This window comes from Pelophylax lessonae, assembly GCF_965119305.1.
Source record: "Pelophylax lessonae genome assembly, chromosome: 5".
Lineage (NCBI taxonomy): Eukaryota > Metazoa > Chordata > Amphibia > Anura > Ranidae > Pelophylax > Pelophylax lessonae.
In genome coordinates, this window is record NC_138772.1 from 79,587,280 (window position 1) to 79,858,408 (window position 271,129).

The following is a 271,129-nucleotide window of genomic DNA, read 5'->3' on the forward strand; positions in this document are numbered from 1 at the left end:
TTTTCGATCGATCGATCGATGTTCAAACCTTTTCAATCGATCGATCGATCTTCAAACCTTTTCTATCTATCGATCGATCTTCAAACCTTTTCTATCTACCGATCGATCTTCAAACCTTTTCTTTCTATCGATCGATCTTCAAACCTTTTCTATCGATCGATCGATCTAAACTTTTCAAACTTTCTGGTCAGGCTTTTTCAAGCCAACTTAAAGTTTGTCTCAAACTTTTTTTTCTAGTTTGAAGTTGTAATTCTTTCCCACAATTCTTGGGAAAATGAAGAAATAATTATTTTTTTTATTTTTTTTTTACACAAAATTGTCATAATTACAAGTTATTTCTCACACACAGTATATGCATACTTGCAAATACACCCCAAAATACATTTTGCTACTCCTCCTGAGTATGGCGATACCACATGTGTGAGACTTTTGCACAGCCTGGCCACATACAGAGGCCCAACTTGCAGGGAGCACCGTCAGGTGTTCTAGGAGCATAAATTACACATATAATTTCCTAACGACCTATCACACTTTTGAAGGCCCTGGAACACCAGGACAATGGAATTACCCACAAAATGACCCCATTTTGGAAAGCAAACACCCCAATGTAAATTCTATGAGGCATAATGAGTGTTTTGAATATGTCATTTTTTTCCACAAGTTTTTGGAAAATGTGGAAAGAAAATGAAAACCCATTTTTTTTTTTTTTTTACACAAAGTCATCAATTTATACCGAAGAGAATGGAGCCGACTACATCTCGAAGATGGAGTACTCTATAGGGTAGTGAAGTATCATGATCACCCTGACAGAAAACAATTGGTACTACCGCACAGATACCGTGGCATGGTCCTGAGAGCTCTCCACGATCAACATGGGCATCTCGGGGTGGACAAGACCTATGGCCTAGTACAAGATCGGTTCTATTGGCCTCGCATGAGGGAACATGTCGAGCAACATGTACAGACATGCAGGAGGTGTATCCAGAGGAAGACCCTGCCTGTGAGAGCTGCCCCTATGGGTCATCTGAAAAGTACGGGACCCATGGATCTTGTGTGCATGGACTATCTCTGCATTGAGAACGATACAGCAGGAATTGGAAATGTGCTGGTGGTAACGGACCACTTCACCAGATATGCTCAAGCCTTCCCCACTAAAGATCAAAAGGCTGTGACTGTAGCCAAAGTCCTTTGGCAGAAGTATTTTATCCACTATGGACTACCCAATCGGATACACTCTGATCAAGGTAGAGACTTTGAGAGTAAGTTGATCAAGTAGCTGTTGGACATGTTGCAGGTGCAGAAGTCCAGAACCACACCTTATCATCCGGAGGGCGATGCACAGCCAGAACGGTTCAATAGGACCCTCCTAGATATGCTAAGGACTCTCAAGCAAGTCGAGAAGCGGTCTTGGAGTAAACAGGTGGAAGCCATGGTCCACGCATACAACTGTACAAGGCATGAATCTACAGGGTTCTCACCCTATTTCCTAATGTTCGGAAGAGAAGCTCGATTGCCGATAGATGTCCATTTGGGAGTGTCTCCTGATGGAACAGATTCAACTTCACACTTTCAATATGTGAGGAACCTCAAACAAAACCTTCATCGGGCCTATGAGTTGGCCACCCAATCTGCAGCAAAAATGGAAGAACGGAACAAAAGAAGGTATGATGCTAAGGTGAGATATCGGGAGATTCAAGCAGGGGATAAAGTTCTTCTCCGGAATCTAGGTGTGCTTGGAAAACACAAACTGGCTGACAGATGGAAAGATACCCTGTTTGAGGTTGTGTCCAAACTGGAAGGACTGCCAGTGTACAACATTAGGGGCCCGGAGGGCCGAATAAAGGCTTGGCATAGAAACCATCTGCTTCCAGTTGTGTATGCTGATGAAGAGGAGGAGAGTGGTGAAGAACTGAGGGAAAACCCAGCAGAGAGTCCTGGAAATGGGGCAGAGGAGACCCCGGGAACTCCCAGTGCAGAGGATCAGTGGTGGTCATCACCCGCTGAAGAAACACAGCAATTGCCTCCTTTAACTCCTGTGGGTTCACAAAGTTCTCCAAGGTTAAATCCAGAAAGTCCATGTTTTGTGCCTGGAACTTCCCTTAGAGACTCTAGTTCGAGGGCAGGAGTCGAAGTTCCACAGTTGATGTCCCAATATCCTCTTCCACAGCGAGAACTGAGACACAGCACCAGAGTGCGGCAACCCCCTAGGGCCCTAGTTTATGATAATATAGGAGAGCCCAGTTATGCCCCGCTGACACAAGCGGCATCTAAAATGGCCACTTTCCTACATGCACTAGCTGAAGTGGTAAATGTTAGTGACTCTTTACCCTAGATAACTAGCTAGCTAGGATGTTACTGTGCTAACTGTACTGTATGTATGCTAAACCTTTTTCTGTTGAATTTTTGTTAAGCCCCCTGGCTAGGACTTGCCAGTGGAAGGCAAGTATTTTCAAGGGGGAGCATGTAACCCTGTAGAGTTACACAGGCTGTATTATCTGAAATGCCCAGTAGATGGCAGATGGACTCAGTATGCTGTTAATAAAACATTGAGCATTGATCACAGGACTTGTGTTGTGAGGGTAAGCCAAGCCTCTCCCTGTATCACCCCAGGGCACCTGTCTCCTCACTCACAGTAAAGACTCTGAGGTCCAGAGTGGACATTGCACATCTCAGGCTGCTTCAGTGACCCTGCGGAGTAGGACTTATAAGGGCCCCAACTCTCCTATGTGCACCAACGGCCATTAGGGCGAAGATAAGGGGGTGGGACGCAGGTGTGCTAGTGGGTGGGTGAGGAAAATCCACATTGCATTGTTATCTGTGTTACTCTATTGTATTTTCCCATGCATGTTGGTTCATTTGCTACTTACTATATAAAGTCAGTTCAAGTTAGGCTGTGTCAGTCTCATTGCACCAAGTATGTTCCCAGTGGGACCCCACATCCCTACCCCGGATGCCCCACTGGGTGGAGGCACTGCCGTAGACATGTACCCCAGCTCCCATATAGCGGAGGCTCAGGATCCGCCTGTCAGGCATAGTGAGTTGACTAGGTTCAGGGACCCCAAAGACACTAGGGGGCGCCCTCAAAACCCCATTACACAAATAACCCAAATAAGTGGTTATTATTTAGTCTGTGTGAAAGTTATAGAGTCTACAAGCTATGGTGCCAATCATTGAAAATTTATCACACCTGATGTACCGACGGCCTATCTCATTTCTTGAGGCCTTGAAATGTCAGGACAGTACAAATACCCCCCAAATTACCCCTTTTTGGAAAGTAGACATTCCAGGGTATTTAGTAAGAGGCATCGTGAGTTTTTAAGTTGGCTTGGAAAAGCCAACTTACTGATATTGTATTTAAACTTATTATTATTCTTCTTCTTCTTCTTATTATTTTTCTGGCCGGTAAATTTTTGGACACTATCTCCTCCTAGACCGTTCAAGCTACATACTCCAAACTCGGCACAGACCTTCATACTGTTCTGACTCGGTGTGCTATATCTTTTCAGACTGGTTTGAGTTACGGTTTTCCTAAAAATTAAAATTAAAAACCCAAAAAATGCCCATAGACTTTCATTGACAGGATGTTCAGATGACCCAAGCTCCAAATCCCATTAGACTCAATCAAGCTTTGATGCTAATCAATGTAAACTCATTCAAACTCATCTAATCTATCTATCAATCGATCTTCAAACCTTTTCGATCGATCGATCGATCTTCAAACCTTTTCGATCGCAAGCCTTTTCGATCGATCGATCTTCAAACCTTTTCTATCGATCGATCTTCAAACCTTTTCGATCGATCGATCTTCAAACCTTTTCTATCGATCGATCGATCTTCAAACCTTTTCTATCGATCGATCGATCTTCAAACCTTTTCTATCGATCGATCGATCAATCTTCAAACCTTTTCGATCGATCGATCTTCAAACCTTTTCGATTGATCGATCTTCAAACCTTATCGATCGATCGCTCTTCAAACCTTTTCGATCAATCGATTGATCTTCAAACCTTTTTGATCGATCGGTCTTCAAACCTTTTCGATCGATCGATCGATCTTCAAACATTTTCGATCGATCGATCTTCAAACCTTTTCGATCGATCGATCTTCAAACATTTTTGATCGATCGATCTTCAAACATTTTTGATCGATCAATCGATCTTCAAACATTTTTGATCGATCTTCAAACATTTTTGATCGATCGATTGATCTTCAAACCTTTTCGATCGATCGATCGATCTTCAAACCTTTTCGATCGATCGATATTCAAACCTTTTCTATCGATCGATCGATCTTCAAACCTTTTCTATCAATCGATCGATCTTCAAACCTTTTCTATCGATCGATCGATCTTCAAACCTTTTCTATCGATCGATCGATCTTCAAACCTTTTCTATCGATCGATCTTCAAACCTTTTCTATCGATCGATCGATCTTCAAACCTTTTCTATCGATCGATCGATCTTCAAACCTTTTCTATCGATCGATCGATCTTCAAACCTTTTCGATCGATCGATCGATGTTCAAACCTTTTCAATCGATCGATCGATCTTCAAACCTTTTCTATCTATCGATCGATCTTCAAACCTTTTCTATCTACCGATCGATCTTCAAACCTTTTCTTTCTATCGATCGATCTTCAAACCTTTTCTATCGATCGATCGATCTAAACTTTTCAAACTTTCTGGTCAGGCTTTTTCAAGCCAACTTAAAGTTTGTCTCAAACTTTTTTTTCTAGTTTGAAGTTGTAATTCTTTCCCACAATTCTTGGGAAAATGAAGAAATAATTATTTTTTTTATTTTTTTTTTACACAAAATTGTCATAATTACAAGTTATTTCTCACACACAGTATATGCATACTTGCAAATACACCCCAAAATACATTTTGCTACTCCTCCTGAGTATGGCGATACCACATGTGTGAGACTTTTGCACAGCCTGGCCACATACAGAGGCCCAACTTGCAGGGAGCACCGTCAGGTGTTCTAGGAGCATAAATTACACATATAATTTCCTAACGACCTATCACACTTTTGAAGGCCCTGGAACACCAGGACAATGGAATTACCCACAAAATGACCCCATTTTGGAAAGCAAACACCCCAATGTAAATTCTATGAGGCATAATGAGTGTTTTGAATATGTCATTTTTTTCCACAAGTTTTTGGAAAATGTGGAAAGAAAATGAAAACCCATTTTTTTTTTTTTTTTACACAAAGTCATCAATTTATACCGAAGAGAATGGAGCCGACTACATCTCGAAGATGGAGTACTCTATAGGGTAGTGAAGTATCATGATCACCCTGACAGAAAACAATTGGTACTACCGCACAGATACCGTGGCATGGTCCTGAGAGCTCTCCACGATCAACATGGGCATCTCGGGGTGGACAAGACCTATGGCCTAGTACAAGATCGGTTCTATTGGCCTCGCATGAGGGAACATGTCGAGCAACATGTACAGACATGCAGGAGGTGTATCCAGAGGAAGACCCTGCCTGTGAGAGCTGCCCCTATGGGTCATCTGAAAAGTACGGGACCCATGGATCTTGTGTGCATGGACTATCTCTGCATTGAGAACGATACAGCAGGAATTGGAAATGTGCTGGTGGTCAAATGTGCTGGTGGTCAATCGATCTTCAAACATTTTTGATCGATCTTCAAACATTTTTGATCGATCGATTGATCTTCAAACCTTTTCGATCGATCGATCGATCTTCAAACCTTTTCGATCGATCGATATTCAAACCTTTTCTATCGATCGATCGATCTTCAAACCTTTTCTATCAATCGATCGATCTTCAAACCTTTTCTATCGATCGATCGATCTTCAAACCTTTTCTATCGATCGATCTTCAAACCTTTTCTATCGATCGATCGATCTTCAAACCTTTTCTATCGATCGATCGATCTTCAAACCTTTTCTATCGATCGATCGATCTTCAAACCTTTTCGATCGATCGATCGATGTTCAAACCTTTTCAATCGATCGATCGATCTTCAAACCTTTTCTATCTATCGATCGATCTTCAAACCTTTTCTATCTACCGATCGATCTTCAAACCTTTTCTTTCTATCGATCGATCTTCAAACCTTTTCTATCGATCGATCGATCTAAACTTTTCAAACTTTCTGGTCAGGCTTTTTCAAGCCAACTTAAAGTTTGTCTCAAACTTTTTTTTCTAGTTTGAAGTTGTAATTCTTTCCCACAATTCTTGGGAAAATGAAGAAATAATTATTTTTTTTATTTTTTTTTTACACAAAATTGTCATAATTACAAGTTATTTCTCACACACAGTATATGCATACTTGCAAATACACCCCAAAATACATTTTGCTACTCCTCCTGAGTATGGCGATACCACATGTGTGAGACTTTTGCACAGCCTGGCCACATACAGAGGCCCAACTTGCAGGGAGCACCGTCAGGTGTTCTAGGAGCATAAATTACACATATAATTTCCTAACGACCTATCACACTTTTGAAGGCCCTGGAACACCAGGACAATGGAATTACCCACAAAATGACCCCATTTTGGAAAGCAAACACCCCAATGTAAATTCTATGAGGCATAATGAGTGTTTTGAATATGTCATTTTTTTCCACAAGTTTTTGGAAAATGTGGAAAGAAAATGAAAACCCATTTTTTTTTTTTTTTTACACAAAGTCATCAATTTATACCGAAGAGAATGGAGCCGACTACATCTCGAAGATGGAGTACTCTATAGGGTAGTGAAGTATCATGATCACCCTGACAGAAAACAATTGGTACTACCGCACAGATACCGTGGCATGGTCCTGAGAGCTCTCCACGATCAACATGGGCATCTCGGGGTGGACAAGACCTATGGCCTAGTACAAGATCGGTTCTATTGGCCTCGCATGAGGGAACATGTCGAGCAACATGTACAGACATGCAGGAGGTGTATCCAGAGGAAGACCCTGCCTGTGAGAGCTGCCCCTATGGGTCATCTGAAAAGTACGGGACCCATGGATCTTGTGTGCATGGACTATCTCTGCATTGAGAACGATACAGCAGGAATTGGAAATGTGCTGGTGGTAACGGACCACTTCACCAGATATGCTCAAGCCTTCCCCACTAAAGATCAAAAGGCTGTGACTGTAGCCAAAGTCCTTTGGCAGAAGTATTTTATCCACTATGGACTACCCAATCGGATACACTCTGATCAAGGTAGAGACTTTGAGAGTAAGTTGATCAAGTAGCTGTTGGACATGTTGCAGGTGCAGAAGTCCAGAACCACACCTTATCATCCGGAGGGCGATGCACAGCCAGAACGGTTCAATAGGACCCTCCTAGATATGCTAAGGACTCTCAAGCAAGTCGAGAAGCGGTCTTGGAGTAAACAGGTGGAAGCCATGGTCCACGCATACAACTGTACAAGGCATGAATCTACAGGGTTCTCACCCTATTTCCTAATGTTCGGAAGAGAAGCTCGATTGCCGATAGATGTCCATTTGGGAGTGTCTCCTGATGGAACAGATTCAACTTCACACTTTCAATATGTGAGGAACCTCAAACAAAACCTTCATCGGGCCTATGAGTTGGCCACCCAATCTGCAGCAAAAATGGAAGAACGGAACAAAAGAAGGTATGATGCTAAGGTGAGATATCGGGAGATTCAAGCAGGGGATAAAGTTCTTCTCCGGAATCTAGGTGTGCTTGGAAAACACAAACTGGCTGACAGATGGAAAGATACCCTGTTTGAGGTTGTGTCCAAACTGGAAGGACTGCCAGTGTACAACATTAGGGGCCCGGAGGGCCGAATAAAGGCTTGGCATAGAAACCATCTGCTTCCAGTTGTGTATGCTGATGAAGAGGAGGAGAGTGGTGAAGAACTGAGGGAAAACCCAGCAGAGAGTCCTGGAAATGGGGCAGAGGAGACCCCGGGAACTCCCAGTGCAGAGGATCAGTGGTGGTCATCACCCGCTGAAGAAACACAGCAATTGCCTCCTTTAACTCCTGTGGGTTCACAAAGTTCTCCAAGGTTAAATCCAGAAAGTCCATGTTTTGTGCCTGGAACTTCCCTTAGAGACTCTAGTTCGAGGGCAGGAGTCGAAGTTCCACAGTTGATGTCCCAATATCCTCTTCCACAGCGAGAACTGAGACACAGCACCAGAGTGCGGCAACCCCCTAGGGCCCTAGTTTATGATAATATAGGAGAGCCCAGTTATGCCCCGCTGACACAAGCGGCATCTAAAATGGCCACTTTCCTACATGCACTAGCTGAAGTGGTAAATGTTAGTGACTCTTTACCCTAGATAACTAGCTAGCTAGGATGTTACTGTGCTAACTGTACTGTATGTATGCTAAACCTTTTTCTGTTGAATTTTTGTTAAGCCCCCTGGCTAGGACTTGCCAGTGGAAGGCAAGTATTTTCAAGGGGGAGCATGTAACCCTGTAGAGTTACACAGGCTGTATTATCTGAAATGCCCAGTAGATGGCAGATGGACTCAGTATGCTGTTAATAAAACATTGAGCATTGATCACAGGACTTGTGTTGTGAGGGTAAGCCAAGCCTCTCCCTGTATCACCCCAGGGCACCTGTCTCCTCACTCACAGTAAAGACTCTGAGGTCCAGAGTGGACATTGCACATCTCAGGCTGCTTCAGTGACCCTGCGGAGTAGGACTTATAAGGGCCCCAACTCTCCTATGTGCACCAACGGCCATTAGGGCGAAGATAAGGGGGTGGGACGCAGGTGTGCTAGTGGGTGGGTGAGGAAAATCCACATTGCATTGTTATCTGTGTTACTCTATTGTATTTTCCCATGCATGTTGGTTCATTTGCTACTTACTATATAAAGTCAGTTCAAGTTAGGCTGTGTCAGTCTCATTGCACCAAGTATGTTCCCAGTGGGACCCCACATCCCTACCCCGGATGCCCCACTGGGTGGAGGCACTGCCGTAGACATGTACCCCAGCTCCCATATAGCGGAGGCTCAGGATCCGCCTGTCAGGCATAGTGAGTTGACTAGGTTCAGGGACCCCAAAGACACTAGGGGGCGCCCTCAAAACCCCATTACACAAATAACCCAAATAAGTGGTTATTATTTAGTCTGTGTGAAAGTTATAGAGTCTACAAGCTATGGTGCCAATCATTGAAAATTTATCACACCTGATGTACCGACGGCCTATCTCATTTCTTGAGGCCTTGAAATGTCAGGACAGTACAAATACCCCCCAAATTACCCCTTTTTGGAAAGTAGACATTCCAGGGTATTTAGTAAGAGGCATCGTGAGTTTTTTGAAGTTGTAATTCTTTCCCACAATTCTTGGGAAAATGAAGAAATAATTATTTTTTTTATTTTTTTTTACACAAAATTGTCATAATTACAAGTTATTTCTCACACACAGTATATGCATACTTGCAAATACACCCCAAAATACATTTTGCTACTCCTCCTGAGTATGGCGATACCACATGTGTGAGACTTTTGCACAGCCTGGCCACATACAGAGGCCCAACTTGCAGGGAGCACCGTCAGGTGTTCTAGGAGCATAAATTACACATATAATTTCCTAACGACCTATCACACTTTTGAAGGCCCTGGAACACCAGGACAATGGAATTACCCACAAAATGACCCCATTTTGGAAAGCAAACACCCCAATGTAAATTCTATGAGGCATAATGAGTGTTTTGAATATGTCATTTTTTTCCACAAGTTTTTGGAAAATGTGGAAAGAAAATGAAAACCCATTTTTTTTTTTTTTTTTTTACACAAAGTCATCAATTTATAGGATATTTCTATCACATAGCATGTACATAGCAAAAATGACACCCCAAAATACATTCTACTACTCCTCCTGAGTATAGCGAAACCACATATGTGGGACTTTGTCACAGCATAGACACATGCAGAGGCCCAACATGCAAGGAACACCGTCAGGTGTTCTAGGAGCATAAATTACACATATAATTTAATTACAACCAATCACACTTTTGAAGGCCCTGGAAGACCAAGACAATGCAAACCCCCACAAAATGACCCCATTTTGGAAAGCAAACACCCCAACACATAATCTAGGAGGCATGGGCTGCAGATAGGAACTCAGGTACTCTGATCGGCTTCAGAAAGGTACTCTGGTACTCTGATGAGCTTCAGAGAGGTACTTGGGTATTCTGATGGGCTAGAGACAGGTACTCGGGTAATCTGATGAGGTGCAGATAGGTACTCGGGCACTCTAGGCTGGAGACAGCTACTCGGGTACTCTGATGACAGGTACTCGGGTACTCCGATGACAGGTACTTGGGTACTCCGATGACAGGTACTCAAAGTACCCGAATACCTGTCATCAGAGTACCCGAATGCCTGTCATCAGAGTACCCCAGTACCTGTCATCAAAGTACCCGAGTACCTGTCATCAGAGTACCCGAGTACCTCCAGAGAGCATTTGACAGGCAGCGTGGAGGTATTGTATCACCTCTTCACTGCCTGCTTTAACCTGCACTAACATGTCAATTGCAGATTGGCCCAATTAATTTGAATAGGTCGCACAAGACGAACGCTATGCTCAACAAAAGTGACAGGAGGTATAATTCCTGCCGGAATGCTTTGCTTTGGCATGTGTGCACCCTCGTCAGCTGTCTCTGTGGCTAAAGAGAGAGCAGTTGGCTGTGGTAAAAACACGTGTCTCAACTGAAGGGTTTTAGCACCCCTTAACCCCTAGTGTGAAAAAGCCCAAAAAGAAATGTTTCCAAATTCAGGAAACATTGTCCAAATATGTAAGGGGAAGAGTCTGAAGTGACCAAGTGCAAAAAATGAGCGAAGATTCACTTTTATTAATAATGCATCTATCTATACATTATTTGCTACAATAGCTAAATTTATTTGGTAATTCTAATGTTATTGATGATAATCTGTGAACTGAAAAATGTGTGCGATCTAGGGCAGACATTTCTATACAATGGGGTTCCTGTAAATACTGTGGAGGCTGCCGAACCAGGAGCTGTAGGAACCAGCGGAGTGAAGAAGCACAATATTGGAGAGGAGGTGGAATTACTCCATGAAGAGGTAATGAAGTGGTTAAGTCTTCTGAGAAGATGCTTGTCATTTCCCTTAAATCATTTATTTCATCTAGAAAAGGAGACAGCTTGGCTACATTACACAGAAACCTTGTACGGCTCATTTTAGAGGCTCCTGCCAATCTCCCAAACCACTGATCATATTATAGGATTCTAATCTGTTTCTGATTGGGAAATTATACATCATGATGTACCTTTCTCTCACTGCTCTCCCTCTAGGACCAATATCTCCATTCTTCCTTATGTCCATAATGTTTATTTTATTTGTCAGATGAACAGAATTATGAATGGCATGTTTTTCTAAGGCTGGTCATACATGGAACCAGCTACAATTTGAGTTTTGTGTGGCCCTGTCAGCACCCTACCACCCCATATTCTTCAATCTGAAAATCGAAGGAGCCGGGTGGAAAAACGGTTGGTTAAACAGCGACCAATCCTGCGCTGCTAGCGTTGGCTGTCAGAATAAAATAGCCGGCAAGGAGATTCCTCCATCCAGGCTGCTTAGCAAGGATAGGGAGGTCAATATATTCTGCGCACCACCCAGCACACAATTACTAACACAACTTTTTTTTTAAATCCATTGCTTAGATGGAACAATAGACATCTCTGTAACAATGTATATGTAAGGGTTGTTCCAATTGTCCCAAATATTCAAATGAAGCAGAATTGTTGATTTTTTCATTATCTGCATCATGTGATCTTACAGTAGTTATAACTGAACTCCAGGGAAACAGCTAACAATGTGTAATTTTGTTGAACTGCTCGTCTGACCCTGGAAAGGGGACAAGTGATATGTTCACGTGCCCTGATGCCAACCTGTCCCCAGGGAAGACATACAGTGACTGGCTGGGAAGAATTCATTCAGACTGTTCCGTTTTCCCTCTAAACTGAGGACTCTTGCCACACTTCCAAATGTCACTACAGGAACACAGGTATTCTTCAGTCCAGCCACAGGATGTCACAGGTCCTTTTTTTTCTCCAATAGTTGGCGGTTATGAATGCTGCAGAGAATGGAGCAGTGTGATGTGGTTCCTCTCTCTGCAGTGGTCTCCTATGAGTCCAGGGCAGGTTGATGATATTCTGGACACTCTGAGCTTACAGAGAATGGGACGAATGATATGGGGCGCTTAGACCAGGTGCTTATGGCTCTGGTGTTTAGCTGCAGGTGGAGGGCACAGGTGCACCATCCAGCTCTGCTGCGGGCAGCCTATCAAACTCAATAAGAGGCTGACAGCCACTGTAGCTGGGTGATGCACCTAGCGGTATACACGTTGGGGGCAGTATGTGCTAAGGGATGAATGCCTAGAATGCAGACTTCTTGCATTCTGGGTATTCTTCCCTGGGCACATACTGCCTTAAGGCCTCATTTACACAGGCGTACCCCCATATGGCTGTCAAATTGGGACCAGCGGCTATGTTCGTGCAACCACTGCTTCTCAATAGACTTTGATGACACTGCCTGCACCCAGATGCACCGAACACTTGTGCACCCCGTGCGGGCAAACAACAGCCCCTCGCATGGGTGTACATATAGGTATGTCTGTGTGGTTGAGGTCTAAACATTCGTACTGCTAGGTGCCCCGTCCCGCGGCAGCAGCTGACAGACTCTCATAAAATTTGACAGGCTGCTAGCAGAGGGGTTTTACAGCATATCTGTGCCTTTTGATCACAGCTAAATTACAGATTTAGCTGTAATGTAATGCACCAGAGCTAAATAACCAGTGTACATGAGGCCTAACCCAGAACAGCACCATGGAGGAAGACTCATGGGGCAGTGCTGGATCATGGAAAGGGTGGGAAGTGTTTGTAATTGTTTTTAAAATGAAATGAGGCGGGGACCAATTGAAAAAAAAGAAGGGCCCATTCCAGCCATAACTTTTTTGTATTTTTTTTGTTCCATGTAGTGCAACACATGCAGGAGCTGCTTGGTAATCTGGTCACTTTATTCTAAGCCTGGACTCCAAGAACACCCTCTGACACACCTGGGTGAATGTCAGATCACTTCTTGGTAGAGGCCGAAATGCTGAGAGGGCTTCCCTTGCAGCTCGGTGTGAATCACCCCTGGAAGTGGGACAGGAGGTGACGCGTCCCAAAGAGCACTGGATGCTTGTGGAGTGCAGGTAAAGGTTCACAAGGGTATCCGGAACAACTTGCAGGGCCTCCAGGGAATCAAGCAATGTGCAGGTAAAAGCCAGGCCGAGGGTCATACACAGGTATCAGTCCAAACAGGTTGCCAAGACAAGGGGATTGAGCAGAAGCAAGTCCGTTGAGCAAGCCAAGATCGGTACACTAGAAGTCAGGCAGAGGACAAAAGCGCAAGGATGGTCACACAAGCCGAGGGTCAAACACTGGAGCAGGATCGAAGGGTCAGACAAAGCCGTGGGTCAAAGCCAGGAGAGAGAGCAGACAGGTCAGGAACAAGCCGGGTCAAACTGGAATCCAGGAAGTAGCAATGCTCAGGAAACAGGAAGAGCTGAAGACAATCCAGCAATCTGATGGGCTGAGCAGAGTCCTTTTATAGGCCAGTGAATTAGTCTATGGCCTGAGTCCATTGCAGCCATAGGAAGTACTGGCAAAGTTGCCAGTTGCAGCACAGCCATTTCACTGACAATGAGTCTATGGCCTGAGTCCATTGCGGCCATTGGAAGTACTGGCGGAGTTGCCTGTTGCAGCATGGCCATTTCTCTGACAGTGAATAGGAGTTACTGCAAGAATTTAGAAGAACCTATGCATTGATAACGTTAACTCAACTGTAAGTGGGTACCAGGAAATAAACACAAGACCATTCAGTGATAAATAAACTCAATGTACTGGTATGGGTTAGAAGAAAAGGTGGTTTGAGCATAAATGAACACACAGAAAGTAGGTTCAGACACAGTATAATCACTATGCCAAGGTAACTTGGAATAGAGTTCTGTACTACTAGACTGGAATTAACTAATCAGCAAAGTCAGCAATAAACAGTGCATATAAGCATTATCTGACGTGTGAATAGCAATAATACTATAACTAGTCTAAAGTGCACTCTATGAGAATAGATAGGATGTGGTGCAATGTCCCCTGAGAGGTAATTCTTAGCATAAGCAAAAGGTGACATTCTATGTTTAGCAGCTGAAAAGGGGCAGTCTTTAGTGCTAACTTTTAAGTTGATTAGCGTTGGGGCCCAGTTGTACCATTGGTGCACATGAGAATAGTCCCAGTCAAGCCCGAATGCAGCAATAAAGCTACTAGATGTCTGTATGGTTAGTTCCTAAAAGGCTCAGTTTCTATACCAGAAAATAGTAAATCCCCACAGCAGCAGCACACCAGTTCCAGCAATATTGCAGCTCACCATCTGGTCACACACAACAATTAGTCCATTCTCTGCTCTGCACCCAGGTGACTCTGGCTGTCGGCACACCTGGACTCAGCAATATGGGTTCCTGCTCACGCCGTTGTTATGCAGTAGTGGTGGTGCACATTGGACAGCGATTTGCACTCTCTAGGCTTCCTCATGGCAACAGGAAGCTGTGTCCTGCACTGCCTGAGAAAATGCAGCACTTTCCCCTCATCCTGGCAATCCCCCTCTGAGAAATGCAGTTCAAAAGCTCTTGATTACAGCATAGTCTCTCTTCTCTGGACTACAGTTCCCACAGTGCATGGCTGCCTGACTTAGTCTATTGAACTCTTCCTGCTCAGCAGCTCCCTACTTCTCCTTATATAGCTGTTTACCAGTTCAGCACCACATGGCAGCAACTACAGAGAGCTTGTGCAGCTAGTGTTCACTCTCCATTCTTAGCTAAGCGCCTGGCTACATTTACAACAGGGGAAGTTTTAGACCTCTGTCAGGTAGAGGAGATTCTTCTATCAAATTTTAGGGTTTGTTCACATTGGCCTGCATTCTAAAACACTGTGGGCTGATGTATGTATAGGATGGTGTGATGCACTTTAACCACAAAGTGGACTCACACATTTACACCTCTAATTCAAGACTACCCACACTGCAGCTTGTTGCAACGTGTTGTGGTGTGGTGTGGTGAGGGCTCATTCACACTTGCTTTGGTTTCTGAAGAGTGATACATGTCCAGATTGCTCTTCAGGGAGCCTTTGACAGACAGTGAAGAGGTGTTGTATCTCTTTCTAACTGCCTACTTGGGCTCCTTGTTCGCCACACTAGCAAACCACAATTGAATGCATTGAATGCAGTTGCGCGGTGATCGCAGAGCATTCTTATTCTCTTGAATGAGTCACGTTTAGTAGGCTGAAATCCACAGGGGGTATAATTCCTGCTGCAGCCGTAAAGCAAAGGATTGCGGCTGTGCAATGTGTACACCCCTGGTGGCTGCCTCTGTAGCCAAAGAGGGTAGTGGTTGGGGGAGGATTGATAAAAGTGCAGCTAAACTATGGGGTTTTCAACGAGCCCTAGGTTGTCCAATGTAAAACATAGTTGCCAACAGTCCTGAATTGCCTGGGACATTTGCTGAATTCAGACCCATGTCCCAGTCTGAGTGTTAAGATATATGACATTTTGTTTATATGCCCTTATACAGCTTATCCATTGATCTACAGTCATATGAATATGTTGTCTGTTTGTTAACCAGGAAGTGTTTAAATAAAGTTGCACTCACTAAAAAAAAAAAGAGAAAAAAGAGGCAGCAGAAACTGCAGTGTGTGTTCCTGAGAAAACTAAAGCATGGTGCCTGTGTGAGTCTGTCCTCCATCAAAGATCTGCTATAATCCGGTTATCCTATCTCTTAAGTAAAAAATGGCAACAGGTTATGGGCCCAGGAGAGAGGGAACAAGCCGATGGAACAGGCTGCTTTTCGATGGAGATGAGAAAAATTATGAGCTGTGGGAGACAAAATTCCTAGGCCATCTGCGCTTGATGAATCTTAAAGAAACAATCCTTCAGGAACCATCAGACGAAACAGACCCTGTACAAGACAGGAATAAGAATGAGGAAGCTTATGCTGAGTTAATACAATTCCTGGATTATAAAAGTCTATCTCTTATAATGAGAGAAGCAACTGATAATGGAAGAAAAGCGCTGAAAATCCTGAGAGATCATTATGCTGGCCAAGGTAAGCCACGTATCATAAATTTATACACAGAACTAACATCTCTTCAGAAGTCTGAATGTGAAAGTGTCACAGACTATATCATACGCACAGAAACAGCGATTACAGCACTTAGAAATGCAGGAGAGACCCTCAGTGATGGACTATTAGTGGCTATGATTCTTAAAGGCCTGCCTGAATCATTCAAACCATTTGCAATCCACATAACACAAGGTAAAGAAGATATGACGTTTACTGACTTTAAAACTCAGTTAAGGATTTTTGAGGACACTGAAAAATATCACAGCAGCACAAGCACTGATAATGTAATGAAAATCAGCACCCCTGTTGTACCAACAAGGGAGAAAGACATCATTGTCTGCTACAGTTGTCATCAGAAAGGTCACAAAGCTAATGCATGTCCATACAAAATGAATAAGAGGAAGACAAATTGGTGTAATTATTGCAAGAGCTCCACTCACAGTGAGACATTGTGCAGACGAAAGGCACGAGACAATGTAAAGCAGGTAGTGGATGATACAGAACAAACATTTGCTTTTAAAATAAGTGAAGACCAGTTAAACAATCCCAAAACAAAAAGCCTGATGGTAGATACAGGAGCAACATCGCATATTATCACAGACATCAAGAAATTTAAAAGATTTGACACCTCGTTTAAGCCAGAGAAACATTACATGGAGTTGGCAGATGGGAAAAGAACTTCCGGTGTAGCACTCAAGAGAGGTGACGCTGAGGTGTACCTAATGGACAGTAAGGGAAGACAAAGGAGGACATTGCTACAGAATGCATTGTTTATCCCCACATATCCACAAGACATTTTCTCTGTTGAAGCAGCAACAAGAAATGGGGCGTCTGTTGAATTCAGACAAGATGACAGTATTCTGATCCATAAGAATGGTACAAAATTTGTTATAAAGAAATACAACAGGCTTTACTATTTGAACTATATAACAAAAAGTGCAGCGCTATCAAATATGGATTATGAAGAAGATATCGAGGAGAGCAGTCCACAGGTGAAAATTATGGTGAAGCATGCACAAGATATAAACATTCAGTGCTCTTCAATGTGCTGGTAATCCTCCACCCAATCTCATTAGCCTCTCACCTCACACTTAGCCCCTGTGTCACCAGACGGGCTAGTAAGACAAACTTTCTCCAAGGATATCACAAATATAGATCAAATCAGTATTCCTCTTCATCAGAAGATAAGGCTCACAGGTAACAGATCACAGGTCCATAAAGCGGGTCACAGGTCCATAGGAAAACAAAGGTCCGGACATAGTGCATTACCGCAATAAATTACTTTATTGAACATAGCATAAAATCATAAAAATTACCTTGTAAAGCACTATACAAGTGCATGTGATGAGCAGATTGTATTACACACAGCGGTCTCGACCGCAATGGATGGCGGGTGACGTCACCGGCCCCTCCCCCTTCGCACGCGTTACGTCCCACTGCACGGGACTTCCTCAGCTAGCTAACGTAACGCGTGCGAAGGGGGAGGGGCCGGTGACGTCACCCGCCATCCATTGCGGTCGAGACCGCTGTGTGTAATACAATCTGCTCATCACATGCACTTGTATAGTGCTTTACAAGGTAATTTTTATGATTTTATGCTATGTTCAATAAAGTAATTTATTGCGGTAATGCACTATGTCCGGACCTTTGTTTTCCTATGGACCTGTGACCCGCTTTATGGACCTGTGATCTGTTACCTGTGAGCCTTATCTTCTGATGAAGAGGAATACTGATTTGATCTATATTTGTGATATCCTTGGAGAAAGTTTGTCTTACTAGCCCGTCTGGTGACACAGGGGCTAAGTGTGAGGTGAGAGGCTAATGAGATTGGGTGGAGGATTACCAGCACATTGAAGAGCACTGAATGTTTATATCTTGTGCATGCTTCACCATAATTTTCACCTGTGGACTGCTCTCCTCGATATCTTCTTCATAATCCATATTTGATAGCGCTGCACTTTTTGTTATATATTTGTTATTGGGACTTTTGGTTTATTGATCCTTTAGTGCATAGCAGCTTTCTATTATATTATTTTATACAGTTGCGCTGAATTTTTATCTATTATTATTTACTATTTGAACACCTATAAGGAATGCGATGACAGTTGTTACGGTTGTTATGATATTCAGACATGGCATGAAATCCTAGGTCATTGTAATTACGATGATATCTTGAAACTACAGAATCTAGTAGATGGAATGAAGATCCAAGGTAAGGTTGATAAGTCCAACCTGAATTGTGAGATTTGTATCCAAGGGAAATTTGCTCAGAGTAGAAACAGGGAGCCTGACACCCGTGCAAAATACCCACTTGAACTAGTACACACAGATTTAACAGGTCCTATAGAGCCAGTTGCAAAGGACGGATTCAAATACGTCATAGGATTCACTGATGATTATTCTGGTGCAGTGTTTGTATACTTTCTGAAAAACAAGAGTGACACAGTTCTAGCCACAGAGAAGTTTATCGCTGATACTGCCCCCTATGGGATCATCAAGAGAATGAGGTCAGACAATGGTACCGAATTCACATCGAATGACTTCCAGTCACTACTCATAAAGAAGAGCATAAGACATGAGACTTCAGCACCTTATTCACCACATCAAAATGGATCAGCTGAAAGAAACTGGAGAACACTGATAGAGATGGCAAGATGTATGCTAATAGAGAGCAAAGTACCAAAAGAGTTATGGACATATGCAGTGATGACAGCAGCTATGATTCGAAATAGATGTTTTAACAATCGTTTGAAGCAAACGCCATACAACATACTGACAGGGAAGAAACCAGACTTATCAAAAATGAGGATTTTTGGGTCAGAATGTTTTGCATACAAACACGATAAGAAAAAGCTGGATCCAAAATGCACAAAAGGAATTTTTGTAGGATATGACAAAAATAGTCCTTCTTACCTAGTGTATTACCCTGAAACTGGCAAAGTCTTCAAGCACAGACTAGTAAAATTCATTGAAAAGGATGTAATCGAGAAACAAACTCAGACTGAGCTGTTGGACAATAATGATGATTTCCAGGGCCGGAGTGGGACTAATTTTCAGCCCTGGAGTTTCATGCCTTAGACCGGCACACTTTAGTTCACCTGACTGAAAAACTCACACACGTGGCATCATCCCATCCTACCTTGTTCCTAAGACTTTGCTACAACACTCCCAGCTGTTCACCTCCACCATCATAGTACTGAGCTCAGTCGCAGCGCTTTTTCTCCCCTAGTGCAGTAGGTGTGAGCTAAAAGGTCACTCATGTGATGGTGGAAGTGAACAGTAAGAGCTGGGCGTGTCTTACCAACAAGGCGGGATGGGATACCATCACTGGGAGTTTTTTAGTCAGGTTTCAGGAGGTATATAAATGGCCTTTACCTATAACAAGGGCTTTATTCATCTTTAGTCAGAGCTTTCAATTTCATTTTATCTACTACCCCCCCCCCCCCCTTTATCTGTATTGGCAGTTTTTGGAAAAGATGAACTAATCATTTCATGTTCACTAAAACATGCAGTTTGGCTCAGGTGCGGACTGACAACTCATGGGGCCCCCTGTGTCCCTGTCCATGTGTCCCAGCCCACACTCAAGCAGCTTATCAGTGCCCATCAAATGCAGCTTATCAGTGGCATCAAATGCAGCTTATCAGTGGCATCAAATGCAGCTTATCAGTGCCCATCAAATGCAGCTTATCAGTGGCATCAAATGCAGCCCCATCAGTGCCCATCAAATGCAGCTTATCAGTGGCATCAAATGCAGCTTATCAGTGCCCATCAAATGCAGCTTATCAGTGCCCATCAAATGCAGCTTATCAGTGCCCATCAAATGCAGCTTATCAGTGCCCATCAAATGCAGCTTATTAGTGCCCATCAAATGCAACCTCACCAGTGCCATCAAATGCAGCCTTATTAGTGCCAGTCAAATGCAGCTTATCAGTTCCCATCACATGCAGCCTCACCAATACCCATCATATGCAGCCTGACCAGTTCCCATCAAATGCAGTCTGTTAGTGGTCATCAATGCAACCTCATAAGTGCCAACAAATGCAGCCTTATTAGTGCCAATCAAATGCTGATTATCATTACCCATCAATTGCAGCCTTATCAGTGCCCATCTAATGCAACCTCACCAGTGCCTGGATCACACAGAGCAGCGATCTCTCGCTGTGTCACTGAGCTTGAATTTAAATTGCCTGGCGGCTGCTGTCAACATAGTTCCACCTCCTAGACCGGCTCCTATGATACAGGTCACACTGATTCAATTTCCTAGCCTTGGATCAGTGTGCCGTCTATCATAGGAGTTGGTCTAGGAGGCGAGACTTTGTTACATCGCCGCAGAACAATTTAGATCCAGGTTCCGTGACACAGCAGGAGATCGCTGCTCTGTGTGACATACACAAGGAGAGGAGGAAGGAGGGGAGCACTCTGACAGGGGCGCCCCAGAATGACGTCATTGATGCAATTGTGATTCAGCTGTTGCCTGCATCAATGGAGAATCGTTTAAGGCTGAATCGCAATGCATCGATTATACGATTATTTTCAACACCACCAATGTTAGTCCCGGTTCACATTAGTGCGATGACAGACATTGCATGTGATTCGCAGCGCACTGCTCTGAAAATCATGCAATGTTTGTGTGATGCGAATTAAGCCATACCAATTGTATGGCTAAAGTCGCATCGCATTTGGACACATCTCGCACAGGACACTTTTTTGGGTCCGCAGCAGAATTGTATTGCATGGGTGTTCACACCTATGCGATCCGATTCAGGTCTGAACTGACAGTTCGCACTGCGATATGCGAACTGATCTGGGGGTGTCGGTAACTTTGTATTGACACCCCCAGCGATTTGTATATGGCAGTCTGAATTGTCTGCGATTTGAATGCGATTCGGGAACCTGCAGTGATTTCGCAGGGTTCCCTCATCACATGTGTGTGAACCGGCACTAACAGACATTCTTCCAGCTGAAGTGTACAGATGTCAGTGTTAGGGAAAAGCCCTTAGTGTACAGATATCAGAGATATATATAGGGAATAACTCATTAGGTGCTATTCCCTATAAATAACACTGATATCTGTACACTGAGTGGCACTCACTATACTGGGGAATGGCACTGGGGAAGAAGGAAGGAACACTCCTGCTGGTGATTAGACACACAGAACACATTAAACTGCTGTCATTATCACACACTGACCTGCTGCTACACACACTGCAGGTCAGGCTGGTTTAGCTCCGAGGTGACTCTGCTCAGCTCTGCACTCTACAGCCTCCATCTCCCTCACCCGAGGCAGTGATGTGAAGCCCCGCCCCTCAGCTGAATTCCCCAGAGGGAGGATTGGCCAGAGCTCCTGTCCCTCCCATCATCTTCACATGGCTGATGGCTCCATGATCGCTCTCTGATCCATCCTGTGATAGGGTGCCATCTCTTCTTCCACGCCTCCCACCAGAAGTGTATTGTCTGTGAGCCAATTATCTGCAGCGCTGAGCGGCCGGGGGCGTGTTTTTGGAGTGGGACCGAGGCATGGAACGCAGCATTTCCTGGAAGTGAGTTCAGTAAGTGACTTCCTCCACACCAAGAAATGACAACGGCCCTCGACCAATCCAGCCCACCGGGATTTCTCCCGGTGCTCCCGATTGGCCAATCCGGGCCTGATGATTTCTATGAGGAAAGGAGTGTAATTCCTGTATCAGGTCCAATGACTAATGAGACCCCAGATTCTTTAGAGAAGATTGTAGAGGACAAAGATGAAGACCATGGTACAAGATACCCTACAAGAAATAGAAAAACTCCTCAGTATTTAAATGACTATGTACTAGAATCTGTTGGTGATGATCAGGTACTAATGAACATAGATTACTGCTATAGAGCACATGATGTACCTCAGACCTTCAGAGAAGCTATGGAAACACCCCAGTCACAAAGTTGGTTAAATGCAATGAAAGATGAGATGGAGTCACTAAAGGAGAATGATACCTTCAAATTGACCACACTACCAGAAGGCAAACATTCAGTGGGGGGTAGATGGGTGTATGCAATAAAAAGCAATGCAGATGGAACTGAAACGTACAAAGCCAGATTTGTGGCAAAAGGCTATAATCAAGTAAAGGGAACCGACTACATGGAAACTTTTTCTCCAACTGCGAATTTTACTTCATTACGCATTTTGATGCAAATGGCAGCACAATATGATTTAATCTTGCATCAAATGGATGTGAAGACAGCTTACTTACATGCCCCAATTGATTGTGATATATATATAGACCAACCAGAAGGTTTTGAGATCAAAGATGACACAAATAAAAAGCTAGTTCTCAAACTAAAAAAGTCACTGTATGGTCTTAAGCAATCGGGAAGAAACTGGAACAAGATGCTACATGATTATCTATGTTCAAATGCATTTATACAAAATTCTGTAGACCATTGTGTTTATGTCAAACAGAACAGAGATGAACAAGCAATATTACTAATATGGGTGGATGATCTCATCATTGCTGCAAGCAATGAAAAACTACTCAATGATGTGAAGTCAACACTTGCGACAAAATTCAAAATGAAGGATCTTGGAAAACTGAACTATTTTTTGGGCATTGATTTTAGACAGACTAGTGAAACGGTGAAGATGAATCAGAAGAGATACATTTTGAAAATGATAGAAAGATTTGGTATGTCAGATTGTAAACCGAGATCTACTCCTTGTGAACAAAAATTAGATTTCGACGACAAAAGTGAACTTGCAGATGTAAAAAGCTATCGGGAGATAGTAGGCAGTTTGATTTATGTGGCTACGTGTACAAGACCGGATTTGAGTTGGACTATAAGCAAACTGTCACAACACTTTTCACAACCAAGTGTACAACACATGATCACGGCCAAACACGTACTGAGATATTTGAAAGGAACTGTCAATTTTGAACTATGCTACAGAAAATGTAAAGAGAAGTTAAAACTAGAGGCGTATAGTGATGCCAGTTGGGCCTCAGACCAGATTGATAGGAGAAGCACAACAGGATATTGTTTTAGCCTGACTGAAAATGGACCTCTGATTTCTTGGAAATCAAAGAAACAACCAACAATTGCACTATCTTCATGTGAAGCTGAATATATAGCATTAGCTGCAACCACACAGGAGAGTCTATATCTTACACAACTGCTGAGAGAATTGGACAGTGAATGTCAGTTTGAGCCAGTGAAGATTTTTGAAGACAATCAGAGTGCGATAGCTCTCGCAAAGAACCCAGTTTACCATCAAAGATGCAAACATATTGACATTAAATTCCATTTCCTTAGGTCTATTCTGAGTGAAGGCAAGATAGATCTTGAGTATTGTTCTACGGATAAAATGGTAGCTGATGTTATGACTAAACCAATAACAAAGTTTAAGCTTGATAGATTTGTGAGTTATATTTTTGGAGTATAGAGAGTAAAATGATGTAACTATACTAAACTATTTTTCATAAGCAGTATAAGAGCAAGTGGGGGTGTTAAGATATATGACATTTTGTTTATATGCCCTTATACAGCTTATCCATTGATCTACAGTCATATGAATATGTTGTCTGTTTGTTAACCAGGAAGTGTTTAAATAAAGTTGCACTCACTAAAAAAAAAAGAGAAAAAAGAGGCAGCAGAAACTGCAGTGTGTGTTCCTGAGAAAACTAAAGCATGGTGCCTGTGTGAGTCTGTCCTCCATCAAAGATCTGCTATAATCCGGTTATCCTATCTCTTAAGTAAAAAATGGCAACACTGAGCATGTCCCAGGCAGAATCCCTGAAAATAATCTTTGCCCCAGGCTGGGGTGGACTGGGCTGGGGGGTCTGATCCACCATACAGAAGCCGCAGCACTCTGCCGTCACCCGGAGCAGCGTGAGCAGGGTCGACATAGGTGTCATCCTGATCCACCCACACACAGTGCCTTGAATAAGCATTCATACCCCTTGAAATTTCCACATTTTGTCATGTTAAAACCAAAAATGTAAATGTATTTTATTGGGATTTTATATGATAGACCAACACAAAGTGGCACATATTTGTGAAGTGGAAGGAAAATGATAAATGGTTTTCAAACGTTTTTACAAATAAATATGTGAAAAGTGCGGCGTGCGTTTGTATTCATCCCCTTTTACTCTGATACCCCTAACTAAAATCTAGTGGAATCAATTGCCTTCAGAAGTCACCTAATTAGTAAATAGAGTCCACCTGTGTGTAATTTAATCTCAGTATAAATACAGCTGTTCTGTGAAGCCCTCAGAGGTTTGTTAGAAAACCTCAGTGAACAACCAACATCATGAAGGCCAAGGAACACACCAGACAGGTCAGGGATAAAGTTGTGGAGAAGTTTAAAGCAGGGTTAGGTCATAAAAATATCCCAAGCTTTGAACATCTCACAGAGCACTGTTCAATCCATCATCCGAAAACGGAAAGAGTATGGCACAACTGCAAACCTACCAAGACATGGCCGTCCACCTAAACTGACAGGCAGGGCAAGGAGAGCATTAATCAGAGAAGCAGCTAAGAGGCCCATGGTAACTATGGAGGAGCTGCAGAGATCCACAGCTCAGGTAGGAGAATATGTCCACAGGACAACTATTAGTCCTGCACTCCACATATCTCGACTTTATGGAAGAGTGGCAAGAATAAAGCATTTGCAGTTTGGGAGAAGCCATGTGATGGACACAGCAAACACGTGGAAGAAGGTGCTCTGGTCAGATGAGACCAAAATTGAACATTTTGGCCTAAAAGCAAAATGCTATGTGTGGCAGAAAACGAACACTGCACACCCTGAACACATCCTGAATCCCCACCGTGAAACATGGTGGTGGGAGCATCATGTTGTGGGGATGCTTTTCTTCAGCAGGGACAGAGAATCTGGTTAGAGTTGATGGGAAGATGGATAGAGCCAAATACAGGTCTTAGAAAGCAGCCAGAGCTACAATAGAATGATTTAGATCAAAGCATATTTTCACGTGTTAGAATGGCTTGGTCAAAGTCCAGACCTAAATCCGTTTTACAATCTGGGGCAAAACTCCTTCTCTCTATCTCCTTCTCTCTCCCTCCCTCCATCCCTCCTTCTTTTTAACTCCATCTCTCTCCCTCCATCCCTCCTTCTCTCTCACTCCATCACTCCCTCCCTCTCACCCCCTCCTTCTCTCTCCCTCCATCCCTCCTTCTCTTTCACTCCATCTCTTTGCCTCCATCTCTCCTTCTCTCTCCTTCCATCCCTCCTCCTCTCTCCCTCCATCTCTCCTTCTCTCTCCCTCCATCCTTCCTTCTCTCCCCCTCCATCCCCCCTTCTCTCTCACTCCATCTCTTTTTTTCTCTCCCTCCATCTCACCCCCTCCTTCTCTCTTCCTCCATCCCTCCTTCTCACTCCCTCTTTCTCTCCCCCTCCTTCTCTCTTTCTCCATCCCTCCTTCTCACTCCCTCTTTCTCTCCCCCTCCTTCTCTCTCCCTCCTCCTCTCTCACTCCATCTCTCCTTCTTTTCTCTCCATCCTTCCTTCTCTCTCCCTCCATCCATCCTTCTTTTCTCTCCCTCCTTCTCTCTCCCTCCATCCCTCTTTCTTTCTCTCCATTGCTCTTTCTTTCCTTCTCTTTTCTCTCTCTCCATTTTTCTTTCTGTCTCTCTCTCCCTCCATCCCTTCCTCTCCCTCTGTCCCTCTTTCTCTTTTTTCTTTCCCCATATATTACCACATTTTGCACTATGTAAGTCATCTCAGACTCTAACCACAGCCGCAATATTTAGCGTAGTATAAAATACGCCCATTTTTAACCTCAGAGCGTGTTTTTTGTTCCTACTAGAACACGCAGCCCCTAACTAAAGTAATGCCCCTCCTACAGAAAAAAAAAGTGTCCCTAAAAATGTTTTGAGAATGTTGGCAGCTGTGTGTCAGAATGTCTGCACCTTGCTGCAGTATTGTGGTGTGACATAGAATCCAGTTGTTTCCTTGGTGCTCCAGCAGTGTTGATCTGTGCAGATGGTGTGAATGAGCCCTCTTATTTGTCCCAATTTGAGCTTTCTCCTGTAGCAGGTTTTCCAGGCATTGGGCCTGATGTGGATCTGCCATTGTTACCGGTTACCTCTCCAGCCCATGTGAGCTGAAACCCTGGTTGTGAGAACTGAGACATGGACGACTTCCGGCATCTTAGTTCTTATTGTGTTTGAGGGATGGGAGAAGGGAATGGGTGGGATACTCCTTTGCCTTAACCGAATACACTTGGGACTTAATCCAGGAAAAATGCCCGTTGGCCCTTCCTTGACGCCAGCCACCGCTCACTGACACTGAGAACTGAGTTTGATAGAAGTGCTGGATCCTCGACAATAAGTCCAGAAGACCCAGGACTGTAAATTTTAGAACTACTGACACTGCTGTACTGCAAAGTCACTGAGTACTCCTGCCTTGAACTCGCTTGAGGTAGTACGTTGTAAAGCTGCAACTCTCAACTGACACACTCTGTACAATTCAGGGCCCAACTGCAGGTGTCCCCTTTAACCTTAAATTCTTTGGGGTTCACTGACTATGTACCCCCCTCTGTAACTTCAGGGTCCTCAACCTAGGTACCCCCTTTCAGCTAGCTGACACTGGATCCCAGAACCTCTTCCGGAGTGGTCCCCTCTGACTTCAGGCAAACCCCCGGGGGCAATTCACAGTACTCACGACCTGTGTAGGCTTTCCTGGGACTGGACACCTCTCTCTCTCCGTAGGCTCCTCAGCTCAGTACTCTCTGGACACTCAGGCGACACCCTGAGACATCCACCTTCCTCAGACAGGAGGAGAGACAGCCGCACTCTCCCTCCTGGGACTCTGCTCCCGCCAAAGACACCCTGTCACGCACTTCCCCCCAAACTTATACCCACTCCCAGAATCCTTTGCAGCATAATCTGCCTTCTGGGGTAGTTACAAGCTGGGATATGTCCCCTGATTGGGCTTCCTCCACTGCCCTATGAGACGCCTCTCACAGGAGCCAGTGAGGATACTTCTCCCCTCAGCAGGCACATCTGGAAGTCCTGACACTCTAAACAAATCACAGCCCTGCTGTTAGGCAGACAAGGCCCACTATACCTTTACCTTGCAACTACCTGTAGGGTGCTACACTCCCTTTCCACCCTTCACACCTCAACTAGGGTTGCCACCTCATCCCTTTAATCCAGGACACATATAAATTACACAGGTTCTGAGGCTGATATAATGCACATAAGGCACCGAGCTTATGCCCCGTACACACGTGCAGATTATCTGAAGACTTTTGTCTGCAGACTTACCAAAACCATATAATATGAGGTCAAACCTAAACACTTTCAATTTGTATGCAATCTGGCAGGGCCTTGTACTACATAGAAAAGGTAAATCTGCAGACAAAAGTCTTCAGATAATCTGCACGTGTGTATGGGACATTAATGGCCGCCTTAATCAGCCACAGAACCTGTGTAAATAATACGGCTCCTGGATTAAAGGAATGAGGTGGAAAACCCTACCCTCAGCTGTACAGGAAATGCAAGAAAATCTCCCTAATCACACACATGACCACAAGAGTTTCAACTATTTAATTTGTTTTCACATTTTACCAACTGATCCAAGATTTGTAACAAGCAAAACAATAAAACACAACCCGCCCATCCCCGGCGTACAAAATGGCTGCCGTCACGTGACGTGCTGCTCAATGTGGTGCGTGTTCCGTGAAAAATCCATACCCGTGAGAAAACCATACCCTCGTCGCTTCCGGTTCCGCTACGGAGGGTATGGATTTCTCACGGTAGTTAAACATGCGGCGCTTACATTAAAACAGCTCCTCTGAAACGTAAATCATCTCCGCTCTTCGCCCTGTCACTGCCCTCATCTCCGGTAATAAATATAAAAGCGGATCACGGAGCCGCGATCGCCGTCACATTTACATCTCATACACCCGCCGCCGCTTTTATATTTATTACCGGAGATGAGAGCAGTTACAGGGCGAAGAGCGGAGATGATTTACGTTTCAGATGAGCTGTTTTAATGTAAGCGCCGCAAGTTTGACATTAGACACAGTGCCGTGAGAATTTCATGCCCACCGAGCATGCGCACTTGTCTAATTCTTTAATGTTCAATCACGTATCCGGGGCTCTGAGCATGCGCACTGCTGCGCTGCTCAGCTGTTTCAGCCCGGAAGTGACGAGGGTATGGTTTCTCCACGGGGTATGGTTTTTTAACGTTACAGTGCGCAGTACACTGTGCTGACGGAAATGCCGCTTTTAATAAAGTTGTTGAAGAAGAAAAAGAAAAGGACCAGAGTGGACGGGCGTTCGCGTGTTTACGCAGGTCTCCGCGGACTACACTTCCCATGATGCTCTGCGGCGAGGCATGACAGCTGAGGCCAGGATGAAGGCTGCGGGCTCCGGTGCTGCGATCACAGGTGACCGGCTGTGTGTGTGTGTCCGCTCGGTATGGGGGAGGCCGGGGCTCCTGTGCTCGGTGCTGGGCTGTGTATCTGGGTTGTGTATGCAATGCTGGGCCGCACCCGGTGACCGTTGTACCCATCGCAGTGTGTTGTCACCTGGCAGCCCGGTGTATGTATCTTCTAATATGGAGAGGAGGGCATATACCCTTCCCCCCACCCAGGACAGGGAAAGCCCCTCCCCCAGATAATGGTATACAATGGAAGCTGGGTGCTTGTGACCATTAAAGTCCATTTCTACACCCAACAAGGGGAATGTATTATATTGCAGCTTATCCCTGCTCAGATGTAGTGCCTGTCTTCGTTTTCCTTTATTTAGGGCTCATTCACACCAGAAACGGTGTTCTTGCATGCGCAGTGACCTGCATTCGATTCCCATTATTTATTTGCGGTGGATTTTTCTTAACCACTTGCTGAGCCGCCGCCGCCTATATACGGTAACAGGTTCCTGCAAATCGCTGTACCTGTACGGCGGTTCGCAGGAGTGATCCTGGGGGCACGTGCGCCCGCCCGCCCCCGTTCACCACAGGGGAAGCTGATGCACGGGGCCAGCGGCTGCGATCGCTCCCTGTGGAGAGTGAACGGCGGTCTGCTGATGTAAACACAGCAGACCGTTGTTCTCTCAGTAATCAGTACAGAGCTCCTGTGTTCATCCTATTTAGGATCACGGGTCTCTGTGTTGATTCCACAAACGCACCCCCTAGGCTCACATTTAACCCTTTGATCACCCCTGGTGTTAACCCCTTCCCTGTCAGTACAGTAACAGTGAATATTTTTAGCACTGATTACTGTAGTAATGTCACTGGTCCCCCCCCCCCCCCCAAAAGTGCCTGCCAGCCCTTTAATGGGTTTAGAATGCTGTGAAGCAGGTCTTTTGGTCATGTGGGCATGTAGCAATCAGGAGCTTTCTTTTAGCCGCTGGTAACTGTTCCGGGCATGCGCTTTTGGCACAGCTCTATCGGTGCTATTGCACGCAAATATGTGGCCGTTCGGCTTGTGTGCCGAGGGGCGGCTTATTTGCATGCGCTCGTTGCCTAGGGGTTAAAGTGGTTGTACACCCGTGCATAAACCCAGTGAAGTATCTGCCCTCAGGTGATACACAGAGATGGGGAAAAAAATCCTTCTACATAAGTTATACCGGTTTATCTGCAGTGCTCTCTTCTCTACATCCGTTCAGAGTCCAGAATTTATAATGCTTGTCTGAGAATTTCAGAAAACGGGGCCGGAAAGCTGAAGTGGAGAGAGCTCTGAGACCTGATTTTCGCACAGGAACAGAGCTGAGACTGTCAATCAGCTGGAAATCCCTCCCCTGTCACCATTTCTCTCTTGGTGTCAGGAAAACTTGTCAGAAGTTACTCATGCTGATAGCAGAGGAACGAAGCAGCAGACCGAAATTACACTTAGTTTAATATGGATTTAGACAAGTACACACTATAGAGGCAAATTCTTTGTTCATATATGTCTGAGGATTACAACCATTTGAACAGCAGCTTTGCGGGGGGGGGGGGGGGGGGGCCCAGAGAGAGAGAGAGAGAGAGAATGAATCTGCCATATCGGGTCACAGATGTTAGAGCATTCCTGCTGCCTAGTGTACATGGAACTGTGGAGAGAGGAATCCACCCAGAGTTTATTGGATCAGGAATGACCCTGACCTGGTTTTGAATAGTGGCGGCCGGTGCTATTAACTTTCCTTTCCATACCTAGTGATCACGCCCAGTGGCGGCTGGTGCTCAAAATTTTTTGGGGGGGGGGCCCAAACAGAAAGATGTAATAGGCATTGCTTTGCGGCAAAAAATGCTGTAAAAAATTGCGTGACTTTTGAGGTCACAAAAGTGTGAAAGGGGCCTTTACTAATCAAGGTATAGTGTGCCCCCTTCAATGCAGAGTGACCAGAGTGCCCCCTTTCAATGCAGAGTGACCAGCGTGTCGTGCCCCACCCCCCTGAGACCAGTGCACTTACCTGCAGCGGCGGCTTCTCCTTAGTCCACCGCGTCTCCTCGAGTCCTCCCGCCTCCTCCTCGGCCAATGGCATGGGTTTGCCTTTCGGCCAATCAGGAAGCGGGTCTCGGACCTGCTTCCTGATTGGCCAGGAGGAGGATCCGTGTGACAATAGCGAATTTTCATTCGCTATTGTCACACAATAGGTGGGCTTGGGGCGCACTGCTCTGCGCCCCGGGTCCACCCTTTTCTGAAGCCTATGAGAGCCTCTGGTTCTAAAACATTTATTACTTTCTGCTATAAAACCCATACAATAAAAAAAAAAAATGTAAAAAATTTAATTTCTTCAAATTAGGTCAAAATTTATTCTGGTACATATATGTTTAGTTAAAAAAAAATCCCAATAAGCATATATTTGATTGGTTTGCACAAAAGTTATAGTGTCTACAAACTATGGGATATATTTATGGAATTTTTATTTATTTATTTTTACTAGTAATGACAGCAATCAGCGGGACTGCGATATTGCGGAGGACAAATCTGAGACCTAACTGACACGTTTTTGGGAACCAGTGACACCAGTACAGTGATAAAAATATGCACTGTCACTGTACTAATGACACTGGCTGTGGAGGGGGTTAACATCTAGGATGATCAAAGGTTTAAATGTTTGCACAACTTGTGTTGCTGTGTGTGCTGTTTTTACTAAGCAATGTGCTGCTCAACAGGAAGAAAAAAGCACATTACTGCTGTCAGAGGAGAGCCCTGTGTTTGTTTACCTACACAGGGCTCTCTTCAGTAATGTCCGGAGCCGATCGGCGGGTGCTGGCGTCCAATCAGAGGCTGGCACCCGCTGATTGGTTGGTGCTGCAACCAATTTGCAGTGCACCTGGGGCAGCGCGGGCACGCTCCCTACACCAACGTGCGCAGATCATGCACGAAGAACGTGAGCTGGTGCAGAGCGGCTGCCCTGCCGCAGTAGATCCGCAAGTGGTTAAAAAAATTGCCTTTGGTTTTACTTTTAGCTGCTTGGTAGATAGACCTGAAAAGGTGCCAATGCTATTTGATCCTGTGCCCCCGTTCACATTGAGCCGATTTGAAATGTCAAATTGCATGCCAACCGGTGCCTATTGCCAGCGATGGCACCGTCAGAATCGGTGCAGCACCACTGATTTCAAAAGCAGTTCCTGCACTACTTTTGGCGACTTCGGGGGCAATTTCAATAGACATGGATGCATGAACCTGCACAGATGTCTGTCGAATCGCCCCCCTGATTGCACACTGAAATCCAGGTTTGAAATTGTGCAAGTACAGCTGAACTCACACAGCTTCAAACCTGTCCTCAATGTGAACGAGGGCTAAGGGCTCTTTCACACGGGCGTTCCTTTTTTTTTTGCCTGATCAGGTCCTTTTTTTTTTTTTTTTTGTAACGGACACGGATGACACTTGTGTCATCCGGTCCGTATGTCCGTTTTTCATCCCATCCGTTTGCGGATGAAAAACTGACATAATGCATGTCTATGTAAATACGGATGTCTGCGGATGACACCACTGACATCCGTTTTTGCTTCAGTTCCGTTTTTTGAAAGGAAGAAAAAATAGGGTTCTCCTCCGTTCAAAAAAACTGAACTGAACTGACAAAAAACGGATGTCAGCGGATGATCATCCGATGACATCCGTATTTACATAGAGATACATTATGTCCGTTTTTCATCCGCAAACGGATGGGATGAAAAACGGACATACGGAACGCCCGTGTGAAAGAGCCCTAAGGGTAATTTATGACTTTATCCTTGAATATGATGCACCTGATTGTGTGAGGCCATGTCATTTCCTGGATGAGTGGGGGTGGGTGGGTTATGGGGGTTGGATAGGTAAGAGTGGTCAAGTGTGCACATTATTATTTATTTTTTTATACCCATTGGGGTTGATTTACTTTAGGCTGCATTCACATGTCAGCGTATTGATCGTGGGTAGAATCGCCGCGATTCCGCCCGCGATCCGGAAATCATTGCAAATCGTGGGACGCCTGTGCGTTGCCCGTGATTTGCAATAGCACCCCAAACGCTGAGCGATGTTGCCGCGATTTCCGCCTGCCGAATCGCGGTAACATCGCGCAAAAAAAATTGCGGGACGCATTACGCTCCAAAGAAGCTCTTGTACTTTTTTGGGCGTAATGCGTCCCTCGCGGCAACATCGCACAGCGTTTGGGGTGCTATTGCAAATCACGGGCAACGCACATGCGTCCCCGCGATTTGCAATGATTTCCGGACCGCAGGCGGAATCGCGGCGATTCTGCCTGCGATCAATACACTGACATGTGAATGCAGCCTAAAGCAAGTAAGCTGTTCACTTTGTAAGACATCTTTCCTCAGAAATTGGTGGTGAAATTTCACTTTAAAGGATAAGTTCACCCTATCTGAACATGTTACACCCATATTTAGGGTGTAAAATGTTCAGCATGCACCCTCTGATTCCCTTCTCACAACCCTGTGACAGTGGGTTGGGGATGCTCTCTCTCCGCATCCACTGTCACAATTTGAAAACAGCGGGGCTCCGCCCACATGGCTGCATCATTCATTCACCGTTTACTTTGAACGAATAGACTACAAGTACCGTTGGCAATTGGGACTGACGGCTTGTAGTTCTCAATGAACTATGGGGGCAATGGTGAGCGCTCTCGTAGTTCATTGGATCTTCCTGCTCTGAAGTAACTGCACAGGCAGGCAGCTATCTTGAGAGCCTGCAGAAAGCTGGCATTGCACCCATGACCGGCTGATGGTGTAAACAATGTGCATTTTATTTTTTAGGAGGTGAACTTCTCCTTTAAAGAAGAATAGCACCCATATGCAAGCAAAAGAAAACAATATTTTTTCTTGCACATGATTGGATGAATGAAGTTGGCAGAGCTTCACCTCATTCAATAAGCTCTGGGGAAAATTCCCTGGCAAAATTCAGCATGTTTCTGATGTTAGGATCTCCTTGTACTCCGTTTCTAATCTCCTTTTATGTCTTTGCAGCATTTTAATCTCAGGTTTACCTTTTGTACCACTCCAAGCACCATTATGGCAGACACAAAACCACTTCACCAAAAAAGATTTGAAGCAGCTGTGAGCGTGATCCAAAGCTTGCCCAAAAATGGTAAGAATCCACCTATTGGCGCTACTTTTGTGATTATGAAGCAAAGGGGCATATTTGTAAAAGGGGGGAGAAAAGACAATTCTCACAAAAGGCAACATCCAGCTCATGGGGACCAATATTACTGGAGAACTGTCCTTTCTCAAGTTTTCATATCAAGCCCAAACAGTGTGGAGACCTATAGGCTATCGTATTTAGATCTATGCACTCTGGCTAAAGGGGGACCCTTGGCAAGATCATTCAGCAACTGGCAAGCACCACACCAGATGCTTTTATGTCATGCTGATCCGATTGTTGCAGGAGATAACAGGCATGGCTGTATTTGGCAGTGGTTGTCATCCTTTGAGCTAAAGGGGGGGGGGGGGGGCTCAAGTGTGGTCCCTGAAATCACTAAAGGGCCACACATAATATCAATATATGCAATGCTTGAGAGGACTGTCAGAAAATGCAGACCTAATGGAGAAAATGAGGGTCCGAGAGTGTGGACATGCTACATTGTTGGCTGGAGATATGCTGCAGAAGACCGTACGAAACTGGGACCATGTTACATGAGGCTAGTAGAGATTAATGGTCCCGCTAAAAATTGCTGAGGTCAAAAGGCTACACATCCTGTACACCAAAGGGCCATTAGTTGGGCATCAGAGGTGTTGGGGATTCACTTCAACTTTTTGGGGCCTGCCAAATACGTCAATGGGGATTCCAGCGTAGGAAGAAAATTTTCAGTCTCGGAGAGAACAAGGGGCCACACAATGAGATTGGAGGAGAAGCGGTTTAACCTTAAGCTGTGTAGGGGTTTTTTGACTGTCGGAGAAATAAGGATGGGGAACTCTCTTCCACAATCAGTGGTATCATCAGGGAGTATTGATCTTTTTAAAACACTCATCGGACGTGCATCTTCGTGAACGCAACATACAGAAAATTATTGTCGACATTGACACCTACACAGGTTAAATTGGATGGACTATTGTCTTTTATTCAACCTTACCTACTATGAAACTATATTGCTGGCTAGAACAACACAGGTCTTGGGTGCTCTTTGCATTCAGCATCCACATGACGGTAGCCATACAGCCTGAATACAGCAAAAACAGGTGTTCATTAAATTAAATTCTTCCTTTATCCATGCAGGACAAGGTAAAATGATCACTTAACTCTACCTGTTCTTATCTGCATGTACTTCTCTTTCCTTGCTCCTGTGCCACACCTGTAACAGCATTGGGCCTATAACCATGCCCCTAGAGCTATCGCATGGAAGAAAGGAAAGTAAGCACATACTCATGATACTTGGAAGTACAGATTACTTTGCTGAACAGAGTGTACATGCTCCTGGGATTGGGGTAGGGGTGGTAAAAAACCCTTCTACTTATACTGGCTCTAATATGTGAAGGAAAGGGCCCCTAATAGAACTACATCTTGGCTTCCATCGCTTCTTCATTTGGACGAAACTTGTCAGTCCCAGTAATTGTTCCTCTTTGTATAGATTTCCATGAATTGATGTTTTGCTGTATTATGAAAAGTGTTCTATTGCTCTAAATCAGTGATTGTCAATTTATGAACTAAAGGGGGCCTCAAATGTGGCCCCCTGACATCACCAAAAGGCCACGTGCAATGTTCATTATATATATAATGCTTGAGAAGACTTGTCATAAACTGCAGACCTAATAGAGGAAATGAGGGTCAGAGAGTGTGGACATGTTACATTGTTGGCTGGGAATATGCTACAAAAGGCAATATGAAACTGGGAACATGTTACATAAGGCTAGTAGAGATCAGTCCTATTATCCTAATACATGTTCCCAATACAGACTGCTGAGGTCTGCGCATCGTTTACCAAAGGGCCACAGGTTAGGAAGCAGGGCTCTAAATCTTTCTTCCAACATAAAAATGGTTGCATTAGAACTCCAACTCCATTTCTTAAAAAAAACTTGGTAAATACCTGTTTTTCTGCAGTTTTCAGGCCCGTCCAGTGAAGTATCAGATCTTTCCTTCTTTTTCTCATTGATGGACTGGCCTTCCTTCTGGACTAAGTGGCACTCCGGTAATGACATGTGAGCCCACTTAGTCCAGGAGTACTATGGCTGTGTGATGATGGAACCCAAGGAGATACAGTATGTATGTTTTTTTTTTTTTTTTTTTTTTTAAAGCAGACTATCACCCTCTTCACCCACTTTTCTCTAAATTACTACGCCCTCACTCCTTTTACACATATAAAGCATTTTTTTCTCCTCGGAAATCCTTTTTTTTTTTAAGGGAAGATGCCTGCACTTCCAGATTTCTCATCTAGGTAAAAATGGCTTCCCCTTGCTGCTCTCAGCCTCCTGGGATACTCCCATCATGCATCACAGGAGGCTTTGTGGCAATCATACGCATGCTCTGTGGTGCATCATCCAGGGACTGGTTTGTCCGTTCCTCTTTCTTGAAGTTGGCCTCGTGTAGACTTGTTCACCTTTTTATAAAAGAAAAACTGCCTATGCAGGTAAGGGGTGCCTGTAGATGAAAACAAACTAGGCAGCTTTGACCAAATCGAATAACGCCCTTGCTATAGGTGTAGGCTGTTTACTTGCATCCTGAAACCGGACTAATAACCCCCCAGAGATGCCATCATTCCATCCTGCCTTGTTGCTAGAATGTTGCTAAGACACTCCTAGACAATTTAGACCCTCTTGCATGTGCTTTCTCTCCTGTGGCAGTAGTCCTGAGCTCAGATATGCTGCGTTGGAGGGGATAGTGGGCCACCCATGTGGGGGTTTGAGAGCTCACTCCTGTGATGATGGGCCACCATGTAGGGGTTTGAGAGCTCACTCCTGTGATGGAGGGGATAGTGGGCCACCATGTAGGGGTTTGAGAGCTCACTCCTGTGATGGAGGGGATAGTGGGCCACCATGTAGGGGTTTGAGAACTCATTCCTGTGATGGAGGGGATAGTGGGCCACCCATGTAGGGGTTTGAGAGCTCACTCCTGTGATGGAGGGGATAGTGGGCCACCCATGTAGGGGTTTGAGAACTCACTCCTGTGATGGAGGGGATAGTGGGCCACCCATGTAGGGGTTTGAGAACTCACTCCTGTGATGGAGGGGATAGTGGGCCACCCATGTAGGGGTTTGAGAACTCACTCCTGTGATGGAGAGGATAGTGGGTCACCCATATAGGGGTTTGAGAGCTCACTCCTGTGATGGAGGGGATAGTGGGCCACCCATGTAGGGGTTTGAGAACTCACTCCTGTGATGGAGGGGATAGTGGGCCACCCATGTAGGGGGTTTGAGAACTCACTCCTGTGATGGAGGGGATAGTGGGCCACCCATGTGGGGGTTTGAGAACTCACTCCTGTGATGGAGAGGATAGTGGGCCACCCATGTAGGGGTTTGAGAACTCACTCCTGTGATGGAGGGGATAGTGGGCCACCCATGTAGGGGGTTTGAGAACTCACTCCTGTGATGGAGGGGATAGTGGGCCACCCATGTAGGGGTTTGAGAACTCACTCCTGTGATGGAGGGGATAGTGGGCCACCCATGTAGGTGTTTGAGAGCTCACTCCTGTGATGGAGGGGATAGTGGGCCACCCATGTGGGGGTTTGAAGAGCTCACTCCTGTGATGGAGGGGATAGTGGGCCACCCATGTAGGGGTTTGAGAACTCACTCCTGTGATGGAGGGGATAGTGGGCCACCCATGTGGGGGTTTGAAGAGCTCACTCCTGTGATGGAGGGGATAGTGGGCCACCCATGTAGGGGTTTGAGAACTCACTCCTGTGATGGAGGGGATAGTGGGCCACCCATGTAGGGGGTTTGAGAACTCACTCCTGTGATGGAGGGGATAGTGGGCCACCCATGTAGGGGTTTGAGAACTCACTCCTGTGATGGAGGGGATAGTGGGCCACCCATGTAGGTGTTTGAGAGCTCACTCCTGTGATGGACGGGATAGTGGGCCACCCATGTGGGGGTTTGAAGAGCTCACTCCTGTGATGGAGGGGATAGTGGGCCACCCATGTAGGGGTTTGAGAACTCACTCCTGTGATGGAGGGGATAGTGGGCCACCCATGTGGGGGTTTGAAGAGCTCACTCCTGTGATGGAGGGGATAGTGGGCCACCCATGTAGGGGTTTGAGAACTCACTCCTGTGATGGAGGGGATAGTGGGCCACCCATGTGGGGGTTTGAGAACTCACTCCTGTGATGGAGATAGTGGGCCACCCATGTAGGGTTTTGAGAACTCACTCCTGTGATGGAGAGGATAGTGGGCCACCCATGTAGGGGTTTGAGAACTCACTCCTGTGATGGAGGGGATAGTGGGCCACCCATGTAGGGGTTTGAGAGCTCACTCCTGTGATGGAGGGGATAGTGGGCCACCCATGTAGGGGTTTGAGAACTCACTCCTGTGATGGAGGGGATAGTGGGCCACTCATGTAGGGGTTTGAGAACTCACTCCTGTGATGGATGGGGTGAGCAGTAACTGTTAGGGGTATGCTAATATCCTAGCAACAAGGCAGATGAGATGATGTCCTCCCTGGGAGTTTTTAGTCAGGGATCTGGAGATCCATAAATGGCCTTCACCTAATGGCAAGAGCCTTATCCAACCTTAGTTAAAGCTGCACAGTTTATTTTTATCTACAGGTGCCCCTTACCTGCATAGATCGTGTTTTTTTTGTAAAAGTGAACTATGCCTTTTAAGAGAGGAAGATGGCACCGCAGGACCTAGTGTGCATCAGTGAATTGTGAAAATACATTGCTAAATATTCTTAGTGGGTGAGAATGCTTTTTAAAGTGTCACTAAACCCCCATTATAAAGAAAACTATCAATAAGTGGTGTATTACATGCTGTTCATACTCACTCAGTCACTATGAGATTTGTTTTCTGTATTCTACAAAATACCTGGTTGATCCTGCTGGTCTCTATTTCCAACTTCTGTTCATGCCCCCAATTCAGGTAGGGATTTTGCAGAGTAGTGTTGGTAGCTCTGCACATGCTCAGTTTTCAGTGAGTTTCTATGCTGAGTGTTCTCTCCCCCTCCCTGAGCAGCCCATGTAACTATAGAGTCACATGTGGGTGTATACACAGTTGTAAGTGGCAGCCCCCTCCCTCCCTCCTTCTCCCATGCCCAAAAACCAGCTAAATACAACAGGGACGGGATATTACATGTAGATTAATGAAGGCTTCACCTCCCTCTTATTCAAAGACACAGGCTGGAGGGGCATAACACAGCCTATGACTGGCAGAAATCTGCCCACACCATATTCTTTCCACAAAATAATAAAGTTTTGATTTCAAATATAAATTATTGTATGACAATTTAAAACCGTTTATTGATATTATTTATTTTTACTCTGCATTCCAAAGGCAGTCCTTCTCCCCCCCCCCCTTTTTTTTTTTTCCCCAATTTTTTTTTATTCAAAATATATGGAGTGGCACTAAATCTAATGTGTAGCAAGAATTAGGGTACACGTAAGAAATTCATATACGTTTTAAACAATGAAATAAAACCAATAATAAATGAGACTCCAAAAGTGACCACAATATTCAAAAAACGTAAATATCAAAACAAATAAAAGAAAAAATACAAAATACTATTCAAAAGTGACCACGACACTGTGGAATTACAAACGTCCAGTGCAGAAAGCGTGAATGTCACACTAAAACACAGTTCTTTGTGAAAGTGCAAGTTAGATGCTCCCAGAATCTAGTGATGAAATACGGGCTTATACAATCTGGTGGTCAATCCAAAAAGATAAACCCACTTCACCAAGAAGTGCAATGGCCTCTAACCTCAATTATTTAGGTAACAGGCATTGAATCAAACCTAATGCCCCATACACACGTGCAGATTATCTGCAGACTTTTGTCTGCAGACTTACCTTTTCTATGTAGTGCAAGGGCCTGCTGGATTGCATACAAATTGAAAGTGTTTAGGTTTGACCTCGTATTATATGGTTTTGGTAAGTCTGCAGACAAAAGTCTGCAGATAATCTGCATGTGTGTATGGGGCATAAGTCTCTATAGGATATCTGTCACTCTATCTGAATGATGAAACCGAAATTATGCAGCGCTAGCTCAAAACAAAGTGTTAAGTGTTGTGATATAAATACAATAATCAGTATGATCAAATATACAAAAAAAGTGCTAAGTGCTTATAAATATCTGAGCAGTAACAGATAAATATATAATTAAATATGATAGTGCACAATAAATAAGTGATTGAAAATAGTCCAAATAAATATTCAGTGCTTGAAAAAGTCCTTATAGTGATCCAATTAAGGTGCCAAGGTGCCAAATAATTAAGGTGCTTGCAGAGTGATATGGTGCCCCTCAAGGTTCCCCACTCACCAGATTGCAGATAATCATAGACCTTCAAAGTTATTGCACATTGCCCGGGATCTTTACAGGACCAGAACTTCTCCTATGTAGCCTTGGAAATTGTTTTGGGTCAGCTTCCGCTTCCACCGTTAAACAAAAAAATGGCCATACATGGTGAAGTAAGTATGAGCAATTTTATTCCCAAAAAAAATTTAGATGGGTACTCACAAGCAAGAATATAACTCAGGCATATACAAGGAACTCGTGTGGCGCCGCTCTCGGCGTGCGTTCCACACACAGGAAGTTCCTGACCGGAAGTGACGTTTGTTTTGGTCCGCGACCGGAAGTGCGTCAACGCGTTTCGCCGTCAATACAGCGTCTTCAAAGACATCACTTCCTGTTAGCGGAGGCTCTTTATATCGTAGCCTCTCGATGCTAATTTCCGGAATCTAATTATTTAAACTTTGGCAATCGATCATAAACCATATATCTTATCCAATGGCATTGTTATAGTGGAATTACTCATCTATAACCTTTGTTATTTAATTGATATATCTATAATATTCATGAGCGATTGTTACGTCCGGGCATCACTTCCTGTACACAATGCTTATTTAACCCATTGTTTATCCTGCTGTTTTACAATGTTAAAAACATCAGAGATATAAATATTTTATTGTGTTCTCATTAAATAGTTATTCAATTTTTAATACTAAGTTAATTGATGATAATAAAAATAATAAAAATTCATTAAAATTGATCTTAAATTAAACAAAATAAAGATAAAAAATATAAAATTATAATAATAGAAAAACCTGTAATATGTTCCTATAAATAATGGGACAATTGATATTTTAATAATATGATATACATAAATCATTAAAACCTTTATATAAATTAATATATAATCTTGAATTATAAAAACATGTAAATATATGTGTGGAGAGGGAATATGGTCATCAGAGGAATATAATAATATAATAGTATATATAGTCAATTCTGAATTTCTATACTAAAAATAATAAATAAAATGTTAATTAAAAAAATAAAAATGACTACTTGAATGAATTAAACCGACTGGTCAATGATCCTGAGACATATGAAAAATTAAAAGGGAACCCTACTAAGAAATACAAAGCTAAACTTACCAGACTTATTAAATGGGCACGCCAAGAAAATATTATTAACAAGAAGGAAAGTAGGTACCTGGTACCAGATGCACCCAGAGTACCGGTAATATACCAGCTGCCCAAAATACACAAAAACAAGGAACAACCACCTGGCAGGCCCATTGTGAGCGGGGTGGATTCCCTTTTATCACGTCTAGGAGAATATCTGGACTGTTTTCTTCAGCCGCTAGCACAGAAAGGATTGGCTTACCTGCGAGATAGCAAACACCTTATGGAAATTATAAAAGATATTAAAATAGAGGAAAGTGACATTCTAGTGGGAGTAGATGTTAACTCCCTCTATACAAACATTAAGCAGGATCATGCATTACAAGCAGCAAAATGGGCCCTGGACCAGACGGAAATAAAAACGAAACAAAAGGAATTTATACTACTAGGTCTTGACCTCGCAATGAGCAACAATTTTTTTTGGCATGAGAAAGAATACTATAGACAAAAGAAAGGAGTCGCCATGGGAGCAAAATATGCTCCCTCCATAGCAAACATATTTATGCGGAAATGGGAGAGTGAACAAATTTTCAAAAACAGACCTAAGGAACTCATCACCTATAAGAGATACATAGATGACATTTTTATTATATGGAGGGGTACCCAGAATACATTAGATCAATTTTTATCATCTATGAATAACAACAAATATAACATTTCTTTTTCCCACACAAATAGTTTGGAAGGTATCAATTTTTTGGACCTTTGTATTTTTAAAGATTTTAACAAACTTTTTACAAAAACCTATTTTAAAGAAGTGGATGCCAATGGCTACATCCCCATAGGTAGCTGCCACCATCCCAGATGGCTCAATACAATTCCTAGCAGTCAACTAATGAGGATAAGAAGGAATTGTGACAAAGAAAGTGATTACGATGAACAAGCAGAAGTAATCATAAATAAATTCTCTGAAAAGGGATATAAGAAAAAAGATCTGGAGAAAATAAAGAAAAAAGTTAAAAATATTGAACGTAAGGATCTATTCAAGAAAAAAGAAAAGACTAATAGAGATTATAGTATGGCATTCCTCACCAGCTTTTCAAGACAGCACACCCAAATGGAGAAGATTTTAAAAAAGCACTGGCACCTTTTACTAAAAGATAATGTTCTTAAAACTTTACTTCCCTCAAAACCACAGTTCATTTATACCAAGCCTAAAACCCTCAGGTTACAACTAGCACATAATGTGGTCAATCCACCTAAAAAAATAGGCACATTCTGGGATCAGAATGGGTTCTTTAGTTGCGGCAGGTGTATGATCTGCCGCACCTCTAGGTTTAGAAAAAGGAAAAATATGAATTTTAAATCATCTTTTAATGGTAAAATGTATAAAATCAATAAATTTATAACGTGTTCATCCACACATGTAACTTACCTTCTCTCTTGTCCATGTGGACTACAATATGTGGGTAGGACCACAAGGGAACTGAAGGTGAGACTGAGAGAACATGTCTCCAATATAAAGAAAGGGTTTAAAAACCACAGCCTTTCCCACCATTTCAAATTGTTCCATCATAGTGACCCCACCCTTTTGTCCTTTTGTGCCATAGACAAAATAGAACCCCACTGGAGGGGTGGTAACCTTAAAAAAGCAGTGTCACAAAACGAGACCCAGTGGATCCATCGGTTGGAGACACTCAAACCAAAAGGACTGAACGTAGACTTAGATGTCAATTGTTTCCTATCCAATTGGTAACCCTCCCTAAATATCCTTTATTCCTTTAAGAATAAAATGTTTATATATATATATAATCTCCTCTCAACCTTTTTTTAATTAACATTTTATTTATTATTTTTAGTATAGAAATTCAGAATTGACTATATATACTATTATATTATTATATTCCTCTGATGACCATATTCCCTCTCCACACATATATTTACATGTTTTTATAATTCAAGATTATATATTAATTTATATAAAGGTTTTAATGATTTATGTATATCATATTATTAAAATATCAATTGTCCCATTATTTATAGGAACATATTACAGGTTTTTCTATTATTATAATTTTATATTTTTTATCTTTATTTTGTTTAATTTAAGATCAATTTTAATGAATTTTTATTATTTTTATTATCATCAATTAACTTAGTATTAAAAATTGAATAACTATTTAATGAGAACACAATAAAATATTTATATCTCTGATGTTTTTAACATTGTAAAACAGCAGGATAAACAATGGGTTAAATAAGCATTGTGTACAGGAAGTGATGCCCGGACGTAACAATCGCTCATGAATATTATAGATATATCAATTAAATAACAAAGGTTATAGATGAGTAATTCCACTATAACAATGCCATTGGATAAGATATATGGTTTATGATCGATTGCCAAAGTTTAAATAATTAGATTCCGGAAATTAGCATCGAGAGGCTACGATATAAAGAGCCTCCGCTAACAGGAAGTGATGTCTTTGAAGACGCTGTATTGACGGCGAAACGCGTTGACGCACTTCCGGTCGCGGACCAAAACAAACGTCACTTCCGGTCAGGAACTTCCTGTGTGTGGAACGCACGCCGAGAGCGGCGCCACACGAGTTCCTTGTATATGCCTGAGTTATATTCTTGCTTGTGAGTACCCATCTAAATTTTTTTTGGGAATAAAATTGCTCATACTTACTTCACCATGTATGGCCATTTTTTTGTTTAACGGTGGAAGCGGAAGCTGACCCAAAACAATTTCCAAGGCTACATAGGAGAAGTTCTGGTCCTGTAAAGATCCCGGGCAATGTGCAATAACTTTGAAGGTCTATGATTATCTGCAATCTGGTGAGTGGGGAACCTTGAGGGGCACCATATCACTCTGCAAGCACCTTAATTATTTGGCACCTTGGCACCTTAATTGGATCACTATAAGGACTTTTTCAAGCACTGAATATTTATTTGGACTATTTTCAATCACTTATTTATTGTGCACTATCATATTTAATTATATATTTATCTGTTACTGCTCAGATATTTATAAGCACTTAGCACTTTTTTTGTATATTTGATCATACTGATTATTGTATTTATATCACAACACTTAACACTTTGTTTTGAGCTAGCGCTGCATAATTTCGGTTTCATCATATTTTCCTAAGACTTTCTTAGTGTCTGCAGCAGCTGCCCAATATTGCATTTATCTTTATTTAAATTCTCACGTTGTGTAGCGCGGGTTTAATTTTTGTTTTTTCACTCTATCTGAATGATGATCGGACAGCTTGCACATGGAGGATAATAAAAACTCCTCATGGTGTAGTATAAACAACTGGGTTTTAAAAATGAAGAAACTTACAGTTAAAGTACTGCATCTAGTGGAGTCTGAGACCAATGGGGTCACACACGGGCTGAATGCTATAGAATCCAAAATTCCGGTCTCTGCCGTGACCGGGAGTAACGTCACCTGGCTCCTCCCGATGCGTTGCGTCAATGACTTGTAACTTTATCAAGGGTCTTGTTTTTGTTTTCACCTCTTCTCAAATTGAGTGCACACGAGTTATTTATATAGTTTTTTTATTTTTTTTTATAAACCTGTGACCAGCAGCAGAGGACTAGAAGCTCCTCCTGCTTTTATTTCCTTGCAGACAGGCTGGGAAAGAGCTGGGTCATGTGACAGCTGTATATCAATTAGGAAAAAAGGTACATAGACGTGTGTGTCTTTGTTTTTTTGTTTTTTTATTTATTTATTTTTTATTCAAATAATTACGGTGCCATCATCCAAATCCAGAAAGAGATGTGATCATGTAAATGAAACAGTGTGTGTTTAGTTTCACTTTAAGAGTCGGTTCACACTAGCGCGACTTGTCAGCCTGACAAGTCACACTCCCTCGTGGTCCATTGACCGCTACAGGACCCGTTCTAATAGGAGCGACACAAGTCGCTCCGACTTAGAAAAAGGGCCCTGTACTACTTCGGGGCGACCTCGGAGCGACTTGCATAGACTTCCATTATGTGAAGTCCCTGCAAGTCGCTCCGAAGTCATGGTGCATGGTAATGCACAAGTCGCCCCCGAAGTAGTAAGGAGTCGTGTTGCCTCAGTGTGAACCGACTCTAAGAGTTGCCCAGTTGAAAAGGTAAATATGGATTAAAAAAAAAATAAGAACGAGGTGGTTTCTTTTTTACTTTGAGCAAATTGAAAACCAAGCAAACAGAAAAAAAAAAAGCGAAAGCTCCGCATTAACTATTTTAGTTAGTGAGTTTAGGCAATCTCCTTCTATGCATGACCTTGCCATGCTCCATGTACTGTGGGTGTGGTGTGCCCTTTACCTACATATTTTATGCTAAACCTGGGAATGTTTTGGATAGTAACGTAAAGCGGTGACAGTGGATTGTGGCCTTTGTACTTTGCCTGGCGTATAAAGAAAGCATGAGCTCTGAAATCTGCATTTTGGACTGAAGTTTGCTCCATTGCTATTAGGTGAGCCTAATTGTGACTTTCCTGTCTACTTTTTATTGTAGTGTGAAGTTTGGAAGTCTAGTGACTTTTATTTTCTCTGAAGAATTGCAGCATATTTTTTGTTTTTAATCTTTGTTCATATGTCATCCATATTATGGGCAGCCCATGTTTTTTATGCTGTAGCAAGCTAATGTTGCCAAATGCCCTTCTAGCATCATGCTTTTGGGGTATGCGGGGAGGTGCAGTTCCACTAGTAGTAGAGAGTTGTAGTTCATTTAATAAAACCTTTCAGGTTAAAGAGGTTGTAAACTCGTTTAACTTTTTTTACAACCTGAAAGACAAACACATAATGAGCTAGTATGCATCGCATACTAGCTCATTATGAAATACTTACCTTAGAACGAGCCCCCGCCGTGCCGCTCACTCACCTGTATGACGGGCGACATGTTCAGTCGCCCGTCTTCCGGGATCGTGGCATCCGGCCATCTGATTGGCCGGAGCCGAGGTGACGTCACTCCCGCGCACGAGTGTGGGAGCCGACGGTTATGGCACGGGACTTTGAAGGAAAGGCACCAGCGGCCGTTCCTTCAGAGCGCATGCGCCAGTGACATCACTGGCTGCATGTAAGGTAAATATCTCCTAAACGGTACATGTTTAGGAGATATTTACAGTACCTATAGGTAAGCCTTAATATAGGCTTACCTATACAGGGAGTGCAGAATTATTAGGCAAATGAGTATTTTTGAGGATTAATTTTATTATTGAACAACAACCATGTTCTCAATGAACCCAAAAAACTCATTAATATCAAAGCTGACTATTTTTGGAAGTAGTTTTTAGTTTGTTTTTAGTTTTAGCTATTTTAGGGGGATATCTGTGTGTGCAGGTGACTATTACTGTGCATAATTATTAGGCAACTTAACAAAAATCAAATATACAGTATACCCATTTCAATTATTTATTTTTACCAGTGAAACCAATATAACATCTCAACATTCACAAATATACATTTCTGACATTCAAAAACAAAACAAAAACAAATCAGTGACCAATATAGCCACCTTTCTTTGCAAGGACACTCAAAAGCCTGCCATCCATGGATTCTGTCAGTGTTTTGATCTGTTCACCATCAACATTGCGTGCAGCAGCAACCACAGCCTCCCAGACACTGTTCAGAGAGGTGTACTGTTTTCCCTGCTTGTAAATCTCACATTTGATGATGGACCACAGGTTCTCAATGGGGTTCAGATCAGGTGAACAAGGAGGCCATGTCATTAGCTTTTCTTCTTTTATACCCTTTCTTGCCAGCCACGCTGTGGAGTACTTGGACGCGTGTGATGGAGCATTGTCCTGCATGAAAATCATGTTTTTCTTGAAGGATGCAGACTTCTTCCTGTACCACTGCTTGAAGAAGGTGTCTTCCAGAAACTGGCAGTAGGACTGGGAGTTGAGCTTGACTCCATCCTCAACCCGAAAAAGCCCCACAAGCTCATCTTTGATGATACCAGCCCAAACCAGTACTCCACCTCCACCTTGCTGGCATCTGAGTCGGACTGGAGCTCTCTGCCCTTTACCAATCCAGCCACGGGCCCATCCATCTGGCCCATCAAGACTCACTCTCATTTCATCAGTCCATAAAACATTTGAAAAATCAGTCTTGAGATATTTCTTGGCCCAGTCTTGACGTTTCAGCTTGTGTGTCTTGTTCAGTGGTGGTCGTCTTTCAGCCTTTCTTACCTTGGCCATGTCTCTGAGTATTGCACACCTTGTGCTTTTGGGCACTCCAGTGATGTTGCAGCTCCTGAAATATGGCCAAACTGGTGGCAAGTGGCATCTTGGCAGCTGCACGCTTGACTTTTCTCAGTTCATGGGCTGTTATTTTGCGCCTTGGTTTTTCCACACGCTTCTTGCGACCATGTTGACTATTTTGAATGAAATGCTTGATTGTTCGATGATCACGCTTCAGAAGCTTTGCAATTTTAAGAGTGCTGCATCCCTCTGCAAGATATCTCACTATTTTTGACTTTTCTGAGCCTGTCAAGTCCTTCTTTTGACCCATTTTGCCCAAGGAAAGGAAGTTGCCTAATAATGCACACCTGATATAGGGTGTTGATGTCATTAGACCACACCCCTTCTCATTAGAGATGCACATCACCTAATATGCTTAATTGGTAGTAGGCTTTCGAGCCTATACAGCTTGGAGTAAGACAACATGCATAAAGAGGATGATGTGGTCAAAATACTCATTTGCCTAATAATTCTGCACTCCCTGTAGGTAAAAGTTACAGAGGAGGGTTTACTTCCTCTTTAAATGAAAGCAGGCCATGCTGACTTGTTTGTAAGGCCTAATGCACACTGGATGTTTTTACAGCGGCTGTTTTTGGTTTCGGGCATTTTTTTCTGCAGCCAGCAAACTCCCTCTGCATGTTATCCTATGTGTCCATACGTAGATAGGCTGTTATCAATGTTTTTTGTCAGGGGAGTTTTCTGGCTGGAAAAAAAACCCCAGAACTAGTGGATTTTGTGAGGTGTTTTTCAGCTGTAAATCTCTAACTCAAAAGCTGAAAAGCATGGCTATTCAGCGTTTATCACCTTTTTTTTGAGCCATATGCTTTTGTGGGCGTACAGGGTTTTTATTTAAAGCAAAAAAAGCTTAAACGCATCCTACAGCTAATGCTACTGGAGTTTTTAAAACGCCCAGTGTGCACGAGGCCTAAAGAATTTCTTACTATCACAGCGCCCCTGCCCAGTGAGGCACCAATCTGAGACAAGTACCGTATGTGCATATCAGGCATCCTGACAACTCCCTGTTCTGGTTTCTGTAAATAGGGAATATAGCCTTAAACTAAAAACTATAGGCAAAAACATATTTTTCATTTTGAATATAGTAAGGGAGGGTTATAACCCCTGTCAGTAGTTTTAGGGAGATTGAGTCTTCATTTCCTGTCTCATAGCCAAAACAGGAAGTGAGAGGAAATCCCTGGAAATTTAAAGGGCACCTCGACTTTCGTGGAAAAAAAAAATTTCCAAATTATAAAAAATTAAGATAGCAGATATAACTGCGACAAAAGTCCTATTGTAATTGAATGTTCACCCAGAGAGGAATGTTGGAATTACTCCTTAAGGGAATTCCTTGGGCCCCCCCCCCCCCCAGGTTACCAGAACTAGTGTCCCTATGTGAAGATTTCCCATCTATTCATTTTCTGGGGACAACCCCAGATTTGGGATTTTCTTTTACTTTTCACTTTTAATAATAATTGTAAACAGGACACATAGAGGGTGAATCTACCTAATGGGGGCAGAGACCTCATTAAAAACCTAAGGCCTCATGCATTCTAGACAATATAAAAAAGCCAGTAATATTAGCTGTAGAAAGCTATAGTGAGTTTTTCAGTGTTTTGTGGCGGTTTTTTAGCAAGACTATACTCTCCTTAAAGGCTATGGCTCAAAAATGCTGATAAACGCAGAATAGCCGTGTTTTTCAGCTTTTATCAGAATTTGAGCATTTTTACAGCCTAAATGTGGCCTAATAGGTGTTCTAATCTCCACTCTATCCAAAACCAAAAAAAAATTGCCTTTACATTTTAAGCCTATACCTTTTATCAAAGTCAGCAGACGCTAGGCCCATCAAGTTTACTTTACATAGAGATTACGATTTCCTTTAGAACATGGCAATTTGCTAGAAATTAAGGATGGCTGCACTCCCATAGATGATGCAGTTAGATTTAGGCCCCTTTCACACTTGCCGCTCCATCGGCGGACTCCGTTTTTCTCAGCGGGGGATCGACCCGCCGATCCCCCCCGCTGAGCAGGCGGATGGCAGCTCTGTCTCCGCGCTGTGTCCGGAGACAGTGCTGTCGGGTCCCCGCTTTTCTCTATGGGGGAATCGGATGAGAGTGGACCGCCTGTCCATTCTCACATGATCCCATCCGATCCGATCTGCCAGATGGATGGAAAATAGGGTTTCCATCCGTCCGGATTTGATGGAGAGGATCGGATGTCAGAGGACATGTCTCCGCTGACATCCGATGCCCCATAGAGATGCATGGGGCATCCATTCAGATCCGCCTGAAAAACTGACAGGCGGATCTGAACGGTCCGCAAGTGTGAAAGGGGCCTAATTCAGAAGACAAAAGCAAAAAATGCACAATGTTTTACGGGAAGAAAGGTGACGCGTTTCACACGACTTGGTTCTGACAAAGCACGCCAGTCGTGTGAAACGCGTCCCCTTGCTTCATCCTGCCTGTACACCATTGTGTTTTTTTTTTTTTTTGTCTCCTGAGTAAATCTAACTGCATAGTTTATGGGAGTGCAGCCATCCTTCGTTTCTATCCACCTGCTTCTGTAGCAGTGACAGAGTGTGCGTCCCATCCTACAAGCTGTCACCTGAATTGCAGCCTTGCCTACCCACTTGGAGCAGCTAAATTTGTTTTCTTACGATAATTTGCTACTTCTGTTTTTTTCTTTTGGTTTTTGACATTGTACACATTGTTCCTTGTATTTGCACTTGCCAATACTGCTCTTCCAAACTCTTGTGATTGGCCGTGTCGGCTGATTTACCAGCTGCCTGTCAATGAGACAGCCATTCACAAGGCAAAAAGAAGAGGCGCTCTGTCACCTACCATTTATCCTAGCTTCAAGAGACTGCATAGGTTGTACCAGTTGAAATAGGTAAATGTATGGAGATTCCAGTTCATAACTGTTATCCCTAATTATTCCTGTAAAATTTACATTTTAGGCTCTTTCCAGCCATCCAACGAAATGATGCTGAAATTCTACAGTTTTTACAAACAAGCAACTCAAGGACCATGTAATATACCGAGGCCTGCATTTTGGGATCCTGTTGGTCGATACAAATGGTGATTTATATTAATATACTTTTTACCTGATTTGTGGCTGATAGCTATTGGTGATGTCTGAAAAATGCAGATCTCATATAAACCATTTATATGATATTATATAGTAGTAAGAATAATTCTGTAAGTATTGATATCCCATTACTTCAAATGGCCAGTAAACCTTTGCTGTTTTTTGCATGTGATTGTTTCAGAGGTCTGTGTGTATAGTGGAGTACATGACCTGCATGTTCTACTTCTGGATTCATTTTTCAGGGATGCATGGAATTCTTTGGGTGACATGACCAAGGAAGATGCCATGGTTGCTTATGTTGATGAAATGAAAAAGGTAAGGTACAAAACCGATGCCCTAGGTATTGTTAAATCATGGATATACTAAGGTGTAAAGTAAACCCTGGAGGATAGATATATGGGTGCTGTTACTGATATTTACATTTGCAGACTCCAGGGCTGTAATCCCAATTCTAGTTTACCTGCCCGATGTGCCTTTGATTTATAACAAGCATGCAGCCAGTAAAGTTTAAAAAAAAATCTGATATCTTGACCTGCATGCATGTTCTAGGTCAGTGGCAGACTAAGTAGTGAAACTAGGAGTTGTGGAGCCTGCACCTTCAGAGCCTGTTCACACTGGTGCGACCTGTCAGGCGACCTGGTCGCCTGACAGGTCGCCGTAGGTCGCCTCGCATAGAGAAGCTGTGGACCCGTTCTAATAGGAGCGACACAAGTCGCTCCGACTTACAAAAAGGGTCCGGAGCTTCTTTGGGGCGACCCGGAGCGACCTGCATAGACTTCAATGTTATGAAGTCTGTGCCGGCCGCTCCGAGGTCGCGATGCGAGCAGCGCACCGCGACTTGTGAGGTCACTCCGGTAAGTCGAATCACTGTAATGTGAACCGGCTCTTAGAGTGCAAGGCAGAGCTCATGTTTACATTTTTACAGGCCCTATTTTATTTTGCTGATTTAATTAGGTGTTACTTTGATGGCCTCAACTACAGCATAAATGATTTTCACCTGTTTTCAGAGATTACTTGACTGGCAAAGCGGATAAACATTTGTAGTTGTGATACTGGTCACAAGAGATGACTTTGTCTAAGGGAGAATATTTAAAGTTTGTTTTATTTGAATGTAGCCTGTCAAAGTGGCTTGATCTCCTTTCATTGCTGTCTCCCATAGACTCCTAGTGAAGTCCCAGGTCATTTTAATGAGTAGGAAGTCCAGGAATTGGCTCAGATTGTGCAACATTGATAAGTTTGGGGATAGACAGCTGGAAGGCTACCTTGGCCTGCTTAGCCTATTGCCCGGCATCCTTCTAATATAAACAGGTAGGGGGATAATGACATCTCTCGCCTGCTGTCCTTCTCAATGCATATTAATATTGAATGGTTTCAGAACAAAAAGATTTCCATCTTAAATATGAGTTGTTGACTTATGCATACCTATGTAAGATCATTGAGATACAGGTCTTGTTTCAGCTGCCTATATCTTATTACGCGTTTGTCAGGCAGTGTTGATTGTTCAAATTACAGGTTCACGTGTGTGGCCGCGGTTTCAAGCCTGGAGTCCAGTGCTTTCCAGTTCACCGGTTCAGGTGCGATTCCGGTCCAAATTTTTGCCTGAATTTGCACCTGAACCGGACCCAAAAATGCACAGAACCCTTTTGGACATTGCACAGCGGCCACCCTGGACATGTGTGAACCGGCTCTATTGAGAGCCAGTCACACTCTCATGTCATGCTAATTGGATGCGGTGAGAACCCAGCTTAAAGTGATGCTAAACACACACTGTTTAATTTACATTGCCAATTCTATTTCTGTATATGGATGATGGCACTGTAATTTAAAGAAAAAAATGTAAATAAAAATCTACGTACCTTTTTCCTTATCAATAAACAGCTGTCGCATGACCCAGCTCTTTCCCAGCATGTCTGCAGGGAAACATAAGCAGGGGGAGCTTCTAGTCCTCTGCTGCTGGTCACGTGTTCAAAATAAAAACAAACAAAACTGCCTTTAGAATACAAAGTAAAAATTAAATATAAAAAAAACTGTTTTAAATTGTCATACAAATATATATTTGAAATCAAATCTTTATTTGTTGGCAATAACATGGTTTGGGCAGGTTTCTGCTAGTCACAGGCTGTGTCACACCCCTGCAGCATGTGTCTTAGAATAACAGGGAGGTGAAGCCTCTATCAATCTTCATGTAATATCCCACAACCATTGTGTTTTGCTGGTTAGTGGGCATGGAGGAGGAGGGAGGGAGTGGGCTGTCATTTACCACTGTGTATACACCCACATGTGTGACTCTATAGTCACATGGGCTGCTCAGATGTGATCGGGAGGAAATGCTAGGCGAGAAACTTACTGAAAACTGAGCATGTGCAGAGTTCCCAACGCAGCTGAATTGGGGACTTGGACAGAAAAGGGTGATACAGAGGAGGAGGATCAACCAGGTTTTTTTGCATAATGCAGAAAACAAATCTTATAGTTACTGAGTATGAACAGCATGTAATACACCATTTATTTATGGTTTTTATGATGTGACTTTCGAGACCCTTTCCAAAAAAATATTGTAGCTTTGTATTCAATAATACATTTTATCATTTTTATTTTTGTATTGCCAGTAGTGCAATTAACAAAATTTTCCTTGGTATCAGCCACTGCCAACAGCTGAGACAGAGAAAGGGCAAAGCAGCACAGTGAGCCAGTCTGCATATTGATAGTGACAGAAGGATGAGCTCATCGTTCAGCTGCTTCTCCTTTCACTGTTCAGTCACAGGCTGGAGAAGGGATAAGACCTCCTAAGTGCTACCTAACTGCAGTGGAGAATTATCAGGTCTCCAAACCTTCCAGACAGGGCTGTACTTTGTGGCAGGGTTGTGTTGGGGCCGGTTCACACTCGTGCAATGCGGGAACCTTGAAAATTCACTGAGGGTTCCCGCATCGCACCTGACTCGCAGGCAGTTCACCCTGTCATATGCGAACTGCTGGGAGTGTCAATACAAAGTTAATGAAACCCCTAGGTTTTTTTCGCATATCGCAGTGCGAACTGTCAATTTGGACAGGAATCGGATCGCATAGGTGTGAACAGCCATGCGATCTGATTCTGGTGTGGACCAAAAAAAGGGTCCTATACAAGTTTGGTCCGAATGCGATGCGAGTTCAGCCCTACAATCCATATGGCAGATTTTTGCATCACACAGACATCGCATATGATTTGCACAGTAGTGCGGTGTGAATCACATGCAATGTCTAACATCGCTCGCTTCAGTGTGAACTGGCCCTTAATCTCCAAAAATGGATGAATCAAAATTAAAATCCTTTGCTAGTTAAAATGGCCCCCATTTATATATTTGGTATGTGTATTAAGCTTTCAAACTGCATTAGTCATTGGTAGAGCTGATCCGTTAGGTGAAGAGGATGTATTGGGCTCTGAACAAATCAAGAGTTTTCTATAAAGAGCAGCTCATGAACTATAAACCATTGATCTGGGTCATTAATCCTCTAGAGGAACCTAAGCATTGCGCTGGGATTTTATTACAGCTAAGTAGATTGTCCATGGTAATTTCCAATTACAGTGAAAGCCATTCACACCTTTGTAATCCTTCAGGGTTTGTATAGAATTTCAGATGAATATTGGTAGCAAAAGGTTGCAGGTGATCACACACATACAGAAACAAATGAATATTTAAATATGTATTTGTTTAATATGTTAGTCCATGAAAGATACTGGTTAAAAAAAATACAGATCATAGATGGCATTGTCCATAATAACCAGCTAGATTCCGGTGTCCTTTTTTCTCATACACGGTAGAATATAAAACATCTGGTTGCCTGTTAAGGTTTTTCATCTTTATCAGGTCCAGTTACTCTACTGAATTTTTTTTTTTCTTTTAAAGTCTAAGGGCCAATTCACACTGACTTGTGCTAACATGTAATCGAAAATACATGTAAATTTCTATCCATTTTAGTCACGTTTTACCGCTGAGTCCGTTGACATAAACTTTGATACCCGTTGACATGCATGCGCAGCGTTATGGTGTGAATAGGACACATTGGAAATTATTGTTTTTCAAATGTTCTTCTGTTGATCTGTTAAAACGCAGATAAACGCACTGGTGTGAATTGACCCTAAATCCAGGTTTAATGTCCTTTTTTTAAATAGCTAGCTTGAGCCAAGTTAGCCTAGTTTGAGCCAAGTTAGCCTAGTTTGAGCCAAGTTAGTCTAAACAAATTCTTTACTGAAGTAACAAATGGGCTTGCTGGGCAAGCTGTATTTGACTGTATGTACCTCGGCTGCATACAGTATACAGCGCTGTGTTCCTGCCATGGAACAAGAACTTCTATCACAGCCTGACTGTTTTGTTCAGGGAGCAGGATAAGAACTGCTCAGCCATTCACAGGGAGCTTTGTATTCTATGAATGAGTCTGAGGCCAAGATTGTTACATCATCCACCTGTCTCAGCCGATCAGAGGAAGCTTTGTATTCATTCATAAAATAAAAAGCTTCCTATGAATAGCTGAGCAGGTTTTCGTTCAGGAAGTCGGACTGGAAGTTATTGTCCCACTGCCAGAATACAGAGTTGTATATTTTTCTACTGAGGCTACATACAGTTAATATAGTGCACCCATAAAAGTGTACCTGTTCGTGCAGTAAATAGTTTGTTTGGGCCAACTTGGCCCAAACTAGCTACTTAACCACTTGCCGACTGCCGCATGACTATTTACGTCGGCAGTCAGCCCCTCACAGGCAAAGTGACGTAGACCTACGTCGCTAGCCTGTGAGGGTCTAGGGAGCGAGCACGCGCCCCCGGAGGCGCGCTCCCGCGTGGTCACGGAACCCCCCCCCCCCCCCGCTCGTGTGACCAGCGGACCCGATGTCCACCGGTCACTCTGCGATCGTCGCTGCAGAAGGAGAAAGTCAGACGGCTAGTGTAAACAAGCCGCCTGTCATTCTCCCCGGTGTAGAAACAGTGATCACACGGTTCTACTATGTAGGACCGTTGATCACTGTTTCTACAGCTCAAGCCACAGCCAATCACAGTTAGAATCACGCCCCTAGGGACACACACACAGCCCCTCCCTCTCAAATAAAGTTAACCCCTTCACTACCAGTGTCATTTTGCAGTAACAGTGCATATGTATAGCACTGATTACTGTAGAAATGTCACTGGTAGCCCCAAAAGTGTCAAAAATGTCAGTCAAGGGTCCGATCTGTCCGCCGCAATGTCGCAGTACCGCAAAAAAAATCGCAGATTGCCGCCATTACGCGTTAAAAAAAAAAAAAACAACAAAAATGACAATCTTTCCCTTTGTTAGTAAACGCGATAACTTTTGCGCAAACCAATCAAAATACGCTATTTTTTTTTTTTTTTTTTTTTACCAAACATATGTAGCATAAAACAAATTGGCCGAAAGTGTTAAATTTTGATTTTTACATTTTTTTTTGGGGGAATTTCATATAAAAAAATTTTTAAAAATATTGCTATTTTGCAAAATTGACGCTCTTTTTTTTTTTTTTTTTTTTGTTTTATAGCGCGTGATCAAAAAATTGCACAGGTGATCAAATACCACCAAAAGAAAGCTCTGTTTGTTAGAAAAAAAGGACGTCAAATTCGTTTAGGTACAGCGTCGCACGACCGCGCAATTGTCAAAGTCACGCAGTGCCGAATCGCAAAATAGGCCCCGGTCAGGAAGGGGGTAAAAATCTTCCGGGGCTTAAGTGGTTAAAGGGACGTTAACCCTGGAATTGGGCATTAATAACTTTTGTAAAGTTTTTTTATCTTGAGTAGGCACCACAGCTAGGAAAGCATCTTCTTACTCCCTCTGAAACTGGGTTCACAAATTAATTCTAAAGCCGGTCATGCATGGCTTGAATGTTGGCCATTTCCTTCTTAATTGGCAAAATTTGAGCTGTCCATGGCCCTGTTGGCACCACCCTGCTCAAATAAAACTTCCAGCCAACCAGAAAATTCTTGAACAACCATTGACTGCATCCAATCAAATGCATTTCACAGCACGGGTTTTTTGACAGCCATGGGGGCCGTGGCTTTTCTTTATATTAGCTAGCAGGGGGGCTCCCCTTCCATGCTGTTTAGCGTGGATGAGGAAAACTACCTTTTTCCTCACATTCAGCCTGCTGAAATTTTATTGTGTATGGTAGAGCTGCATAAATCATCTTTAAAAAATCACAATCTCGATTCAACCCCCCCCCCCCCTTCGCGATCTTAACCTGGCATTTCCACTGTTCTTGTAACCGGTGCAGAGCCATTCTCTGCTCAGAGCTGTCAAAATTTGCCGGCTACCTTTTTTGTAATCTCAATTTTGGCAAATTATCATGCTGGATATCTATACTGATGTGGACTGGGTAATGTGTTAGGAAGGAAAGGATGCCGCATCGTTTGATGGAAATGAAAATGATCTACCTACAGAGGGCTGAATTCAAAGGCACCCCCAAAAATCAAAGTGAAAAAATTATGCAGCAGGCAATTCAATTTTGCTGAAATTCCTTTGAACCAACCCAAAATGGTACTCAAGGGGTATTGCCTCTTAGATCTGGACCATGGTATCACTGAGCACCTGAACAGACTGAGTTTCAACTTGGCGGTGTCGGATAGACTGAAACCTAATGTCCCAGAGGTGTTCTATTTGATTTAGGTCTGGTGAGCGTGGGACCCATTCAATGGTATAAATTCCTTCATTCTCCAGGAACTGGCTGCATACTCTCGCCACATGAGGCTGGGCATTTTTTGTGCACCAGGAGAAACCCAGGACCCACTGCACCAGCGAAGGGGCTGACAATGAGTCCAAGGATTTCATCCTGATACCTATTGGCAGTAAGGGTGCCATTGTCTAGCCTGTAGAGGTCTGTGTCCCTCCATGGATATGCCTCCCCAGACCATCACTGACCCACCACCAAACCGCTCATGCTGAACGATGTTACAGGCCGCATAACATTCCCCACTGCTTCTCTAGACCCTTTTACATCTGTCACATGTGCTCAGGGTGAACCTGCTCTCATCTGTGAATAGCACAGGGCGCCAGTGGTGGACCTGCCAATTCTGGTGTTCAATGGCAAATGCCAGTCGAGCTCCACGGTGCCGGACAAGGGAGCACAGGACCCACTAGAGGACATCGTGCCCTCAGGCCATCCTTATGAAGTCTGTTTCTGATTGCTTGGTCAGAGACATTCACACCAGTTGCCTGCTGGAGGTCATTTTGTGAGGCTCTGGCAGTGCTCATCCTGTTCCTCCTTGCGCAAAGGAGCAGATACCGGTCCTGCTAATGGGTTAAGGACCTTCTACGGCCCTGTCCAGACCTCCTAGAGTAACTGCTTGTCTCCTGGAATCACCCCCATGCTCTTTAGTCTGTGCTAGGAAACACAGAAAACCTGGCAATGGCACATATTGATGTGCCATCCTGGAGGGGTTGGACTGTCTGTGCAACCTCTAGTGTCCAAGTATCGCCTCATGCTACCAGTAGTGACATTGAGCCTAACCAATTGCAAAACTAGTGAAAAACAGTCAGAAAAGATGAGTAGAGAAAATAAATGTCAGTGGTCTCACCTGTAAAACCATTCCTGTTTTAGAGATTGTCTCATTGTTGTCCATCTAGTGCATCTGTTAATTTCATTAACACCAAAGCAGCTGAAAGTGACCCCCTCTGCTACTTAACTGACCAGATTACTGTAATCCCATGAGTTTAATTGACTTGATGCTGTACTCTGAATTAAGTGTTCCTTTAATTTTGTGTGTGTGTGTGTATGTATATATATATATATATATATATATATATATATATATATATTACATACATACATACATACATACATACATACATACATACATATCTTTTTAGCAGAGACCCTAGATAATTAAATGGCGGTTGTAGCAATATTTTATGTCACACTGTATTTGCGCAGTGGTCTTTCAAAAGCAATTTTTGGGTAAAAAGTATACTTCAATGAATTAAAAAAAAAAACAAAGTTAGCCCAATTTTTTGTATAATGTGAAATATGTAACGCTGAGACTCCTGAGAGGATCGCGATCTTCGAAGCAAAAAAATTTATTCTCATTTTATCCAGAATCGTGCACCTCTAGTTTATGGTGAGCCTGAGAGCTTTACTTTAATTTTGGTATTAAGTCCTATCCATCTGCCTTCCCCTGCCAAAGGAGTGTATTGGGTGCCAGTAGAGCTGCTGTTACTGGACAGGGGGATGACGGGTAGATGTTGCTTATCCCTGAAGCCAAGCATTTCAAACCAAATCAAACAAATTTCAGAGTGGCTCATAGACAATAGTTTTATGGTTAATAAAACTAATATCAGTGATCTTGGTGTCTGCTCTGGTACAGGACCTTTTTTTTTTCTTTACCCTTTGACACATGTGGACCCTTTGCTTAAAGAGGTTGTAAACTCGTTTAACTTAACCTGAAAGACAAACACATATTGAGCTAGTATGCATCACATACTAGCTCATTATGAAATACTTACCTTAGAACGAGCCCCCGCCGTGCCGCTCACTCGCCTGTATGACGGGCGACATGTTCAGTCGCCCGTCTTCCGGGATCGCAGCATCCGGCCATCTGATTGGCCGGAGCCGCGGTGACGTCACTCCCGTGCACGCGCGCGGGAGCCGACAGGCACGGGACTCTGAAGGAACGGCACCAGCGGCCGTTCCTTCAGAGCGCATGCGTCAGTGACGTCACTGGCTGCATGTAAGGTAAATATCTCCTAAACGGTACATGTTTAGGAGATATTTACAGTACCTATAGGTAAGCCTTATCATAGGCTTACCTATAGGTAAAAGTTACAGAGGAGGGTTTACTTCCTCTTTAATCAGTCTAGTCACTTTTTTTAAGAAAAAAAATGGATGAAGTTTTTCTATCTGTTTTCCCATCCGCCAGGTAGAGTCTTTAACCACTTGAGTCCTGGAGCCATTTTTTCATGCAAAAACAGTCCGTTTGTCTGTTTTTTATATCTGTTTTTCTTCTGATCCGTGGAAGAAAAATAGGGTTTTGATCTGTTCCAAAAAACGGATGACTGAAGCGGATGTAAATTGATGATCATCCATTTATATCTGTTTTTCCATAGAGATGCATTGATGTCCATTTTTCATCCGTTAATGGATGGGTGCCTTAGGGTTTAAAACTGAAGTCTTTGTACCAATCTGGAAAAGTAATATAAGGGAGATCAGTTTTACACCTTCACATCTAGCTGTCATCTAATACCTGGGGGCAGCTTTGGAGTGCTAGCTTATAGTTTACTATACATGGCTTTTGACTTTGGGAAGATTTAAAGGAGAACATTCTCCTGTCAGATGGAGCTGTACAAATATTGGGTTTGAAACCAGACTGGAGGAACGAATATGTCCATGCCCAAATAGTAATGTTGCGAAGATTGGAATTTAGTAGTTGCTGTGGATGATTATTCAGTGTTAGCCAGTGGCAAGAGAACAGGTATAAGTTGCGGGACCCTCTTCATATTTTTACATTGATGATTTTGAATCAAGTGCTTTGCTGTCCCAGTAATGGTGACATCCAAGGTTATTATCCCTCAGAGTTATGGTGTAGCAGTAGATTTTTAGGAGAACGGAATTCTCAAGAAATACCCATACAGAGGGAGGGAAGGTATGTAACAAATGTACAGTTCATTTGTTTTGTCAACCAAACAATCCAGAGTTTCTTGTTTGTTCAATGTGTGTGTTGCCTTTACTTTTCATGTTGGCCCCTTTTGTAAAACATTAAAAATAAGTGCCTATACCAGTAATGCACTGTCTCCCCCTCCTCTGCACATGCTCAGTTGCCCTCTGTTTAGGCACTGCTGAATTTGTAGAGGTCGATCTTCTGACAGCCTTTAAGCAGAATTAAACCTTCCTATTCTTTACAGCCAAGGAAGCTGCTTTTGTTTGATCTGTCGTGGTGCTGAAAATGTCATCACTTCTGACTCCAGCCATTTGATGATTTGACAGTTTGGTTGAGGAAATGAGCAAACTTAACAGTTGGCAATCGCAGCATTCCAGGAATGTAACTCTTTTTTTTTTTTAAACCGTTACATTGATGGGGTCTAGTTGCGCTTTATGATTTACTTCTACTCAGGGGCTCTGGGCTTCAGTAAAATGGCAGCTTCCAGCAAGAAGAAATCAGAGCAATGTTGGATACAATTTACAGCACACACTAATTTTGGTAGCATAATTATTAATGTGGCATGTATGTTCCCAAGAACATTATTTTTTTAAATCAAGTTATGGGTAGAGTTCCCCCTTAAGGCATTGGATAGAACTGTTTAAAGTGGTTGCAAAGCTAAAAAGTGTGTGTTTGGCTTGCCCCCCCCCCCCCATGCATTTTCTGCATTAAGGTAAAATAACTTTTTGTGCATTTAGCTACCCCAAGCCCCCCCTTCCCCCAAGGCTGGCCATTCATTTTATACAATACTTCTACAATGTTTCCTTTAGATTTACCAAAAACCATGTAACGTGAGGTCAAACTTAACCCTTTTCAGTTTGTATGCAAATCTGGCAGGCCCTTGTACTACATAGTTAAAGGTAAGTCTAAAGGAAAATGAATAGGAAAACTTGTATTATGCATGGTCAGCCTTATACTTCTCTGAGACTGAGACTGATCTAGATTTGGTAGCTCTCTCCCTCCTCACTGGCTCAGATAAAACAGCGGGAGCCATTGGCTCCCACTGCTGTCAATCATTGCCAGTGAGGAGGGAGTGGGGCTCAGGAGGGAGCACACGAGTGCCCCCATAGCAAGTGACTTGCTATGGGGGCACTTGGCAGAGGAGATGAGCCAGGATCGCTGGTAGGGGATGTGAGGAGAGGAGGATCAGGGCTGCTCTGTTTAAAACTATTGCACAGAGCAGGTAAGTATAACAGGTTTGGTATTTAAAAAAAAAAAAAAAAAAAATGGTGAACAAAATATTTCAGGGCAAATTCACACCACCACATCAGGGCCTATTCGATGCAGCCCCAATGCAATGCTTAACTGAAATCCAATGTTGAATAGGCCCAGGTCAAATCAACACGATGTGCTGATATACGCTGGGTGAAAGTGTCAATTCACATCAACACAAGTCTTCCTTTTTTTATTTTCTTCGAAATACTACACATATGATGTGAATCCAGCAGAAGTGTGTTGTAATCTTTGGCATTGTATAATGACCGGGGACATCTTGTACCAGAACACATGGAGCATCTTGTTGACATAGAGGATTACATTCTAGATTGAACAGAAAGTGAATCACGATATCATTTTATTTCACCTCTTGCCTTTTGGACACTAGATTCTTGAGAGCATGCCAATGACGGAGAAAGTGGAAGAATTACTTCAAGTCATAGGTCCGTTTTATGAAATAGTGGAAGACAAAAAACATGGGCGAGGATCTGGTGTAACGTCAGGTTGGCCTCACTCCTGCTTGTACTGTAGAACAAATATAGTTCATCTTTCTTATGTCCCTGTCCTCTTCCCTAAATCAACCTCTGTCTCTCTGCTCTTTCTCTGTTACATGCCAGTACGATTGGATAAAGTTGCTAAGTCTTTAGAAGGTAGGAAGATCAATTTGATCTGTTTCTGTTATTTTTTTGCATCTTTTAAAGTGGTTGTAAACCCTTACATATACCCATTGAAGTGACTGGCCTCTGGTAATACACAGAGATTAAACCAATCCTCCTCTGTAAGTTGTACCTGTTTATCTGCAGTCTTCTCTTCTCTACATCTGTTCAAAATCCAAAATGTTAAAGCTTGTCTGAGCGTTCAGGATATAGGGGGCGGAGAGCTAAAACCACACACTGCAGAACTCAGTGAGGAGAGCTCTAAGAACTGATTGGAGGGAGGGGACACACCCCCTGCACACATGAACAGTGCTAAGGCTGTCAATAAGCTGGTGATCCCTCCCCTGTCACCTTTTCTTCTCTTAGTGTCAGCAAAACTTGTCAGAAGGGATTCATGCTGATAGCAGAGGAACAAAGCAGCAGATAAAAATGACACTTCATGCTTTTAATTTAAACCAGTACATACTATATAGGAAAATTCTTTGTTTTTTATTTCATGTCTGAGGTTTACAACCACTTTAAAGACTGGGGTGCTCATTTAAAGGCAAAAATAACTCAAAACTGATATTTCTGCTTTGATTAGGACCTGGTAGATTGTATCACATGCCCGCTTCTTAGATCTTCCAAATATTCCAGAGACTTCAAATAGTAGTTTTTGTCAACACTTCACACCTTTCTAATGAAGGTGCCACTTTCTTGTAGCTGGATTTCCACTTTATTTAAGTTGCATTACACAACCAACTGGGGGGAGCGTGGCCGTATTACTTGGCTTTGTGATGGTTTCATCAGCTTGGGGGAACTGGGGCTTCTGCTAGAGAGATTATGCTATTTGTGTCTGCAGAAGATATAAAGAATATAGGATGTGATCAACTTACTGATGGTAAAAAATGGTAACCATGCAAAACTGAAATATCACTTGTGGGTTAAGTTCCTAGATCATGATGGGAAATGATGTGCACCCCCAGCAACTAATTACAATTTGGACTATTTAGAGTAGTCTAATGTAAATGTTTGGTTACTGTAGGGTCCTGTAGTTTGCACGGTGCTCTTTATATTATTGCTTTAAATATTTAAAAATTGTGTTGAAAAGGAAAAGATAATAAAGGCCTTTCCTAGGTGAAGAGAGGAATAGATCCCACCTCTGGAATCTTTTTCAATCTCCTAGATGTCAGGTGCTTCACCAATCAAATGCCTGACCTAGCTCTACACACACCAAGGAAAAGCAAATAGCCACGTTGACCTCACTGGATAAAACCACCTGTATTCCACAAATAAAACCAGGGATCATACACGCCTGAAGACTACCTCTAACCGGTATGTTTCACCCTTTATGGGCTCATAAATAAGCCTGTAATGGTGAAATGCGTCAGCAGAGGTGTTCTCGGGCAGGGACCATCCCTATCTTTTGGTTGTTGACCAAATTTGGTTTTATCCAGTGATGTGCAACTGTTTGCCTTTCCTTCAAGTGGTTGTAAACCCTCTGTGTATTAGGGGATACACAGAGATGAAACATGGGTTGGACCTTTTTTTATGTGCTGTCTTCTCCTTTTTAATTTTGTTCAAGTGCTGAATTTGAAAGCTTGTCGGAGTAAAAAAAAAAAAAAAAAAAAGAGGGGGGGCGTAGAGCTGAAGCTACACTGTGCACAGCTTATTCAGGAGCGCTCTAAGAGCTGATTGGTAAGAAAGGACACCCCCCCTCCACACAGGAACAGAGCCGAGGCTGTCAATTAGCTGGTGCTCTCTCCCCTGTTGCTCTTTTTTCCCCTTTTTTAAAGTCAGGAAAACACTTCAGAAATGATTCATGCAGATTAAAATGACACTTAGGGCTCTTTCACACGGGCGATCCGATCAGATCCGCCTGTCAGTTTTTTTAGGCGGATCTGATCGGAACCTCCATGCAGCTCTATGGGGCAGCGGATGTCAGCGGAGACACCTCCGCTGACACCCGCTGCCATCCGTATCCGATCCTGTCCGTGAAATCTGGACGGATGGAAACCCTATTTTTCCATCTGTTCAGTGATCGGATCGGATGAGAGCGGACAGGCGGTCCGCTCTCATCCGATCCCCCATAGAGGGCAGCAGGGGCTGAGACACCTCCCTCTCCGCTCTGCAAGCGGAGACGGAGCTGTCATCCACCCACTCAGCGGGTATCGCGGATCGATCCCCGCTGAGCAACACGGATCCGCCTACGGAGGTGGACCGTGTGAAAGAGGCCTTAGTGCTCTGTTTTGAGACAAGTACATACTTTGTTCATATTTCATGTCTGAGGTTTACAACCACTTTAAAGTGGAACTTAAGTCCGAAAATTAAGCCCTGCTAGATTGCTTCAGGCTGGCCCCTTTTGCTGGTATAGCTATGTAAAACATAAAAAATAAGTGCCTATAGTGTTAAAAATGAGGTAACAATGTCTCACCCTGCTCTGCACATGCTCAGTTACTCTATTTTTTTGGAACTGTGTGGAAAATCAGAGCCACTAGAGGCAGATCTGCTGACAGCCTAAAGATTTACTGCCACTCTGGGCTTCAGCAAAATGGCAGCCCAAGTTCTGTGCCCAAGGTTACCTTTGCCGCCTGTGTGGATTTCCCTTATCACGGTCTTGCCATGCTGTATAGTGACACCTCTGCAGCCTCCTGGTTTCAATACAATTGGGAATGGAAAAATCTTGATTTCTCTTACGTCCTGCGACAGTCGCTGCCTCCTCTAAGTCATCACTGTTGGGTATTGTCTTCCTATCCGCAGGAATAGCTAGGCATATAGACTTAGTCCAAAGACAAAAGGCATTAGCATATACACACCCATGGGGGCTGTCCCATCTGGTCAATACCCCCCCTGCATCACCACTCCCAACTCAGTTTTAATCTGCCTAGCGTCAGGAATAGTCAGACTTCCTATGTGCTGGGGCTTCAGTCTCAGCCTTCCTAATCTTCTTCTTTTTATTTGATTTTCTTTGAAAATGTCAGTTTTTTCTTTTACTTTACTAGCGGTTTATTTTGTCAGCTTCTAGTGTTAGTCTTCTCTTCGGATGAAGATGGATCATGCGGTGCTGGGATTCGGACTGGCCGCAGATTGATTGTGCAGATCGGTATGTTGCCTGAGGGTCCCTGTCCCTGTGTCACCTTAGGTGCATGTTGGGGGTGCAGACGTTTGTGCGGCGACCACAGCGGTGCATTTTCGCGCGGTCCGCCATCTTTACTGTGGGCACACATGTATAGCTCCTCTGGGGCGATCATACATGTCATTTTGGCGCCATCCGCCACCATTTTGTGGGCGGGGGGAACGATCGGTCCGGCCCATTTTGGCGTAGCCTCCAATGCATCCCTATGGGGCAGCCATTTTCCCGGGGTCTGGCATATAGTCCAGCCCTCTCCAGCAGCACTTCCTTTCCATCAGCAGCAAGGACACTGGTAGAAACGCTCTGCAGATTATGACTCTCAATTTCCCTCTGTATATCGCTTCTGGCTCAGTTTCTTTTCTCCTTTTGGGGGCCTTTCATCACTGTAGCAGTAGCGGTGGGCTGCGCACACCGCAGCGCTCTTAAAGGGGACAGTACACCGTTTTTGCACTGTAGTTTGTTCTGATAACTTGAGCCATGGATTCTCAGGAAAGCAAGTTTCCTCCAGCTTTAGTGGGGGGCCCCAGTTCTCCTGTGGCTCCGCTGCGACCCGATCTGGCTGCTGCAGTAGCGACTTTGGTGGCAAATATGGAAATGCTGATGTCTGAACGGGCTGCGAGAAAGAGGCCCAGGTTGTCTCTCTCTTCTGATTCAGATGGGGATATGGCTGCTGCTGCTGCTGCGAGCGTGCCCTTTTCAGGGTTCCGCTCATCCTTGGAACCCCCGGGGTCTGAGGGGGAGGCTGAACTGGAGGGTGTTGATACATCCTCCCCAGGGTCACCTGAAGAACCATGGATGAGTTAATTGTTTCTGTTAAAGAAACCTTGCATTTAGAGGATGAGCCCTGTCCTCCGGGCGTTTGTGTCCTCGTTTGGGGCGCACAGGACCCGCAAGTCCGCGCAGGTTTTTCCCTGCCCAGCGGAATTCCATTACACTGTTAATGAAATGTGGCGCACGTTAAAACGTCCATTCCTGGTACCTAGTCGGTTCAAATTGCTTTATCCTTTTGCGCTGGCTACGGAATCACGATGGTGTGTGCCTCCACAGGTGGATCACACTGTGGCCGTGTTGAACAAGGCTACCTTGGTTCCTACTGAGGATACCCCGGTTTTCCGGGATCCCACGGACCGGCGGTTGGAGTCTCTAGCCAGCCATTGTTATACGGTGGCGGGTTTGCTGCTCAAACCCGTTTTCGCGTCTGTTCTGGTGGCTCAGGCGGTGGCGGATTGGACTAAGATGCTTAGGAGCAATCTCGTGTCTGACGTACCGCCTGCCCGGCTGGAAATGGTGGATCAGATCCACTAAGGAGTCATGTATTTGTGTGATGCAGCCTTAAATGAGGCCCCCTTGGTGGCTCGCCTCTCTAGTGTCGCGGTACTTAACCGGTGACTGATCTGGCTGAAGAGCTGGTCGGCCGACCAGTCCTCAAGGAAAACTGTTGCTGATTTTCCCTATGCTGGCTCTCGCCTTTTTGGCGAGACGTTGGACACCTTGGTGAAAGGCGTCACGGGGGCAAGAGCACTATGCTGCCCCAGAGCCCGAAGAACAAGTCTTTCCCAGGCAAGCGGGGTTCTGCGCCTAGATCCAATCAGGGGTCCTTTCGTGCCTTTCGGAACCAATCCAAGGGCAAGCCCTTCAAGGCTCAGGGCAACCAGAAGAAGCACTGGGCGGGTAAGCAGAAGGCCGGCAATGCCGACTCGGCGGGACAATCCGCCTCTGCCTGAAGGGGCGCCCTCACCCGTTTCAGGGGTGGGGGGGGGGGGGGGCGTTTGCGCGGTTTCCTCCAACCTTGGCTGTTCCGGATATCAGACAGGTGGGTTCAGGAAATCGTTCGATCAGGTTACAAGATCGAATTCCTTTCCCGGCCGGCGGACAGATTCTTTCCCTCCAATCTCCATCTGCTTCCAGGGCTTCTGCAGGACTTGCATCAAGCGGTGCAGGACCTGCTTGCTCAGGGAGTGATTGTCCCGGTGCCTCATTGGGACAGGTTTCGGGGGTTTTATTCAAATCTGTTCACTGTGCCCAGGAAGGAGGGCAAAGTGCGTCCTATTCTGGACCTGAAAGCGCTGAACCGCTTCGTGCGTGTTCGGAAGTTTCGAATGGAGTCTCTTCGTTCGGTTGTGGCCTCCTTGAGTCCAGGAGAATTCCTGGCTTCGATAGATCTGAAGGATGCGTACCTGCACATTTTCGAGGGTCATCAGCGGTACCTTCGGTTTGCTATCGCAAAGGACCACTACCAGTTTGTGGCGTTACCTTTCGGTCTCGCTTCGGCACCAAGGGTGTTTACCAAGGTGTTGGCGCCGGTTCTGGGCCTGCTGCGGGCCCAGGGCATTACGGTCCTGGGGTACCTGGACGATCTGTTTCTGAGATCGCGTGCCAGCCAGGACCTTGTGCGCGATCTGTCCATCACGGTACAGACGCTCCAGGAGTTCGGATGGACCATCAACATTCAGAAATCAACGTTGTCTCCATCGCTTCGCCTTCCCTATCTGGGGATGGTTCTGGACTCTGCTCAGGCAAAGGTGTTCTTGCCGGAGGACAAGCTCCGGACTTTGCGGGACAAACTCAGGTCCCTCAGGGACAATCCGTCCTCGTCACTCAGGTCCTGCATGCGGGGCCTGGGGTTGATGGTGTCGGCCTTCGAGGCGATTCCCTTTGCCCAGTTCCACACGCGGGCTCTCCAGACGGAGATCCTGGCCAGGTGGGACAGACTACCTCAGTCCTTGGATCTGGATGTCTCCTTGAGTCGCCAGACCAGATTGGCTCTTCTATGGTGGATCCAGTCCCAGTCGGTGGCGGAAGGCAAGTCCTTCCGTCCGTTGGTGTGGACAGTGGTTACCACGGACGCCAGCCTGTCGGGCTGGGGTGGAGTCCTGGGCAACCTGTCTGCCCAGGGCACTTGGTCGGAGGAGGAGTCCTCCCTCCCGATAAATGTGCTGGAATTACGAGCGATAAAACTCTCTCTTCCAGTGGTGGGACCGTCTCCGGGGCCTGCCTGTTCGCGTACAGACGGACAATGCTACCGCGGTGGCTTACATCAACCACCAGGGGGGCACCAGGAGTGCTCGAGCGGCCCGGGAGGGGACCGACATCCTGTCTTGGGCCGAGACTCCTGTCCCGGCGATCTCAGCAGTTCACATTCCGGGTGTGGAAAATTGGCAGGCCGACTATCTGAGCCGCCAGACCCTGGACCAGGGGGAATGGTCCCTACACCCGGAGGTCTTTAAGATGCTGTGTGCGAGGTGGGGATCCCCAGACGTGGATCTGTTCGCATCCCGGCTAAATCGAAAGGTGGAAAGGTTCGTGGCAAGAACGCGCGATCCGTGGGCGGACGCCTCGGATGCGTTGGTGGCCCCTTGGCATCAGTATCGTCTGATGTACGCCTTTCCTCCGATTCAGTTACTATCCCGGTTCCTTCGCAGATTGGTCTCGGAACCGCACATGGTGATTCTGGTGGCGCCGGACTGGCCTCGCCGGTCCTGGTACGCCGACGTTCACCTGGCAGTGGCGCCTCCGTGGCGTCTGCCTCTGCAGGAAGATCTCCTGTCTCAAAGTCCGATCTTCCATCCTGCTTTACAGCAGTAAGAGTTCATACGGTCATGAAAATCCTGGAAAAGTCATGGGATTTTGACATGACACTTTCCAGGCCTGGAAAAGTTATGGAAAATGAGTAAACCCCACTAAGTTTTGGAAAAGTCATGGAATTTTGTGCAACTATTTAATTTAGAAACTGCCCCCTGTATTCTGTGGGAGCGGGGGACAGTAAGTGGACTATTTTCTGTTTCGGGTTAGGCGGACTAATCAGCCGCAGCGCACTGCACAGCTGAAGCCTGGTCACTGGCCTCTTCAATATGAATAGACCGTGACAGGCTGGGAACTCTGCGGCGGATTGATCCGCCTAAAACTGAAACCAAGAAATAGTGCACTTACTGTCCCGCTCCCAAGGGCGTACCAGCGGGGGGAGGGGAGGGGGAAAATATGCTGGGTGTGACATGGATTTTCTTCTTATTTAACATGCATACATAGACATTTCATGAAACTTTAGGTCATGAATATTTACGTGAAGTCATGGAAAAGTCATGGAATTTTATTGGTAAAAATGTGTATGAACCCTGTGTAACAGTCGCTGGCTTTAATGGCCTGGCTGTTGAGACCCATGTCTTGAAGGACAAGGGTCTATCCCCTGAGGTTATCCCTACCCTAATCAAGGCTAGGAAATCCTCCTCTGGTAAGATCTATTACCGTACCTGGAAAGCCTATTTCGCCTGGTGTGAGTCCAGGGGGTTCTCCCCTCGTTCTTACTCGGTGTCGAGAATCTTGGCTTTCCTCCAGTCTGGAGTGGATCAGCGCCTGGCGCTGGCCACAATAAAGGGCCAGGTGTCTGCACTGGCTGTCCTTTTCCAACGCCCTGTGGCGTCTCATTCCTTGGTGCGCACCTTCATTCAAGGTGTGCGACATTTGGCTCCTCCCAGGAAAGAGCCTTTACCTCCATGGGACTTGAACTTGGTTCTGTCCGCGTTACAGCGTGCTCCCTTTGAAAACATCAGGGAGATATCGTTGCCTCTGCTGTCGAAAAAGGTTGCTTTTCTGGTGGCGATCACTTCGGCTCGCAGAGTGTCGGAGCTGGCGGCGTTGTCTTGCCGCTCCCCTTACTTGATAGTTCACAAGGATAAGGTGGTTTTTAGACCACCCCCATCCTTCCTTCCCAAGGTGATCTCTGAATTTCACCTTAATGAGGACATTGTCCTGCCTTCGCTTTGTACGAAGCCTAAACATCCAAAGGAGATTGCCTTGCATTCCTTGGATGTTGTCAGGGCGATCAGGGTTTACCTGTCGTCTATGGAATCCTTTCGGAAGACGGATTCCCTCTTTGTCCTTCCTGAGGGATCTCGGAAGGGCATGGCTGCGTCCGCAGCAACTATTGCCAAATGGATCAGACAGACCATTGAGCAGGCTTACGCTTTGAAGGAACGGGTTCCACCCTCCCCTGTTAAGGCGCACTCTACCAGGTCTTTGAGTGCATCCTGGGCCTATTGGCATCGGGCCTCGGTGGCCAAGGTGTGCAAGTCGGCGACTTGGTCGTCGGTGCACACTTTTTCCAAATTCTACAAAGTAGACGTTCTAGCATCAGCTGATGCTTCTTTTGGCCGCAAAGTTCTCAGTGTGGCGGTGCCATGATGGACCCTTGAGTTTTTTTCTGGGTCCCTGGCTGTTGGCATTTGCTTTCCTGGGCTGTTGCTCCTGTTGAGCATTGTTTTTTTTCTGTTGCCCAGTTGGTTTTCTTACGGTGCATGTAAGATTCCTTTCTCTGATGTGGGTACTGCGTTGCCTTTTCTACGGTTGCGTCTCCCACCCCTCATGTCTATACTGCTTTGGGACATCCCAACAGTGATGACTTAGTGGAGGCGGCGACTGTCGGAGGACGTAAGAGAAAACGGAATTTTTGTAAAATCTTACCTGTAAAATTCCTTTCTCTGAGTCCTCCGACAGTCGCCGCCCCCGCCCCTCTTTTGGGGTACTTATTACCTACTGCTATGCTACCAAACTGAGTTGGGAGTGGTGATGCAGGGGGGGTATTGACCAGTTGGGACAGCCCCCATGGGTGTGTATATGCTAATGCCTTTTGTCTTTGGACTAAGTCTATATGCCTAGCTATTCCTGCGGATAGGAAGACAATACCCAACAGTGATGACTTAGAGGAGGCGGCGACTGTCTGAGGACTCAGAGAAAGGAATTTTACAGGTAAGATTTTACAAAAATTCAGTTTAACTGCAGCCTCACCTACTGGTGAATCGTGGTATCTTGTCTCCTTCGGCATCATACAATACCTGTCTATATATGTTTACATTCCCCTAGCAATGTGAGCAACTGAAGGGCTGTGGTTGAATAAAGAGGAGACCACCTTTTGGTTTTGGAAGGATCCAAAGTAGAATGGCAATCTTCAAATGAACTAAAAAATTTGGAAAGGTCTCTTCTACAATTACCAATGTCCCGACTTATGCCCAAGAAGGGCATAAGCTGGAGCAAACTTCCATGGGCTGAATCATGTTCTATTTTTTACATGTTTATATCATCCAATAAAATGATGACTACAACCAGTGTTGCAATCAGTTGAAAAGCACAGAGATAAGAGGGTGAAGGTTTAATGACTTTGCAGACAGGACAGTGGAAAACTGGAGTATTTTGTTTGGTCTGTTCTTACAGTACTTGTTTTGTTTTATCTTTATCAGTTATCTATATTATATGCCCCAGTCAAAACTGCAAAATACGCCTTGAAATGTATACAAGGAGTACACAGTATACAGCTTGTCTGAGCTTTCAGAAAGCAGGGGGCAGAGAGCTGAAGTTTCTCAGTGAGAAGAGCTGTGAGAGATGATTGGAGGAAAGGGACACAACACCCCCCCCCCCCGCCGCCTCCCCCACACCTTTACACAGCACGCAGGAATAGAGCTGAGGCTGTCAATCACAGGCAGTGTGCAGGAGCTCCCTCTCCTGTCACCTTTTTACCTGTTAGTGTTGGAAAAACCTTTCAGAAGTGACTCATACAGATAGCAGAGGAATGAGGCTGCAGACACAAATGACACTTAGTGCTCTGGATATGGATTTAGACTAGTACACACTATAGTGCAGGGGTCTCCAAACTTTCTAAACAAAGGGCCAGTTTACTGTCCTTCAGACGTTAGGGGGGCCAGACTGTGGCCATTGGAAGTAAATAATGCCTCAGGCTTTTGGTAGTCAGTGTAAAAAACAAAAATACATTGCACCCCTGTGGTCATTAGGACCTGGATTAGTAGCCCATCATTGGTGGTAGTGGTTGGAATAGTGCACACTCATTGATTACAGTAGGAGCAACATTGTTGGTGCCAGTGGAAGAAATAGTGTCCCATATCATTGTCAGTGGGAGCAATAGTTCCCCATCATTAGTGGCAGTAAAAGAAATAGTGTCCCATCGTTGGTGTCAGTGGAAGGAATAGTGCCCCATCATAGGTGTCGGAGGAAGAAGTTATGCCCCACTGTTTGTGTCAGTGGAAGGAACAGTGCCTCGTATCTGGTATCTGTGGAAGGAATACTGTTCTAAGTTTAGGATAAAGTCAAGCAAAGGGCTGCATCCGGCCCGGGGTCCACAGTTTGGAGACCAATTCTATAGTAGAGAGATATGTTTTTGTCTACATTACAACCATTTTGTTGCTGCTTTAGGGAATGGCTTCTTCCAGTCAGATTTAAACCAGCTTTGGATTTGTAGTGAGAGACAAATGAAGACTGCCACTGCTGAGTTCTCTTAAAAATGCTGGTTGCCTGGCAGTCCTTCAGATGCAATAGTTTGAATACTTTCGCTCACTGAACCCGAACAGTTATGCAAGGCAAAAACTCAGACTTCCTTTTCTAAATGCGTTTTCTGGGTAGGTGACAGTAGTGAAGCTACAGACAACCAGCAGATGGTACAACTGGCTTTCATTAGCCTTTTCGGGAGAGATCAGCCATGGCAGCCTACATATTACTCTCAGTTCTGGTTTCCTACTAGTGAACTTTCTATTTTAGCACAGCTGCAGCCTGCAGTGTTTGCCAAGTAGCATTAATAGCTCAGTGATTAAACTTGCTGCCTGGAATTGTTCTTTAAACCCCTGCCATTACCATGACCCACCACCAGAAATCAACCCAAAATAAAGTCTCCTCCTGATGTGCTTGGGTTACCGCATATATGTGCATCATTTGTTAGTTGTACTCCTAATAAAGTCCAGAAACTGTAGCATGCATTTTGCCTTTAGAGAGGGCATTTAATCATGTGATCACTGGGATTTGCTGTCCTGATCATCACTCAACAAATTCCTAAACCATTTACCTAGTAAACTAAAGACTATAGCAGATATCTGATATCTAAGCCCTTGGTGCGTTCCTCCAGAGCACCCTAGAACCCCCAGATAGGATTTCAGTCCTTATCATCCACATGTAACAGTGCAATGGTGACCAAAGTTTGACAGTCAATATATACCTGGGTACTACAGGACAGTTGTGGGTAACTGTCTTCACTTCAGTATCGGTTTATTCTGTAACAGTGAGTGGTTTAAAGTTCTCTATACAGTGTATTTCCCTCCTTACTGAGCGCTTCTTAAGACTATACTTACATACAGTGGGGAAAATAGTTCTTTGATCCCCTGCAGATTTTGTAAGTTTGCCCACTTACAAAGAAATAGAGTCCTAATTTTTATCAGACAGAATATCAACCAAAGATCCAGAAAAAAACACATGATACAAATTGTTATAAATTGAGTTGCAGTTCAGTGAGTAAAACAAGTATTAGTTCTTGGTGGAGAAATCCCTGTTGGCAAGCACAGAGGTAAGACGTTTCTTGTAGTTGGTTACCAGGTTTGCACACATCTCAGGAAGGACTTTGGTCCACTCTTTACAGATCTTCTCTAAATCCTTAAAGTGGTTGTAAAGTCAGAAGGTTTTTTTATCTTAATGCATTCTGTGCATTAAGATAAAAAATCTCTGTGTAGCAGCCCCCCTAATACTTCGCTACATAAATACATCCTTATCCAGTGATGTGCACGGGAGAGGGGGCGGGGCCGAACCGCTGCTGCATGTCTTAATGGACACAGAGCTGTGTGGCTCAGCTCGGTTGCCCCCATAGTAAGCTGCTTGCTGTGGTAGCACCAAAGAAGGACCCAAGAAGAGCAGGCAAGTATAAGATGTTTGTTATTTTTTTTTTAAAGAAGAAAAAAAAAAAAGAGAGACTCTACAATCACTTTAAGGTTTCTTGGCTGTCGCTTGGCAACTCAACGTTTCAGCTCTCTCCCATACATTTTCCATAGGATTAAGGTCTGGAGACTGGCTAGTCCAACCCATGACCTTAATTTGCTTCTTGAGCCCCTCCTTGTTGCCTTGGTGGCATGTTTTGGGTCATTGTCATATTGGAAGACCCACCCACGACCCATCTTCAGTATTCTGGCTGAGGGTTCTCCTCCAAGATTTTACAATACATGGCTCCGTCCATTGGCCCCTCAAAAGCAGCAAAGTCGACCTGTACCTTTAGCAGAGAAACAGCCCCAAAACATAATGTTTCCACCTCCGTGCTTGACTGTAGGGATGGTGTTCTATGGGTCATAGCCTGTTTCGACCTCCAAATATGGCGAGTCTAATTTAATGCCAAAGAGCTCAATTTTGGCCTCATCTGACCACAGCACTTTCTTCCAATATTTCTCTGAATCATTTAGGTGTTCATTGGCAAACTTCAGGCCGGTCTGTACATGTGCCTTCTTGAGGAGGGGGACCTTGCAGGCGCTGCAGGATTTTAATCCATGGCGGTATTTTGTGTTACCAGTGGTTTGTTTGGTGACTTTGGGCCCAACTGCCTTGAGATCATTCACAAGCCCCTCCCGTGTAGTTCTGGGCTGATCCTTCACTTTTCTTATGATCATCCTTAACCCATTAGGCAAAATCTTGCATTGAGCTCCAGACCGAGGGCAATTGATGCTTATTTTGTATTTCTTTCATTTGCAAATAATCACTCCAACAGTTGTCTCCTTCTTACCAAGCTTCTTGCTGATGGTCTTGTAGCCCATTCAGCCTTGTGCAGATCTACAATCTTGTCCCTGACGTCCTTTGACAGCTCTTTGGTCTTGCCTATGATGGTGAGGTTTGAATGGAAGAAAGGGATTCTGTGGACAGGTGTCTTGGTTTTTTTTTTTTTTTTTTTTTTTTTTTTTACAAAAAATCAAATTGTTGTTAGGAGCACCTTCTTAAATCGACAGGACTAACCTCTGTACCACATAAGCACATACTGTAGCCAGTCTGTGGGAGCAAGAATTATTGTTGGTAGGGAATCAAATACTTATTTAACTCACTGAACTGCAATTTATAACATTTATCCTGTATGTTTTTTTTTTTTTTTCTTTCCTGGATTTCTGGTTGATATTCTCTCTCTATCATTTAAAATATGATACCCTATATAGATCCTTCAGTTCTTACACAAACTTACAAAATCTGCAGGGGATCAAATAATTATTTTCACTGTATTTTCTGCTGCAATATGATATATTTTTGGGTTTAGATACATTTCAAGCTTCTGTGTTCTAAAATGGTGATGGGAGAGAGCTCCAGTACACAGCCTGTATTTGACAGCCTTAGCTCTCGGCATTGACACCCATTTTGTGTGCAGGCTGCATTTGTTATTGCGTCTGAACACATATTTTGTGGGCATATAGAGATGGATGCAGATGGAGCTGCTGCATGGACAAAATTTGACATGTGTGCAGAAGCAGGTGCGCAGATCCAAATGTACACTGCCTTTCTTTCGGATCTGTGCACCTGCTCATGCACACATGTCAGTTTTTGACATACAGCTGTATATACAAGCAGCCGCCATGTCTGAATCCACTTCTATAAGCTGCCCGTGAGCGGCTCGGCACAATAACAAACATGGTCTGCACACAGAAGCGGTGTCAGCGCACATCTGATTTAAGCCTTCTACATGGATTCAGCACACAGATGACACAAACGCATATCAAAATAAGACAAAATAGACAATTGGCTAAACACACAATTAAAATGCATTTCCCCTAGCAAGTTCTACTTCCCAAACCACTCTTCCTCATTGGCTGCCCACTCTCTTCTTTTCAATCCTCCTTTTTGTCTTCGTCTGATTGAGGCTTCTGTGTATAAAAGTGGGCAAGTGACTACATTGCCGAAATACATATATTTTTATACTGTTGTACCCACCAAAGGATTTGGATTTTGGCCAGATTTATATTAACATATCTCTGCCATGCCTAAACCGCCAGGAAGATCTCTACTGCTCCTGATTCAGTTGTCCTGCTGCCTGGGACACTCCCTTATTAGACAGAGGTGGTGATGAATCAGGAAACAGGAATGTCATCTGACTGGCTGTGTATGGAAGGGACATGAATCACACGATTTCCTGACCAGAATTAAAAAATCTTGGTGAAATAGTAAACCGAAATGTATTTCGACAGTTCATTTAGATCATGGGTGTCCAACCTTTTGGCTTCTCTGGGCCACATTGAGTGTAGAGAAATTTTCTCGGGCCGCATATAAAATATATACTTTAGTTAAGGTATATAAGTAAAAAAATGCCGCCGCGCCCCTCCAACGCCACCGCGGCCCCCGCACTAATTTAACACAACTAGAGGATGATCAAATGAAATTGAATCAGTATGCAGAGGTTTACTTCTTCTAAATGATAATAAAGGAACAATCTAACCACCATGACCACCTCAGTGATTTCAAGTGATCATGGTGGTAGGAGTCAGAAACACTGCACATGCTCCCCCCCTCTGAGGCATCCTCTGCCTACCGTTAGTTGGGAGCTGCTGTGCCCGTGCCCCCGACCTGACTTCCTTCCTCCCCAGCAAAAATTGTCAGGGGGCAGTGGGCCACATTGCCTGAGGTTCCGGGCCGCATGCTGGACATGCCTGATTTAGATCTTTGCCTTGAGTTCCATTTAAAAAGATATAGAACTCTGGTAGTTGTGCCCAGTCACCAGTGCCATCTCTAGTCTCTCAGCAGCCGATATTTCCTCATTACTGACTTGCCGCCTTCTGCATTGCTTCCATGTGTGAAGGAGGCCATCTTGATAGAGGCAGGAGTTTGCCGCCTCATGTTAGACCCTCCAGCCAGGGGACCATAGAGCAGCACAGGAGTGATATCACCAAATCTCATCAGACTAGCAGTCAGAGCGAACAGTGCCTCTAGATTTTGCTTTGCAGACATACAGCTATGAGACTGGCGGTACAGGAGTACCAAGGCATACTCTAATTCCAGGAAGTGCACTTATATTTTCAGAAGAAATTCTAGACAAAAGGTACATTTCCAGGGTGCTACTTAGTCTCAATTAATATTTATTAGATATTGCCAAACGCATAGCAGATCTTCACTTTTTGGGTGCATGTCCACCTTAAAGAATACATTGTCCTTAAGTCTGGCTGGCAGATGAACCTTACTGACAGTTTGACAGTTAATGCGTATAGATTATCTGTTATTACAGAGCTTGGCATTCTTTCAGCTTTACTGTCCAATGGAATATTTCATACTAGAACTTTCTGTCTTCAATATAATACCAACCCTATGCTGTAAGTCCTACTTAAAGCGGAACTAAACACTCATGCCTTCGTCAGCATCATGCAGAGCTGCACCAGATTTTGCTCTCTCCAGTTTTATTAAATCAACCCCTGTCTGTTCTGCAATAAAGGGTTTGCGTGCTTTAAATTTTTATTCATTCATTTATTTTATTTTTTTATAGTTTAGTTCTGCTTTAAATCAGGTGTGTGATGTGTATGTTAACACTGCAGAGGCCTGAATTATGTATTGCAATAATATGTATTGTTCCTCTTCAGAGCTGAGCACTGTGCTCACCTCCACCCCAAACTGTAAAGCTGTGAATGGGAAGGCAGAGAGCAGTGACAGTGGAGCGGAGTCTGAGGAGGAAGATGCTGGGAGACAGGAGGAGGAGGAAGATGCTGGGAGACAGGAGGAGGAGGAAGATGATGAAGGAGAAACCGAACAAAGTGAACAAGGTGGTACCGTTTTTAGAAAACAAGGATGTGCTTATGTTGTAGTAGCACCTTTTTTTTAGATTTATGGGTATTACTGGGAAATTAATTATGCCCTGTATTTAGCTGGGTTCACACTGACGCGATGCATGAACCACACAATTCCTGTGCGGATTCCCGCACCACATCAGACTGGCAGGCAGTTCACACTGTGCTCTGCGAACCGCTGAGAGTGTCAATATAAATGACACCGAATCAGTTCGCAGAATGCAGTGTGAAATGTGGAACCGGACGAAATCTGATCACGTGGGTCTAAACACCCATGTGATCTGATTCCTGTGTGGCTAAAAAAGGGTCCTGCACCATTTTGGTCCGACTGCGATGCGGTTTCAGCCATACAAACTAGCTGAATTTGCATTGCACAGACATTGCATGTAATATGCACAGCAATGCAATGCGAATCACATGAGATGTCTGCAATCCCATAAGTGTGAACCCAGCCTTAAGGTCAAAATTTTTATTTTCTCCATAACCTCCCCAGCTACAGTGATCCTTTTAAGTGTGTGTGTATATATACATATATATGTGTGTGTGTGTATGTATGTATATGTGGTTCTAAAGGCAATAAAAAAAAAAAAAAAAAGATGTTCAACTTTCTTGTTACATGCACTGATGATGCACAAAGTCAGTCCCTTACCTCTTCTTGGCGGTACCCCCTTGCAAGTCAAGTGCTATGAGGGTACCTGTGTGGGCGCGCTTCTGAGGTGGTTGTGTGTGTCCACAGATACACACAGCGTGACTTGGCCAATGGCTCCCACTTCTCTCATTGTAGCCTGTGAGTGCAGGAAGAGGGGAGAGAAGAGCTGCAAACACATGCAGGTCTGGATTAATAGAGGACTTGGGTAAGTGCTTAGAGGGGGAAGTAGGGGGTGGGGGAATAGTGGATTTTTTTTTTTTTTTTTTTTTTGTTTTTTTTAACCTTAATACAGGTAATGCATTAAGGTAAACACCTAGATATTTAGAACCACTTTAATTTTCACTGGAATAGGTGTAACAACGTGGGGATTTCACCTCTATTTCTGTGTCCTTCATAAACTGTAAAATGTTGTACTTCTCTCTTGGTGACCAATGTAACTCTTCAATGTTGAAGAGATGCAGATAACAAAAAACTGCCAGGGGTGTTGACAGTCTATTCTAAGATAGAAATTAAAAAAAGGCTGTGTTTGTACAATGATAAAAAAATGTGTTGGCCCCCGAAAGATGGAGTGTTGGCACTTGGTGCTGATTTAAAAAAAAAAAAAAAAAAGTTTTGATCATTCATGTTAATGTACCATATACAGAATATAATCATGTAAAAATTGTCACAGGAAATATTTTTAGTAGCTCGGTTGTGCTAGTGATTGATCTCTAACTGCAGCATTCATGGTGGATAACATACTTCCTGCCCCTTGATGGCTAGCCACTGTATCTAAGAAGGTAGTCATGGTATCCAGCCAGGCTGGACTTCACACATGTCTTCCTCTCCTACACCATGTAGTTTTAGCTCAATACGTTCTTTTTTACATTTTAATGCTTGCTGCCGCTAACAAATTCAAGCCTTATTTTCTGCATCCTAAACAAAACTGAACAAAAAAAACATGTTTTAAACGTTCCAGAGCGATTGCCTCCTCCCTGACTGGTGTCCCCATTATTTTTGGTACAGAGGAGAAGGCTGTAAAGCAGGATTCGGCACCGGAGCCTTGCCCAGGTGGGACAGTGGCCAATGGTTTACTCCTCAACCACAGTTACTATATTCCAGACATTCCCAATCACTCAACAACCAAGTCTGATCTCAACAAGATGGAGAAGGAGGAGGAGGTGGTGACTGGAAAAGAGCCCAACACAGGGGATGATGGATATGATGTGGGTGGAAAGAAAGGTAAGGGGCAATCTTGAAAAGTGCACCCCGCCATCTATATGTTCATGTATACAGTGGATGCAGGCCTTGTGTGGAATAACCCAGTATTTATAAGAATTTAGACCATCAGCTTTTCCTGGTGCTGTTGACATCACTGGTGTCATAAATGCCTAGGAATTTGATTAGCTGAGTAGTGAGTTAGGCCCTTTTCACATGATCGCTCTCATTGGGTCCGGGATCTATCGGATCGGAGGGCAGTTCAGTGTAAATAGACAGTTGGTCTTTTTACCCCCGGCCTTTCATGGAGCAGAGTGGTCTATAACTGCATAAACCCTCTGCTGAGCAAGCAGAGTCAAGCAGAATTTGGCCCGTGTGAAAGTTGCCCACACATGTTATGATTTCTCTAGTTCAGCCCCAAAAGTGCAGTGCTGGACTGTGCCTACATCTGATTGAATGCAGGTGTTGTTCAGCTGAGAATTTTCTGCCTGCTCCTAGTCATCCTGCCCAAACCCAAGTAGAAAGTCTTTTACATAAGCTCCATATCAGTAAATGTCAGAGCTTACACAGGTCAAAGTACATTCCCCACACCCCATGTGACAGTGCTTTGGTTTGGTGATTGACTGCAAATGCATGAAGACAGGGTAGAAGGTTCCAAGCTCCCCCTTTTCAGGATGTGTTGGGTATTTCCAAGAACTCTGACTGGTAAAGAGGGCCATAGGGAAGGGGCAAAGGGACAGGTTTACTTTAAATGCACTGAAACGGTCACAAATGGGGACAGATCTGGAAGGTAAACTTCTGTGAGTTTATGTACCTCTGATTTATGATGATCATGGCTTAGAAACCAAGATTAGATCAAATTGACTATAAATTTTACAACATCCATTTATTGCATTGTATCTTTGTTGTTTTTATGTATAATTATGTGGACAGAGAGAGAATTGTATAATGGCGGACAAAGAAACCTAACTTATCTTGAACGTCTTTAAAAATGAAAATGGAACTACCTCTCCTCCAGCCATAGTGGTGGGTGGTCCTTTCTGCAGCACTAAACGGTGCTGATTAGCATGGTAGTAGAGAACCCCAAAAAGATGTGTCTAAAGCCCCGTACACACGTACCGATGGTCGGCATACAAATGTTCCTCTTTTCTCCCCGGGATGTCGATGTCTGCTGAAAAGTGCAAAGACAGCACAAGGACAGCACAAGAATTTTGTCTGCAGACTTCAGCTGACTGCAGAAGTGATGTCATGTAATGGTTAACTTTCCCTGTGTTTTTAATTTTCTGAGCATGCCCAGTCTTGCAAATCTGCGGTCTGTCGGCCGAATTCTGTACTGACAGGCGAACAATCGTCCGTTCTGGTGTCCGCAGACAAAAATTTTCATGTTTGCAAGAAAGACTTTTGTCCGCGGATTGTGCGCAGACATCTGTCGGAGGCACCATACTAACACGCGTACAATCGGCAGATCTTTCGTCCGCCGACGTTTGTATGCCGACGATCGGTAAGTGTGTACGGGCCTTAAGACAGCCTAGGATCACAGGGGGTGGGTTGAATGATGCTGGTTGTGGACCAGACTAGTGACATCCAGTGATGGAGAAGACTTAAGCCTTGTACACATGATCAAATTTTCGGATGGATTTTCGTTGCATGCTAGTCTCATATGGAAAGTGAAGAGGTTACTTTCATACGAAAATTCTCGTACGACAGAATTCAACTTCAGACGTGATGTCATGTGTTGAATTGTTGTATTCTTTTGTTTCCGAGCATGCGGTCTTGCTCTTCAGACGAAAACTGTACTATTCAAAGGAAAATCAGACGTTATGTTCATGTATGATAAAAATTTTATAGCCTGCACACTCAGCTTTTGTCGTCCGAAAGCACTATAAGATCTGAAAATTGGCAGATTGTTCGACAGACTAAATTTTACTTCCGATTTTTTTATCGTGTGTACGGGCCTTAATCTTCCTAGCGGTATTCCCGAGCGTGGCTCGGGGTTAAATTTCAGAGCCAAAAGTGGTAACCCCGAGCCACACTCGGGGTACCGCCAGAAGCATCGCTGGATCCTGTAAAAGAGGTTTCCTACCTTGTCACTGGGATCCAGCGATGTGTCTAGCGGCGGATCTTCCTCCCGATCGTCTCCGTGCCCCGGCTTCCGTCTCCTGCGACGTGACGTTCGCAGGGGGGGTGGAACCGGCGGCAAATTCAAATGTAAAAACACACCAAACACACTGATACCATTCAAAATAAAATAAAATCACATTAGTTTGCCCCCCCAGTGCCCTTTCCTGTAGTTTTACTGTACTTTTTATGTAAATATATATATACAGTAAACCCCCCTCCATTGCGGGGGTTACGTTCCGGACCCAGCCGCGAAAAGTGAAATTCCGCGAAATAGAAAAACCCTATTAAAATGCATTGTAGGCATGTTTATTTTACTGTCACTGTACGTGTAGAAGCATTTTAAGGTCTTTAAACACACTTTTAAAACAATAGAAACTCATTTAAACACATAAAAGATACTGAGAGGCAGAGCAAGAGCTATGGAAAACACAAAAATATTTCATTTTTAATGATTTATATAGTAAAATAACATTACAAAAAAACCGCGAATTACTGGGACCGCAAAAACTGAACCGCGATGGAGCGGGGGATTACTGTATATATAAAATATATTATGAGTAATTCTTGTGAATGAGCAGCCCAAACCAACTGTATACATATATATAATGTATACAGTTGGTTTGGGCTGCTCATTCACAAGAATTACATGCAAAATAATTGTACCGCTTTCAGCACCTAAAATCCAAAAGAATCATACCGCCAGGGAGGTTAACTGTTGGGAACTGGATTGAAAGCAAGTGTTTTTAGAAAATGCTTCTTTGCTTTGCCTTTTTTTTTTTTTTTTTCTTTTGGAGTTCTACTTTAAGTCAGTCAATAAAAGGATTTAAACTCCTCATTTTTTGATTTGATGGTTTGTAAATGTACAGCATGATTGTCATATTTACTCCCTAAATATGCTGTCTGTGTTGTAGTGCTACTGATGGATTTCACTTGACATTGTACTTTTTCTCTGTCAGTGTAAGTCAATCATTCTGTTTTGATTGGCAAAGCAATGTGAAGATTGCTTTTGCTTTTTGTCTCTCCAGGCTTCCACACAGAGACCAGCCTCAATCATATAGACGGCCACTAGGCAGAGACTTTGCATGTTTAAAAAAATAGAATCTTGAAATTTCTGAACTAAGTACAAACATGAAAGCTCTAAATAATTTTTCTGTTACTGTAACAATGATGAACTTGCTGACAATAAACTGCAGTCTCCCTTTACCCCAGAGTGCTGTGTGTTCCAGGCATGGCTCAGGAGTCCAGGGAGGAGGGGACGGTTGGAACTATCTACAAATAATACTTTAATCTCCCGGGTCTTAATTAGTTTTCTACAAAACTCTGGCACTGTCTACATTGAGCACGTCGCTTCACTTGATGCAGTTCCACTCAAAAGTGTAACTTCTGCTTTAAGTACTCCTAACCCCCTGACATGCCACATTTAGCATGTCATTTTTTTTTGTGGGGGGGGGTACCTAGTTTTGACAGGTACTTGCTCCTACTTCCGCTCAGGGCACCGCAGAAGTTCTCCTCTCCCTCCCTGCAATCTTCTGGGACACGTCCGAGGACCCCCAAGATTGCCCGGTCAATTAAGACATGCAGCACGACTCTTAATTTACTGGAGCTAAAGTAGAACTATAGGCAAAACTTTCATTTTTTTTTTTTTTTTTTTTTTTATATTTTGCGTAGTGTATGGGAGGGCTATAACCCCTGTTCGTTTTTTTTTAATGTTGTCTTTGTGTCCCATTGGGGAGATTTCCCTTCACTTCCTGTCCCATAGTAAACAGGAAGTGCAAGGATATCCCTGCAAATTTTAAGAAAATTAATTGGGGACCCCCAGGTCACCAGAATAGTGTTCCCGTTGGAAAACGTCCCATCTATTATCTGGGGACAACCCAAAATTTGGGATTTTCTTTTACTCTTACTTTCAAAGATGGTAAACAGGACAAATGGAGAGGGAGAATCTCCTCAAAGGGGACACATACAGCAATAAAAACTGACAGGTTTTCTGATCCCTCTGCAGGCTATCAAACATTAAAAAAAAAAAAAAGTTTTGCCTTTTAGTTATACTTTAATTGTAGAGCTCCACGATTAAGTCTCCAAATAGGTGGTCAAAAAGGCTTGTGCTGAACAAAAAAAGGTGATTTGCCACTTTGGAAGTAACGAGCGGCTCTAGAACTTTGCTGAATAAAAAACAAAACCATGTTGGCACTAGGTAGCTTCAGAAAAATCTGTAATAGCTTTCTTATTTTGTACCCTTTACCCATAAGCACACACAAGGTTTTCAGCTCGTTTCTATGTTTCTCTCAGTACAGAGGTACTTCAACGTAAACTTTTCATAAGACAAATATGCGGCCTGCTATTGCTGACCACCTTCTGAAGACCTAGATACCTGGCTGTTATGATTACCCTCTGGTTTCAGTGTATTTTATAATTTCTTTAATTATCATTGATTTGATGATTTAATTAATGATCCAAAAAAACTTGCATATTATTAGAGTTGAAGTAATATCAAAAGACTTTCTCTGCATATTTGCCTCGGGTTAGTACCAAACAAAATGGTCCGAATGGTAGCCAGGCAGCTAACATTTTGGTGAATGAGAAGTCTACAAGAGCAACCTTTTACGATTCGGTCTGGAAAACTTTTATATCTAGCACAGAAACCATCTGTTTGCTTTCCCCTGTTGGCTGATGGACCTTTTGTAATTTGGGATGAGTTTGAGATATTGAACAGTTTGTAAAGAGCCTAATTTGGCACTTGTTTGGGCATCATCATACCAGCTCTGTATCCAACCCAAACGCTACCCTTCCTTAACCTGTGCAAAGGTTAAAAACCTACTGGGAGAAGTGAAGAGATCAATGTCATTGGACATTGGCTTTGCAAATCTTTATCAGGTCTTCTTAGACCAGTGAATTTTGAAGAAAAAAAGGAGCATGGTAACACAAGGGGAGAATTAAAAAATTATTTCTCTTTCGTTCATTGATGGACACAGCTCCTTATCATCTGGACCATTTGGTTATACTGCCCCCTATAGGAGTAGGACACTAGGCAGAAAAAGCTTGACTAAGTCTATGGGGCACTCTCAGCTATAGGCACTTTTTTATTGCCTTGTCAGGAGTAAGGACCTAGTTCCTTGCTGGGATCTTTGGTCCTGGCAATTTTTTCCTTTTAAATTGAACTTTTTCCTATCTTTGTTATCTTGTTCCTGTGAGAATTTACCATCAACTGCTGGACTGGGCGACGGGTTGGATAATCTAGATCCAGAGGGTTCCACCCAGTCTGACCAGCGAGCATGCACAGGCCTCTGCTCCGAACTAGGTTTACCCCGACATAGCCCTAATTGGGGCTGGCCTGCGAGTTAAATGTCTTGCGAGGGCGCATTCGACTTGGTCTTTGCCTGAGTCGCAGCGTTACTCCTGCCCGACAGCCCCCCCATTCCGAGGGAGCAGTGGTCTGTCGGGAGCGGTGCCCACCCTGTTCCTGGTATGGTAAGTAGCTGTCCCCCCTCTTCCCCCTGGGGGGTTTTGGGGTGGACATGGGCCCCTCCCTGGGATGGTGGGACTCTCGGGTTCCCCAGCCCCTCTGAAATTTCTGTGGTCACTGTGGGTCTTGGGGGCCCCCCAGGTCAGGATAGCCAAAGCCTCCGCTCTTTCTTTTGGGCATCTGCCTGGCTGGGATCCTTGCACTTGCGGCCTCCAGAAAAATGTAGCCAGCGGCATACTAGGCTGAGGTTTCGGCCTTGGCTGTTTTCTTTCAACGTCCATTGGTCACACTTTCCTTGGTGTAGCCAGCGGCATACTAGGCCGAGGTTTCGGCCTTGGCTGTTTTCTTTCAACGTCCATTGGTCACACTTTCCTTGGTGCGGACCTTTATCCAGGGAGTTAGACGCTTTGCTCCTCCAGTGCGGTCTCCATTGCTTCCGTGGGACCTCAATTTGGTTGTCAGTTCTCCACAAACCTCCCTTCCAAAATCTTTGGGAGGTTCCCCTGCTTACGTTGTCAGGTAAGCTCCAGTTTTTTATGGTTGAGCTCCATGTTACCTGGTTGGCTACGGTTTAGCCTTGGGAATTTTTTTCTTGTTGTTCCCACCCCTCATGTTTGACACTGCTTGGGGACGCCCCAATGGTCAAGAAGATAAGGAGCTGTGTCCATCAGTGAACGGAAGAGAAAATCTGATTTTTGACTTACCGGAAAATCCATTTCTCTGATGTTCATTGACGAACACAGCACCCACCCCTCTGTGGAGCTATCTTTCATCTGACACTGCTTGTAACAAAACTAAGTGTGGGAGTATACCCCCTGGGACTGCCCCATAGGCGTAGTCAAGCTTTTTCCTGCCTAGTGTCCTACTCCTGTAGGGGGCAGTATAACTTAATGGTCAGGAAGGTAAGGAGCTGTGTCTGTCGATGAACATCAGAGAAATGGAATTTACGGTAAGTCAAAAATACCATTATTGAAAGGAAAAAAATGAATTGTATTTATTTTGTTTATTTTTTTTGCAGATATTTATTGCACAGAGGATGTTGCTGCAATGCAGCACTTGACGAGTGACTCAGACAGCGAGATCTTCTGTGACTCTATGGAGCAGTTTGGACAGGAAGATGTAAGTGGGACGTCCCAGTTTGACCGAATCTGCCATTTATGCAGTCACGGTTGACTGCATCCGTGTTTGTCAAGTATCTGTTTCATTTTACCAAGAGGCCTCATTTTAAAGGTGGTGTTGTTGCTTGGTGTGGCGGTGTGTTTTTTTTTTTTTTTTTTTTACAACTTTATTACAAATCCACACAAACAGTTGCATGGTACTAGTGCACCATCCAAAAGAGCTAGAGTCTTCAAAATTGATGCAAACGTACAAATTGCTGTGAACATATTAAACAAGACAGTACCAGAATAAAATTACAGAATTGCCTTCATGGGATTCAAATTTGAGGAATAAACCAGGTTTAGGGTGACAAACATTCCTGAAAATCTTTCAGCAAAAGCTTTTAATAACTGTCAAGTTCATCTGCACAACGTATTTTGCTAAGAGCTGGTTTACACTAAATGCGACTTGGAAATCGTGCCACTTCAGCATGATTTCAAAGCCACTGGTCAGTGCAATTTTATGTGTGGCTTGCCGACATCTGTGAGATTTCATACAATGTCTATGAAATCGCCAAAAATAGCGCAGAAACCTTTCTAAAAGTTGGAGTTGCACCGATTTGAACAGTTCCATAGGCACGGTTAGTTTTAACCTTTCTTAAAGGATTTCCAAACCCAAAAACAAAAATGTATTATATTGCAGCTTATCAGTCCTTTAGATGTTGTGACTGTATATTTTTTTTTTTTTTTTTTTTTTTTTTTTTTTTTTTTTTAACAGAACATTTTAAGCAAGTGCAGAAAGTACTTGCTGGTTGACAAGGAAACTACATTTCTGGCACAATGTGAGCAGAACTGAAAGCTGCATTCTGTAAATTCTAAATTCCAATCAATAGTGGAGATTAATAGAGGAAGATCTATTTGAAGTTCAACTCAGAATGGGCAGCCTGGGTGACTACCTTGTCTCTCCCTATAGATATCGTTACCCTAGCCACCCTAGGTCAGGGTCAGAAAGTGTATCACTGGCAGGGTCACCAGGTGAAAAATTCTGAAAAACAAAATGCACCACTTATACTTATTTAGATGTGCTTTAAAGTAAATATTCTTATTATACAGGATTTATATAGCGCCGACAGTTATGCAGCGCTTTACAACTTGGTTAGACAGTACAACTACAATACACTTTAATACAGTTGGAATCTGAGAGCCCTGCTCATTAGAGCTTACAATCTAAGAGGGAGGGTCAAGTTTTACGAAAGGTAATAACTGTGGGGGATGTGCTAAAGGGGAAAATAAATGTACAGTTGGTAGGTGGGGGCCAGATAGGCTTCTTTGAAGAGATGAGTTTTCAGGGATCCAGCCAGTTGTTGATTGAGCCCTCTCTGGATTTTCAGGTAGATCACAGTCAGCTGATAGAAGACGCCATGTTGACTGAGGGCTCCTCGGATGTCTGGGCTGGAGGGGAGGTAAAGGATGGCGGAGAGGACGGAAAAGCATCTGGCCGAACACCACAGAAGGAAAAATCTGGACATGACAAGGCTGAATACTACAATTCTAGGAGAGGAAGAGGTGTGTTACCCCTGGTGGGATTTAGGTACAAATTCTGGAAGTGTTAAACTGGATATGAAAACAAAAATATTTTCCCGTTCAGGGAATTTTGCATTTTCATATATAGTAAATAAACTTTATATGGTTTTATATACATAGTTTTCTATGAGCTGTTTATGCAGTACAATGAAAGTCCCCTCTTGCCTCCCTTGCCAATCTAGTTTTTTCTATAAATGTTGTATATAATGTGAGGTCTGCTGTCATCAGGATTTGCAGGAAAACTTCCCACAGGTCCCAGGATTTCCCAGACCTAGAATTACAGATTTTACCTTCAGCGCCACTTTCTGTTACAACCACAATATACCATTGTTCTGTAGGGCAACCTCTGCATTTTACTGCTTGCACTCTAGTCCTTAAAGTTTGGTGAGCTTCACTTCTGAGCATATGTCTTGGGCATTGCAGACCTAATCTCCCAATCACTACAGACCACCTTTTTGAAAATTATCTATTTTAAATCAGCACAACCACCAATTACCTGATTTGATATTAAAATAAAATAAATAAGCAGTATATAATGGGTTGCTAGCTGAGCACTCTATAGTGATTTTATAACACCCTATGATACAAATACCAAATAAACTATTAACTGCTTTTTTTTTTTTTTTTTTTTTTTTTTCAATGTGTTGCTAACCTATGTGTGGTGGTTATGCATCATTCCACCATTTCTTTGATTGGGTATGAATAAATATTGTTTTTAATAAAATTGAATAAATCTTGTTTTTAATAAAATTGTGTTATCAGTCTGAGTACGATGCCTTTTAATGCCTTTGTTTTTGGAAAGTAATTTCCTTCTCGTTGCCTTGTTAGTTTTATGCTTTTTTTTTTTTTCTCTGGAAATTTCTCTCTCCAGCCAGCCGTATGCATCCTATTGGAGAAGGATCCAGAGGGGGACAGATGGGCAGCGGTGGAAATGGAGGAGATCGCAGAGGATCAGACAGAGAACCAAACAGCAGTCTAAATGAGCACATTGCTGTTGTACTTATGCGATTACAAGAGGACATGCAGAATGTTCTGCAGAGGCTACAGACATTGGAGGCTCTCACTGCTTCACAGGTAAGGTTGCTTTTTGTGACACATGTCAAATTCGAGGTGGTACTACAATGTAGGTGATTTATTGACGAAATACACATGCATTGGGAGAAGTCAATTCTGTTGAAATGGCATAGTCAGCTATTCCAGGCAATACTCCCATATTCCTCATTCCCCTGAAATGTATTTCTCCCTTTTTATAATCCTTATTCCATCCTAGCTGACCTCAGGATCTGTGAACTGTAAACAGTGAACATTAATCCCACAGAAAAAAAAATATAATAAAACCGTGTATATTGCATGAAAAAAATTGTGAACATAAAAGTGATAGTAAAGTCTTGTGTGTGTTTTGTTTGTTTTTTTCTTTAAAAAAAAAAAAAAAATGTTCTACTTGCACTGTGCAGTGGTTTTTCTCAGAGCAGCCCAGATCCTCCTCTTCTTGGGCCCCCCTTCGGTGCTCCTTGCCCCTCCTTCCTGTTCAATGCCCCACAGCAAGCAGCAAATGTTTGGCAAATATGCTTTATAACCATAAGGTTTTTTAATCATCAACGGCAATCTCCAACTTTAAATGTAGTAAACCTAGGATGAGATCTCATATATGGGAAGCGAGGAAAGCTCCAATAGTGTAGTTAGTTTAACGCACGCTTTATTTAAAATCCTGATATATTTCACTTACGTTTCTTCTAAGTTAAAACAGCATTTTACAGTAAACCGCATCCCCATCAACCATTAGTCCCATTAGATATAAAACCCGGTAATAACCCATCCTAGGTGCTTAACCCAGTAGATATGGGGGAAATAGGTCCTTTGTCTGGCCACTTGGCGTCAGCTGTTCCTGGTGGGGTGGGGGGTTCATGACCTTTTCAGGCCGGCCCGGAGAGGGAATCCTGCCAACGTTTTTCTGGCGGTTTTATACAGTTAGACATGGCTGGTGTCCCTCCCAAGGGCCATTCAGATAAATTGCCCAAAGCACCTCTCAATGCACAGGGGGCTCATACTGCTAAGTGCTTTCACACTACCACACCCCTTCCCTGTCACCTTTATATCAGCACATCGATATTAAGCAGGCTATACATGGATAGAAATTCAGCAAGTTTAGCAGGGACAGGCTAAATTTCGATTCGTGTATGGGCAGGCTGATTTGTACCCAAGTTAATCCATTGATCAGCTTGGGTACAACCAGCCTGTCTTATTATTTTTTTTTTTTTTTTACATACAACTACAGCCTGCCGCTATATCCACTAGCAGTAATCATCATATTCTGACAGCCAGGAATAGCGCTTGGGAAGGTAATCCCCGATTAACACGGACTAGGACTATAAAGAAAATCATATCACCAATGACCTGCTTTACACTCCTATCATTTGCCACTGAATTTAAAACACTGTATCACAAGGAATTGACTGAGGGCTGCTAGATACTGCAACACCCAGAAGGATTTGTAATAAATCTATAGCTGCAGTTTAAATGCATTCATACTTTGATTGGCTCTACCACTTGTCTGGCGTTAATCCCCCTTGTTAATATATTGCGCCCAATTTATGAAGTGTCTGCAACACTTTTGGTTGCGACAGCGACTCATGCACTACTTTTACATTGTGGTGCATTGAATGTGCCAAATTCAAAAGAAATTAATAACAAATTGTAGCTTATGAAAGTGGAGCTAATTATGACCAGCTCTTTGCGTTGAGAGAAACTGACACAGACAGATTTTTCGAAAGGGTCTTGGGAGCACTCTCAAAGTGTTGCAGTATGCTCAAAATTCAGGTACAAGTTATAGACCGGTGTATATGAGTTTGGTGGATGATGCACCACTTTTAGAACACATGAGAGACACGTTCGCAGCATGGGTCTTGCCCGGCCCTTATGAATTCCAGGGTAAGTCTTTAACTGTCATCTCCTTACACTGGAGCCAAATGGAGATTAATATGCCCGCATCACAAAAAGTCCCAGCCAGAGGGTTTTTCCTGTTGTATGTATTAACTGTCATCTCTGTCATTTTTCAGGCAAGAGCGATTCAACTTGAATCTAATTTACAACAGCTTACTAACAAGGTAAGTTGAAATTGTCTGTACTGTGTCTGTACTATGGAGTGTGTTGGGGCCAATTCATACTGACTTGCTAAAACGCATGCACATTTCTATCTATTTTGGTAACGCATTAACGCTCACTGACGTCTGTTGACATACATACGCAATGTTATGGTGTGAATAGGAGAGAAATATGCTGCATCCATGTGTATTAATTCATTTATTTTTTTTTTACCATGTTTTGCAAGTTGGTGGTTTGATGACTGTCATGCTTTTTCTCCATTTTCACTGCTTAGTAAGCCTCTAACTTGGAGCAGTGAGGTTGATTTACTAAAACTAAAGAGTGCAAAATATGTGGTAGCTCTGCATAGAAACCAATCGGCTTCTAGTTTTTTTTGGTCAAAACTTAATTGAACAAGCTGAAATTGGAAGCTGCCATCCACAGCTGCACCAGATTTTGCACTCTCCAGTATTCGTAAATCAACCTCAGTTTTACAAGTTAGGAGTTTCCTAAATCCATATATATCTGGGGGTGGGGATCACTAAAGCTGGCCATAAGCTTTATGGAATAGTTGGACAAGATGCTTCTGCCTTTAGCCAACAGAAGCATAGAACCAACTTCTGTTTATGCTTATGGAGAGAAGTGGCCAGAACAGACATGTAAGAAGTCTCACTGCCCGGAACATTGGGATAAACAATAGCAATTAGACCATACACTCTAACCTGTCCCGTTGCATGTCCCCCTGAGATCTGTAAGCGCTAGTCTGCCAGTTGCCTTTAAACATGGGATCCTTGCCCAATTTGACCAATATTGATCTAGGGGCACCTTTTTAAAGATGAACTACAGTGAAACAAAAAGTTATAGAATTATGTATTTAACCCTTGCACGGCTAAGGGTAAAACAAGTCTTCATGCCGAAGAACAATTTTGCAACCTTGACATGTGTTGGTAAAACCGTACATATCATCACAACTACTTTGTGCATCCAGGTGGATTATACCTTATTTTTTTTGTGACAAACTGGGCTTTCATTAGATGATAAATGGTAATGGATATCTCCTGATTTTGATAATAATGAAAAAAAAAAAAAAAAGGGGAAATGGTCCTAAATAGTAAAGAAAATTCATTTTTTTAAATTATCTGTATATTTCTTGTTCCTACCACCAAACCCAAAATAAATTTTGCTCCAGACAATCGCAGCAATACCACATATGTGTATGTTGTTTGTAACCGTAGTACAGCCCAGAAACAATAGCGTGCATTTTGCTTTATTTTTTTGTCCTACCTAAAACACACTGACACGAATACCAGTTTAAATCCTGCCCAAAATATACTGACCCTGAGCTTTGACCGTGACCCACACACTAATCCTGGCACTGACCTAGATCAAACCTTGATCTAGGTATTTATTTAACACTTTTTTTTTTTTTTTTTCTCCAAGGAGAGAAAGATGCACTGTATCATTCTTCTCCATTCACTGAGAGCGTGAAACACAGGGGAGGGCTTCACAAAAACTGATCACTGTGGTAGCCGATCAGAGGCTACCAAGGCAATCAGGTGACCCAGAAACGATTTTTAATACGGGATCTGGGTCTCTGTGCTGAAAGCGCACTGTGCGGCCCGCTCTAAGCACAAAATCAGATGCGCATATTTGAAGCCCCACAGCAAAAAGCCCAGTCCAGTGAGGCCGCATGTTATGTTGGCGTGAAGGGGTTAAATTCCTGAAGGGCCAACACTGGCAGGCATTTAAGCTGTGCTGTAGTGCACATGTGCTGAGAGGAGCAGGGCAAAGAAATAATTAGCAGCAGCACAGCTCCTTCTTCATTGTCCATTCAGCAGGCTGGGTGTTTAATTGACCAAACTGCTCTTCTGCTGTAGTTGACGTTAAGAACCTGGCTGTGCTGTCTGGAAGGTAAGGGTTTGAGCACAAGACTGGCTGAAGAGATGTAAAAATCATTTTAGCAGGTAAAATATTCTCACATTGAACTTCACACAGCAACTCATTGCTCTGAAAGTGTCAGTCTGTTTTTTTCATACAGTCAACTTTTCTATCACAGAGGAGAAATGTTTACCTTTTTTTTTTTTCTTTGTTCTCCAGAAGCCATCATGGTGGCCCTTTGAGATTTCGTCTGGCACCTTGGCATTTGCAATAATTTGGCCATTTGTTGCCCACTGGTTAATCCATTTATATCTGCAAAGGAAGAGGAGGTTTGTAGCACTTTATTATTTAATACTGTCCCCTCCCTATTTGACCAGACCATTTGTTATTTTTTAAATTTAAAAAATGTGATTCAATTTAAAATCTAGAAAATTTATAAAATGGTTTTGGCTTTACAAAAATGTAGATCTTCTGCTACCCAAATTATTGTGGCAACTTTCTTGCAATGTGAACAAAGTACCATTCTAATGCCCCTTTCACTAATATCTGGTGTGGATCATATAGAAAAAAAAAGCTTGTAGGGCCACAATATGATGCAGAAAAATATCAACCGATTGCACAGAGGACAGGTTTGCTGTGACCAAAACCAGGAAATGTAAGATGGCTTCACCTCTGTTGTCCACCCGCAGGATAGGTCCCTCTGATGCATCCTGCCCCCTAGTAGGCTTAATTGCTCAGGCAGCCTCATCGAATAGGCCCACTAGGGGGCAAAACCCATCTGAGGGACTTCTCCTGCGGGTGAACAACAGAGGTGAAGCCATCTTACATTACCTGATTTTAGCTTTGATCACAATGGGGGGAGATTTACTAAAACTGGTGTACACCAAATCTGTTGCAGCTGTGCATGGTATCCAATCAGCTTCCAGGTTTTATTGTCAAAGCCTAATTGTACAAGCTGGAGTTAAGCTGGGTACACATGGGCTGAATGTCGGGAGACATTTGCTGGTTCAAAAAAAAAAACAGCTGACATTTGGCCCCAGTGTATGTCGGATGAACATACTGGAAAACCAGCAGCTGACCGACTCACGATCATTGCTCTCAGCCAATGGCGGAGACAGCTGATCGCTGTTCTGATGGGGGTCCATCCCATCCCCCTGTCCGAACACAACAGCTCAGTGAGGGAGATTGCTGTACTTGCTAGCGAGTACAGTGGCTCCGACCAGAGCTGACCGTGTTTTTTCCATCCAACCCAACTCGTAGTGTATACCAGACTTTAGAAGCCGACTGGTTATTATAAACAGCCACACCATATTTTCTGTACACTAGTTTAAGTAAATCTCCCTGAGTGGGTCGCCATTCTGTGTGCAATTGGTTGCCATTTCCCTGTAACTTTCTTGCAAAATTATCCTATTTCAATCTCCACAATTGAGTGTATCAAGGCAATCTATAATAATTAATACGGCAAAGATAGGTATAGGTTACTTTGAAGTTAGATTTAGGGATCGTTTTGTTAGCCCCCCCCCCCCTTCTTTTTTTTCTTTATTAATTTCTCCCTTTTTATTTACATCTGCAGGAAGCCTACCTGAGCCCAGACATGAAGCCTGTGAAGACTCACCTGGGACATCTTGTGATGGTCCCGTGGAGGATGGAGTGTCCTATTTTTGCTATAGAAAATTCCTTGCACTATGCGAATGATAACAAAATAAGGACTAATTTTACTAAAGCTTGAATACAGAAAATATTAGGCTGACCGTAGCATTAATGTGTTCTTTTATCACCTTTTGAATGAAAACTAAATTATTTTTAAACTTATTAAAAGCATGTACTAGATTACACAGAAAATATACCAATAAAGGTACAAGGAGGTTAGCTGGTCCTAGTTATTGATTTTATCAAACTAAAATCACTGTAATGAATAAGAAACTGGAATTTCTTTTCAGAATATTTACTTTAGTAATAAAAGTTTACAGAAACATTGGTGTCCCTGGAATATTTTTTTGCTAGTCCATATGATAGTCTTTTCAAGGCATATAAAAATGTCTAAACTCAATCGCAAAAATGTTATATATTGCAGCTTCGCAGTGATTAGATGTGGTGACTGCATCCTTTTTAGGCTAAGAATATTTTCAAGTAAAGAAAATACCTGTTTTTTTTTTTTTTGCCAGAATGCAGTGTCGTGTCACTTCAACTCACTACTAATCCATCAACTTAAAGCCGAACTTTACCCATAACTTGATAAAAAATGTTCTTTTAGCAAGGAACACACATTCCACATTATTAATAATGCTAGCAAAATTAGTGTGTGCTGTAAATTGCCTCCAGCATTGTTCCTGTTTCTTCTTACTGGAGGCTGCCATTTTGCTGAACCTCAGAGCCCCTGAGCAGCAGTAAATCGTTAGGCTTTCAGCAGATCGGCCTCCACTTTTTTGGCACAAGGCAGAAAAATGGAGAGCAACTGAGCATATGCAAAGCAGGGCGATACAGTGTATTACTTGATTTTAAACTGTGCAGGCACTTTTTTTTTTGTGTTTTACGAGGTGGTATCAAAACGTTTCAAGACTAATTTTGCAACAGATGGCAGAGCAAAGCTGCACGCACAATCACAGGGAACACCAAACTTCATAAGTCAGTGTGCCAAGAGACCTCATCCTGTGTACATCGGGAGCTGTGCAACTGGTGCTATTCTGACTGCATGCGTTACCACTTCTATTTTATTAGACAGCAAGTTAGAACAAATGTAAAATGTTGTGCAATGAGGTGTTTGTAGCTGCACCCACGCTTCAAGAGCAGAAGAACATCACTGGAAGACAAGAGATCAGGAAGACCTTCAACTAGTTCAACCCCTGAAAATGTTGACACCATTTGGCAACTTGTGCATGATGATCGTCAGGGGAACAAATAGTGCGTGCCACTCAAAACCGCTCGACCGATTCTTTGCAGCATCACCGTAAACTTGCCAACTCATGTCAAGCGTCTCTGTGGCAGATTTGCCCAGTTTCGTGTTTGCTTTTTGTTCTAACTTTCTGTCCATGATGAAATGGCAGAGGTGGTTCTGCACGTGGTCAGAATAGCACCAGTTGCACAGCTCCTGGTACACAGGACGATGGAGGTTGGTGCTGCCTGTGACGGGGCGTGCAGCCATCTGTTGGTGTGTGTGTAAAAAAAAAAAAAAAAATAGTCTCAACTTTTTTGATACCACCTCATACATAGCTATACCTCCCAGATCTCTCCATAAAGAGGACCTGTCATGCCTTATTTCTATTACAAGGGATGTTTCCATTCCCTGTAATGGGAATAGAAAATGATAAAAAAAAAAAAAAAGGTACAGTGTGAAAATAAAAAAAAAAAAAATGTAAAGCACCCTGATTCTCTCCCCCCATGCTTGCACGCGGAAGCATACACAAATGCAAGTCTCGCACACATATGTAAATGGTATTCGCACTACACGTGAGGTATCACTGTGAACGTTCGAGAGCGAGTGATAATTCTAGCGCTAGACTTCAAACAAGTAACAGATCCCAACTATATTGTCACAAACTTGCACAAGCCTGGACTGCCTCTGTGATATCGGCGGGCTTCAGTTAGCTGTCTGCTAAAAACGGGACACAAGACTGCAGAACAATCTGAACATGATCCACAGGGGAAGTATAGCCATAAATATTGAGTTTGAAAAAAACGCTGCTCAAATACCATGTGACCAAAAAATTGCAACGCTCGCCATTTTTTTTCTCTAGGGTTTCTAAAATAAATATATATTATATATATGATTTAAACGTGTAAACAAGAAGTGTCAGAAAATGCTTGGTCGGTAAACGGTTAAGATTCAGATTATAATGGAAGATTAGAGGTTTGAGGCAGCTCTTCACTTAACATTTATAGTTATTGGTGGTCCTGTGGGTTGGAGCTCTAAGCATGTTGTATGCTGCTACGAAGCCACCAAGAGAAGAACCAATCTCATTGGTTCCTTCTGCCCATCTCCACATTGTTACTGGGCCCTCTAATGACATCAAGGTTGGCAGGAGGAACCACTGAGAACAAATGGCAAACATAGGAGACTGGCATTCACTGTGCATTTCCCAGCAGACTTCAAAAGATCTCTCCTCAGCACTGCGGGAAGCAGGAGAGCCAAGCATTTACTCTTCAATCTTTTTGGCCTTTTTTAAGATGGATATGCTGCAATAAAATCAGATTAACCGCTTGCCGACCAGCCGTTGTACTTCTACTGCGGCAGGTTGGCTCTGTACCTTGTTTCGCTAAAAAGCTATTGGGTGGCCCGCGCTGATTGGCCGCAGGGGGAGTCAATCAGCAGGTCCGGTACCCGCGATCACTCCCCGTGGAGACAGAACAGCGTTCTGCAGATGTAAACCTGGCAGACCGCTGTTCTGTCAGTAATGAACACAGGGATCCTGTGATCCTCCTATTTAGGAACACAGGTCTTTGTGTTCATCCAGCAAGCCCATCCCCCACACAGTTAGAAAGCACCCCCTAGGGACACATTTAATCCTTTGATTGCCCCTTGTGTTAACCCCTTCACTGCTAGTGTCATTAGTACAGTAACAGTGCATTATTTTAGCACTGATTACTGTAGTAATGTCACTGGTCCCCCCCAAAAAATGTCAGTTGGGTGTCCAATCAGTCCGCCACAATGTAGCTTTAAAAAAAAAAAAAAAGATTGCTGCCATTACTAGTAAATAAAAAAAAAAAAGGCATAAATCTTTCCCCTAGTTTGTAGACACAATCTCCTTTGCACAAACCAATCAATATACGCTTATTGGGGGTTTTTTTTTTTAACCAAAAATATGTAGCAGAATACATACTGGCCTGAAATGATGAAAAAATGTTATTTTTTTTATTGGCAATGTTTTATAGCAGAAAGTAGAAAAAAATTGATTTTTTTTTACTTACCGTAAAATCCATTTCTCTGATGTTCATTGATGTACAGATCTTCATAACCGTTGTCCTACTCCTGTAGGGGGCAGTATATTAGGCAGACAAAAAAAAGTCTAGCTACACCCATGGGCAGTCCCAGGAGGTATACTCCCTCTCTCTGCTATAGGCACACAGTTTAGTTACAGTGTCAGAAGAAGTACAACTCCACAGAGGGGTGGGTGCTGTGTCTGTCAATGAACATCAGAAAAATGGATTTTACAGTCAAAAATCCCATTTTCTCTTTTGATCATTGAGGGACACCGCTTCAGATCTTCATAACTGTTGGGACGCCCCAAAGCAGTATTAAACGTGGTGGGAACAGCTAAACAGTAGCCAACCAGGCAACATGCGCTCAACCAAAACAACTGGAGCGCACCTGGAAAAAAAAACAAACAATACACCTTCGAAGAGGATCAGGTCCTCTCAACAGCAGCCTGCAAAACCTTGTGGCCAAAAGAAGCATCCGCAGATGCCAACACATCCACTTTATAAAACTTTGTGAAAGTGTGCATCGACGACCAAGTGGCTGCCTTGCAAACCTGCGTCACTGATGCAAAGCCCAGGAGGCACTAAGCGCCCGAGTAGAGTGTGCCTTGACAGAAAAAGGAAGAATCTGACCCTTGATGGAATAGGCCTGAATCACTGTCTGTCTGATCCATCTGGAAATGGTCGCAGAGGAAGCGGACAACCCTTTACGAGGCCCATTTGTGAGCACAAAGAGAGTCTGACTTCCTAAAAGACGTTGTTGTTGCCAGGTACACCCAAACTGCTCAGACCACATCTAAAGCATGCAAGGCAATTTCCTTTGGATGTTTAGGCCTGGGACACAGGGAAGGCAACACAATGTCTTCATTCAAATGAAAATCAGAGACAACCTTTGGAAGGAACGATGGACAGGGGCGAAGAACCACCTTATGTCTGTGAATCACTAGGTAAGGTGAACGACAGGATAACACCGCCAGTTTGACACCCTGCGCGCAGAGGTGATAGCCACAAAAAAAGGCCACATTCTGGGACAGCGTAAGCAGAGGAATCTCCTGAAGATTCTCAAAGGGAGGCTTCTGTAGGACAGAAAGCACCAAATTGAGGTTCCAAGATGGCAACAGAGCCAGCACTGGAGGAACCAAATGTCCGACACCCTGAAGAAAAGTACGCACCAGGGAGTGAGTGGCAAAAGGTAATTGGAAGACCGCCAAAGCCTACACCTGGCCCTGGATAGTACTCAAAGCCAATTTCTGTTCAACCCCTTGTTGAAGGAAGGTCAAGATCCGAGCCACCGAAAAGGAGCGAGGATGAACCCTAAGAGACTCACACTACACAATATACATCTTCCAAGTACGATGGTAGATTTCCTAGCTTTTAACAGCGTAGGAATTACTGATGCAAACAAACCTCCATCCTTCAGCACCTGGCGTTCAACAGCCAAGTCATTAAAGCCAGCGACTGTAAAGCAGGATGGAAGTCCCCAAGGAGCACCAGCGACCAGGCGTACCAGATCGGCGAGGACAGTCTGGAGCCACTAGAATGACCGGAATTCCTTTTGCCTAAATCCTGCAAAGGAGCCGTGGCAGAAGTTTAAGAGGGCTGGAACGAATCAGTAAGCCCATCTTAGAATGCCGGCTACTTACAGAGCCACCAGGACACTTCTTGTGCCCTCTTGGTGATTGACATAGACCACGGCCATGGCATTGTCCGAATGAATTCGTACTGACCAGCCCAGAAGACGTTTGTTCAATGAGCCAAATAAAGTCTGATCGCTTGGAGGTCCAGTACACTAATCTGCAGTCTGATCGCTTGGAGGTCCAGTACACTAATCTGCAGTCTGGGCTCTGCCAGAGTCCAAACCCCCCTGAGCACGTCTGTGCTGAGGACAAATCCCCATCCGGACAGGCTGGCATCCATGGAGACAACCGTCCAATACAGGGGAAAAAGGATTTTCCCTGTGGAAGTACCAGAGAGCAAAGCCACCTCTAGAGACTGGATCCTTGATCCATTTCACCAGAAACTCTTTAGCAGAGATCTTGTGTGGAACTGTGCAAACAGACCGCCTCGAGGGTGAACACCATCAGGCTCAGCACGCGCATGTAAGCCCGGAGGGATGACCGTCTGCTGAACAACAAAAGCTGAATTGCCTCCTGCAATGTCTGGATTCTGCTTCAGGCCAGAGTGTTTCTTCCTCTGGAAAAACTCCAGAGTCAGACCCAGATAATCCAGTTTTTGTGGACAGAACTAAAGCAGACTGCTAAATGTTCAGGATCCAACCAAACTCAGAGTTCGCAGAGCAATATCCAGTAGTCCATCAGAGCAGTCAGAGACTCCGCTCACAGAAGATGATTGCCCAGGTACCCCAGTACCGCGATCCTCCGCTGACTCAAACAAGGCCAACACCTCTGTGAAGACCCGAGGTGCGGAGGTGAGACCGAAGGTCAGCGCCAAACTGATAATGCTCCTCGTCCACGGCAAAATGGAGGAAATGCAGGCGACCAGCACATATTAGAATGTGCAGGTAGGCGTCCTTGATGTCAATAGAAGCGAGAATAAATTCCCCTGATGTAGGGACGCCACTACCATTTGAATGGACTCCATGCTGAACTTCTGTACTCACACAAAGCAGCTTAGCGCCTTGAGGTCCAGAATTGGACGTGCCTTGCATTGCCTTCCTGGGGGCTGTAAATAGGTTTGAGTAAAAAAAAAAAAACGCCTTGAAAAGGTTCTGGCACTGCCCCAAAGAGACCCCCCCCCCCCCAACTGCAGGTTGGAGGATTAAAAAAAACCTTTTCGGAGGACAAGACCAAACTCGATTTCGTAGCCTGACCGGAATAACTTTGTGGACCCACTTGTCCTGTACCAGGGAGGTCCACGGATCCGGAAACCAGCAAAGATGTCCCCCCACCCCAGATACAGGTGAGGGCGCCCCTTCATGCAGAGGCAGCCTTGTCTGCAGGTCTGGAAGAGCCCGCTCGTGGCTTTCCAGACCAGGTGCTCTTGGAACCTCCGGTGGAGGCCCTGACTTTTTATCCCGAGAGAAAAAGGCCACTTAGGAGCCGAGGAAAATGGCCCACGTCTACGACGGGGCTACTTGCCCGTGGTAGCCTGCGGAAGAAGAGTACTCTCCCCGCCCCCACCAGAACCTTAACAATGTCATCCAAGGAAGCTCCAAACAGGCGACGCCCTACAAGAGGGAGATCAGCCCTACAAGAGGGAGATCAGGTCTTCTTAGAAGTCTAGTCCGCAGACCAGCATTTCAGCCAGATAATAAGCCAAAAGGACCACTGCTGATACTGACAGCCTAGAAATCAAAGGAGCCGCATGCAAAGAGGCATCACAGACAAACTGTAGCCCCTGGATCAACCAATCCGCGCGTTCTGCAAATACCAGGGGAAGCCAATTACCAGCCTAATTGCCGAACCAGCCACAGCGCACATATGGCGGGCTAGAGCATCCGCCCTCATATTAGGTGGACTTGTAAAGGTCGGGGACTCCTCAACCGGGATGAAGGTAACTCACAATTTGACCTGGGAACCGGCAAGTACATGACAGGTGGGAGTGTCCACCTTTTACGCAGTAAATCCTCATAAGGATACTGCAACCAAAAAACACCTAGCAACCACTGCGTTTTGGGCAACCCCACTGTTTTGTGACACTGTTGTCAAGGTAAGCGGAAAGAGGAACACCCTCGCCGCTTTGGAGGGCCTTTGGGTGCTGAAAGGAACCAGTGCCTCCGACGCGGCATCTGCAGCAAACTCCATTTTCAAATTTTTATGCACTGACACAAACAATGCATCCACCAGCGCCTATTTAAGCGCAGCTAGAGGAGCAGAAGAATCATCTGCACTATCTGAGCACTCAGGGTGCGTGGACGCAGACCCAGTAGGGTCGCTTTATACTGAGCCGACTGATCCCGGTCAAGGGTCCACAGACCACGCAAAAAAAAAAAAAAAAAAACACCACAAGGGGGTTGCCCTCCAAGCTCTCCATAGAGGACATAATAGGCCATAACCCCCTTCCAGAGGATGATGCAGCCATCAAGATTCGTTTTTGTCACATGCTTGACTTTATGCACTCATTAGTGCTTGTTTTGCAATTAAATCTGCTGTTTTATGTTAAAATTGATTCGAAACATACAGAGAGCACTAGTACTGTCTCTTTTCCTCCTATACTTACGGAGCCATATGAGGATCCCTTCCCTATTCAGGACATACATGAAGTGTAATATCTGATCCATTGGAGTTTTGTTTGGCTGTGTGATCCTTACAGGGTCAAATATTGGAGGTGAGAGGCAGTGTTTGCCTTGGTGGATGGGCTATCTTCTATTACACATTACTGCATGTCGTTTGGAGTCACAAGATGCCTTATCTCGTGTATATATATGGAATATATTGGTTGTTGATTATTTTAGATCACCCTTTACTCACTGGGTGTATTCATATTACTTATATGTATTTGATTTGTCACTTAAGAGATTGATTACTCACTTATTGGTTATGCGCCACACTGTTTTATTAATTATGTATGTATGTATGTTATGCCTGATTGCATACAAATTGAAAGTGGTTTAGGTTTGATCTCATATTAGATGGTTTTGGTATATCTAAAAAGGAAAACTGTATAAATGTATGACCAGTCTAACTCTTTGCTCCTGGCAGATTTAAACCTGGTACACCCAGCAGGTTGAACGAGAAAAAAAAAAAAACTGTCAGAGCTGCTGTATTAACGATCCAATGTTAGTACAGTGATCTCCTCCGCTGAACTGTTGTGTTTTGACAGGGGGACGGCCTCCCCGCCAGAACACTCCGATCAACACTCTCCGCCATTGGCTAAGATCGCTGATCGGCTGCTGGTTTTCCGTATGCTCGGTCGGCTTCTGTCAGACCAAGTGCCTTACACATGGACCAAACGTCAGTGGGTTTTTATTGAGCTGGCCAATGTTGACCAGCATTCAGCCCGTGTGTACGGGGCTTTAGAGTGGTGGGAAAGAGAAATATGTGATGTTAGTGGAGAAAGGCTGAACAAAAGTAAATTTTCACTATCTTTAGAAGCGATAGATACTAGCAGTTTAGAAAATAAGGAAAAATTAGGTTGCCATGTTCAAGAGACCTGCTTTCACGCATAAAATGCTTAAAAGACCAATGACCAAACAAAAAAAAAAAAAACACAACGTTGAAAATCCTGCTATTAGACCTGAACAGTTTCTCTATAAAACAGTCACTTCTAGTCCACCTGATCACCTTACCACCCACCATGGTTTTATGGTGTTCAAAAGTTCAGCTTGGTTCCTTGGAAACATTGACCTCCTCAAAGAATTCAGAAGAAAACATTTGGAAACAATGGTTCTATTGGATTGGCTTCACATACTGCTTAGAATGCAAATCCTTACCATCATCTGCATAGCCACCCTATACTACTAGGTTCTGCATATCATTTCTCAGGTTCTAGTACACTGCTTTTCTGCCTTCACCATCTATTTGTCTCTCATAGTGTCCCTAGTTTTTCACGTCTTCATTAACTTCCCCCCTCCCTGATTCAATTCCTTTTTGTTCCTGTCCTTTCTTGTAACGCTCCTCCCCTTAACCCCTTTCTAGTCCAGTTTTAAACCACTTCCCAACCACCCACCACCTTTTTTACTGAGGCAGGGTGGCTCTCCTGCGCAAACCGACGTAGACCTACATCGGTTGCGGGAAGCTGGGGGGGGGGGGGGGGGGAGAAGCACGCGCTTCCACCCCCACTCAGCAGTGGGGAAGCCGATGCACGGGTCAGGCGGCTCCGATTGCCGCCTGACACCCGTGATCGATCCCTGCTGAGAGAGAAGGACGGGCAGCTGTTGTACACACAGCTGACCGTTCTTCTCCCTGAAATGATCATAGAGCCCCTGTGATCCTTCTATATAGGATTACATGTCTCTATGGTCCTTTCAGAAGCCATGCCCCCCCCAGTTGGAATCACTCCCCTAGGCTCACATCTAACCCCTTGATCACCCACAGGGTTAACCCCCTTCCCTGCCAATGGCATTATTACAGTAACAGTGCATATTTTTAGCCCTGATTACTGTAGTAATGTCACTGGTACCCCCAAAAGTGTCAAAAAGTTCAGTTAGGGGTCCGATCTGTCTGCTGCAATGTCGCAGTCCCACAAAAAAAAAAAAAAAAAAAAAAACAAAAAAAACACATCTTTCCCATAGTAGACGCAATAACTTTTGTGCAAACCAATCAAAATACACTTATTGCGATTTTTTTTACCAAAAAAATGTAGCTCTGCTTTTGTTTATAGATCGCAGAGGTGATCAAATACCACCAAAAGAAAGCTATTTGTGGAGGAAAAAAGGACATCAATTTTATTTGGGTACAGTGTCGCACTAACGTGCAATTTTCCGGTAAAATCGCAAAATAGGGCCTAGTCAGGAAGGGGGCAAATCCTTCCGGTCTTAAAGTGGTTATTTTGTTCCTATCCCCAACACCACACCCCAGTATTCAAACTGGACTTGATATTGGTTCTCTAGTCTAGCGTATACTACACATTTCTACAGATTTTGTACTTTTGCAATGTCAAATGTTATCCCTACTTGCCTTTTTTTCATAACTAAATAAGAAAAAAAATCTTTAAAAAAAAAAAAAAGAAGAAAAAAAACCACATTTAAGAAATTATATTACTTTATTTTACATAAAGATTTAATAGACGGTTTAATGTAGGATACCATCAGCACGGACCCAGTCCAAGCAGGTAGAGTATATGTACATGAAACATGAGGCCAAGCTCACTTTAAATATGTCAAGTTCTGTACAGTGGGGGGGGAACAATCATTTGGTTATAAAAGCCAGACCAAGTAACAGATTTAATCTAAAAACAATAAAACATGGCAGTTCTCACAACAGAGAATGATATGAGGCCATTCCAGAGAGAAATAGCCTATAGACTGAATCCAGACACTTTAAGATCTTGTGCGTTATTCCTGGCGTCAAAGTACGTGGTGTCCGTTTCATCATCTGGCTGTGGTATAAAGGGCATTTCCTCATTGTGCAAATTGTCCCAGTCAATGGCAAGAAAAAGAGCATGAGCCTTCAGTTCTGTGAAAAACAAAAACCCATTTACATTATAAATACATAATATAGTCTCCATCATTATAGCAGTATCTATAGTGCCACCTTTTTTTGTGAGGCATAGATGCTCCAACTGTCACCTTCTGACTATATATTTATTTTTTGATATAAAGTAAAATCTGGAATCTTTAGAAGTCTGGTAAACTGCGGATAGGTTTTAAAATATTGTGCTCTTTGCAGTCTACACTTGTGATTGCATTTCTCTCTACAGATTTCCTTTCTTTCTATAGCATATGTTAATGGTCACTGAACATGTGTGGGGCACCAGTCACACCTAAGAAGTACTGCAGCGACACCTACTGCACCATGTTTTTTTGAGCTTTTTTGGAGCAGAACCATTCATTTGAATGGGCCTTCCTCTGATCCAAAAACACGCCAAAGAAGCTTTTGTATAAAATTTTAGCACACAGAGCCAGGCGTGTTTGAAGTTGCGACATTTGCCACCATTTGTCACGCTGGCACTGTTTTGTCACGCGGCAAAACTACACCACGTTGTGGGTGCCATTAAGAAATAATAGTATTGCAAACGCGTCCCATGTTTTGCCGCTGTTCTGGAATTGTGGGCAGAATAGCACGGTCCCATCCATGATTCCAGTACCCTCAGGTGTGAATGGAGCCTGAAGGTTCTTATTTATTCACATCATGGTATAGTTTGTAGTAGTTAGTCACGTTAAACTCGACTTGTCCTGTAATGTTAAAGACATTTTGTAGCATCTCCAAGCCACTTCTTCAGTTCCAAAGATTGTCAGGAAGATACCCCAGCATTTATATCCGCACAAATAGCACAGTCAGCGTAAACCAATTACCATGGAATGTGTAGATGTTGATTCTCCAAAAACAGGATAGGAGGGGTCAAAGTGGAACCACTTTGCTGTAGATACACAATCCCATCCCTGGTGCCAGAACCTGCATAGGTACTTGTACTCATGCAAATTCTCCAATACCTAAACTGATACCTTTGCTATGCACTTTGAGCTCATACAAAATGAATGAGCTCAAATGGCAATGCAAAGAATCACATGCGATTTGAACAGGAATGCGGTCCCAATCGCATGCGGTTTCCCCCATCGCTCCGGCGCAAATCCAGGCTCCTCAGCGACTTCCGCCTGGGTTCACACAGGAGCACTGTGGGAAACCACATGATGTTTGGAAAGGGATCACACTGCATTTCTGTTAAAATTGCACGCAATTCTTTGCAGTGCTATTTGAGCCAATTCATTTCGTATGGGCTCAAATCGCACTGCAAAAGTATCGGTAGTCAATATTTGTGAGTACTTGAGCACAAGTATTGGTACTCGTCGATAAACAACAGGTATTGATGCAACCCTAGTTTTAACTAAGGCTTAAACTAAGGGGGAGAATGGTTGTCAAATCACAGGAGTAGACAACAGCTTTATATGTGGAAGGCCCCCTATCCCTTCTCAGAGTTGGTTATTCCACAGGCCAGTATCTACTTTTTCACTCCAGCCACAGATTGGAACACTGAGGGTTATTGGAAGTCTAACAATGCGAGAGGGTAAAGCTGGATACACACTATACAACTTTTGTGGTTAGATTTCCTTTAGATTTAAGCGCCGTACACACGTAGCGATTGTCGGCCGTAAACATTCGGCCGCCGAACGATCAGCCGATTGTCGGCTTGTTAGTATGATGCTTCCGACAACCAACAGCGACTTTTCGGCCGAACAGAATCGGGTGTGCAGGCATTAAAATTTTTGTTGGCCGACACCAGAACGGCCGATTGTTCGCCAGTCAGTACAGAATTCGGCCGACAAACAGCCGATTAGCAAGACTGGGCATGCTCAGAGAAGAAAAAACACACGGAAAGTTAACCATCACATGACATCACTTCTGCAGTCGGCTGTTGTTGGCCGACAAAATTCATGTGCAGTCTTTTGCAGTTTTCAGCCGACAGGACAGCACCGGACAAAAGACGGCCGATCGTTCGGCCGACAATCACTACGTGTGTACGGGGCTTTACCTTCAACTATGTAGTGCAAGGGCCTGCCAGATTGCATACAAATTAAAAGTGTTTAGATTTGACCTCATATTATATGGTTTTGGTAAATCTAAAGAAAAAAATCTAAAGACAATTGTATAGTGTGTATGGCCCATAACAGACAGTCTAAAGACAAACGACGTATCAGGAGTGCTTTGAAAGTTGGTGGTTACCCAGACTGGGCTTTCGTTAAAAAAAGATACACAAGGTCAAGCAAAATCGTGGGACCAAATTAGAACACCTGGAGTGATAAAGTCATCCTGTGTGGAGCCAAAATGTCTGTAAAAGTCAAAAGGATCTTTAACAAACATCCCACCCGTGCCAGTCAAGCCCTGCAATACCCGGAGACAATATTTTGTATATCCAAAAGACCAAACACCTAAACACAAGTCGTTTAGTATATGCAGAGCAGCGTAGTGAAGTGAGGAATGCAACATAGGAGGGCAACTTTTACAGGTCACAACTCAGCAGTTTTCCTACATCCTAAAGAGGAGCTCCAGGCTCCCCCCCCCCCCCCCAAAAAAAAAAAACAATACAAATATTGTAGCTGCTGACTTTTAATAGGACACTTGCCTGTCCAGGGATCCAGTGATGTAGTCACCCGAGACGATCCTTTACTCGGCTTCGGGTGCAGGCTCAGACATCCCAAGTAAGGGAAATTAAGTAAAGCCTTGTGGCATAACAGCCTGTTTCCTGCTGCGCATATGCGAGTCATGCTGTGCCTTGTGAATGGTCCCGTAGTTTTCCAGGACCTGTGATGTGTCCTAAAAGACTGCAGGGGGAAGGAGAGGGGGCCAAACTTCTGGTTTAGATTGCTGCAGCAATCTGAGCCGGAAGTGGGTGCAGGTACCTGTCAAAATCAGGTACCCGCTCCCCCCAAAAAAGTGCCAAATGTGGCAGGGAGGGGGGGGGGGGGGTTAAGAGAAAGAAGAGAGAGTTGCAAACAAGCAACACTTCCCCTTTTGGGTGGAGCTCCACTTTAAGGAAACAACATTCTTTCAAGAACAACGAGGTGCACATTTTGGAGAGAGGACAAGGTTCACAAGAGGCCATCTACATTACCATCCCCAAACGAGTGGGGGCCATTAACACCCTCAGTCTTCCACATGATGCTATTTTAACGTCTCCACACTGGCGATTGGACAACAATTCACAATTTTTTGATCCATGCAAATAGAGGAATTAACACCTATAGGAGACTGCCTGGCACCAAGGATGTCTTTTTTTTTTTTTTTTTTTTACTAGAACAGGGTGGTTCCACAACTGTCACAACCCCTATCCTATTCTTGGACAATCAACATTTACACTTTCCCAGGTGTCATGCTACCTGTGTGGATATACACCAATCAGCCAGAACATTATGATGGCCCACCATACCCATCAAGGCATGGACTCCAGTAGACTTCAGAAAGAATATTGTGGTATCAAGACCTCAGTAGCAGATCCTTTTAGGTCCTGTAAGTTGTGCGGTTGGGCTTCTATGGATTGGACTTTTTTTTCCCAGCATATCCCACAGATACTCGACTGGATTGAGATCTGGACTTCTGGAGAATTTGAAGGCCATGTCAAACACCTTAAAACTGATGTGTTCCTCAAGACCTCATCAGACCAAGCTACCATCTTCCATTGCTCTACAGGCCACTTGTGATACTCACATGCTTTTTGGTTGTGGACAGAGGTGGGCTTGGGCACCCTGACTGGTCTGCACCTACGCAGCCCTATACACAACAAACTGCGATGCAGTGTGTGCCGACACCTTTCTATCAGTATAATAATCAGTATAAAAACTTCAGCAGTTTGAGCTACAGTAGCTCTGCTCTTGGATTGGACTACATGGGCCAGCCTTTTCCCCACATGTGCATTCATTAACCGTGGACTCCTATGACCCCGTTCGCTGGTTTTCTTCCCTTATACCACTTTTTGTATGTCCTGTCTGCTGCAGATGCAGCTTTGGAGATGCTCTGACCCAGTTGTCTAGGCCAGCCTTTTTCAACCAGGGTGCCTTATGGGTTCTTCAGGCGTTCCTTAGCAAATGCCTAAAAATTGCCTAAAAATTGTGTACAAGCCAGCAAGTGGGTTAATCCTGGCTTTTTGTTACACACAACCACAGGTTTTTATTGCGCAGTATTAAAACCTTTGGCACTGATGTAATTTAGAAGGAGGACATCCGGCACCAGTACAGCATCCTTGTTTGCCCCCTCAGCTTCCCCGCTCTGTCAGCACTGGGGTCACGTTAGCAGAGAGGGAGTGAAACTGAGGGAGAAAAGAAAAACTAGAATACCAGTCAGTAGTTTGAGAAAGAGGAATAAATCACCTCTAATGTTGGGTGGTCCACATATGTGGATGCTGCTGCGATTAGTAAAATATTAGTTTAGCTGTTTACATTTTAGAATAGGGAGCCTTGAGATTATGCATAAACTTAGAGGGTGCTTTGGAATAACCAAAAAAAAAAAAAAAAAAGGGGGTTGAGAAACACTGGTCTAGGCATTGCAATTTAGCCCTCATCAATTTTGTGACCAAGTTTTTAATTTTATTCACTTTACTCGTTAGTGGTCATATGTTATAGATGATTAAATTCTGGATTATCTGGAAGATTTCTCCTAAAGGTAGATCAGCCAGCATAGGGGACAGATCATACCAAGTTATATCCCTAGTGCAGATTTTTAGGTTTTTAACTTGAATTAAAGTTCCCACAGTCTAGATCAGCTGGAAAAGTATACTGGAAATGTATTTATTTAAAAAGGTACTTATATAGTGCTGTCAATTTACGCAGCGCTTTACATATACATTGTACATTCACATCAGTCCCTGCCCTCAAGGAGCTTACAATCTAAGGTCCCCAACTCACATACATACACAGTAGGGCCAAAAAATTTTTTTATACAGGATCCAATTAACCTACCAGCATGTCTTTGGAGGAAATGGTTACTTGTACGGTTATAGACTTTTTATCACAAAGTCTACAAATAGCAACTTTGTAGGCAGACTGTACCTTTTAATCCAGCTCTCTTTGTGTTATCAAGGGTAAGCAGAATGTCGATTGCACTGTGAGCATTGGCAGAAAGGGTTTCATCATCTTCTGGCCAAGGGATATCTGAGAAAGCAATAATATTTGGAATATAAAGTCTCAAAATGTAAAATACCTATATTAAGGGACACAATGCTATAACTATATACAGCAACAGCCACCATAAAGGTGTCCATTATTTAAAAAAAAAAAAAAAATGTGCTTCTGGATCCTGGGTTAGCTTTGTTGCCAAGGCACTGACATCACCAAACTTTGGGTGGAAGTCATCTACCTACTTTTTTGAGGTTCAGTAAAATCAACAGTGGCCAGTAAGGAACTCCTGCTAGAAAGAATAAAGAATGGACGAGGCTTGCCCCCCAAGTTGGGGACATCAGTCAAGAAACTACGGGAATTAGCAGAAGAGTCTTTATTGGTATCTTGTGGTGCCAGCTTTAAAGGCGGCACTTTTAGATTTACACAGCTTAAAACCAATGACAGGCTCACTTTGAGGAAATAAATCCATTACCTCTTTTTAATATATTTTGGAACACTTGTGCTGGAGTCTCATCATTAAAAGGAGGAATACCAGTCAGAAACTCAAACAGGCAAACTCCGAGGGCCCACCAGTCCACCGCAGGTCCTAAAGAAGACAAACAATCAAATACAAAAACAGTAGGCAAAATATGAACAAGAAATCCTCCATGTAGGCCAACTTAAAGCTGTAGCTTAGAATGATAGCAACTTTTTAAACTGGAACTTAAGCCAATTTAAAGTGAACTACATCAATAACAACTTGATAAAAAAAACAACGTTCTTTAGCAAGGAATTTATTTTCCACATTAATAATTATGCTACCATGTGTTGTAAATTGCCTCCAGCATTGCTCCGGTTTCTTCTTGCCAGAGGCTATCATTTTGCTGAAGCCTAGAGCCCATAAGCAGCAGTAAATCTTTAGGCTGTCAGTAGATGGGCCTCTGTCTGGTTTTCGGCACAATGCAAAAAACGGAGAGCAACAGAGCATAGGCAGAGCAGGGCGGGACAGTGAATTACTGATTTTAAACATTATAGGCACTTATTTTCAATGCTTTATATAGCTACACCTGCAAAATGGGCCAACCTAAAGTGATCCTCCAGGACTTAAATTTTCTGACTAAAGTTCCTCTTTAGGTCCTCGTCTCTCTCTATCATAGAGACCGATCTTAAAAAAAAAAAAAAAAAAAAAAAAAAAAAGATACTCACCTCAGTGCCTACTGATCCCAGCCCATTACTGTATGAAAAAGGTTACCAATAAAAGTCACCAGATTTTGATCTTGTGCACTTGGTAACTTCTAGTATGTATTGTTCTAGCTTTTCATGGTTGTTCCAATGTACTTCTCTACTAATCTACAACATGTACAGGATGATCTGTGTAGGAAAAAAACTTTTCACCAATGTTAAGTACATTCGCAGTAAGAGTCAAATATCTGGAATGTCTTCACACAGATCCAATTTGGTCTGGAAAAAAAAAAAAATTGCTGCAACATCGGCTCCAATATACCGTCTGATGGATGAAATGTACGGAAATTAAAAAAAATAAATAAAAAAGCACACACACCACACATTACAAGACCTACTCAACCAGCCTTGGCATACCATGCAGCAAAATGAAGCTGGCACTTGTGAGATGGCAAATACAAGCAGCTATGTTATCACCACCTAGTTGTGTAGCTGTTAGTGATCAATTTAAATTCAAGTTACAGTAGTTGCATTAAAAATCAAAAGTGGATGATTGCAACTAGGGATAAGCCGATTCAATTTAAGATATTACACAGAATTTATCTGACTCCTGTGCGTCTGCATCGTTTGTTCCCAACAGTCTCGGCCTCCTGCTGGAGGTGCCCCAGTGACTTTGCGGGGTTCTCCCATATTTTCTGGGGGTGCCCGGCATTCGGGGGCTTCTGGCGGGATGCGAGAGGCTTTGTGTCCAACCTTGTTAAGCACACAGTTCCGCTGACGGTTGCCCTTTTCCTCCTAGGGTTTGGTGGACATTATGCAGGCTCCCAAGGCGGTGCGCACCTTGGTGGGCATTCTATTGTTTTATGCCCGTAAGGCGATAGTTCTGAAATGGAAATCAGCACTCCCTCCCACACTGAGTTTCTGGAAGGGACTGGTTAACGCTGTGGTGCTTTTGTATAAAACAGCATACATGTCCAGAGGATGTCCTCAAAAGTTCGAAAAAGTGTGAACTCCCCTCTGACAACTGATACTCAGGATTGATCCCCCTGCCTTTTATTTTGGGTGGGAGCCTCACATGTGGTAGTGACTCTTGTATTTCTAATGGGAGGGAATGTTATGGTGGCCTGTGAGTCCTGAGTGGTGGGGGGGGGGGGGGGGGGAACGGGTTTAATGATATGGTCAATTATGTTATGAATCTTCCTTTTTTCCTGACTTTTAGTGAAGGTGCATTTTCCGGTAATCTTGGCCCCCTTTTTTCTGGGCTAAGATCATCTTGGTGTTTGTATATGTTCCAATAGTGTGTAGATGTTTAGGTTGTTTTGCGCCGGGGTATGCCCCTACTGGCGTTATGTTTTTTATTTTTTTGTAAAAATTTCAATAAATAGAGAATTAAAAAAAAAAAAAAAAATAATCAAAAGTGGAGCTGAACTGAAAAAAGGAAAAAATTGCTGTCTTGTCGGAAACACCAAGAAATTGTATTTAGCCTAAGCAGCACCCCAAACTAAACCTAAATTCCCTCTAAACAGCAACGCACATCCTGACGTGAGCCTTCCCATTAGCTGTATATCTGCCATGTGAGATCATTTAAGGTACTGATAAACTCCATATCTGTAGTGGGAAATCATCTAGGGAACTACTAACTCAGATCACTAGTCTTACTACATTTGGTGATGTCACTACTACGCTGCTCACTGTTCTTGGTAGAGAGGAAACAGTGCAAAGATCTCCCTACTTCTGTACCATGCTGCAGTTTCCTTAATATTCTCCCACCAGTCATCAGGGACAGGGGTAACTGACTTTAGGAAGCCCAATCAATAACCAAGATGGCCTCCACACACAGACAGTGGGGTTCATTTAATAATCTGGTGCAGCTCTGCATGGTAGCCAATCAGCTTCAGCCTTCAGTTTGTTCAATTAAGCTTTGACAATAAAACCTGGAAGCGGATTGGTTTCTATGCAGGGCTGCACCAGAGTTTGCACTCTTCAGTTTTAGTAAATCAACCCCAAAATTCCAGGCCAAGAACTACCTGATCACCGGGCAGACAATTCAATCTTCTTGGATACTTGATCCACAGCAGGCAAACCTTTTTTTTTTGCCCCAGTGTCCAATACTCCTTTAGGCAGCAGAAACCCAAAAGGTAAGACTCCCTGTGTCCCTTCACCGGGGAAGAAATAAATCCCTCATTTGATGGCTCCTGATCAACCATTGTTAAGATTTACAAAACACGTGAAACAAGATATGGCAAGTCAGTAATAAAATAGCTGTAAGGAGCCCACGGAACAAAGCTAGTGGCCCCTTTGTCATCTGCTTGTCTTTTTGGCCACAGCTTCTATTCTCCAATAGAAATCTACCCTTGCTGTGCTCCCACCTTTCACTGCAATGGGAGAATGCTTGTTATATCTAGGACAGAGGAACAGGCAGATTACTTACCCCAACCCCCTGCGTCAGTGCTGCCCTTTTCTTCTCAGGGCTTGGATCTATGAACAGTCCCTCAACGTCACCCTGTACAATGCACACTATAAACCCTATATTGTATGTGGAGGCAAGTGTACAGCTGCGGCTTAGAAAGGAGGCGGCTTTTCCTTATTCCAGCACCCTAGATACGAGCAATTAACCTCCCTGGCGGTATTCCCGAGCGTGGCTTGGGGTGGGATTTCACTGCCATAAGCGGTAACCCCGAGCCACAGTCGGGGTACCGCCAGGGAGCATCGCTGGATCCTTGTAGAGGTTACTTACCTTGTCACCGGGATCCAGTGATGTGTCCCTTCAGTATACGGATCTTCCGCCCAATGCTGTAGAGCCCCGGCTTCCATCTCCTGCGACGTGACGCTCGCAGGGGGGTGGAACCGGTGGCAAATTTGAAAAGTTATACACACAAGCACACTGATTTCATTGCAAATTAAAATAAACTGATATTAGTTTGCCCCCCAGTGCCCTTTCCTGCAGTTTTACTGTATATATATATTTGCACTATTTATATTTGCACTTATAAAAGTATCACAGTGATCATTGCAAATTTAAAGGAGTTGTAAAGGCAGGAAGGTTTTCTATTTTAATGCATTCTATGCATTAAGATAAAAAGTCCTCTGTATGTAGCAGCCTCCCTCAACCCTTCTAATATTTACCTGGCCATCCTAAAACTCTCCCTCCCAATTGGCTGAGATACAGCCATGGCGCCATTGGCTCCTGTGGCTGTCAAAGTCAGTGAGCCAATCAGGAGAGGGGGGCAGGAGCCAAATGGCAGCTCCATGTCTAATCGGAGCTCGGCTTGGGTGCCCCATAGCAAGCGGCTTGCTGTGGGGGCACTCAATAGGAGGGAGGGGCCAGGAGCAGGAACAAGGGACCTGAGAAGAGGAGGATCCCGGCTGTTCTGTACAAAACCAACTGCACAGAGGAGGCAAGTATAACATGTTTGTTTTTTTTTTTTTAAACCCTAGACTTTACAATCACTTTAAGTGTTAGTAAATCCATATGAACTGAGTGATGGAGGAAAAATATCATTTGAACACTGTTCTCATTCCACTGACTGAATAAAGCGGCATCCCACTACCAAAGCAGCAATGTATAACTTACCACACCTCATCAGTCCTGTACACAAAGAAAATACAAATTATAGGAGATGAAACTGCTCCGAAGAAAATAATAAAAGGGTAGTATAACTTGGCAATAATGCAGACCAAATACAACTATGTTATGTGATTTAATACAACAACCAATTTAAAGTGGTTGAAAACCCTCACATATACCCAGTGAAGGGAACAGCCTCAGATGATACAGAGATTAAACAAATCCTCCTACATTTTTGTTTTGATTTGTCTGTCTCCTTCTTCATGATCGTTTCTGTATAAAAGGGTAACCGTTCCATAGAAAAAGGTATATTTTGTTTTTTGTTATACTTTGATTGAAAAAATTAAATGATAAAATTTGAAAAAAAAAAAAAAAAAAAAAATCCTCCTACAAAAGTTTTACTTGTTTATCTGCATCTTCTCTTGTCTACACCCCTTCAAAAGTGCAGATCTGTGATCAAATCCTTGTGCATCTGCAAGGAGTACAGAGGAGGGAGTGGAGAGCTGCAGTTACAGTGTATAAACACTGTGTGAGAGCTGATTGGAAGAAAAGGGACCCCCCACCCCCCTGCATAGGCAGAGGAACGAAGGAACATGCAGAGCCGTATTCTGAACAGACAAGCTGTGTGCTCATCTCCCTCATGTGTCAGGAAAACTTGTTAGAAGTGACTCATGCTGATAACAGAGGTACCAAGCACCAGAAATACACTTTGGGGGGGGGGGGATAAACACTACAGATATACTGTATGTGCTCTTCAGATTTCATGACTGGGGTTTACAACCACTTTAAAGAATCACGTTTCAATAATCTACCGAGTTCTGCTGTACAGTGGATTGAAAGAGGCTGATGCCATGTAAAATTCTGATGCTTACACTGCTTACAAAATTAAACTTAAAAAGCAAAAAAATTAAGGTATTGCACCTTACGGATTCTTTGTGTGGTGGCTGCATTTGTTTTCTTTAGTTTTTTTTTTCCCCACCTAGTGATCCAGCCAGTAACACCTTTCCTGTCTCAACGTGGCTCCACTCTATGGAGGACCAACAGAGCCACCATAGGAAAGCAGTTTTGTCATTCTGCGGAGAGGATAGTGTTAGGCCGGTGTAACGTTAGAAAAGCATACCCCGTGAAAACTGCATACCCACGTCACTTCCTGTGAGGAACAGCTGAGCAGCGTAGCAGTGCGCATGCTCGCAGCCCCGGATACGTAATTGAACAGCTGAGGAGCTGACTAGTGCGCATGCACAGAGGGTATCGTAACGTTACACCGCCTCAGCTGTTGCGGCGGTTACATTAAAACAGCTCGGCTGCAATATGAGTCATCTCCGCTCCTATCCCTGTCACTTCCATGATCTTGGCTAGCAAATATAAAAGCGGCGGCGGGTGTATGAAATCTAAATGAACGGAGATCTTGGCTCCGTGATTTATCTTTTCATACACCCGCCGCCGCTTTTATATTTACTAGCCCAGATCAGGGGAAGTGACAGGGATAGGAGCGGAGATGACTCATATTGCAGCCGAGCTGTTTTAATGTAACCGCCGCAACAGCTGAGGTGGTGTAACATTACACACACTGCCGTGAAAAATCCATACCCTCCGGGCATGCGCACTAGTCAGCTCCTCAGCTGTTCAATGACATAGTGGTGACGTAGGTGCACCGGAAGTGACGAGGGTATGAAATTTTCACGGGTATGGTTTTTTTCATGGAACACCGGCAAACCAATGGAGCAAATTTCTTTCCTGCAACCACTGAAATTTGCTCAATTATCCCATCACAGTACTGATGCAGGAATCCCTCCTGCTGGGCCATTGTTCTCTCCGGGCAGGTGAAGCCGTCCCCGCCGAGGGAAGACAGTGATTATTGCTAGCGGCTATAGCAGTCGCTAGTGATATACATAGGTAAAACCTGGCATGCTTGTTGTACCAAAGCTGATTGATCGATTCAGTCTACCCATACATGGTTTGAATCTCGGCTGGTTCAGCACCGCGTATGGCCTGCCCCAGATGCACTAGCAAACTTAGATGGACTTGACTAAAATAGAACTACAGCTAACATTTTAATCAGCAACATTTTTTCCCTTTTGGGATAAAGGTCTTACATAAATAAAAGCGGACCATTGTAAAGGCGCCCCTGTCAGTGGTAAATAGTTTGTCTCAGTCCTCTAACTGCAAGTTTTGCTGGACAGCTTGGTCTGCTAACCACTTCTGGACCGGAAGGTTTTTCTCCCTTAATGATCAGGCCATTTTTTGCGATACGGCACTGCGTTACTTTAACTGACAATTGTGAGGTCTTGCGACGCTGTAAACAAATAAAAAAGGGATTTCCTTTTTTTCCCCCACAAATAGAACTTTCTTTTGGCGGTATTTGATCACCTGAGTGATTTTATTTCTTGCGCTATAAACAAAAAAAAGTGACAATTCTGAAAAAAAAAAAGAATATTTTTTAACTTTCTGTGATGAAACATTCCCAATAAAAAAGAAAAAATCATTTAAATCATTTTGGGCCAATATGCATTCCGCTACATATTTTTGGTAAAAAATCCCAATGAGTGTATATTGATTGGATTGTGCAAAAGTTATCGTGTCTACAAACTAGGGGAAAGATTTAGGTAATTTTAATTTATATTTTTACTAGCAATGGTGGTGTTCAGCGATTTTTAGCGGGACTGCGACATTGCGGTGAACAGATCGGACTCCTGACATTTATGACACTTTTTGGGGGGGGGGGGAACCAGTGACATTACTACAGTAATCAGTGCCAAAATATGCACAGTTACTGTACCGACACTGGCAGGGAAGGGGTTTACACCAGGGGTGATCAAATGGTTAAATGTGTCCCTAGGAGGTGCTTTCTGTGTGGGGGATGGGCTTCCTGGATGAACACAGAGACCTGTGTTCCTAAAGAGGAACACAGGATCCCTGTGTTCATCACAGACAGAACAGCGGTCTGCTGTGTTTACATCGGCAGACCGTTGTTCTGTCTCCACGGGGAAGCGATCACGGGTGCCCGGCAAGGCATCGCGTCCGCCAGACCCATCGATTGGCTCCCCATGTGGCCAATCAGCGCATGCGCACGCCTCCACTAGCTGTCCCGCAAAACAACATACAGGTACGTCGTTACGAGGGACAGAGCTGACCTGCCGCAGTATAAGTACGGCAGCTGGCCGGCAAGTGTAAGGGAAGTTAAAAAATATATAGATTTACTGGTTGGATCACCAGGTGAAAATGAAAATAGGGGAAAAAAAAATAAATAAATAAATCTGTAAAAATTACTAAAACGCAGCTACTACATTTTGAGATTGACAAGCTGCAGTATAACGGAATTTTTGTAAAATCTTACCTGTAAAATTCCTTTCTCTGAGTCCTCCGACAGTCGCCGCCTCTTCATATTCGTCACATATGGGGGTATTAGACTTTGCTCCGAAGGAGTAGCTAGGCAACAGAATATGTTAACATTAAAGCTTTTAACATATCCCACCCTCAAGGGGTGGTCCCCTCAGTCAATACCCTCCTACTTCCTGCAACCATATCTCAGTTTCAGTGGAATAGCAGTAGAGTATACAACCCAACCCCAAAAGAGGGGCGGGGGCGGCGACTGTCGGAGGACTCAGAGAAATGAATTTTACAGGTAAGATTTTACAAAAATTCCGTTTTCTCTTACGTCCTCCGACAGTCGCCGCCTCTTCATATTCGTCACATATGGGGACGTCCCAAAGCAGTGCAAACATGAGGGGTGGGAAACGCATCCGCGCCGAAAGGCAACGCAGTCTCCGCATCAAAGAAAGGAACCTTACCAAAGGAAGGAAACCAGCTGGGCTACAGGAAAAACAAGTGCTCAACAGGAGCAACAACCCAGGAAAAGACAAATAACCAGGGGATAAAAAAACTTATCCCAACAGCCAGAGGTCCCCAACAAGGGACCCTAGGGAATTGCCGCACTAAGAACCTTGCGGCCAAAGGAAGCATCCGCCGATGCCTGAACATCTACTTTGTAGAATTTTGTGAAAGTGTGCACGGTCGACCAGGTCGCCGCCTTACACACCTGGGCTACAGAAGCCCCATGACGACAGGCCCAAGACGTACTCAGAGATCTAGTAGAGTGCGCCTTCACAGGCACAGGGGGAACCTTCCCCTGCAAAGCATAGGCCTGTTCAATGGTCTGCCTGATCCATTTGGCGATGGTAGAGGCCGACGCCGCCATGCCCTTCCGAGGACCCTCTGGAAGAACAAACAAGGAATCCGTCTTTCGAAAAGACTCAGTCGATTTAAGGTAAACCCTTATCGCCCGAACAACATCCAAAGAATGTAATCTCACCTCCTTTGGATGTTTAGGCTTCGCGCACAGCGAAGGCAAGACAATATCCTCATTAAAGCCCCGTACACACGTACGGATCGTCGTCATACAAACGTCGGCGGACGAAAGATCTGCCGATTGTACGCGTGTTAGTATGGTGCCTCCGACAGCTGTCTGCGCACAATCCGCGGACAAGAGTCTTTCTTGCAAACATGAAAATTTTTGTCTGCGGACACCAGAACGGACGATTGTTCGCCTGTCAGTACAGAAATCAGCCGACAGACCGCAGATTTGCAAGACTGGGCATGCTCAGAAAATAAAAAACACAGGGAAAGTTAACCATTACATGACATCACTTCTGCAGTCAGCTGAAGTCTGCGGACAAAATTCTTGTGCTGTCCTTGTGCTGTCTTTGCACTTTTCAACAGACACCGACATCCCGGGGAGAAAAGACGAACGTTTGTATGACGACGATCCGTACGTGTGTACGGGGCTTTAGATGGAATTCCGAAACTCGCTTCGGAAGAAAAGAAGGATTAGGTCGCAAGACCACCTTATCCAAATGAACAACCAGATACGGAGACTTGCAGGACAAAGCCGCCAGCTCCGACACTCTGCGAGCCGAAGTGATCGCAACCAAAAAGGCAACCTTTTTGGACAACATAGATCACGAGATCTCCCTGAACTGTTCAAAAGGAGCACGTTGTAACACAGATAGAATGAGATTCAAGTCCCAAGGGGGCAGAGGATCCCTCCTAGGAGGAACCAGATGCCGCACTCCCTGAACAAAAGTGCCAACCAAGGAGTTGGAAGCCACGGGACGTTGAAACAGAACGGACAGCACTCGGGAAACCGAGTACGTGCGGGGTGAAAACCCCCTGGACTCACACCAGGCAAAATAGGCCTTCCAAGTACGGTAATAAACCTTCCCCGAGGAAGACTTCCTTGCGTTGATCAAGGTATGAACGACCTCTGGGGAGAGACCCTTCTCCTTCAGGACCTCGGTCTCAACAGCCAGGCCGTCAAAGCCAGCGACTGTAAAGCAGGATGGTATATCGGCCCTTGAGACAGGAGATTGTCTCGAAGAGGCAGACGCCACGGGGCGTCGACCGCCAGATTCACGAGGTCTGCGTACCAGGACCGGCGAGGCCAGTCCGGAGCCACAAGAATCACTGTGCTGCGTTCCGAGTGTAACCTGCGAAGGAACCTGGACAGCAACTGAATCGGTGGAAACGCGTACATCAGCTTGTACTGATGCCACGGGGCCACTAACGCGTCCGACGCGTCTGCCCGAGGGTCGCGCGTCCTTGCCACTAACCTTCTCACCTTGTTGTTGAGAAGAGACGCGAACAGGTCCACATCTGGAAGACCCCACTTCGCGCACAACATCTGGAAGACAGCCGGGTGGAGAGACCATTCCCCCTGATCCAGGGTCTGGCGACTCAGATAGTCCGCCTGCCAGTTCTCCACCCCCGGAATGTGAACCGCCGTTATCGCCGGGACATGAGTCTCGGCCCAAGACAGAATGTCGGCCACTTCTCGAGCCGCTCGGGCACTCCTGGTGCCCCCTTGGTGGTTGATGTAGGCCACCGCCGTGGCATTGTCCGTCTGCACCCGAACCGGGCAGCCCTGCAGCCGGTCCGTCCAGCGATGAAGACAGAGATTTATCACACGCAATTCCAGAATGTTGATCGGAAGGGAGGACTCCCCCTCCGACCAAGTCCCCTGGGCGGACAGAACGCCCAGAACACCACCCCAGCCCGACAGGCTGGCATCCGTAGTGATTACCGTCCACAAGATAGGACGAAACGACTTGCCCCCGGACACCATCGGGGACTGGAGCCACCACAGAAGGTCTCTTCTGGTGCGATGACTCAACGAGATTTGAAGATCCAGAGATTGAGGTCGCCCGTCCCACATGGACAGCGTGTGAAACTGGGCGAAGGGAATCGCCTCGAAGGCCGAGACCATCAATCCCAGACATCTCATGCACGTCCGCAGAGACGAGTGCGGAACGTCCCTGAGGGACCTGACTTCCTCCTGAAGAGTTCTGAGTTTGTCTTCCGGCAGGAAGACCTTCGCCTGCACCGAGTCCAGAATCATCCCCAGGTAGGGAAGACGAACCGACGGACTCAGTGTCGACCCAGTGCGAGACCCATCATAAGGCAGATTGGCTAAGGGCTTACGTGAAGATTGGTCCACCGACCAACATTTCAACCAAACCAGGCGGCGAGAGAACACCGCCACGCTGTGCACACGTGCAGCCAACGGGACTAGGTCCAAGTCCGCATCACACAGATACATGACACCCTGGTGGATTTGATCCACCATATCCAGGGTCGCCGGCAAGGCCGAATTGGCCACTAGGAAGCGCCTAAGCATCTGCGTCCAACTTGCGACAGCCTGGGCCGCCATGAGAGAGGCAAACAGAGCCTTAAGCATAGAACCCGTAACAGAATAAGTATGACGGGCAAGAGACTCCAATCTCCTATCCGTGGCATCACGGAACACAGGGGAATCCTCTGCAGGAATCGCAGTGGATTTGTTTAAAACCGCAATTGCGTGATCCACTGGGGGTGGCACACACCACCTTTCATCAGTGGAAGGCGAGAAAGGATAACGCAGCTTGAACCTACTTGGTACAGCAAAAGGTTTGCGTAGATTGCGCCATTGTTCCTTAACAGCGCGCTGAAAATCATCATTGCAGGGAAAAACCTGCGGCGTCCTGCGTTTCCTCTGCGTCCCATAAGCCGCCAAGGCAGCGGGGGAACACACTTCATCCTGCAAACGCAGCGTTTGTTTTATGGAAGCAATCAATTCATCCATGATTGCAAGCTCTTCAGGCGAGCCAGGGGGAGAATTATCAACCCCTTCAACTTCAGCCTCCACCTCGGACCCCACTAGATCCAGGGAGGAGCGGGACCCCGATAAGAAGGCCCCCGCCATAACAGCCCCATCACCTTCACCCTCAGAATCAGAGGAAAGAGAAACTCTGGGTCTTTTAGTAGATTGAGCAGCCACCAGCATCTGCACCTGAGCAGCAAGGCCAGCCACAATAGTGGCTAAATCCCCCCCTGGGGGGGAAACAGCGGTCCCCTGGCTTTCCACCAAGGCGGTAGGAAATTTGCCCTCCTGAGAATCCATTGCCCCAATTACAAATGCCGGATAATAAAGGGTTAACTGCCCCTTTAACAAGCGCGGCGAGCGCAGCCCACCGCACCACACACAAGCACAATGAGACCCCCACAGGGACAATAAAACTGACACAGGCAATGGATAAGAAGGATATAACCTGAGGAGACCCTCGCCGCTGCCTCGATCGGTGTATCCTGGAGAAGAGGAAGTGATGCGGCCAGGGTGCTCTATTAAAGCCTATGGGAGGCTACAAGAAAATGGCCGCCATGCATGTAGAACATGCGGCCGGAGCGAGTGTAGGCAAAATGGCGCCAAAACCGCCGCTCCACAGTACAGTAATGCACACGTCATCCATGTATAAAAAAACATGTTAGATCGCCGCAGCGATCGCTGTATAGTGCCCAAACATAACACAAAACATGCCCCACAGCACACAGCTTCTCACACTGACAAAGCTGACACACACAGTGTCACACAGCTCCCCCCCCCCCTTGCAGCCCACAGCATGCAGCCGAGTGATAGGGAGACAAACAGTGTAAACAGAGGCAGGTTACACAGTCCCAGACTGACACCCCCCCAGACAGACAGGTCCCCACATAGATACACTTACCTCACAATGGCGTGGGGGACCCGCACAAGCGAACAAGCCGCTGCACATGAGGCAGGGAGAGTCGCATACAAGACGCACAGAATGGGGGTTAAGAAACCGCACAGCGTCCAGTGAGGTAGCCACCTCACCAATCATCCCTGCCATGAACAGGGATGGGTCGTTCACTGTGCCAGGAGCGTTACCTGGCTGAACGCTCAATGGCAGGCTGGGAAGCCACTGACCCACGACCTGCGACCAGGGGGATCAGCCCGAGACCCAGCCCGCATGATCCTCTTCATCCGAAGAACTAACTAATGCTGACAAAAAGAACAGCTAAGTAAAGGTAGAGAGAAAACTCAAACAAAAAATCAAAAAAGAAGAAAGTCTGGGGCACAAAGCCCCAGCACAGAGAGAGCCAGCCACTCCTGACAAGCTAGACATTGAAACTGGGATATGGTTGCAGGAAGTAGGAGGGTATTGACTGAGGGGACCACCCCTTGAGGGTGGGATATGTTAAAAGCTTTAATGTTAACATATTCTGTTGCCTAGCTACTCCTTCGGAGCAAAGTCTAATACCCCCATATGTGACGAATATGAAGAGGCGGCGACTGTCGGAGGACGTAAGAGAAATTACATTTTTGTTTTTGGGTTGAATACTGCTTACAGGATCAATGAACAGAGTTGCATTTATTCTTTATGCTGGGACTTACAAGTACTTCGGTGATAAGGAAAATGAATAAAACAGCTGGGAATATGGATGCAGTGGAATACGGAATGATGGTTTAGCAATTGTTAAAATGTTATTAAACCCAAAATCAAACATTATATCAAAGCTTACCAATTCTTAGATGTGATTGTTGCATTAGTTTTCTTACTAGGCTTTCTTTAATTTATTTTCATCAGGTGATCCATCCAGTAAGTCTTTCAACAGAACAAGCTGCCCTGTAGTTGTAGCAGTTACAGGATTGGGACAAACCTATCACCACTGACAGGGGTGCTTACAATGATCAACTTAAATGTTAAACACAAAAAGAAAAAAGAAAAAAAAAAAAAGAAACTGTGTGCTTTAACTAATTGCAAGTGCGAGCTGGAGTTCAGCTTCAATTTGTTAGGCTCCATTCACACTATAGCGTTCTAAATCACCGCAATTCTGCCCGCAATTTAGAATTGTCACAAATCACAGGACGCCCTTGTGATCCCCATTATTTTCAATGGCATTCAAATCGCTGTACGATTTTGCCACATATTGCTCGACGAGTAAAATCGTGAAAACAGAATCGCGGGACGCCTGTCGCCCAAAAGAAGTTCCAGAACTTTTTGGGCGACAAGTGTCCCGCGATTCTGTTTGCACGATTTGTCAAGCGCAATTGTGGCAAAAATGCTCCACGATTTGAGTGCCATTGAAAATAATGGGGAATGTCATAGTGTGACCGGAGCCTAAGCCCGGTTCACATTAGTGCGATCACAGAGATTGCATGTAATTCAGAGCGCACTACTCCTAAATTAAATGCGATCTCATGTGCGGTGCAAATTTCAGCCATACACTTTGTATGGCTGAATTCGCACCGCATCCGCACTAAACTCGCACCTGACCTTTTTTTTTATCCGCAGCAGAATCGGATCGCATAGTGGTTCACACTAGTGAGATCCGATTCGGTGCGACCTTGCAGATTGCACTGCAATATGCGACTGGGGGGGTGTCGTTAACTTTTAATTGACACCCCCTGCGTATTGCATATGGCAGTGTGAACTGCCAGAGGTGCGGATGCAATGCGGGATCACGCTGCATATTCGCAGCGTTCCCGCATTGCACAAACGTGAACGGGGACTTAGTGTATTCAAATCTAACAATCCCCTCCCCCCCAGATTACCAATGCTGCTATCCAGAGGTGTCCCTGTGCTCCTTCATCCAGAGGCACTCTAATACACGTGGTGTGTTGCTGGCCAGATAATTAAGTGAAAATAGAAGAATAAAGCCAAAAAAAAAAACCACACACCAATGCAGCCACTACATCGACTGATTGGTAAGCTGCAATACATGACATATTTGGTTCTAGGTTTAATAGCACCTAAAAGATCATGCATTACAGGGCACACAGCTCTTTTTTTTTTTACTCATTATGAATATGGTGGCAAAAGTTTGAGCCCAAAATCAGAGATCTGCACGTTTTTTGTATCGCTCACATCAAACTCTAAAAAGAAAGTAAAAAAAAGGAGAGAAGAAGAGGAGAGAAGAGGAGAGGAGAGGAGAGGAGAGACACTCACCATGTGCTTTTCCCAGTAGTAACTCAGGAGCCAGATAGTCGGGTGTGCCCAGGATTTTCTCATTCTCAGCTGGTGCTGCGCCTCGACGCACGCTCTTTGGCGTTCGATACGGTGTCTCTGCTTGCCCCTGAAGAAAACATTGACGTTGAAATATCTGTTTTCTATCTCAGTTATGTTATCCACCAATTAGAACAGCAGAAGAATAGGTCCTTGTGGAAGGTAACTTCTGCAGAAGCATTTTTCATCAAATTCTTAACATGAATTGCCCAAGTTTTTAGCAAGTTCTCTATAGGAACATAAACTTCCCTTACAGCTGATAAACTGCCACTGGGAGTAAATAAGGAACACCACAATGTTCACTCTCCTGCGCTGTGCTAGAAGTCCCCATATGATATCAATAAAATCCCAATGTTGCTGTGCTAAAAAAATATGTAAATAAATTAAATACACCAAATAATAAAAGGAAGCAACCACACAAATCCGGAATAATACAGATTAAACAGGTATGTAGCAATAACTGTGGTGCTATATCCTAACAGAATGTCCCAAATAAATAAGCAAAGGCAGTCCTTCTAGTGTACACTCCACACTGAAGAAAGGTGAAAGAACCTCAGAGCCGGAGAACCGCCACCAAAACACTCCAATCTCACCACTGCTTACCAAATAGCGATGATCCCCATAACAGAGATGGCATAAGCCCAAAACATAGGATGGAACACGAACTCCCACTCACAGGTCCCGGACTGGCAGGCTCAGACAATGGTGTGATATGGAACAGAAAAGCAGGGACACTTTCATAGCGCAGACTGCTAAAATTTATTCCCACATAAAATAGGATAACACTTACAATGTTTTAAAAAGGTATTCACGCATCACAAATCGATAAAAAGGACCTCCTCTCTCGCTATATATAGCGCAAGCGCACCTCGGAGCCACACCCCTGGACGACGTCTTGATGACGAAACGCGTCGGGTGGCGCTCTTGGAGACGTGGCGGCCATCTTTTTGGTTGTCTAACACGGAACGCCGAGAGGAGGTCCTTTTTATCGATTTGTGATGCGTGAATACCTTTTAAAACATTGTAAGTGTTATCCTATTTTATGTGGAAATAAATTTTAGCAGTCTGCGCTTTGAAAGTGTCCCTGCTTTTCTGTTCCATATCACACCATTGTCTGAGCCTGCCAGTCCGGGACCTGTGAGTGGGAGTTTGTGTTCCATCCTATGTTTTGGGCTTATGCGATCTCTGTTATGGGGATCATCGCTATTTGGTAAGCAGTGGTGAGATTGGAGTGTTTTGGTGGCGGTTCTCCGGCTCTGAGGTTCTTTCACCTTTCTTCAGTGTGGAGTGTACACTATAACGACTGCCTTTGCTCATTTATTTGGGACATTCTGTTAGGATATAGCGCCACAGTTATTGCTACATACCCATATGATATCAGACTCCTATTTTGACATAATATACAGTATGTGGATAATGCACACCTCATTGCCTTCAAAAAGACTGGAGATGTCGAGTTAGCTGAAAGCATAGAACACAGGTAGCGCCTCGGCCTAGCGCATTATCCGAATACAAGTTTTTTAATAAATAAAAAGAGGTGAATTTACTCACAAACCAGTGCTTGCATCATAGCTTGAACAGAACATCTGTTTAAGTCCATATGCGTAAATCCACAACACTTGTAGATGCATCGGCTAATAGGTTTCAAGGTTTCCATCTTTGGATCCTCATCTGGATGACTTTTCATTTAGCTAAGGAACTCTTATAGTCCAAGTCTTTGCTTCTCTGTTTATTGCTGCCACTGCTTAGAGCTTCCTCTTGTTCTTAAAGCATGGACTTGGACTAAAAGAGTTCCTTACCTAAAGGAGAGAGAGGAGAGAAAAAAAAAAAAAAAGTCATCCAGGTAGAGCTCTGAAGAAGGAAACCTTAAAACACATTAGCCGATGCAACTACAAATTGTGGAGTTACACATATGGACCTAAAGGGATTGTAAAGGCAGAAGGATTTTTTTTATCTTAATGCAAAAAAAAAAAAAAAAAAAAAAAAAAAAAAAAAGCCGCCCCCTTCAGCCCCCCACTTAATTAGCCTGTCTTTATTCAGCGATGCTGCAGGAGTATTTAAGCTGCCTGGGACTCCCCTCATTGGCTAAGACCGCAGCGTGGCACAATTGGCTCTTGCTGCAGTCAATCAAAAGCATTGAGCCAATCAGGAGAGAGGGGGGGCGGAGGGTAGCTCCATGTCTGAATGGACACAGGGAGCTGTGACTTGGCTCGGGCTCCCCCATAGGAAGCTGCTTGCTGTGGGGGCACTCAACAGAAGGGAGAGGCCAGGAGAGCCGAAGAGGGACCCGAGGAGGAGGATCCGAGCTGCTCTGTGCAAAACCATTACACAGAGCAGGCAAGTACAACAGGTTTATTTTTTAAGAAAAAAATAATAAGACAAGACTTAACAATAACTTTAGGCAGATGATGTCATGTTCAAGCTATGATACAAGCACTGGTTTGTGAAATAGCCGACGCCCTCTTGCTACTAGTCCACTTATCACATAAAACTGACATGGCCTGGGTGTGTCCGGGGGCTACAGTTCTTGGATGTTCCTTTCCAAAGCCAAGATCTGCTTATTAGTGCACTCCAGTTTTAGGGACATGCGACAACTAAGAAAAAATGTTTGGATTGAGATCCACTTTGTTGGTGGCTTATGAATCTATTCAGATGTGTCTGTGTTCAGAACAGTTGTCCCAACTTAAATGGAAATCTGTACTGCAATTTACGACCACCTGAAAATTACCAGCTTCTTGCTGGTCTCTGTTCTCAGCACTTTCTAAAATCTTCAATGTTCAAGAACAGGAATGTCAAAAATCCTGATCTGCACACTTGTTCCAACTAAATGAGTCTAAATATTAAAGATTATTTTCAGTCAGCTGATACAAATCCCCCTTTTAATAATTTCTAGCTGAGCCCTTTTGAAAAAAAAAAAATAAAAAAGGAAAAAGATAAGAGGATTTTAAGTTTCTCTGCGGGTCTACAAATTGGGTACAACTAGTCTGATGGATTTTGCATGCGATTATCGCTAGCAGCTAATGGCAATAGTCACTGTCTTCTCCCCACCGAATACAAATCGGCAGGAGGGATTCCCCTGTGAACACTGAGCCCGTGGTTGCACAAAAGAAATTAGCTTCATGTATAAGCTGCCTAAATTTTTTAGTGAAAAGGGTATAAAGCAGATATTTTTGCAGGACAAAAATGTGCATTTAGAAATTATTTTTCCACAGAAGCCTGCAAAGCATTGCTTTCTATGATCAGTGGCTCGAGGTGCATGGTCAGGCTCCTGCACATTCTTCCTCCAGTCCTCTGGCCATAACTCTAAGGCTTTCAGTTGGAGAGCTCAGGGAATTGTCAATGGACTAGCAGTGCGCCAATTACTGCACTCATATTCCATTGAGAAGTATGTCCATCTGCCAGGGTAGCAGACTTACAGTTCAGTCATTTACAGAGGTCTGTGAATGAATGAATGACAGTGGTTAATAACTTTCAGAGGTTTTCTTTTACTTTGGGAGGGGTCTGCAACATAAGCAGACGTTCTTTAAGGCATACGTGTGCCCTCAATAGCCAAAGTTGGAATTCAATGAGCTGCATAACTGCAGACTCTTAGAGTTTCAAAGAAAACAGACTGCTGCTAGGAGGTTATGGTGCTTTTATCTTTTAACGCTTTTACCTGGTAAAGATTTTATGAAGCGCTGCCAGGCACAGGGGAAAAAAAAGTCAAGAACCAAATACCGACACTAAAATGGAAGGCTATGTCCCTCGGTTTAAGTAAATTGGCACATGTCCTACTTGGCTGCAGACTACTTTAATAAATACCATATACTGAATATTCCAATATATATTTTATCACAGTTATGTATTTTTTACCTGGAAACTCTTGGGCATCCTGTCCTTTTGCGCTGGAGTAACAGCCAGTGGGTAGGATCCTGTACAGCCCAGAGAAAAATGTATTGAGCCAACACTCAACCTGGAAGGTTCTGATATGTGTGAAGCATTAATAGAGCTGTTGTAGCTTCTAAAAGCTACCACAGCTCGCTTTTTAGAATTCGGTACTACCCTGGTGGTGGCTGGAGATGCCCAGGCCTCATTGGTAATGTCAGCTAGAACACGCCCCCTGAATTCATTCTCTTTTTGGTCAAGTTTTGTTGTTTCGGCTATACTGGCATCTTCTGGAGAGGAGACCTCACCAACATCAATTTGAGACCCAACAGATAGTTCTTTCATGCTTTTATCCATATCAGAAAGCTCTTTTTCCATAGATGAATTAGACCCTCTGTTTGGACTTGGGCTCCAGGCCCCAATGTTGTCATCTTTAGCACCAGGACTCTCCTCTGCCTGCTCACAGTTCTCATCTAGTTCACACAGCAAATTCTTGGCTACTGGGTTCACAGAGCACAGCTTCTCCGAAATCGGCAGAGGAGGTACAAACTCATTTTCAAGATTCTTGCCATTTGCAACATCTTTTCGGAGGTCACTAAGAAAGAGAGCATTAATTTCCTTGGTTAAACCTGTGCTGGGGTTAACCTGAAGGTCTGATATTTTAAATGCACGTTTATATTGGGAATTATTTTTCTTTTCCATTCCCTCTTGCTCAGGGCTGGTCTCAATCTGTGAAAAACTCCTTTTAATTCCAGGTCTTTCCACATTTTCGTCCTTAATGTCCTTCAAAGGATCCAGCGAGGAACTAGCAAGCCATGGAGGAAATTCTGGAGATCTTGGCAAATGTTTGAGTCCTTGCTCAATTGCACCAAAGTTCTCCTTTTCTTCTTGTGTGCCAAGATCATAGAGACATTTTCGGATAAGACCTTTGGCGTTTATACTACCATTAGGCGTTTCCTCAAGTTCACTGGTGTCATCTGGATTGTCACATTTCTTGTATGTTCTGCGACGAACGATGGGGGAAATTGCATATTCCAAATCTTTTATACTTTTGGCAACTTTCCCCACATGGATCTTGCCCAGTGATTTCTCGGACATACTTTTCTTCAAACGGCTGGAACTGATGTACGGTGGCCTATCTGGAACCTAAAGAATAGAAAAAAAAAAACCCCACACTCTAATGAATTTGGGACACATTTTTATTCCTGTTGTTGCAAATCAACAGCTGAAAGGGGACTTTCATCGAACTAGGTATCATTAAAACATGTGGCCTAAATACTGATTGGCTGATCCATGAACTCTATAGTAATCCTTTCATGGCCAGGCATTACGGAGGGCTATAGTAGATGCCCAGACAAACATAAGGGCATTGGTATGCATCAGTCAATGGACTGACTACCATGTCTACCTATAGAAAATGATTTGTTTGTAAAGGGCAAATAATACCCTGCTGATTTGTTCTTTATTATAGGCTGATAAATGGACAAAAACATTATTCCTTTACACTGAACAGGTTTTAGATTAAAGTATAACTAAAAGGCAACATTTCTTTAGCGTTGGTCTGTTGGATCAAGTGGAGAGGGATTAGAATGCTTGCCATTTTTATTGCGGTCTGTGCTCCCATTAAAAAGGAGAAATGCAGCCAAAGCTCCTTTGTCTGTACTTCTCCTAAAGATCAGGTCTGAAGTCTGCTGATGTCACAGAGTCGGTCCAGGCTCAGGCATCATCATGACCACAGAGTCAAGATCCACCCACATGCCTGGACGGACACCCGGCTCAGTCTCTAAGCAGGCCGCTGAGAGCCTGGGCTGGCCACTCCCCAGACAGATGCAGCCACTTGGGCAAATAGGATTCTAAAACCCATACATCTCTTAAGATTATTCACTCTATTCGGTGTACTATTATCACTAATAAGTAAAAGAAATTCCCAAATTTTGAATTTTGGGTTGTCCTCAGAAAAGTAATAGAGGGGAAATCTTCCAATGTGGACACCATTTCTGGTGACCTGGGGGTCCCCCAAACAAATTCCCCTAATCTACAGGGATTTCCCCTCACTTCCTGTTTTGGCTATGGCACAGGACGTGAAGCAGAATCCCTGCAAATGGGACACAGATGCTAAAAAAAAAAAAAAAAAAAAAAGACAGGGGTCATACCCTTACTCTAGGGGGCGGGGGTAGAGAGGGAAGGTTTTGCCTAGAGTTGGACAATTTTTTTTCCACTGACTGCTGCATGCTTCTAGTTTTCAAATGGAGTGTAGAATAAGGTTCAGAGACAGGGCATCAAAAACCCTAATCTATATACTGCAAGAGAGAACCAGTTAACCTCTATATAAGGCATGTCCAACCTGCGGCCCGGGGGCCGCATGCGGCCCAGAACCACAGGCAATGCGGCCCACTGCCCCTTGACAATTTTTTTTGTTGCTGGGGAGGAAAGAAGTCGGGGGCACGGCCACAGCAGCTTCCAACTAACGGTAGGCAAAGGCTGCCTCAGAAGGGGGGGGGGGGGGGGGTGGAGGAGGCGAGCATGTGCAGTGTTTCTGACTCCTACCACCATTACCACTTCGAATCATTAAAGTGGTCATGGTGGTTAGATTTTTCCTTTTATTATCTCTCAGAAGAAGTAAACCTCTGTATACTGATTCCATTTCATTTGATCATCCTCTAGTTGTGCTAAATTAGTGGGGGGGGGGGGGGGGGGGGCGCAGCGGCACGGGAAGGGCGCGGCAGCATTTTATTACTTATACACCTTAACTATAGTATATATTTTATATGCGGCCTGAGAAAATTTCTCTACACTCAGTGTGGCCCAGAGAAGCCAAAAGGTTGGACACCCATGGTCTATATTCAAGGTACACAGACAAGAGGATTTCATGCATTTTATAATGCACGTCTTCTCTGCTATCTGAAAGCCTACTGACAGAAATATGTTGACTATCATTTCTGGACTTTTCTGTCAGGGTAATCACCTGGCTTCAAAATACCTGAAGGATAAGTTAATCTTTGGGGACATGTTACATGTTCCACCCGCCCATTTTTAGGGTGGAACATCCACTGCTGCAGCCGTAGCCTCCATCCCCCACATGGCCACATCATTCATTCACAGAGTTCTGTGAATGAACAACACGAACTACAAAGTACTGACATTCTTTGGGGCTGTCGGCTTGTAGTTCTCAATGAACTACCACGGTGCTGTTCAGCGCTGTGGTAGTTCATGGATTCTTCCTATCAGTATTTAACTGGCGATACGATGTTACGGGGCAGACAGTTCACACTGACAGTCTGCAGGTGACCTGCATGGCATCAGCGATCTGCTGATCGCTGGTGCAATGCTTTCCAGGCTCAAAAAAAATAAAATAAAATATGCGTTTTTTATATACTTTTCTGAGACTATTATGTATACATGTTTTATTGGCAAGCGCTGTATTATTAGAATTGCATTTTTTGAGGTGTAATAGCCTTGGGTGGACAGCAGTTGCAGAAATTTTGGAATCACACATACATAGCACAAGTATTTATATGTTTTTGGTTATGACAATTTGGTTGAGAGTACAAGCAACTGTGAAAGCTATTCACAGCAAGTAAAAAATATATACGATAAGCGCTATATAGGTTCTGGCTGATGAGTAATGACAGGGGTAAGTTAGAAATTAAAATGAGTGGTACACGATGGCAACGTGTATATATGCTCACTGCATAGTCTTAAAAAGTTCAAGAAAGTTCCATAAGTTATTGTGAGGGGTGGAATGAATGGCAATAGATGGGCAGCCAGCTCACCAGAGCAGGAAGGGCTCTGTGGGAGAGAAGCAGATAAAGCAGCGCCGATCGAAGTGCAGTATTTATAATAGCAAATATAGACTTAATTAAATGCACTCACAGACAGGCAAGGTGGAAGGGGCATGTAGTTGGCCACATCGTGCGTGTCTGTCCTGATGGAGGTCTGGGGTCCTGGGCATGTCACGTTTCTGGCAGGGTCGGTGGGATCCAGAGCTTCGGGTCAGTGGGCGGAGGAGAGCGCCAGGCGTCACCAGGGGAAGGAAAATCCAGCGCGGGGCATGTTTCCAGGCCTGGTGTCAGTGGCACGCGTTCGGCGCATGCGTGCTCCATCAGGCCTCCCAAGCGGCCATCCCGACTCCGATTAAGTTGCGGCGGCAGGGCCGGCAGATAACAGGTACCAGCACCCAGGCAACGTGACATGCAGGGGACCCCAGACCTCCATCAGGACAGACCTGCACAATGTGGCCAAATATATGCCCCTTCCACCTTGCCTGTCTGTGAGTGCATTTAATAAAGTGTATTATTGCAATTATAAATACTTCACTTAGATTGGCGCTGCTTTTTGGGTCAGCTATTCACAGCATGCCTTAAATGCAACCATTTTGGGAAATAATTGTAAAGCAGATCAGAATCCTTTTGATTTTGACTAAGAACATTTTCACCAAATACTGAAAATATTTATTGATCTAGCAAGAAATGCGGTGTCCTTGTCACTGCCCAGGAGCTAAACTAGAAGTATTATCTTCCTTTTGTAAACTACTACTCTCTACAAGTTCTATATAGTGGGTTTGAACAAAGGCAGACATGTTTGAAATCCAGCCTGGGTAGTAACTATAGCTCTATCCATACAGTGAAGAAAGCATTGTCATCTGGGTACAAAAACAAAGATAACAGAATTACTAGGGGAATATAAAGGGGAGAAAAGACAAAGGAAAAAGGACTATAGACATGATATGGAATATAGGACTAGTATAACAAATAAAAATGTTGTTTTTGGTTTCGATAGGCTTTCAACCAATGCTGGATAAATATCCCATACAGCCTATTTTCTAATAATGTAATTCAACAGTACTGACCTGGTTGGCATTTTCCCATTTTGGACTGCTGCAGTAATCAGACTCAATGCTGGACAGACCTATACGGGACTGGCTGCTGGTACTGGAGGTGCCCAGCTGTGCTCTAGACTTCAAGAGGTTTGGAGTGAGGCACTTCACTGGCATACTAGGGCTGGACATAATGATTTCGGAATCTGTGCAAAAATTCAAAGGATGCCGTATAACTGCAAAGTGTTTAAAGAAAAAAAAAAAAAAAAAAAAAAAAAAAAAGAAGAGCATGCAAAACTAAAAACACAATGTGTTGCATCTTTCACAGACATTTTTGGTAAGTAAACACTTGAGTGATATGGCAAGATAGTGCCTTTCCTGCCACAAGGCATTGACAATCTCATTCTTTGAAAGGCGGCCTCGTTTAAAAAAAAGGTGCACTTAAAGTGGAACTCCTCTCTCTCAATCAACATGGTTATTTATTTTTAATCCTCATGCTGCTAGTGATATTAAACAGATAGGAGAGAAATATATATATTATATATATATATATATATATATATATAAAATCATATTTACTGGTTTTAAACTTTTTTCCCTACAATTCTTCAGGTACTTCCTGGTTTCTTGCCTAGGCAAAATATGTCATACATCCTAAGATAAGCAAACTCTCCTGCAAGCATGCCTGAGCTAAGGGCAGATAGATTTCAGGAAGTAAATGCTACATGAATCATTTGCCTTTACTCAGAATGGTTACAGCTTGAAATGCTAAGGGGTGTTTTTCAAAGTGATTTTTCAACAAAATAAAGCATGGAGCCATGGATGGATGGGAGAGTTTGCTTTGAATATTAAAAATGCAATAAATCTGTTTTTTTGGTTTGTGGTGCTCAGATGTGGTGAAGATCTGCTTTAAGCTGGTTAATATGGAAAAACGTTAATGTCCATATTCTGGGCACAAGTGCATTTTTTTAACACATAATCTCATTTACACAGGCATACATAAGGCCCATACACACGTACCGATTGTCGGCCGTAAATATTCGGCCTCCGACTGATTGGCCGATTGTAGGCTTGTTAGTATGATGCTTCCGACAGCGCATTTTCGGCCGAACAGAATCTGTCGTGCAGACTTTAAAATATTTGTTGGCCGTCACCAGAACGGCCGATTGTTCGCCAGTCAGTACAGATTTCAGCCGACATACAGCAGATTAGCAAGACTGGGCATGCTCAGAAAAGAAAAAAAAGACAAGGAAAGTTAACCATCACATGGCATCACTTCTGCAGTCGGCCGACAAAATTCGTGTGCAGTCTTTTGCAGTTTTCAACAGACACGACAGCCCTGGACAAAAGATGGCCGATCGTTCGGTCCGACGATCGCTACGTGTGTACGGGGCTTTACACTTACATCTGTGGGAAGGGCTGTCTTTGCTTGCATAGAATGTACAGGTGTTCCATGCAAGTAGTTCCATTCATGTCTATAGGGATGCAGTGGCTGCAAGGACAGTCGGTGGTTCCAGTGGCTGCAAGGACAGTCGGTGGTTCCAGTTTTACAGCTGTGCAGGTGAGGGTGTGTGTCCCCCAAATGCAGGCGTTCAGGGAAACGCAGCTTTGTGGCTGTCAAATTGGGACCACCAGCTGCAGTCGTGCAGCCGCTACCTCCCAATAGCCATGAATGGGACTGCCTGCATGCACATGCATGATCACCTGCGCATCCCAAATACAGACCTTCCCATGGATGTATGTGTAAGTACTGTACACCTGTGTGAACGAGGTCTAAACGTGTTTAAGAATGCACATCTGAACAGATTATGAACATTAAAAGGTTTTACAGATTCTTAAGCAGCAAAAGATTTAAAACTAGTCCTCTTGCTAAATGATTAACAGGATAAAGTATAGATGTTAAAAATTAGGTAAACTGATTCAGCACTTTTAGACTTTCCTGAATATGTTGGTTTCTCTGATCCACAGAGAGGAAAAGGTAATACACAGAAGGTAGACAGCCCACAAAATTATCAACAAGGCTGTACTGATTTAGCTGCAAACGCAAACCTGACCTCGGCTCTGAAGTAAGGACACTCACGTGAGATATGTAGATGGCGGCTGGCTTTAGCTGAATTTTCCTTCTTCATTACAATTGGTGTGGAATTTCCTAGTGAGGTTTCATTAAAAACTGGTGTCATGGAGGAAAAAGATGTCTGCATCTTACTTCTAACAGGAGAGCTCTGTTAACCAAACAAAAATATATTGTATGCATTAAATGTATAGTTTTATTAGTAAAATAACAAACCCGTTATATTTAGAGTGGCCCCGAACCCCCTCTTCTGGAGCCCCCACCAGCACTCTTGGCTCCTCTTCTGTTTGTGCCCCCATAGCAGGCCATTAGCTATGGGAGGGGGGGGGGGGGCACACCTGCGGTCTTAAACCTGAGCCAGGCTGTGTGCTTCTTTTGACATCCACAGCATCGGCCAGCCCCTCCCCCACTCTCTGCTCACAGGATTTGACTGACATCAGCAGGAGCCAATGGCTCTCACTGTTTCCTCTGCAAAGAGAGTGGAGAGAGTAGCCGCAGAAAGGCACAGTGCTAGATCGTAATAGGGCTCAGGCAAATATGAGGGGTGGAGGGGCTGATACAAATACTGGGACATTTTTTTTTTTTTTTTTTTAACTTCTTGCAGGGAATAGGTATAGGTAAAGTCCTGACTTTAGAACCACTTTGTCTCTTTTTTTCCTACTGTAGCTGCGGACAACAGGTAATTAGCAATGCCTGGAGCCCAGTGCCATCCTCCCACACCTGGTTCTGCTTACCGTCACTGTCACAGTTCCCCGCCATTTTGGATATAAAAGAGACAGCTGTGTCCCAAAGCAGTGTTAAACATAAAGGGTGGAAAAAAAAAAAAAAAGCAGAAAAAAAAATTCCGAAGGCTAACCATAGCCAACCAGGTAACATGGAGCTCAACCATAAACAACTGGAGCTCACCTGAAAAAAAACAATACACCCTCAAAGAGGATCAGGTCCTTTAAACAGCAGCAAGCAAAACCTTGCTGCCAAAAGAAGTATCCGCAGATGCCAACAGATCCACTTTATGTAAAAAAAGTGTCCACCAAGGACAGGTGGCCGCCTTGCAAACCTGCGTCACTGACGCTTGATGACAGAAAGCCCAGCAGACACTAAGCGCCCTAGTAGAGAGCTCCTTGACAGGGAAAGGAGGAACCTGACCTCTGATGCAATAGGCCTGAACCACTGTCTGTCAGATCTATCTGGAAATCATTGCAGAAGAAGCGGACAACCCTATGTGAGGTCCGTCCGTGAGCACAAATAGAGTCTGACTTCCTAAAAAAAGAAGACTCTGTAGCTGCCAGGTACACACCAATTGCCCGGACCACATCCAAGGCATGCAAGGTAATCTCCTTCGGAAGTTCAGCCTGGGACACAGGGAAGGGAACACCATGTCTTCATTCAAATGACACTCAAGACACCTTAGGAAGGAATGACTGATAGGGGCAAAGCACCACCTTAGCCTTGTGAATCACCAATAAGGAGAGCAACAGGATAATGCCACCAGTTCTGACACCCTGAGTGCAGAGGTGATAGCCACCAAAAAAGGCCAACTTCTTGGGCAGCGCAAGCAGGGAAACCTCCCAAATATTTTCAAAGGGATGCTTCTGTAAAGCTGAAAGCACCACATTAAGATCCCAGGGTGGCAATGGAGCCCGCACCGAAGGAACCAAGTGTTGGACACCCTGAAGAATAGTATGCACTAGGGAGGCCAAAGGTCATTGGGAAAAAAAAAAAAACACAAAAACCGATACCTAGCCCTTGATGGTACTCCAGGCCAATTCCTGATCAGCGACTATAAAGCAGGATGGAAGATCAGTCCTTGGGACCGTCGAACCTCCCTGAGAGCAAGACCGGCGAGGTCAGTCTGGACAGAATGCCTTCTGCTTTAATTATGCACAGGAGTCATGGCAGACATTTGAGACGCTGGAACAAATCTGTCAGCCCACCTTAGAATGCCAGCTACTTACCGAGCCGCCAGGACACTACTTGTGCCCCCTTGGAGATTGACAGAGCGTGGATGCGGCATTGTCCAAATAATTTGTAAAAGACACCCCTGAAGACCAATTGTCCAATGAGCCAGACAAAAGCTGATCACTCGCAGTCATTTGATTGCTCAGTTCTTGGCCTTAAGCCCCGTACACACGCATAGATTGTTGGCCAACGTCCGATCGGCCGATTGTAGGCTTGTTAGTATGAAGCTTCCGACAACCAACTGCGACTTTTCGGCCGAAAAAAATCTGGTGTGCATGCTATAAAATTTTTGTTGGCCAACAACAGAACGGCCGATTGTTCCTCAGTCAGTACAGATTTCGGCAGACAAAAATCAGATGAGCAAGACTGGGCATGCTCAGAGAAGAAAAAACCCACGGAAAGTCAACCATCACATGACATCACTTCTGAAGTTGGTTTTTGTTGGCCAACAAAAGTCCAGTGCAAGTCTAGAGCACATTTCAACCAACACTGGACAAAAGACGGCCGATCGGTCGGCCAACAATCTGTGCGTGTGTACGAGGCTTTAGAGTTGGCATGGGACAGCATCACACCATAGCAGGGAGGATTTACATTTGTTTTTTTAATTCCCATTTTAGAAAAAAGAAGTCTGCCTTCCATTTGCATTAATGTGTTGCATTTACCCAAGGACAAGGTTTCTGTAGCCATTTGATACAGTGCATCCAGAAAGTATTCACAGCGCTTCATTTTTTCCACATTTTGTTACAGCCTTATTCCAAAGTGGATTCAATTCATTGTTTTTCCTAAAATTCTACAAACAATACTACATAATGACAACGTGAAAGAAGTTTGTTTGAAGTCTTTGCAAAATTGTTTTTTTTTTTTTTTATAGAAACACATGTACATAAGTATTCACAGCCCATGCCATGACACTCAAAATTGAGTTCAGGAGCATCCTGTTTCCACTGATGATCCTTGAGATGTTTCTACAACTTAATTGGAGTCCACCTTTGGTAAATTCAGTTGATTGGACAGGATGTGGAAAGACACACACGTGTCTATATAAAGGTCCCACAGTTAACAGTGCATATCAGAGCACAAACCAAGCCATGAAGTCCAAGGAGTTGTCTGTAGACCTCAGACACAGGATTTATGGGGGCACAGATCTGGAGCATTGAAGTTCCCATGAGAACAGTGGCCTCCATGGCCCATTAATAGAAGTTTGGAACCACCGGGACTCTTCCAAGAGTCGGCCGCCCGGCCAAACTGAGCAATCAAGGGAAAAGGGCCTTAGTCAGGGAGGTAACCAGGAACCTGATGGTCACTATGACAGAGCTCCAGCGTTTTTCAGTGGAGAGAAGAGAACCACCATCTCTGCAGCATTCCACCAATCAAGCCTGTATGGTAGAGTGGCCAGACGGAAGCCACTTCTCAGTAAAAAGGCACATGACAGCCCACCCGGAGTTTTCCAAAAGTCACCTGAAGGACTCTCAGACCATGAGGAACAAAATTCTCTGGTCTGATGAAACAAAGATTGAACTCTTTGGCCTCAATGGCAAGCGTCATGTCTGGAGGGAACCAGGCACCGCTTATCACCTGGCCAATACCATCCTGACAGTGAAGCATGGTGGTGGCAGCATCATGCCGTGGGGATGTTTTTCGGTGACAGGGTCTGGGAGACTAGTCCGGATCAAGGGAAAGATGAATACAGCAATGTACAGAGAAATCAGTGATGAAAACCTGCTCCAGAGTGCTCTGGACCTCAGACTGGGGCCAAGGCTCATCTTCCAACAGGACAATGACCCTAAGCACACAACCAAGATAAGAAAGGAATGGCTAAGGGGACAACTCTGTAAATATCCTTGAGTGGCCCAACCAGAGAACAGACTTGATCTCGATTGAACATCTCTGAAGAGGTCTGAAAATGGCTGTGCACTGACGCTCCCCATCCAACCTGATGGAGCTTGAGAGGTCCTACAAAGAAGAATAGAAAAAAACTGCCCAAAAATAGGTGCCAAGCTTGTAGCATCAGACTCAAAATGACTTGAGGCTGTAATTGGTGCCAAAAGGTGCTTCAACAAAGTATTGAGCAAAGACTGAATAGATAGATTAGTGTTAGATCATGGAGGTCTATAGATGCAGAGATTTTAGTTTTAGGGTGGACTAACACTTTAACATGTATCAAGTTACCTAGGGCAGCAAGGAAAGCTACGAAGCAGAATAGGTGTACAGTTGTGTTACCAGCCAAGTTATCCTATGTGGCAGAGGTGTGTGTGAAACCGTTGGTAAGCGCAGCGCGATACCAGCTGAGGAGAGCTACAAAAAGTTGCCCACTGATAAAACATTCTAAATATAAAAAGTCTAGCTATATTTAGCAATTGGGCTGGAGTTTCACTTTGTATTAACAGCTTAAATAGTAAAATTGTACAAAGAAATCATCCAACAAGCTGTGATACTATCAAAAAACATTTGCTATCATACAAAAAAAATATACTTACAAATCCCAAGGAACTAATGAGAGAGAGGACTTGTCCTGGGGTGCGGAAATAGTCTTGCTTGGGTTTCGCCATCGAAGGAGTTGTTAAAATATCAAACATGTTGATCTCTTAAAATAGAAATGAAAAAGAACCATAAAAATGTTAAACAAAAAACAACAAACAGGAAAACTAAAAAAACAAAACTATAAGACTAAGAGCCGGTTCACACTATTACGACTTGCCAGGCAACTTAGTCAGCCTGGCAAGTCGCGCACCGTCGGGTCCATTGAGTAGTACAGGACCGGTTCTAATAGAAGCGACACAAGTCGCTCCGACTTAGAAAAAGGGTCCTGTACTACTTCGGGGCGACCTGGAGGCGACTTGCATAGACATTCATTTTATGAAGTCCGTGCAAGTCGCGCCGAAGTCACGGTACACGCGACTTCACAGGTCGTCCCCGAAAATCGGAGCGACCTAATGTGAACAGGGGCTTAAAGTGATTATAAAGTTTTTTTTTTTTTTTTTAAATAAACATGTTATACTTACCTGCTCTGTGCACTTGGCTTTGCACAGAGCAGCCCAGATCCTCCTATTCTTGAGTCCCTCTTTTCTGTCGAGTGCCCCCAAATCAAGCAGCTTGCTATGGGGGCACCCGAGCTGAGCTGCTGCTCTGTGTCCATTCAGACACAGAACTGCCGTTTGGCCCCACCCCCTCTCTCCCGATTGGCTCACTGACTTTGACAGCCACAGGAGCCAATGGCGCAGCGGCTGTTTCTCAACCAATCAGGAGTGAGAGTCCCGGACGGCTAAGGGAATCGTGCACATCGCTGGAGGAAGATCCTGATCAGGTGAGCAATAGGGGGCCTGCTACACACAGAAGGCTTTTTATCTTAATGCATAGAACGCATTAGGATCAAAAACCTTCTGTCTTTACAACTCCTTTAAAACAGAGCTCCACCCCACTTGTGTGCCTCCTCCCCCCTCTGGTGCTACATTTCGCACCTTGGGGTTAGGGGAAGTGGGTACCTGGTTTTACAGGTTCCTGCTTCCACTTCCTGCGGAGTCTCAGCAAACTCAGCCGGAAGTTCAGCCAATGCCATAGCCGGTGTACTGCCGAAAACTCCAACTCGCCAAAATCTCCAACCACGTCACTTCCGATGAGTCTACAGCAGGAATAATTGGAGATTGATGATTTGCTGTTTTCACAGACCACTGGCAGCCTGTACACTAGGGTACACGCTATCATGACTGGACATGGTTAGTAACGCCCGCTACTAACCAACATGGCCGCCTCCAAGGAGGCGACAACTTTGTTCCTCCTTACCCGGTGTTGTATGAAAAGAGGCAACTGGTCATTTACCGTAGTGTACAGGCCGCCGGTGGTCTATGAAAACAGCAACTCGTCAAAATCTCCAATTATATGTTGTAGACTTGTGGTCGGAGATTTTTAGCAAGTTGGAGTTTTTGGCAGAACTTTGGCCCATTGAGTAAGCGCAGCGCGAATCACGCATGCGCAGTAGGGAACTGGCGCCAGCGGCCGACAAGAATTGGCTTGGGTGAGGACACCGCAGGATCCCTGGACAGGTAAAGGTAAAGTGCCCTAATAGTAAAAGTCAGCAGCTACAATATTTGTAGCTGCTGACATTTTTTTGGGTGGGAGGGCTGGAACTCTGCTTTAGGAGAGGCAATAATAGCCCTCACTGTGGGTGTCAAAGAACTGAATTATTCCTACCTTCGTCATCCATTTTGTTTTCCTTAGTGTGAGCTGGCTTCACTAAATTAAAAAAGCTCCCCCTGCCCACCCCCCCCTACGTGTATACTTTTAAAAATGTTTAATTTGAATTTATCGAATTTGTTTGGGCCAAATGAACCATTTCCATTACAGAATGATGTGGTCGCAAAATTGTTTCCTGGCAGCAGTACAGGAGACTTCCCCATCTGCATCGTGGCATTAGGAATCGGTTCACACCAGGAATTGCAGTGGAATGAGCTGTGCATTCCTGTGCGATTCACATATGGTGCAGTGAGGTTTGATTTGAGCCCATTAATTTTGAATGGGCTGAATCGCACCAAAAGTGTATGCAAAAAAAAAAAAAACCACAAACACACGCACTGCAACCGGATCGCATGATACTTCTGTACCATGGAATCTGGTGCAGACAAACGTGTTGCTGCATTACCGACCTGCATTTAGGGCACTGACACCTGCTGGAGGTATGATGAAGGAGCTGCGCATGCTCCGAAACATGTTACCACCCACCCGCTTTTGACAATCGGCTGTATGCATTCCAGTGTGGTTACCGGAAGCCCCACCGCGCTGTGTGCACGCGGACACATGAAGCAGTCTCCAGGACACTGGATTACCGAGCATCGGCTCCTCCAGCTTCTAAGACATGCTGTTTTGACCTCTCTATGCTCTAACAAATAGTCTATAATATATTGAACTTGGAGGCGCCTTGTTCTTCTCCACTTGCTGCAGATTGCATTTGCAGTGGGTTTTGATCGTGGTGCAGTTAACATGCATGAAACATGGCCTTCCCACACTGCATTCTGGTGTGAATGGGCACTAAAACAAACAAATTGCATGCGGTTTAGACATTAATGGCTGTGTGTTGAGTTATTGTGAGGGGATAGCAAAATTTACACTGTTATACAAGCTGTACACTCACTAGCAGCTGAGTTTATCCTTCTACAGCTACAGATGACGCCCAGAGGGGAGGGCGAAACGCATCTAGCGAGAGTTTGAGTGTGCTACGTCACATCCGGCCAGTAGAACCCACGCTGCGAGAGCAGCAACCACAGAGCTGACCAGCGCCATTTTTAAACTTCATGTTTTGCTGCATCCAGCAGATACAAATACTAATTACTATCGGAATACAACATTTTGGCTGCACAGGAGTGTATATTCACAGCAGAGTGATCTGACTAATGACCCCCGCCTTATATACATCTTGCTCTGGTGAGTAGGGAAACAGGAGGGGGAGCACAAGCACTTTCTTTGCAAGAGTGGAGCACAGAAGCACTTCGTCACCTTTTGCCTATTTTGCACTTTTATTGAAGGACGTTTATTCAAGATTACAAGGATATTATTTTGAGCACTTAAGCACTTTTATTGGTGCACGTTATTCACTTATTCATTTATATATGATATATACAGCAGCGCTGATAGTCACTGTGTACACTCACTACTTTACATTGTAACAAAGTGTAATTTCTTCAGTGTTGTGACATGAAAAGATAATATTTACAAAAATGTGAAGGGTGTACTTACTTGTGAGAATGAATATATATATATATATATATATTTTATTTTTTTTTTATTTTTATTACTATTATACACACACAGGATCCTATGCAGACCACAGGTTGCTCTCATGTGTCCAGGTCAGGTACCATTTCTCAGACCATACAAAAGCCATAAGAAAATGGACCTGGAAAGAGCTAGCCTAATCCCAGGTGGAACAGCTGAGAAGCTAGTTACATTTTCGTTCAGAGACTGTATAGAAAGAACCATAAAAGTGAAGCCCTGCCTTGTAGGAAGGGGTTACACCTGGGAAGGGAATAGGTCTTTTTTTTTGCCAGTGTATAATCACCTGAAGGTGGCAGCATAAGGCCCCTTTCACACAGGCTGACCGTTCAGATCCGCCTGTCCGTTTTTTTGGCGGATCTGAACGGTCCCCCTATGAATCTCTATGGGGGATCGGATGTCAGCGGAGACATCTCCGCTGACATCCGATCCGTCAATCTGGACGGATGGAAACCCTATTTTCTATCCGTCCAGCGGATCGGATCAGATGGGATCAGATGAGAATGGACCGACGGTCCGTTCCCATCCGATTTCCCCCCATAGAGATGCATGGGAACCTGACAGCTGTGTCTCCGTACACAGCGCGGAGACACAGCTGTCATCCTCCTGCTCAGCGGGGGATCGGCGGATCGATCCCCCGCTGAGAAAAAACGGAATCCGTCCGACGGACGGATAGTGTGAAAGGAACCTAACTATTAAGCCTCATGCACACTGGAAGTTATCAAAATGTCAGCAGAAAGCTGTAGGAGTTTTTCCAGCTTTTTTTGCAGTAGTGTTTTTCAGCATTTTAGTTTTTCTCAGCTGTAGTGTTTTTTTAGCAAAACTATACTCTAACAAAAGCTTATGGTTGAAAAATGTAGAATAGCCGCATTTTTAAGCTTTTATCAGAGTTGGAGCGTTTTTACAGCTGAAAAACGCCTCTTAAAACCCACTAGTTTGGTTTTATTTTCTATTCCAGCCAGAAAACACCCCTACCAAAGACTGCTGATAACAGCCTATGTGTGCATGGACACATAATAAAAACACTCTGGGGATAAGGTCTGATGCCAAAAACAGCAGCTGTAAAAAAGTCCAGTGTGCATGAGGCCTAATAATGGAGAGAAGATACCACTGTGTCCTGGGATGTATGATAAAGAAATAGGATTTAAAACTAGCTACACACATCAGATCATGTAAAAGATAGTGGTCAAACTGTGAGAAAGCCCTTTCCATAAATAAGCATGTCTGGAAAGTTGTTCCTAGTGAAATACTTACCAGTGTGTAAATAGCCTAAATGAGGCAATAGATTTAAAGTGGTTGTTAAGCCACTACTATAAAATAGTCTAATCCCCTCTGTAATATAACACTAAGTGCTCCTGTGCCTGTCTTATAGAAAAAAATATGCAGATCTGTACCTAGATCAGAGCGTTTCCCAGCGATCAGCTGATCCCTCGGCTCTCTTCTCTACCCAGCTGAAAACAGCTCCAATGGGTGGGCCCAAGCACTGCCGCTGATGTCAGCCGGGGAGGAGAAGAGAGGAGAGAGGGAGAGACAGACGAGTGGTCACATGATCACTGGGAGCCACTCTTATACAGGTACAGATTTGCATATTTCTGCTATAAGACAGGCACAGGAGCACTTTGTGTTATATATTACAGAGCACAGGAGAGCAGAAAGCAGGGCTGCGGATGACGGAGGCACGTACACTGACCACGTTGTCAGGGCTCAGCAGCCATGATACACCATGGTCAGTTTACAGGGGGGTAGAAACTGGCAAGATCAGCCAGGGTGCCAAATGACACAGCACAAGCACTGTGCTGTATAACATGCTTTAATGGAACAGGATCTTTTTTTTTTTAAGGTAACAAACGCTTTAAGAGTGTAGTTAGACATGTAGGGCATTATCTGACTATATGAAATGCTTCCCCCCCCCCCCCCACACACACACACCCACAACTCCAAGATACCCAGATTAGGCAACAATCTCAGCTCTACAGCTGACAGAAATAAGGAAAATAAAACGGACAGATTAGATCAGGAATAGTCTTTTGCAATGCAGACAAACCAACGAGAAGGTCAGCAGGCCATCTAGTGGATTTAGTTGTGTACGTACAAAGGTCTTTTCAGACAAAACAATAAATTCATTCTTACCTCGCTTCAGAGAGACTTTGGAGAGGCCAAAGTCTGTTAGTTTAATGTGACCTTTGTTGGAAATCAGCATATTATCAGGTTTCAGATCCCTGTGTGAGAAAACACATGGCAGAGTTGTTAAAATTTTCCATGTCACTATACATCTCTCCTCACAGTCAAATTAAAAAAAAAAAAAAAAAATTTTGCCATAAAGATTTTAACTAATTATTGCCCGAAAAAGAACAAAATGAGAAAAATATACAAAAAAAACAAAAAAAAAAAAAAAAACACAACACTACATATTCCTTTTAATCAATGCTATTCACCTGTGGATTATGCCATGCCTGTGCAGGTAATCTAGAGCCAGGGCCACCTCGGAAATGTATTTCACAGCCATGTCCTCATCAAAGTAACCATAGATGTGCAGAAGGGACTTCACATCTCCACCGATGAGATATTCCATGATCTGATAGGAAAAAGACACTATTGTTATGAATAAACAGAAATCAGACAAGTCCAAACATATATTGGGGCATATTTGTTAACGTCACTCAATGATCTCGGCTTTGCATTCCCACATTGTAAAGCAACATAAGTAAAAACATGAACTGTGGTGTGCGACGTCCTGGTCAGTGTGGCCCCAATGTTATTAAGGGTTAGTACAGGATTGAATGTGCCAAGAACACAAGCACAATGCTCAATCAATATTATGAAAATGATAGAGAGATGGTTTTAGAACATAAAGATTTATACCATGGAAAGAAAAAAGAAGAAAAAAAAAAAAAAATGGGATTTTTGGCTTACCAAAAAATCCTTTTCTCTGATGTTCACTGACGGACACAGTTACGGAACCTTCTTGACCATTGGGACGTCCCAAAGCAGTGTTAAACATGAGGGGTGAGGAGGAAAAAAAAAAAAAAACACAGCAAAAAAGAATTCCCAAAAAGGCTAAACCTAGCCAACCAGGTAACATGGAGCTCAACCAGGAACAACTGGAGCTCACCTGAAAACAATACACCCTCAAAGAGGACCAGGTCCTCTAAAACAGCGGCTTGCAAAACCTTGCAGCCAAAAGCAGCATCCGCAGATGCCAGTACATCCATTTTATCAAATTTTGTGAAAGTGTGCAACAGACGACCAGGCGGCCGTCTTGAAAACCTGCACCACCGATGCCTGATGGGGAGGCACTAAGCACCCATGTAGAATGAGCCTTGACAGGGAAAGGAGGCACCTGACCCTTGAGTGAATAGGCCTGCACTACCATCTGATCCACCTGCAAATGGTCGCAGCAGATGCGGCCGACCTCTTGCGAGATCCATCTGTAAGGACAAAAAAAAAAAAAAAAAAGGGAGTCCGATTTCCTAATTGACTTGGTAGCCGCAAAGTACACCCTGATCACCCGAACCACATCCAAGGAATGCAGGGCAATCTCCTTAGGATGCTTATGACACAAGGAGGGCAACACAATGTCTTCATTCAAATGGAACGCAGAGACAACCTTTGGAAGGTATAACTAACAAGGGCGAAGCACCACTCTACCTCTGTGAACCACCAAATAAGGTGGACAAGACAAAGCAGCCAGTTCCCTCACTCTGCGTGCAGAAGTAACAGCCACCAAGAAGGCTACAGATTCCAATGCAAGCAGAGGAATCATTGCAAATATTTTCAAAAGGCTGTTTCTGAAGAACTGACAGTACCAAACTGAGAACCCACGGAGGCAACAGGGGCCACAAAGGTGGAGCCAAGTGGCGAACCCCCTGAACAAAAGGTGCAAACCAAAGAATGTGTAGCCAAAAGGTAGTTGAAAGAAAATCGCCAAGGCCGAAAACTGACCCCTGATGGTACCCAGTACCAGGCGCTGTTCCACCCCTCTTTGGAGGAACGCCAAAATTCGAGCCACCCAAAACGAACGGGGAGAAACCCCCTGAGACTCACACCACGCAATGTACGACTTCCAGACACGATGGTAAATCTTCCTAGAGATAGATTTTCTAGCTTTTAACAGCGTGGGAATCACTGAGTCAGACAACCCCCTATTCTTCAGCACCTGCCTTTTACCAGCCATGCCGTTAAAGCCAGACTCCTCTAGAATTCAAACCCCCTGAGCAAATTCTGTGCCCAAGAAAACCTTTGCCGCTTTTGAGGATTTTCGGGTACCGAAAGTGACTGGCGCCTCCCACACAGCCACATCCTACATTTTTAAAATTTCCCGCACTGATACAATCAGTGCATCCACCAGCACTTTTTCATGTGTGGCTGTAGTGCAAGAGGAATTATCCACACTATCAGAGCACTCAGGGTGCGTGGATGCAGACCCAGCAGGGTGACTTGCGTCCGCGGCGGCCAGATCAGACTCAAAACCTGAGACGATAGAGGAGGCAGGTGAAGGCGGTGGGTGCTTTTTGCTGGTCTTTTTTTGCAGGACCGAATCAACCTTTGACACTAAGGACTCCGGAGCCGTTGCCATTGCAATTAGGGTGGACTGGGATCCAGATGGGCCCGTCTAAGATGGAATCAGGGGGTGAAAATTGTTCCAGGGACTCAATGTTAAGCAGGGAACTACCAGGCAAGACTAGGAAAAAAAACTGCCAAGTGACCCTCCGCCACCACACTAGCCCCACAAGGGACCCCGATATATAAGAGGGGGGGGGGGGGGGACTTCCCCTTCCCCTGTTCCCCATCATGCCGCTGCTGCGGGGGAATCTATTCAGGATGGAGAGCAGAGGAAGGAAAGACCAAGAGAACAAGTGCTGAGGAGGGATATGTTGCAACTATTTTGTGGCTGTCTTAATCATGCTAAACTTCTCCATGCCAAGAATTAAACTTTATTCAACCCGCCCACTGCATAGCTAGGCGGGGGAGAGGAGGGGAGCACTGCAGGGGGACCAGAGGAATAGGGGGCCAGACAACTGACTGCACAGCTATTGGCTGTGAGTTTGTGACTTTCCTGCCTTATTGAGCTTCTTCTTATCACACCTATTGCATCAGCTGTTGCACTCTGTTCACAGCGCACCCCTGAACCCTGCACTCTGCACGTGAAGAGGCTAGTAAATAGGTCATTTACTAGCCACTTCCTCTTCTGAATAAACACAGATGTGTTTACTATGCTTCAGGTAGTGAATGAACAGGAAGTCGCTCAACACAGAGCTCCTCCCATTCATTCACTGTCCAGTGCAGCTGAGGCTGCAGAGAAAGGGACTGAGGAATCTGTCCCTCAGTTCCTTTCTGTGTCTCAAACATCAGGGGCGTGTTTAGGCATTTTTGGTAGTTTGGCAGGTTTGCCCTGGGCACTGGATGAACTTGTTTCAGTACTTGGGGGGGGGGGGGGGGGGGGGGGAAGGTTCAAACTGAGTCTTTGCCCTGGATAAAAGAATGTTCAGCATGTCACGGTGTACCACAGTCTAATGCTGGGCTCGACAAACCCCGGGTCGCACTGGCGACTGGAATTAGTGCCCTGGCGCCTGGGTTATATTGCAGCAGGTGTCTTGTTGCCAGACATCCCAAGTCTCCTGCGAGGTGCGGGAGTCTCCCGCATGTAGGCTGCGGCTCCGACACCCGCAAGTGCCGCGCCTCACAGGAGACTTGGGGTGTCTGTCGGCTGTGACAGAACCGAGCCAATGCTTCCTGTATAGTTTCGGCTCCATCCTGTCACAGGCTGATATCAAATGCCTGTGAGAGGAGAGATACAGGAAACATCGGCTCTGCATGCTTCCCCCAGTGCCCCCCCCTCATACTCTACTTCAAATGTGCTAGGGGTGCAACTAGCCCCCAGCACATAACTGTAAATATCCCAGCATGTGCAGGGTTTCTGACTCCTCCCACCATGACCACTTCAAATCACTGGTGGTTGGTGTGTTCCTTTAATATCTCTCAGAAGAATTAAACAAAGTACACACAGGCCGAATGCCGGGCAACGTCAGACAGTTCATTAAAAACCGGCCACCATTGGGCCTGTGTGTATAGCAGCCGGTCCGTCAGAAGCCGGCCATTCGGCATGCGCGATAAAAAAAATAAAAAAAAAAGCCATGGCTCCTAACTTTTTTAACTGGCTCCTAGATTTCAAGCAAATATGTCAAGCCCTGGTCTAATGGACCAAGAAGGCCCAAGCTGCTGGAGGAGGATGAGCAGCAAGAGAATTGCTTGCTACTGTAGATTTCTGCTAAACTGGAATGTGCGGATTGACGGGAAACTCAACTTTGTTCCTAGCCAGGATTGTGCACAGAGATGACACTTTTTTTTTTTTTTCTTTTAAATCTTGGTTTTTGCTTTGCATTTGACCTTTAAAAAAAAAAAAACAAAGTAACACTTCAAAACACAACATTTTTTTTACACTATCAGTTTAATGCTTGGGCCTTTCACAGCAGAGAAATAGATTTTCTCAACCGGCAACAATAAGGCATTTTCAGCTGAAGAATGTCACAGAAATGATGTGCAGGAAGAGGAAAATCTTAGACCTCTCCCTATAATAACGTGTCAGCCAGCATGTGTACTGTATGAAGTCTGATGTGTATGAGCGCAGACAGTACTTACCAAATAGATGTTATTGGCTGACTGAAGAGAGTAGTACAAATGGACAATAAAAGGACTTTTGCTTAAAGCGAGAGCGTCCCTTTCCGCTTGGATCTGTTGAACCATATTCTTATTAATCATGTCAGCCTTCTTCACCACCTAAAGAAAAAAAAAAAAAAAAATAGCAATAGGATTTAAATCAGCAACATATAGGATTATACCATGCTGAAAGAGGAAAAAAAAAAAAAAATGGATAACAGACCTAAAACCCAGAGACATGAATACATTTACAGGTGAATTTTAACTGTATTTGTAAATGGGGAAAATGTTATACGAGTTGGGCATTTAACAGTTGTTAAAGAGGTTGTAAACCTCAGGAAAAAAAAAAAAAAAAAAAAAAGGAAAAACCTGAAAGACAAAAGTCATAATGAGCTAGTATGCATCACATACTAGCTCATTATGAAATACCGTATTTATTGGCGTATAACACACACCTCAATTTTAGGAGAGAAATTTCAGGAAAAAAGCTTAAATTTGAAATAAACAGCTTTTGAATGCAGAACATTTTTTTTTAATCAAATGACGTCTCACCAGTGCCCATGAGTGCAGCCTCGCCAGCACAGTGCCCAGCAACGCAGCCTCGCCAGCAACGCAGCCTCGCCAGCGCAGTGCCCAGCAACGCAGCCCCGCCAGCCCAGGGCCCAGCAACGCAGCCCCGCCAGCCCAGGGCCCAGCAACGCAGCCCCGCCAGCCCAGGGCCCAGCAACGCAGCCCCGCCAGCCCAGGGCCCAGCAACGCAGCCCCGCCAGCCCAGGGCCCAGCAACGCAGCCCCGCCAGCCCAGGGCCCAGCAACGCAGCCCCGCCAGCCCAGGGCCCAGCAACGCAGCCCCGCCAGCCCAGGGCCCAGCAACGCAGCCCCGCCAGCCCAGGGCCCAGCAACGCAGCCCCGCCAGCCCAGAGCCCAGCAACGCAGCCCCGCCAGCCCAGAGCCCAGCAACGCAGCCCCGCCAGCCCAGGGCCCAGCAACGCAGCCCCGCCAGCCCAAGGCCCAGCAACGCAGCCCCGCCAGCCCAAGGCCCAGCAACGCAGCCCCGCCAGCCCAAGGCCCAGCAACGCAGCCCCGCCAGCCCAGGGCCCAGCAACGCAGCCCCGCCAGCCCAGGGCCCAGCAACGCAGCCCCGCCAGCCCAGGGCCCAGCAACGCAGCCCCGCCAGCCCAGGGCCCAGCAACGCAGCCCCGCCAGCGACATTGACACTATCCGAATCAATTTAAAGCGGTTGTATACTGGAAAAAAAAAAACCCCTGCAAGACAAACGCATACTAGCTCATTATGAAATACTTACCTTAAAAATGAAGCCCCGACACGGACCCCTGGATACCGCTGCGGGAGCCGACATGCTCCCTCGGCGTCTCTCTTCCGGGTTCGGCGGCTCCGGCGCTGTGAGTGGCTGGAGCCGCGATGACGTCACTCCCGCGCGGGAGTCATTTTCCAGCAAGTGCCCGGCATGAAACTCTGAAGGTCCGCCGGACCTTCAGAGCGCATGCGCCGCTAGCGTCAGTGGCTGCATGCAGGGCAAGTATCTCCTAAACCATACAGGATTAGGAGATATTAATTGTACCTACAGGTAAGCCTTATTATAGGCTTACCTGTAGGTAAAAGTCACAAAGATTTTTATACTACCGCTTTTAAAAAAAGGCCAGGAAGCAGCGCCGAGAGCAGAAGGGGGCGCTGTCATCAGAAGTACTGGCGCCTATTATAGACGTCACACATCTCAGCATAGGAGGCGGGACTTCCTATGACAGCTCGTCCTTCCTTCTCCTCGGCCTGGCCCGCCCCCTTCTGCCTCTCTGCGCTGCTTCCTGGCCTTTTTTTTATTTGAGTGTATAACACGCACTGTTGCTTTTTCATCCATTTTTAGGAGGAAAAAAGTGCGTGTTATACCCCGATAAATACGGTACTTACCTTAGAACAAAGCCCCCACAGTGCCGCCCGCTCACCGATAACACGTCAGACATGTTCAGCCATCCTTCTTCCTGGTTCGCATCCTCCGGCCATCTGATTGGCTGGAGGCGCGATGACATCACTCCCATACCGCCGGTCACGGCAGAGGGCTCTGAAGGAACGGCACGAGTGGCCGTTCCTTCAGACCGCATGTGCTGACGACGTCATTGGCTGCATGCAATGTAAATATGTCCTAAACAGTGCAAGTTTAGGAGATATTTACAGTACCTATAGGTAAGCCTTATATTATAGGCAAAAGTCATTAAGGGGGGTTTACAACCTCTTTAATGACAGTTGCATCATTTGTGAAGTTAAATTTAAATTCTGGCATCACTTCATATATAGGGGTCCATTTATAAATCATTGTCAAGCCGAACAAATTATCACCATATGTTTTGTAATAGATTAATTCCTGTATCAGCAACTCTGTCTAGTTGACAAAATGTGGTTTATTTACTCATTGAGGTATTTCAGCAAACTATAGGGTGTTTTGGCTGCAATATGGAGCTTATGATACAGGAAAAAAGTATTAAACCCAAAGCCAAAAATGTAATATATTGCAGGTTATAAATAATCAGATATGGTGGCTGCATTTGTTTTTCTTTTTTAGGCTTTTTTCCCCCCTCTGGTTTTATCTGGTGATCTGGTCGGTAACACACCTCCTGTATTAGGGTGCCTCCACTCTGGATGAAGGTGGACAGGGGGCATCACACGACTTACTGGCAGGATCAGCAGGTGAAAATAAAAGAAAATAGGGATGCACCAATACAGTTTTTTTTTTATGAGCGAGTACCAATACTTGTGCTCAAGTACACGCGGAAACCAAGTACCGATACCATTTGGTGCAATTTCAGCCCATACAAAATTAATGTGCTCAAATCGCACTGCAATGAATCGCAAGCGATTTTAACAGGAATGCGGTGCAATTCCTGTCAGAAATCACATGCAGTTTCCCCACACCGCCCCTGTGTGAACCCAGGCTAAAGTCACTATGACTATCTGTGTATATGGCTAGTAGTCTGATCACCCTATGGATGACCATACACTATACAACCCAATTGCACAATCTCTTTCAGATCTACCAACAACTATGTCATACTCAGTGATTGTACATCAGATTGCATAGTGTAGGCGCAGCCTGTCACAGGCAGCGTATATAGTGCAGGGTCAGCCTTTCACAGGCAGCGTATATAGTGTAGGGTCAGCCTATCACAGGCAGTGTATATAGTGTAGGGTCAGCCTATCACAGGCAGCGTATATAGTGTAGGGTCAGCCTATCACAGGCAGCGTATATAGTGTAGGGTCAGCCTATCACAGGCAGTGTATATAGTGTAGGGTCAGCCTGTCACAGGCAGTGTATATAGTGTAGGGTCAGCCTATCACAGGCAGTGTATATAGTGTAGGGTCAGCCTATCACAGGCAGTGTATATAGTGTAGGGTCAGCCTATCACAGGCAGTGTATATAGTGTAGGGTCAGCCTATCACAGGCAGTGTATATAGTGTAGGGTCAGCCTATCACAGGCAGTGTATATAGTGTAGGGTCAGCCTGTCACAGGCGGCGTATATAGTGCAGGGTCAGCCTGTCACAGGCAGCGTATATAGTGCAAGGTCAGCCTGTTACAGGCAGCGTATATAGTGCAAGGTCAGCCTGTTACAGGCAGTGTATATAGTGTAGGGTCAGCCTGTCACAGGCAGTGTATATAGTGTAGGGTCAGCCTGTCACAGGCAGTGTTTATAGTGTAGGGTCAGCCTGTCACAGGCAGTGTATATAGTGTAGGGTCAGCCTGTCACAGGCAGTGTATATAGTGTAAGGTCAGCCTATCACAGGCAGTGTATATAGTGCAGGGTCAGCCTATCACAGGCAGTGTATATAGCGCAGGCTCAGCCTATCACAGGCAGAGTACAGGTCTGCAGCCTGCGGACCCACCTTGACAGCGAACAGCCTGCTGTTGGTCTTCCTGCGGGCCAGATAAACCTTCCCAAAGGCGCCGCGGCTGATGGGCTTCACTATGCTGAAATCCTCGATGGATGGCGGCTGCGGCACAGAGAACTTCTTGTCCCCGCACATGGACGAGTCCCCCTTCTCCGCCCTGTCCGCCTCCCCGACCCCCATCCTGCCCCGTACTCCCTGTGTGTCCGTACTCCGCCACTCCAGTTTAAATTCGAGCCACACCTCTACGGTGCGTCATTCACCATTCCAACCAATCGGGTGTGCTTCACATGCCAGGACGTGACGCTGTAACTTTCACGGAACAACTGCAGGATGCAGAGAGATTATTCGTGGAAGCATCCAAAGCCACGCCTACTAAGCGCTCCTACTGCGACCATCTTGGTCCTGGGCAAAACATGTGTGTGCTTGTCTGTGAGAGCTGTAGTAGGGAGAGGAGAGGAGTACAGTGACACTCCCAAAGTTCTCTATGTTTTGTATAGGTTGAAATGTTGAGCTTGCAAGAAAAACCTCAAGATTAAATGCATGTGTTTGTAATATGTATATATATATATATATATATATATATATATATATATATATATATCATTTTTTAAAATGTTTTTTTTTGCATAATGAAAGTACTTAGATGCGATGCACTGAGTGAAATAGTTTTCTATTTTAAGTCTTTTGCATTCTTTACCTGCTGATCCTGCCAGTAAACAGGTGATTCCTGTATTGGGGTGCCTATGCTCTCGTCTATGGAGGAGCAGTGTTGTCACCCTATGACATGGAGTGTATTAGAAGTACAGAATACCCCCCTAGCGAGGTCTGCCACAAGGGAGCTTCTGGAACCCTCACAAGCCATTTTAATAGTCTATTAGATCTTTAAAACTAAGTTCCACACTGATTCCAAAACATTTCCCCGAAAGTGTGAAATTTCACCAGAATCTCCTAGTTTCCCTAGATGTTTTGGGAAAATGAAATCTCTCAGTCTGGCTAATCTAGTTTCACACAGGGCTGCCAACAAGGGGGTAGTACCAGCCTTCCAGTATCCGGCATTGTCCTGCCAATTCAGCAGGGGGCCCAGAGGCATAGAGGGGGCTCCCAACTTCTGAGCACCCCTTTAGTAATTCCCACTCTGCAGCAGTTTGAAAAAAAAAGAAAACTTTGTCTCTGACCATCTCTAGTATCTTGTGTATATTCTATGACCATCTCTAGTATCCTGTCTACAGTCTCTGATCATCTCTAGTATCCTGTCTAAAGTCTCTCTCTACATTCTCTGACCATCTCTGGTATCCTGTCTACAGTCTCTGATCATCTCTAGTGTCCTGTCTACAGTCTCTGACCATCTCTAGTATCCTGTCTACAGTCTCTGATCATCTCTAGTGTCCTGTCTACAGTCTCTGACCATCTCTAGTATCCTGTCTACATTCTCTGACCATCGCTAGTATCCTGTCTATAGTCTCTGACCACCTCTAGTATCCTGTCTAACATCTCTGACCATCTCCAGTATCCTTTCTACAGTCTCTGACCATCTCTAGTATCCTGTCTACAGTCTCTGACCATCTCTAGTATCCTGTCTACAGTCTCTGTCTACATTCTCTGACCATCTCTGGTATCCTGTCTACCATCCCTGATCATCTCTATTGTCCTGTCTACATTCTCTGACCATCTCTGGTGTCCTGTCTACAGTCTCTGACCATCTCTAGTATCCTGTCTACATTCTCTGACCATCTCTAATATCCTCTCTACATTCTCTGACCATCGCTAGTATCCTGTCTATAGTCTCTGACCACCTCTAGTATCCTGTCTAACATCTCTGACCATCTCCAGTATCCTTTCTACAGTCTCTGACCATCTCTAGTATCCTGTGTACAGTCTCTGACCATCTCTAGTGTCCTGTCTACCATCCGTGATCATCTCTAGTATCCTGTCTACATTCTTTGACCATCTCTAGTGTCCTGTCTACAGTCTCTGACCATCTCTAGTATCCTGTCTACATTCTCTGACCATCTCTAATATCCTCTCTACATTCTCTGACCATCGCTAGTATCCTGTCTATAGTCTCTGACCACCTCTAGTATCCTGTCTAACGTCTCTGACCATCTCCAGTATCCTTTCTACAGTCTCTGACTATCTCTAGTATCCTGTGTACAGTCTCTGACCATCTCTAGTATCCTGTGCAAGTCTCTGACTACCTCTTGTATAATAGATAGAGGCCTGAGGAAGGAGCGATAACGAGTCGCCTACGTCATCACGTCTTTGCGTCACGACCGGGGGAGTGTCGCCGGAAGTCCACCTCTGTGTCCCCAGTATTCAGGAAGTGCCGACCTTCATCGGCTACAGCGGATAACTACAGCGGATAACTTCTGGCTGATTGAGGCACCTGGACGGACCAGCTTACATGTTTTACACTGCCTTTTTTCACCTACTCTATTGTGAGTATTTGGTGTGCATTGATTTACCTTATTAAACTTGCCTTACTGCACTTAGAGGGGCGCCTGTCTTCTTTCTACAGTACCCTGCAAGTTCTCTTCTCACTTGTGGCAGAGCAGCCTTCAGTGCCCTAGGACTTTATATACATATGGACTCTTATGGAGCTTACATGTGTATATGTGCTATAGACACTTTATTGTACATGGTAGCAACTGTTGGTATCCCTTTCGTTTCCTTGCGCCAGTATACCAATTTGTGTTTTTTACCTCTTGTATCATGTCTGCAGTCTCTTACCATCCCCTGTATCATGTCTGCAGTCTCTGACAGTTTCTTGCATCATGTCTGCAGTCTCTGACCATCTCTTTTATCATGTCCACAGTCCTAATCATCTCTTGTATCAAGTTCACAGTCTCTGGCTATCTCTTGTATAATTTCTTCAGTCTCTGACCATCTCTTATATCATGTCTGCAGTCTCTGTTAATCTCTGGTGGCATGTCTGCAGTCTCTGACCATCTCTTGTATCATGCTTGCAGTCTCTGAGCATCTCTTGTATCATGTCTGCAGTCTCTCACCATCTCTTGCACCGCTTTTTTACCACATATTCCCCCCAGCACTACTCAGTTAACAAGATACTACGAAAGCATTGTGAGGAGTTGAAGGGTGATAGGGTGTTAGGTCCTCACCTACCTGAGACTTCCTCGGTTGTTTTTAGAGGAGTGCCCCCTTTGAGGTTAGAAGTAGCCCCTAATGTGATGGAGCCCCCCAGGACAATCTCTTTTTTCAGAATATGGGTGGCTTCTTTCCATGTAGAAAATGTTCTATCTGCAATATAAACAGCCAGAGAGATAGGAGGGTTGACTCTTTTGAGTCTAACTCTACTCATAAACATTTTGCTATCAAGCCTTTTATTACTTGCACATCTAAAATGTTGTTTATCTTATCCATTGTCCATGTGGCCTTGAATATATATAGGTCGTACTATTCAAATGCTCCAAACTAGGTTAAATGAACATGATGCAAATATCAAAATGGGTTGCCCTAAACACAGTTTATCTAAACATTTTGGTATCCATCACAATAGGGATCCTGAGGGAACTGTGTTTTTGAGGATAGACAAATTCACCAGTAGTTGGAGAGGTAGTAATACGATTAGAGAAGTCTCTAAAGTTGAAACTAGGTGGATTTATACAGCTAAGACGTACACCCCATTCAGTATGAATATTGAATGGGATGTGAATGCTTTCATTAATAATACTTGATTATTGTGATCATCTTTTATAGGAACTATAATACATTTTTTGGATAACTTTATAGGATATAAATTTTTTTTTTTTTAGTTTGAGACATTTTATAATGTATTACTTTTCAAGGCATTAAGATGGCGCCATCTCCCGGCTTGGTCGCTTTAAATAAAGCGTACACTGTCTAAATTCTATTACCACCAAGTACATTTTTGCCAGTTTAGGGCAATTTCTAATAAATGCATTTTGGTTTGCATCCAGTTTGAAGTGATTATGTGATATATAGTCTTGCATCATGAATCTTTTTTAATTTCTATTGTGTTTCCATTCTGTAATATGTGGAACGCATGTATAATGTAAATAGAGGCTTCCATGTTATGGGACTGTATCCCTGGTTCAGGTCGGTGAAATGCAATCATTAATCCCTGTCCTGCTTGAGTATTGGTTTAATAGCTTCCAGCCTGTAGCAGGTGAAACGCATGGGTATTATAAGTGGAGGCTTCCCCGCTATGGGGCTATATCCTAATTTCCGTTTAGTGTAACGCAATTAACAATCCCCGCCTTATAATGTTGTCCCGCACATACAGTATAAACAGCAGAGGAGTCTGTTTGGCCACGCCCCTGATGAAGATGACAATTTGATGAAACGCGTAGGGAGGAGCTTGTGACGCACAAGGACATTACATGCTGGGATGTGGTGGTCATCTTGTTTGTTTGAAACGCTAAGTGTTTTTATCGGAGACACGTGAATTACTTTTTTTTGTAAAATTCTTTTTATTAAAGTTTTAAACGAGAAAACATATACAATACAATACAAAACAAAACTAAAACAGAGAAAAACAACAAACAGGCACCTCCGAACATGAGGTGACCATATACATTTAAAAAACCCAACCCAGTCCCAACGCCCCCCCCCCCTACAACCCAGGCAACTCAACCTAAATAGGCCGGATTCTTAAGGCCCGGGACGACTGAACCAAGCTATGCTCAGCATTCAGTCCTCCCAACCCCCAGTTCACATGCAAGATTAAAACTCAACTAGGTGGACAGTACCGAGGCAGCAGAGCCATCTAGTGGCCAAAAAACAGAACAAAAACAAGCATGTAGAATACAATGGTTGTCAGAATACAATTACCCCACCCTATCAGAAGATTCCACCCATGCCCTCCACACCTTCTCAAATTTTTTTGGGCACCCCCTTAAAAGATAGACTGCTTTATATAGAGGCAGGACAGCATTTACCAACCCCTTCCAAAACAATAGGGATGGGGGGGGGGGGGAACACCTTCTTCCAGTGCAACAATGTGGCCTTTTTAGCATAAAACAACAGGATGGTCAGTAGAGTCCTATGTGCCACCGAGGGGACCACCTCCTCCACCAGACTAAAAAGACAAATGCTCGGGGGCATTGGGACTAAGGTCATCAGCACCCCCCCAGACAGGGGGTAACTTCCGACCAGTATCGCTGGACCAGGGCACAGTCCCAAAATACGTGTGTCACATCCGCCGGGGAAGTGGAGAATCGCCAACATTCAGCGGAGGAGGTTGGGTACATTTTGGCTAAACGAGCAGGGGTATAATACGCCCTATGGATAAACTTAAATTGTATAAGCTTGTCTCTGGCAGCTATTAAATGTTTGAAGGATTCAACCCACATGTCGTCCCAGTCCTCACCCTGGAGAGCAGGAATTTCTGCAGTCCAGCGTTCCCTACACTTGGCAATACTCGGTGGAGTCAATTTGAACAAGTCCTTGTACACAGTGGACAGCGTCTTAGTAAGGTCCGAATTAGTCAGCATTAACTCCAGGTCAGACTGCAAAGGCTCAATCTTGGAATCAGCAAATGGACACCTAAACGCATGGCATAGCTGCAAATACCTAAAAAAATGGGTTGTGGGCAGGTCATGACGAGTTCTCAAATTGTCAAAGGTGAGCAGGTCCCCCTCCGTGGTTATGTCTCCTAATGTCTTTACCCCTACAGTAGCCCACACCATAGGATCTGGCAGTTGATAAAAATGAGGGAGCATTGGATTCATCCAAAGGGGGGTAGACGGGGAGAGCCCAACATAACTGGGACATGCCAACTTCACAGTCTGACCCCACGCCCTAATAGTGGCCTTCATGGATGCTGTCTACGGGAGGTCCGAGCCCACTCCCCTGTACAATGCCAGACGTAGGCTCTTCGTAAGAACCCAAGTGAGCCGCTTCCAGAACCGTGGCAGAGTCCTCCGCATCCGCCCTCAACCAGCGCCGCGCAAACACCATTTGCCCTGCCAGTTAGTACTTATGCCAATCCGGGAGAGCAAGTCCCCCGCTACCCCAGACACGTGAATTACTTGCTGCTATCATATGTATAAGTCCAGGAGTAGATCAATTAGGTGAGCTGGAAAAGAAGTTACAGCTATTAAAGGGCCCATTGGATTACTGATCACTGTGCATCTAGACCTTTGTAATGAGGGTCAGAAGTGGACGGTAAGAGGCTGTGTGATTGGGTGTCAATGGTGGCCTCTACATATCCAGCTGCACTTAGATTTAGGAATCTATTTGAACTTTCCTTTTGGATGTGGATTCTTCCTGAATTTGTTTTTTAATTGTATAGCGCTGCACCATTCTTTTTATGTATATTTGTATTGCTTTCCTCAATATTGTGCCAGAAGCTTTGTTAGGTATATTAAGTTATTATTTTTTACTAAGCACAGCAGACATGTAATCATTGCATCTCTTTTACCATGTCTGCACTGCAGTCCCTGACTGTCTCCCATACCATGCCATTAGTCTATGACTACACTATATATCCTGTTGTGTGTCCGCTGTCTCTGATAATGAATATTCAGTGAGTTTTATGTGCAGTCAGTTGGTGATGTGAAGGGACGCACTTGAGGCCCCATATTTTTAAAGTAGAGGTACTATTTTGTAATGGTTTACATAGCTAAACCTGCAAAAGGGGCCAGCCTGAAGTGATCTAGCAGGACTTAATTTTCTGACTAAAGTTCCACCTTAAGAAGACCCTGTCTATTTAAATGTCATTCTTCTTTAAGGAAGGTTTAGTAAAAGTGTTAATTATTTGTCTATTTAGTGTGCAGGGAATTCATATATAATTGAAGAGTTTACATCACATGTGTCAAACACAAGGCCCGTGGGCCGAATCCAGCTCTCCAGGCTATTTCATGTGGCCCTTGCACCTCTCCTGCAGCTGCTGCACCAACCTCATCTCTGCGTCCACCTTGTCGCAGCGGAGGACAGAACTCCTATGCCAGATCCTGTTCTTTTCTGTGCAGCCGCAGGGAGGCTTATCTCTTCCACCCCCAATCTCAGCAGTCCGCAGCAGAGAGGAGAATAAAACTCCTCCCACAGATCCTGCATCTCTCTGTGCAGCCGCTGCACCCCCTTGTCTCAGAATTTACCAAACTGGCAGCTGACTCCTTTGTTTTGGTGATATTTGATCACCACTGTTTCTTTTATTTTTTATTATATAAATGAAAAAAGACCGAAAATGTTGACAATTTTTTTTTCTCTACCTTCTGTTATTAGACATACTGCATCCAATAAAATCTAATTTCTTTATATTTGCCAAAATGTCTTTGGTAAAAAAAAAAAAACAAAATTCAGATCTCAGCAAGTATAAAAATATTGGTTTGTGTGAAAGTTGTAGCATCTACAAACTATGATATATATACTGGAATTTATGCAGCTTTGACGGTATACTGCAATGGCTGTAATCAATGACTTAAAGAAACCCCAGAATTTTATTTTTTTTTTTTAAAACGAACACCTGAAAGACATTATGAAATACTTACCTTAGAACGAAGCCCCCGCAGTGCCGACCGCTCACCTGTCTGTCTCATGGGTGACATGTTCGGTCGCCCTTCTTCCGGGTTTGCGTCATCCGGCCATCTGATTGGCTGGAGCCACGATTTTTAGGAGATATTTACAGTACCTATAGGTAAGCATTATCATAGGCTTACCTATAGGTACAAGTTGCAGAGGAGGGTTTACTTCCTCTTTAAGGTGGGACTGTGATAGAGTGGTGGGCAATCAGGACCTAACAGACCCTTGCTGGGAGGTACACTGAATGACATTGCCATCAATAGTGACTCTAATACCGTGATCAGATGTAATACTGTACAATGAATTATTGACACTCTCTGGGAAAGGGTTAACATTAAGGGGCAATCAAGGGGTTAATTGTGTGCCTAGTCAGTGTAATGTGTATAATATGTGCTGCTTTTACTAACAGATCTGTTTTTTTTTTCTCTCCCTGCTTTGCAGGGAGAAGAAAGGGCTAGATCATTGATCTGTGTACGGAGCCCTGTGTGTTTGTAAACACAGAACTCTGTGCTGTGATTGGCTACACCTGATCAGCAGGTCTCAGTTATAAGTCATTGACAGGGACCTGCTGACAAAATCCTGCTGTAGCCAGTGACAGCGTATGTTAGAGCATGTGCGTGCCCCCTAACCCGGAACAGGTTGAACGTACGTGATCCAGCCTGTCTCTGCCGCCAGCCTGCAGTAAATGTACTGTGGGCATATGGGAACCGGTTAAAGCAGTCGAAAAATGCTGTGTTTTTTTTGTTGGCAACATGCAAGGCAATGTCATATTGTGCTAGTATACACTGCATACTAGCACAATAAGTTAAACTTACCTTAGAACGTAGCCTTCAAGGGACATGCTGTCACCACTGAAGGCGCTTCCAACTTCACCCAGTCTTTATTACAAGTTCTTGGACTCCGGCTGTGCGAGTGGCTGGAGTCACGAAGATGTCACTCTTGCGCATGTGCGCAGGAGCTGCCGTTAGCTTCACAGGACTCTGAAGGAACAGCCCATGTGGCCGTTTCTTCAGAGCGCATGTGCCGTTGATGTCACCGGCTGATACAGTAAATATCTCCTAAATGGTGCATGTTTAGGACACTATATTGTCAAAAGTATTGGGACACCTACCTTTACACGTACATAAACTTTAATGGCATCCAAGTCTTAGTCTGTAGAGTTCATATTGAGTTGGCCCACCCTTCGCAGCTACGACAGCTTCAACTCTTCTGGGAAGGCTGTCCACAAGGTTTAGGAGTGTGTCCATGGGAATGTTTGACCATTCTTTCAGAAGTGCATTTAGGAGGTCAGGCGCTGATGTTGGAGGAGAAATCCTGGCTCACAGTCTCCGCTAGAATTTTTTTTTTCAAATTTTATCTTTATTTATTTAGTTCAGTTACATATACAGTCCGTACATTACAATCCATCTCTTAACCTTTTCTTTCCTTTTTTTTCAAAATCATAAGCAAAACAAAAGAAAAAACACTTGTTAATTCGCTCTAAATCCATCTTAATTATATAATTATAACTGATCCCAAATCTCCTTTTGCCTCCCCTTTTTCTTCCCAACTAAACATCAAATCAAACAACAACAACAACAACACAAAAAAAAAAAAAAAAAAAAGGAAACCCTCCCCCCCAAATCATGGAGACCATACGAATATCACCACTATATTAATCATATTTTCTTATTCTATGATTAAAGATTGGCACTCCTCCGAGTTAACATAATCATTCCATTGTTTCCATTTCTTCTTATATTTATCTAACTGTTGATGGGCAGATAATACTAGATTCTCTAATTTATTTTTTTATTCAACCTTTTTTATCCATAAATTTATCTTGGGCGGATATATGTCTTTCCACTTGAGAGGAATACATATTTTAGCTGCATTTATCAGATGTGGGATGATAGATTGTTTATAATTTTGGATTGGTGTACTGGAGGCATGCAACAGAAAAAAGGGCCGGTTCTTTAGGAATTTGATATTTCATAATTCTCTGAATCGTATTCCAGATCTGCTCCCAGCTTAGAGCATGACCAAAAAATATGGAACATTGTCCCCCTTTCTGTTCCACACCTCCAACACCGATCAGTGTTTGCTGCAGAGACTTTATTCACTCTTGCTGGGGTATAGTACCATCTAGTCAATATTTTATAATTCAATTATTGTATTTTAGTGCAAATTGAAGTTGAAAATATTGATTTAATTATTCGGTTTTCCCATTGCAGAGAAAGGGTAATACCCATTTCTCTTTCCCATTCCCTCAGGAATGGCAGTTGGCCACATTCTCCTGTTGTTTTTAGCAAGAAGTATAATTTAGATATTACATGGTCCACTGGTCGGTTTTGTGTACATAATTTTTCATAGGTTGTTAGCTCTTGATCTTCTTGCATGGGAAGTTGTAATGTTCCTAGAAAATGGTGCAGTTGAAATGCCCTCCATGGGTCTAGACAGAAGGGACCTGAGGTATCCATTAATTCATCTACCGCCACCCATCTTGCCTCTGATAGAAAATCTGATACCTGAAAAATTGCCATCTTTAGAAAATTTTTTAACTTTTTATCTTGGTATCCCGTAACAAAATGGGGATTTCCCAGCACTGGACGTAATAGAGAGTTTTTTTTCTTAGTCCAGTCTGTTCAAGTACTTTGCGCATATTTTAACTGTATTTCCTATGATGGGATGTTTTTTAATAGATGTTGGTATTGCCTCATAGCACCAGGGGGCTCTTAATAGCACCAGGGGGCTCTTTCCGCTAGAATTCATCCCAAAGGTGTTCTATCGGATTGAGGTCAGGACAGTCAAGTTCCTCCACACCAAACTCACTCATTTATTTCTTTATGGACCTTGCTTTGTGCACTGGTACGTAGTTATGTTGGCCACTCCCAAACCAAAATTGTACAAAATGTCTTGTTATGTTGACGCCTTAAGAGTTCTCTTCCCTTCAGGAGGGTGAGAGGGTGTTCTGCTGAAAACTCCAACTCGACAAAATCTCCAACCACGTCACTTCTTGTGACTCTACGGCAGCAATAATTGGAGATTTTGATGAGTTGCTGCTTTCACAGAACACCGGCAGCCTAACATGGCCGCCTCAAAGGCGGTGACAACTGTTTTCCTACTTACCTGGTGTTCTGTGAAAACACTGTACTCGTCATGTACTGGAGTGTATAGGCTGATGGTGTTCTGTGAAAACAGCAACTCGTCGAAAGCTCCAATTATTGCTGCTGTAGAGTCACCGGAAGTGACATGGATGGAGATTTTGGCAAGTTGGAGGTTTCAGCAGAACAGGGGCACTTGTGCGCCACATTACTATTCTCTTTGGAGTGTCCAAAGGTGTCCCAGGTCTGTTACAATCCTATGGTGTATACCAAAACAAAATACATTTACAGTGAGCCGCTAAAGTTATCAGGTTTGGTTTGAAGAAAGAGTGGCAACCCTAGATGTAAGCTGAAGTGTGGCTGGGGTGTTCCCTCTACCACAAATCTTGTACTAGACGTTGTGTTGTGAAGTGTGCGCTCCTTTCCTTATAGATAGTCACTCCTCTCATCCAAGCATACCTGCCAACAGTCCCGATTTTCTTGGGACAATCACGATTTTCAGATCTATGTCTAGGTCCCGGGAAAAATCATGGGAAATTGGCTTTGTCACGGTGTTCTGTGGGTGACCCATCAGATCACGGGGACGGCCGAAGCTTTCAGCTGTGAAAATATGGCCGTGGGATTTCCTTCCCTGTGTACAGAATAGGGAAGGAAGAGGCCTCTGACCCCAGCAGCTAATCGGCTTCTCTCTCCAGTGTACAAGCAAAGCAATTCACTTGTACACTGAAGCTGATTAGCTGGCTGGGTCAGAGGTCCCTCCACTGTACACAGGGAAGACACTTGCTAGCCAGAGGGAGATCCCGCAGGCCCCACAGAGCTGCCGTCTGCCACCCTCCTCTCAATTCTTAGAGCCATTCACAATTGCCAGAGGTGCAGGGGAGGTGCTGCAGGCACCACAGTTGCAGGTGAGTGGCCGTGGGGTGATCTGCTGGATGTTCTGTGTGTTGGGGGGGTACAGAGCTGTGTTTGGGTTGGAGGTACACATCAAGTCCTGTAGCGTGTCTGCACCCTCTCTGACCATCTCTTGCACCATGTGCGCACCCTCTCTGACCATCTCTTGCAGCATGTCCGCACCCTCTCTGACAGTCTCCTGTATCATGTCCGCACCCTCTCTGACCATCTCCTGTACCATGTCCGCACCCTCTCTGACAGTCTCCTGTATCATGTCCGCACCCTCTCTGACCATCTCTTGCACCATGTCCGCACCCTCTCTGACAGTCTCCTGTATCACGTTTGCACACTTTCTTACCGTATCATGTCTTCACTCTCTCTGACTATCTCCTGTGTCATGTCCGCACACTCTCTAAACCTCTCCTGTATCATGTCCGCACACTCTCTGACTGTCTCCTGTACCATGTCCTCACACTCTCTGACTGTCTCCTGTACCATGTCCGCACACTATCTGACCGCCTCCTGTACCATGTCCGCACACTATCTGACCATCTCCTGTACCATGTCCGCACACTCTCTGACTGTCTCCTGTACCATGTCCGCACACTCTCTGACTGTCTCCTGTCCCATGTCCGCACACTCTCTGACTGTCTGCTGTACCATGTCTGCACACTATCTGACCGTCTCCTGTACCATGTCCGCACACTATCTGACTGTCTACTGTACCATGTCCGCACACTATCTGACTGTCTCCTGTACCATGTCTGCACACTATCTGACTGTCTCCTGTACCATGTCCGCACACTATCTGACCATCCCCTGTACCATGTCTGCACACTCTCTGACTGTCTCCTGTACCATGTCCGCACACTCTCTGACTGTCTGCTGTACCATGTCCGCACACAATCTGACCGTCTCCTGTACCATGTCCGCACACTATCTTACCATCTCTTGTACCATGTCCGCACACTATCTGACTGTCTCCTGTACCATGTCCGCACACTATCTGACTGTCTCCTGTACCATGTCCGCACACTCTCTGACTGTCTCCTGTACCATGTCCGCACACTCTCTGACTGTCTCCTGTACCATGTCCGCACACTCTCTGACTGTCTTCTGTATCATGTTCGCACACTCTCTGACTGTCTCCTGTACCATGTCCGCACACTCTCTGACTGTCTGCTGTACCATGTCTGCACACTATCTGACCGTCTCCTGTACCATGTCCGCACACTATCTGACTGTCTACTGTACCATGTCCGCACACTATCTGACCATCTCCTGTACCATGTCTGCACACTATCTGACTGTCTCCTGTACCATGTCCGCACACTATCTGACCATCCCCTGTACCATGTCTGCACACTCTCTGACTGTCTGCTGTACCATGTCCGCACACTATCTGACCGTCTCCTGTACCATGTCCGCACACTATCTTACCATCTCTTGTACCATGTCCGCACACTATCTGACTGTCTCCTGTACCATGTCCGCACACTATCTGACTGTCTCCTGTACCATGTCTGCACACTCTCTGACTGTCTCCTGTACCATGTCCGCACACTCTCTGACTGTCTCCTGTACCATGTCCGCACACTATCTGACTGTCTCCTGTATCATATCCGCACACTATCTGACCATCTCCTGTACCATGCCCGCACACTATCTGACCGTCTCCTGTACCATGTCCGCACACTCTCTGACTGTCTCCTGTACCATGTCTGCACACTCTCTGACTGTCTCCTGTACCAGGTCCGCACACTATCTAACTGTCTCTTGTACCATGTCCGCACACTATCTAACTGTCTCCTGTACCATGTCCGCACACTATCTGACTGTCTCCTGTACCATGTCTGCACACTCTCTGACTGTCTCCTGTACCATGTCCGCACACTCTCTGACTGTCTCCTGTACCATGTCCGCACACTCTCTGACTGTCTCCTGTACCATGTCTGCACACTATCTGACTGTCTCCTGTATCATATCCGCACACTATCTGACCATCTCCTGTACCATGCCCGCACACTCTCTGACTGTCTCCTGTACCATGTCCACACAGCCTCTGGCTGTCTCCTGTACCATGTCCGCACACTCTCTGACTGTCTCCTGTACCATGTCTGTACCATGTCTGCAACTATCTGACCATCTCCTATACCATGTCCACACACTCTCTGACTGTCTGCTGTACCATGCCCGCACACTATCTGACTGTCTCCTGTACCATGTCTGCACACTCTCTGACCGTCTCCTGTACCATGTCCGCACACTCTCTGACTGTCTGCTGTACCATGTCTGCACACTATCTGACCGTCTCCTGTACCATGTCCGCACACTATCTGACTGTCTACTGTACCATGTCTGCACACTATCTGACTGTCTCCTGTACCATGTCCGCACACTATCTGACCATCCCCTGTACCATGTCTGCACACTCTCTGACTGTCTCCTGTACCATGTCTGCACACTATCTGACTGTCTCCTGTACCATGTCCGCACACTATCTGACCATCCCCTGTACCATGTCTGCACACTCTCTGACTGTCTCCTGTACCATGTCCGCACACTCTCTGACTGTCTGCTGTACCATGTCCGCACACTATCTGACCGTCTCCTGTACCATGTCCGCACACTATCTTACCATCTCTTGTACCATGTCCGCACACTATCTGACTGTCTCCTGTACCATGTCCGCACACTATCTGACTGTCTCCTGTACCATGTCTGCACACTCTCTGACTGTCTCCTGTACCATGTCCGCACACTCTCTGACTGTCTCCTGTATCATATCCGCACACTATCTGACCATCTCCTGTACCATGCCCGCACACTATCTGACCGTCTCCTGTACCATGTCCGCACACTCTCTGACTGTCTCCTGTACCATGTCCGCACACTCTCTGACTGTCTCCTGTACCAGGTCCGCACACTATCTAACTGTCTCTTGTACCAGGTCCGCACACTATCTAACTGTCTCTTGTACCATGTCCGCACACTATCTAACTGTCTCCTGTACCATGTCCGCACACTATCTGACTGTCTCCTGTACCATGTCTGCACACTCTCTGACTGTCTCCTGTACCATGTCCGCACACTCTCTGACTGTCTCCTGTACCATGTCCGCACACTCTCTGACTGTCTCCTGTACCATGTCCGCACACTCTCTGACTGTCTCCTGTACCAGGTCCGCACACTATCTAACTGTCTCTTGTACCATGTCCGCACACTATCTAACAGTCTCCTGTACCATGTCCGCACACTATCTGACTGTCTCCTGTACCATGTCTGCACACTCTCTGACTGTCTCCTGTACCATGTCCGCACACTCTCTGACTGTCTCCTGTACCATGTCCGCACACTCTCTGACTGTCTCCTGTACCATGTCTGCACACTATCTGACTGTCTCCTGTATCATATCCGCACACTATCTGACCATCTCCTGTACCATGCCCGCACACTCTCTGACTGTCTCCTGTACCATGTCCACACAGCCTCTGGCTGTCTCCTGTACCATGTCCGCACACTCTCTGACTGTCTCCTGTACCATGTCTGTACCATGTCTGCAACTATCTGACCATCTCCTATACCATGTCCACACACTCTCTGACTGTCTGCTGTACCATGCCCGCACACTATCTGACTGTCTCCTGTACCATGTCTGCACACTCTCTGACCGTCTCCTGTACCATGTCCGCACACTCTCTGACTGTCTGCTGTACCATGTCCGCACCCTCTCTGACCATCTCCTGTACCATGTCCGCACACTATCTGACTGACTGTCTCCTGTACCATGTCCGCACACTCTCTGACTGTCTCCTGTACCATGTCTGCACACTATCTGACTGTCTCCTGTACCATGTCTGCACACTCTCTGACTGTCTCCTGTACCATGTCCGCACACTCTCTGACTGTCTCCTGTACCATGTCCGCACACTATCTGACTGTCTCCTGTACCATGTCCGCACACTATCTGACTGTCTCCTGTACCATGTCCGCACACTATCTGACTGTCTCCTGTACCATGTCCGCACACTATCTGACTGTCTCCTGTACCATGTCCGCACACTATCTGACTGTCTCCTGTACCATGTCCGCACACTCTCTGACTGTCTCCTGTACCATGTCCGCACACTCTCTGACCGTCTCCTGTACCATGTCCGCACACTATCTGACCATCTCCTGTACCATGTCCGCACACTCTCTGACTGTCTCCTGTACCATGTCCGCACACTATCTGACTGTCTCCTGTACCATGTCCGCACACTATCTGACTGTCTCCTGTACCATGTCCGCACACTATCTGACTGTCTCCTGTACCATGTCCGCACACTATCTGACTGTCTCCTGTACCATGTCCGCACACTATCTGACTGTCTCCTGTACCAGGTCCGCACACTATCTGACCGTCTCCTGTACCATGCCCGCACACTATCTGACCGTCTCCTGTACCATGTCCGCACACTCTCTGACTGTCTCCTGTACCATGTCCGCACACTCTCTGACTGTCTCTTGTACCATGTCTGCAACTATCTGACCATCTCCTGTACCATGTCCGCACACTCTCTGACTGTCTCTTGTACCATGTCTGCAACTATCTGACCATCTCCTGTACCACGTCCCCACACTATCTGACTGTCTCCTGTATCATGTCTGCACACTCTCTGACTGTCTCCTGTACCATGTCCATATGGGCCAAACCTACAAATGAATGCCCCGCCCCTAAATAACATAAGACTCCGCCTACAGACAAAAACAATGGTATATGGAGAATGTTGGGAGCTATGCTCCATGGTATATGGCGAATGTTGGGAGCTATGCTCCATGGTATATGGCGAATGTTGGGAGCTATGCTCCATGGTATATGGAGAATGTTGGGAGCTATGCTCCATGGTATATGGCGAATGTTGGGAGCTATGCTCCATGGTATATGGAGAATGTTGGGAGCTATGCTCCATGGTATATGGAGAATGTTGGGAGCTATGCTCCATGGTATATGGCGAATGTTGGGAGCTATGCTCCATGGTATATGGAGAATGTTGGGAGCTATGCTCCATGGTATATGGAGAATGTTGGGAGCTATGCTCCATGGTATATGGCGAATGTTGGGAGCTATGCTCCATGGTATATGGCGAATGTTGGGGGCTATGCTCCATGGTATATGGTGAATGTTGGGAGCTATGCTCCATGGTATATGGCGAATGTTGGGAGCTATGCTCCATGGTATATGGCGAATGTTGGGGGCTATGCTCCATGGTATATGGTGAATGTTGGGGGCTATGCTCCATGGTATATGGTGAATGTTGGGAGCTATGCTCCATGGTATATGGAGAATGTTGGGAGCTATGCTCCATGGTATATGGCGAATGTTGGGAGCTATGCTCCATGGTATATAATAACTCAGTCTTTTACACTTTTATTTATTAAAACATCCTACTGGACTTTGCAATGCCTACGGCACGGCAATATGACCAATCCCTGGCAAACGTGAAACCCCTGCCGCCATGTTTGATGAGGCGGACGTGACGTCCGTACCCCGGAAGTTCCTGGGAGTCGGGTTATCCGGGTCACCTTTGTTACATCACGCCGGGAAGTGGTGCTAAAACCTGGTGCGGAGATCGGTGATCCGGGCGGAACTTTCCCCCGGTGTGCGGACGCCATGTTCTCGCTCAGCAGCACGGTGCAGCCGCAGGTGGGTGAGGCGTCATGTGACGGCGGGCGGGGGGAGACGGGTGACACTCAGCTGGGCGCTCCCGGGATACACACAGCTCCGGCCAATCATGTGCTTCCATCACTGGGCAGCTGGAACTCCCGGCATGCTTTGTCCTGGCATAACTGCTAACTGGGCCTGGTTACCAGGGGCAACCCCCGGGAGTGCACTTGTCCTGGAAACCATGGATCGGGTGACTGACGTATAGTGTCCCCTGTGTGTGACAGACCGAGAGGGGACTTCTCACCTCTGCTTTCCTGTGTGTCACTGAGACCGGAAGTAGAAGGAATCCCACCAGACTTATACGGAGACCGTAATGGTTGTGATCTCTAGCAGTCTCCAACCACACCTGTAGCATGTCCACAGTCTCTTGTAGGCTGTCACCACTCCTACCATATCTGTTACATCATGTCCACAGTGTCTGACGCTCTCCTGTAACATTGTCCACAGTGTCTGACACTATACAATAGCTTTTGATTGGCTATCACAGTGATCCGTTATTGTACAGCCCGCCCCTGTGTTTTGTTTTAATGGAGATAAAGATACTTTGTATACATACAGGATATGTTTTAGAATACATTGTATCTTTTTCTCTTTGCTTGAGAAGAACATTGTAAACAAAATGTGTGTTAAAAATAAATGAATCAAAAATAAAGATAAAATAGCTAGATTAGGGTTCGATCTAGGTCAAAGTTGGGGTCAAAGGTCAGGGTCGCTGTATTTTTGGGTAGGATTTAAAGAAATGCATAAATCATTTCCATTAAACCACGTGGTACCCTTTCCTTCCTAACACATTACCCAGTCCATACCAGTATAGATCCTAACACATTACCCAGTCCATACCAGTATAGATCCTAGCACATTACCCACTCCATACCAGTATAGATCCTAGCACATTACCCAGTCCATACCAGTATAGATCCTAACGCATTACCCAGTCCATACCAGTATAGATCCTAGCACATTACCCAGTCCATACCAGTATAGATCCTAGCACATTACCCAGTCCATACCAGTATAGATCCTAACGCATTACCCAGTCCATACCAGTATAGATCCTAACACTTTACCCAGCCCATACCAGTATAGATCCTAACACATTACCCAGCCCATACCAGTATAGATCCTAGCACATTACCCAGTCCATACCAGTATAGATCCTAACATATTACCCAGCCCATACCAGTATAGATCCTAGCACATTACCCAGTCCATACCAGTATAGATCCTAGCACATTACCCAGTTCATACCAGTATAGATCCTAGCACATTACCCAGTCCATACCAGTATAGATCCTAACATATTACCCAGCCCATACCAGTATAGATCCTAGCACATTACCCAGTCCATACCAGTATAGAGCCTAGCACATTACCCAGTTCATACCAGTATAGATCTTAACACATTACCCAGTCCATACCAGTATAGATCCTAGCACATTACCCAGTCCATACCAGTATAGATCCTAACACATTACCCAGTCCATACCAGTATAGATCTTAACACATTACCCAGTCCATACCAGTATAGATCCTAACACATTACCGAGTCCATACCAGTATAGATACCCAGCATGAGATTTTTCCCCATTCAGTTCTGATGTGTTTTCAAAGTGTTCCTTTAATTTTGAGCAGTGTATAATGTATATATTATTATAAAGGTATTCTTACTTTATAGCATTTCTTCACAGCTGCCTAAAACTTTTGCACAGTACTGTATGCTGCCCCATGTAGATGGGTCTTTATCCCTGCCCCCCCCCCGTATGTGGTACTATGTGTGTTGAGAGAGCACTGCACAGTTCTCTCCTAGCTCCCCGTCTCCTTATAATGATCAGGAACTGGGAAGACCGATATCTGATCACTGTGATATTTTATAAAAGTGCAGCGCTAATGGGTAAGGAACTGCAACAGTTCTCGATACAAACAAATAAAATGACATATATATTATTTGTTTGTATTGAGAACTGTTGCAGTTCCTTACCCATTAGCGCTGCACTTTTATTTTATTTTGCGTTGCATCAACCTTTTTGTCAGTTGTTTGTGTCAGCAGCTTATACACTTGATTGGTTAGCGCAGTTTATGCACCCCTTTTTTCCACTGATCACTGTTATAGCCTGTAATTGGCTATCACCGTGATCAGTTGCTCTATGGGCCCTGTTTTTTTTTTTTTTCTTTTGAATGAAGAAAAAGATACATTTGTATTAGGGCTGAAACAACTAATCGATTAATCGATTATAATCGTCAACTAATCGATTATGAAAATAGTTGTCAACTATTTTCGTAATCGATTAATCGTCAGCTGATTAGTTGTCCTTCATACAGAATGCATTATTTGTTTACATATCAGAAAATACAGTGGAACACACATACAGCTCAGTAAACCATCCATACATGTCAGTAGATGACAGAACTTGTGAATGTGTGAGGAGCAATGCCTCATGGGAAATGTAGTCCTGGGCAAGAGAAAGAACCAAGTGATTCTAAAGGCAGAGGTTTTTTAACCTTGCTATAGGGACACTCTATACAGTACTATACTTTGCTGCTTCCTATAGGGGCACTTTGAAGGCAGAAGGGGCTGGAAGTGCCATGGGGGGGGGGGGGGGGCGCAGAAGAGGAGAATAAGTGCTGCTCTGTGAAAAATCATTACACAGAGAGGATAAGTATTACAAGATTGTTGTTAAAAAGAAAAGAATCCAACGTTTACAATCACTGTAAGGGCTCTGTGCTGGGAAGATCAGCATCTGAACCCAGAGAAGGTGGGGGCCGATAGACTAGAGGTGATATAAGGCATTAAAATTACATTTAAAGTAAAAGTTTGTTAGTATTGTGCATTATACTGTATTTAAAATTATTATATCCATGGAAAAAAAAAAAAAAGTCTCAGCTTTTAGTACTACTTTAATATATAAATGTTATTTTCCCCCCTCCACCCTTCATATAGCTTCATGTCTGACTCCCAGTTAAAATATCCAGCATATCCGACTTCTGGCCATATTTTTTTTATATACATACACATGAAAAAAAAAAAAGCATGCTGCTGCTACTAAAGGTCTTCTGCTGCCCATACATGTATTGGATTTTTGGACAAAAATATTTGCATCTATATTTGTTCAAAAATGATTTGTATATTTGTTGAATGGAGGAGTTTTGTTTGAAAATTCCACTTGCTTTTAACAATAAATTTTAAAATGAATAAAACTTCTGAGCAAAAACCACATACACTATTTGAAGATTTGTTTGATCGAGAAGTTTTCTATTCTGCTCCTTCAAATTTTCCTGCCACTGTGGTTGACACCGGACACCAATATACACTAATGGTTAGAAAAATCGGATGAATGTTTTTAAAAATTTTCTAAAAAAAAATGTAGTTTGTGTATTACCAGCATAAGTGACGGCAGGCACAGGGAGCTTGTATCAAACTACCTGCCTATTAATAAGGGAGTCTATCATGATTATATACAAATCCGGTCTGAAAATTTGCAAAACAGTGTTTTAGGTCTTTTAAAAATATTGATCTCGGAGTCTGATATGTACCACATTTAAACCTCTAATAATACATATATCTGTTTCAGAGTGGATTAAATATCCAACTATATAGCTGGATAGTTATATTTACCACTACATATAGATATTCAAGAATATTAACTAAATTATACACTTTTTTTTTTTTTTTAGGTTTTTATCCGATTAGTCGATTAGTTGGCCGATTATTGCGTCGATTAATCGATTATGAAAATAATCGTTAGTTGCAGCCCTAATTTGTATCTTTTTCTCCTTGCTAGAGGGGAAAATTATAAATAAATTGTGTAAAAATAAATAAAAACGAAATCAGGGTTTGATCTAGGTTTTTTTTTTTTTTTTTTTTTTTTGTTTATATCCATGTATTTTAGGAAGGTATATATGCCAAATCTGCATAATCTTTTTCTTTCTGGGACCTACTATTGGTACAAACCGCAAATGACATCCACATTTTTTTTTGGGTTGTTCTTTGATTTGTAGATCTAGCAAGAAATATACAGCTAAATTTTTTTTTTTTAAAGTTTATTTTTTTTACATTTTGTGCCAGTTTACCTTTTGATAGTCGTAATTAAAAAACAAAGGCGATATCCATTACTATTTATCACCAAATAAAAGCTTAGTTTGTCTCGGGGGGGGGGGGGGGGGCGAGAAATGTGGTATAATAATTCACCTGAATTCACAAAGTAGTTATGATATGTATGGTTTTACTACCACCTGTCATAGTTGCAAAACTGTATTCAGGCGTTAGGATTTTTTTTCCATTCATCATGAAGGGGTTAAATGTCCCTTCTGTTGCAGAAATCGCTCATCTCGGGACCACCGGTTATTTTGAAATCCGCAGTAAAAATGAATAATAAAAACTGCTCTGTAGGAACTGGAGCCATCATCAAGTACAGGGGTGTCAAACTCAAATTAATCGGGGACCGAATCAGCAGGATAGTTGCCTTCAAGGGGCCGGTGGTACCTGTAGTTTTGGTGTGCGCTTGGTACGGAGTGCGCTGCGCATGGAGTGCGGGGTTGCGTGCAGAGTTTTGGGGTGCGGGGCTCAGGAGTGCGCTGCGCATGGAGTGCGGGGTTGCGTGCAGAGTATTGGGGTGCGGGGCTCAGGAGTGCGCTGCGCATGGAGTGCGGGGTTGCGTGCAGAGTTTTGGGGTGCGGGGCTCAGGAGTGCGCTGCGCATGGAGTGCGGGGTTGCGTGCAGAGTTTTGGGGTGCGGGGCTCAGGAGTGCGCTGCGCATGGAGTGCGGGGTTGCGTGCAGAGTTTTGGGGTGCGGGGCTCAGGAGTGCGCTGCGCATGGAGTGTGGGGTTGCGTGCAGAGTTTTGGGGTGCGGGGCTCAGGAGTGCGCTCTGCTCCCATCCTCCCACCTGCCTCCACAGCCCTCACCACCCCACCCCGGTCCCCCCCCCAAAAAAAAAAAACCTCAAAAAACTCTCTCACATCTGTGCATTATCCTACCTTCCTATCTGTCCCTGCTCTGGTACAGCCCTGCCTGTGTATTGGGCAAAAAGCCCGCTCTCAGGGTGCAGCTAGCTGACAGGGAAAAAAAAAGGCACTGACACTAATAGCCGGCGCCGCTAGAGGGACTGAGGAGAGAGAGCAGGAAATTGGCCGGTCGGTCTCCAAGGCAACATCTCACGCTCCCTATGTCATAGCGGCGCCGAAGATTGAGCTGCGCGCATGGCCCGACCAGCCGCGCATGCGCACAAACACAGCTGCGCCGCCAGGAGAGGAAGCGTGAGATGTCTCCTTGGAGACTGGCCGGCCGCGCATGCGCTAAGAGGGTGCCAGAGGATGTATTTTTTACAGGACAGTGACACAGAGGTGGCAGGCAGCCGCGGGCCACATGAAAAGGCCTGGCGGGCCGGATTCGGCCCGCGGGCCTTGTGTTTGCAACCCGTGATCTAGTACTTTGTACACAGCCCTTCTAGAATTCTGTCACCGCTGATCGGGTGGCACAGTGACCTCGTATTACATGTGCTGTAATATCTCCTTTCTGTTCAGCTCTCTGTCACTGGCTCTTGTGTAACTGACACCATTCAGGACTTCCAGCTGACTTTATGTGGAAAAAGAAGTCACAAGCTGTTTTATTTGTAGTATTGTTATGATAATGATTATTATTATACAGGATTTATACAACGCCAGGACTTTTGCGTAGCAATTTAGAACAGGAGGGCAGACAGTACAGTTACAATACAATTTTTAATACAGCAGAAATCGGAGGAACTGCTCATTAGAGCTTACAATCTAGCAGGGAGGGTCAAGGGATACAAAAGTAAATAACTGTGGGGGATGAGCTGATGGAGAATATAAAAGTACAGTTGTTAGGTGGGGGTGGGATAGGCTTCTCTGAAGAGCAGGGTTTTCAGGGATCATTTAATAGCAAACAGAGTAGGAGATAATCGGACAGATTGGGGTAGGGAGTTCCATAGGAGAGGCTTGGTATATATTCCAGATGTTGTCATGTATTATGTGACCATTTGGCTGTATTTTCTGCATAGTATAATCATTTATTCATAAAGTACAGATGAGTTTTTATTTACTAAAAGCATTGCATCATTCAATTAAAGTGAACCTGTGCTCACTTTGAATAACCTATCAGGTGCTCAGGAAATGATAATGGAATTTAAAGGATAAGTTCCCCTTTTAGCAAAAATAATGTGCATTTTTTTTTTTTTTTGCTGGTAAAAAAAAATTAGCATTTACATTTTTTTTGTTTTTGGAGCCTGGAAAGCATTGCACTAGCAATCAGCAGATGACTGATGCCATGCAGGTCTCCTGAAGACTGTCAGTGTAATGCCTCGTACACACGCAACGATTATCGGCCGACCGATCGTCCGACTTTTGTCCAGAGTGGTGTTTTGTTGGTTGGAATGTGCCTAGACTGCTCACATTTTCTCGGCCAACAAAAATCTACTTCAGAAGTGATGTCATGTGCTGGTTTGCTTTCCGTGTGTTTTTTCTTCTCTGAGCATGCCCAGTCTTGCTCATCTGATTTTTGTCTGCCGAAATCTGTACTGACTGACGGAAAATCAGCCAACAAAAATTTTATAGCCTGCACACCAGATTTTTTTTTTGGCTGAAAAGTCGGAGTCGGTTGTCGGAAGCATCATACTAACAAGCCGAAAATCGGCCGATTGGACGTTGGCCGAAAATTCCCTGCCAATAATCGATGCGTGTGTACGAGGCATTAGCTGCCTGCCCATTTTTATCGTATGTGCAGAAAGTTTTACACAGGCAGAAAGAATCAAATAACTACCAGACCTCTCAACAGCACCGTGGTAGTTCAGATCCAGAATGTGTTCTGGGTCTGAAATGCGTTGGATCTGTAATAGAACCTTTTATTCTGTCTTGGAAAATATTTGTGTCTGGACAATCAACTTCTCGCGTGGTGTTTCAACCTTAGACTTTCTTTATATTTATTGGCTTACTGGCCATCATTTTGGTGGAAAAAGGTTCCCCTTTTTCAAGGACTAAAGCCTCGTACACACGCAACGATAATTGGCCGACCGATCGGCCGTCTTTTGTCCAGTGTTGTTGTTGTGTTGGTTGAAATGTGCTCTAGACTGCACACGAATTTTCTCGGCCAACAAAAATCTACTTCAGAAGTGATGTCATGTGCTGGTTTACTTTCCGTGTGTTTTTTCTTCTCTGAGCATGCCCAGTCTTGCTCATCAGATTTTTGTCTGCCGAAATCTGTACTGACTGACGGAAAATCGGCCGTTGTGTTGACGGCCAACAAAAATTTTATAGCATGCACACCAGATTTTGTTAGGCCGAAAAGTCCCGAAAAGTCGCAGTCGGTTGTCAGAAGCATCGTACTAACAAGCTGAAAATCGGCCGATCGGACGTTGGCCAAAAATTCACGGCCAACAATCGTTGCGTGTGTACGAAGCATTAGGACAATATGTGTGTGCCGCGTTCATGCGATATATATTGATGTGTCATGTGTACAGTGTATATTTTAAGTTTTGGTAAATGCAATAGAAATATTTTTGTTTCTGGCGCTCCTTTTTTTTTTTTTTTTTCTATTCTTTGTACAATCTGCTTTTAAATTTACCAAAACTGTGTAATATGTGGACAAGCCTAAACCATCCTTTCATAGTTGTTGGTTGATGTAAAGGAGGTTTTACAATCAATTGTATAGTGTTATGTCCGCTATAAGTTCTGTTAAGATTCGCTTAAAATAAAAATTGCATCATGAATTTGTTTTTTCTTACAGGTTACAGTACCGTTAAGTTACCTGATTACAGCATTTCACTCTCCCAAAATCACAGCGTACTTCCCAAGCTCTGCCTCCCTGAAGGTTGTCCAGCGTGAAGTTGCCAATGACAGTGAGACATGCACTACAGAGGTATGGCGGGGGAGTTCATTCTGATGGGTTATTGGGCTTAGGCCCCTTTCACACAAGGTGGGTCTGTTTTCACGGATCGCTCCATTCATCCTCGCTGTGCAGGCGGATGACAGGTCTGTTTCCGCTTGCCGTGAAGAGACTGACCTGTCACAATCCTGCTCTCTATGGGGAGATCGGATGATATCGGACAGCCTGTCCATCTTCATCCGACTGGCTGGACAGATGGCAAGCGTATCGCCATCCGTCTGTTTTCAGCGGATTTTGTCGGATTGGATGCCAGGCGGGTGTCAGCAGACATGTTCGCTGACCTCCGTCTTCCCAAAGAGTAGAATGGGTGGCCCGATCAGGTCCGTCTGAAAAACGGACATGCGGACCTGATCGGTCTGATCTTGTGAAAGGGGTCTTAATGATGAGAGCTGTTTAAATGCCTGAGATCATAGCTGGTGAGAGTGGTATTGAAAGGCACAATATTGGAGTGAGCGGATGGGCTGGTTTGTATCCATATATACTGGTCACAAGAATGTGTCAATCTACATCAGGGGTAGGCAGCCTTGGAGATCTACCTGGACAACATGGAAGAGATCAATGGTCACTAGTGTGCAGGGTCCTTTTCTTTTTAAAAAAACAAAAACTAGCAAGCCCCCAATAAAGCGCAAGGATGGCGTGGAGGAAACGTAGAAAAATCCAATAAAACTATTGTCTAAAAAAAAATATAAACATGACCTACCTTACCTTAGAATCAGTGCGAAACTCAACATTCACTTCTATTCACAATTTTTTCATGTCTGGAGAGTATGGTAATTGGTCACCTCAAGGCTGATGCAGGAATCTATCTTGAAGGCAGAACAACTTGTACTGCAGGCTGACTTGCTCGACTAGTTTCAGGATTTGGCGGGTCTCCATTCTGGCCTGGCTGATCTGGTCAGTGTAAGCAGCAGGTAGGGCAGTGTACAGGGGTCAGTCGGGTGGAGGTCCCTGCTTTGTGGAAGGAGGTTCAACAAAGCGGAGAATGAGCTCGGGCAGCTTGGTTCAAAGCAGATAGCTTCCCAGCGAGATAGCTCAGGTGGCTTTGGACTGTTTGAAGCAGCCTGAGCCTAAGCCTGCGATCTACCTGTCCCCTGCCCGTGGTTGACTGGTAGATAGCGATCAACAATTTGCTCACCCCCCCCCCCCCCCCCCGATTTACATTAAATTTACTGGGAGACTAATAGATTACGTAATTTAATTAGCAAAAACTGTTTTAAGGTGACAGGTACACTTTAACCACTTCCCAACCGGGCAATAGTTAAGACATTCTCGGTTGGCAGTGGAATACCGGGTTTATGGCTGCAGTAATATCCCTTAACCCCGGTATTGTTTTTTTTCAGTCAACATCATCTTTCACATTTTACAGAAAAATTGGGTTACATATTGTATTTTTTTATTCATTAAAGTGTATTTCTCTTTCGTTCACTGACGGACACAGCTCTTATCTTCTGGATTCTTTGGTTTATGCTGCCCCCTACAGGAGTAGGACACTAGGCGTAAAAAAGTTTCACTACGCCTATAGGGCAGTCCCAGGGGGGTATACTCCCACTTCTTGCTATAGCTCGTCAGTTTTTTTTTTTTTTTTCTGCCTAGTCAGGAGTAAGGACCTAGTTCCTTGCTGGGATCTCTAGTCCTAGCATTGTTTTTCTTTTCTCTTCTTTTCCTCTAGTGAGAACTACAATCAACTGCTGGACTTGACAACAGACTGGATATCCTAGATCCTTGCCGTTTTCCCTGTCCAGCCACTGAGCGCCACTTGACCTTGGCCCCACGATAGGTTGGCCACAACTTAGCCCCACTGGACGTGGGCTGGCCGGCGAGTTAAACGCCTCGCAAGGATGCATAGCCCTGGTCACGACCTGAGTCGCAGCGTGCCTCTGGCCCGCAGTACTTCCATTCCAGGAGGGTGCGGTGGTCTTCCTGGAGCAATGCCTGCCTGGTCCCAGGTGTGGTGTGTAGTGTCCCCCTTCCCCTCTGGTGGTTTCTCGGGGTGGACGTAGGCCCCTCCCTGGGTTGGTCAGACCCCCGAGTGCCCTTTCTTCCCATTTTACGTCCCCCCCCCCCACTGTCGGGGTTTCCCCCATTTGCCCATGCCTAGCTGTGAGTAGGGGGTGGTGAGTTCATTTGGAGGTTAAACGGCTCCCTCTTTCTGCTATAGTGGTTTTGGTGCGCTGAGACTTGAATTTCCACTGGTGCAGCGGTGAGTTGGTACTTTTAACTACAATTTTTACACTTTTTGCTGGCCGTCCCAGGTTAACCCATAGAGTCCCTGGAGCACGTCACCTCCTGACCCCCTCTCAGAGACTGCAGGGCCCTCGGGGTCCCAGTCCGCCTTGCCGGCTATGACAGCAGTTCTGCTGTCGCTAGTGTCCAAAGTAGATATGGCCCTCCAAAATAGGACAAGCAAAAAGCAACCTCTGCCTCCTCAGACTCTGAGGTTGATTTGGTCACCGTGGACGCGAGTCACCCTACTGGATCTGCGTCCATGCACCCTGAATGCTCCGTTAGTAAAGGTTGATTCCTCTTCTCTTGAATGGGAGATGGTGGATGCACTGATTGTATCAGTGCGGGAAAGTTTGAAATTGGAAGACACTGCTACTGCTGCGTCGGCTGTGCAGGTACAATTTGGTACCTGCATAACCGCCAAAGCGGCAAAGGTATTCCCCTTTCCTGCCTATTTCAACTACACTGTTCCCCAAAACGCACTGTCAGGGTCACTAAAGGCTTTGCTAGAAGGTATCCTTTTGAACAGTACCTGTTAAAGAAACTGACCGTGCCACCTGTAGTGGACTCTCAGGTTTCCAGGTTGAATAAAGCCACCCTTCTCCTGGTGGGGGACTCTCCGTCCTTTAAGGATCCTTTTGACAAGAGCTGAATCTCTGGTCTGATTTACCTTTTTACCATGGCTGGTTCTATTCTGCGGCCGTTTTTTGACATAACCTTGGTCTGTCAAACTTTAACAGAATGGGCTAAGCTCCTGCGGCGGTATTTGGAAGGGGGGACAGTCCCCTCCTGATTTGGCAGGACTGGAGGACCAATTGGTCCAGGGGTTGCAGTATATCTGTGATGCCTCTTTGGATGAGGACCCCTTAGCCTGCAGGGTGTCCATGACGGGGTAACTCTCCGCCGCATGATATGGCTGAAATATTGTGAGGCCTTCTGGGAGCAGTACAGGATGTGCTTTCTCAGGGGGTCATTGTACCGATTCCCGGAATCGAACGCTTTCAGGGGTTTTATTCAAACCTATTTACTATTCCCAGGAAGTAAGGCAAGGTCGGTCCAATCCTGGACCTCAAGGCCTTGAACCGATTTGTGCGAGTTTAGAAATTTCGAAAGGAGTCCATTTGCACAGTGGTGGCATCCCTTCATCAATAGGATTTCCTGGCCTCTATCGATATCAAGGACCCTTACCGTCATATCCCAATATATGTCGGGCATCTGCGTTTCTTTCGCTTTGGCGTGGGCGAGGAGCACTTTCAATTCGTGGTGTTACCTTTTTGGTCTTGCCTCGGCTCCTCGGGTGTTCACAAAAGTTTTAACCCCGGTGTTAGCATTGTTAAGGCACAAGGAGATTGTGGTACTGGGGTACTTGGACGACCTTCTTCTGCGTGCTGTCTCCGAATGCCTTGAAAGACAGTCTGGACATTTCGGTGCAAACTTTTCAGGAGTTTGGATGGAATCTGAATTTCCAAAAATCTGTTCTGGTCCCGTCCACCAAACTGGACTATTTGGGGCTAACCCTCGACACGGCCTCAGTCCAGGTGTTTCTTCCGGAGGTGAAACTCCAGAAGCTGCAGGATGCGATACGTCTTCTGTTGTCCAACTGGCAGTCATCTCTCAGGACTTGCATGCAAGTGCTGGGTCTGATGGGTTCCACCTTCGAGGCGGTTCCGTTTGTTCATTTCAGTACCAGATTCCCTACAAAAGGAGATTCTGGCGAAACGGAACAAGAACCCACAGTCTCTAGACAATCTGATCCTGTTGAGCAGGGGTAAGGGGGGATCCCTGATTTTGTGGCTCCGCTCTCTGGCGCTTCGACAGGGAAAATGTTTTCTCCCCCTGTACTGGACATTGGTCACCACAGATGCCAGCCTGTCCGGGTGGACTCTGAAGGAGTGCAGCCTGCCGATCAATATCCTGGAATTCGGGCGATCAGGCTCTGCCTGACCCAATGGATGGCTCGTCTGCGGGGGCGACTGGTAAGGATTCAATAGGACAATGCCACGGCCGTGGCATATGTAAATCATCAAGGGGTACCAGAATAGCCCTAGCGGCCCGGGAAGTAGCTGTTGAAGAGGATTAGTCCTTATTTGAGGGTGTATTTTTTTTTTGGATTTTATGTTCTTCTGACTCTGCTTGTCAGTTTTGTAACAAGCAATAGCAGGAAATGGGTGTATATCCCCCCCCTGGGACTGCCCTGTATGCGTAGTCAAACCTTTTTCCGCCTAGTGTCCTACTTCTGTAGGGGGCAGCATAAACCCACGAGTCAAGAAGATATGGAGCTGTGTCCGTCAGTGAACATCAGAGAGAAGGATTTTACGGTAAGATAAAAATCCATTTAAAAAAAAAAAAACCACTGCAAACACCTTGTGACATAAAAAAAAATTATTTCCAAGGGTCTCTGCTAAAAGAAATATATAATGTTTGGGGGTTTTAAGTAATTTTCTAGCAAAAAACACTGATTTTTACTTATGAGAGAAGTGTCAGAAATGGCCTGGTTCGCAAATGTTTAATGGCATACGTCTATATATGCAGAGCTTGGTAGGTGCTTTCCAGCTTAAAGTGAACTGTGAACTTTTCACCCAAGGGGGAAGTTCCACTGTCGTCCCCCCCCCCCCCCCCGCTCCTCCATATTTGGAGGTTTTTAATTTCTTTTTTTTTTTTTTTTGGGGGTGGGTTGGTTGTTTGTTAATTTGTGGCTGAAGTTCCTCTTTAAATGTGGTGGCCTGAACTTTACTTAGTGATCTCATTAGCTGAACTTTACCCTGAATCTATTCACAGGCCATTTAACAAACATCTGCTACTGTATACAGCTGTCTAATGATACATGCGCTGATTGTATTGGTGTATGATCTTGTTATATGGTGTTTCTGTGTTCTGAGCAAGATCTTCTTTTTTTTTTTTTTTCCCCTTTTTGAATAATACTATATATTTATACAAATAATAATACTAAGCCCCCGTTCACACTGGGGCGACCTGGTCGCCTGACAGGTCGCCTCGCATAGAGAAGCTGTGGACCCGTTCTAATAGGAGCGACACAAGTCGCTCCGACTTAGAAAAAGGGTCCGGAGCTTCTTTGGGGCGACCCGGAGCGACCTGCATTGACTTCAATGTTATGAAGTCCGTGCTGGCCGCTCCGAGGTCGCGGTGCGAGCAGCGCGCCGCGACCTGTGAGGTCGTCCCGGGAAGTAGCTTCGCCCCAGTGTGAACGGGGCCGAATACATTGTGTGTATTCATGATTTGTCTAGTTATCAAGTCTGTTTAAGGGGCTAACATTATTATATTATTGTTTTTATTCTATTGAGGTTTGTCAATGTTCTTTTAATGAACACACTGAGTCCCTGTTCACACTTGTGCGATGCGGGAAGGCTGCGAATTTGCAGCCTGTTCCCGCATCGCAAACGCACCCCTGGCAGTTCACACTGCGATATGCGATACGCAGGGGGTGTCAATGAAATGTTATCGACACCCCCCAGTTTGATCGCATATCGCAGTGCGATCTGACAGTTCGCACAGGATCGGATCGCACAAGTGTGAACCACTGTGCGATTCGATCCTGATACGGCTGGAAAAAAGGGTCATGTGCGTGTTTGGTGCGAATTCAGCCATACAAAGTGTATGGCTGAATTCGCATCCGCACCTCCAATTGCATGTAATGAAGGAGCAGTGCGCTCTGAATTACATGCGATCGGCACACTCGCAGGAATGTGAACTGGCCCTAAAAGGAAGAAACCATGTACCCAATTGTCTTTGATCTAGTTTGTGCCATACTTAAAATGCAGGTGTACAATAGTGAGATGCCAAATACTGTTACAGAATTGGAAGGCTCCCCAAGTGACTTTTGTCTTTTAGGGATCTGATTCTTCTGACTAGGGATCTGGACACAATGGTGAATAAGTGGTTACGTAAAATAAAAACAGCACAAGGAACATTACCTACTTTCATTGAAATGTGCTGCTTGCCCTCCTTTTGCCAAAATCTTCCTCTTTCAATGCTTGCCCTGCCACCATAATATTTCCTGCGACAGGCACTCGAGTGCTTGACTATACCTTACCATTTATTTCCAGCTGCTCAATTCATGGAAGCCGTTACTACGGTTACAATGCATGAAGCAGGATCTATGAATGGAGGACAGGCAGATAACCAATAGGTCCGTCCCCTCCGTTCCTATTACATTCATGGACGCTGTAATACCAGCTTCTTTAAATGGAGCAGGTGGGCAGAAAGGGTGGGCATAGTCGGGCACTCTTGGTGAGTGTCTTTCCAAGGTGCACTCCTTCCCTTCCTAGAAACTGTGCCCCTCACATTGACAGGTAGATGGCCGCTGAGTTTTGTACTGGGGAAGTTACATTGCAGTGGGCGGATCCTTAGCTGCTGTTTAGACCAATAGCAGCTTTCGAATCTGCCCACTGCTGTGCTCAATCAATAGTAAAGCGGACCTAATCGGGAACTAGATGCTTCGCCCTCCATCAGGGTCCGCCCTTCCAGTGACAGGTCATTTCCCAAAAATGAAAAATAAATAATTAGCTAGCGCTCTGGTCTGATGTGATGGAGTCGGTGTGAAGGGTATAACCAAAAAAAATAAAAAATAATAAAAAACAAAAAAACTGAGAGCAAGCAAGGTTAACACAAATTACCTAAAATACATGACCTGTGGGCATATATAAGTCCATCAGGTGAGGGAACACTGAAGGTGAATATGGTTGGAAGATATGTCTCAGACTGCAAACAAAGGGCCAGCTCCCCCGCACAGGAAGAACGATTCTGTGGATAATGCAAAGAACAAACAGGCGAAGCGCCTCTAGGTGCAGTACGTTTATTGTAATGAAAGGCACACAAGATGTAGCAACTCACATGATTATGAATCAAAGAGGGCTCAATCTGGAGTCAATCGGTGAACGTAGAGTCCAAATCCTGAGTCCGGGAGAGGGGATGACCTATAACGGTAGATGGAGGTGGAGGACAGGGTAAGCCGGCTGCTGTCTTCCGGGACCGGCTGATCTCCGCGTGTCAGGCTGGAACGCAGCATGCCGCGTGATGTCACCAAGGTCAACGGAGCACACAACGCATTTCAGAGCATGCGCCAAGCTCGTGGGGAGCATGCGCACTCTTTTTTCAAGTGTTAATTAACACTTGAAAAAAGAGCGCACATGCTCCCCACGAGCTTGGCGCATGCTCTGAAACGCGTCGCGTGCTCCTTTGACCTCCATCTACCGGCATAGGTCATCCCGGACTCGGGATTTGGACTCTACGTTCACCGATTGACTCCAGATTGAGCCCTCATTGATTTATAATCATGTGAGTTGCTACATCTTGTGTGCCTTTCATTTTTTTTTTTTTTTTGCCTTTCATTACAATAAACATACTGCACTTAGAGGCGCTTCGCCTGTTTTGTTCTTTGCATTTCCCAAAAAATGGGCATTGCCATATTCTGGGGATAATATCCCCTTTTGTTTTTACTTTTGGCTTTCAGCCGCGGAATCGACCGACATCTAAATGAGGGCAGGAATACAGTCCTGTGCAGGAAGCTGTCACATACACGACGGCCTCTTCCCAGCAAACTCTGAGTAATGGTGTAAATCCTGTATGTCATCTCAGAGGTGGTCTTAGGCTCCATGCACACTAGTGTTTTAAGTTCCTAGACGCTATTATGAGCATTTATTTTTTTCCTGCTCCTAGAAGCTAATAGTGTGTCCATGCACAGGATTTTATGCTAGAAGCATTTTCTAAGCTTCAGTGTTTAGGAGCAGTTTTTGGGTGTGTTTTCCTGGGGGGTGGGTAACCTCTGAACATTACTAACAGTTTTAAGTGTTTTTATTCAAGTGATGTCTTTTTTTTTTTTGCATTTTTTTGAGCTTGTAAAAAATGCTAGTGAGCATGGAGTCTAAAGTGGAACTTTAGTCAGAAAATGAAGTCCTACTAGATGACTCCAGGCTGGCCCTTTTTGCAAGTATAGCGATGTAAAACCTTAAAATTTTAAGTTTCTATACGGTTTAAAGCGGAGTTCCAGCCTAACCGCACACTCACCTGTCCCACGGTCCAGCGATGCGCCGTCTTCTCCCTCTCTGCTCTGCGGTGCCGGCATCACTGATGTGGGCACCTGGCTGTGACAGTTTGCGGCTTCACAGTCAGGTATGCACTGCGCATTCGCGCGAGTTGCGCTATGCGTCGTGATTGGCTGGCAATCTTCTGGGACCTCTGACATGTCCCAGAAGATTGCAGGGAGGGAGAGAGGAGAACTTCCGCTCAGGGCGCCGCGGCGCTCCGAGTAGAAGTGGGAGCGGGTACTTGTCAAAACTAGGTACCCGCTCCCCCCCAAAAAAAAATGACATGCCAAATGTGGCATGTCAGGGGGTTAGGACTATTTAAAGCGGAAGTTCCACTTTTGGGTGGAACTCCGCTTTAAAATCCAATAATACACTCATCCTGCTCTGCACATGCTCAGTTGCTCTCCATTTTTAGGCACTGCTAAGTTTGTTGAGGCCGATCTGCTGACAGCCTTAATCCATTATTAAACCCTCCTATCCTTTACAGCTAAGGAAGCTGCTTTATTATTTGATCAGTTATAATACCAGCCATTTGACGGTTTGACAGTTTGGTTGAGGACACAAATGTGTCAGTTCGCAATTCCAGGAATATAACGTTTTTTTTGAAACCATTAAATCAATGGGTTTAGTTTTATCACTTTTATGATTTCATGAGTTCAGGGGCTCTTTGCTTCAGCAAAATGGCAGCCACAGGCAAGAAGAAGCAGGAATGCTGGAGGCAATTTACAGCACACACTCATTTTAGTAGCCTAATTTATAAATGTGGAATGCATGTTCCATTCTAAACAACATCATCTTTTATCAAGTTGTTCTGCTTTAATTATCCCCAGTATACTAATCTGAGAACTGGCAGTAATTGTTTATGAATTTGTTGCTTCCATAGACAGTTCCTCAAAGGAGCAGTAATAGGAAGTATCAAAATTTTCCACACATCTGTAATTTAACCAACACTGGCGTAAAATTCTTGTCTGTATTAGGCACAGGTAGTTCTTAAGAGAACTACCACAAGAAATCTGTAGTTGGGGCTGCCTTGTATTCCCCAGTCTCTCTTTTGGTCATTGGGATGAAATGCTGGCTCTTTGATTTGTCGAGGCCCTTTTTTTTTTTTTTTTTAGGATTTCATGATAAAATATGGAATAAAATCTGTTTATGTGCTTTTCTTTCAGCCTGTGTTCAACCTGCGGGACCTGGGTTTATCTGAGCTGCGGACTGCTCAGCTTGATGAGATCTTCTCAAGACTTCTTCCTGGCTTCTTTGCTGATAAAAAGAAAAGCTTATCCCAGTGGCGCACATCCCATGTATCTGCACAGTCTTTCTTTGAAAATAAAAATGGTAGGTGGAATCAGGAACCTGTGAGTTCTCAGATCTATATTTGAAAAAACAGTGCTGCCCCACTCCTTTCCAATAATACTTCGTCTATACCTGTGATTGACACAACACAATATTCCAAAGTGATAATAAAAAGCATAGATCTTTGAAAATAATCAAAAATTTAAAAAATGTTTGTGTTTTTAATAAATACTCCACTTTTTTTATATTGTGCGTTTTAACAGTCTCTCTATCTGTCTTAGTCCACTCCACATTGTTCAGATGAAAACACAGTACTCTCTCCACCACCACTCCACCATAAGGTGCTTTCCCCTGTTCTTTTTAACCTATATGGTGCAACAGGTCAAAACATGATTGTTTCCTCTTAGTGGATCTGTCAGCCTCTAACTCCAGAAGGTGCTTGCTCTCTCACCCAGTTCTCAGAGAAAAGATAAATATATACCTTATCAGAGAAAAGATAAATATATACCTATTTTGGGAGTTTGGCTTTCTTATAAAGGCAATCCTAGCAGCTAATTAGCTGCTTGATTGGTTGTTTTTACAAGCAGTGGGAGGCGACGTGTCCCTGTCATTTCTGACCATAGACCAGATGCTTTAACAAGGCCTGCGGGCCGAATCTGGCCCTCCCAAGTCATTTCATGTGGTCTCGCACCTCTCCTACAGCTGTAGCACTCCCCTCATCCCCCACCACCCCCCGATTTAGGAATCTGCAGCAGAGAGGAGGACAGAACTCCTCCTTCAGATCTTGCGCCTCTCTGTGCAGCTGCAGCACCCCCTCTTCTCCACCTCCTTTGGTCCCTGCATTCAGAAAACTCCAGCCCTTCTCTGGTCCTCCCCCAGACCCTGCACTTCATGCTTCCCAGCCCTGCCCCCACTGTGTTGTAAGGAAGGTTGGGGGACCCTTGATTTCTGATGGTGGGGGGGGGCTCTTGGCATCTGATGTGGGGGGTGATGCTTTGGACATCTAGTCTTACTGATGCAACCGGGGCGACCATAATGCTGATAAAATTGAGTTTGACACCTCTGCCATATTCCATAGAGGAATCGGAGACTGGAACAGCTGATTGCCTCTATGGTATAGGAAAGTGGAAGTGATGAGCATTCATCACTTCCGGTTTCCCCAGGTGTAAACACCATTTTTAAATGGCCAATCTTGGTGCTTTTAAGGGCAGAGGAGACATTTTGGGGTTTAATTGATCCCAGATCTATCCATAAAGAGTACCTGTGTCCCTGCCTATTGCTATCACAGGGGATATTTTCATATTACTTGTGATAACAATAAAATTAAAAAAAAAAATTAAAGCGCCAGTGTAAAAATACAAAAAATATATATATATTAAAGCTCCCCTGTCCCCCCATGTTTGCATTCAAAGTTGTGCCGGTCCCACATGCAGACAGTGATTACACCTACATGTGAGGTATCACCGCGAACTGCAGTAATTCTGGCAACAGAGCTCCTATGTAAATCTAAAGTGGTAACATGACTTGTAAAGAGTCACCTATGGATAGTAAAAATTACGTAGTTTGATGCTGTTGCAGGGGTAAGCGCAATTTTAAAGCATGGTACGTTTTGGTATCTATTTACTCTGCTTAACATTTTTTATATTTTACCAAACATTTGGGTTATGTAAAATGGCTGTGCAAATACCGTGTGACAAAAAAACAAAAAAAAAAAACGCAATGGCCACCGTTTATTCTCTAGGGCCTCTGCTTTAACCCCTTCAAGCCGACCATATGCAAATATGTGGGCTTTTTTCTGTGGTCACACATTCTATTGATGGGAACCCAGGTCATCGGATTCACTCCCTGTGAAGCCTCCCCTGTGTTTTCAGTCTCTGTGAATGGACGAGACAGATACATTGCATCTTTCTTCAGCAATGTTAGTTTTCCTAAATTTAGTTTATATATTTTTTTGCAAACAAAGTATAACTAAAGGCAAAACAAGTTTTGGATAGAGTGGAGAGAGATTAGATCTGTCAGTTTTTATTGCTGTCAATCCTCTCTATTAGTAATGTTTACTATTATTGAAAGTGAAAGAGAGAATCACAAAATATGGGTTGTCCCCAGAAAAGTAATAGAGGGGAAGTTTTTTTGGGGGTCACTAGTTTTGGTGATCTGGGTGTCCTCGGGAATCCGTTAATTTGCAGGGATTTCCTCTCCCTTCCTGTTTGGGTAGGGGTTAGGAAGTGAAGGGAATTCTCCTCCATGGGACCAAGATGACAAAAATAAACCTTTTTACAGGAGTTATAACCCTCCTTTACATTATCTAAAATGAAATAAAAAAAAATTGCCTATAGTTTGACTTTTAAGTAAAAATTGAATAAGGATATTTTTAGCTGGATGTTTTAATAGATGATTGGTATTATTATTATTATTATTATTATTTTTTTTTTTAATGTGCAATGTTGTATCTCTTTCTTTGAAGGCTATCCCAGCACTGTAAGTGCTTTGCGTCCATACCACCACCAAAAACAGCTGAGCCCACTGAAGCAAGTTTGTTCAGATTTGCAGCACTGGCCAGGTAAATGCCGAATATTCTGTATTGGCAACATTTCTTCATTACAATATTTTAATTTACATCATTTTGGATTGGGAAGTCTATTTATGAAGTACAAAGTAAATGGAAGTTCCTCCCTCTATGGGTTTGCTGCAAAAGATTTAAAGTAGCACAGGACATGTGCAACAACCCCCATTCATATGGAGAAAAGAGAACCATCTTTGGGGCCGTTACATGTCCTCGCTCTTGAATGTTGCAGACAAAGCTTGCTTCAATCACGTCTTTGGCCAGTATTGAGCCTAGCATTGTTCACCTTCATCTTGCACACTTTTGTTATTGTGTAGATCAGGGCTCAAAATTTAAAGTCCTGAGCTACTAGCCAGGCCTTAAGGGTTACTCACCACCAGTTGCCCCACCCAACTCCTACCCTGCCCCCGCCCCTAATTCCAGCCTTAAACACGCCCTCATAAATTATCTCATAAAATTACACTGTTAAATATTTTTGCGTTAATGCACAAGTTACAAAAATAAATATTAATAACGTTTTCAGTGCAGCAGCCTCATCAGTGCCCATCAAGGGTCTGGAGGGTGGGGGGCTGAAGAGCACTGGGGAGGGTCTGGAGGGTGGGGAGCTGAAGAGCACTGGGGAGGCGCCGGAGGGAGAAGCTGAAGAGCACTGGGGGGGGGGGGGGCTGAAGAGCACTGGGAGGGCTGGAGGGGGGGGGGGGCTGAAGAGCACTAAGGGGCTGGGGGGCTGAAGAGCACTGGAGGGGGGCTGAAGGGCACTAAGGGGCTGGAGGGAGGGGGGCTGAAGAGCACTGGGGAGGGCTGGAGGGGGGGGCTGAAGAGCACTGGGGAGGGCTGGAGGGGGGGGGCTGAAGAGCACTGGGAGGGCTGGAGGGGGGGGCTGAAGAGCACTGGGGAGGGCTGGAGGGGGGGGGGGCTGAAGAGCACTAAGGGGCTGGGGGGGGCTGAAGAGCACTGGAGGGGGGCTGAAGAGCACTAAGGGGCTGGAGGGGGGGGGGGCTGAAGAGCACTGGAGGGGGGCTGAAGAGCACTAAGGGGCTGGAGGGGGGGGGGCTGAAGAGCACTGGGGAGGGCTGGAGGGGGGGGGGCTGAAGAGCACTGGGGAGGGCTGGAGGGGGGGGGGCTGAAGAGCACTGGGGAGGGCTGGAGGGGGGGGGGGGCTGAAGAGCACTGGGAGGGCTGAAGAGGGGGAGGGGCTAGGGGTGCCAGCAAAAAAAAAAAGTTGGATAGGAGGGGAATGGGGCGGCTGCATATGCGCTGAATGCCTGCAGAGAGGAGAATCAGGCATCCAGCGCTCCTTCTATCCAGTCACACAGGGAGGCTGCTCAATCCTCGGGCACTCACCTTCTTTAAGCCCCCCGGAGCAGCGCAGCACAGACAGAGGGAGCAAGCTGCCTTAACGGGAAGAGATGGATCGGCGCGAGTACCGGTGTAGCATGAAGAGAACCCCCATTGGTATGCCACTGCTGGCCGGATAATGTCAGAGCGCAACTGTAACAGCTTTAATTGTAATTGCCTGGCGCTCGGTGACACACACAGTCCCGCCTCCTAGCCCACCTTCTTTGATAGACGTGTCACGTCCTGGTTGGCCAGGTGTTCTGTCCATCAAAGAAGCCAGGTTGGGAGGCGGGACTGTGTGTGTCAGTGAGCGCCCAGCAATTACAATTAAAGCTGTTACAGTTGGATGATCCGCGCTCTGACATTATCCAGTCCGTCAGGTGGCCGGCTTTCCTCTCCTCTCGTTCCCGGTGTAACGTGAGAATTACCTACCCCGTGAGAAAAACCTACCCCTCGTCACTTCCGGCCAGGAACAGCTGAGCAGCGCAGCAGTGCGCATGCTCACAGCCCCGGATACCTAATGGAAGAGCTGAGGTACAGACTAGTGCGCATGCGCACTAGTCTGAAACGATCTCGGTGTCCGTTTAAAAAAACCTACCGACGCGGCGGTGACATAAAACAGTTGTGCTGCACTATGAGTCATCTCCGCTCCTGTCCCGGTCACTTTCCTGATCTTGGCTAGTAAATATAAAAGCGGGTCTCGGCTCCGTGATTTATCTTTTCATACAGCCGCCGCCGCTTTTATATTTACTAACCAAGATCAGGGAAGTGACTGGGACAGGAGCGGCGATGACTCATAGTGCAGCACAGCTGTTTTAATGTAACTGCTCGCGTTACACAGACTGCCGTGAACCGGAAGTGACGGGGGTAGGTTTTTCTCACGGGTAGGTAATTCTCACGGAACACCGGAGCTCGCCCTACATAATTTTCTACTTGTAAAATGCGAGCAGGCGAGTGGAAAATTTGAGGGCTGGTGTAGATGATAGTCTTTTCTGTCTGTGGCCACAATATTAGACTTTAATTTAGCCCCATTTACATGGCAGATTATTTCCACAAAGGGCTAATGTGTGTTCATAATCCTCCAGTGTTAAGACACCGCAGTGTAAGTGATATATAAGACTATAGAAAATGACTATAGCTATCACATTTGCCTTCAAATCTGGGCTGTCCCCTACAGTACTTCATCTCAGCACTAGATGTGACCAGTCAACGGTGTTAAATGACTCCCAGCTTAATGTGCCCACGCCATCCTAATGCCAGTCTGGGCTTGCAATACTCCTGGACAGCGTGGCACTTCCAAATCATGTGAGCATTGCAGTGCTTTTAACTGAAGAAGAGGAAGGATCTGTGGATGTCAGTAATCCAGCCAGAAGTCTATTCCTAAAGGTAAGTATAAGTGTATATATAAAATAAATAAATAGAAAGTGGTTGACGGTTGTCTTCAGGGAGGACCAAGGAATGAGGAGTTGGGTTTTATCCCAGCGCAAGCATGCATTTAAGGTAAATATGATCCCTCACCTTGTAAAACAACTCGGATAGTTTTAGGCTTGGTTCACAACTGGGCGGCTTCAAAGTTGCCCGTCCCGTTCAGCATGGCTTGCAAACAACTTCTTTAATAGAAGTCAATGCAAGCCGCTCCAAAGTCGCCCCCAAGTAGCGCAGAAACCTTTTTCTAAGTCGAAACCACTTAAGTCGCTTCAATTAGAACCGTTCTATTGCACTGAATGGAGCGCGACCTGTCAGGTGACTAAGTTGCCCCAGTGTGAACTGAGCCTAAATGTTATTTAGTAGTTTTTAGTAAGTGATCACGACTTCTGTTCTCAGCTGCATAAGAGGCATAGAGAGGTGGGGATTGGAGACTGCATGGTGTTCCCTGACGAAGATAGAGTAGAGAAATACTCTGATCTTCCCAGTGAAGAGCTGCGCAGCGGGATCATGTCAGCACAAGTCTTGGCCATTGGAGGACAGGCAGGCTGTGCTACCAGCATAGTCAGAAAACGGACCACACTGGATAGGGATCCGCTCTTTTGCTAGCGTGGTCAGTTTGTAATAAGAAAATATGAGCACTGGTGGGAACACCAGGTATTTCACACAAAGGGAGAAATACAAAAGGAGCAGGATACTTTATTTTAATTTCAAATGCAAACATACAAAAAGTCAGAAGACAATAAGTACAACAGAAGACATAGGGGAATCAGTGCTCCAATGGCACCAAACAACACAGTGGTATGATAATGCGGCCATGGAAAACAGAGAACCCCTGTGCAAAGCAACTATTGAAAATGAGTAAGGGCCGTGGCCCGTCTGTGTAACAACTGAACATTTCTATCACCATGGTAGGTGCTCTGCACCTCGGGGAAAGTTTAGGCAAAGTTAGGAAGCCAGGGCCGGGGATGGAATGCTGGCCAGGTGAGGGGGAGTGAAAAAAGGGAAAGGATGAAGAAGAGGGCAGGGAGGGTGAGTCCAGAGGTCTCAAGGCAATATGATGTAAGGGTATAACAACAATGCAGCACCGTCTCAATGCTGCCAGATTCGGCATGGGTCGGTGTTAAAGGTCTATCATAGAGCAGGGTTTAATAGCTGAAATTGGGGCAGGACCGCCCGAGCCCGCGGCTGCATAGTCTATCCACACTGCCCATTTCATATAAAATTTTGTAATAACGATCTTTGCACCGGGCCATCCACTCCTCAGCCGCCATAATATTTTTTAGCAGCGTTATCCATGCTGCCCTGTCAGGTACCTCGCCTGCTTCCAGAATATCGGGACCAGGCAGCGAGCGGCATTCAGCAGGTGCGGCAGAACACTCTTTCTATATCGGCTAAGAGGGATGGGTGGCACGTGCAGCAGGAAGTGTCGTGGGTCATCGGGGGCAAAGAGGATACTTTTAACACAAGTGAATGGTACAACATACACATCAGGATTATATGTTGGGCTATCATATACTTTAGGGTTTCTGCCTTGTTGTTTTTTTGCACTTGTGATCCACGTTTATTATTTTGAAAGCACTGATGCCAAAGACAACTAGACTTCTATCAGTTTTTATATACTATAGTTGTTCTAATATGGCAGCTTCTATTTTTATCCCATGACAGTTTTTTTTTTTTTTTTTTTTTTTTAAATCTTAAATGATAATTTTATGTACTTTTTTATCTAAGTATATACACAATCTCGAGGCTTCAAGACTATCCGCCCAAAAGACAGACGGCTTCAGTCAACCTCTGAGCGTATTGCAGCCTTTGAAAGCTCTATGCCCTCCTTTATGAAGGTATGTCTGAATGCTTGGGTGCATTTAAAATGTCGCTTATCAAATTTGTATTAAAGTACCTTTCAGCATGTAATGAGGACCATGGTTTTTATTTTTTATTTTTATTTTTTTGTGTGCTTTTTTTCCTTTAGGGGTTTTTGATGAGAGCTAAGATTCCAGATGTGGAAAACTTGGAGAAGAGTGTCAAAAGTAAAAATGTTGTTGAAGGACTGCAGGAAGCATATAAGACTGGCTTTGCAGAAGGATTCTTGACAGGAGCACAAGCTCTCCCTCCCACAGGTAAGCTGGTACATCTGACTGTATCGAATTGATGCCCCAACTGTATTTAATTGATGCAATGCTAAATAAAGAGATTTTTGTCTTACTGTAAAATCCTTTTCTCTGTTGTTCATTGACGGACGCAGCTCCATTTCTCTTACGTCCTCCGACAGTCGCCGCCCACTCATACAGTCTTCACCAATGGGGTATTGACTTCCTCTCCACAGGAGTAGCTAGGCGTAAGACTTGTTAAAAAGAAAGCATTTACAGACACACCCATGGGGGCTGTCCCACTGGTCCAATACCCCCCTGCAATCAGCCATCTCAACTCAGTTTTGTCTTCTGCCTAGTTAAGGAGTAGATAGGCTTCCCTGTGCTGGGGCTACAGTCTTAGCCGCCTTCTATTTTATGATTTTATTTTCTGCAAATGTCATTTTTCTTTGCATTACTAGCTGTTTTATTTTTGTCAGCGTTAGTTGGATCTTCGGATGAAGACGGCGTTTGCGGAGCTGGGAGTCGGACTGGTCGTCCTGGTTCTCCAGGACAGAGGGTCAGATGGAATCCCAGCCTGCCATCGAGCGTTTAGCAGGCTATGTGTTCGCCCTGGCCTCGCAAACGACCCATCCCTGTCCTCAGGGATGCAGCCTGTGAGGTGGCTACCTCACCGGACACATCCATGGTTCGTCCGTGCACCACTGGTGTCCTGCGTTTTTTGGCTGACGGCACCCCCTGCCATCTAAGGGTGGGCACTTTCCCGTTTGATATGAGGCACCCCACGCCATCGAGTACAGGTAAGTACACTCTGTGTGGGGCCTCTGTCTGGGGCTTGCAGTCCTGTGTCTGTGGTGTCCCCTTATGTCTGTGCGTTTTGGGCTGCCTGATCCCGGTCCCTGCGGGGGTTGTTTCTCTCACAGCCAGCGCTGTGCGGGTTTTTTGGGGGTCCCTCTCCTGTGTCACTTTAGGGTGCTTGGAGGTACAGACACGTTTGGCCACCGCTGCGGTGTTAAAAACCACCGGTCCACCATTTTAGGTGTGGGCAGCATGTCTGGCTTCACTATGGGCGCTTATACAGCATAGTATGTAGTGTATTTTGGCGCCTTGCGGCACCATCTTGTGTGTGGCAAACGAGCACGTCGGCGGCCATTTTACCGAAGCCTCCCATTACTCTCTATAAGCAACCATTTTTCCTTAGCCTGCAGCCTCAGTTCAGTCTCTGGCGGTGACATCACTTCCTTCTTTCACTCAGGAGCGACCGACTGCGGTGGTAACACACTTGTGGAGCTCTGTTCTGCTGTCCTTTTTTCCTTCCTTGTACAATCTTTCTTGCTTCAGTTTGTCCCTGCGGGGGGTCTGTGTTCCACAGTCATTGTAGCGGTGTGCTGCGGGGGTCCGTGACGCGCTTAAAGGGCCAGTAACTCACAAAAAAAAAACTTTTTTTGCAATTGAATCCCAGGACAGCAAATTTTCTCCAGCCTTGGTGGGGGATTCAAGTTCCTCTGAATCCTCTGCCCTGACTAATTTGTCTGCTGTAGTGGCGACTTTGGTGTCCAAAATGGATGTGCTGATGACTGAACGTGCTGCTAGAAAAAGGCCTAGGATTTCTTTTTCTTCTGATTCTGAATGTGACATGGTTGCTGTAGGTAGCGTGCCCCTTGAAGGGTCTCGCTCTTCTCAGTCTGAGGGGGAGGCGGAGGTTGCAGGGGTGGATGATTCCCCCCTGGGACACCCGAGGAACGTGCAGCTATGGATGCGTGGATTCTTGCCGTAAAAGAAACACTACATTTAGAGGATGAGCCCAATCCTACGGGCATTGTGTCCTCTTTTGGTACACAGGACCCGCAAGACGGCGCAGGTTTTTCCTTGCCCCGCTGAGTTTCATCACACAGTGAATGAGCGATGGCGCAGTTTGAAACACACCTTCACGGTGCCAAAAAGGTTTCAAATTCTTTACCCTTTTGCGTCTCCTACGGTTTCGCGAAGGTGTGTGGCTCCTCAAGTGGATCACACTGTAGCCAGATTGAACAAGGCTACTCTGGTACCCACCGAAGATTCTCCGGTGTTTAGGGATCCTGCTGATAGGAGGTTGGAATCACTTGCCCGCCATGCTTGCATGGTGGCGGGTTCCATGCTAAAACCTATTTTTGCCTCTGTCATGGTGGCTCAGGCTGTGGCGGATTGGACCAAGGTGCTCAGACGCAACCTCGTGGCTGATTCTGCCCCCCCTACTACCTTGGAGATGGTGGACCAGATTTATCAAGGGGTCATGTATTTGTGCGTTGCGGCCTTAAATGAGGCCCCATTAGCTGCGCGCCTGTCCAGTGTCACGGTGATTAACCGTCGACTGATCTGGTTGAAAAGCTGGTCGGCTGACCAAAAATCCAGAAAAACAGTGGCTGACATTCCCTATGCGGGGTCTCTCCTTTTTGGAGATTCCCTGGATGAATTTGTTAAAGGAGTCACTGGGGGCAAGAGCACTCTGCTTCCCCAGAATCCTAAGGGCAAGTTTTTCCGTGGCAAGCGGAGTCCCGTCTTTAAACCTAATCAGGGGTCCTTTCGTGCCTTCAAGGCGCAGAACAAGGGAAAACGAATCAAGGGCCAGGGTGGCCAGAGAAAGCCCTGTGCCGGCAAACAAAAATCCAGCCAAGCTGGCGCGGCGGCTCAGTCCGCCTCTGCCTGAAGGGGCGCCCTCACCTACTTCAGGGGTGGGGGGACGTTTGCGCGGTTTCCTCCCAACCTTGGCTGCTCCGAATTCCGGACAGGTGGGTTCAGGAAATCATTCGATCGGGGTACAAGATCGAATCTCTTTCGCGGCCGGTGGACAAATTCTTTCCCTCAAATCTTCATTTGACCCCAGGGCGGTTACAAGACCTGCATCAAGCGGTACAGGATCTCCTCGCACAGGGGGTAATCGTCCCGGTGCCTCATCGGGACAGATTTCGGGGGTTTTACTCAAATCTGTTCACTGTGCCCAGAAAGGAGGGCAAGGTGCGTCCGATTCTGGACTTAAAAGCTCTGAACCGCTTCGTGCGCGTTCGAAAATTCCGCATGGAATCGCTCCGCTCGGTGGTGGCCTCCCTGAGTCCAGGAGAATTCCTGGCCTCTATCGATCTGAAGGATGCGTATCTACACATCCCCATTTTCGAGGGTCATCGGAGGTACCTCCGATTCGCTATCGCGGAGGATCGTTATCAGTTTGTGGCGTTACCTTTCGGTCTCGCTTCGGCTCCAAGGGTCTTTACCAAAGTGTTGGCGCCTGTTCTGGGCCTGTTGCGGGCACAGGGCATTGCAGTCTTGGGTTATCTGGACGATCTCCTGTTATGATCGAGTGCCAGTCAGAGCCTCTTGCGCAATCTGTCCACTACGGTCCAGACGCTCCAGAAGTTCGGTTGGACCATCAACGTTCAGAAGTCGACCTTGTCTCCTTCGTCTCCCATATTTGGGAATGGTTCTGGACTCTGTTCAAGCAAAGGTGTTCTTACCGGAGGACAAGCTCCGGACCCTGCAGTCCGAGGTCAGGTCCCTCAGGGACAACGAATCCTTGTCACTAAGGACCTGTATGCCGTCCCTGGGGTTGATGGTGTCAGCCTTCGAGGCGATACCATTTGCACAGTTTCACACGCTATCTCTCCAAGTGGAGATCCTGGCCAGGTGGGACAGACTACCTCAGTCCTTGGACTTGAGAGTGTCTCTGAGTCGCCAAACCAGAATGGATCTCTTGTGGTGGCTTCAGTCCCTGGCTGTGTCTGAAGGAAAATCCTTCCGGCCATTACTGTGGACGATGATTACCACAGATGCCAGCCTGTCGGGCTGGGGTGGCGTCCTGGGCAACCTGTCTGCCCAGGGCACTTGGTCAGAGGAGGAATCCTCCCTTCCGATAAACATATTGGAATTGAGAGCGATCAGGCTGTGCCTGCTCCATTGGTCGGATCGTCTTCAGGGCCGTCCTGTACGGGTGCAGATGGACAATGCCACTGCGGTGGCTTACATCAACCAACAAGGGGGAACCAGGAATGCCTGGGCGGCCCAGGAAGTGACCAGAATTCTGTCTTGGACCGAGACTCATGTCCCGGCGATTTCGGCAGTTCACATTCCGGGTGTAGAGAATTGGCAGGCCGATAATCTGAACCGCCAGACCCTGGACCAGGGGGAATGGTCCCTGCTCCCGGAGGTTTTTCAAATGCTGTGTGCGAAATGGGGATCCCCGGATGTGGGTCTGTTCGCGTCTCGGCTAAACAAAGTGGAAAGGTTTGTGGCAAGAACGCGCGATCCTCTGGCAGACGCCTCGGATGCGCTGGTGGTGCCTTGGCATCAGTATCATCTGATATATGCCTTTCCTCTGATTCATTTGTTGTCCAGGTTCCTTCGCAGGTTGGCCTCGGAACCAACATCAGTGATTCTGGTGGCGCCGGACTGGCTACGCCGGTCCTGGTACGCGGACATCGTTCACCTGGCCGTCGAGCCTCCATGGCGGCTACCAATGCGAGAAGATCTACTGTCTCAGGGACCAATCTTCCATCCTGCTTTACAGTCGCTGGCTTTAATGGCATGGCTGTTGAAAGCCAGGTCCTGAGAGACAGGGGTCTATCCTCAGAGGTCATTCCTACTTTAATCAAGGTTAGAAAAGCCTCGTCTGGTAAGATTTATTACCGTACATGGAAAGCTTATTTTGCCTGGTGTGAGTCCAGGGGCTTCTCTCCTCGTTCATACTCGGTAGCGAGAGTGTTGGCTTTCCTCCAGTCTGGTGTGGACCAGCGCAAGGGCCACGATTAAGGGCCAGGTATCTACACTGGCTGTTCTTTTCCAGCGCCCTGTGGCGTTTAATTCTTTGATTCGCACCTTCATTCAAGGTGTGCGTCATTTGGCCCCTCCTCGAAGGGAGCCCTTACCTCCATGGGACTTGAACTTGGTTCTGTCCGTGTTACAACATTCCCCGTTTGAAAACATCAGGGAAATTTTGTTACCTCTGCTGTCTAAAAAGGTTGCCTTTCTGGTAGCGATCACTTCGGCTCGCAGAGTGTCAGAGCTGGCGGCGTTGTCTTGCCGCTCCCCTTACCTGGTGGTTCATAGGGATAAGGTGGTCTTGCGACCTAACCCATCCTTTCTTCCAAAGGTGGTTTCGGATTTTCACCTTAATGAGGACATTTTTTTACCTTCGCTCTGTGCGAATCCTAAGAATCCTAAGGAGGTTGCCTTGCATTCTTTGGATGTTTCAGAGCGATCAGGGTTTACCTGTCGTCGACTGAATCCTTTTGAAAATCGGATTCTCTCTTTGTCCTTCCTGAGGGACCTCGGAAGGGTATGGCTGCGTCTGCGGCGACCATTTCAAAATGGATCAGACAGACAATTGTACAGGCCTATTCGTTGAAGGAACGGGTACCACACTTCCCTGTCAAGGCGCACTCTACCAGATCGGTGAGTGCGTCCTGGGCCTTCCGGCATCGGGCCTCGGTGGCCCAGGTGTGCAAGGCTGCGACTTGGTCGTCAGTGCACACCTTTTCCAAATTCTACAAAATGTATGCTCTGGCATCAGCTAATGCCTCCTTTGGCCGCAAAGTTCTCTGTGCGGCAGTACCGTAGGGGACCCTGGGTTTGTGCGGGTCCCTGGCTGTTGGGGTTGTTTATCCCCTTGGTTATTTGCTTTCCTGGGTTGTTGCTCCTGTTTAGCTTTTTCGTTGCCCAGAAGGTTCCCTTGCTGTTCATGTAAGGTTCCTTTCTCTGATGTGGGTACTGCGTTGCCTTTTCTGACGGTTGCGTTTCCCACCCCTCATGTCTACACTGCTTTGGGACATCGCCATTGGTGAAGACTGTATGAGTGGGCTGCGACTGTCGGAGGGCGTAAGAGAAAACTGAATTTTTGTAAAATCTTACCGTAAAATTCCTTTCTCTAAGTCCTTCGACAGTCGCCGCCCCCGCCCCTTTTTTGGGGTTCTTATACACTTAACTGCTTGCTACCAAACTGAGTTGGGATGGCTGATTGCAGGGGGGTATTGGACCAGTGTGACAACCCCCATGGGTGTGTCTATGTAAATGCTTTGTTTTTAACAAGTCTTATGCCTAGCTACTCCTGTGGAGAGGAAGTCATTACCCCATTGGTGAAGACTGTATGAGTGGGTGGCAACTGTCGAAGGACTCAGAGAAAGGAATTTTACGGTAAGATTTTACAAAAAATCCGTCTTCTTCTTGACCCTTGGGTTTATGCTGCTCTCTCCATAGGAGTAGGACACTAGGTTGACTACGCCCATAGGGCAGTCCCAGGGGGTATACTCCCACTTCCTGCTCTAGCTCTTCGGTTTTTTTTTTTTCTGCCTAGTCAAGAGTAAGGACCTAGTTCCTTGCTGGGAGGCACAGCACTACAAAGTGCCTTATGCGCTGTGGCATTAGAAGAACTTGATCTCTCTCTTCAGTCTAACCAGACTGTCTGTTACTCTATAAATTCCTCTAACCGTTCTATGGAAAGCAGTAGGTTTAAAGAGCACACCAAACGCTTAAAATATCTTCTTTATTGACTTCAACTTTTCTTCATAGATAACACTGACACTTTGCAGCAGACAGTCCATGTATAACAAATGGTGAATACATTTCTCTCTCTATTGCTGTTTGGTAGTTTGGTTTGGGTTTGTTCGATAGTTTGAATTCGATATAACTTTTGAAGTTTGATTGTTTGATAGATTGTTCTTTCGTTCGCTTTCAGTTTGTTCGTTCAAGTTTGATATAACTTCTGAAGTTTGATAATTTTGTCTGAGTTCGTGTTCGATGTTTGATAATTTGGTTTGGTGGAACTACAAGTGAACATATAACTAGTTCAGTATACACCTCTAATAACATTACTAACAATAGGAACATGTATAACTGTTAATTACCTATTTTTGGCCACTTGCTTCCATAAAACTGCTCTGTGGATCTGTGTGTCTATTCAGCTCTATTCTGTAGTGGAAAATGAAAAGGCTGGCTGAAAGCATGAGGCTTCAGAGAAAAAATGGGTGTAAGGCTGGCTGTGATTGGCCAAGACTGTTGCTGAGTGTGAGATTGGCTGTGATTGGCCACAAACTCCTTATGGGTAATAAAGTTTAACTCTGCTGTGTCTGAGCTTTCCTTACATGCATACAAATGAATCTTACAGGCAAATTTTTCCTTTGCTTCTGTGAATACAATATACAATTGTTATGTGGCATCCAAACAGGAAATCACAGTAAATAACTCTGCTTTTGTCTCTCACACATAAACATATGCACTGTATTAATATTATTAGCAGGTCTATCTGTATATACATGTAGGTCTTATTAGCAACCTAGGACAGGTTATAGCTGGCCAGCTACAAGGGTTTTGGGGTGAATGTGGGCCCCTCCCTTGGATGATCGGACCCCCAGGTTTTCCTCCATTCCCTCCAGCCCCTTTAAACTGTCACTGTGGGTCTTTGGTCCCCCCCCCCCCGGGTGCAGTAGGAGCTGTCTTTGCCATGTTCTCCAGAAGGGGGGGGGGGGGTTGGATGTGGTTGCTGCTGACCGGGTTGCACATTGGGGGGGGCGGTTTGAGTGGGTTCCCTGTCTCCTGGGGGTTAGTGACTGGGGCAGGGATGTCCTTTGGGCTCCCTGCGGCGGTTGTTAGGCTGGGGGAGCGGATGGTTTAACATCCGCCGGTACGTGCCTCACACAGCCGGATCAGCCAAAAATATAGGGCGCGACTTTGCGGCCTACTCATGGCTTACTAAGTTGACAGTGCTGCTGTCCCAAACCTATGAGAGGCAGCTCTGCTGACCGAGCTGTTGACTGAAAACCGTGCTGCTGACGGACCCCCTGCTGCCCTGGGTGGTCGGCTCCACTAGGGCTTGCATCATGGCAGCTGGGCGCCCTAAAAAATTTAGGCCGTGTTGGGCGCCACCGTTGGGGGTGGGGGCAGCCTCAGTGAGTTCAGCTGAAGCCCCCAACTCTCCCCTTTGGCATCTGCGCTACTGTGGATCCGGGCAATTGCAACTGGGCCTCCACTGAAATTTGGGCCACGTCTTGCTGGGCCATATGGTCAGCCTGGCGCCTTCCTTGAGCCGGGTGGCGCGGTGGGGGCGCTTTATTTTTTAGTGACAGTGTAGCAGCCATTATTGTGTGGGCAAGTGTGCTCTGCCTGTGCGTCTGCGTCGCAGCGAGCGCCCCCCCCCTCACGGGGGCCATTTCCTATTATGTCCTCTATGGAGGGTGATGCCCCTTGCTTTTTTGCGGGGTCTAATAGGTGGTCCTTTTGTGGACCTTTTGGCTGGCGTCTCCTTGCAGGATTGCTGTCAGCGGCCTCCCCTGCTTGTTATGTTTTCAGGGTGAGCTTGGTATATAGCGTTCCTACTGGGTCTGCGTCCACGCACTTCAAGTGCTCTGATTGTGAGGATGATTCCTCTTCTACTGCAGCTGTGCATGAAAAGGTGCTGGTGGATGCACTGATTGTATTTGTGTAGGAAACTTTAAACATGGAGGATGCAGCTGCTGTGTCGTCACAGGCGCCGGTTCCCTTGGTGCCTGCAGATCCTCTAAAGTGGCTAAGGTATTTCCTTTTCCCGCCTATTGTGAAAAAATTATCGCGAGTCATTGGAGTACTCCTAAACGCAATATGGTGGTGCCTAAGCATTTCGTTAGACGGTATCCCTCTAGGAGTCTCTGTTGAATACGTGGGCAGTCCCACCTGTGGTGGACTCGAAGGTCTCCAGGCTCCCCAGGAGCCTCCCTGGATGATATCATTAAAGTTCTTTCATAGGGAACAGTATTCTTCTTCCACAGGCTAGCAGTGGCAAAGAATCTTGTTGCAGTCGGGGGCCTTTTTTAAATTTTCTCTTTCTTTCTGCCCAAAATCTGCCTTTTCGTTCCTCAGGATCTCAAGTCAAGGGATCCAAGTCTGTCAGGACCTCCTCCGAAGGTTCTATGAGGACCTGGACTGGTATGCCGAGAGCAGATCCTTCCAGACCTGCAGACAAGCCTTCTTCTGCCTGAAAGGTCGCCCTCACCTGTATCTGGGGTGGGGGGTGGGGGACGTCTCCGCTTCTTTCCTGACCCGTGGACCTCCCTGCTTCAAGAAAAGTGGGTCCACAAGCTGATTCGGTCTGGCTACAAAATAGTGTTTTTAGTCTTGTCCTCCAGAGAGGTTCTTTCCTTCCAACCTGCGTTTATCCCCAGACCGCCTGCGAGGTCGCTTCCGGGCAGTGCAAGACTTGCTACTACAAAGGGTGATTGTTCCGATCTCAGAATCGGAACATTTTTTCATGGGTTTTATTCAAACATGTTTGAACTCCCAGGAAGGAAAGCATGGTACGTCCAATCTTTACTTCAAACTCTGAACCGCTTGTGTGGGTACAGATGTTCCGAATGGAGTCCACCTGAATGGCCTCTATCGATATCAAGGACAGTTACCTTCATAGTCCAATATATCGGTCATCTGCGCTTCCTCTGCTTGCTGCGGGCGAGGAGCATTATGAAGAGGTCTCACCTCAGCTCCTCTGGTCTTCATGAAGTGTTGGCATTGTTGTGCCAGCGGGGGGGGGGGGGATGGGGTAGCAGTACTGAAGAACCTGGTTGATCTTCTGTGAGCAGAGTCTCTTATTACCCTGACGGACAACGAGAGATTACTGTGCGGACTCTGCAGGTGTTTAGTTGGAAATTAAATTTCCAAGTATTTACTCTGGTTCCGTCCACCTAGTTGGACTATTTGGATCTGCTCTGGACTCTGCCTCAGCCAGGGTGTTCCTCCCATGGGACAAGTCCCAAAATCTGCAGGATGCAATTCGGCTCCTGTTTTCCAGCAGTTGGTCATCTTTTAGGACTTGCATGCGGGGTGCTGGGTCTGATGGTATCTACCTTTTTTGAGGTGGTTCCGTTTGCACAGTTCCACACGGGACCTCTGCAAAGAGAGATTCTTGCCATGTGGGGCAAGAATCCTCAGTCTCTAGACAATCTGATCCTGTTGAGCTGGGGTACGTGAGGGTCCCTGATTCGGTGGCTTCGCGATTCGACAGGGAAAATCTTCCTTCCCCGAGTGGGGTGGCATCTTTTTTTTTTTTTTTTGGCACGGATTGTGCTCAGGGGGTCTGGACTCTGGAAGAATCCAGACTACCGATCGATATACTGGACATTTCCTCCAGAGGTGTTTCCTCAGTGTCTCCGGTGGGGAACTCCCACAGTGGTCCTGTTGGCCTCTCGTCTTAACAGGAAGGTGCTAAGGTTTATGGAATGGTCTCGGAACCATCTTGCCAACACCACAGACGCACTGGTGGCTCCTTTGATGCCATTATTGTCTGATATACGTCTTTCCTCTTCTAGAACTTCTGCCAAGACTCCTGCATAGGTTAGAGGCAGAAAGGATTACCACCTTCCTAGTGGCTCTAGACTGGCCTGTCTTGGTACGCAGATCTGATATGGTTGGTCATCGATGCTCCTTGGAGTCTTTGTCGTAGAGGAGATCTGCCTCAAGGGCCAATCTTCCATCTTGCTTTACAGTCGCTGGCTTTAACGGTTTGGCTGTCGGAAGCCAAGTGCTGAAGGATAGAGGGTTGTCTGAATCGGTGATTCCCACGCTGCTGCCAGCTAGTAAATCTACTGCTAGGAAGATTTGGCATCATATTTGAAGATGTTTAAAGAGCGTACTTTACGGATGTGAATCTTTCACAGTTTAGCTTTCCTCCAACGAGGTGTTGAGCAGCATCTGGCCTTGGGTACCATCAAGGGGCAGGTTCGGCTTTGGCGGTTTTCTTTAAACATCCTTTGGCTACGCATTCTTTGGTTTGCACTTTTGTTCAGGGGGTTCGCCACTTGGCTCCCCCAGTGTGGTCTCCATTGCCATCATGGTATTGGTACTGTCGGTTCTTCAGTAACCGCCATTCAAAAAATATTTGCGAGATTCCTCTGCTTACATTGTCCCAGAAGGTAACCCTCCTTGGTGGCTATTTCTTCTGCACATAAGGTGTCAGAGCTAGCAGCTTTGTCTTCTCGTTCACCTTACTTGGTGCTTCACAGAGATAAAGTGGTGCTTCTTACTTGTCAGTTGTTCCTTCCTAAGGTCATTTTTACTTTCCATCTGAACGAAGACATTGTGTTGCCTTCCCTGTGTCCTAAGCCTAGTCATCCTAAGGAGATTGCCTTGCATAGGAAATCAGACTCGCTATTTGTCCTTACGGAGGGACCTTGCAAGGTTTTTGCCGCGTCTGCCGCAACCATTTTCGAATAGATCATGCAGACGATGATGCAGGCCTATTCTATCAAGGGTTAAGTTCTCCACATTCTACGCAGGTGTTTAGTGCCTCCTGGGCCTTCCGCCATTAGGCGTCAGTGATGCAAGTTTGCAAGGTGGCCACTGGTCGTCTGTGCACACTTTCAGAAGATTTTTACAAAGTGGATGTGCTTGCATCTGTGGATGCTGTTTTGGCTGCGAGGTTTGGCTTGCTGCTGTTTGAGAGGACTTTTTTTTTTTTCCCCATCCCTCATGTTTGACACTGCTTTCGGACGTCTCAATGGTCAAGAAGATTCTGGAGCTGTTTCTGTCAACGAACGAAAGAGAAAATTGGATTTTTGTCTTACCATAAAATCCTTTTCTCTGATGTTCATTGACAGACACAGCACCCAACCTCTATTGAGTTGGGTTATATTTCTTCTGACCCTGCTTGCAACAAAACTGAGTGCCTATACCAGGAAGTGGGAATATACCCCCTGGGACTGCCCCATAGGCGTGGTAAAGCTTTTTCCTGCCTAGTGTCCTACTCCTGTAGGGGGCAGCCTAATCCAATGGTCAAGAAGATTCTGGAGCTGTGTCTGTCAATGAACATCAGAGAAAAGGATTTTACGGTAAGACAAAAATCCAATTTTTTCACTTAACGGGAAAATTCTGCAATGGAAATCATGTAAAAAGGGTTAATGGAAAGCTGTGAATTGGGTGCAAAAAGTTGAAAAACGGGGCAAGCGGTGAGCTTTCATGTTCATGATAATAAGCTGCTAGTTGTATCCCTTACCCATCTATCATTTGATCTTTTTTCAGAGTCTCGGAAGAGAGCACGGTACATCCTGCTAGCTGTGATATTAGTTGGACTCTACGGCTTATCCAAAACACCATTTTTGTCAGGTATCCTTCTTTTTTTTTTTTTTTTGTGTGTGTGTGTTAACTCAATGTGTGGATCTTAACTCTTGGTGTTTACCTTAACCACTTGCCGACCGCCGCACGACTATCTACGTCGGCGGTCAGCCCCTCACAGGCAAAGTGACGTAGGGCTACGTCACTAGCTTGTGAGGGTCTAGGGAGCGAGCGCGCGCCCCTGCGTGGTCACGGACCCCCCCCGCGCGTGTGACCGGCGGACCAGATGTCCGCCGGTCACTCTGCGATCGGCGGGGGAGAGGGAGAAAGTCAGGCGGCTTGTGTAAACAAGCTGCCTGTCATTCTCCCCTGTGTATGAAGGATGATCATACGGTTCTACTATGTAGAACCGTTGATCACTCTTCATACATCTGAAGCCACAGCCAATCACAGTAGAAAGCACGCCCCTAGGGACACACATAGCCCCTCCCTTTCAAAAAAAAAGTTAACCCCTTCACTGCCAGTGTATTTTTACAGTAACAGTGCATATGTATAGCACTGATTACTGTAGAAAGGTCACTTGTAACCCCAAAAGTGGCAAAAATGTCAGTCAAGGGTCCGATCTGTCCGCCGCAATGTCGCAGTACCGCAAAAAAAATCGCAGATCGCCGCCATTACGCGTTAAAAAAAAAAAACAACAAAAATGACAATCTTTCCCTTTGTTCGTAAACGCGATAACTTTTGCGCAAACCAATCAAAATACGCTTTTTTGCGATTTTTTTTTTTTTTACCAAACATAGGTAGCATAAAACAAATTGGCCGAAAATGTTAAATTTAGATTTTTTTTTGGGGGGAATTTCATATAAAAAAATGTGAAAAATATTGCTATTTTTGCAAAATTGACGCTCTTTTTTTGTTTATAGCGCGTGATCAAAAAATCGCACAGGTGATCAAATACCACCAAAAGAAAGCTCTGTTTGTGGGAAAAAAGGACGCCAAATTCGTTAAGATACAGCGTCGCACGACCGCGCAATTGTCCGTTAAAGTCACGCAGTGCCGAATTGCAAAATACCCCCTGGTCAGGAAGGGGGTAAAATCTTCCGGGGCTTAAGTGGTTAATACATTCCCTGCAGTAAGGTAAAAAACACCCTACTAACTATACCCCCCTCCCCCTAAACATTTAACCTAACTTAATTCCGCTTTAGGCCGCCATCAGATCAGCATCTACAAATTCGGCAGTGCCTAAAAATAGAGGGCAACTGAGCATGTGCAGAGCAGGGTGAGACAGTGTATCACTGGATTTTGAACAGTATAGTAATTTATTTGTAATGTTTACATAGCTATACCTGCAAAAGAGGCCAGCCTAAAGTGATCTAGCAAGACTTCAACTTCTGACTAAAGTTCCATGTTAACCTGGTGCCCTATATATTTCATTAGATTTGATTATTCCTTTTTGTTGCTTTAAAACTTTTTTTTTTTTTTTTTCTCCTCGATCACATTTTTAGTTTTAACATCAACATTTTTTACTATATTGCAGTCCGCTTTCGGGCAACGTCTGTCCTTGATTCAGCTGTAGATCCAATTCAGATGAAAAATGTAACGTTTGAGCATGTAAAAGGGGTAAGTATGATTTGATCTTTGTGGGGACTGGGACTCCTGCACACAGCAGTACATTTGGCATACGGACATACTGAGTATGCTTCTTGTTGTGGCGCCACAGCCTCAGCTTATTTTTTACCTATTAAGATGCTTTATTACAGAAAATGGCACCCGTGGCTATATGAGTGTAACTGCTGGCACCCGTGTTCTATAGTCTTTCTATGGCGATTTAGTTGCATACAGCGGATTCCAGTGGCGAGAATCAATAGGTTCTTGTGGCTGGAATGACAGATGCATGTGACTAGTGGCAGCTGCTCAGCCTATAAAAGCTAATGACAAGCTAGCGGGCTGTTGCTGTTCGCATATACCTTCACACCATAGGGTTACCTGCGGATCAGGACCAATGTCCGAGCCTTGATGCGGCTGCTTGACGTAGGCCTTAGAATTATTATGGCTTTCCAGTTCACTGTCCTATTTGGTTGATTGGAATTCTCTTTTGGAGATGGCCTGCACACCTTTTGTTAATACTTCAACTTTATCTCTGTCCAGATGTCATCTTTCATTTAGGGTAATGGATTCTAAATAGAATAGTTGCTAGTTTTCAAAACTATTGGAAAGTTATTTGTGCAGTTAATATTAAGCATAGTGAGTTTTTTTTCCTATCAAAAGGTTGAAGAAGCAAAAAATGAACTACAGGAAGTGGTTGAGTTCTTGAAAAATCCGCAGAAGTTCACTGTTTTGGGGGGAAAGCTTCCAAAAGGTAAGATTTACTACCCGTGGCGATTTTGCTTTGATACGCCTGGTGTGCCACCTTGTTGACTGCAGAAGAGGGGTTTTCATATTGACCCAGTATACTAATATACACTGATCAAAAAAATTAAAGGAACACTTTTTAATCGGAGTTGAGCATCAAGTCAATTAAACTCCTGGGATATTGATCTGGTCAGTTAAGTAGCAGAGGGGGTTGTTAATCAGTTTTAGCTGCTTTGGTGTTAATGAAATTAACAGGTGCACTAGATGGGCATTTTAATAATAAAATAATAATGGTTTTACAGGTGGAGGCCACTGACCTTTTTTTCCCTTCTCATCTTTTCTGACTGTTTTTCACTAGTTTTACATATGGCTAGGGTCAATATCACTACTGGTAGGATATGGGGGATACCTGAACTCCTTAGAGGTTGCACAAGCAGTCCAACTCCTGGATGGCACATCAATACGTGCCATTGCCAGAAGGTTTGCCGTGTCTCTCAGCAGTCTCAAGAGCATGGAGGAGATTCCAGGAGACAGGCAGCTACTCTAGGAGAGCTGGACAGGGCAATAGAAGGCCCTTAACCCATTGGCAGGACCGGTATCTGCTCCTTTGTGCAAGCAGGAACAGGATGAGCACTGCCAGAGCCCTACAAAATGACCTCTAGCAGGCCAATGGTGTGAATGTCTCTGACCAAACAGTCAGAAACAGACTTCATAAGGGGTGGCCTGAAGGCCCGATTTCCTCTAGTGGGCCCTGTGCTCACTGCCCACCACTATGGAGCTCGATTGGCATTGCCACTGAACACTAGATTTGGCAGGTCTGCCATTGGTGCCCTGTGCTTTTCACAGATGAGAGCAGGTTCACCCCGAGCACATGTGACAGATGTAAAAGGGTCTGGAGAAGCTGTGGAGAACATTATGCTGCCTGTAACATTGTTCAGTATGACTGGTTTGGTGGTGGGTCAGAGATGGTCTGGGGAGGTATATCCATGGAGGGACGCACAGACTTCTACAGGCTAGACAATGACACACTGACTGCCATTAAGTATCAGGATGAAATTCTTGGGCCCATTGTGAGACCCTACGCTGGTGTAGTGGGTCCTTGGTTCCTCCTGGTGCACGACAATGCCTGGCCTTATGTGGCGAGAGTATGCAACCAGTTCCTGGAGGATGAAGGAATGGATACCATTGCATGGCTCCAAGGTTGCCTGACCTAATTCCAATAAAACACCTCTGGGACATTATGTTTTTGTCCATCCGACGCGGCCAGGGTGCATCTCAGTGTGTTCAGGAGCTCCGTGATGCCCTGTCCAGATCTGAGAGGAAATACCCCAGGACACCATCCATCGTCTCATTAGGAGCATATCCTGACGTTAGGCATGCATACATACAAGCATGTATGGGGCCATTCAAATGACAGTATCATTTTCAGTTGCTGCAAATGAAATTTCAAAAAATGGGCTAGCCTACTGCATCTTTTTTTTTATTTTTGGGGTGTCTTTGAATTCAGCCCTCTTTAGTTTGATCATTTTCATTTCCATCAAACGATGTGGCATCATTTTGTTCCTAACACATTACCCAGTCCATATCCGTATAGATATCCAACATGATATTATTCCCCATTCAGATCTGATGTGTTTTCAAAGTGTTCCTTTTAATTTTTTTGAGCAGTGTAGTAGCCCTGTAACCCCATTCCCATGTCATTGTAAGACGAAATTTACCCAACGCATTAGAGGCTACAGTGCATAAAATGGAAACTGCTTGTGCATCGTTAGCATTTTAGTACATATTTTTTTTTTTTTTATTGAATCTGAAGCATGGATGGAATTCTTCCTTTTAAGTGCATAACCTGTAGCTCCTTTGCTTTAGTTGTTGTCTTCATATGCTGTTATTTATTTTCTTCTTCAGGTATTCTGTTAGTTGGACCACCTGGCACAGGGAAAACCCTCCTGGCTCGAGCTGTCGCTGGGGAAGCTGATGTTCCTTTCTATTATGCATCAGGCTCTGAATTTGATGAGATGTTTGTTGGTGTTGGAGCCAGTCGTATTAGGAATTTATTTAGTATGTTTATTTAGCTTTTTTTCTAAAATGTTGATTTTTTTTTTTTTTTTTTTTTTTACCTGTTCCTTATTAATTCAATCCTGCCTTTAGAGAAATATAGGGCTGTCGTTGCCTTTTGCTTCTATGCCTTGAGTCACTGATCTCGGTCAAGTATATAGAGATAGGGACTTCTTCTGACTTACCTTCTTGTTTATGTTAAATTTTTCTAAATATTTACTCGCGCAGGTCAGAATTCCAACCAGGTACCAAGCGTTTACGAAAAAAGGAAATGATGTAGCAAAGGGAGCCCTGTATTTCTCTCATGACGGGTATAACTTAAGAATGGATACCAATGCCCAACTTCCCTTTTTAAAGCCTAATATTCTTAATACCCGTTTTATCAGAGTATCAGGGTAATTGATTGTTACATACACAGCCATTACTATTGGGAATGTCCTACTAACAGTAAAGTAATATTTTAAGAAATGTAGAATCTGGTGAGTAGTTGGGTTTCACAAATTCCCTGTTCATGAGCTAAACATTGGTAAGATATTCCCATCTTAACCCCCTGTCCTCTTAAAAATATACTTTATAATCAGTTGCTTAAAGTGGTTGTAAACATCAGACACTAAATATGAACAAAGCCTGTGCCTCCTATAGTGTTATCTTGGTAGCTCAGACCAGCTGTATAAATTCAGCATTTTGAATGGCTGTAGAGAAGAGGTGACTAAAGATAAACAAGTACAACTGACGTTGGAGGAATACTAAAGTCTCTCTTTTTTTTTTTTTTTGTTAAAGATAACAGATTATACTTACCTGCTCTTAGATTTTGCACAGATCAGCCAAAATCCTCCTCTTCTTGGGTCCCTCGCCGGTTCTCCTGGCCCCTCCTTCCTGTTGAGTGCCCCCACAGCAAACCGCTTGCTTTGGGGCACAGAGCTCCCTGTGTATATTCAGACATGGAGCCGTGGCCCAGCCCCGCTCCCTTTCTCTCCTCCTTGGCTGAATGGCACCCACCGCTGCTGGCTGCCGATGGGGAGGGGAGTCCCGGACAGCCAAGTCTCTCGTGCAACATGGCTGAATCTAGATGGACCTCAGGTAAGTATTAGGGGTGCTGCTGCACACAGAAGGCTTTTCTTCTTCATGCATAGAATGCATGAAAATAAACCACCTGCCTTTACAACCACTTTAATCGCTTTGTATCACCTGAGGCCAGTCGCTTCACTGTAAGGATTTACAATCACTTTAATTAGGGTAATTTTCTCATGGGTGGAGTATGGTAATATGTGAAACAGAAGAGGATTAAGGGGTGGGGGGTTAGGATAGTTAGTTGGGGGAGAGGGAGGGTACAGCATGCAGAACAGAGAACTTGACAACAGATAAAGGGGAAGGAAAAATTGAAATGACTACAAAAACTAGCAAATAAAGTGTGTGCATTTGACAATAAGTAATATGACTAGAAATGATGTACCAAGTCTCTGACCTGTTGAAAGTAGTCTCTGCATTCTACTGTGTTCATAAATTTGGTCCAATAGTACCTTCTTAAAGGCTAAGCTCACCTTTTAACCACTTCTGGACCAAAAGGTTTTGCCCCATTAATGACCAGGCCTTTTTTTGCGATTCAGCACTGCGTTACTTTAACAAAAGTTATCGCGTCTACAAACTAGGGGAAAGATTGGTCATTTTACATTTTTTTTTTCTAGTAATGGTGGGGATCTGCGATTTTAATGGGACTGCGACATTGCGGCGGACAGATCGGACCCCTAACTGACATTTTTGACACACATGGGCATAAAAATATGCACTGTTACTGTAATAATGACACTGGCAGGGGAGGGGTTAACCTAGGGGTGATCAAAGGGTTAAGCGTGAGCCTAGGGGAGTGATTTCTAAATGTGTGGGAGATGTACGTCTGGAATCCACACAGAGACCTGTGATCCTAAATCCTCCTGATCACAGGCTCTGTGTTCATTCCAGAGAGAACAACAGTGTGCTGTGTTTACAACAGCAGACTGTCGTCCTCTATCAGCGGGGAGAAATCGCGGGTGCCTGGCGGCAAACGGTGCCGCCGGTGCTGTGGATCAGCTTCCCCGCTTCCTAATGGAGCATATCTGCAGCAGGCAGTAGTTTAATAAAAAAAAAAAAAAAAAAAATGCATTTTTTTTGCAGGAAAAGACAATGTGCATTTATTATTATTTTTTTTTCCTAAGGAGCCTGTAAAGCATTGCACCCACATTTCTCAGATTGCAGGTGCATTGTCAGGATCCTGCAGACTGTCAGCATAGCGGTCTACTCTTGCCACCGATATGATTAGGTAGTTACTGATGTCCAGGAAGATCAATGAACTACGTGAGCCCTCACAGGCACCATCGCAGTTCATTGATATCTACAAGCTGTCAGCTGTAGTTCATTTACAGAAGTTCCCCTGCCAGTTGTCACGAGGGAAGAGAGGAAAGATCCCTGTGCTACACATCCAAGGAGTCCTATGATGGTATGAGAGAGACAATCTCAGCCTGGGCTCCCACCAGGCCATGCCCCCGATGTGTTTCACTCCACCCATGCAGCTTAGTCATGGGACCCCATGTGAGACCCCACATGTCAAATTCAATGTTTCCCTATGAGAGCCATCTTAATTGATACTACACAAGTCGCTCCAACTTTAGAAAAGGTTTCTGCACTAGTTTGGTCCAACTTGGGTGTGATTTCAGCCCTTGTACAGGCTCCTAAATAGCATTCAAGTTGGAAGGAAGCCGCAGGAAAAGTTTTACGACTTTGCCATCGCAGCAGTGTGAACTGAGCCTAAATACGGGTGTAACATGTTCAGAGAGGTGGACTTCTTCTTTAAATGTTTATTTTCAAGCTTTTGTTTTTTTTTTTTTTTTGTTTCCTGTGTTAATGTTCAGAAATGTTAATGTTTTTGAATACCGTATTTATCGGCGTATAACACGCACTTTTTCCTCCTAAAAATGGAGGGCAAAGCACCAGTGCGTGTTATACTCCGATATAGTAAAAAAAAAAAAAGTCGGGCAGCGCTGAGAGAAAGAGGAGGGGGGCGCGCCGGGCGGAGCAGAAGGAAGGACGAGCGGCTGCTGTCATAGGAAGTCCTGCCTCCTATGATAGACAGCACAGTGGCCCAATGCCGGGACACGGGACGCGTGACGTCTATCATAGGCTCCCGGAACGTCAGATGACAGCGGCGGCTCGTACTCTCTTCTCCTCGCACAGCCCGCCCCCCTCTGCCTCAGAGCTGCCCGGCATTTTTAAAAAACGAATGTAATGTATTGCAATGTAATGGCCCTGGCGAGGCTGCATTGGGGACACTTGCGCTGGCGAGGCTGCATTGGGGACACTTGAGCCGGCTAGGCTGCATTGGGGACACTGCACTGGCTAGGCTGCATTGATTGACACTGCACTGGCGAGGCTGCATTTATGGGCACTGCACTGGTGAGACTGCATTTGATTAAAAAAAAATAGTTCTGAGTTCAATGCTGTTTAAAATTTTAAGCTTTTTTTCCCCTAAAATTTCCCTCCTAAATGTGAGGTGCGTGTTATACGCCAGTGCGTGTTATACGCCGATAAATACGGTCGTTTTTTTAACTCCTTACAATTGCTTAAGTAAATAAAGAGAAATGTTCAGCTCTGTCACTCTTCCAAATACCTTGTTAGAACACCACCATTGTCCTTCACCATACTTTGGCATTTACAACCATGGGAACATAAACTGCTTTTATGTTGTTATAAAAAAAAAAAAAAAAAAAAAAAAACTTCTCCCAACCATTTTGGATGACATGGGGTAGGATTTTTCCCACTTTTCTTGCAGAAAATTAAGAAATATTCTTTGGGTAGTGTTGGTTAAGTTTTTTTTTTTTTTTTTTTATTTTATTCCCTGTCAGGTCATCAGCTTGGCTAAATCTGAGCTACCTTATTTTTTCTCGACCAGAGGACACACAGTTTGCAGTTTGGACCGCGGCTTCCCCGGAGCTGTGTGAACCGGCTCCATTGAGAGCCGGTCACTCTCCTGTAATGCGAATTGGATGCAGGGAAACCGCTCTTTTTTTGCTCTTTAATGAGACTGACTTGACCATAAGCAAAGCTTTGTTAAAGGCAAAAAGCAAGCTCCGTTTCAAACATTGACCCTGATTTACTGCAACTGGAGGCCATGTTCAAAGTGCATTTTAACTTCTCTTCTCTTGGTGAATGAGGTAAAATTCAAATTCACTTTGCACATAATACCCAATCATAGAAAAACAGGATTGTTGCTCACAGATTATTGGAAGATTAAATTTAACCACAACTTTGTCATTCGCTAAGCGAAGTGAAAACCCATTTTTGCAAAGAGATTATTCACTTTGAAAGTGAACATGCTTCACTTCATTGGTAAATGAACCCCAGAGTGTGCTAAAAATGGTGTAATTGTAACTTGGTCATTGGCCAGAATAAAAAGTGAGAACGGTTACATTCATGAAGTTACTAGACAGTGGTGGTTCATTATATACAACGTAATAAAAATATCTAATATTACACAGCAGCTACATATGAAGGGAATATACTGATTAAGTACATTTTTATGAACAGGAGAAGCGAAGTCTAATGCACCCTGTGTTATATTTATCGATGAGTTGGATTCAGTTGGAGGTAAAAGGGTTGAATCTCCCATGCACCCATATTCCAGACAGACAATAAACCAACTGCTAGCAGAAATGGATGGGTAAGTTTATCAGTATTCATTTTTACATATGTTTTTATGGCTGTCGTAAGTTTTGTGTGCGCGCTTTTAATTCTTTATACGTACAATGGTGATAGTACAATGCATGGTTACAGTCTACACATATTAGGATATAGGTCCTGAGTGAGCCCTGCAGCACATTTCTGCACCCCTGGCTTTCCTGTGCATCAGCAAAAATGGCTATTGTGGAGGTCTCTTGTGCATGTACAGATGTGCCGAAGGATTCTGCTAGGACGGAGCCTTCAAAACATTTGCAAATGCATCATAATGGCAACAGAAGAGGGGTGGGGAGCAGGAGCTACTAAAGAGGGGATGGGATTGAAATTCCTGTTTTAATCATTTTATTTTTTTAAATGTTTAGGAAAGTTTGATTTAGAGGTTCAAGTTTGTACCATGTTGGTTTTTTTAATGATGAATTTTTTTTAATCGCTTATATTCTCATTGTGAAATCCTTGTAGCCTTGATACCATTCTTGGCTACAATGCTGACTTTTATTTCTGGGTATTTTTTTCGTTCTATAAACTTCAAAAACTCAAGAAAATAAATATATTTTTAAAGTAATAAACATACCATTTCAAAAGAAGGAAAGAACAGTACGCTCACATGAGAAAATCTAACCTTGACAAGCCATATAGTAAAACAATACACATGTAAAGCAGGAATGAACTAGGGCTGTGTAATCTGAAAAAACTTAGAAGAGCAATACACAGATACACGGTGTGCCCCAAGTGCTAAGAGATGAGGGGGAGGGACAATATTGGGAAAGAAAAAGGGGGTGAAAAGGAAAGGTAATAAGAAGGGGCGAAGGAAGAAAGGGGGTGGGGTGTTTAGACATTTAGACATTCCCAGTACCCACAACCTTTGCATTACCACTCTCTACAGGAGCAAAGATTCTCAATCAAAAGTGGGTGGCAAATAGGCCTCAATCCATGGTTCCCATTTTTTGCATAATCTAGTCGTCATGCCATTCTGTCATTTTCTGAAAACCAATCACTTGAGATACTGGGTGCTTGACTTCAGCAAAGGAGCTGTTTTTGTTTTTAAGTCTTTAGAAGTTCCTTGCATTCACATTCTGTACCCAGGCCAGTACTAGAAGAAACAATAAAATGTGTGTTTCTGTTAGCAGCAGTTTCTATAATCTATGTCCTTCATAGACCAGGGATGAAGCAAAACAATTAATTTTTTTATTTCAATCCTTTTTAGAGAACATTGAGCAAGTCACTTCAATCTTCGTCCCACAAAAGTATCTGCAGTCTAATGTCTCTGACAGCCTTACACACATGTACACGCAAATTTAAGACCCCAAACCAATCAGCTTCAGGTGTTTTTTGCCAAAAAAAAAAAAACTTAATTAAACAAGTTGAAGTTAGACGCTGATTGCCTACCATGCACAGCGACACCAGATTTTGCATACTCCAGTTTTCTAATTCCAAACGCCAAAAACTAGAGCTCTAAGGCACGAGTGCTCGCCTCTTGTGTTTCTGAATGTACACAGGGGTACATTAAGTACATCTGGGCATAGCCCTCGCCTCTAGGTGGCACAATGAATTTATAAGACCTTCTCTGTATATTCATTGGCAGGTTCTATCTTTGTTCAATTTTAGTAGCTGCCGAGGTTCAGCAGTAAGGAGCTACCCATTTATACAAAAGTAGGAAGGCCTTTTTTTAGGACCTGTTTTGATGGGCTTGTGTCAATGGCATCAGTTTTCTATCTGTTTAGGACATTTCTGAGATCATTTAGAATAAATTGATTAGCGCATCTGGCCACCTGATCTGCAGTCCACAGGCTTCAAGGGGGTTCTGCATTCTCCTAGCTTTGTATGGGAATCCAAAACCTTCAAAACAGTCAGTGATGTAGAAAACCTCTTTAATAAATAAAAAGTGTACCCACATGCTTAGTGATTTTGCTGTTGTATCATCTCACCTATTTATTTATTTATTTTTTTTCTTCTTTTTTTTTCTTGTTATAGCTTTAAGTCAAATGAAGGTGTTATAATCATTGGAGCAACAAATTTCCCTGAAGCCTTGGATAAGTATGTATGCAGTAGATGAGTTAACAAATTGATCTCATTTATACTGCTTAAATACGGAAATCTAAAACCACAGAATAACTTTTGTACTAGATGTTGGCTACGCATCTTAGATTCCTATCAGCCAGGAGACAGTCATTTGCTCTGATGGTTTTTCACATGATGTGGAATCTTGATGGCAGACATAAAGCAGATCTAAATGAACAAAAAAAATTGACTTTTTATGTTTAAACTTCAAAAATGTATTTCTTTCTGGACAATGCCTGCGATGAATGTATAGGGCAATGTAGACTTTTTTGTTGTTGTTTAGAACATGTTTTAGTGCTTTCATTGTGTTTTCATTTTTCTAGTGCATTGGTGAGACCTGGACGCTTTGACATGCAAGTCACAGTTCCTAGGCCTGATGTAAAGGGTCGCACAGAGATTATCAAATGGTACCTTAACAAAATCAAATATGATGAATGTAAGTTGACTTATTTCAGGCTTTAATTTTTGTGGTGTTTTGCGAGTTACTTTTCGGCCGTAGACTGTTAGAATTTCTGTGGGTACAGCATGGGCCAGCGGAGATTTAACCCATGCATGGGCAGGCTGATTGTACCCAAGTCGATTCATTGATTGACTTGAGTGCAACCAGCATGTCTGATTTACATGATGTGATTATTGGCAGCGGTTATAACAGCTAGGAATAATCACTGTTCTCCCGGCAGGGACGGCTACTCATGCCCCTCTGCTGGTACAACATAATGGCTCCATGGGAGCAATTCCCCCATCAACACTGACTGTGTTGATGGGAGAATCCAGCAATTTTTCTTTCCTGCAACCTGGGTTATTAATTGTATTATTTATAGCCTGCCTTACTCCATGTTTTCAACGAAGAAAACATTTTTAATATGAAAATGCTATTTTACTGGCTGTCTGGCTTTAGTATTATAATTCAATGGTCATGCAGCAAGTAAAGTCAGAATTCCTGGTCTCCAGAAGCTGCACAGAATTTATCAGATCAGCATAGTTTCAGGAAATGAGCAATGGCGGGTATGAAAAGTTAGGTGTAAGATGTAGTCACAGTAGCTTAAATCATGTTTCTGAATTGTGTTCAGACTTGGTGTAAAACATATGCTTTCAATAATTTCTATGAAAAATACTGTGTAAGTTTTTTGTACAAATGAATGTTTTTTTTTTTTTTTACTATTAAAAGTGTATTACAAGTTGTATACATTAAAGGTTTTTGTGCAAGGGGAAAATCTGCCCTTTTTTTTGTTCCATCCACTGGATGAATGAAAGAAAGAAAAAAAAGAATCCTCTATAGGCTGCCCTATTGAGGGTTTAATATTTAAAAGATATAGAAGCTGGCTGTCTTACATTGTAAGTCTCTTTAGGACATAAAATAGGAAAAAAAAAGTTTTATATATGGAATACTCCTTTAGGACATACTCACTCTGATTTTGTTCAGAAATCCTTGCAGTCAACCACGAGGCTTTCTACTGAGAAGCATTTTAAAGGAGAAGTTTGTTAAAAAGAAATTTAAATGCACTTTCTCTTTTGTTCATCAACGGACACACCACTTCATGAATCCTAACTACTGAGTTATATTGCCTCCTCCAGGAGAAGGACTAGGCAGAACAAAAAACACCTGGCTACGCCCATGGGTTGTCCTCAACTTGGTATATAATCCCCTTCTCTGCTCTAGGTAATGCGTTTTTAATCTGTCTAGTAAGGAGTAAAGACCTAGGCTCCCGGCTTGGATCTCTGGTCCTAGCAGTTTTTTCTCCTTCCTTACATCTTTTGTTTTTTCAGATGGGGCTTCTGTGTCCTGGTTAAGGGCACTTCTATTTAGCCTTGGGTTATTTTCCCTACCCCTCATTTTCCTTTCGGCACTGCTTTTGGACATCCCAGTAGTTATGATTTATGGAGCGCTGTGTCCATCGGTGATCCATTTCTCTAAGTTCGTCGACGGACACAGCACCCACCCCTCTATGGAGTTCTGATACTTCTAATACTGCTTGCTACTAAACGGATTACCTAGAGTGGGGGGGGGGGGGGGGGTGGTTATATTCCAAGCGAAGGTCAGCCCATGGACGTAGCCAGGTGTTCTGCCTAGTCCTACTCCTGGAAGAGGCAATATAACCCAGTAGTTATGATTTATGGAGCACTGTGTCCGTCAAACTCAGAGAAATGAATTTTACGTTAAGTACAAAAATCCCATTTGTTTTAAAACTGCAAAAAAAGAAGAAGAAAAAAGTGCTTATTATTATTATTATTATATAGAATTTTATATAGCGCCGACAGATGTGTTTTCAGGGATTGTGTGAAAGTAGGAGATAGTTGGACAAATGGGGGTAGAGCATTCCAGAGGTTGGGAGAAGCTCGGGAGAAGTCCTGGAGGCGAGCATGGGAAGTGGTTACATAAGTTATGGTTAGTAACTTGAATTGAATTCGTTGGTTGGGTGGCAGCCAATGGAGGGATTGGCAAAGAGGGGTTATTATTTTTTGTTGCAGGAGACTGGAAAGCATTGCCCTAGTGATCACTAGATCGCTGATGCCATGCAGGTCTCCTTCACACATTCTGTACGGGTAAGCTGATACTCCAACAGGAAGACTTATTGAACTACTACAGAGAACTACAAGCCAAAGGGCGTTAGGGCTTGTAGTTCATTCAATCACCCAAAGTTGTGTGTCTGAATGACGCGACTATGTGGGCTGTAATAAAACAGTGACCGCTAATATGGGGGAACTTCTCCCTCTACTGCTGCCACAGGGAGGAGGAGGAGGAGGGGGGGGGGTCTTGCGGCGGCGTTGTGGGCAGCGACTGCCGCATTGGGAACATGTTAAATGTTTCACCCTAAAATCAGATGGAACATGTACCATGTTCCCAAAGGTGGACTTCTCCTTTTAAGGTAGGAACTCTCTCTCTCTCTGTTTTTTAGTTTTTTTTGATTTGCTGTGTGAGTGGGAAAACATACCAAAGATATAGTGTGGCTTCTCAACCTAGATTGAGAAAGTGGAAATACACTTTAATAATTTGTTACTTGGCCTCCTCCAGACACAGATTAATTCAATTTTAAAATCTTGCATAGGATCTATTTCACACCCATGTGTCTACATAAAATATACCCTTCCATCAGATTCCTTTTTGGAGGTGTGCTTCCCCCATCAGCAGACTTTACTCATGTGTTCTGGTCCTGTCCTTAGATTAAAAAATTCTGGTCTGAGGTCAGCGCATGCATACCTTTTTTTTTTTTTTTAAATGAAATCCCCCCCCCCCCCCCCCCCAAAAAAAAAATGTAAAAATCAACATTTTTTAACATTTCAGGCCAATTTGTTTTCTGCTACATATGTTTGGTAAAAAAAAAAAAAATTGCAAAAAGCGTATTTTGATTGGTTTGTGCAAAAGTTATTGCGTTTACTAAGGGAAAATTTTTGTCATTTTTCTTTTTTTCTTTTTTTTTTTTTAACAAATTTAATGGCAGCGATCTGCAATTTTTTTTTTTTTTTTTTTTTTGCGGGACTGCGACATTGCGGTGGACAGATCGGACCCTTGACTGACATTTTTGACACTTTTGTGGTTACCAGTGACATTACTACAGTAATCAGTGCTATACATATGCACTGTTACTGTAAAAATGACACTGGGAGGGAAGGGGCTAACTTCATTGGAGAGGGAGGGGTTAAGTTTGTTCCTTGGGGCATGCTTCTAACTGTGATTGGATGTGACTGTGTATGTAACAGCAGAGATCAACGGTCCTACATAGCAGGACCGTATGATCTGTGCTGCTACACAGGGGAAAAAGACAGGTGGCTTTGTTTACATTAGCCGCCTGCCTTTCTCCCGCTGTACCCGACGATCGCGAGTGACCGGCAGACATCGGGTCCGCTGGTCACACGCGCGGGCTGCTTAGGGAACGAGCGGGGGCGGGAACGCGCCTCCGGCGGCGCACGCTCGCCCCCTATTGGCTCACAGGCTAGTGACGTACCGGTAAGTCACTTTGCCTGTGAGGGGCTGACCGCCGCCGTATATAGTCATACGGCGGTCGGCAAGTGGTTAAGTTATGGTGTTTTATTTGTTTTTTTTGTTTTTTTTTTTGGTGTTTGGTTCCTCTTTTGTGTACGAGCTTGGGTATTCCCGATGGGCTCTGTTTTGTACTTCCTTTTGGAAAACGATAAAAAAAACGAATTAAAAAAAGAAAATTCTGCTAAAATCTACATACCCCCCCCTTATTTGTACAGCGATTGAAGCCGAAATAATAGCCCGTGGCACAGTGGGGTTCTCAGGAGCAGAGCTGGAGAATTTGGTTAACCAGGCTGCCTTGAAAGCTGCTGTGGATGGAAAGGACATGGTTACTATGTGGGAACTAGAGTTCGCCAAGGACAAGATTCTTATGGGTAAGCCTTAGTTGTGTCACTGCATAGGTAGTCATGCTGCAGTAGTGTCAAATACCATCAATGTTTTTTTTTTTTTTTTTTTTTTTACATCTTTTACTTCAGGACCGGAGAGAAGAAGTGTAGAAATCGATGACAAGAATAAAACCATCACTGCTTACCATGAATCCGGCCATGCTATTATTGCGTATTATACCAAAGATGCAATGCCTATCAACAAAGCAACAATCATGCCTCGGGGGCCAACTCTTGGTCATGTGAGTCCGTAGATTATGAAAGGCAATGTGGATTCACTCTATTTACTTTGTTATAGTGTGGCCTGAAGGTTACCATATTGTCATGAACCCTTGTATAGTAATATCTCCTAGAATAATGCAAGAGTGACATTTTAAAGCTGGAGGTTAGGCACATAAACTTTAGTTTAAATGTATTCTTCAGTAGCCACAAAGTATATAATTCTATTTTGTGTCTCTAATGTCTTTCCAAACTCAGGTTTTGCCTTGTAACACACTGCAGTCATTTAAAATATACTTTACTCTGGTTTAAGTGGTTACAAATGCCTGAAAAGAAAAGTGAACAAAGCATATCCTTCTATATTGTGTACTTGCCTTGAACCAAAGCACCTACTGTGATTTCTGTCTGCTCTTTTCCCTCTGCTATCTAAATCACTTTTGACAGTCTATGCTACACCAGACAATCCGGGAGATGGCACCACTACCCACTCAGCACACAGCAAGTGATTGTATCCCTATGGGACTGTAGAGGGGGTGTGTCCATTCCCTCCACTCAGGTCTCAGATTACACTCAGCTCCCTGATTTATGTTGTGCATGTGTGTGACATCAGTTCCCTGCCCCCTGCCTTCTAGAGCTGAGAAATGCTGTGTAAAATGTGTATTTTAGAAGGCTGAGAAATGCTGTGTAAAATGTGTATTTTAGAAGGCTGTGCAGGATTGTGGACTGCAGATAAACAGGTACAATTTATGTAAGAGGACTTGTTTGATCTCTGTGTATCACTTGAGGCCAGTCATTTCAGTGGTTGTATGTAAAGGTTTACAATTACTTTAACTGGTTAGAATCTGCGATTTCATCAGCACCATATTATTCTTCTATTCAAGTTCTCAAGGGACTTGTCAGTGGTTAGATTTTTTGTTCACTTTTCATTAGATAAACTTTTTTTTTTTTTTTCTGGGTATAGTCATGATCAAGTTTTTACACACACACACACACATATATATATTATGTTGTTGATTTGTGTTAAATACCCTCCTAGCTTTATTCTGAGACTTCTTTACAGCCGTGCTGTCATTCAGGCAATTTATCTGATTGTCTTTATCTTTGCTCATGCTGCGTAGGTGTCTCTTTTGCCAGAGAATGATCGGTGGAGTGAGACAAAGTCTCAGCTCTTGGCTCAGATGGATGTAAGCATGGGAGGAAGAGTGGCAGAGGAAATCATTTTTGGGCCAGAGAATATCACCACAGGTATCCTGATCTGGCTAAATGTAAACATTCTGTTTATGGTACACATCTGACAATATAGATCCAATTTCAACATCTTTTTTTCTATTTTTAGGGGCTTCTAGCGACTTTGACAATGCTACAAAAATTGCAAAGCTCATGGTGACCAAATTTGGGATGAGTGAAAAGGTTAGTGTTTCCATGGCCTTGTATACTTGTGGTACATTTAAAGCATATGCAGGGTTAAGGATGTATGGTGCAGTGTGCAAAATGCTGTGTATGGAAAACAAGGTATAAATTGTGCTTTAGGTTATTTTTACATGTTGCTTAAGAAACTCCTTATGTCACAAAGTTAAAGTGGAGCTCAACCCAAAAGGGAAGTTCTGCTTTAGGGCCTCTTCCCTGCTGATGCTCCAGACGATCGTAAGTGTAGGTTCTCCTTCCTACAGTTTTTGTAACTGCTGACTTTTCAGGTTTACACAGGAGAGTGGCGCTCCTCTTTAAGTTGAACTTTCCTTGGGGGATTGTTTTATCGGAGCACCTAATATTGGCTTTAGATACCCTTTAAAGTGGTTCTAAAAGCAGATGTTTTTTTATCTTAATGCATTCTATGCATTAAGATAAACCTATGTGCAGCAACCCCCCTAATATTTAGCTTAGCCCCATCTCGATCCAGCGATATTGCACAAGAGTCATGACTGTCTGGGACTCTCCCTTCCTTATCATTGTCTGAGACACAGCAGCGGGTGCCATTGGCTGCTGCTATCAAAGTCAGTAAGCCATTGAGGAGAGAGAGGGGGGGTGGGGCTGAGCCCTGGCTCTGTTTCAATGGACACACAACAGCGGCTCGGGTGACCTCATAGTAAGCCGCTTGCTGTGGGGACACTCGGCAGAAAGAAGGGGCCAGGAGCGTGTGCATGGAATTCGAGAAGGATCTGGGATACTCTGCACAAAACCACTGCACAGAGTAGGTAGGTATGACGGGTTTGGTTTATAAAAAAAAAAAAAGACTTTAATTTCACTTTAAATAGTTCTAAAGACTGAATGTGTTTTACCTCCATGCATTATGTGTGTGAAGGTAAAAAACCTTCACTGTGCATGTGCCCCCTCTTATACTCACCTGAGCTAGATCCAGCAATGTGCACGAAAGCAGCTCTCTTGGGTCTCTCCCTCATCATTTGCTGAGACACATCATTGGCTCCTGCTGCTGTCAATTACAGCCAGTGAGGAGGGAGAAGGGACTAGCCGTGCTGTGTGTGTCTGAGGAACGAGCACACACGAGCATCCCCAGGGCAAGCAGCATGCTATGGAGGGGAACTCAGCAGTGGGAGGGCTGGCAGGGGACCCGAGAAGAGGATTGGGGCTGCTCTGTGCAAAACGATTACACAAAACAGGTAAGTAATAACATGCTTGTTAAAAAAAAAAAAATCTCAACCTTTTAAAAATTCTCATTCAGATGGGTGCTGAGACCAGTCCTATGTACTTAGCTGCTTTTCGCTATGTGCATCCAGCTTAGAGGTGTGCCCAGGCGGCCCATAGAAGTGGATGGTAGACACAATGGCATATCTATGCGCCTGCTTCTGCCTGCATGTAAAATTTTGCATGTAACTGTGTCCATGCAGCCACTGTGTCTGCATCCTCTTCTATGGGCAGTGAAAATGGGGGGGACGTATACAGAGGGGAAAAAATAGGTATTGAACACTTCACCATTTATGTAGGTATACATATTTTCTAAAGGCGCTATTGAAATTTTCACCACATGTCAGTAACAACCCATGCAATTCATACATTTAAAGAAACCAAAGCAAATACGTTCAGAAATTGTTTGTAAAAAAATGGAATGACACAGGGAAAAAGTATTGAACACATAAAGGGCTGTACAAAAAGGCATGGAAAGCCAAGACACCAGCTGAAATCTATTGGTAATTAGAAAGCATTACTTTCCCTTGTCAGTGCAAATTAATATCAGCTGATTCAGTCTTAACTGATGGCCTATAAAAGGTGTTTCATTACTAAGGTGTCACTCAAACATCTCCTGATGGGTAAAAAGCAAAGGGTTTTCTCAAGACCTTCGAAAACCTTATTGTTGCAAAACATACTGATGGCATTGGTTACAGAAGGATTTCTAAACTTCTCAATGTTCCAGTGAGCACTGTTGCGGCCATAACCCGGAATAGGAAATAACTTTACAATAAACCGGCCATGACCAGGTGCTCCTTGCAAGATTTTTGACAGAGGAGTGGAAATAATTATCAGGAGAGTTGTCCAAGAGACAAGGACCACTTGTGGAGAGCTTCAGAAAGACCTGTAATTAGCTGGTACAATTGTTTCAAAGAAAACAATAAGTATTGCACTCAACTGCCATGGCCTGTATGCACGCTTGCCATGCAAGACTCCATTGATGAAGAAAAAGCATGTTGAAGCTCGTTTTAAAGTTTGCGGCACAACATTTTGACAAGCCTTTGAAATACTGGGAGAATATAGTCTGGTCAGATGAGACCAAAATTGAACGCTTTGGATGCCTTAATACACACCATGTTTGGAGGTCAAATGGCACTGCACATCAACCCAATACCAACAGTGAAGTTTGGAGGTGGGAACATCATGGTGTGGGGTTGTTTTTCAGCATACAGTACTGGCAACCTTCAAATCATTTAAGGAAGGAAGAATGGAAATCTGTACTAAGACATTCTTGATAAAAATCTGCCATCTACCACTATGATGAAGATGAAACGAGGGTGGACATTTCAGCAAGACAATGATTCCAAACACAAAGCCAAGGAAACTCTCAATTGTTTTCAAAGAAAATAAAGCTGCTAGAATGGCACAGCCAATCACCTGACTTGATTCCAATAGAAAATCTATGGAAAGAGCTAAAGATCAGGGTTCATAGACGAGGCCTGCAGAACCTTCAAGATTTGAAGACTGTTCTGTGAAAGAATGGGCCAAAATCACACCTGAGCAATGCATGCGGCTAGTTTCTCCATACAGGAGGTGTCTTAAAGCTGTAATTACCAACAAAGGATTTTGTATGAAGTATTAGTTTGTTTATACCTTTTCCCCTGGATCATTCCATCTTATTACATATAACTTAATTTCTAAACTTATTTGTTTTGGTTTCTTTGTATGTATGGATTGCATGGGTTTGTTAACGACGTGGTGAAAATTTCATATTTACCTACAAAAATGGTGACGTGTTCAATACTTGTTTTACCCGCTGTACTTTTGGAGAGTACAACGGGGGTGATGCGAATATAAGAAGAGAGGTAAAGGGGTGGGGGGTGAAAGAAGGAAGCGGTGAGTGATGGCCATCAGTGGGGCTACACATCATTTTTAAGGTAGACTGAGATGATTGCTAGAATATCTTGTCATCCACTGTAATTTTAGTAATAGATTCATGCATGGGGTAGAGCTTACCATAGGATCTGTTTTATTCAGAAAGATTTTGATATTTCTGTTCAAATATGGAGGAAGTGCCGTTCAGTTTATGGGGCAATATCCTCCATCAGATAAATTTGTTCTATTTTAATAAACCAATCTGTGATCAGTGGGATCGAGGAATTGTCCCAGTTCAGAAATATAAATAATTTAGCAGCATTAAAGCAGAGTTCCGCCTTCCCCTCCAAAAATTAAAAGTCAGCAGCTACACATAATACTGTAGCTGCTGAATTTTAATATTAGGACACTTCTCTGTCCTGAAGTCCAGCGATGTCGGCACCGCAGCCGATGTATCCATCGGCTGTCGGGGGCTGCTGCAGCCATTGCCGGTAAAGGAACCCGGCAGTGAAGCCTTGTGGCTTCACGGGCGGGTCCCTACTGCGCATGCACGAAGCGTGCTGGGCATTCCTATTGGCTCGGCAACGGGGGAAGGAGGAGGGGGCCAAATTTCAGAGGGACGGCGCCGCGTTACCGTATCTCGGAAGTGGGGAAGGGTACCTGTCAAAAACAAATACCCGTTCCCCCCTCCCCCCTTAAAGGTACCAAATGTGGCACTGGAGGGGGGAGTAAGTAAAAGAGCGGAAGTTTCACTTTTGGGTGGTTAGAAGTTGTGAACAATGAGAGAGATGTCTGGGTTGAAAGACAGTGGGATTTGTGTGATGACAGAAATGGATCTATGGACAGTACCACTGTGGGTAAGTGAAAGTGTCTTCAGAACCACTGCCCCTCCAACAATAGGAAACTATTCTAAATACAGGGATTCATTTTCAGACCTGTAATACCATCTAGCTCGCAGTTGGCCTCCATGAGTAATAGGCAATTTCCACTTTCTTCTAGAAACCACTTTGTCTTTACTGATTTAGTGTGCCTTCCCCAGAATGGTCCGGGTTGGGAATGTCACAAACCATGCTGAAGAAGTAGTTTTACTTACCGTTTTTTAAAACCTTTGTTTTCAATTTTGAAATGTAAAATGTGCAATGTAGATTCACTATTACAATAGATACTAATTGTTTAAAAATATTTCAGCTTGGAGTCATGACTTATTCTGATACAGGGAAACTGAGCCCAGAAACCCAGGCTGCTATTGAACAAGAAGTTCGAACTCTGCTTAAGGTAAAAGGGATAAACTTTTACTTGTTACTGTTACCACTGAACCGTCTTCCAGGATAAAGTACGAGGTTGTACTACCACTTGCCATTTACCAACCGTAGAGGTGACCTTTTTTTGTCTTTTTTTTTTTTTCCCCTCTGACTTCAGTATATTTAAGTTACTCTGTTATTGGAAGCTCAGGGGTTTCCAGTGCTGACCTCTTTTTGAAAAGGCTGGTTGCCTTGCTGTGTCTAACTTTTATGTCACAGTCCTGGAGCAAGCATGCTGTAAACAGTTGTCAGAAAAGTGTCAGTTTCTTATCTATATTCCAGTTCTAGGTCAGCCAATCAAACAGCATTGAAACCAAAGCATCAGCATGACAGCCAGAAAATTTGCATTTTCAAGAGGAGAGTTCAGCAGTTGCAGCCTTCTTGAAGTATAGCCAAAACTATCTTGGCTGCACTTCTCCTGGGGATCACCGGTGTACTAAAGCCCCGCTGTTGGTTGAGGTCACTGAGCCGGTCCAGGCTTGGGAAAGATCCCGACTTTACAGTGGGGATCCACTCAGGTGCCTGGACTGGCAGCTGGATCTGCCTCTCAGCAAGCAACTGGGAGACTGAGCCAGCTGTTCAACTCACCCCTCCTCCACAGCCCAGCACTACAGTGATCACTGGAGAGGCTAAACAGAGAACCGCTAACTGACAGTCACCAGCTTATCTGCTTAGTGAAGACTGAGAACTGAGCAATCAGCGGTCTTTGATTGCTCAATTCTCAGTCTTAATAGCTCAGATGCAGCATCCACCTAGGTGAGTCTAAATGTTTGTTTCTCTTTCGTTCATTGACAGACACAGCTCCTGATCTTCTTTACCATTGTGTTATCCTGCCCTCTGCAGGAGTAGGACACTAGGTAGAAAAAAGTCTGACTACGCCTTTGCGCAGCCCCCAGGGGGTATACTCCCTCTCTGCTATAGGTACTCGGTTTTTTTTTCTTTCTGCCTAGTCAGGAGTAAGGACCAAGTTCCTTGCTGGGATCTCTGGTCTTGGCAAATTTTTTCTTTTTAGATTGATTTTTTTTTCTCCTGAATTTTTCCTGTGAGATCTACAATCAACTGCCGGACTGGGAGACGGGCTGGATAATCTAGATCCAGTGGTCACCCCAGTCTGGCCAGCGAGCGCGTGCGCAGACCTCAGCTCCGCGCTAGTTTGGACGTGACATAGCCTCACCGGACGGGGGCTGGCCTGTGAGTTAAACGCCTTGCAAAGTTGCATATGACCGTGTCTCGGCCCGAGTTGCAGAGTTCCTCCTGGCCAACAGCCCCCCCCCCATTTCGATGGCGAGGTGTTCTGTCTGGAGCAGTGCCCACCTGGTTCCTGGTATTGTGAATAGCTGTCCCTCCTCTCCCCCTGAATGGTTTTGGGATAGACATGGGCTCCTCCATGGGACGGTCAGACCCTGGGTTCACCTCCTTCCTATCAGGCACCCCTTCCATCTGTCCACCCCCCCCCCCCCCCCACTGTCTGTGGAGCCTTCTGGTGGAGTTTTCAGCAGTGGGAGCTCCTCCTAGAACACATGAAGGTAAAAAAAACGGCATTTACAACCACTTTTAATTGGTGTGTTAGCACTCATTAAATCGGACCTTTATCCATTACCATTTAAGCGTGAATGTTCTTTAACAAAAAAAACATACGTTCCAGAATAATAATTATGCTACTAAAATTAGTGGGTGTTATAAATTTACCTCCAGCATTGCTCCTTTTTCTTCTTGATGAAGGCTGCCATTTTGTTGAAGCCCAGAACAGTCACTTTCTTATTGAAAACCCTCCCCCCTCCCCTTGGTCTCAAAAACTATTTTGCTTTCTTCAAATAAAATCTGTACTTTTCCAGCCTTGATTGAATGTCTTGAATGTATTTCAGAGCAGAAATCTTCTTTGGTTTTTTTTTTTTTTTTTTGTTTTTTTTATAACAAGTTATACTTACCTGCTCTCTCAAATCAGCCCAGATCCTCCCCCTCTTCACGTTGGTGCTCCTAGCCCCTCCTTCCTGGTGAGTGCCCCCACAGCAAGCAGCATGCTATGGGGGCATCCCAAGCCCAGCCGCAGCTCTGTGTGTCCATTCAGACACTGAGCCGCAGTTAGGTCCTGCCCCTCTCTCTCTCCTCATTGGCTCACTGACTTTTGACAGCAGTGCGAGCCAATGGCACTCCGCTGCTGTCTCAGCCAATGAGGAGGTAAAGTCCCGGGCAGCCGAGTCTCTCCTGCAACATTGCTGGATAGAGATGGGGTTCAGGTATTAGGGAGGCTGAATACATTAGAATAAAAAAAGAAGCTGATCGGCCTCTAGTGGCTCTGATTTTAGCCACAGTGCTGAGAATAGAGTGCAACTAAGCATGTGCAGAGAAGGGTGAGACACTTCTAATATTTTACATGGCTATACCTGCGAAAGGGGCCAGCCTGAAGTGAATTACCAGGGCTTAATTTTTTAGTTTCAAAAGATTTTATTAGGTTTTTCAGGAAAACCAATGAATCCAAAGATAGTAATGCATTAAAACAGTAATATAAAACAGTTCTGGATTACAAGAAAGCGCCAATTGGGCGATTGAACTTTTACTTTAACTTTAAGGGAGCAGAATCCTTGAGTGGTAGTAGGTCAGCAGGCGAGAGATTGCTATCTGGCTTCAACAGGGTGGGGTCCAATCCCATCAGACACCCCAATGGGACCATGCTATGCCTCCAGGTTGGATAATCGCTGTATACCTGCCATTAGTTTGTAACGTATAGGATTGGATTACCAAAACAGTTGAGTGAACATAAAGACCAATATCAGTGTTAATCACTGATTAATGCTTAACAGTAAGCATTAGACGATAAAGAAAAACGGTGTTCCTCTCCCTGTACCTTTTATGTATGAAAGTTTTCTTTGTCTTCCAAAGCTGTGAGCTGCTGTGTGCTTCATGGTGTGGTGATAGTCTGGTTCTATGAGGTGGCCTATGAGTTGTACTGGTTTACCTTATATGTTGAGGGGTGGGGTATTTGGGTCGTATGTAATATGGAGGGGTCTGTGGAGAATAAGTGATGTAGGGAAATTGAGGGGGAGAGGAGGGAGGGTAAAGGGGGGTGGGGGTATCCACCAGCTCCCTAGTATCTGATTATTGGAGTGATATCCAGAGTATCTAGGTTATACGTTTTGAGAATTCTAGTGTGGTTTTGCAGTAGTGCCAGTTCGCCCATGTTTTTCATTACTTGGAGGGGGTGTCTCTGGCTTGGTGGATGAGGTGTTCCATATCGGCAATCTTCTGTATATGTCTTAGCCAGTCAGCTACCGTCGGGGGAGCAGTTGAACTCCAATGTATGGGGATACAGAGTTTTGCTGCGTTGATAAGATGTATGGCCGCTGATTGTTTGTACGTGTTTGGTGGAATAGTTGAGTGGTGTAGTAGTTACATTAATGAGTATTCTGGGCTTATTTTTTTTTTACTTAAGTTAGACTTTAAAGTCAATTGAGTGAGCTTTCTGAATCTTGGTGTTTTGCTTGTCTGCAGTTGCTATTTTTAAGTATTGAATAGCCAGTAAAAGGTTTAAAACCTTTGTTGAGTTGTTGCCATCTGTGTTCCTGTTGGAAGGGGTTTTCCCTTGATTTCGCTCCTGGGGTCACACACTGTGTTAGAATGTGATTACTGTAGGACTTTCTAAGAGTACACCATGGCATGAAATTAGCCAAATGTATAAATTAAATTCGCTCCCTTTACAGAGATAAAATTGTAAATAACCGCGCTAAGCAGCAGCTGTAGTGGGAAAACACTATAAATTGGAATGGTAACAAGAAGCTGCGCTATATCTAATGTTAAATAAATCACACTGACAGATAGCAAATGAACAATTGATAAATAATTAATAAAAAATGTCCAAACATATGACACAGCCTGTGCCTAAAAGGTCCAAATAGGATAGTCTAAAGTGCAATATAGAGGAAATGAGTCCACCACCATAGATCACTCCTTCCGCCGTTAGTGAGGCATGCTGAAAGTATGCTATGCGCTTACCAGATTGATAAGGAAATCAGCATCAAATGTAATATATGGACATCAATGGACACATCCCAATGCAGAGTTCCTCTCCTGACAGGATCGTTCAATGCACAGAGACCTGCAGTATCCAGCAAAAAACACACCAGCCACCACATGGGGTGACTGCAACCTCATCAGATGTAAGGCACAACCCTCTGTGATCGCAGGTGGAGATAACTTCTGTCTTCACACAGGATGAGCTCTCCCAATTCTCTGGGGGTCCCAATCCTGTGTCCTCTGGAGGGTGGCCTAAATTCTGTACAAAGCAGTGAGCAGGTAGGCTTGGAACTCAGGAGAATTCAAGAATTCCATTTACAGAGATGCTGACTTAACACCGTACAGTGCAACAAGCGAACAAGCATTTGTAGTCTCATGCAGTTTAGTCAGAAGAACTTGCAGCACCAGATGATCACTGTAAACAGCTGTGATATAGCTGACTATTTCTCAAAACTTTAGAATACCTTGGCACAACCCTTACAGAAAACACAAGCTGAAGAATGTACTGCTAAAGGTTTGTTAATCAATGCATCCGCTTAAGGTGGATATGTTTGGTTTAATAGTTGAATTTCCTGAATTGGTGTATGCTTAGAAGTGCCTGCTCCTATTTTAGCAATATCCACAGATGTATATACCATATATACTTGAGTATAAGCCGACCCGAATATAAGCCGAGGTACCTAATTTTACCACAAAAAACTAGAAAAATGTATTGACTCGAGTATAAGCCTAAGGTGGGAAATGCAGCAGCTACTTGACCTAACTGGACCACCACGAGACCCAAAACAGGGGCTACACGCATTGTGCAGGGGCTGCGGACATGGTACAGGAGATGCAGGGCTGTGGGCATAGCTCAGGAGATGGTTCAGGCATGGCACAGAAGATGGTTCAGGCATGGCACTGATGGTACAGGAGATTCAGTGCTGCGGGCATGGTACAGGAGTCTCACTTGCCTTCACCTGCAGTGCTGCGGAGGAGTCTCGCTTCATTTAAAAATGGCGCTGCCTAGTGCCAACACGTCACTGCGCATGCGCTGTCTGCCCGGGAATTGCTGAACGTGTACGGGCTTTCCCAAGCGGTAGCGGCGGCGGCTCATGCGCACTGACCGGGGGAAGAGGTAAGTGAGACCGTCAATCGAGTATAAGCCGAGGGAGACTTTTTCAGTATGAAAAAACATGCTGAAAAACTCTGCTTATACTTGAGTATATACGGTACTCCCAGAATATTGTTTGCAGAAGAAGCTCAAGCGTTTCCTTAACTGTACAATTAGGCAAACTGTTCACCTTTTGATCACGTTCAAGTTTCTCTCTCCCACTACAAAGGGTATTCAGTATTGTTATAAGGTGAAGAAAGGAAAGTGGATCACCCAGGTTAAACTCAGGCAGAACCGATAGACTGTATGTGCTAAGTGTCCCTAGTGTAAATTAAACCCAGTAATTGAAAGCCATAATGCTAACCACTATTTTGTCAGTCTGCCCATTGCTGTTATGTGCTAGAAATTTAGTTGCAAATCACCTTTTAATCATGATTTTTTTTCTTTTAAGGATTCGTATGAGCGGGCAAAAGTTATTCTAAAAACTCATGCCAAGGAGCACAAGAACCTGGCAGAAGCTTTATTATCAAACGAGACATTGGATGCCAAAGAGATTCATATGGTAGTAGAAGGAAAGAAGCTGGAAAAAAGATGATACAGCTGGGACAGTGTAATAAACTGTGGACTTTTGTTTTATTGTCACTGCTGCATAGCTCATTCTTTATTTCACTTCTTTTTACTTAAAGTATGCTTTCTGATTCCTCAATCTAAATATTCAGATGTCATCTATTGCAATATGTGGCTTTTCTGAAGTTCCATTAGGCAGTATGTTGACATTAGAGGTCTGTAAAGAGAGGGGCGGTGCAGATGTAAGGGGGGGGGGGGGGTGGGCCGGGGGAACTCAGGGCAGGATATGATTGGTTACGGGCAGCAGAAACATCCCACAATACTTCTCTCAGGCATGGCGTTGCCTGTGTTTGATGTCTAAGAGGCATTGTCTGTCACTGCTACAATTTACGTTCAGTATGTGGCCTCTTGGTGCTCCAGTCATCTACTGCCAGAATGTGTGTCTATGTATGAAGCAACTGCACAACGTACAGCTATCGTACTTGAATGCTTGACACCTTGTGAGTACCAGCAATCAAGATCACCTTGTCTAGAGGAGGAACCTGCTGCTCTTCTGCAAAACGACAACAGTCTTCATTTGACACCTAAATAGTTTATATAAGCAATATTAGTAACTTTAAGCTTTTGGTTAGTTTTATCTAATTTCTGTCTGCTGGGGAATTCATGAAGCCTGATCTTTACCTGCTCAGTTTCTAGTAAGGTTTCATGCTTGGAAATGCAGACACTCTGGGTGGAGGGGGAGGGGAAAGGGGGGGCACAAGCACTGTGGGCATATAGAAGTTCAGGCACCTAGACAAGCCTGCACATACCTGCTGCCTTTCCGGTTAGCGTTTTGAAACTTTCCACTCCCCTTATACTTTCATCTTGGCTCATTGCTAGGTTGGGTCGGCTTTTTGCCCAGTAGAAATATATGTGAGTTTGGAGGGGTCCTGCAAGAAATTGCTTTACCAATAAAGTTAGAAACTTTTACCTATAAAAATAGTCAGCAAAGGGTGACTGGGCTATTGTAGGTATGTGCAGGCACCTCGGGTTGCCTGCACTGTATGGATATAATTGGCTTTTTTTTTTTTTTTTTTTTAACGGTCCACAAATCCGAGCCACATAGGGTACAATCAGTGCACATAGCCATTTAGTGTGAGTGCTGGGATCTTAAATTCAGCAGAACATCAGGCCAATTCAAGAGCTCCTTTTTATGTACCCTAAAACCTTGAGCAACACTGTCATTCTTTAAAGCAGTCAAATGTATATACATATACTCACACGATCACTACACCAGTTTCATTTTGTGTGTGTATATGTATATAATCTAATTTTAGTGATTTCTCACCAGTAGAGGAAAACAAAGACAACAAAAATAAAACATTGTCAAATGTTGTAACTCTTCCTCAATGTACTAAGCCTGTGCTTTATCTGAGCTCACAACACATGCACACTCATGGTTAGCATGTACATGTGTGTGGTATTGACTCCGCAATCTAAAAAACTATGACCACACGCAAGCAAAAAAAAACAGCCTTGGGGTGTTAGTAGTATTTGAGTTGCCTGATCATGTGTAAACCTATAGTTGGATTCAAACTTGAACCTGACGTAAGAGGTCTAAGGTAACAACAGTGATGGGATAGATTTTAAATCCATTCCTTCTGTGTTTTATGGATCCTAGGTGTCAGCTGCACCAAGGCACTCTTGAAAATTAAGCCCCTTTTCTTATCCTTCAGCTGATTTCAGAGCTTTAGTGGGTAGTAGAGGCACTGGCATTTGACACTAAAAAAAAAAAGAATGGAGTGTGGTCAAATCTCGGTTTAGAGTAAAGTTGAAGCCTTGTGTGTGGCCACTGGAGCCATCACCGAAAGTCCACCAGGCTCCATAAGAATTGGTTTTGAATAATACAGACCATTTACTGCACTTTTGTCATTGTTACCTTAGGCACTGGTCAGATTTACATCATGGATTTATTTCAGCAAGGCCTGAAGTAAGAAATATGCAATTTTTGCTTAGAATATGTCCATATTTTTTTTTTTTTTTTTTTTTAAGTTTGGTTAAGCATACTTAAGGGCACTAAGGGAGGCTATACATGATTAATTTGTTTTTCATTCAACGAGCAGGTTTAATAAAATAGCAAGGAAATTGTTCTCCTATCCACACATTTGATGGGGATGGGGAAATCGCTCCCACTGAAGTATTGCATTCTGCCGGCTGGGAACTTTCCCTGCCGGCAGAATACAGTGATCAGTGTTGCTGTCTCTAGCCACTGGAATTGATTTTTCGGGAAAAACCTCACAGGCTGGTTGTTCGGAATTCGATCAATACAATTAGCATACAACCTCGATACAATACAATTAGCATACAACCAGCTAACCCATACATGGATTGAAATTCTCTCAGCTCAGCAGGGACCGGTCGAATGTATGGCCTGCTTAAGACCTGAGCATAATTTAACCATCTGTTGCACAAATACCATGTAAAGAACTGACAGTGTGTCAGATCATTTTTATTACTGTAAGCATAAAGTTAGAATTTTAGCGTATATTCTGATTTTCATTTATTTTACGGCAAGCAGTGTTCAGATATGAAAACCACCTTGTGAGCCTTTTGTACAGTGCAATCTCTGAAAAAAACTGCTTCTTGTCCTTTCAGATCTGGAATGTAACACATATTCCTACCTGTGTAAATTGAGGTGTATGAACATATTTAAACATGTAAATAAATTTCAAATCTTATGGCTAAAATATTTATTTTTGGCGTTTTTTTGATTTTTATTTCTTTTTTTCCCCCGTTATGATGGGTAACGATTCACCAGACTTTTTAATTTTTTTTTTTTTTTTAAGAAATGTTTATTGGGTTCACAAAAAAAAGTAGGAGTACCAAAGTCATCTCTTCTCCATATATTTTTAGCTGTAATTGGGAGATTAACGGGATATAGGTTTGCAGAGATAATTGCACCACAACCCCACAGGTTTTGAAGGACTGGACAATCTGAAGATGAGAGCTTGGATGGAATTACATGTACAGCCGCCGGGTCAATAGGAAAGAAACTGGATTTCTCTATCGCTCATTGACAGACGTAGTCTTCTTGATTCTCAAGAGCTGGGTTATGTTGTCTCCGCAGGAAGTAGGACTAGGCAGAAAGACAAAACGTTCTGGCTCCACCTTAGGGGCAGTCCCTGAGGGTATATCCTCCCTCTCTCTGCTACAGGGAATCAGTTTTTTCTGTCTAGTCAGGAGTAAGGACCTAAGTTCCTTGCTGGGATCTTTTGGTCCTGGCAAGACTTTTTTTCTTTAAGAAAAAGACATTTTTTAGGTAGTTTTCTCCAGTGTTTTTTCCTGTGAGATCTTCAAGCAAAAATGCCGGACTGGGCGACACTTGTGGTCACCCCAGCCGGCCTACGAGCGCGCGCAGACCATGGCATTGCGCTTGGTCGGCCGCGACACATTCAAGTAAGTATGCGGGGCCGGGCGACGGGCTGGATGTTGAGATCCAGTGGTCACCCCGGTTTCTGCCTACGAGCGCGTGCAGACCAGAGCTCCGCGCTGGGTCGGCCGCGACGGAGTCCCAGTGGAGGGACTGACCTTGCGAGTTAAGTCTCGCTTGGACGCCAGGAACCAGAGAGTCGAGGCGTCCGGAGTGGTCCACAAACCCCCACCCCGGTGGAGAGGGTATTGTGAAGAGAGGGTGCCTGTCGGTTCGGTATGGTGAGTAAACATTCCCTTTTTTCCTCGTTATGAGGCAGTATGTATTATGGGCCCCTCCATATATGGTCAGTATATATCTGATACTTACAAGTCCCCCTTGTAATACAGCATGTGTTTGTGGGAAGTGGACTTGGTTTAAGAGCTAACACTCTACCCAGCAGACTGTAACATTACAGCAGACATAGGAGGTATAATCCTACCTTATGTGTAGTGTATCTCCTGTAGATCCATATATCGCCTCTTAGCAGAGATGCAGGTGGATGTGCTGGGAAAACGATTTTGGCGGTCCGCCGCCATTTTGCCGTAGACCTAATGCATGTATGTCCTCAGGTCACGCCGGCCGCCATGTTTTTGGAGTCTTATGTCTCTTCTATGGGGGCGGCCATGTTTTGTGAGCCCAGCTACCTCGTGGAGAGCTGGGAACGCCGGAAGGCGTACACAGGGGGCGGAGCCACGTCCTTCTACCCAGGAAAAAGCAAACAGCTCCTTCCAGTCTGTGTAAGACAGACGCTGACTGCAGTTGGTTGGAAACTGCACTGCATCGGTTGGTGAGCCTTGGGGGTCCCTCTCTCTCTCTCTCTGTGGGATGGAGAAGCAGGTACTCTGAGGGGCGCTATTGCGCTAGGGGGAGACACAAAAAAAAAAAAAAAAAAGTTTTTTTTGTTTTGCTGGCAAAGGTGTCCTGTATTAACATGGACCCTGCCACTCATGTATCTCCTCCGGATCCCCTCGAGGGGTCTGCGGGATCCTCCAGCACCCCATTGACAATTGAATCATTGTCAGCTATTATGGAAACTTTTGTGTCCCGGGTGGAAGTGGCTTGTCAGGGACAGGGCGCAAGAAAGCGACCCCCGCCTAACCCCATATTATCTGAAACCTCGGATTCAGACTCTGAGCCCATTTCTGCAGTTGCAGGTACTTCATCTGGGATTGGTGTCTCGGGTCCTGTCTCTTCAGACAGTGAGGAGGATGTTTCGGCATCCGCCATAGCCCGAGAGGAAGCGTTGGTAAACGCACTCATTGTATCTGTTCAAGAGACCTTAAGGTTACAGGGTATTCCATCGGAAATAGCTGAAACTGAAATCCCTTTTGGGACTAAAAAACGCATCAAAGTGGCGAAGGTTTTTCCATTGCCCAAATGTTTTGGCAATCCAATCGAAGAAGAATGGCGTCTGCCAAAACGCACTTTTACTATTTCTAAACTCATTGACAGGCGTTATCCGTTTGAGGAAACCCTTATTAAGAAATGGACAGAACCACCTGTGGTGGATTCACCAATTGCTAGATTGAATAAAGCCACGGTTATTCCTTTAGAAGACGCTCCGTCTTTTAAAGATCCAGTGGATCGCAAGATAGAAGCTATGTCTCGCACCATGTTTTCCTTGATTGGATCAGCTTTCAGACCTATAATAGCTATTGGTCTGGTTTCGCAGGCTGTAACAGAATGGACCAAGTGGTTACGCCGGGACTTAGAAGAGGTCCCTCAGGCGGTATCAGATTTGTTGGAACAAATGATACAGGGGTTACAGTTTGTGTGTGATGCGGCGTTAGACGCCACTCCATTATTGGCGCGAGCATCAGTCTCAGCAGTGGTTCTCAGGCGTACACTGTGGCTAAAAGGTTGGTTAGCCGACCAAGGTTCCAAAAAAGCATTGGCTAATATCCCCTTTTCAGGAGAGAGTCTATTTGGAGCCAACTTAGATGAGATCATTAAAGATCTCACGGGTGGAAAGAGCACCTTTTTACCGCAAAATTTTAAAGGTAGAGGAACTCGTCAAAGACGAGGGCCTTCTTTTTCTGCTCACAAGAGGTTTTTTCGTCCCGCGGGTGAAAAAACTAAGTCCTCCAAAGCTCCTGCAGGAGGCGTCAGGGGTCGTTGGTCGGGCAAGCAAAAGCCCGCCCCCTCCAGACCTGAAGATAAACCATCCAAAGCCTGAAGGTGCGCCCCCACCCATAACTGGGGTGGGGGGACGTCTTCGCCGGTTCCCGGATCCATGGCTTTCCAGAATCCCGGACAAATGGGTTTGCGAAGTCATAAGGTCAGGGTACAAGATCGAGTTTCGATCTCTCCCACCGGCGCGATTCTTCCCTTCCAATATCCGACTATCCCCGGATCGTTTAGAAGATCTGCGGAGAGCAGTCACAGATTTACTACAACAAGGAGTGGTAGTCCACGTTCCTTGGACAGAACGGTTTCAAGGGTTTTATTCAAACCTATTTACAATACCCAGGAAAGAGGGCAAAGTGCGTCCAATTCTGGACTTAAGAGCACTCAATTCTTTTGTCAACATAAGAAGATTCAGAATGGAGTCCATTCGCACAGTAGCAGCCTTCCTGCATCCAGGGGATGTCCTAGCGTCCATAGACATCAAGGACGCCTATCTTCACATTCCCATTTTCGCAGGACATCAGCGGTTTCTACGCTTTTCCGTAGAAGAGAACCACTATCAGTTTGTGGCGTTACCTTTCGGTCTCGCCACGGCTCCGCGGGTCTTCACAAAGGTGTTGGCCCCAATGTTGGCACTTCTGCGCCAAAGAGGCATATCGATCCTTGGTTACCTAGACGATCTTCTGCTTCATGCAGAGTCTCCTCAGACCTTGCTACAAAACATAGAAATTACTATGATTTCTTTACAGGAATTCGGGTGGCTGGTGAACCAGCAAAAGTCATTTCTGGTTCCCACCCAGAGGCTCGAATATCTGGGTCTAATTCTAGACACAGTCAGGACAAGAGTTTTTCTTCCGGTAGGGAAACTCCGAAAGATTCAATCAGCAGTCCAGTTGTTACTGTCCAACAGCTGGTCTTCCCTTCGGACTTGCATGAGGGTTCTGGGGTTGATGGTGGCTTCGTTCGAAGCAGTCCCATTTGCCCAGTCCCATACCCGAATTCTTCAGCAAGAGATTCTTCTCAGATGGAATCGGAATCCGGAATCCTTGGACAATCAGATCCGATTGAGCAAACAGACCAGAGAGTCTCTGGTCTGGTGGCTTCGGTCTCCAATGCTCAGCCAGGGAAAGTCATTTCTGCAAAATATATTGGACGATAGTGACCACGGATGCCAGTCTATCCGGATGGGGAGAAATTCTCGGTCAGTTATCTGTCCAGGGACTTTGGTCCCCGGAAGAATCCAAGTTACCGATAAATGTATTGGAACTGAGAGCGATCAGACTTTGTCTGATTCACTGGACCGAGCAGCTCCAGGGCAGCCCGGTTCGGATCCAGTCGGACAATGCCACGGCCGTGGCTTATGTCAATCACCAGGGGGGCACCAAGAGTGTCCCAGCGGCCAAAGAAGTGGCTTGCATTCTTCGCTGGGCGGAACGATTTGTTCCAGCAATCTCTGCGGTGTTCATTCCGGGGGTGGAGAATTGGCAGGCAGATTATCTCAGCCGTCAGACTCTGGATCAGGGGGAATGGTCCCTCCATCCAGACGTTTTCCACCAGTTGTGCCTACGGTGGGGCACCCCGGATGTGGATCTGTTGGCATCACGATTCAACAGGAAAGTTCAGAGATTCGTGGCTCGCTCCCGCGATCCTCTAGCAGAAACCGCAGACGCACTGATCGCCCCGTGGGGGCAATACCAGCTAATGTATGCCTTCCCTCCTCTCGCGTTACTGCCAAGACTTCTTCGCAGGATAGAGGAGGAAGGAATTCCAGTAATTCTGGTAGCTCCGGACTGGCCTCGTCGAGCTTGGTACGCCGACATGGTCAGACTGGTGGCGGACGTCCCGTGGAGACTTCCTCTCAGGGAGGATCTACTGTCTCAGGGACCGATCTTCCATCCTGCTTTACGATCGCTGGCTTTAACGGCCTGGCTATTGAGACCCAGGTGCTGAAGGACAAAGGTTTGTCAGCTTCAGTTATTCCTACTCTAGTGGAAGCAAGGAAAGCGACTTCCAGAAAGATTTATCATCGCACATGGAAGTCCTACATTGCATGGTGTGAACCGTTGGGGTTCCGTCCTCGGTCTTATTCGATTAGTCGAATATTGGCTTTTCTGCAACAAGGGGTTGAGCAGAAACTGGCCTTGAGCACTATCAAGGGTCAGGTCTCAGCATTAGCCATCTTCTTTCAGAAGCCTTTGGCTACTCATTCCTTGGTGCGGAATTTCATCCAGGGGGTGCGACATCTGGCTCCGCCAGTGCACGCGCCGTTACCCCCCTGGGATCTTAATTTAGTGTTGTCGGTTCTTCAGAAACCTCCCTTTGAAGATATTAGGGAGATTCCTCTACCTACGTTGTCCCAGAAGGTGGCCTTCTTGGTGGCTATTACTTCTGCACGCAGGGTGTCAGAACTGGCCGCATTATCTTGTCGTTCACCATATCTGGTGGTTCATAGAGATAAGGTGGTTCTTCGTCCGAATCCATCCTTCCTACCAAAAGTGGTTTCAGAATTTCATCTGAATGAAGAAATTGTATTACCTTCCCTGTGTCCTAAGCCCAGTCATCCTCGGGAGTTTGCTTTACACTCCTTGGATGTGGTCCGGGCGATCAGGGTATACTTGAAAACGACAGACTCGTTTCGCAAGACGGATTCACTTTTTGTGATCCCAGATGGACCCAAAAAGGGGTTGCCTGCATCTGCCGCGACCATTTCCAGATGGATCAGACAGACGGTAGTACAGGCTTATTCTATTAAGGGTCGGGAGCCCCCGTTCCCTGTTAAGGCGCACTCCACTCGGGCACTTAGTGCGTCATGGGCCTTTCGCCATCAGGCGTCAGTGGTCCAGGTGTGCAAGGCGGCTACCTGGTCGTCGGTGCATACCTTTACTAAACATTATAAAGTTGATGTAATGGCATCGTCTGATGCCTCGTTTGGCCGCAAGGTTTTGCAGGCCGCAATTTGAGGAGACCAGTGGTCTACCTCGAGGGTTTTTTCCGTTGGAAAATTTTTCTTTAGTCTCATTCTTTGTTTATAATGAGCCTTTAAAACTTCTAGTTTGGCACCGGTTGGGCCTTCTAGATTGGATTTGATTTTGTCAATCCCACCCCTCATTTGTGGCACTGCTTCTGGATGTCCCAGCTCTTGAGAATCAAGAAGACTACGTCTGTCAATGAGCGATAGAGAAAAATGGATTTTTGTAAGATCTTACCGTAAAATCCTTTTCTCTTAAGCTCATTGACAGACGTAGTACCCGCCCCTCTATCATTGAGTTGGGTTGGGTTAAATTCTCTGTACTGCTTTAAAACAGAACTGATTCCCTGTAGCAGAGAGAGGGAGGATATACCCTCAGAGACTGCCCCTAAGGTGGAGCCAGAACGTTTTGTCTTTCTGCCTAGTCCTACTCCTGCGGAGACAACATAACCCAGCTCTTGAGAATCAAGAAGACTACGTCTGTCAATGAGCTTAAGAGAAAAGGATTTTACGGTAAGATCTTACAAAAATCCATTTTTCTCCCAATTAACTCGGAAAACTAAGTAGTCCACAAACTCCTCTACTATATTTAGCAGACAGTGCCAGGACTCCTTAGGATCTGCCAAGGCAACCAACGGTGTCGTCCACGTATAATATGTTCTCCTCCAAAGATTCAATAGGGAGAAACAGCACACCACGTGAAGTGCAGACAAGGGGCTCAATGGCTAAATCAAACAACAGGGGGGCCAGCCCTGGCTCGCTTCATGGCATGTATGAAAAGAGGCAGAAACCTGTCCATTTACCCGCACCTTTACTAAGGGGTTATTATGCTAGAGCCAAATCCAGGCTATCATTTGTGGGCCATAAAGTTGTGGAATGGGAATTCTAAAGACACAATCACCTGTGTGTGTGTGTGTGTGTGGGAATGGGCATGGGGTTACTGGAGATTATGAAATTCTACTAATCATTCTATTAGACCTGTCAAGGATAAATCCTCAATCACTACCCATTAGCTGCAAGATCACCTTGTTTATACGTTTGGCCAAAATCTTAACATTTACATTGATCAAGTAGATTTGATGATACAATTTACCTCTGGTAGGGTTATTTTGGGGTTTCAGAATAAGTAGAAGTGCCTCTCTGATAGAGGGAGGAAAAATCCCCAGGCTGTCTGATAAGTTTGAAGGAGACAGGGGCTTAACAAGTGTTTAGATGTCACATGCCATTCTGCTGCAAAGCAACCCAGGCAGGGTTTTTAATGGGAGGAGCTGTGACATAGCCAATTCAATCTCTTTAGCAATGATGGGATCATTCAGCTCCCTCCTCATTTGAGATGATAAAGTGGGAAGAGCTATACCCACTAGGTATGTGGTTAGCTGAGTATAAGCATAAAACACAGTAAAGGCATACAATGAGTAAAAAAAAAAAGAGGGGATGTACTTGAGAGTTGGAAGTAATCAGGCCTTCCCAGACATACTAGGAGACAACCACCCTGGTTACTGTGTTTAAACAGTTTTTGAGTAGTACAATATGCAATAGTCTCTTAATAAGCTCCAAAAGGTGGAGTAAATAGGTTTTACACTTATGGGGTCAATCAGTATGGGAATTTGGGGAGGGGCCATATAACAGTTTTCTGTCTAAAGCATAATTGGTTCTATGCTTTAGTGACTATTTGGTCCTTTTTCCACAGTATGCCTCTAATGAACATAAGGATGCCTAAAAGGCACCCCATTCCAAAAGTGGGGAGGGAGTATCCATATTAAAGCGGAGTTCCACCCAAAAGTGGAACTTCTGCTTTAGGTATTCTAACCCCCTGACATGCCACATTTGGCATGTCATTTTTTTTTGGGGGGGAGCGGGTACCTAGTTTGACAGGTACTACCCACTTCCGCTCGGAGCACCGCGGCGCCCTGAACGGAAGCTCTCCTCTCCCCCTCCCTACCTGCAATCTTCTGGGACATGTCAGAGGTCCTAGAAGATTGCCGGCCAATCAAGACGAGCAGCGCGACTCGCGCATGCGCAGTGGGTACCCGGCTGTGAAGCTGCAAACTGTCACAGCCAGGTGCCCACAGCAGTGATGCCGGCGCCGCCGAGACCAGAGGGAAGAGGTTCGAGGCTTCAGGCAGCCGCATCGCTTGACCGTTGGACAGGTGAGTGAAAAGGCTGGAACTCCGCTTTAATACTCCAAGATTCAGCTATACCTTTTGGCACACTCCACTATACCAATGCAGTTCCCTAGGTATTGGGCATTCAGAGGCCATGGACCCATGCCTGTAGGGGGAAGGAGTTGCAAATATAGGGCAAGGGGAGCGTGATCAGATATGACTCTGGGCAGGAGTTTGATATTAGCTAGCAACAGAAGTGATAAGATTGGAGTAAGGGCCAAATTGATTCTGGGCCTGGTATTAAAGGTGTCCAAATGACAAGAACGTTGTCGATCATCTGGATGCTTCCACCTCCGTATGACAGTAAGATCTTCGTTTTTTTTTTTTAATTCAATCATATGCAGACTGCAGTGTACCATCTCCACAAAATTGGTCCTTGGGAGGGTCAAGTACTGCATTGAATTCGCCCGCAAGAAAAAAGCAGGGAACCATTCTCTACACCTAAAGTAAAAAAATACATTTTAATTAAAAAGATCAGGGGCAAAAGGTGGGGGGAATATATATTATTCACAAGAGTGAATGTAGTGTTTACAATTTGCAGGAGTATAATGAATCTCCCATCTGCATCAGTCTTTTTACTAGAAGAACCTCGGCAGCCAGGGATTTTGCCAAGAAGTTCGAGACCCCTCTGGAGTATGAGGTATGCACACAATAGGGTTGATTTACTAAAATTGGAGAGTGCAAAATCTGGTGCAGCTCTGCATAGAAACCAGCTTCCAGGGTTTTTTTTTTTTTGGCAAAGCCTAAGGCCCCTTTCACACAGGCGGACCGTTCAGATCCGCCTGTCCGTTTTTTTGGCGGATCTGAACGGTCCCCCCATGCATTCCTATGGGGCATCGGATGGCAGCGGAGACATGTCCGCTGACATCCGATCCGTCAAATCTGGACGGATGAAAACCCTATTTTCCATCCGTCCAGCGGATCGGGTGAGAACGGACTGACGGTCTGTTGACATCCGATTTCCCCCATAGAGATGCATGGGGAACTGTCAGCTGTGTCTCAAACGGACTCCGTCCAGCGGACGGAGTGTGTGAAAGAGCCCTAATGCCTCGTACACACGCAACGATTATCGGCCGACTTTTGTCCAGTGTTGTGTTGGTTGAAATGTGCTCTACACTTGCACTGGACTTTTGTTGGCCAACAAAAATCTACTTCAGAAGTGATGTCATGTGCTGGTTTACTTTCCGTGTGTTTTTTCTTCTCTGAGCATGCCCAGTCTTGCTCATCAGATTTTTGTCTGCCGAAATCTGTACTGACTGACGGAAAATCGGCCGTTGTGTTGACGGCCAAAAAAATTTCTCTGTCGCTCATTGACAGACGTAGTCCTCCTTGATTAATATTAACTCGGGTTATACTGCCCTCTACAGGAGTAGGACTAGACAGGAAAGAAAACGTTCTGTCCACACCCTAGGGGCAGTCCCAGAGGGTATATCCTCTCACTTCCTGCTACAGCAAATCAGTTTTTTTCTGTCTAGTTAGGAGTAAGGACCTAGATTCCTTGCTAGGATCTTCGGTCCTGGCAGGATTTTTTTAGAAATACTTTTTTAGACAGCTTTTTTTCTCCAGTGTTCCTGTGAGATCTTCAAGCAAGTACGCTGAAACTGGGCGACGGGCTGGATGTTGAGATCCAGTGGTCACCCCAGTTCAGCCTATGAGCGCGTGCAGGCCATAGCTCCGCGCTGGGTCGGCCGCGACATAGTCCCACTGGATGGGGACTGACTCTGCGAGTTAAACGTCTCGCCTGGACGCCAATGACCAACAGAGTCACGGCGTCCGTATTGGTCGACGGCCCCCCCACCCCGGTGGAGAGGGGTTCTGTCAGGAGTTGGCGCCCGCCTGGTTCCGGTATGGTGAGTAGAATGTTCCCCCTCTCCCCCTGTCGGGTTTGTTGGTGGACGCGGGCCCCTCCCTGGGATGGTCGGACACTCAGTTTCTGGGTCTCCCCTCTATCCTATAACAGGTCACAGATCCCCCAATTTGAGTGTGATTTTTGTGAATAGAAACCAGGAGGCTTGGTTTGGGAGCTGACTATCTAAAGTCACTATATGACTGTAAGGGTGACTGAAGTCAGTGGCAGACTACTAAAAGGCATTACTATTGAGGTATAGAGGTATCCTACCTGTCATAGTGTACACAGGCCGATGCCTATGCCTGAGTTACTGCAGCCACAGATCGCCATCCCTCCAGAAAGCCGGTCACTTCCACAGGCCGCACAGCCTCCCGCAGGCCGAGGAACTTCCGCAGGCCGCACAGGCCGAATGCACACATCCCGCAGGCCGCTGCTAGCTTGCAAGCCGCCGCTATCCTACACAGGCCACCGCCATTTTCCTGCAGATCGCACGAGGCCGCCATATTGGCGTAGCCTCGTGTCTCCAGCATGGGGGCGGCCATGTTTGAGGTGACCAAACACCTCGTGGAGTAATGGGGAGGCGCCGGAAGGCGTGTAAAGGGGCGGAGCCGCCTCCTTGGCCCGGGAAAGCAAGCCAAAGACTTCCTGTCTGTAACAGACAGGGCTGGAAGCAAGTTGATAACAAACTTCTGTGCATCAGGTGAGCCTTGGGGTCTCTCTCTCTCTCTTTCTGAGGGGTCCAAGCAGGTAGACTGAGGGGCGCTATTGCGCTGGGGGACTAAGTTAAAAAAAAAAAAAAAAAAATGTTTTTTTCTTGCAATTAATTTTTTGGTGTTTGCTGGCAAGTGTCTTGTTACATGAACCCTGCCACACATGTATCTCCACCTGATCCCCTCGGGGTGGCCGCAGGACCCTCCAGTACCCCACTTGTGATGATGCATTATCAGCAGTTTTGGAGTCTTTGGTATCCCGAGTGGAGGTAGCCTGTCAGGGACGGGTGTCAAGAAGAGCGACCCCCGCCTACCCCTATGTCATCTGATACCTCAGATACAGATTCTGAGCTGGTCATTGCAGTCCCTTTTCTGGGGTTGTTGTCTCAGGTACGGTCTCCTCAGACAGTAAGGAGGATGCTTCTGCTTCCGCCATAGCACAAAAAGCGTTGGTGGAAGCACTAGTTGTGTCTGTCCGGGAAACCTTAAATCTTGAGGTTACACCGGCAGAGGTAGCTGAGACTCATATTCCTTTCTTTGGTACTAGCAAACTTACCAAAATGGTGAAGGGTTTCCCTTGCCCAAATAGGGTCGTCCGTAAACGAGCCCTGCTATTTCCAAACGCATTGCTAGGCGCTATCATTTTGAGGAATCCCTCATTACAAAGATGGACGGTACCACCAATAGTGGACTCACCGATTTCCAGACTAAATAAAGCCACTGTTATCCCGTTGGATTGACAGAATGGGCCCCACCCATCTCTAGGGTGGGGGGACGTCTTCACCGGTTTCCGGATCCAGGGCTTTCCAGAATCCCGGATAAAGGGGTTCGCAAGGTCATATGGTCGGGATACAAGATCGAGTTTCGATCACTTCCACCGGTGCGATTCTTCCCTTCCAATATTCGACATCCCCGGGTCGCTTAAAAAGCTTTGCGGGGGACAACTTGATACAACAAGCAGTGGTAGTTCCCATTCCTTGGAGGAGTTCTAGTCGAACTTGTTCACAATGCCCAGGAAAAAGGGCTAGGTGCGTCCAATTCTGGTCTTGGAAGAGATGGAGTCCATCCATACAGTGGTGGCCTCCCTGCATCAGGGGGATTTCCTGGCGTCCATAGACATTTAGGATGCCTATCCTCATATCCCCATCTTCGCAGGACATCAGCGTTTTCGTTGCTTTTCCCAAAGATCATCCCTGGTTCCCACCAGGAGACTGAACTATCTGGGCCTAATTTTGGATACATCCTTGGCAAGAGTGTTTCTCCATACGGAGAAACTCCAGAAGATTCAGTCAATGATTCGGATGTTGCTGTCCGTCAACTGGCTGGGATTGATGGTCGCCTCCTTAGAGGCAGTACCGTTTGCCCAGTCTCATACCCGAATTCTTCAAAGAGGAGATTCTTCTCATATGGAATCGGAATCCCGATTCCCTGGACAATCGGATCCGATTGAGCGAGCGGACCAGGGAGGCTGGTGGCTTCGGTCTCCGATGCTCAGCCAGGGGAAGTCATTTCTTCTGATAAATTCCAGGTTACCGATAAATGTGTTGGAACTGAGAGCGATCAGACTTTGTCTGATTTACTGGACAGAGCAGCTCCAGGGCAGCCCGGTTCGGATCCAATCGGACTATGCCACGGTCATGACTTATGTCGATCATCAAAGGGCACCAAGAGTGCCCTGGCGGCCATAGAAGTGGCCAACATTCTTATTGGGGGAACAGTTGTTACAGTTCTCTCCGCGATATTTATCACGGGGGTGGACAGGCAGATTATTTCAGCCGTCAGATTCTGGATCAAGAGGAATAGTCTCTTCATCCAGAGGTATTTCACCAGCTGTCCCTTCATTGGGGCACCCCGGATATGGATCTGTTGGCAGGTTGGCTCAACAGGGCTCGCGTCCGCGATCCTTTAGCGGACGCAGCAGACGCGCTGAACGGCCTGTAAAGGCAGTATCAGCTACTATGTCTTCCCCCCTCTCAAATTGCTGCTGAGATTTCTCCGCAGGATAGAGGTGGAGGGAACTCCAGTTATCCTGGAAATTCCGAGCTGGCCTCGTCAAGCCGGGTACGCCGACTTGGACAGGCTAGTCGCGGACGCTCCTTGGAGACTTCCTCTCAGGGAGGATCTGCGGTCTCAAGGACCGATCTTCCATCGTGCTTTACAGTCGCTGGTTTTAATGGCCTGGATATTGAGACCCAGGTACTGAAGGACAGAGGGTTGTCAGCTTCAGTTATTCCTACTCTAATTAAAGCAAGGAAAGCGACTTCCAGCAAAGTCTATTATCGCACATGGAAGACTTATATCGCGTGGTGTGAATCTTTGGGATTTCCCCCACGTACCTATTCGGTGACCCGAATCTTAGCTTTTCTGCAAAAGGGGGTTGAGCAGAACCTATCCTTGAGCACTATCAAGGGTCAGGTTTCAGCATTAGCAATCTTCTTTCAGAAGCCTTTGACTACTCATTCCTTGGTGCGGAATTTCATCCAGGGGGTGCGGCACTTGGCTCCGCCAGTGCGTGCGCCCTTACCGCCCTGGGATCTTAATTTGGTTTTGTCGGTTCTGCAGAAACCTCCCTTTGAAACTATTAGGGAGATTCCCTTGCTTACATTATCCCAGAAGGTGGCCTTCTTGGTGGCTATTACTTCTGCACGCAGGGTGTCAGAACTGGCTGCATTATCATGCCATTCCCCATATCTAGTGGTTCATAGGGATAAGGTAGTTCTTCATCCGAAGCCATCTTTTCTTCCTAAGGTGGTTTCAGATTTTCATCTGAATGAAGATATTGTGCTACCTTCCTTGTATCCTAAGCCCAATCATCCTCAGAAATATGCGTTGCATTCCTTGAATGTGGTTCGGGCAATCAGGGTATACCTGAAGACTACGGAATCGTTCCGTAAGACGGATTCACTTTTTGTGATCACGGATGGCCCCAGAAAGGGGTTGCCTGCATCTGCCGCGACTGTCTCCAAATGAATTACACAGATGGTGGTACAGGCTTATTCTATTAAGGGTCGGAATCCTCCGTTCCCTGTTAAGGCGCACTCCACTCGAGTGCTCAGTACTTCCTGGGCCTACCGCCATCAGGCGTCAGTGGTCCAGGTGTGCAAGGCGGCTACCTGGTCGTCGGTGCATACCTTTACAAAATTTTATAAAGTTGATGTGATGGCATCGGCGGATGCCTCATTTGGCCGCAAGGTTTTGCAGGCCGCAATTTGAGGAGACCGGTGGTCTACCTCGAGGGTTTTTTTCCGTTGGAATTTCAGTTGAGTCTCATCGTGTGATTGATGAGCCTTTAAAACTTCTAGTTGGCACCAGTTGGGCCTTCTAGATTGGATTTTGATTTCCATTTTCCCACCCCTCATTTGTGGCACTGCTTTGGGACGTCCCGAGTTGATATTAATCAAGGAGGACTACGTCTGTCAATGAGCGACAGAGAAAAATGGATTTTTGTAAAATCTTACCGTAAAATCCTTTTCTCTTAAGCTCATTGACAGATGTAGTACCCGCCCCTCTGTTTTTGAGTTGGGTTGGGTTAAATTCTCTAAACACTGCTTTGTGACATAACTGATTTGCTGTAGTAGGAAGTGAGAGGATATACCCTCTGGGACTGCCCCTAGGGTGAGGCCAGAACGTTTTCTTTCCTGTCTAGTCCTACTCCTGTAGAGGGCAGTATAACCCGAGTTGATATTAATGAAGGAGGACTACGTCTGTCAATGAGCTTAAGAGAAAAGGATTTTACGGTAAGATTTTACAAAAATCCATTTTTTATAGCCTGCACACCAGATTTTTTTCGGCCGAAAAGTTGGAGTCGGTTGTCGGAAGCATCATACTAACAAGCCGAAAATTGGCGGATCGGACGTTGGCCGAAAATTCACGGCCAACTATCAACGCGTGTGTACGAGGCATAACTGAACAAGGTGAAGTTTGAAGTTGATTGGCTATTATGCACAGGTGCACCAGATTTGTGCGCTCTCCAGTTTTAGTAAACAGACCCCAATGTGTGAATTAGATTTACCATGAAAGAAGAATATCAAGTACCATTTATGATGTGATTTTAAACCTCTAGTATTCCAGGATATCATTTTCCTAGTATTAGGCATAGCAATTGAAACAACAACAGATTGCAAAAGATCCATCTAGCACACAAGTGAAAGGATACCCTTGTATCAAAAACAGCTGGGACAAATTGCAGAAAGCATGAGAGATCACTAATCATAACCTCTTAAACAAAAATACAGCAATGATATCACACCTTTTCCTACCCAACTCTTTTATTCAAACCATAGCCTAAAAACCCCGAATGGAAAATACATGGCAATCACCATTAATGGAAGGTGCAGGGGTGGGGTGTAGGTGGTTATGACAGCTGACTGGGAAGTCCTGGTCTTCGAGGTATCTCTTTAGATGGTGTAATGATGAAGAGGTGAGGGGACCAAAGATGATCCAAAGTCCCCATAGGAAAAAGTAAGTAAGTTTCTACCACATATAAAACAGGAAAAAATCTGTGCTAGGTTAAACAAAAAGAATGAAAAGGTAAGCAGCCACTTAACCAACTATGATACCAGCTGTAATTGATCAAAAAAAAATAAAAAAAATAAGAAGCGGCGCTTAATCCTAATCGTACTATCGTGAATAATCATATGGTTAATAATGTGGCATGAAAATAACTAAACATGCAGTGAATAAATGATCTGATTAGCTGCTACTGAAGATATCATGCTTGCTTAGCCGTCACTCATGGCATTCCTTTCAGAGCTGACAGTCTGCTGTTTTTTTACTAGTTTGTGCCGGTTTACAACTCATCGAAGGTACTTTTTATATATTTTAAATGTTAGCAGGCTTCACTATGCTTGTTCATTTGTTGTATTCCTGATCCATTTGGAGCTGCTGCTGAGCAGCCACCGCCTATCTCGGATGCAGGGTTATTTTGTGATTTTATGACTATAATTTATGGTTTATGCTATCTGGTAAGAAGCGTATGCTAAAGCCCCGTACACACGTACCGATTGTCGGCCGTAAATATTCGGCCGACGACCGATCGGCCGATTGTATGCTTGTTAGTATGATGCTTCCGACAGCCGACAGCGCACTTTCGGCTGAAAAGAATCAGTCATGTAGGCATTAAAATTTTTGTTGCCCAACACCAGAACGGCCGATTGTTCGCCAGTCAGTACAGAATTCGGCCGACAATCAGCAGATTTGCAAGACTGGGCATGCTCGGAAAAGAAAAAACACACGGAAAGTTAACCATCACATGGCATCACTTCTGCAGTCGGCTGTTGTTGGCCGACAAAATTCGTGTGCAGTCTTTTGCAGTTTTCAACAGACACAACAGCACCGGACAAAAGACGGCCGATCGTTCGGCCCGACGATCGGTACATGTGTACGGGGCTTTAGTGTTGGTGCTTGGTGGTGGATTTCATCAATCAAAGCACTTTATAGACACTCTTCTTTAATATTGAAAAGACTTTATGTTCACCTAACACTGGATTTTGCACCTATTTCATTATATCACTTTCATATGATTGATTTTTTTCAGTGCTATATTTTGCTCATAATTTATTCACTGCATGTTTAGTTGTTTTCATGCACATTATTTACCATATGATTATTCATGATTGCACTATTAGGATTTAGAGCTGCTTCTTAATAGGTTTCTACCATATACTGTAGGGCAGAGGCAAATGGGCAGTGAGGACATGTACCATAAAGTCCAGGATAGTCCAGACCATCACGATAAATATATAGGCACCACAGGCTGTCAGCAGGTATATCCCCATATGGTATAAATGCAATATAAAGTCAATAGGCAGAGAATACCAGACTGATTTTTGCTGCAAATAAAGTTCCAAAATCAACAGGGCAATCCCATAGCGCCAGGTGCAGATATCCTTGAACAATATCACTAATGTTGAAGGAACCATAAAAAACAGCCAGACAGTCAGTGGATATTTACAGTATTATGAAAAGCAGGTTAGAGCACATCACCCAGTAAGTTAAACTGAGGTAAAATAACAGAAGAATACTTGGCTGCAATCTCAAGATCTTTTGGCAAGTGGAGAGGGACTGGCAGGCTCATTCAACCAAGCCACAGCTTCCTTAGGAGAGGAGGAAAAAAAAATCACCTTGCCTGTGGAGATCACATGTAATTTAGCAAGCTACCACATGGTGTACCAGAGGCCATAGCTCAGAGGCGTGCTTTACAATGGATGTAAACCCTCACATATACTTAGTTAAGTGAACAGCCTCAGATGATACACAGAGATTAAACAAATCTCTCTACATACGTTTTATTTGTATATCTGCTGTCTTCAGATATCTCTATTCTTTAGAAAGTGAACATCGTGTTAGAATTCTTTATTCCTGTTCCAGCACTGGGTGTGGAATCTTGGCATACACTGTGTGAAAATTGATTGGAGGAAAGGCACACACCTCCATGCCACATAGGCAGAGGAAGGAAGAAAAATGCAGCTTGCTGTGCTGTGAATAGACCAGCTCTCTTCTAATTTATCTTTATGCACCCACCCCGACACAAATTTCCAGCTACTTTTATCTCCTTTGTCTGAGAAACTGTCAGAAGTTATCATGCTGATAACAGAGAAAAGGAGCAGCAGAAAGACCCAGGACTTTGGAGAGATATAAGTAAACACTACAGATATATGTGCCTAGGTCAAATTTCATGAATGGGGTTTACATCCACTTAAACTTCTGTGAAGGAGGCCCTCTACCTCTGGACATCTGAGAAGTCAAGGTACAGTAAACCTTGGATTGCAAGCAAAATTTGTTCCGGAAGCATGCTTGTAATCCAAAGCACTTGTATATCAAAGCGAAATTCCCCATAAGAAATAATGGAAACTCAGGTGATTCGTTCCACAACCACAAAAAAAAAAAAAAAAAATACAGCGCAATTCCAGTGCGGGTTCCCCCATTGCATCTCCCTCGCAGGTAGTTCACACTGCCCTCTGCCAACTGCTGTGGGTGTCAATACAAAGTTAATGACACCCCAGATCAGATCGCAGTGCAAACTGCGAACTGTGAAATGGGACAGGAATCAAATTCCATGGGTAGAAACACCCAATGCGATTCAATTCCAGTACAGGAACAAAAAAGGTTCCTGCAGCATTTTAATGTGAATGTGATGCGAGTTGTATGGCTGAATTCACATCACACAGACATCCCATGTGATCTACACAGCAATTTGGTGTGAATCAAATGCGATGTCTGTGTTCGCAATAGTGTGAACCCAGGCTTAATTAAGGTACAGCATTTAGCAACTAACATGGTTGATGATAAAACAGGCACATCTAAGTATTCAGGCATCTGGGGTAAAGCTGTCCACATAGACTGTCCTCTGCACCGCTATCGATGTTATCCCTTCCACGCTGCAGGCCTTGCTTTCAGATCGCTCTACTGCAGGGTAGATGGACAGCGGTTTAAGCAGGGGGTGAGGAGGATGGTCTATGAGGACAGCTTTACCTCGGATGCCTGCCTTCTTAGCAGTGCCTCTTTTAATCATCAACCATGTGAGTTGCTAAATATACCTTCATTAAATGTAACCATATTGCTACACTTAGAGGCGCTTCTCTTACTTGAGCCTGAAAAAAGTTTTATATTAACCTTTGCTAGTTAAAGTTTTGTTCATAACATCACTGTTGCTCCCTGTCACATGGACAGCCCCTTTCACTGAAGTAGTCACATCAAATCATTGCACATTTTAGAGAAGTAGTGGAAGTCAGGGTTTAAATGGCATTACTTTAAATTGTACCCAGTGTGACTGCAGGCTTCTACTCTTATTGCAAGATATCGCTCGTTTAAATTAAAATTTATTAAAAAAAATGTGCTCTTATTGTAAAACACTCGCAGACCAAGTTAGTCGCAATTCTGTGAATAACATGACCTTTCCCCAGTCCTTCAGCCATGAGGTGAGAAATTGCTCGGGAAGGGAGCCCTTAGACCTCTCAGGAAGGCCCATGAAGAGCAAATCTTTGCTGCATGATCAGTTTTCCACATCATCTAACTTAGATCAGAGGGCTACCATTTCATAGGAGGCCTCCTTCGCACGGGTAGAGAGTGATGTGAGTGTATCCTCCAGAGACCTGTTATGTTCCTCCACTGCCTCTGTCCTTTCCTACAGAGTTTGAGCATTATCGCCTGCAGGGTCTGGTGTGGTAGCAGTGGCGGCTGGTGCTCAAATGTTTTGGAGAGGGGGTGCAAACAGAAAAATGTAATAGGCATTGCATTGCGGCAAAAAATTGCGTGATTTTGAGGTTGCAAAAGTGTGAAAGGGGCCTTCAGTAAAAAAGGTATAGTGTGCCCCCTTTGAATGCATAGTGACCAGCGTGCCCCCTTTGAATGCAGAGAGACCAGCGTGCCCCCTTTGAATGCAGAGAGACCAGCGTGCCCCCTTTGAATGCACAGTGACCAGCGTGCCCCCTTTCAATGCACAGTGACCAGCGTGCTCCCTTTCAATGCAGTGACCAGCGTACATGCCCCCTTTCAATGCAGTGACCAGCGTACATGCCCCCTTCAATGCAGTGACCAGCGTACATACCCCCTTTCAATGCAGTGACCATCGTACATGCCCCCTTTCAATGCAGTGACAAGCGTACATGCCCTCTTTCAATGCAGTGACCAGCGTACAGGCCCCCTTTCAATGCAGTGACCAGCGTACAGGCCCCCTTTCAATGCAGTGACCAGCGTACATTCCCCCTTTCAATGCAGTGACCAGCGTACATGCCCCTTTCAATGCAGTGACCAGCGTACATGCCCCTTTCAATGCAGTGACCAGCATACATGCCCCCTTTCAATGCAATGACCAGCATACATGCCCCCTTCAATGCACTGACCAGCATACATGCCCCCTTCAATGCACTGACCAGCAAACATGCCCCCTTTCAATGCAGTGACCAGCGTACATGCCCCCTTCAATGCAGAGACCAGCGTACATGCCCCCTTCAATGCAGTGACCAACGTACATGCCCCCTTCAATGCAGAGATCAGCATGCGTGCCCCCTTCAATGCAGTGACCAGCATACATTCCCCCAATGCAGAGATCAGCATGCGTGCCCCCTTACTTACCCGGAGCAGGAGCGGCGGAGGGCGGCTTCTCATCAGTGTCCCGGCGTCGGCTTCTCCTCAGTCCCGGCGGCGCATATCTGAGTCCTCCCGCTCCCGCCTCTTCCTCGGCCAATAGCATGGGGTTTGCCTTGCGGCCAATCAGGAAGTGCGTATCGGACGCGCTTCCTGATTGGCCAGGAGGAGGATCGGTGTGATAATAGCGAATTTTCACTGCTCTGCGCCCGGCTCCACCCTTTGCATCACCCTATTAGAGCCTTTGGATCTAATCAGGTGATTAAAAAAAAAAAACCATTAAGCTCCATGCGTCCGGCACCCCTGCATGCAGATTAGGGGGCTGGACGCATTGGATGGGGGGGATCCTGCGCCCTCATTACACCGGCCGCCACTGTGTGGTAGTGAGGTAGGAGACGCAGCGTGGGACCTGTCACCTTACCCATGGTATTTGGTCAGCCTCTCTGCTGCAGTAGCCTGTGTGGTGTGACCAATTTTTACTATGGTAGATGCCCAGGAGGTAGTCGCACAGAAAAACGTGAGCAAACTCCAGAGTTGGTAGGCAGAATCACCTTAGTATGACTGCTCAGATGGGAGTTGAAGAGCCGGAGCTCAGGAGCTAGTGTGTTCTCAGGTTGGCCATCAGGTCATTCTCCTCAGTTCAGCAGCCTTAAATTTTGTTTTATTAAAGTATCTTTACAAAACCGTTCGGGTTTGGATTTGGTAACCAGAATTCCTGCATGGAGCAGTAATAAACCAAAAGCAAATGAAATACCCGTATATTGCGGCTTACCAATTCATAGATGTGATAGCTGCATCATTTTCATCTGGTAATCCAGCCAGAAAGTCGTTTGTTTTTCAACAAAACAAGTTTCTTGTAGTTACAGGGATGAGGCAAACCATTCACCACTGGCAGGGGCACTGAAAATGGTCCGCTTTTATTTATTTATGTAAAACCTTTATCCCAAAAGAAAAAACGGTTGCTGTAACTGATTATAAGGTATTAGATGGAGTTTGGTTTCTGTTTGACAATGCTGTTGTCTGCTGTTCTCCCTGTGCTCCTCCATCCAGAATGGAGGCACTCCAATGCAGAAGGTGTGTTACTGGCCAGACCATTATATGAAAACAAAGATAAAAATGCCTAAAAAAGGAAAACCAATACAGTTACCACATCTAATGACTGGTAAGCTGCAATATATATTCATTGGTTTTGTGTTTAATAGCAATTTCATCCAAAAACAGCCAATGGCACCACATTGAGCTGTTGCATTTCCTTGTTTCTGGATTAGGAAATGTTTCCAGAGATTGTACTAGAAGACCATACAGGCAATCTAATTATGAAGTCCAAGCCCTGATGAAGGGAATTTTTGGCCCCCACATGCGTTGGTTATCAGTTTATTTATTGTTAAGAATAAAAAGGTATGGACTTTTGAGCTGATCGTCTGGTGTTCCATTTATTGTTAAGAATAAAAAGGTATGGACTTTTGAGCTGATCGTCTGGTGTTCCATGATTTATTCCTATTTACCCAGATTTCTGCTCTAATGGGAAGAAAACATGCTGTCACCCGTAGCTGCCAATATTCATCGTTTGCTCATCTCACAGCTGTGAACTGAAGCTGGCTTGGTGGAGAATCACTTTGAATGTAATTATGATGCGCTAGGTGGTGAACCCTCCTGTCTGTACATGTGAACCCTTCCAGATACACAAATGAGAACCAAAACCACAGATATAAAAACAGCATCCCTTGCCTAGAATAAAATGAATGAACCTTTTTATTAGTGTATAAATCATTTTAGAAAATGATCCTAATTACCGAGACTCAAATTTATTGAATATAATTTTATCTTTGTTTTCATTCTCTTTATTCACGTTTCATATAACACGTCTGTGTGTCATTTTAAGTACATAAATCTGCAGTGACCAATTTATGTATTTATCTTTCCACATAAAATGCAGGTTTGGTTTTTCAGCTGTTCTTATCTGGACGAAAAATGTGATTGCCAAAACTAAGTGTATTGATCTAGAATTTTATCTCATTTAATATATTAAAAATAAACTGATCAATGTGCAACACGTGTAAAGATCACTCTTGCAATAATAAAATGTCAGACAATACACTAATAGATGTTCTTACAATTTTGGGTCAAAAGTAGGTACATCTCATGGAAATTGACTTTTTCAGCATGTTGGAACAGGCAAACATTAGATCTTTATTCAAATAATGACTTCAGATAAAGATGACATACTGAAATAAAGCACATAAAAAAATGCCCTTTCAATCATTTCTTCAACAAAAATATCAAGTGATGTAATGGTATACTGTCGAAAAAGTACACCCTTGGCCTTAGAAGCTAGCAATACTCCCTGTAGCTGAAATTATGACTTTTAGGTGTTTTACATAACTTCCCACCACACCAGCTGTAACACCAACTAGTGTTTTATCACGGTTTCGTGATAGTTTATGTTTTTTGAGGTTATATTTAAACAAACACCTGTAGGTTTAATATTTAACTAAGTAATGACAAATACAGATACGTTATAATATTAAAAATATAACAAGAATACTTAACTAAAGACGCCTTTTCACCACGGAGTACCACCCATTTTCAGGGCATGGCACAGATGTTCAGACCCAAGTGCATGCTTGCCCTGGTGGAGACTGAATGTTCCAAGTTTTTAGCTGTATTTATAGGACTTGTGTGTGAGGCTGGATACACACTATACAACTTTTTTTTGTTAGGTTTCCTTTAGATTTGCCTTCAACTATGTAGTGTAAGGGACTGCCTGATTGCATACAAATTTAAAGTGTTTAGGTTTGACCTCATATTATATGGTTTTGGTAAATCTAAAGATAATTGTATAGTGTGTATCCAGCTTAAGGAATGGTAAACTCCTGGCCAACTTCCCCCTTGCTCCACCAAGCATTATGACCTTTTAAGGACTTGTTCAGTTTGCAATGATATTCCTTTGGTATGAAGTCAGCTAAGGTAACCAGGAAATTAGAGGCATTAGATATTGTGAGACAACATAATAAGGAAATATGAAATGTAATTTTCCCATTAACTAGTCCAAAATTTTGACCACTCCTCCTTGCAAAATGTCTTCAGTTGCAAGATAGTTATGGGTTTCCTTGCATGACCATCCCATTTCAAATCTCTGATAACAATTCATTGGGATTCAAATCAGGGCTTTACCTTGGTCAGTCTATAGCCCTCATTTCTTTTTTTGAGCCTTTCCTTGGTGTATTTGTAGTGTGCTTCATTGTGTAGAAATATCAATTTCTGGTTCAGCTTCGACTTTTAGACAGATGGCCTCACATTCCCATCATGGAGACTATGGTATCAGGAAGAATTTATAGATTCATTCAATGTCTGTGAGCTGCCATGCTACGAAGCTACAAAGTAGCCCCAAACCATTCACATTTGTACAATTGGTGAAAGGTTCTTCTACTGAAATGCTGTCTCCATTTTTCTCCAAACATGTCTACTGTTATTGTGACCAAACAACTCTTCTTCAGTTCATCAGTCCACAGCAAAATGTTCTGAAATGCCTGGTCTTTGCCTATATGTTAATTAGGAAACTGCAATCTTGCTCTAATTGTCCTTTTGGACAGAAATGGCTTTTTCTTAAAGTGGTTGTAAACACATATACCAACTGAAGTGACTGGCTTCAGTTGATACACCGAGATGAAGCAAATCCTCCTACATAGGTTGTACCTGTGGCAGCTCTCTGTTCTCCACATTGGATCAAAATTTGATGGCACAAATGACACAGCACCCAGTGTAATGTTAGACCTGAGTGGAGGGAATGGGCACACCTTCCTCTGTACAGTTTTCTATTTAAATTGGGGTGAACGGTTGGGCCCCAGAATGAGTTCGGGCGGAACATTGCTGTTTCGGGGTGTTCGACGGTTTGGCCCGACGAACGACCACAATGCACTGCGTCGCCGCACAGCGCATTGGAAGCCCCGATTGACTGAAGCAATTAAATCTTTGCCCAATCAGGGCACATAGCCCTGTCAGAGCCATGACTGGACACTGTGATGATGACTCTATCCAATCTTGGCTCATTGCTCTTAGTCCCACCCCACACTATAAAAATATTCTTCCCATTGTGACCATTTGCAGTGTGATATTGGCGTGGAGAGAGATAGAACAGTGCTCTGTTCAGTTCTACTAGCGAGTTAGTGTGCTTTAGAGTGCTATTGTGATTCTATTGATTTGAGTGTAGGATATCAGTTTAGTGTGAATTTAGTGATAGTGCAGTGTGAATGTAGTGGGACAGTTCATTTTTAGTTTAGTGTGAATCTAGTAATAGTACAGTGTGAGAGTAGTGCAACTGTTCATTTTTACTTCCGTGTCATTTTATTTTGTCAGGGCAGGTTTCACAGTATATTGCTGTGTGTTACTACACGTTTAATGCAGTATATTTCAGTGGGTTATTGCAGGTTTAGCACAGTACATTGAAGTGTGTTAGTGCACGTTTAACCCAGTAAGTTTCAGTGCATTACATTATGTTTAATGCAGTATATTTCAATGCGTTGGTGCACATTTGCCACAGTATATTGCAGTATTTTACTGCACGTTTAACTCAGTATAATTCAGTATATTATTGCAGGTTTACCGCAGTATATTGCAGTGCATTAGTGCATATTTAACGCAGTATATTTCAGCGCGTTTTTGCACGTGTAGCGCAGTATATTGCAATGCATTACTGCAGGTTTACCGCAGTATATTTCTGTGTGTTATTGCAAGTTTAGCGCAGTATATCGCAGTGTGTTACTGCACCTTTAATGCAGTATTTTTCAGTGCGTTATTGCAGGTTTACTGCAGTATATTGCAGTGCGTTTGTTCACGTTTAACGCAGTATATTTCAGTGTGTTACTTTATGTTTAACACAGTATATTTCAGTGCACGTTTACCGCAGTATATTGCAGTGTGTTACTGCACATTTAATGTGCAGTAACACACAATGCATTGTTGCAGGTTTTTTCAAATATAACTTTATTAAAACACGGAAAGTGTTACAGTAGAACAGAACAGTTGTTACATGTGAATATAGCAAAGAAAGAGGTGAACAAAATAAGGCTGTACATATTTGTTAGACTCATATGCAAAATAAGGGAGAAAAAAGGCCTATAGTCTTACAGCAAATAAAGGCACAGGGTGATCTATATGTGGTCTATTGCGAAACTAGTCACGTATAGCTTGGCCCTGGAGCATATTGAAGTAAAGTGCTGAATATCTCTCTTTGCCGACTGTACCTTCCATTTTCCAGTAGTTAGAACAGGATGGGTAAGAAGGGGGGAAAAAAAGGGGGGGGGGTTGAGAAAAGGAGAGGAGGAGGGCAATAGAAGGGGGGAAGAAAAGAAGAAAGCCAACGATGATGTCTCAGTTAGTGCCACTATTTGCTAATCGTTCATGGATTTAAAAGAGTGATTCCTTCTCTGGAAAGAATAAAGAGATTCCAGAGTTCCCAGGTTTTATGGTAATGCTCTCGTTTGTGTTGCGCCATCAGTGCTAGATCTTCCATTTTATTTATAGCTTCTACTCTCTGTAACCAAGTTGCCACTGTAGGAGGGTGTTGTTTTTTCCACAAGAGGGGGATACATGCTTTGGCTGCATTTAATAGGTGACAAACTATAGACTTTTTGTATACTTTCACAGAAATATCTGAAACATGTAAAAGAAAGAAAGCCGGGTCGTCAGGTATGTTGTAGTCCATGAGTTTCTGTACAATTGATCTGACACCCGTCCAAAAGGACAATAATTTTGGACAAGACCAGAAGACGTGATGCAGTGCCCGTGGCCCTCTCAACACCTCCAGCATTCTGCAGTCGTGTCCAGGTGTAGTTTGTGTGGGGTATAATACCACCTAGTTAACATTTTGAAATTAGTTTCATGAATGCATTATTGAAGGTTTACTGCAGTACAGTATATTGCAGTGCGTTAGTGCACATTTAATGCAGTATATTTCAGTGCATTATTGCAGGTTAACCGCAGTATATTGCAGTGTGTTACTGCACATTTTCACCCAGTATATTTCAGTGCATTACTGCACGTTTAACACAGTATATCTCAGGGGGTTACTGCAGTTTTACCGCAGTATATTGCAGTTCATTAGTACATGTATAACACAGTATATTTTAGTGCGTTATTGCACATTCCAGGCAGTATATTTCAGTGCATTACTGAACGTTTACCGCAGTATATTGCAGTGCGTCAGTGAAGTTTTTCTGCAGTTTATTGTAGTGTGTCAGTAGAGTGTGTCTGTGTAGTGAGTACTCAAGTTAAAGTACACCAAACACTACTTTCCATTGATTAAAGTGCATCCACGTACACATTTCCCCATCTTTATTACATTTTGTTAATAAGCCCCCCCCCCCCCCGGAATTATGTCTGAGAGACCAACAAGGAGAGGTAGATGTTTCCATTGCACTGAGAGGGGGCCAGCAGTGTATGTGTCCACAGGCAAAGGTCCATCCTTAAGCAGGGCATCATTTCCTCTGTTTAGTGATCTTGCCTGTGCTATCCAGCCACAGCATGCAGAGGAGGTGGTGGACTGGTTTACTAAACCATCCTCATCCTCCATCACCCAAGCAGAGACTAGTGCGCAGTCCACTGCAGCCGCTAGAGTGTTTTATTCTGCCTCCTTGTCCACTTCCAACACCCCAGGCCCAATTTTTCCACCAAGAAGGCCAATTCTTGCTTTCATTAAGAGGACCTCTATAGGATTACGGTGTGAAGGCACCACCAACACCCAAAGCCCAATTTTTCTGCACCTGTTACTTCTATCCAAAGTCTGCAAAAGAGACACCAGAATTTATCCAAAAAATCTCTAAACTTTTTCCAAGTGCTCTAAATTGTGGCCTCATCATGCAGACTGGCTCCCCAAGCCGTTGTTTACAAAATAAAAAAAGCTTGCAGGGAAAATATAATTTATTATGGCTTTAAAAATGCAATTATTGCTGCAGCAAGTTCCATACACAGTACATATGTGCCACTTTACAGGCAGACTAAGGCTGGCCATACATGTTCCAATTTTCTTACAATTTTCTGTCCAATTTTCTTGAAATTTACCTTCAAGTATGTAGTACAAAGGCCTGCCTAATTAGATACAAGTGAATGTGTTTTTTAGCTTTGACCTCACATTATGTGGTTTGTGGTAGATCTACCAGAAAATTGTACAACAAAAGTTTAACATGTATGGCCAGCTTAAGGGGGCCCCCATGTACTATATTTAAAGAAATTTTTCATTTTTTTATTGTTATTTTCCATTTTTATGGTTTCACTTTAAGCATCAGTAAATCTCTGCTCATTAAAAAATTATGTTTTTTTACAAACTTTGTGTTCATTGATACATGTCCCCCAGGGCAGTACTCTGACCCCCATACCCTTTGTATGCCCTATTACTTTCATATAAGCCTTAAAATGTGCACTTTTGATTTTTCAATTTCGGGTCCCATAGACTTCAATGGGGTTCATTATTTGGTTCCGAACGTTTGTGATGTTCGAAAGTTCTGCCGCAAACTTAACCAGTGGTCATTCGGCCTATCTCTATCTCCTAGGGAACCATGCACAGCTGAAGCTGTCAGTGATCTTCTGTATGCTGGATGGAGAACGGGGCTGGCATTGTCTGATATCAGCATTGACCGTCAGAAGTGACAGGTAAAAAAAAAATTAAGATAAAATAAAAAAAATAACAGAGCACACAGAAATTACACTAGGTGCTTTGGATAGAGACAAGTACACTCTATAGAGGGAAATGATTTTCTAATTTTTATTTTCATAGGTTTACAGCCGCTTTAACATCCCTCCCTAACAGGTTAAATCGGTGCAGTCTATTTCCAAATGTAGATGTGTGCACCTTGACATCAACTGTTGAAAGAGTTACCTGTAGATACAATAACATTTTGGGATTGGGGAGACTTCATTGAGCATCAAATTATCAGATCTTTGAAATCTATCATATTATCTCCACAAACACTCCACAAATTAGACTGAGAATAGAAATCAGTGCTGTGAGCCTATCAGGCTCTCTTTGTTTGTGCCAATCTGTCATTTTAAAGGTGAAGTCTGTTTTTGTTTTTCACTCTCCATTGCACCTGTAGAAATAAAAAAAAAAATGCTAAAATAACTGCCTTTTATTAAGATGCGTTCTCTGCAGTACTTCTCTTTCACCCCTAAATGCTGTACTCTACTGGGTGCAACCCCAGGAAAAGCTTCATGCAGATTGGGCTCTATAAAAATGAGGACTGACCCCCCCCCCCCAATGCTGCTGAGGGAGAAAAGAAAAGAAAAGACCCGTGATGTCACTAGACTGGCCTGAAGGTTGCAGGCATTTATAGGCTTTTATATATTTTTTTAAATGCCCATTTATGTTGTTCTGTCTGTATTTTCTTCAAATCAACCCCCCCCTCCCTGTGTCAGGGTGGTATGACTTGTTTCTTGTAATATCAATGAAAGATCTTAAAGGCAGACTTTATCTCAATATGAGGCAAACCTAAGAATGAAATACGTTTCTTGCAAGTAGTCAGAATACGAAAATACGAGATATCTTTACTGTTGATAGTGGGAGAAGTGTCTTTCGGCTAAAGCTGTGAGGGGAGCATGGGGGGCTCACTGGGTTTGCAGGGCTGATACTGGAGGATTGGGAGTCAATGTTTTGGTTGGACTTTGGCTTTGGGTTGCGACCAGGTTTGTTGGATGAGTGGTTACCTTCTGGCTCTGGGTTAGAGGTCCCAGGGCTCATACAGGCCAATGATTTTTGGGCTTTGAAGGAAGTAGTCACTGAGAGAAAGGCAGGTTAGGATCCAAAGTATTGGTTCAGAACTGATCCCCAAGGCCCTGAGTCAATCGCAGATTGTTTCCTATATATATAGGCATGGTGGCAGGGCTCTGTAGAGGTTCTGAGGTCAGTAGAAGCAGTGAAATAGTGCAGAGATTGCTAGGAGTGCTTTTTCACAAAACCATTACAAGGCCACACCCCCTTCCCCCCATGGATTTAATTGTCTTCTGTAAATAGATTTAATGTAACGAATCCTTACCAGAACACCTTGAGAGACAAGTTATCACCAACTATTTCAGGACCTTGTAAGGTGACTTTCCTAATGGACCTTGTTAAAAGAAAGTAGCCCTGTGGGGCTCTGAAACCTTGTTAGTGATAACTTTTCCCTGATGTCTCAATAAAAGACATAAACCTTGATAATTAAAAACAGGAAAATTGATTTTTAAGGTGCAAATAATATACTCCAAAATAATTAATAAAATTGCAAAATTATAATTTCAATTCATTAAAATGAATAGAAAAACACTGACAAACAAACACACAATTTTAAAAAGAATTATTTGAACATGATGGTTTGAAAAACTGATTAGCATAGTCCAAAATTCATGGTGGTTCAGGGGTGATAGTACCAGCATGTTTCACTAATAAATTTAGCTTCTTTAGGGGATAATGTAATATCAAACCAATTATGGGAGGACAATAATAGCGAAATAGATGAAACAAGGATCGAGGCAGCCACATGCTTCCCTCCCCCTTCGACATATAAACCTAAAGTCTCGTTCTTTTCCGATTTTACAATCTAACCCCAACATTTGGGCTTTTACCCAACAAGTGTGCAATGAGATACTACTCACAGACTGGGAACATCTATCTGAAACTAATACAACTCCTTCCCAACATGAAACAATTTTATCTCTTCAAAACAATGTGAATATAGTTATCAATAATAGTGTAGCGCAGTCCAGTATTACAATAAATTATGACAAATTAAAGTAAATCCTTAAAAAGCCACAAACATCATTATAAAACCATATGGTAGTAAAAAAGTTCATAGGTGAAGATATAGATGGTAAGAAAACACACAGTCCACTGGTGATCCGGTGAAATAAATAATATGTGTGACTTGAGTGCTCATAAAATCCCATCACCCGGCATTCTCTGTCACCTCCAGAACTTGACCCCACAGGGTCTAAAAGCATGAATCAATCTCCACGATGATCAGCCAAAACGATATCAATAGGATCAGACAAATGCCTCCAGCATAACGATATCTCAAAGTCACAGAGGATACTCTTTCCCAATAAGCTCCAAAACATATGGATAAAAGAGGAAACAATCTAGTGCTCTCTGTTGCAGAAATAACATTTTATTGCTCAAAAAATGGTATTGCACTTACATTGTGTCCCGGTTCAATGGGCATGTAAATAGCAGAGCATGCAGCGTGCTGTGAGGTGTCTGGCTTCCGTGTTGTATGGCCGACGGACCGAGTGACCAATCCCCCGTACGCGTTACGTCTGGTGGGCGTAGACTTCTTCAGCGGGGATGCTGATAGGTCAGTGGTCCGGCTCTTTAAGCTTAAAATGGGCGGCGCCTATTTCGTCATGTTTGGCGTTTCACCATCGCCATAGAGACTGGATAGTCTCTCTGGACAGGAAGCGGAAAAGGCGGGCACAATCATGATGTTTACTACAGCTAAGCCACAACTATGATGGTCAATCGGACCTGACGGCCACACTGTTAACCAGTCGCTAGATGGCAGCATACTGCATACTCTTAGGACAAACAATAGTAGAAACAATATTTTATATAAAACACCATGTGCATAATTATTAAAAATACATAAAGGTACAATCAAGATATTGTGACATTGAAACTTTATACTAAAAAGAATATTAAAAAACATGTGTATAAAAATTTACAAATAAATAAATAAAATGACCATAAAACACATCTGTCTGAAATAAAACAATTAAGATCGAAATCAACATTCAAGCCCAAAGGGGTTAAAACCTTCGCCTCATAGATCCAAAAGGATTCGCGGCGACTGAGTTGTCTAATAAAATTACCACCCCTCCAATGGTAGCTGACTTTTTCAATACCCCAGAATTTTAAGGTGCTAGGATTCTTATGGTGGTAATTTTTAAAGTGCCTAGATACACTATGGGTAGTAAGTCCCTTACGTATATTGTTTACATGTTCTCCAACTCTTACATGTAAGGCTCTTGAGGTACGACCTATGTACTGTAGCCCACAGTCACACTCTAACATGTAAACTACGCCTTGCGTAGCACATGTTATCAGATTTTTTATGTTATAGCTTTTTTGTGTGACCGTGGATGTGAAACTTTTTCGTTTTTTAATGTTTTTCCTACAGCTTTTACAAGTTGCGCACTTTCCACACGCATAAAAGCCTGCCAAAAAAGGAAAAATGCCATTGTTTTTTACCCGGGGTGGATTAATTACTCCTGGAGCTACTTTATCTCTTAACGAGGGGGCTTTTTTGTAGATAAACCTGTTAAAATGTTATTTCTGCAACAGAGAGCACTAGATTGTTTCCTCTTTTATCCATATGTTTTGGAGCTTATTGGGAAAGAGTATCCTCTGTGACTTTGAGATATCGTTATGCTGGAGGCATTTGTCTGGTCCTATTGATATCGTTTTTGGCTGATCATCGTGGAGATTGATTCATGCTTTTAGACCCTGTGGGGTCAAGTTCTGGAGGTGAGAGGCAGAGAATGCCGGGTGATGGGATTTTATGAGCACTCAAGTCACACATATTATTTATTTCACCGGCTCACCAGTGGACTGTGTGTTTTCTTACCATCTATATCTTCACCTATGAACTTTTTTACTACCATATGGTTTTATAATGATGTTTGTGGCTTTTTAAGGATTTACTTTAATTTGTCATAATTTATTGTAATACTGGACTGCGCTACACTATTATTTATATATGTTTTGAGGGTGTTGGATTACACTTGAGTGTTAGCTGCTGGTCTAAGTCTATATTCATTCAGCGCTGAATCTTTTATTATTTTTGTAATATAGTTATCAAACCTTCTGACTAAAGAGGTAATATCATTGTCATGGACTCTCATTTCTATGAGTCCATGGTAATGGATATCCTTAATAACAAAAGTTGGTATAAATCCATACCAGCCAGTCGAGTATTGTCAATGAACACTGAATTTGGAGCCATCATTAATAGAGCTTACCATCAAGGTATCATAGACAAAAACACTTGGTAATTTCTGAATGTCAGGCATCCTAAAGTACCTACCATATATGCCCTTCCAAAAATTCACAAAAATGCTCTAATGCCCCCTGGCCGACCTATAGTCTCAGGCATGGGTTGCCTAACTGAAAAAGAAAGTCAGTTGGTGGATGAGTATCTATACCCTCACGTGATATCCTTGGCTTCCTATGTGAAGAATACCATTGACCTTCTTCAAATCCTCTATACAATTCCATCCCTCATGATTTGGGGATACGTATGGTCAGCAATTTCTATCAGAAAGAGATCATTCATCATACAGGTATAACCAATTTGTCATTGAACTATTACAGTACATACTGACGCACAATGTATAATGTTTCAGTGCTCCCACTACCTCCGGGTGCAGGGTGTTGTTATGGGGACCCAATGTGCCCCCTCGTATGCAAACCTGTAGCTGGGGGGGAGGGGGGTGGGAGAGATATCTCTTCTCTAGGGCTGATTTACAATCTGATCTTACTAAAATCATCACATGACATAGTTTCATTGATGATATTTTTTTCATTAGGGAGGTACCCAACAAGAACTACAAAAGTTTCTTTCCAATATGTCTATTAATCCTTACAGTTTAAAATTTACCACCAATTCAAATTCCAGTTCAATCACCTTTTTGGATATTACAATCTACATCAACAATGATGGCAGTATAGGCTCATTGCTATACAGGAAACCTACATCTGGAAACACAATTCTCCATGCTACCAGTTCACATCCTAAAACATTAATATTGAGTATTCCATACAGTCAGTATCTAAGGATACTACACAATTGCACAAACCCTTTCGATTTTGAAAATGAAGCCAAAGCATTATATTCACGACTATTGCAAAGAGGCTACAGTAAAACTTGCCTCAGAAAGGCATACAATAGAGCTAAAAGTAAAAACAGATCTCAATTAATTCATTGTTTCAAATCCCAAAATCCTGTTGTTGCCACAAGAATAATAACATGTTTTTCTGGTCAACATAAAAAAGTAAGGGATATAATGAGTAAGTATTGGTATCTTTTGACAGCAGATCAAACTGTTTCCAAATATGCTGGCACAAATCCGTAAATATATTACAAGAGATCCAAATCACTCAAGGATCGTCTAATACAAAATCATTATGTTAATAGGGAAAACATTAAAACCAGAACCGTCTGTACTGGCACGGCTCCTTGTGGGAAATGTGCCTATTGTCCTTTTGTACCACCAATTAGCATTATTTACCAATTAGCTCTATTTACCCAATGGCAAACATTTCACACACAGATTCTTTGTGAACTGCCAATCCATCAGAGTTGTTTACCTCATGAAATGCACTTTCTGTGCATTTTATGTTGGGAAAACAAAGCCTGCATTTTTTCAACGAATCTAAGATCATGTAAGCCTGATACTAAAAATGATCTGGAAACACCTATAAGCCGTCATGTTGGCTTATATCATAATTTTGATGCCTCCAAAATTCTGTTTCATGCTTTGGAATATTTGCCCATCCACGAAAGAGGTGGTGATGTGGATCGTTTATTGCTCCAACGTGAAACTAAATGGATTTTTTCCTACAGGCTGCCAAATTCCCAGGAGAGATGTTTCCGTTTTACTGACTATGGATCTTCTCTTTATTTGTTTTCTTTCTCATTCTCTGTT

The 271,129-nt window shown here is 44.5% G+C and overlaps 3 protein-coding genes across 5 annotated transcripts; 2 read left to right on the plus strand and 1 right to left on the minus strand.

The window, feature by feature from the left end:
- Positions 1 to 28,317: 28,317 nt before the first annotated feature.
- ACBD5 (acyl-CoA binding domain containing 5) lies at positions 28,318 to 94,301 on the plus strand. 2 transcript variants are annotated; one of them, XM_082257313.1, is made up of 14 exons: positions 28,318 to 28,505; positions 33,506 to 33,626; positions 50,212 to 50,332; positions 50,585 to 50,657; positions 61,608 to 61,722; positions 61,837 to 61,869; positions 77,341 to 77,520; positions 79,199 to 79,414; positions 85,993 to 86,093; positions 87,463 to 87,637; positions 88,527 to 88,729; positions 90,712 to 90,759; positions 92,834 to 92,943; positions 94,188 to 94,301. In XM_082257313.1, exons 2-14 carry the CDS (start codon positions 33,551 to 33,553, stop codon positions 94,198 to 94,200), a joined length of 1,464 nt encoding a protein of 487 aa, XP_082113439.1. In that variant the 5' UTR covers positions 28,318 to 28,505; positions 33,506 to 33,550; the 3' UTR covers positions 94,201 to 94,301. The 2 variants fall into 2 exon arrangements, with proteins under 2 accessions (XP_082113439.1, XP_082113440.1); XM_082257314.1 differs by lacking the exon at positions 61,837 to 61,869.
- Positions 94,302 to 104,354: 10,053 nt separating this feature from the next.
- MASTL (microtubule associated serine/threonine kinase like) lies at positions 104,355 to 153,969 on the minus strand. 2 transcript variants are annotated; one of them, XM_082257421.1, is made up of 13 exons: positions 153,785 to 153,969; positions 149,876 to 150,013; positions 145,672 to 145,811; positions 145,367 to 145,455; positions 139,951 to 140,057; positions 135,524 to 135,665; positions 133,477 to 133,649; positions 128,616 to 129,773; positions 124,707 to 124,833; positions 114,433 to 114,447; positions 110,170 to 110,283; positions 109,629 to 109,730; positions 104,355 to 104,604 (listed from the first exon to the last, which is right to left on the minus strand). In XM_082257421.1, the coding sequence occupies exons 1-13, from the start codon at positions 153,923 to 153,925 to the stop codon at positions 104,447 to 104,449; spliced, it is 2,604 nt and encodes an 867-aa protein (XP_082113547.1). In that variant the 5' UTR covers positions 153,926 to 153,969; the 3' UTR covers positions 104,355 to 104,446. The 2 variants fall into 2 exon arrangements, with proteins under 2 accessions (XP_082113547.1, XP_082113548.1); XM_082257422.1 differs by lacking the exon at positions 114,433 to 114,447 and having other exon boundaries at positions 153,785 to 153,968.
- Positions 153,970 to 170,795: 16,826 nt separating this feature from the next.
- Positions 170,796 to 235,179, plus strand: YME1L1 (YME1 like 1 ATPase). Its single transcript, XM_082257794.1, has 19 exons — positions 170,796 to 170,950; positions 178,709 to 178,840; positions 188,301 to 188,466; positions 190,889 to 190,984; positions 195,482 to 195,591; positions 195,723 to 195,870; positions 207,847 to 207,930; positions 209,417 to 209,499; positions 210,148 to 210,238; positions 212,137 to 212,289; positions 216,844 to 216,976; positions 218,965 to 219,027; positions 219,375 to 219,487; positions 223,249 to 223,404; positions 223,507 to 223,658; positions 224,754 to 224,880; positions 224,972 to 225,045; positions 229,321 to 229,407; positions 234,989 to 235,179. Exons 1-19 carry the CDS (start codon positions 170,918 to 170,920, stop codon positions 235,130 to 235,132), a joined length of 2,145 nt encoding a protein of 714 aa, XP_082113920.1. The 5' UTR covers positions 170,796 to 170,917; the 3' UTR covers positions 235,133 to 235,179.
- The last annotated feature ends 35,950 nt before the right edge of the window (positions 235,180 to 271,129 follow it).

Coding starts and splice junctions, on each gene's coding strand:
- ACBD5 (XM_082257313.1), top strand. CDS start 33,551: ATGGCAGACACAAAACCACTTCACCAAAAAAGATTTGAAGCAGCTGTG. Junction 77,521..79,198: donor AACCGAACAAAGTGAACAAG/GTGGTACCGTTT, acceptor TTTTTGGTACAG/AGGAGAAGGCTGTAAAGCAG. Junction 86,094..87,462: donor AGCAGTTTGGACAGGAAGAT/GTAAGTGGGACG, acceptor CTGGATTTTCAG/GTAGATCACAGTCAGCTGAT.
- MASTL (XM_082257421.1), bottom strand. CDS start 153,925: ATGTGCGGGGACAAGAAGTTCTCTGTGCCGCAGCCGCCATCCATCGAG. Junction 133,650..135,523: donor CCGCCATCTACATATCTCAC/GTGAGTGTCCTT, acceptor ATTTTTGCACAG/ATTCCGAAATCATTATGTCC. Junction 129,774..133,476: donor AATGGGAAAATGCCAACCAG/GTCAGTACTGTT, acceptor TCTATTCTTTAG/GTTCCAGATAGGCCACCGTA.
- YME1L1 (XM_082257794.1), top strand. CDS start 170,918: ATGTTCTCGCTCAGCAGCACGGTGCAGCCGCAG. Junction 195,871..207,846: donor ACAAGCTCTCCCTCCCACAG/GTAAGCTGGTAC, acceptor ATCTTTTTTCAG/AGTCTCGGAAGAGAGCACGG. Junction 212,290..216,843: donor TCGTATTAGGAATTTATTTA/GTATGTTTATTT, acceptor TTTTATGAACAG/GAGAAGCGAAGTCTAATGCA.